At 34.1% G+C, this 288,358-nt stretch overlaps 2 long non-coding RNA genes across 3 annotated transcripts; one reads left to right on the forward strand and one right to left on the reverse strand.

Annotated features, from left to right (window-relative positions):
* Positions 67,043 to 158,401, forward strand: LOC110262109. Its single transcript, XR_002346684.1, has 3 exons — positions 67,043 to 67,163; positions 156,805 to 156,948; positions 158,070 to 158,401. It is a non-coding gene; the product is annotated as an uncharacterized LOC110262109 (long non-coding RNA).
* Positions 139,723 to 209,296, reverse strand: LOC106504673. 2 transcript variants are annotated; one of them, XR_001298333.2, is made up of 4 exons: positions 208,912 to 209,296; positions 168,431 to 168,536; positions 140,367 to 140,529; positions 139,723 to 139,980 (listed from the first exon to the last, which is right to left on the reverse strand). It is a non-coding gene; the product is annotated as an uncharacterized LOC106504673 (long non-coding RNA). The 2 variants fall into 2 exon arrangements; XR_002346683.1 differs by lacking the exon at positions 140,367 to 140,529.

Consider the following 288,358-nt stretch of genomic DNA (forward strand, 5'->3'; position numbering starts at 1 on the left):
CCTTGCCAGACAGAACCTTAGGAAAGTACAGGATGTTAAGAATTTTCATGTCTCACATAAAAGAATATCATAATGCAATGGATGAATCTGTCAACTCTGGCTCATTAATTCTGATCACAACTATATTTTAAAATCCTTAAAGCCCAAAGTGACTACAAAAAATGTAACTAGTATTGTAGACAAGTCTCCTATGTTTCACAAAGTATTAAGTGTTCTGCCCAAATATTTCAATTGTATATTTTTTATATGTACCCATCATTTAAAAAATATTTCATATTTGGTTTTTTATTTTAGTTTTTCAGAGACTATGCAAAATCTTTTCTTAAATATATGTGTATTAGCATTTTCTTTGGACAGTATTCCTAACTAATTAGATTCACTAATGGATCTGTAACAGTCAGTTAACAAACACTACAGGAAAATTTTTCTCTTATATTTAGATACTATTAGCATTTCTGCTGTTTGTATTCAGTGAGTTCTCTTATTCCTGGTTTCGTTTGTAGATAATAGTAATGTAGTTGTGCTTAAGAATAGTCCCTAGAGTCCAGTTGTCTGGTTTTGAACCCTGTTTATCACTTATGTCCTTTGCAACTTGAGAAAGTTATTCATATATTCAGATCCACAGTTTTCTCAACTGTGAACTGAAGGTAAGAATGATGTGTATCTTTGTGTGCTAACTATGAGGATTAAGTAAGGTGGTATGAAAGCACTCAGGTCATTGCCAGGCATATGGTAGAAGTTCATTATTTGCAGGATCTGGAAATTAAATTTTGGGCAGTGCTGAAATATATGTTGGAACTTTAAAATGGAAAAAAAAATAGATTCATCATATTTCTGTACAGTCATTTTTTTCCTAGCTTTACATCTTCCACTCCACTATCTGACTTCAACACAAATTCTTTCCAGCCATCTCATCCTTTATTCTACTGAAATTGCTCCTCAAACTCAAACTCTTGATTATTTCTGTACAGTTGGTTTCCTCTTTTTTTTCATTTTACTTTTTTTTGTGTGTATTCTGGCTGCCAACTTTATTGCCCTTCTATTACATATGTGTATAAAAACCATTAGCAGAACTGGGCTTTTTAATTCTGCTATGGGAAAAGAACTACAAATACCAAAAAAAAAAAAAAGGATACAAGATTAACATACAGAAATGTGTTGACTTTTTTTACTCTAACAATGAAATATCAGGATAAAGTAAATAAATAAATAACTCTGTTTTAAAATCACATCAATAAATAAAATACCGAGGCATAAACTTGACCAAGGAGGTGAGCAACTTATTCACTGAGAATTCTAAAACACTCGTAAAGGAAACTGAAGATAATAAAATGTATCCCATGATCTTAGATTGGAAGAATTAATGTTGTTAATATGGCCTTCATACCCAAAGCAATCTACAGACTTACTGTGATCCCTATCAAATTATCTGTGACATTTTTCACAGAACTAAAACAAATAATCCTAAAACTTATATGGAACCACAAAAGACCGAGAATTGTCAAAGCAACCCTGAGGAAAAAGAACAAAGCTGGAGGCGTCCCACTCCTAGACTTAATATAATGTTACGTAGCTACAGTAAACAAAACAGCATAATACAGATACAAAAACAGACACATGGATCAATGGAAGAGAATGGAGAGCCCAGAAATAACCCCACAAACCTACAGTCATATTAACATTTTTTTTAATATTAGAAAGCCAAAACGAATTTATTTTTCCTTATTTGTTTTATTTAAATAAGATACATTTTAACTTATTATTTTTCTTTCTTCCAGTTTTATTTTGGAGCAATTATTGGTTGCATAGAATATCCCTGCATGAGTGCATTTTGGGTGCAGTATAGTCATTTGTACCACTTGAAAGATGATAAAGTTCCATAGCAACCAGGTAATTTTCATTTTATGTCATTTTCAAAAATATTTCTAGAATATCAGATTTACTATTTAAAACAAAGACAGTTTGGGCAAAAATGAACATAGGAATAGATAGATATATCTTCTTTTCGTGAATGTATTTAACAGTGTCCTCATAAGAGATCTAGGATTGACTCAGTATGTAATTTTGATTAGGTAAAATTAAATCATTTTAAATAATTTCTTTATTAAAGGCAAAGTCTGAATTTATTAATTCTGTGAATTTGACCCTATATGTTATCTCTATCTAATAATTATTTGCACTGATTATTTCATAACAATTTGTATTAGCTTCATTTTTAAAAAATAGTGTTCATAGGGAAAATAATTTTCCAAATTCGTTACAATCCTCAAATATAAAGTATTAAAGGAAAATGGGCTATGGAATCAATACAACTGAACAGTAAGCATGTTAGATAACTATTTTGATAATCTGTACTTTAGAAACATAAATAACTTGTAAGTTGAGAGGTATATCTGGGGGCACTGTGCTCTGATTTTTTTTGGCATTGCTAAGATGAAGGGTGCTGATTTTAGAATCCAAATACCTTTGTTTCATCTTTCCCATTCCTGGAAACATTTCCTCTCTGTGTCTAAAATCCTTTATTTCTATGAGTGTTTCTCACTTCTCCTTAATTATTAATTACTAATTGCTACTTACTAACTACTGACTACAAACTTTATTTGTTCATGTTTGAGATTTCCAGAATTACTAGATGTTTAAGTTTTATTGAAGTATAAATGATCTACAATGTAGTGATAATTTCTGCTGTATAACAAAGTGGTTCAGAATTTTTAGATTTTTGCATTAAATGTGGGAAAATATGAAGACATGTCTTAGTGACAAAAACTTTTTGAATAATTCATTTTCAAGCAAGGGCTTCAGTATTCTTTTTTATAATAATTCTATTTGACCTTCATTGTTCAAGAGAAAATAGATAAATAATAGTTATCCATCAGTCAGATACTAATGGAATAAAACTGAGGGGATGGATATCAGCATGTTGGTATTGTGCTCAATTTGAATTTGTATTTGCATTTAATCGGAATTTTACTATACTACACATTTTGGATGTCTCATAACTCTCCTTTGTGTACTGATGAAAAACAAAAGACAGAACAGAAAAAAAGAAATGTGTTGTGCTCTCATCATACATAAAACTGGTCCTTAAGTTTTTTTAAGTTCTACAAATTTACAACCAGTTAAAAAATTTATATTAGCCCATCATATTGACTCTAAATGTAAATAAAACGTTTCTCTCCATTAGTCTGCTATATCTTCTTAAGAATGCTGCTCATTCTCTTAAATTATCTTATTTTTATTCACATTCTTAAATAACACCATTTTCTTCCAGAAAAGGAAAGAAAGCTTTATGATATCAGAGGTCTTGTCTTATTCATTTCTGTATTCTTAATACCTGGAACAGTATCATATATGTAGAAGTTGTTTTCTATATAAATAGATAATACACAGAAAATCCATTACAAATCCTGGCTAGCAAAGATTATTTTTTTTACACAGGGTAAAAAGGGTGGTAATTAGGCACACAAATTTACAGTGAGAACTAAAATGTGAATAAAAACATTTCTTGGTGGTGAATATGAAAAAAACCTTTTTGTTGTAATTCACATTTGATTGAGTCTGGGAAGATGTATTGAATTTGTCTAGGTGGAGCTAAGGGTGAAAAGGAATATCAAAGAAAAATAATTTGAGACAAGGGCTTGGAGTGTTTTAAATTACAATCAAGGAAAGAAGGATAGAGTTTTTGTTTGTTTGTTTGTTTTTGCCTGCAGAAGTTCCCAGGCCAGGAATCGAACCCCAGCTGTGTCAGTGATCTTCCAAACCACAGCAATGGCAATGCTGAATCCTTAACCACTAAACCACCAGGGAACTCCACAGTATTTATCCTTTAAATGCCGAGGAAGCACTGGTAATTTTTTTTTTTTTTTTTTTTTTTTTTTGTCTTTTTGCCTTTTCTAGGGCTGCTTCCCGTGGCACATGGAGGTTCCCAGGCTAGGGGTTGAATCGGAGCTGTAGCCACCCGCCTACGCCAGAGCCACAGCAACATGGGATCTGAGCCGCATCTGTGACCTACACCACAGCCCACGGCAACACCGGATCCTCAACCCACTGAGCAAGGCCAGGGATCGAACCCACAACCTCATGGTTCCTAGTCGGATTCGTCAACCACTGCGCCCCGGCAGGAACTCCAGCACTAGTAATTTTTGATCAAATGATAATGAAGTCATTGAAGACTTGCTAGAGAGCAATTGTTAAAATCAAAATGAAAAGTAATGTAGTGTGAACTAGGAGAGAGGGAACATGAATGATATGAGGGCATGTGGAAAATATTATCCTGGGAAGATAAAATATAATTGGCAACCCATTGCAGAGTCTAGCAAGGAAGACACTGAAGTTTTGAGTTTAGATGACTGAGCAGATGCAGAAATAGTAAAATATGAAACTAAGGAAATTTGTTATGAAAAAAATCTCCATTTTTTTATATAGTCATAGGATATCTGAAGTGATATAGGAGCAGGGACTGAAAATTTAGGAGTGGAAAACAGAGAAATCAAGGCTAGGAGCAAAGATAGGGCAGTCATGCAGCTACCTAATTCAGATTTGTTGAAGTGATTTAGATTAAATAAATAAGAAGAGAAGATGAAAAGGATCCAGAAAATACCAATGGGGAATTTCTATTTATTACTGTTCTTTGTAGTGTATATAGAGTAAGTTAAGGTAAATCTATCTGGAGTAAATACGTTTTTAATTGAAATATACTTACATAAAATATTACATTATGTTCAGGTTTGTTACATAATAATTTGATATTTGTATATATTATGAAATAATCACCACACTAATTCTAGTAAAATGTGTCCCCATACAAAGTTATTATAATATTATAACATTGTTGACCATATTCCTCATGCTGTATACTATATTCGTGTGATTATTATTGTTTATGGAACTGGAGGTTTGTACCTATTTTTCCTCTTCACCTATTTGCCCACCCCCTCTAGTAGCCATCTGCTTGTTCTCTGTATTTATGAGTCTGTTTTTCTTTTATTTTCTTTGTTTTGTTTTTCAGATTCCACATGTGAGTGAACTAAGACAGTATTTGCCTTTCTCTGATCTATTTAGGTTAGCATACCATCTAGACTGACTCATGTTGTCACAAATGGCAAGATTTAAATTTTTATGGCTGAGTAATATTGCATTGTGTGTGTTGCACACATATTTCTTTCATCTTCTTTCTTTCTATATTTGTCTATCATGGACACTTAGATTGTTTCCACATCTTGACTATTGTAAATAATCCTGCAATTAACATTAGCATGTGTATTTATTTTCAAATTAGTATTTTTATTTCCTTCAAAGAAATAACCAGTAGTAAAAGTGCCAGATCATATAGCAATTCTATTTTTAATTTTTTGAGGGAACTCCATATTGTTTTCTGTAGTGGCTGTATGAATTTACAATCTTACCACTTGTTTTTTTTTTTTTTTTTTTTTGATAGGCAGGAAATAGATTTATTAGGATAGGATGCTTCTGAGAGATGTAAGCAGGCAGGCAAGGCAGCTCTGCCCTGAGGATCTAGTGGCTAACACTTGTTCTTTGTTGTCTTTCTGATGATGGCCATTCTGACAGATGTGAGATGGTATCTCACTGTGGTTTTGATTTGCATTCCCCTGATGACTAGTGATGAGAAATTTTTCACAAGTCTGTTGGCTTATGTATATCTTCTTTGGGAAAGTGTCATTCAGGTCATTTGTCCATTTTTTATCAGATTGTTCATGCTTTTGATATTGAATTACATGTGTTCTTTGTATATTTTGGGTATCAACTCCTTTTTAGGTATATCAATTACAAACATCTCCCTTTTATTAGACTGTCTTTCCATTTTGTTGATAGTTTCCTTTGCGTGAAAAAGCTTCTTAGTTTGATATAGTTCTATTTGTTTATTTTTGTTTTTATTTTCCTTGCCTGAGGAGACAAATCCAAATAATATTGCTAAAACCAATGTCAAACAACATACTGCTAATGTATACTTCCAGAATTTTTGTGGGTTTGGTTTGTTTTTTTTTTATTGTGTAGTCGATTACAGTGTTTCTTCATTTTCTGTTGTACAACAAATTCTGTTGTACCCAGTCATACCCTGTTCCCTGCGCATACAGTAGGAAGCCATCTCCTATCCATTCCAGATATTACAGTTTGTATCCACCAACCCCAAACTCCCCATCCATCCTATTCCCTTTCCCATGTCCCCGGCAACCACAAGTCTGATCTCCATATCAGTGATCTATTTCTGTTTTGTAGGTAGGATCATCTGTACCATATTTTAGATTCGACATATAGGTGATATCATATGGTATTTTTCTTTTTCTTTCTGACTTACTTCACTTAGTATGAGAATCTCTACTTCCATATATGTTGCTGCAAATGAAATTTTGTTTTCTTTTTTATGGTTGAGTAGTATTCAGCTGTATATTTAAGTATTTAATCCATTTTGAGTTTATTTTTGTATATAGTGTGAGAAAGTGGTCAGGATTGATTATTTGTCATGCAGCTGTCTAGGTTTCCTGACACAATTTTTTGAAGTGGCTCTCTCTTCTCCCTTATATGTTCTTTCCTCTATTGTCATGATAAGTTTACCATATAAGTATGGGTTTATTTCTGGGCTCTCTATTCTATAACATGGATATAAGTGTCTATTTTTGTGCCAGTACAGTAGTGTTTTGATTATTATTGTTTGTAGTATAGTTTGAACATGAAAATTCCTGTTTTGTTCTAGTTTATAAATATTGCTTTGGCTATTCAGGGTTTTGCATTTCTATACAGATTTTAGAATTATTTGTTCTAGCTCTGTGAAAATGTTTTTGGTATTTTGATAGGGATTACATCTGTAGATTGCCTTGGGTAGTGTTATTTTAATAGGATTAATTCTTCTAATCCATGAGCACAGTGTATCTTTCCATCCATTTGGGTTTTCCAAATCAAGTATTTTTCTGCTTGGTTAGATTTGCTCCTACAAATGTTATTCTTTGTGATGCAATTGTTAGTGAGATTGTTTCCTTAAGTTCTCTCTGATAATTTGCTATTATCATAAAACAATAACTGATTGTTATTATTATTATGCAATGGACTTCTCTATATTTTGTATCCTACAAATTTTCTGAATTAATTGATGAGTTCTAGTAGTTTTCTGTGGTATCTTTAGGATTTTTTATATAAAGTATCATGTCATCTTCAAAGAACGATGTGGGCATCCTTGTTTTCTTGTTAACCTTAAAGGAAATGCTTTCAGATTTTCACTGTTGAGTATGATATTGGCTATGGGCTTGGCATATATGGGATTTATTATGTTGAGATTTGTCCCCTCTATATTTGTTGAGTTTTTATCATAAATGTATTTTGAATTTTGTCAAATTTTTTTCTGCATCTTTTGAGATGATAACATTTCTATTTTTCAATTTCTAATGTGCTGTATCACATTGATTGATTTGCAGATGTTGAATCATCCTTGCATCCCTGGGATAAACCCCACATGATCACAGTATATGACCCTTTTAATATATTGTGGATTTTGATTTGCTGTGTTGAGGATTTTTGCATCTAGTTCATTAATGATATTTGCCCTTAATTTTATATTTTTTGGTGTCTTTGGTTTTGGTATCAGAGTGATGCTGGCATCATAGAGTATGTTTAGAAGTGGTTCATTCCTCAAATTTTTGCAGTAGTTTGAGAAATATAGGTGTTAACTCTACTTAATATTTGGTAGAATTCCTCTACAAAATCATCTGCTCCTGGACCTTGTTTGCTGGGATGTTTTTTGTTTATTTGTTTTGTTTTGTTATTTTTTAATTACTCATTAATTTTATTACTGGTAATTGATCTGTTCATATTTTCTCTTTCTTCCTGATTCAATCTTGGAATATTATTATACATTTCTAGGAATTTATTTATGCCTCTTATTTTTATGATTTTTTAAAAATTTTATTTTAATTTTTTTTTACAGAATAAAATACATCCATTTAAACACAATTACATTCACACAGATTATTATATCATGGATCTTAAGAAACAGATTAAGTGACTCCCTCTGGAGAGGTGGAATGGAAAATATGCTGAGACAAATAGGAAATTTATTCTATACTCATTCCCATTTTGTATGGATTTCATCCTTACTATTTAGTATTATCTATTACATTTCAATTTTTCTTTAACAATTAGCATTATATTAAAATTGTTACATTATGCAACTAAAATTTATAAAGAAGAAAGCCTTATATACCATTAAATATTTTATATAGCATAATAAAGAGAATAACTTAATGGGTAAGAATAACAAAAATAATATACCCTCCGAAAATAAGTAAAATATAAAATGCACAAATTGATTAAAAAACAGAGTAACTATATAAATATGTCCTCACAATCTGTTACATCTTATTGATTCTTCAATATAGGCATTACACCATTCTAGGTGAGGTGATAAACAAGACATTATAGACCTTCCGTTGTACCATGCAGAGAAATGGTTATTCATAATACAATTGTAGAACTGTATTATTTAATTGTACAGTTGCATTAACTAATGTTAATTATCATAAATTCTTTGACGGAGAGGAAATCAGAATCAGGTGTAAGAAGACTTCAGCATTCCAAGAATGATGTCAAATGACCCCCTTCATGGTGGATTGTGCACTTATTTACTATGAAATATATTTCTTCTCCAGAGATTCCTTGTTTGTGTATCAATTGTAGATTTTTGGTTTGCAGTTATTCTGAAGTTTTGATATAAGAGTCTATAGGTATGTGAGATTGTTTTAAGTTGTTGTTCCCTTAATTGCAAGTTCATTTCCAGTGTCCTGCATTTGTGCCCACCTCTTCTCATGATTTCTGATTTTGGTGGTATAATTGTGCATGGATGATTTTGTATCTTTACTGTATATATACCTTTACTGGTGAGCCTTGTCATTTGCAGAATTTTTGTTTCCTGTTGCTGTCTTGTCTTTTCCACCTAGAGAAGTTCCTTTAGAATTTGTTGTGAGGCTGGTTTAGTGTTGCTGAATTCTCTCAACTTTTGCTTATCTGTGAAGGTTTTGATTTCTCCTTCAAATTTGAATGAGAGCCTTGCTGGGTAAAGTAATCTTGGTTGGAGGTTTTTTTCCTTTCATCGTGTTAAGTATATCATGCCACTCCCTTCTGGCTTGCAGAGTTTCTGCTGAAAAATCTGCCAATAACCTTATTGGGGTTCCCTTGTATGTTAGTTGTTTCTTTCCCCTAGCTGCTTTCAAGGTTTTCTCTTTGTCTTTAATTTTGGTCAGTTTGATTAATATGTGCCTCGGTGTATTCCTCCTTGGGTTTATTTTATATGGTCCTTGTTGTGCTTCCTGGATTTGAGTGAGTGGTTCCTTTCCCATGTTAGGGAGGTTTTCGGCTATTATCTCTTGGAATATTTTTTCTGTCCCCTTCTCTCTCTCTTCTCCTTCTGGCACCCCTATAATACGGATGTTGGTGCATTTGACGTTGTCCCAGAGTTCTCTGAGACTCTCTTTCATTTGTTTTCAATCTTTTTTCTCTTTTCTGTTCTGCATCCGTAATTTCCACTAATCTGTCCTCCACCTCGCTTATTCGTTCTTCTGCCGCCTGTATTCTGCTGTTAGCTGCTTCTAGTGAGTTTTATTTCAGTTATTGTATTTTGCATCTCTTCTTGTTTAAGTTTGATATCTTGTATCTCTTTGCTCAGTGTTTCCTGTAAGTTATCCATCTTTGCCTCCAGTTTATTTCCAATGTCTTGCATCATCTTCAGCATCAACAGTCTAAAGTCTTTTTCCTGGAGGCCAAGCATCTCCTCATCACTTAGCTGATTTTCTGGGGTTTTTCCTTTCTCCCTCATCTGAGTTATAGTTCTCTGTCTTTCATTTTTATGGGTTTTTGGTGTGGTGACCTTTTTTACAGATAGTAGAGTTGTAGCCTCTCTTACTTCTGGAATCTGCCCCCCTTGTGGCTGAAGTCAGTAGGGGGGCTTTCTGTAGGCTTCCTGATGGGAGGGGCTGATGCCTGCCCACTGGTAGGTGGAGCTGATTCTAATCCCGCTGGTGGGTGGGGCTTAGTCTCTGGATGCGATTAGAGGCAGCTGTGTGCCTGAGGGGTCTTTAGGTAGCCTGTTTACTGAGGGGAGGTGCTTTGATCCCACCTGGATTGTTGTTTGCCCTGGGGCTTCTCAGCACTGACTGATGGGTGGGGCCAGATTTTCCCAAAATGGCCACCTCCAGAGAAAGGCATGGCTGCTGAATATTCCCAAGAGCTTTGTTTCCAATGTCCTTCCCTTACAACAAGCCACATTCACCCCTGTTTTCCCAGGATGTCCTCCAAGGACTGCAGTCAGGTTTGACCCAGATTCCTATGGAGACCTCATTCTGCCCTGGGACCCAGTGCCTGTGAACATCTGTGTGTGCCTTTTAAGAATGAGGTCTCTGTTTCCCCCAGTCCTTGGAGCTCCTGCACACAAGCCCCCCTGGCCTTAAATGCCAGATGCTCCAGGGGCTCTTTCTCCCAGTGCCAGATCCCCGCATGTGAGGATTTGATGTGGGGCTCAGAACTCTCACTCCTGTAGGTGAGTCTCTGTGAACCAGTTAGTTTTCAGTCTGTGGAGCTTCCTACCGGGGAGGTATGGGGTTGTTTATATCGTGAAATTGCCCCTCCTACCTCTTGATGTGGCCTCCTGTTTGTCTTCTGGAGTAGGATATCTATTTTAAGGTTCCTGGTCCATTTGGGTGGAGATTGCTCAGTCTTCAGTTGTGAATTTTGTTGTTTTTAGGAGAGAAGTTGAGCTCCAGTCCTTCTATTCTGCTATCTTAATCCTCCCTATTCATGTCTTTTAGATCATTCATTTTATTGGCATATAATTATCTTGAGTAATCTCTTATGATCTTTTATATTTCTATGAGATCAGCTGCTCTTCTATAAAACTCTTTACTGCCCCTTCAAATGTGAATAATAGCCTTACTGATAAGAGTGTTCTTGTTTGTAGGTTTTTCCCTTTCATCACTTTGAATACATTTTGCTGCTCTTTTCAGGCTGCAAAGTTTCTGCTGAAAAGTAAGCTCATAATCTCATAGTTCCCTTGTATGTCACTTGTATTTTTCTTTACTTTTTTTTCATTTTAATTATAACATGGCTCAGTGTCAACCTCTGTGGGATCATCTTGTTTGGGAGTCTCTGCACTCTTGGATCTGAATGTCTGTCTTCCTTCCCAGGAATAACTATAGTACAGCTCATGGCAATGCCAGTACCTTAACACACTGAGCAAGGCCAGGGATTGAACCAGCATCCTCATGGATACTATTCAGATTCACAATCTGCTGAGTCACAACCAGCCCTGTTGTATTTTTTAGTGTCCATGTATAAATACCATACACTATTTGTCTCTCTCTGTCTGACTTAATTTACTTAGCATAATATCCTCCAAGTCCATTCATGTCATTGCATATGGCAATTTTTCATTCTGTTTTATGGCATATATGTGTGTATATATAGCTTATCTTTATCCATTCTTCTGTTGATAAACACTTAAATTACTTTTTTCTCCACATTCTCACCAGCATTTATTATTTGTGATCTATGTGATGAATGCCATTGTGATAGGTGTGAGTTGGTATCTTGTGGTTTTGATATGCATTTACCTGATGATATGCAATGTTGAGTATCCTTTCATTTGCCTGCAGGCTGTCTGCAAAAGACAACCTACTGAATGGGAGAAATATTTTCAAATAATATTACTAATAAGAGGTTAATATCAAAATACATGAACAGGTCATAAAATTCAATATCATAAAAACAAACAGTCTGATTAAAAAGTGGCAGAAGACCTGAATAGATGTTATTATTATTTTGTGATATAATTTTCACATGATTAACATTAAAACATGCCCCTTAAAAATGGCTTTTTTCAAATGATTTTGCTAATTATATATCTTTAGTTAAAAAAATACTTTAGAAATCTCATCAAAGCCTTAAGCCTATAGGAAGAGTGTTACATAAATTATGTAGAATATATTTGGAATTATTTATGAATACTCTCAAAGCAGGCATTGACTGCAAAATTAAGAAACAAAAAACTAATATATCATGTAATAGCACTTTGATTTTCTCTTCACTCAGCTGAAGAATTTTCAGGGAAATTAAACATTTAAAATATTTACTTTGTTCATATTTTATTTCTTTTTCTTTTTATACCACAGAGGAATTTTCTTAACTAAATTATGTAATTCAGAGTATTGTAGAAATTATATCAAAGCTTATTTATGTACTTTTGCCAAATTTATCACTGTCACCTAGTTGTCTTTCACTAACATGTCTTTATAATTATTGTCTAACCACAATTCAAATGGGGAAATTTTAAAACTTGCTCTGTTGGATTTCAGTCTTAATTAGTCATTTGTGAATTTAATTGTCACAGGGCCTTTTCTTTTGACTTTCAGCTGATTGAACTCACTTACCCTTGACACAAAAGATGGCAGTCTTGATCCTTGCTTGTTTATGAAATCTCAAGAACTTCTCTAGCCTAAAAGCACTTCTTTCATTGATGAGCTATTTTCACAAAGGTCATTCTGATTAAATACAACCTGTTTGTAGCAAATAATTCACTCACTATCTTTCCTTCTGGCAGAAGAGTTTTGCTGATAATACAGAAAATTGAGTTGCAAAAATGTGGATGAAAGGTTACAAATTTTCAGAGGAGGCAGAGGTGTATTAAGAAATTGGAGGAATTATACCTCACAGAAAAACACTTAAATTAAGTTGTCATCATCTCATCTCTAACTGGGTGGACCTAGTCATGAACAGGATTTGTTCATCAAATTCTTCTCTACTCTGTCAGGAATAAGAAATTTGGTTTTGTGAACCTTACTCTAGCTGAAGGAACTTAAGTGGAAGTGTTGCCAAGTTCAGTTTTCTTATAGATACCACACTCTTTTCCAACTCCCAGAGCTATCTATAAGTTATGATTATTGATCACTTAATTAAGGACTTTTTGGTATTCCAGGATTCCATTACTCTCTGCTACTTTAAGGGGCTGAAATATCACTATTTGTTGTTGTTGTAATATCTTTTCAGGCACTCCTAATTTCTTTGATTTTCCTTGCCCTTTCACCAATCCTTCCTTCTTGTATTTCTGTCCTTTGCCCCTCCCATCATTGAGATTCTCATCATTGATTGCTCATTTGCATATTACCACTAAACTTTACCAATTTTCTTGCCCAGCTTGAACCTTCTTCCTTCACTGAAGAAGAAGATTTTTGTTGTTGTTTTTATTGGGAAGGGAAATCTGAGTAAATTTGCTGGTCAGAGTAAAGAAACACCCCTGAAAAAATTGTTCTAAAGTCTCCATACAGCAGAGCTAAATTTTGCAGAATAAGCACTTAAGCCAAATGGGTCCAGTTTTTCAGAGGACCAAAGGGCAAGGTGGCTTGAAGCCAAAAGAAATAGAGTCATTAGTGGTTAGTAATTTATATTAAAGTCATATGATATATTAAGTATATACAATAAGTCAATTTCAGGTTCTGCATAATGTAAGTAATGCTTACATTATGAGTTTATATTTTTATTTCAAACATACGAAACATTAATTTGTTTGTTTTCCTATTAATTGTGAATTCTTTTAAAATGAAATACTAGCATTTATAGCAATATTTTCATAGTACATGCAATATGTACCAAAGCATCTACATTGTCATTTGAGCACACATTACAGTTTTTTGATTAGGTATATGTAAATTTGTCTTATTACTTAATAGTAATACTTGAAAACCAGCTTGTATAGGTGCAATATTTACCTTCTGTTTGATAGTCTGATTTTAGATATCTTTCATGAATGCAAATATTTGGATTAATTCAGAATGAAGTGCAAAAGTTTGCTTCTTTTCTGAGTACTTGAACTTTAAATAAGGTTATTCCCAAATGTCAAGGCTAATTGTCTATACTAATGACATCTTACAAATTGTGTTATATATGATTGGTCAAGCATTTTTAATGAATGAATAACTTCTCACTTTTCATTAAGTTGAATTTTTCAGGAAGTAGTTGTTCTGTGTTTATATTTAAAGATGATCTTACATTTTGTTCAATAGGAACGATAAAGAACATTGTTGATACTCAGTAATTATAATGATTAAGTTTACGCCATTAGACACATCTTGATTACGTTTGTAGAGCCTCCTTCATATTATACCCTGAATATGAGACGCCCAAGGTCTTAGGATTCTTTTAAAGCTAATTACATGAATTGGTTCTATAAGGATAATTTTCAAATAAGGAAATGTATTTTTGTTTAAGTTTTCAAGTAGCTGTGATGCTACCTCCACCCCTTCTACTCTTTCTGTCATCCCAGTGGATGATTTCCTCAAAATCATGAAAAGCTGTTTCCTATTAAAGAGACTAATGGAAAGTTCCACATTGACTCTACACACAACTTATGTTTGCCTGTGCTGCAGAAAGTAAGTGTACAACTGCTTTTTAAAAAAATGAACTTGAAACCTGAAGAGGTTTATAAACATATAGTTGGTGAATTGGCCTCAGGATAAAGGACTCTGAAAACGTTTTTAGGGAACTCTTTCCCAGAATAGTTACTTAGACTTTCGCTTTCATCTGAGGTGCAGCTGGTCATAACAAAGGCAAGTGCTGCCAAGCCTCAGGGGTTCCCTTTCTCTGTCGTCACAATCGGCACCCTGCTGCTTGAAATATCAATGCACTGAACCATGTCAGGGAAATGAACATAATGATAGTGACTCAGTGGTATAAATGAGGTTAATAACTTGTGAGAAAGCAAAGCTTTGTTCCTAGATCCTTCGCATTTTCTTCTCTGCACAGTGTCTTTCTTTAGAAATATTGCCTGTCCATGGAGAGCTAATGGCTCTCATCATAAAGCTAATACACTGTGCTTCAGTAGTCTTGGAAATCATTTCTGAAGTCACACTAATCTGCCTTTCCTCTGCTATGTTTTGTTTTTGCTCCTGAAAGCTTTTCTTATTCCCCAAGACTTCAAGCTGAGCGTAAAGCTTTTCAGCTGCTTCTTAGGCCATTTCTAATCAGGGGTAACACTTGGATTTTCAGACTTTTTTGTAATTTCAGTTTTTTAAAATACACAAAGAAGCATGTTGTGAAGGAAATAAAGAGAATTTTGGAAATGTCACAGCCTGGCTTTAATATCACATGCACTCTTCCTTCTCTTTTTCTCTCTCCCATTTCCCTACTGTCCACAACTCATAAGGAAGCTTGCTGTCTGTGGCTCTTGCTTTCTTCCTGCATTCTATCTTACAAGCTATTCTGAAGATACAGAATCTCTTAATAGACTAAGAAAACTATATAAATATATATATATATTGTTGCCATGGTTAAAGACAACTGAATTCTTTTTTTTTTTTTTTCAGCACTAGTACATCCCTTGATTTTTTTTTTTTTCGCTTGTTAGGGCTGCACTCACCACGTATGAAAGTCCCCAGGCTAGGGGTCTAATCGGACCTACAGCTGCAAGCCACAGCCACAGCCACAGCCACAGCAACCTGGAATCCAAGCTGTGTCTGCAACCTACACCACAGCACACGGCAACACCAGATCCTTAACCACTGAGCAAGGCCAGGGATCGAACCCACAACCTCATGTTTCCTAGTGGGATTTGTTTCTGCCATGAAGGGAACTCACAGTATGTCCCCTGTAAACGTATTTGATGATGATGGTGATTATGTTTTTTTCTTTTTTTTTTCTTTTTTTTTGTTTTGTTTTTCTTGCCAATATTGTGCATTTTTTTCTCTTATTTATTTATTTATTTATTTTAATTTTTTTTTTTTAATTTTCCCACTGTACAGCAAGGGGGTCAGGTTATCCTTACATGTATACATTACAATTACAGTTTTCCCCCACCCTTTCTTCTGTTGCAACATGAGTATCTAGACATAGTTCTCAATGCTATTCAGCAGGATCTCCTTGTAAATCTATTCTAAGTTGTGTCTGATAAGCCCAAGCTCCCGATCCCTCCCACTCCCTCCCCCTCCCATCAGGCAGCCACAAGTCACTTCTCCAAGTCCATGATTTTCTTTTCTGAGGAGATGTTCATTTGTGCTGGATATTAGATTCCAGTTATAAGTGATATCATATGGTATTTGTCTTTGTCTTTCTGGCTCATTTCACTCAGGATGAGATTCTCTAGTTCCATCCATGTTGCTGCAAATGGCATTATGTCATTCTTTTGTATGGCTGAGTAGTATTCCATTGTGTATATATACCACTTCTTCCGAATCCAATCATCTGTCGATGGACATTTAGGTTGTTTCCATGTCCTGGCTATTGTGAATAGTGCTGCAATGAACATGCGGGTGCACGTGTCTCTTTTAAGGAGAGTTTTGTCCGGATAGATGCCCAAGAGTGGGATTGCGGGGTCATATGGAAGGTCTATGTATAGATTTCTAAGGTATCTCCAAACTGTTCTCCATAGTGGCTGTACCAGTTGACATTCCCACCAACAGTGCAGGAGGGTTCCCTTTTCTCCACAGCCCCTCCAGCACTTGTTATTTGTGGACTTATTAATGATGGCCATTCTGACTGGTGTGAGGTGGTATCTCATGGTACTTTTGATTTGCATTTCTCTTATAATCAGCGATGTTGAGCATTTTTTCATGTGTTTGCTGGCCATCTGTATATCTTCTTTGGAGAAATGTCTATTCAGGTCTTTTGCCCATTTTTCCATTGATTGATTGGCTTTTTTGCTGTTGGGTTGTATAAGTTGTTTATATATTCTAGAGATTAAGCCCTTGTCAGTTGCATCATTTGAAACTATTTTCTCCCATTCTGTAAGTTGTCTTTTTGTTTTCTTTTGGGTTTCCTTTGCTGTGCAAAAGCTTTTCAGTTTGATGAGGTCCCATGGGTTTATTTTTGCTCTAATTTCTATTGCTTTGGGAGACTGACCTGAGAAAATATTCATAATGTTTCATATTCATAATGAAAATATTCAGAGTGTTTTGCCTATGTTTTCTTCTAGGAGTTTGATGGTGTCCTGTTGTATATTTAAGTCTTTCAGCCATTTTGAGTTTATTTTTGTGCATGGTGTGAGTGTGTGTTCAAGTTTCATTGCTTTGCATTATGTTTTTTTCTTATGCCCATTCTGTGGCTTTCCTTTCCTACTCCTACTTGCTGAAGATCTGCAAGCATTTAGGGAATGAAACTAAGCACTTCTGAAGGGAAATCAAATCACAAAAGGATGAGAAAAAGTTTACTCCAACATTTATCACATTGACTGAAACAAGATGAGCCAGAAGTTTGTACCTCCCCTTTTGGTAGGCTTTTCCTTTTCTGTGCTTTCGTTTCTTAAAATACTCACTGTGATACTGTAACAGTAGTTAAAAAGTTATGCAGTACTTCCTATGTGTCAGACACTTATTTTACATATATTAACTCCTGAAAAGGTGATGGTGTTATTAGCTTCTATTTATAAAAGAGAACCATCAGATAATCTGCTTCACAGTGGCTCAAAAATTGGCACAGACATCAAGTAATTTGCTCAAGGTTGCACAGCTAACAAGTGGCAGACCTGGGCCAGAGAATCTTGCTCTAGAGATCACATTCCTAGGCACCACACCTACACACTGAAACATTTATGTAGAATTTAGGAACGGAAGTAAGAGCATTGGTTATGGTCAGCTAAGTCTGCTTGGAAACATGGTTCTCCTACTTAATGGAATTCACAATAGTGGGCATAACAATTCTCTTCTTAAGCCTCAGCTTCTTTATTGGGGAAATGAAACTACAAACCTGTTCTAACTATGAAGTGACAGGGATTCAATATATATATATATATAATTTTCTGATGAGAGAAACAGTAACATAGAGATTAAATGGCATGCATGGATATAGAGTGTACAAAGGGTGAAGGCAGGACTTGAATAATATTTCTCCTATGTCTATATATATCTTTGATGCTCTTGGCCAATAAAAGTATCCTTTCCAGGTATCCTCATTCCTTGTCCCTCCATCTAGTGTATGCTCTGTTCTTGGGATCATTGATTTGTGTTCTATCATTCTCATCTCTATTGAAACTTGCTACTGTATTCCATAATGACCACACCATTTTATACTCCCACCAACAGTATACAAGGGTTCCAACATATCCTTGCCAATGCATGTTATCTTCTTTTTGGATAATAGCCATCCTAATAGGTATGAAGTGATATCTCGTCATGGTTTTGAATTGCATTTCCCAGACAATTAGTGATGTTGAGCACATTTTCATATATCTGTTGACCATTTATATATCTTCATTGGGGATATGTCTGTCAAGTCCTTACCACTTTTAATCAAGTTGTTTGTTGTTGTTTTTGCCATTGATTTGTAAGAAATCATTTTATATATTAAATACTGACCCTTTATCAGACATATGGTTCGCAAAAAATTTCCCCATTCCATGGGTTGCATTTTCATTGTGTTGATTGTTTTCTCTGCTATGCAGATGTGTTTTAGTTTGATGTAATCCCACCTCTCTATTTTTGCTTTTGTTGTTTGTGACATTGCTGTCACTATCCAAGAAGGCATTGTTAAGGCAAATGTCATGCAGTTTTTTCTTTGTGTTCTCTTCTAAGAGTTTAATAGTTTTAGGTCTTACATTTAAGTTTTAGTCCATTTTGAGAGTTTTTTTTCCTAGTATGGTATAAGAGTCCAGTTTCGTTCTTTCACAAGTGTATATCCAGTGTTCCCAATACCACTTATTGGAAAGACACTTATCCTTTACCCATTGTGTACTCTTGACTCTTGGTCGAAAATCAGTGGGCAATATATGTGTGGACTGATTTTTGGGCTCTCTAACCTACTCATTGATTTATGTTTCTGTTTTTATGCCATGCCATACTGTTTTGATGATGATAGCTTTATAATATAGTTTTAAACCAGGACATGTGATGCCTCCCACTTTGTTCTTCTTTCTCAAGATTGCTTTGGCCATTTGAGATCTATAATAGTTTCATATAAAATTTAGGATTTTTATTTCTTTTATATAAAAGAAGCTATTGGAATTTTAATAGGGATTTTATTGAATTTGTAGATTGCTTTGAGTAGCATAGGCATTTTAACAATATCAGTTCTTCCAATCCATTAATATTGGTCTTGCTAATTTTGGGGGTCTTTAATTTCTTTAATTGATGTTTTGAAGGTTCTAGTTTACAAGTTTTTCTCTTTCTCTGTTAAGGATTTTTAAATTCTTTTTGATGGTACTATAAATGGGCCTGCTTTATTAATTCCTTTTTCATATAGTTTATTGTTAATATATGAAAACTCAGCTTAATTACAATGTTGATTTGGTATCCTGAAACTTTACAGTGAATTTGTTTATTAAAACAGTTTATTCCTGCATGTGTGTAAAGCCTTTAGAGTTTTTTTTTTTTACATGTACAATAATGTCATTTGCCAACAGAGATAATTTTGTTTTTTCCTTTATGATGTGTATGCCTTTTATTTCTGTTGCTTGCCTAATTGCTCTGGCTAGGACTTCCAGTGCTGTGCTGAATAGAATTGGTGAGAGTGGGCTCCATTTGTTAGTTTGGTCAAGATTACCAATTAGTATAATATTAGCTGTTGACTTGTCATACATGGACTTTATTCTATTGAGGTAAATTCCTTTTGTACCTAGTTTTTTGACAGTTTTTATCATGAAAGTGTATTGAATTGTGTCAAATGGCTTTTACTTCTCATAAAATTAAAAATAGAACTACCATATTATCCAGAAATGCTACTTCTGGGTATATAGCCAAAATAATTGAAATTAGGATCTCAGATATCTGTATTTCCATGTTCATTGCAGCATTATTTGTTAAGCCAATATGTGGAAATGACAAACATGTCCATCAATGGAAATGGATAAAGAAAATGTGGCACTTTCATACAAAGGAGTTATTATTATTTGGTCTTTAAAAAGAAGGAAATCCTCCATATAGGACAACATGGATATACCTGGAGGACATCATGCCAAGTAAGAAAATTCAGTCCCCAAAGGACAAACCTCACATGATTCTATTTATATGAGATATCTAAAATTGTTGAATTCATAGGTATATGGGGTAGAATGATCGTTACAAGGGGCTGGAGGAAGTGGGAAATGGGGAGTTGCTGTTCAGTGGGTACAAACTTTCAGGTATGCAAGTAGAATAAGTTCCAGACATTTGCTATACAAGTGTGCCTATAGTTGACAGTACTCTATCATGTCCTTAAAACTTTGTTGAGAATACATCTCATATTAAGTTTTTTTTTTACCACAATAAAAAAGGAGAATAAAGAAACTTGCTACTATATATCTAGTCCCCTAAGGATCAGCTTGCTTTTTTTTTTCCATACCCAAGTTAATCTAAGCATTATAGATTTGCTAAAAGTGAGGAATATGAAGGACTACAGGACTTCCTAGATAATTATGAATTGTAATAGCATTTAATGACAGTGCCATTGATATCTGGTCCCATAATGTAGAGTAATAAGAACTTTGGCCTAGCAAGGATGACACATTGGGCCAGAAAATAACTTCCTACACATCTCACTGCATAGTGCGTTAATTTCCTCTTCCCTTGCCTACATTAACTGCCCAGCACTGACCTCCAACAATGCTATGAACATGACTATTAAGGAAATAAATTGATCAGCATATGTTTTTTCTCAAAGAACTTTGAGATTTGACTCAGTTTATAAACCTGATGAACAAACATTCAGAAAACAACCCCTAACTTAAGCTCTCCAAATAAAGTGCCACTTTTACGATCTCTTCAAAATTTATCATTCAGGATCATAAACATGTTTCTCATTCCTCTTTATTGTTTCCCAAGCGTGCCCCATATAGCACTTTAAAAATTAAAACAGCAAAAAAAAAAAATATTCTGGATCTACTTACTAGTTACCAGACCAATAACACATTTTTTTTCTGCTTCTTTCTTTTTTTATTATTTATTTTTTTATTATAGTTGATTTACAACGTTTTGTAAACTTTGGCTATACAGCAAAGTGACCCAGTTACATGTTCTTTTTCTCACATTAGTCTCCATTATATTCCACCACAAGTGATTAGATGTAGTTAGTTCCCTGTGCTATACAGCAGGATCTCTTTGCTTATCCAATCCAAATGCAATAATTTGCATCTACCAACTCCACATTCCCCATTCATCCCACGCTACCCCACTTCCCCTTGGCAACCACAAGTCTGTTCTCCATGTCCATGAGTTTGCTTGTTTTCTGTAGATAGGTTCATTTGTGCCATATATTAGATTCCAGATATAAGTGATATCATATGGTATTTGTCTTTCTCTTTCTGATTTCATTTAGTATGAGAATCTCTAGTTCCATCCATGTTGCTGCAAATGGAATTATTTTGTCCTTATTCATTGTGTCTATGTATCACATCTTCTTAATCCATAATCTGTCATTGAACATTTAGGTTGTTTCCATGTTCTGGCCATGTTCTGCATAGTTCTGCAATGAACATGAGGGTGCATGTGTTTTTTTGAAGGGAGGTTTTGTCTGGATATAGGCTCAGGAGTGGGATTTCTGGATGGTATGGTAGTTTTAGTTTTCTGAGATACCTTCATACTGTTTTCTATAGTGGTTGTACCAACACTATAGGAGGGTTCCCATTTCTCCACACCCTCTCCAGCATTTGTTATTTGTAGACTTATTAATGATAGCCATTCTGATTGGTGTGAGGTAGTTTTGATTTGCATTTCTCTGATAATTAGTGATGTTGAGCATTTTTTCATGTGCTTGTTGGCCATCTGTATAACTCCTTTGGAGAAATTTCTATTCAGCTCCTCTATTTTTCAATTTTTTTTTTTTTTTTTTTTTGCTGTTGAGTTGTATGAGTTATATACTCTTGAGATTAAGCCCTTGTTGGTTGCATCATTTGCAACTATTTTCTCCCATTCTGTAGGCTGTCTTTTTTTTTTATGGTTTCCCTTGCTATGCAAAAGCTTGTCAGTTTGATTAGGTCCCATTGGTTTATTTTTGGTTTTATTCCTTTTGCCTTGGGAGGCTGACCTAAGAAAACATTTCTACATTTGATATCAGAGAATGTTTTACCTATGTTCTTTTCTAGGAGTTTGATGGTGTCTTGTCTTTAAGCCATATTTTGCATGGTGTAAGGGTTTGTTCTAGCTTCATTTATTTACATGTAGCTGTCCAGTTTTCTCAGCACTGCTTGCTGAAGAGACTGTCTTTTTTCCCATTTTATAGTCTTGCCTCCCTTGTCAAAGATTAATTGACCATAGGTGTCTAGGTTTATTTCTGGGTTCCCTATTTTGTTCCATAGGTCTGTATGTCTGTTTTGATAGTGGTATCACACTATCTTGATTACTATAGCTTTGTAGTATTGCCTAAAGTCTGGAGGAGTTATGTGGCCTGCTTGTTTTGTTTTGTTTTGTCTCCCTCATGATTGCTTTGGCAATTCTGGGTCTTTCATGGTTCCATATAAATTTTTGGAATATCTGAATTTTTGTATGCTAACAATGAAATATTATAAATGGAATATAAAAATACAATGTCTTTTAATATTGCATCCAAAAATTAAGTACCTAGGAATAAACCTGACCAAGGAGTTTAAACTTATATGCTGAGAACTCTAAAACATTTATCAAGGAAATTAAAGAGGATTCAAAGAAATGGAAAAATATCCCATGCCCCTGGATTGGAAGAATTAATATTTTTAAAATGGCCTTACTACCCAAAGCAATCTACAGATTTAATGCAATCTCTATCAAATTATTCATGACATTCTTCTGCTTCTTTCTAATCTATAGAGAATCCCTGTGTAAATCCAGTACATCCCTGGCTATACTTTGAGATCCACTTTCAAGCAGAAAGTATCCTAAATAGATTTATTTCATCCTTGTCTTTGTTCCACTTGCACTGTTTAAATCCTTGAATAACACAATATTTTTATAACATTGTGACTTTATTCTCTATTAATCTAGTTAAGACTATATGACAATAAAATATTTAATAAGAATTTATTGGGTTCCACATAAAATATTCACTTGTAGGTCAATATACAGTCTGAAATATCCCAGATCCCAAAGGTAGTTCCAATACACTTAGGGGAGGTGCAAGAGGTGGCCATATGGTAATATACTAAACTATGTGTTACTGATTAGTACAAGCTACCAAACCCAACATGCTATCAATAATTTCTATGGAAATTTCTCTCATTTCAGAAATGGTGAAGAGAAGGAAAATGTGAGAATTTCTAAAATATTGGGAGATTTTTTTAAAATGCTCTTTATAAGATGCCATGCCAGGCATGGATTATCTAGAGAGAAGCCAAGATCCCTGGTATGATGGAGTTCACTGTGAAGCAAGGATGACAGACTGAAAAACAGAAAGCACTTTCTCAAGGTAATTGCAATAGTAAATACTTACACAGCAGGCTGAGAACAGAAAGGAAGGAAATTTGTCCTTCCTGGAGTTGGTAGGTTGGAAAGAACATCCTCACAAAGATAACTGCATCATAGACACAGACAGCAGCTTGAGCAAAGGCACACTGGTGACACATCATGAAGTTCCCTTTGAGCTCTGAGCAAATTCCCATTACTGGAAAAAAAAAGGGCAAGACTAGCGTGACAAGAGCTATAGCTGGGAATGTATAATGGAAGAAATTTCTCCACAAAATAAATATGATTTTGGTTTTGTATTCATCAAATCAGACCTTGCATATTAGGGCAGGTCAATTAGGAGGTGCCCTAAATCACAGACCCTCACAAAAAGAAATATAGCTATTAATTTTGTGATCACATTTGTAAGCTTTGGAAATAACCCATATATTTACCCAATATGATGTATCTGAAAACCTTGTGTCTTTTCCTCCTTATTACATTAAAATCTACATTTTCCTAACTACTTCCTCTAATTAATGGGAGAAAGAAGGATGGCAGAAGAAGGAAATGGAGGCATCCTTAATAAGCTAGATATGTTCCTTTGTGCTTTAATCAATGTGATATATCCTTGAGTGTTAAGACTGACTTTCAGTGAATAATGAACTTTTAGATGAAATTTGTTACATTAGGGCTGCAAACTAGGGGAATGTTGTGCCTTCAGTTAATGCTCAAATATTTTAAACTGATAATAACTGTGGACAGAATATTAGAAAATTTATTTTTCATATTTCAAGTTACTAATGAAATCTATAACTGCAGTTTTACCATCAACCAAAATATTTCCTTTTGCATTTTTCCATACTTCTTATTTCTCAGGTTTGGTTACATTTGTAAATGAATGTCTTTATATCAATGACTTCTTACTAAGTACAAGTTTCATAATATGCATTACAAAGTTTACAGTGTTATTGGCTGCAAGTTTAAAGAAACAATTGCAAAAATTCATATCAATTTTATTTGGTCAGCAGATGGCAGTGTTTCTGAGTTGGTGAATACAACTTCCTGTTTCCTATCAAATTTGAAGTTTAGGCTTTGAAATATAGATTTCATATATTCAACATTCTAATGCTGTAGAGCTATATTGAGAACTGTGTTAATATTTTGGGGAAGATTAAAAGTAATGAATCTGGGAAATATGTTCCTCATAATTCTGCTCCACACTCATTCCTTCCATTCTTCTTCCTTTTCCTTCTCCCTCCTCCTTCCTCTCCTCCTATTTCCCTTCATCCCTTCTTTACATTCTCATTCCCTGACTCCTCCTATATTTTCCCCACCATTCTTTCATTCTTTCTCTTTTCCTGTTTTTTAAACCATTATTATTTAAAAAAAAATATTTGGCAAGTTAAAAATGTATATAAGAAGAAACCATTTAATTTAAAAATCAATCTTGCAAAAGACAAGAGTTTTAGTAGAATTCACCTGCAGGAGTGTGTATGGAAACATATTTTAACTCTTGAGAAAAATGCTTTTAAGAGTCAGACAAATTGATAGATTGTTTGCTGACATTTAAATAGACCAAATTATCTCATTTTTTTAGCGTGTGAAAAATATATTTTTGAAATGCACATGACAATTTTAACAGATTTGATGAGTAAATTGTCATTTAAGCTTTGAAGGTACTTGGAATTATCTGTATTTGGGGAGTCGGGGAGTAAATTTATAGAGTGTGAGAAGTTTTTTTAGGGCCGCTTCCGTGGCATATGGAGATTCCCAGGCTAGGGGTCTAATCGGAGCCGTAGCCACCTGCCTATGCCAGAGCCACAGCTTCGCGGAATCCGAGCCGCGTCTGTGACCTACAGCACAGCTCACGGTAACCCCGGATTGTTAACCCACTGAGCAAGGCCAGGGATCGAACCCTCAACCTCATGGTTCCTAGTCGGATTCGTTAACCACTGCACCACGACAGGAACTCCAAGAATTTGTTTTTTATGATGTCAAATTGTTTTTTTTTTTTTTATGTCAAAAAGAAAAATCTAAAGTAATTTTTTTTTTTAACTTAGGACTCTGTAGGACTTTCTCTTAAAGTAAAAATGCCCTGTACTTTTAGCTGTTGAGTTTTGCCATAGGTATTTTTCAGAACTAATGTTAAAATGATAGATAATATTTGAAGCAAGAAAAAATGACAAACTGTAATGAATGAAGGCTCTATTTTCATTCTGAAAGCTTACTGCTTTATAAAAGGAAAGGGGCAAATCTTAATTAAGGCCAATTAATAGCTATTGATCAATGAAAGTTCATTGGGGTTTTTAAAGTATGTTTAACTTTTAGCACTTGTGTACCTCTTATTAAGAACCTACACTCAGTGAACATGTTTTCTTATACAGATGAAGCAGGTTATAAATCCTCAGTCTGTTGTTCTTCAAAAGTTGTTGCTAGGAGTGGGGATTTCCTATCACCTGCAAACAAGCATCCATCCATGAAAGCTTCAGTTATGTTTGAGGGAAAGTAACTTCCTGTCTCAACCAAGTCTTGGCCTACTGTGTACTCAGCATTCCTCTGAGTAATACCTTTTTCTGAAGTGCCCCAGGAGGCCCCTGAAGAAATAGATAAACGTGTTCCCAGGTTGTAGGGACTTCTGATCCTAAGAGTTTAGAGAGAAACTGAGCAAGCCGCAAATACCTGGGAAGGAAAAAATAGAGGGGAGCTCCATAAAGTTTACAATCTAAAACAAAGCTCATTATCATGTTTTTTTTCCTCAAATTTAAACTCTAATATACAATAGGTTGCTATTTTAAATGTATGTAATAACCATACCTTACACTTATTGAATATTACTATATCTCAGGATCTCTAAGCACTAAATGTACTCTTATGATGATGATGATGATGATACAGCTGAGGTTACTGAAGCTTAGAAAAATCACTCAGCCAGGTATTTTTTTTATTCTCAAGAGAATAAGGACATATTGAAAGTCTTTAAAAACAGCCAACCAACTAACCAACACATGGACATGTAAGTAGTAGCGTGATTAAAGACATTGTAGAGTGGTACCTCTGAGATAATTGTAGAAAAATCTTGGTGGAGAGAGATCACAGAGGTGGGCCAAACAGGAAGGGAAGCTAAGATCTGGACATGGCAGGAACAGTAGAAACTGAGAAGAAAGGGCCATCACTAGGGACATCCAAAGGTGAGATTTACGTAATTCATTTATTTTTGTTTTGACAGCAAAAGAAAATGGAGTCCACTTACCTCTATAATAAACTCTGAGCTTCTGTTCTCTGATCTGATTTCTACTCAGAGGGTTAGGGAACTCAATAAATATAAACATATTGATATGCAGGTAGTTTTTATACTTTGAAATTTTAATGTGATTTCCCCCCTAAGATAGAGCTGTAATTACAAATACAGCTGGATTTAATTTGAAATGGATAACATTAGGTGCCCCTCTTGTGCCTTCCTAGAGGCACAAATCAGAATTCAGAAAGGTTAGCAAAGGGAGGAATGAAGGAAGCCCTAGTTTCTTCTTTGAGGAAAAAAAATGAGAAGGGTAATATTGGTGGTTTGACAATAAAAAGTAGTCCACACTTGTGTAATCAAAAATTGATGCTTTTTAAAATAGGAATGCTCTGAATAAAATAAGGGAAAAAGTGAAAAAGAACACCATAGACACAATCCATTTATCAATCTCAAAGTAAATAAAAAATGATTTGATATATATTTAATAATAAAAACAACTGGAATTCAAGACATTCTCAGTAAGACCTATTACCTCTGAGAGCTCTTCTCTTCAACTTAGTGTATGCTCTTGGATAGCTCTAGTCATCCATGTCACAGATTTCAGTCAAATGGAAATTTTGGACAAGAAACCTGGGTGGTGGAGGATTTTTTTTCCAGGCCAAATAAGAAATCTTTTCTAAGGAAAGTAGGCTTTATTAGATGGAATATTAGTCTTGTTGGAATATATGTGTTCCATAGTTCCCTAGACTTTTGCACATTAAAGAAAAAAAACAGAAATATAGGCAGGTGAAATAAAGATAATATACTAAATTCTTAATGCGTACCAGATACTTACCAGGTACTTTTATTTTGTCCTCTCTGTGGCCTTATTATGATCCTCATTTTACAAGTGAGAAAATTGAGGATGAAAGAAGTTAAATAACATACACAAGAACCAATTCTAGACACTGCCTTCAGACCCCACATTTGTAATTACTTTACTGTCACTTGGACATTTCACACTTAATAAATGCAAAATTAAAATATTAATATTTCATGTTTAATGTTTAGAATATATTTTCTGAGGGCAATATTTTCTTTATTAAAAACCAGTTAAGACATTATGAAAATATCTAAAGATATGTTTGTACACTTCAGAGTGATTGCAAAGGGAAAAATAGAAACATTAGCATTATAGAAGATAGCTTATTGCTCTACCTGCATCTGCATTTAATTAAAATACTAAAATTTTTAATAGTGTTTCTTGTTTATGAAAAAAATAAAATGCAAATAAACTCCCAGATGGTCATTGGTATTTTCAAGTCTCTAGATATTCATTATACTTTAAATGGTAGTAAGATAATTAGTTTTGAAACTATAAATGACAGACTGAAAATTAGTGTAATGTATATATTATAGGCCAAGTGAGAATAACTGCCCAACTGCTTTATGACTGATCTGTCTCTATTTTGGTGGATACATAAAGCCTGCATATATGCAGATTAAATATTGATTTAAAATTTAAATAAATTTTCAGGGACTTTCCTGTTGTTAAACATATATATATATGTATGTATGTATTTTTTTATTTTATTTTAAAAGTAGTATCAATTTTAATGTAATTTTATTTTGGAATAATTTTAACATGATGTAAAAATTGCAGAAAATTTGTACTTACAAAAATGTTGCAGTAGAATTTTCACATAGATTTTACTTAGACTCCCTTGTTGATGATATTTTACTAAGTTTGCTCAGTCACCACCTTTTACTCATTGCATATAAATGTCAATGATTATGAAGGGTCTGGGATTTTATCCTGTTTGCAAGCAAACTAAGTTACCTTGACATAGTATCTTAGATGCTTGCAGAAATCAAGAGACTTTGGGGTCAGAGACTTAATTATTATTCACTGAGACTTCTTTACTCAAGACATAGCAGGGAGCATTAGCTCCATGTTTCCACTGGTTCCTCTTCCCCAATACTATGGGGATGATGGTAGAGGTGATAAGACATGCTCAGGTGGATGAGGAACACAAAGAGGTCTTTATTACGAGTAATTGCAAACTTAGAAAAGCCTCCATCTTGTATAGGGGCTGCTCTGTACCTGCCAAACATTTATCTTAGAAGGAAACATTAAGTTTATGATCCTGGTTATAAAATAAACCTTCTCTTCACCCAGCAGAAGGAGACATTACCTCTATTTTCCACAGTTATTTGCTATACAAGCTTCCTTGCAAAGATAGCATGGGATAAAACCTTTCTCTAAATATGCAGAAAGGCAAAGAGCCACAGAGAAACATCGCCCTACAATGAATACCTATTATCATATCATTCTTCCCTTTTCCACTATTGAAAATAGTTTCAGATATGGAGTCCTATCATTCTTTATAATACAGTGCATATTTTACAAAAACAAGACATTCTCTTACAAAACATAGCATAAACATACGAATCTGAAAATTAGCATTAATACATTACCGTGTGATCTACACAGTCCATTCAAGTTTTGTTAATAGTGCAGCAATGTCTCTCTCTCTTCTTTTTCCTTTTTTGTCAAAGATCTACTCTAGGTTTCACGTCTCTTCATTTTTCTTCAGTCTTGAACATTTATCCAATATTACATTGTCTTTCATAACCTAGACTTTTAAAAGGAATGCAAGAAATTCTTACATTTCCATCTGGAGGATTTTCCTCAACCTATTTCTGTTGAATGTTTCCTTATATATAGGATCAGTTTGTGACTTTTTGAGAATACCAAAGGATGGAATGGCTTCAGTGAATACTGTGGCTTCAGTGACTCATATCGTGAGAATAGGGCCTCTTCCCATCCCTTTATCTTTGATCAGCTGGCTAAGTTACAAAATTGTCTGCAGGTTTTCTCTACTGAAAATCCATGGTTTTTCCTAATGTAACTTTTAAATATTTGGGGAGGAATTGCTGTGAATCTACCTTAGTATTTGATCATCAAATTTCTGCTCACCAGTTTTACACTGATGTTCCCTGCCTGAATCAACATCTGCTCTAATAGTTTATTTTCTATTATTCTCATTCTTCCTATACGTATTGCTCTTTTGACATAGTAATTAGATTTCCTGCTTTAGTCCCCTACAATTATCCATTTGTTTATTTATATCTATATGGACTCAGGAATTATAATTTTATCTAATGTAATATAAGACATTACTATTGATATTCTTGATGCACAAATTTTTCTATATTTAGTAAGTAGGAGCCTCTTTAAACTTACTTTTATCTGCTTTTGACATGTCTCTATACTTCTTTGAGAACTTAAATTTCTATCACAAAAATATGTTCCTGTTTCACCTGGTATTTTCTGCTTGAAATCAACCATTAAGTAATTTCTTGAAGTATAATTCATTCCTTTTAATAGAGGATAGTATTTATGCACCAAGATCTATGTACTTGTATCCTCATTGCTAAAGAGGTATCATAGAAACAAGACCCTCTAGATGATAAAGCTAAAAATATATGTTCAATATTATGTATACCTACTTACATTTATTTCTATATGTATACTGTGGAGATCTATTCACAACAACACCACATCTAAAATAACTCCTTTTCCACACTTGTAAATCCCTTACCTGATAAGAGAATCCTGGTTCCTAACACCTGAATATATTTACTTAATTGCTCAATCCCTCTAGACATACAGCCAGGCTTCTGACTGCCAGTTACTTCCTCAATTGCTAGCAGCACTGCAGTCTCCCTGACTCACAGCCTGCTCAGCCCCTGTGCCCACATCAGCCCCTTGACCTTCCACATTTTTGGCCTCACTAACTCTTTGGCTTTGTTATAGTTTTCTCTTCTATACCGACTGCTTGGTCCCTAAAAGGTAAGAGAATTAGAGGAAAAAGAGGAAAATACTTCTAATTTTTATTTTTAAGACAATGCTTATTTTTTTATTTGACCAGATAAACTTTTTGCAGTTTGACATTTGGCTCTTGCAAGATAGCCTAGAATCAATAAAATGTGGGTGATAAGTCATGTCACCCTACCTTGACTAGAATTGTCTCAATGTGATTGTATGTAGATTTTGATAGTAAGACATCATTTTTTGAATGGTGGCTGATGCTCAGCTATTTTAGTCTTACAGTTTTGTTACATTAGAATAACATCCCACTAAATCAATGAGATGCTGTTCAATATAGTCCCAGTGGTGTGGAGTTTCTGAGAAAAAGCAGAAACCAGTGACTTATCAGAAATAGTGTCTTTGAACCATGACAGGCCATCATATACCTTCAGCAGAACTGGGGCAGTTGAGTCCCAAGAGTTGCAGATAAAATTCTGAGTAACTTAGATGCTATATAAAGAAAATGTTAGAAGTGTCTTGCTATCTCTTCAGGATTCCAGTATGATTTTCTAAAGATATGTACACTAAAAAGGAAAACTGTATCACTTTTGCAATGTATATGAAACGTGTATCAAACTTAATTCAACATGAAATGAAGTTTTAAAAAAATAAGAGGGTATTCCTAGAACATTCTGTTATTTAAAAGCATTAAAAGAGTACTAGTGAAATGCTTTGTGATTTAAATAATCTTTCAAGGAATGAGCCCTGTTCATGCTATATTTTGAGTAAAAGTATGTAGAAGTAAATTTTAAAGGCAATGAAAAATTCAGAGGAAATTCATAAATTGTTGGAATTCTTACCCTAAGAAAAGCTTCTGGGATGGGTGTTGATAGTGAGTACAGCTGTAATGGGGAGATTGTTTCTGAACCAATGAATATTTAAGGACATATACTGGTCTTATGATAAAATTACGCTGACATATATCAAGTGCTCAAAAAATGTTATCTATTACCATGTCATGATGTTGACCTGGCAAATGTCTTTTTGAGAGAAGAGGTGTCTATTTTCTCTACTACATGCTATATCTGGATTCTGCACTAATCTGACTAGGTGACAAACATAAAATTTTCTTTAATCAGTTAAAGCCATGTTAGATCCCAATATTCTGGCTTATATGTCAAGGTTAAAGTTCAAATAAGAAATTCATGCAGGAAGAGGATTCAAGGTGGAAGTATAGGGAGATCCTCTCTCCCAGGGACACAACAATCTAAAACTACAAATGAAGTAAATCCCTCTGAAAGGGACCTGGAGGATGGATGAACACAGGCTCCACATAAAAGGGTAAAGAGCAGCCCTGAAATGGGTGGGAGGAATAGAAATGTGGCCACACCCAAAGGAAAACCCACACCCCAGCTGTGGCAATCCACACTTGGGAAAGTATACTTCCTTTCCTTGAGAAGGGAGGGATTTGAGTTCTATATTGGGTACCTCGACCCTTAAATTCTGCACAGGAGAGAAGAAGCTGCAAAACACCTGTCTTTGAAAACCAGTTTGGAATATGTCCAGGAAACCTATAGAACTACAGGGCATGGAAAAGCCACTTTTAAAGTGATCACATACATACATGCTCAACCAGCTCAAAAACACCGGATTGAAAAACACATGGATAATAGGTGAAGGGGAATCACCAACCAGCTCTAAACATCTGCCAGAGAATCAGAAACCAGTTGAGATCCTCTCTAGGGATTGAGACACTGGAGAGAACTACTTTTGCAATCTCAGGCTATCTTGATAATAGCAGCACTGGTGGGAACTATTTGGGAAATCTCCAACTCTGAGCCTCAGCCAGGCATCACAATAGGCTGAGTGATAACCCCTTCTCACAAGCACCTGGCAGCTGCAGTGGCCATGTTCTGCCGCTGTTCCAATGTCCAGCCCCACCTGCAAAAGCCCAGGAGCCACTGCAGATGGACCATACAGTCATTCCAGAGGCCAGGTCCAGCACTCTCCAGCATGCCACACCTGCTACGCCCAGCCCTAAATCCATTCCAGGGGCCAACCCTACCCGCTGTTGTGCTATAGCAATAGTTGTAGCCCTGCCACTGTGGAAAGTGCATGCATCCCACATAGCAGACACTCCCCAAGCACCTGGCTCTGGTGGTCAGGTGGAATTCACTTCTGAGTCCCAGGAAAGCTTACATACAAGACTACTTCTTCAAGAATGGGAGAAGTATCTGATTTATGTAACACATAGAAACAAGCACAGAGTATTAGGCAAAAATGAGGTAACAGAGGAATATATTCCAACTGAAGAAATAAGACAAAACTTCATAAAATAACTAAATAGAGAAAGACAATCTACCTGATAAAGTTTTCAAAATAATGATCATGAAGATGCTCACTGAACTCAGGAGAAGAATGAAAAAATACAGTGAGAATTTCAACAAAGATATAAAATATATGAAAATACCAAACAAATGATATCTGGACTGTAAAATACATTAGAAGGGTTCAACAGAAGATTGAATGAAATAGTAGAACAAATCAGCAAGTCAGAAGACAAAGCAATAGAACTCATTCAGACAGAGCAATGAAAAGCAATTTTTAAGAGTAATAACTTAAGGGACCTATGGGACAACATCAGGTGGAATAACATTCCCATTAGATGGGTCTCAGAAGAAAAGATTGAGAGAGAAAAGGCTAGAAAAATTATTTGAAGAAACATTGGCTGAAAACTTCCTTAATCTGAGGAAGAAACCAGACATCCAGGTACAGGAAGCCTAGCAAGTTCCAAATAAGATGAACCCAAAGAGAGACACACCAAGACACATTATACAGGTATACCTTGGAGATAATGTAGGTTCTCTTCCAGGCCACCAAAATAAAACAAGTATTGCAATAAGATGAGTCTTATGAAATTTTTGGTTTCCGAGTGCATATAAAAGTTATGTTTATGCTGTGCTGTAATCTATTAAGTATAAAACAATAGATTATTATTTGTGTCTAAAACAAGCAATGTACATAACTTAAAAATATTTTATTGCTAAAAATGTGAATCATCATCTAAGCTTTCAACAAATTATATTTTTTTGAGGGAGGGTCTTGCCACAGTGTTGATGGTTGCTAATTGATTAAGATGGTGATTTCTGAATGTTTGGGTGGCTTTCTTAAAATAAGACAATAATGCAGTTTTCCACATTGATTGACTCTTCATTTCAATTAGAAATCTTAGGAGTTTCTGTCATGGCTTAGTGGTAACAAACTTGACGAAGATCCATGATAACATGTGTTTGATATCATGGTGCCTTGCTCAGTAGGTTAAGGATCTGCCATTGCTATGAGCTGTTATGTAGGTTGCAGATGCAGATCCCATGTTTCTGTGGCTGTGGTGTAGGCCCTCAGTTGCAGCTCCAATTTGACCCCTAGTCAGGAGAACTTCCATATGACGTGGGTGTGGCCCTAAAAAGACAAAAAAGAAAAAGGAAATCTTAGAGACTATTGTTTAGTTATTAATTGGGTTAATTCCATTATTTTTGTGTCTCTTAGGTGGCTTGGGGAGAGGGATACATATGGGGAATAGCCAGTCCATTGGAGCAGTCAAAACCCATACAACATTTATTGGAGTACCCATCATGGTGCATTGGAAATGAATCCGACTAGGAATCATGAGGTTGAGGGTTCGATCCCTGGCCTTGCTCAGTGGGTTAAGGATCTGGCATTGCCATGAGCTGTGGTGTAGGTCATGGACGTGGCTTGGATTTGGTGTGGCTGTGGCTGTGTTATAGGCTGGCAGCTGTATCTCTGATTAGACCCCTAGCCTGGGAACCTACATATGCCATGGGTGCAACCCTAAAAACAAAACAAAACAAAACAAAACAAATACATACAACATTTATTGATTAAGTTTACCATCATATAAGGGTACAGTTCATGGTGCCCCCAAGCAATTATAATAGTAACATCAAAGAGAGTTGATCACAGATTAGCAAAATAAAGATAATAATGAAAAAATTCGAAATATTGCAACAATTACCAATAGGTGAAACAGAGACATGAAAAGAGAAAATGCTGTTAAAAAATGGCCCAGGAAAGGCTAATATAAGGCAGGCTTGCCACAAACCTTCAATTTTTGTAAAACACAATATCTGCAAAGCACAATACAGTGAAGCAACATAAACCAAACTATGACTGCAATTGAAGTGGTAAATTAAAGGATAGAGAATCTTAAAAGCAGTAAGACAAAAATAGTTTGTAATATACAGGGAAAACCCAAAAAGGCTACCAACTGGCTTTTCAGCAGAAACTTTATAGGCCAGAAGGGAATGGCATGACATATTCAAAGTGCTGAAAGAAAAATAATTCCCATCAAGAATTCTCTAACTGACAAGTTTATTAAAATTTGAAGGAGAGATTAAAGGTTTCCCATGTGAGACAAAGCTGAAGGAGTTCATCACCATTCAACCTACCCTACAAGAAATAATGGAGGCTTCTTCAAGCAGAAAATAAATGGCACTATTGAATAAAAAGAAAACATATGAAAGTAAAAATCTCACTGGAAAAGGTAACTATATAATAAAGGTAGTAAATCAATCATTTATAAAGCAAGGATGAAATTAAAGACAAAAGTAGTAAAGTGACAAAATTTATAATACTTAGATAAGGGAATAAAATAAAATATGTAAAATCTGTTATTAAAAGTATAACATGGTAGAGAAGATAAAAAGATAAAGCTTTGGAATGTGTTCAAATTTGAGTTGCCACCAACTTAAAGCTTGCTGCTACTAGTTGCATGGACATCTTAGTAACCACAAAGGAAAAATGTATAATAAATACAGAAAGGAAAATAAGAAAAGAATCTAAACATAACACCAAAGAAAACCAATAAAACACAAGACAAAAGAGAACAAAAGAAGAAAGGAACACAGGGGAACTACAAAAACAGCCAGAAAATAATGAATAAAATTGAATAAATACAAAATAATAAATGATTAAGTATAAATGTGCTAAAGTCACCAACTGAAAGATATGGAGCAGATGAATGGATTAAAAAAATGAGATACATCTATATGCTGCCTACAAGACACTTCAAAAGAAAGGATACACAGAAACTGAAAATGAAGGGATATTAAAAAAAAATTCCATTCAAATAGAAATGGAAGAGAAAGCTGAAGTAGCTATGCTCACATTAGACAAAAGAGACATTAAAATAAACACTAGGAGTTCCTTTTGTGGTGCAGCAGAAACAAATCTGACTAGTATCCATGAAGATGTGGGTTCAATCCTTGGCCTTGCTCAGTGGGTTGGGATCTAGTGTTGGCATGAGCTGTAGTGTACATCACTGATGAGGCTTGAATCCTGTGTTTCTGTGGCTGTGGGTGGCATAGGCTGGTAGCTATAGCTCCAAGTCAACCCCTAGGCTGGGAACTTACATATTCTGTATGCCCAAAAAAGCAAAAAAAAAAATTTAAAAATTAAAAACAACAAAGACTATAATAAAAGGATTATATAATATTAAAGGTGTCAATCCAGCAATAATTTATCTTTATAAACACGTAAGTACCCAACATAAGAGCACTGACATATATAAATGTTATTAGGCATACGAGGAGAAACTGAAAGATACAATAATAGGAGGGGAAATTAACACCCTACTTACATCAATAGGTAGAGTATCCAGATAGAATATTAATAAAGAGACATTGGCCTTAAATGACACATTAGCCAAATTCACTTTATAGATATATATATAGAACCTTTCATCCAAAAGTAACAGAATACACATTCTTATGAATTGTACTTGGGACCTTCTTCAGAATAGATCACGTTAGGTCATAAAGCAGTCTCAAGAAAACTGAGATCCTATCAAGCATCTTCACCACCATAGTATGAAACTAGAAGTCAATAACAAGAAAAAAGTGAAAAAGAAATTGCTTTAGAGAGTAAACAGCATGATACTGAATAACCATCAAAGAAATCAAAGGATAAATAAAAAATACCTAGAGATATATGAGAACAGAATTGCTGAAACCAATGTGATACAGGTAAAGTTATTCTCAGAGGAAATTTATAGCAATGTGGGCCTAACTCAGTAAACAAGAAAAATCCCAAATAAACAATATAAATTTATATCTAACTGAACTACAAAAAAAAAAAACAAGTGAGGCCCAAAATTAGTAGAAGGAAGGCAACAATAGAGATTAAAACAGAAATAAATGAAATAGTGAAAAAAAAAAGATCAGTGAAACTAGGAGCTGGTATTCTGAAGATAAACAAAATTGACAACCCAATATCTATAATAACAAAGTAAAGAGAGAGAGGTCCCAAATTAAAAAAATAAAATTTATTAATGAAATATGAGAAGTTACAACTAGTAACAAAGAAATACAAAAGTCTACTATGAACAACAAATTGGGCAACCTAGAAGAGTAATAATAAAAAAAGAACCTCTCAACAAACAAAAGCCCAGGACTAGCCTGCATCAATAGGGAATACTACAAAACATTCAAAGAGTTAAAATCTGTACTTTGCAAACTCTTCCAAAAAATTAAAGAGAAGGGAAAACTTCCAACAAATATTTCAAAGCCATCAGTGCTCTTATAGCAAAACTAGACAAGTATATAATAAAAAAAGAAAATTGCAGGCCAATGTCTTCAATGAACATAGATGGCAAAATCCTCACAAAATATTAGCATATTCAATCCAATAATACATTAAAAGAATCATAATCCATGATAAAATGAGGGTTATTCCAGGGATGCAAAGATGTTTCAACACATGATACATCACTGTGACAAATTAAAAAATAAATATCTTAGGATCATTTAAATGGATACAGAAAAATTATTTAATGGAATTCAAAATTGATTTATGATAAAAGTCTCTCAACAAAAAGGGTATAGAGGAAATGTGCCTCAACATGATAAAAACATAAATAACAAACCCACAATTAACATCATGTGAATGACAAAAAGTTGAATGCTTTTTTGTTACTCTAAGTCAGGAAAAAGACAAGGATACCCATTATCAACATTTTTATTTGATATAATATTGGAAGTCTTCACCAGAGCAGTTAGGCAAGAAAAGAAATAAAAGTCATCCAAATTGGAAAGAAATAAAATTGTTGCTGTTAAAGACTCCACCAAAAAAAAAAGTGTTAGAACTTGTAGGTGAATTTAGAAAGTTGCAGGATATGAAATTGATATACAGAAATCGAGGATTAAGATGGAGGACTATAAGGACTGGAGCTCAACTTCTTTCCTAAAAACAACAAAATTCACAACTGAAGACTGAGCCATCTCCACCCAAATGGACCAGGAACCTTAAAATAGATATCCTACTCCAGAAGACAAACAGGAGGCCACATCAAGAGGTAGGAGGGGCAATTTCACGATATAAACAACCCCATACCTCCCCGGTAGGAAGCTCCACAGACTGAAAACTAACTGGTTCACAGAGACTCACCTACAGGAGTGAGAGTTCTGAGCCCCACATCAAATCCTCACATGCAAAATACAATAACTGAAATAAAACTCACTGGGATCTGGCACTGGGAGAAAGAGCCCCTGGAGCATCTGGCATTGAAGGCCAGGGGGGCTTGTGTGCAGGAGCTCCAAGGACTGGGGGAAACAGAGACCTCATTCTTAAAAGGCACACACAGATGTTCACAGGCACTGGGTCCCAGGGCAGAATGAGGTCTCCATAGGAATCTGGGTCAAACCTGACTGCAGTCCTTGGAGGACATCCTGGGAAAACAGGGGTGAATGTGGCTTGTTGTAAGGGAAGGACATTGGAAACAAAGCTCTTGGGAATATTCAGCAGCCATGCCTTTCTCTGGAGGTGGCCATTTTGGGAAAATCTGGCCCCACCCATCAGTCAGTGCTGAGAAGCCCCAGGGCAAACAACAATCCAGGTGGGATCAAAGCACCTCCCCTCAGTAAACAGGCTACCTAAAGACCCCTCAGGCACACAGCTGCCTCTAATCCCATCCAGAGACTAAGCCCCACCCACCAGCGGGATTAGAATCAGCTCCACCTACCAGTGGGCAGGCATCAGCCCCTCCCATCAGGAAGCCTACAGAAAGCCCCCCTACTGACTTCAGCCACAAGGGGGGCAGATTCCAGAAGTAAGAGAGGCTACAACTCTACTATCTGTAAAAAAGGTCACCACACCAAAAACCCATAAAAATGAAAGACAGAGAACTATAACTCAGATGAGGGAGAAAGGAAAAACCCCAGAAAATCAGCTAAGCGATGAGGAGATGCTTGGCCTCCAGGAAAAAGACTTTAGACTGTTGATGCTGAAGATGATGCAAGACATTGGAAATAAACTGGAGGCAAAGATGGATAACTTACAGGAAACACTGAGCAAAGAGATACAAGATATCAAACTTAAACAAGAAGAGATGCAAAATACAATAACTGAAATAAAACTCACTAGAAGCAGCTAACAGCAGAATACAGGCGGCAGAAGAACGAATAAGCGAGGTGGAGGACAGATTAGTGGAAATTACGGATGCAGAACAGAAAAGAGAAAAAAGATTGAAAACAAATGAAAGAGAGTCTCAGAGAACTCTGGGACAACGTCAAATGCACCAACATCCATATTATAGGGGTGCCAGAAGGAGAAGAGAGAGAGAAGGGGACAGAAAAAATATTCCAAGAGATAATAGCCGAAAACCTCCCTAACATGGGAAAGGAACCACTCACTCAAATCCAGGAAGCACAACAAGGACCATATAAAATAAACCCAAGGAGGAATACACCGAGGCACATATTAATCAAACTGACCAAAATTAAAGACAAAGAGAAAACCTTGAAAGCAGCTAGGGGAAAGAAACAACTAACATACAAGGGAACCCCAATAAGGTTATTGGCAGATTTTTCAGCAGAAACTCTGCAAGCCAGAAGGGAGTAGCATGATATACTTAACATGATGAAAGGAAAAAAACCTCCAACCAAGATTACTTTACCCAGCAAGGCTCTCATTCAGATTTGAGGGAGAAATCAAAACCTTCACAGATAAGCAAAAGTTGAGAGAATTCAGCAACACTAAACCAGCCTCACAACAAATTCTAAAGGAACTTCTCTAGGTGGAAAAGACAAGACAGCAACAGGAAACAAAAATTCCACAAATGACAAGGCTCACCAGTAAAGGTATATATACAGTAAAGATACAAAATCATCCATGCACAATTATACCACCAAAATCAGAAATCATGAGAAGAGGTGGGCACAAATGCAGGACACTGGAAATGAACTTGCAATTAAGGGAACAACAACTTAAAACAATCTCACATACCTATAGACTCTTATATCAAAACTTCAGAATAACTGCAAACCAAAAATCTACAATTGATACACAAACAAGGAATCTCTGGAGAAGAAATATATTTCATAGTAAATAAGTGCACAATCCACCATGAAGGGGGTCATTTGACATCATTCTTGGAATGCTGAAGTCTTCTTACACCTGATTCTGATTTCCTCTCCGTCAAAGAATTTATGATAATTAACATTAGTTAATGCAACTGTACAATTAAATAATACAGTTCTACAATTGTATTATGAATAACCATTTCTCTGCATGGTACAACGGAAGGTCTATAATGTCTTGTTTATCACCTCACCTAGAATGGTGTAATGCCTATATTGAAGAATCAATAAGATGTAACAGATTGTGAGGACATATTTATATAGTTACTCTGTTTTTTAATCAATTTGTGCATTTTATATTTTACTTATTTTCAGAGGGTATATTATTTTTGTTATTCTTACCCGTTAAGTTATTCTCTTTATTATGCTATATAAAATATTTAATGGTATATAAGGCTTTCTTCTTTATAAATTTTAGTTGCATAATGTAACAATTTTAATATAATGCTAATTGTTAAAGAAAAATTGAAATGTAATAGATAATACTAAATAGTAAGGATGAAATCCATACAAAATGGGAATAAGTATAGAATAAATTTCCTATTTGTCTCAGCATATTTTCCATTCCACTTCTCCAGAGGGAGTCACTTAATCTGTTTCTTAAGATCCATGATATAATAATCTGTGTGAATGTAATTGTGTTTAAATGGATGTATTTTATTCTGTACAAAAAATTAAAATAAAATTTCAAAAAAAAGAAGTCGATATACAGAAATAGATGGCATTTCTATATACTGAAAACAAACTCACAAAAAGGGAAATTAAGAAAGCCCTCCTTTTACAATTGCATCTAAAATAATAAATATTTAGGAATACATTTTACCAAGTAAGTTAAAGTTGTACATTAATGAAAGAAATTGAAGATACCAAAAAATAGAAAGATACCCCATGCTAATGGATTGGAAGAAATATTAAAATGTACATACTACCCAAATCAATCTACAGATTTACTATAACCTCTATCAAATTCCAATAGCTTTTTTCATAGAAATAGATTAAATAATTCTAAAATTTGTATGGAATCACAAATGACCACATGTAGCCAAAACAATCTTCAGAAAGAAAGACAGAACTGGAAATACCATGTGCCCTGATTTCAAACCTACAGTAAGTATTGCAATAGCCCCAAAATAGTAAAAGATCAGAATTTAAGATCCCAGAAGTAAACTCACATGTATATGGACAATTAATCAATAAAGAAGGAGCAGATATCATACAGTGGAGAAAGGACAGGCTCTTTAATGATGAGACTGGGAAAACCGGAGAACCAAATGCAAAACCACATGCAAAACTGGTCTAAGACTGGACTGTTGTCTTACACCCAGTGCAAAAAAAAAAAAAAAAAAAAAATAACTTGAAATGGATTAAAGACTTGATTGTAAGACCTGAAACTGTGAAATTTTAAAAAGAAAACATTGGTGGTAAACTTAGTGATGTATTTGTGGATCTGACTCCAAAGTCATGGGAGACAAAAGCAAAAACAAACAAATGGGACTACATCAATCTAAGAGCTCTGCACAGCAAAGGAAACCATCATCAAAACAAAAAGGAAAACTACTGAATGGGATAAGATATTTGCAAATCATACATTGGGCAGGGGGTTAATATCCAAAACTTTATAAAGAATTCATAATTTAAAAACAAAAACAAAAACCAACCCAATTAAAAATAGGCAAAGGACCCGAATATGTATTTTTTCCAAAGAAGACATACAGATGGCCAACAAGCACATAAAAAGATGTTCAACATCACTATTTATAGGGAAATGGAAGTCTAAACCACAGTGAACCACAATGAGATCTTCTCTCATACCTGATGAAATAGCTCTTATCAAAAAGACAGCAAATAACAAGTATTGGGGAAGATATGGAGAAAATGAAACTCTTGAACACTGTAGGCAAGAGTGTAATTTGGTATAGCTTCTATGGACAATAGTATAGAGTTCCTCAAAAAAGAATAGAACCACCATGTGACCCACCCATTCCACTTCTGGATATTCATCTGAAGAAAAAGAAAACACTAATTCAAAAATATACTCTCCAACCTTATATTAATTGCAGCATTATTTACAATAGCAATAGAGGGATACAACCTGAGTGTCCATCCATGTATGAATGTATAAAGAATATTTTATATATACATATATATGTGTATGTATACACAGACAATACATATATACACTCAATAGGATACTACTAGCCACAAAATAAAATGAAATTCTTCCATTTGTGACAACATGGATGGACCTGGAAGATATTACGCTAAGTGGAATAAGTCAGACAGAAAGGTGAATATTGTGATTTCAGTCATATGTAGAATCTAAAACAAACAAACCCTAAACCAACACACAAACAAAATAAAACCAAAAAAAAATCATAAAGGGACCAGACTAATGGTTACCAGGGAATAAGCAATTTAGTGGGTTTTAATGGTGATGGATGGTAACTAGACTTGTGGTGGTGATGACTCTGTAGTATACACAGATGTTAAACAATAATGCTGTATGTATATATATATATATATATATACAATAATAATGTATAATGTATATATACATTGTATACACAGATGTTAAACAATAATGCTGTATGTATATATATATATATATACACAATAATAAACAATAATGCTGTATGTATATATATATATATATATACACACATATATATATATGGCAGTTCCTTTTTTACATAAATAACTTTTTCTATTCTTTTAGTGAGCTGTCATTTAAATAAAAATTAAAATGAAAATATAAATAAGTCAACATTTTAGAACTTAATGCTGGGACTTCTGCTAGCTCACTTCATAACCCTCTTCTATCTTTGCTGGTTGTCATTTTCTCTCATCTCTCTTTCACTGAGTGTTTTCATCATGTGACTCATTCCACCTTCACCTGTCTTGTTTTCCCAACATAACATGCTTTGTCATTGTTTCTTTTTATTTATTTTTCTCATATATACCCAAAGAACTTTGTAGTTTTTCAAATAATTTACTTGAGAAAATGTTTCACTGCTTTATGCATATCTGATTTAGTTCTCTTAGATTCACACTCTTGTTCTTTTTATGTGCTTTTTGATCAAACAGAGGGACTCAGTCCTCTCAAGAAGCAATCCCTGGTTGATGTATTGCAAAAAAGTAAAACCAAGAAGTTAATGGTGACAATGTTAATTGGCTGCTATAATTTATTACACAGAATGAATGAAGGCTTGATAAATAAAGAAACTTGTCTTAAAAATATTGAGTCATTATATACAGAATAATAATTAGCTTGTATCTTTGCCTCTTGGTTATGTATTAATATATAGATAGATACTAGAGACCATGAAGTAGAATATGTGAGAATGGCTTTAGATACAGCAAATGTTCCCAGGGAAATTATGAAATATGTCCTGGATTTCTTAAATACAGGGCAAATACTCTTCTGAATGGAAACTTGCGAACTGGCTAAGGAATAGATGAGCATACTTAAGGAGTGAGGTCTGTCTCTAGATTCTGTAGTAGTATAAAATTGTTGCTGGTAAAGGTGGTCTAGGTTGTCAAAAATGCCCTTCAGTCATATAGCCACCATCAGTATGGAATGGTGGAGGATTGTGAGTTGAATTAACATTGTGGCAGTATTTTCTGGACAGAAACCAACTGCACTGAACCTGATTTCTTGGTATATATGCCACTGGTTTTCTTCATTATTATCTCTATCACCTTTTATTGCTCTCCCTATGAAAAACAGAGATTTTGCTTTGTGAATGCTTTAGAAACTTAGTCTACTACCAACACAGAATGAGGGATTAAAAAAAAGAAAAAAAAAACTGTAGTGGTTAACTAGTAACAAGACTTCATTTCATATTAACTAATCCTGTGACTATTATTAGAATTCAGGCTTAAGTGACAGATTAGAATGGAGTTAAGAAATTGTTATTTGCAAAAATAAAACATAGGAAATTCTTTGAGATGAAAAAATACCGGAATAATAAGCTCCTTTTCTTTTTGCCTTTATCTAGTTTGTTCAAGAATGTCTATAAAGTTATCCAGATTAAAATAAACCAATATTTCAAGACCACTTTAGATGTAATTTGCAACAAAAATAGTTTCAAATGTAACTAAAGTTAATTATATAGTGATTCTTATTCCTATGATGAATTAGTATTCTCATACATTAATTTTTCTCCAAATTCTGAAAGGTACTCAGTTGGTTTCATTCATTGCACAGTAAATGTTTAAAATGACATCTCCGAAACCATGAAGGGTGGGTTCTTATTCTCTCTCTCTCGTACTTACTAGACACTGAAGGCAAGTAAGTTGAACTTTTTGTCCAAATAACTTTATGTTTTTGATTCCCAATTTTGCTCCTTGTTAATTTTTAAAAAAAACAACATACATTTATTTTCCTACAGTTCGAGGTCTGAAACCCAAAATGGGTTTTACTATGCTAAGATCCAGGTGCAGGCAGGGCCCTGTTCCTTCCAGAGCCTGTAGGGGAGACTCCATTGCCTTTGCCAGTTTCTAGAAGCCACCTGCCTTCCTTGAAACGTGGCCCTTCCTCCATCTCCAGGGCTGGTAATGGAGCATCTGTCAATCTCTCTCTGATGCTAACCCTCCTGTCTCCCTCCTGTGAGGAGACTCCTGATTACATTGGGTCCACCCAGAAATCCAAGATAACCTCCCTGTCTCAAAATCCTTATTTAATGAGGAGTTCCTACTATGCTAGAGTGGGTTAAGAATGTGACTGCAGCGGCTCCAGCGGCTGTGGATGCGTGGGTTCAATACCCAGCCTGGTGCAGTAGGTTAAAGGATCCGATATTGCAGATTCAATCCTTGGCCCAGGGAACCTCCACATGCCATGGGTGTGGAGGTTAAAAAAAAAATCCTACTTAATGACATCTGTGAAGTTCATTTTGCCCTATAAAGTAGTATCACCAGGTCCTGGGGATTAGGCCATGCATCTCTTTGTGAGTCACTGTCCTTCCATCACTGTCCCTCAAGCAGGGGATTGAGAACTTAATCCCCCCGCATCTGATAGGTCACAAGAAAAGGCCTCCGGACAATGTCCTTGGAGGCAGCCACCCAATGAAATGCCAGGTCTGTGCAGGGTCACCCCATAAAGTGTCCTGCTTAGCCAGTAGCTCTTGCGTTTTGCTACCTACCAAGAAATGTTGGGCTCTTCTTAAATTTTCCAAGATGAAATGAGTTACGGTCTGCATTATATGGAGCACATTTAAAGCAATCAATACTTAGGCATTCTTGTAAATGTTGTAAATATGTAAATATCCTTCATAAGTATTCCCTAAGATATGCATGATATCTTGGTTTTAAGAAATGTCTCCAAACCTATTTCTACCAGAATTAAATTCTAAATGTAGGATATTGTATTAATCTAAATCCATTCTGCATTGCCAAATATGTAGGCAATTGATCTTCATTTCCTGACCTATGGTGCTCTGGAGTACCCATGTTCATCAATAAAAAGCTATTATATGGGACAAGAATGGTGGGTAGAAAGTCTCAAAATTGTTCTTTTATTACGTTTGCATCCTCAAGATGAAAATGAAAAATGAAAAACATATTTTATTACCTGACAAGTACCATGAACTATCTACCTTTACTGTATATAAAAATCACATTGTATTAACACAGGTTAGCCAAAGGGAGTAACATTGTGGTATGGCATGAATTCGTATGTAGTACCTCTTTGTGCAATGTATCCAAAATATCAATTTAAAACTGTTAGAGGGACTATGGAAAATAAATATTTTATTTGTTTATAAATGGTTTATAAACATCCATTGATGTAGAAAACAGTAATTGAGAATCAATTATACGTCAATAAAGTAATTAGATCCTGGATGCCCACAAAGAAAATATACATGTTCCTTGATTTCCAAGTGGTGAGGAAAAAGATTACTCCCAAAATAACTGTACAGCTCTAACCAGATAACATTCATATCCTATTTAATGCAATCATACTCATGGCTTAAAAAAACTCCTCTGTTTATGTGTCTGTCTATAGCGGGATGGTGTTGTGGTGGTAGCAGGGTTTAGGAGGAGGAAATGTAGAAAACTTCACAAAGTAGGTGTCACAGTGAAAGATATATTCACAAATACACATACATAGATGTGCCTTTTTTTTCTTTTTGCTTTTTTAGGGGTGTACTTGTGGATATGGAGGTTCCCAGGCTAGGGGTTAAATCAGAGCTACAGCTGCTGGCTTATGCCACAGCCACAGCAATGCAGGATCCAAGCCATATCTGCGATCTACACCACAGCTCACGGCAATGCTGGATCCTTAACCCACTGAGCGAGGCCAGGGATCAAACCTGCAGCCTTATGGTTCCTAGTCAGATTTGTTTCTGCAGCACCACAATGGGAACTCCTAGATGTGCTGTTTTTTGAGATGAAGGGGCCATGCCTGTGCCTGTAGAAGTTCCTGTGGCAGGGATGGAATCTGCATCACAGTTGCAGCCTGTGCCACAGCTGCAGCAAAAACAGATCTTCCTCATAGGTATATTTTGGAAAGCACTTTCATTATTCTGCAGAGGTTTAATAGGGAGAAATGACCAGCAATGACAGTGGAAAATTCTTTAATTTCAACATCAGCTGTTCAGGCTTTATTTTTCAGTTGTGTAAAGTGATAGATTGATTTCTGAAAATTCATTCATTCACTCATTCACATATAGTTATTAATTCAAAAAGTATTTCCTGTATACTTAATAAGTTCCAGGTACTCTTTTTTTTTTCTATTTTTTAAAGTTTTATCGAAGTATGGTTCATTTACAATGTTGTAATAATTTCTGCTGTACAACAAAGTAATTCAGTTATACATATACACACATTCATTCTTTTTCAGATTCTTTTCCTGCATAGATTATCACAGAATACTGGGTAGAGTTCCCTGTGCCATACAGCAAGTCCCCGTTGGTCAACCATTCCATATACTACACTAACAGTATAATAAGCACACCTTATATTCTTCCTGTTGTGATGAAATAAAACACAGCATAATTTGTTACATATTTTTATCAAAGAAGTCTTATCTCAATTATAAGAAAATAATAATAGTCATCTCTAATCATGAGAAAATAATTCAAAGTAAACGTGACACATTCCACTAAACAGCAGTTATAGGTTTGAGGAAAAATCAATACCATGAAATATGGCATTAAATTTTTAAAAGATTAGGGCTGCCCTAACAAATAACCATAAAGTTGGTGGTTTAAAACATGATAATTTTTTTTTGTCACAGTTCTATAAGCCAGGATTCAAAAACCAAGGTGTCATCAGAGCCATTCTCCCTTTGAAGGCCCTTGGAAGAATCTCTCTTTGCCGCCTGTAGCATCTGGTGGCCCCAGCTCTGCCTTTGCTTGCAGCTGCATTATTAGGATCTTTACCTCTTTCTTTGTGGAGTCTTTCACTTCATTTGTCTGCTCCTCTTCTGTGTTTTATAAGGACATTTGTCACAGGATATATGACACACTGGGGTAATTCAAAATAATCTCTTCTCCAAATCCTTAATTTAATTACATCTGGAAAGACCTGTTCCCCCAAATGAAGCACAGTTACATTTGCAGGTTCTGGGATATCAATGTATCTTTTTGGAGTTAACAGAAACTAAGGACACTATATATCGAAGAAATATAATTACGTGCAGTGCATTATGCTTTGTTAAACTATGGATGAAAACACCTAAAGAGACATTAAAGGAACAGTTGGGAATATTTTATATGGGTGGTGTTTTTCACTATTATTTATTGTATCATTTTGACACTTAACTATGATGATGACAATTTTGTTACAAAGATGAATGTGTTGGCTCCTAGTGGTTACATGCAGATATGTATGAAACTGAAATGTTTTGCAACTTACATTCAATAGCAAAGGGATACTGGAGGAGTATTTGTGTGTATCTAAAACAGAGGTGTAAGTAATGAGAGAATATGGTAAAATATTAATTATTTAGTAAATCATTTTAAGGAATACACTTATTTTCATTGTATTCCTCTAATAATATTTTGTAGGTTGAAATTATTTTTAAAGAAAACATTTTAAAAAACAAATGATAATGCATATGTGATTTCCTATTGGTATAGATGTCAGGGAAGAGAATTGTGACTCGAGATCTAGAAGTCAAATACTTGTTCCTCTACTAGCAAAACATGCAGTTAACAATCCTAGAAATTAAGTCCATTTGTAAAAGCTGACATTAACCCACTAAAATAGATATTGTTGAAATTATGTAAAATACAACATAATCCTTTATTAGGCAGATAACATTTTTATGGTGACTGAATATGTGGGTAAGTTTATGTAACTAATTAAACAACAGATTTTAAATGCAAAATATTTAGGTTTAGGTATTCACTGATAATCATGCACAATACAGTTGAATTTGACAATAAATGTTCATCTCTTTTTGCGTTTGCCAATAATATATCAGACATTCTCACCCTTAATAATATTTGATAATCTATAAATATACAAAATGACTCATATTCCAAAATAGAAAAAAAAAATGGGTCCAGAGAATCCCTAGACAGATCAGTGATGTTCATTTTCTGGATGGTTTTTGCTTTTTGGATTTTTTTTTTCTTTTTAGGGCCGCACCTGTAGCATAGGGAGTTTCCCAGGCTAGGGGTCTAATCGGAGCTTCAGTTGCCATACTACACCACAGCCACAGCAATGTCAGATCCAAGCAGCGTCTGCAATCTATATCACAGCTCATGGCATCGCAGGATCCTTAACCCACTGACCAAGGCCAGGGATAGAATCCTCAACCTCATGGTTCCTAGGCAGATTCATTTCTGCTGCGCCACAAAGGGAAGTCCCTTCCTGGATATTTATAACTGTGTCTTCTCTCAGACATGAGGCTGCTTATCCAGTGAACAGTTAGAGGATTGTTATTTGTATCACTTAATGGTGTCATTTTTTCATGCTCAAGGATTTGCTGAATGTTACTTTAATACATGACTGCATGTACACTGACATGGGACTGTAAGACAGCCATTACCAAAGGAAATATTGTGTATAGGGTTTGCTGCTGTGTGTGTGTGTGTGTGTGTGTGTGTGTGTGTGTTAAAGTATAGTTATGCTTTGGAATTTCTGGAACTTTTTTTATTTGTGAAGGTCACTAGTGAATATATGTAGGTCAAAATTTGACTTGTTTTCAATAAAGGTCTTGATTAATCAATCAATAACCAAATGCATTTCAGAATGCAATTCCGAAAGTCCTTGGAAACACTCTCTTTGGTGGTATGAGTCAGAAACATAGTACCCTAACCACAGAATATTTTTTTAAAGAATGCCAAGGTTGGCTTTTTAAAGGAATATCAAGCATAATTATTTATTTTTCAAAAAATGCCTGACTAATAATAATGAAAGTAGTATTTTGTCTGTTGAAAGAGCTTTTTATAATCCTTGGTGTTCTATATTTTTTATTCAGCCTAGTAAAAATAGCTAAACTGGAATTATTTGATGTTATCCTATTTAACATATATACTGAGCATATATACCCAAATTAATGTTATCTAAGATACTAGGAAATTTATCCATGTCACACATTCATTTATTTCTCTTGTTCACATCACTATGATGGAACACAGTGATCCAGAGCACAGACCCCCCCTTCAGGGAAGGACTTTTTGCCTCTGCTTCCAGGAGGGTCATCTGTAGACTTCCTTCAGCTATTTCCCAAGCAGAAATTGCCTTGGCTGCTATTTCACCATAGAGCAAGACATCTGTGAGGGACTGTGGTAGCCCCTGAGCTCTCAGTAGAGCTAGCCAAGGATTTATAGGGACTTCTTTTGCAGCTCTCCTTTCCCTCTGCTCAGTCCTGCTCCCCAGCATCTCTAAACACAGTTATTCCTTCCATGGTTACTCCTTACAGAGATCTTATACACTGAAATGTGTTTCTGAGTCTAACATGTCAACAGTCAGACATGTTAAAAACATGTTTAAAATTTTCGAAATGATTGAGTGTCTATACTCATGAAAAATTATTCCAGTGTTTATCATAGACTTGCACTTTAATATTAATTTTAAAATTGTCTTAAACTCTAAGACATATAATTTTAAACTACTTCATATGCGGTAATATTAAATCCTTTTAGATATGAAGCTCTTATTGCTAAGTCAGGCTTTGCAATACTAGGTCTGTTACAACTTCATAGTGTTATCTCAACATATCTAAGGACTCAGGGGCTTCTACACACCACCAAAATTTCATAACAAGACCTGGACTTACCTTCCTAACTTAAGCAACCCTAAAACCAAAGGAAACAAAATAAATATAATTAGAATTATTGATTCTCAAGACATTGGACATGAGGCATGGAAGGGAAATGATTGCTGAGAGATGGGAAACAACAAAGATACTCACCATTGCTCAAACTTACTGCCTTGAGGGAATTTCTGGGCTATAGTTCAAGAAGGAAGAAGCTGGATGAACCAAAGAAACTCTAAGAAAAAAAAGGAAAGAAAATACATATGGACAACTTCATAGATGTAAATTCATTATTTTACAAAATACAGCATCATTCTTTGTGAACATTTTTAGTCATCTAGGAATAGAGAGGAAATGCTTCAGTCTGGTTAGTGCATCTAGGAAAAATTGAACTTACATTATGGTTACTGATGCAATTGTGAAATATTCCCTTTAAAGTCAGCAATAATACAAAATTGTCAATACTTAGCAATACTTTTTGACATTATACTGGAGATTCTGTTCAGTGAAATAAGAAAAATAAATAAATAAAAATTCATCCAGATTATAAAGGAAGAAGTAAAACTATCCTTATTTGCAGATCACATGACCAACTATAGAGAATGTATAAGGTCTACAGAAAGCTACTAGAATTAATAAATTTTACAAAAAAAATTAATAAGCTTCTTAAAGACAAAAGTAATATTTTAAAATGTGTTTCTATACACTAGCAGTGAACAATCAGAAAATGAAAGTTTAAAAATTCCCTTTACAATATTGTTAAGAAATATGGAACACTTAGGAATAAATTTGATAAAAACATTTGAAAGCTCTTTACCCTCACAAATTATTATTTACTAAAAATTAACAAGGTAATTCTACAATTTATATGGCCATACAAATGAGCTGGAATACCCAAAACGACTTTGACAAAAGAGCAAGTTTAGAGTTGTATACTTTCTGACTTCTAGACTTACTACAAACCTACTCTAATCAAGACAATGTGGAAGTGGTATAAAAGTAGGCAACTAGATCAATATGGAGTAATAAGCCAAAATATATCCACAGACATCTGAATAGCTTATTTTTATCCAAAGTACAAAGGCAGTTCCAAAAAACAGTGCTGAAATAATTGGATACCCATATGAAGAAACAAAACAAAACCAAGAAATTCCAAATTATACTTCACATTTAATACTGAAATTAACTAAAATTCTGTTGTCACCTAAATGTAAGAGCTAAACTATAAAAATTATACTATAAAATAGTGGAGAAAACTTTTGTTACCTTTGTGTAGGCAAATGTTTTTAGATATAATACTATAAGTACAATTCACAAATGAACAAATCAGCAAGTTGAACTTTGTCAAAATAGAAAATGCTACTGTTCCAAAGACTATGGTAAGAGAGTGCAAACACATGTCAGAGACTTGAAGAAAATATATGCAAATCCAATATTTGATAAAGGACTTGTATTCAGAACATACAAAGAACTGTGGAAACTCAAAAATAAGGAAATAAACCCATAGAAATAGTTAACAGATTGGAAAATATTCCCTTATTGTGATGTGAGTTACTTGACTCCATGTAACTCTGCATAGATTACCATGACATTCTGAAATGGTGAGGCATTCTGAAAGTCCTTGGATGCTAGTTTTTGCAGAAGCACTCTGTACAGGTTTGCCAAATCCATATCCAAAGTAAATTTTATAGTAAAGACAAAATGCTGACTATTTCATGATAGAAGCTATCTGACATAATCAACTTACCATCAGATTTATGACTGATCACGTTAGAGAATATGGCCATGTTGGAGAGTCAGGGGTGGCCTCAGCTGCTGACAGATTGGGCACTTGTCAATACCCGTGCCCAGGTCAGCTTTGGTGAGTGGAAGTTCTTTGCTGAGCCATGTATAACTTCCATTTGTACCACCACGGGCATTTTCTTCAAGAACCCTTGGGCAATGACAGACATGTCTGGGAAGGAGGATGACTGGTATCCACTGGTTTCCAGAGAATGGAGCATCCTATCCACTTGATTATTCAAATTCTCTTTTGCTGAGGACACCCTTTGATGAACATTTGCCTAGGACACAAATATCTTTATGTTTTCTCCCCTTTCAGAGAGGTCACTTGATTTTCATATATTGATTTTATATCCTTTGATTTTACTAAATGTATTAGTTTAACAGATTTTTTACAGAATCTTTAAAATTTTCTGTGTATAAAATCCATGTCATCTGCAGATAGTGACAGTTTTACTTTTCCCTTTCTGATTTGGATGACTTTTATTTATTTTTCTTGCCTAAATTCTCTAAGATTTCTCATACTATGCTGAATAGAAATAGCAAGAGTGGGTAGTTTTATTCCTGATCTTCATGAAAGAGCTTTCAATTTTTAATCATTGATTATGATATCTGCTGTGGGTATGTTATATATGGCCTTTTATCATGTTGAGGAATATTCCCTCTATGCCCACTCCGTTGAGAGTTTGCATCATAAATGAATGTTGAATTTCTACATCTATTGAGATGATCATATGATTTTTATCTTTTGTTTGTTAGCACGGTGTATCACATTGTTTGCTTTGCAAATGTTGAACCATCCTTGCATCCCTGAAATAAATTCCACTCAATTATGGTATATGATCCTTTAATGTATTGTCAAATTTGATTTGCTAATATTTTGTTGCGAATTTTTGCATCTATGCTTATCAGGTATATTGGCCTGAAGCTTTCTTTTTATGCAGTGTCTCTGGTTTTGGTATTAGGGTATTAGCGAAGCCAGGGATCAAATCTGCATCCACATGGATACTAGTTGGGTTCTTAAAGCACTGAGATGTGATGAGAACTCTAAAAATTTATTTTTTAATTTAAAGACCATGGCCATAGCCAACTTAATACCAAGAATATTCAAAGAAAATTTTAGACATTTAAAAGAAAAAAAATATACCATTTTGAAATATTTCTCCAATACTAAGATAGAATTATATGTCTCCTAATGACAATCTAGCAAACACCCAGTAACCTTCAAACCATAAAATGAGTTCAGTGCTTTAAGATGCTATGCTTTAAATTTAAGCAAAGAGTTGTTTAGGATTCAATATTTAAAAAAAAAAAAAATATATATATATCTTATGTATGTGGAGCCTCAACAAATATTTTAAATTCTCTTACTTGTTGAACTCCTACAAATTAGTTCCACATTTTCCACTGATTTCAGAAGAGATCATTAACCCAAAGGGGAACACTTAGATGAAGAAATAATAATAGATCCATTAGGACAATCTGAAGGAAAAGCTAGTAACTCACCTTAAATTATATATGTGGATATTTTTGTTTCCCATCTAAGCCAACATGCACTAAATATTAGACATGGTTTCTAGTATGTATTTCCCCACTATCACAGCATTAATTTGAGACACAATTTACAATGAATCAATAATTACATAAAGGAGTCAAAGTATAAGAACTGATAGGTGAATCAAACAATGAGATTTCTAACAGATTAGACATATCGTTTATCCACAACAGTTCTTCCAGGGATAAACAAGCCATCAATCTAATGGAATTGAGTGGAAGGGACTATTTCCCACTTAAGGTCCACTGTATAGTAAGCAGAGAGCCAATTCCACTCCCCTAAAAGCCTCCAAGGACCTTCTCTGGGTCAACAAAGTACTTCTTTAGCAAATCCTTTTATACAGTTCATAACCAAAAAGTTTCTTTCTAATTATTATGCTTCCCTTCTCAGTAAACAAGTAGTTGCTAAAAAAATTTAAGCATGTTCTGCTGTAAACTTTTCTAAGTGTATTAGGCATTCAACAGCTTCTTTAGAATAATCATGATAAGAGTTCCTGCTATGGTGCAGTAGATAAAATGTCTCTGTGGAGGTACCGGTTTGATCCATGGCCTGGTGCAGCGGGTTAAGGATCCAGCATTGCTGCAGCTCTGGCATAGATTGCTGCTCTGGCTTGGATTTGATCCCTGGCCCATGAACTTCCATATGCTGTGGGGATGGCCACAAAAGAAAAAAAATGTTATCCTTTGTCTCATCTAAGGTAGTTCTATGTTAATAAATATGACTTGTGCTTCCATATGTATTCAGTTCAATTCAACGATTTTGTAGCTTTAGCCTAACAACTTAATTCTAGCTGCACTTAGATATTATGCTTAGGACCTTAGATAACACACAGTGATGTGGTAACTGCCAAAATCATACAGGCATTTAAAAAAGCTGAGTAAGAAATCTTATAATTCAAACATTTAGCACCATTTACGTACATATTCTAAACTAATAATCCACTGAATAAAAAGCACAATCTTGCATTTCTAATGAAACTGACATAAATTGATATATTAATTGATGTGGCATTATTTAGCTTTATTGCCTTTTTTTAAACTTGCATTTCAATCAGTTGACTAAAAGGTCATGTTTAATGTCACATTAGCACTTTCCCAGAAAGATTTATTTTTGTTTAGATTTATTATGATAAGATAAAACTTTCTAGGTATTCATTCCAAATTCCCAAATTCCAAACTTTCCAAAAATTCCATTCAGTATTTTAGCATAGCTTTATAAAGGTGTTCATCTTTAGCCAATGATACCCAAGAGCAATACAACTTTGTAACATAGTGTAAAATGATATTTATTCAATGAGTCTTTCTCTTTTGGCTCTTTAGATTTAATACACAAATAGAAAAACAGACAATAATATATATGTGTATATGTACATATATATCATAATTATGCAGTAATTCTAATTGCAAAACGTTATTCAGATGGTTTTTTTCCTAAACAAGATTAAAAGTAAGAAAACCATATGAATCAATGAGTCTTTTTTAAAATGTTTTGACCATCAATGTAACTTTCATTCCTTGACCCACTTTCTTCGTTCACTGGCCAATAGCTTCTGCAAGCATAACAGAAACTATTATTACCCAAAAGCTCTATTGAGTCTTATTGAGCATGTCTGTATATAGTAACCACTTCTCTTGTGTGCTGTGCCATCCAAGACTTCAGTGAATCAGGCAAACATATATCATGACAGTGTTCCCTGCTATTTTTGATAGTCTGGTTGTCATTTCTTTTTTGTTGTTGCGAAAGCTTCAATTTGGCACTGGTGAGTGGCTTATCATTTATGAAGCAATCCATGTAATTCAAGGCCAGAAAAAGTAACAAATTGGGGTTTGAGAATCTGTACTTCCCATCTCCTTGGCCATGATCATTAGTTTAGGGTTCAAGAGACCTAAGGAACATTTGCTGAAGGTTTCAAATGGGAAAAAGCTTCCTGCTCTTTTAAAATGGGAGAAAAATCTCTTACCAATTGACATAAAAAATAGACACATGTGGATCCCAAAGCTACTGTTGTATATTTGATTTCTCAGGAAATTTTAGATTTAAGTTAAAGTAAATATAATCAAAGACATGGAGAAGAGAAGGAATAAAACTTCTCTTTTCACTGAGTTCCCATATGCCACTAGATGAATTTTCAGTTGTAAATGCCAAAAACATGTCTTTTATTTTTTAGGCCAAGAATTCCTCACCTATAACTCATCAGTGCATAACCAATAGAGCCCCCATTACCAAAATCAAAATAAAAGTACAATTATGGAATTCTGTGGTTTTTCCTTACATTTTTTACAAATGTTTTGATTTTGCATTCATGATGCATAATTTGGTGATGGACTATATATATGTGTATACATACACAGACATATCTTTTTCTCAATTGATATTTTATAAATTATTTCACTCCTAAAATAACCACATAATATTAGTATTTAACATTTTCACATAAATCTATAAAACATGAAGAATGAATGTTTCTTGTCTTTTATATGTTTCATAATAAATTCATGTAAGAACCATATATATAGAAAAATATTGAATGCCTTAGCTGATAACTGTCACTACATTTTTTTCATGTGTAAAGATAAGAGTATATTAATTAGATTATATTATACATGCTGCCTTATAATAAAAAGGATGGAAGATGTTAAAATAAATTACGCTTTAATTTGTCATTTAATATAGGAGAAGAAAACTGTGGTGAGATGAAAGGAAGTGCTTCACTTTATATGCATATTTCATCACCCAGGAGATATTAATTTCAAAGTTTAAAAAAATCAATTTTAAAACATTAAGAATTTAGAGACATTAAATTGCATTTTTAAAGCCTTTTAGACAGTTGCAGTTTTTTTATATGCTGTGGATACAGATTATTAGCATTCATAAATCAAATTGCCATCTATCTCTTTTTTTCCTGATGTTAGACAAAATATTATTATTACCTAGTACTAGTAATCTTTTCTAAAAACAAGGTCTCATGCCAGATCTTTTACCACAAGCTCTCTGTCCATATGTTTATATTTTTGTCCATCTTTTATCAATTAAATTATTTTTTTTCCGAAGGAAGATTCATAATTGAAAATGTGTGTTACCTTTCCATTAAATGACATAATGGCTGGATATGAAAATCAAAGTTAACACTTCATTATTTTCCATGACTCACTGTTACCATGTTGAATTCTGAAGTTATCTGAATTTTTTTCCTCTTGTAATTTATTTTTCTACTTATATCCCTGGAAAACTGTGATACTCAGTGACTAAGCAAGAGAGGTTTTTGTCTCATCATTATGTTTCAGACATTCTTATAATATGTCCATTCAACTTGAAGATTTTGTAAATTTGTCTTTATTTGAACCACTATCCTCCAACTTCTCTATTCATATGCTTATCTGGCTCAGTTTTTAACTTCTTCTTCTCTCCACACCTTTTTAACATGGCTCTGGAAACTATCACTTAGACCTAATATCCACAAATTTCTCTGAAAATTTCTTTTTCTGTTTCCCCACCCTCTCACTCATTTTTTTTTTTTTAACTAAACTTAAACCTGTTTTTCCACTTGGGAAAATATCTATTTCAAAGCTTTTTTACATGGTGAATATTTCCTCCTAAGCCTAGACTTTTCTTGCCTCGGAAGAGAACCAAGTGTTCTACTTGCTTGTAATTGTAATTTCCATTTTTTTTCTTTAAAACACCCACATTTGTGAAGTTTGTGTCATCATATAATACCACTGGCTATACATCTTTATTATTGCCAGCTATCATGTCTTCAGTTACCCCTTTCTTTTTATTAACTGAGGACTTAAGCTATACTTGGTGGCTCTATTTTATTAATTTCATCCTTGTTGACATTGGAAATCAAACAAAAACCTGGCTTCTTAAATTTCTTGACTTTCTAAATTCTCAGTATTTTTTTATCAACCAATCTAAGCACTTACTTTATAGGAAGTCTTTTGACCTCCAAGTTCAAAATCCCCAATTAAGTAATCTGATCCTATTAGAAATTTCCAGTTACTCACCTTATCACTTTTTACCTGTTCATTATTTCATCCATGTCCTGTTATCTTTCTTTATCTATTTTAGATTCTATCCTAGAAATCGATTCAGCTCTTGTTGGCATCCTTAATGCCATCATCTTTCCTTCTATCTGTCAAAATTCCAACCCTGGTTATCCTCCAAAACAAGCACATTAAATGTTAAGCCTGCAAATATAAAACTGTTTGTCAAAGGAGGAAAAATCACACAACTTTTTTTGTGGTTTGATTTTAAAATTTTGGATCAAGCATCAAATGGATATACTTTTAGCAGAGTGGTTGCATTCCCAGGCAAATATGCCTCTTCACTCTCCCAAGTAATTATTTCATAACTCCTTGTCCTCAAATATCTGCTATTTCCTTGATAACCAGCATATATTGCTTATTTTGCTAAAAAAAAAAGACATTGAATGAGAAATACCTGGTTATTCTGTCAACAAATCTAACAAGATGTTTTTTCTATCTATATGCACTTTTTCTTTCTCTGTGAAAAGTACTTTGGGAATTGGGGCTGGCTACACCATACCTGGCTATCAAGGAAAAAAATTATAAGGCATACCAACAGGGGGAGAAAAAACCCACAATTTGAAGAAATGGGGTAAGCATCAGAACCATATCTGGCAGAGATGTTGGAATTAGTAGATTGGAAAATTAAAACAACTATGATTAACATACTAAGGACTCTAATGGAAAAAGACAACATATAAGAACAGATGGATAATTTAAGCAGAAGGATGGAAATCCTAGGAGAGGGTCATAAAGAAACACTGGAGATAAAAAAATACAGTGCAATAGAAATGAAAAATATCTTTGATGGGGTTATTAGTAGACTGGACATAGATGAGGAAAGAATCTCTGAGCTTGAGGATATGCCAATAGAATCTGTGAAAACTGAAATGCAAGGAGAACAAAGACTATAAAAGACAAAACATAACATCCAAGTACTGCAGCACAACTACAAAAGGTATATTGTGTGTAATGGAATATCAAAAGTAGAAGAAAGAGAGACAGGAACAGAAGAAATATTTAAAACAGTAATGAGGAGTTCCCTCCATTGCTCAGTGGTTAACAAACCTGACTAGGATCCATGAAGATGTGGGTTCGATCTCTGGCCTTGCTCAGTGGGTTAAGGATCCGGCATTCCCATAAGCTGTGGTGTAGGTTGCAGATGCAGCTTGGATCTGGCATTGCTGTGGCTGTGGCATAGGCTGGCAGCTACAACTCTGATTAGACCCCTAGCCTGGGAACCTCCGTATGCCATGGGATAGGCCCCAAAAAGACAAACAAAAACAAAACAAAACAAAAAAAAACCCAAAAAGCAATGACTGAGAATATCCCCAAGTCAAAAAAAAAAAAAAAGGAAAAAAATATTTCATGTTCATGAATATGGATATAAAGTCTCAACATTTTTTAGACAGCAGTTCTTCCCAATTTGATCCTTAGATTCATTGAAAACTGAACCGAAATCATGAGAGAGTTAGTTTGTGGATGTTGATGAACTTACTCTAGAGTTTTAAGGACAAGTAAAAGATCCAGAATGACCAAAACTATGTTGAAGGAGAAGAAAATTAGAAGACTGATACTACCCTACTCCAAGATTTACAATAAAGCATTAGTAAATTAAGATAATGCTGCAGTGTTAATGAAAGTTAGACAAATTAATCAATGCAACAGAATAGAGAGCCCAGGAATAGACCTACTTAAGTAGAGTAAAATGATCTTTTACAAAGGGGAAAAGACAATACCTTGGAGCAAAGATAGTCTTTTCAATCAATAGTACAGAAACAATTGGAAATCCACATACCAAAAAGAGAAAAAAAAGAATCTAGACACAAATCTTATACCTTTTACAAAAGTTAACCGAAAGTAGATCACAGACCTAAAAGCAAAATGCAAAACCATGAAACTCCTAGAAGATGTCACTGGGGAGAACGTAGGTGATCTTTGATATGAGGATAACATTTTAGATACAATGCCAAAGTCTCAATTCCTAAAGAAATAATTGATAAGTTAGACTTCATTAAAATTAAAAGCACCTGCTCTACAAAGACAGTGTCAAAAGACTGAGAAGGCAAACCACAGACTGGAGGAAAATATTGCTAAACTACGTAATAGGATAAAAGATTGTTATTCAGAACATATAAAAACTCTTAAAACTCAGCTATTAGAAAACAAACAATACAATTAAAAAATGAACAAAGACCTTAACAGATCTTACCAAAAAATATATACAGATAGCAAATGAGCATATGAAAAGATGCTCTAAATCATGTAATCTGGGAAATCTAAATTAAAACAACTATGAAATACTTCTACATGCCTATTAGAATAGCAAAATCCAGAACTCTGACAACACCAAATGCTGCTGAGATGTGGAGCAAAAGAAATTCTCATTCATGGCTGATGGGAATTCAAAATGCTACAGCCACTTTGGAAGTTAATTTGCTGATCCCTTATAAAACTAAACATATCATCACAAAATGATCCAGCAATTGACTCCTTGGTGTTTGCCAAAGGGCAGTGAAAACTCATGTCCACACAGAAGCTAGCACATGGATGTTTACAGAAGCATTATTCATAATTGCCAAAACTTGAAAGCAACCCTGATGTCTTTCAGTAGGTGATTAGATAAATAAACTGTCATATACCCAAACAATGGGTTATTATTCAGTGCTAAAAAGAAATGAACAATCAAAGCATAAAAGACACATAGGAATCTTAAATGCATACTTCTAAGCAAAAGAAACCAATCTGAAAAGGCTTAATATTGTATGATTCCAACTATATGACATTCTGGAAAAGACAAGACTATGAGCAACAATAAAGAGAAATCAATGAATGCCTGGGGTATAGGGGATGGAAGGAATGAATAGATAGAACACAGAGGATTTTTAGTAGCGAAAATACTCTGCATGATATTGTAATGATTGATGCCTGTTGTTATACTTTTGTCCAAATCCACAGAATGTACAACACCCAAGAGTGAACCATAATGTAATTTACCTTGGGTGATTATGATGGGGCAGTGTAAGCTTATTAGTTTTTACAAATTCACCACTCTGGTGTAAGATGTAGATAAGAGGAGAGGTTAGGCATGTGTGGGAGTGGGATATATGGGAAATCTCTGTACCTCCCTCTCAGTTTTACTATTAAACTTAGCCTACTCTTAAAAAATCTTAATAAACAGATAGCGTGGCTTATTAACTTCTGAGCTTGCTTGCAAACCCAGTCTGTGTCTCTCAAAGGCTATGTTCTTTTCATCACCACATGAGATTTTCAGTTTAAAAAGTAGTTTTGGCGTTCCCATCATGGCTCAGCAGAAACAAATCTGACTAGGAACCATGAGGTTGCAGGTTTGATCCCTGGCCTTGCTCAGTGTGTTAAGGATCCGGCGTTGCCGTGAGCTGTGGTGTAGGTCACAGGTACAGCTTGGATCCCATGTTGCTGTGGCTGTTTCATAGGCCATCAGCTGTAGCTCCGATTAGACCCCTAGCCTGGGAACCTCCATATGCCATGAATGCGGCCCTAAAAAAAAAAAAAAAGTGTAGTTTTTTTCATTTTTCTAAGAAAGTGAAGTGAAAAACTTACTTTCCTCTGATTCAAGTTTTACTAGTTCTTCTATTTTTATCATTTCTTAGGTTTATCCCCCAAACTATTTTATTTACTTCCACCTTTTAATGTATTATTAATCCTCCTAATTATTTCCCCTAACATTTGTATTTCCTCTCTAACTCAACTAGTATTTCCTTTCTTATGCTTTATGCATCTCTATTATCTTAACCCTTAAGATGTAAATTACGGTTTGCTGCAGAGACTTCATTCATATTTTAATATTCCAGATCTAAGTAGACACATTAGAGTTATGTATTTTATTCTTGGAGTGCATATTTATAAATTAAAGTGCCATCTCTTTGCAGATAATATGCCAACAGTTCAGCTCATATATGGGAAAATAATCAGCTAGTGTTGGGATAATTTTTGATATAATTACAATTATTTTAAACATCATATCTTGATTTTATATTTTATGAGCTCATAAAATATAAAAATATTAGAAAATAGAATTTATTACAGAAAAGATGTACTGCTATAGGTATTAGAGCCTACCTCAAATGGATGCTGTATTTCTCTATAACATTGTGTAAATTAAAAAGAATTGTAAAATATAATCAATAAGCATTTATTGAAGAGTAAGTTACTAAAAAAGTAAGGATGTGTTAGACATGGTATCAGGCAGAAGGTGTTTATTTTTGAAACTTATTTTATGCTTAGTTTTTTAATATCTTGTAACAATAGCTATGTCTTATACAGATCTATGACATTTCAAATTAAAGAGAGAAATTAAATTTTTTCATTCTTTCAGATATATCCAGTACTTAAACGAAATCCCTAGATGACGGCCTAAATTTTTGTTTTTTCAACCAGATGGTTTGTGTCATGTAGACATAAGCATAGAGTTTAAATGCCTTATAAAGCCCATCAAATTCATTTAAACATTACACAATGGTTATTAGATTTTGGCAACATTTTCTGTCTGAATATTTTGACGCTGACACTTTTTAAATGATGTCTATATTCTATATTATGCTAAAATTGGGGAACCAAGGAATTGAATTTTCATGCTATACTGCAAACTTTGTGTAAACATACACATAAAAAGATTGTTATAACATGAGCTCAGTAAGGCATCAAGAAGTTTGATTATATTTTAATATGGACAATTTTAAAAGAACTAAAAGCTAAGATGTTTCTGGAAACATAGCTCACTACCTGACATATATATGCTATGTAAAAATATAAATTGATAATTCATGAAAATAGAATATCTAAATTTATCTTCTTTTTTTTTTTTTTTCTTTTGTCTCTTTGGGCAACACATGTGGAGGTTCCCAGGCTAGCGGTCTGATCAGAGCTGTAGCTGCTGGTCTACACCACAGCCACAGCAATGCGGGATCAAGCCGTGTCTGTGACCTACATCACAGCTCATGGCAATGCCGGATCCTTAACCCACTGAGCGAGGCCTCATCGATACTAGTTGGGTTCGTTAAATACTGAGCCATAATGGGACCTCCTAAATCTATCTTCATTTTTAAACTGTAAATATTCTTAAGAAAAAAATGTCACAGACTACTGAGGAAAATAGTTTTCATAAGTTAATTAGTTAACCTTAAAAATCTCTGAAAGTGTTTCTGGGGGGCATACAGTAAAAGAAGAAATATTTACTAAACAAAATCTACTAACACTTGGTTAGACTAGTAAGAGGCATTTGAACCACAATCCAGTCCTTTCCTACAACAGCATAACAGAAACTCTACTTCAGATGTGTGCAGTCAGGAAGGAACCTTTAACTGTTTTCCACCTATCAATCAGCTGTTTTAAATTTTTCTTTTTGAGCCTTTCTAAGCCAAATCATCCAAAGTCCCAAGAGGTACTCAATTTAATCAAACTGTAATATTTTGTTTATTGGCTCTATTCAACTAGCTCTGGTTTATAATTTGGGCCATTTAACTTGAAAATCTCATATGCAAGTGAAACATAATTTACCTCCTTAAGGTGTCATACTTAAGTTTTCTAAATATCTAAATTATAATTTATCATCGTAGGAGGATCTCCTTAACTTGTAGATGTGATAAAACATGTGTATTATCATTATCTCTCGATTTTTCACTTTGATTTTCTCAAATCGTTGTCTTTATGGTTCTCTATTCAGTTCTTTCATTTTTAAAATATTTGTCTAAAGACAAATTATTTGAGAATTTAAAGCAGTTGACACTCGTCTTAAAGGCTCATGTTACACTTTTCATGTTGACTTTTCTCTATATGACTTTCCTTCAAATTATTAATGTATTTTTAAAATATGAGAAAATATTACAGGAGTGCTTCACGAATAGACACATTAATTTTTTAGACTATACCTTTCATTGTAGTTGAAGAAAATTTGTAATAATATCATTTGATTCTTGGATAATAACAAATCCGGCTTTATATCATCTCTACAAAGTCTTCAAAAATCTTCTTTATTAAATTTATGGTACCCAACAGATGATGCTCATCATTTTCCTCCATAGCCAGTGTTAGATATAGAAGTAATGATTATTTGCTTCTCGCAGTGCCGTCATTTCCTCCTTTTCTGTGCAGTGCAGCTTAGCACATTTAAGAAGCTCTGCTTAGGCCCACAGGATGTATTTCACATCAAGTTTCTTAGTCTGTTCCTAATTTACTTCCTTATTCTTCTTTTAAAAATTATTCTACTGGTTTCATATCCTCTCAAATTTTGTTATATTTCCGTTACTCCTCATTTTGTCCATTCCTAAATAATCTCCAGTTTTCTTGACTATGATCATTATGTCTTATATTCCTGTTAGTAATAATAGTAACAGTTACTAACCTAATATTATATCAAATATTATAAGAAAATATTTATATACATTATCAGTCTTTTTATAACATGATTATTAAATGCATTGGTTAATGTATCCTGTGTTTCTCAGACTCTGAGGGCCTTCTACCATTAAAATGCCCGTGCAATTCTATCTCACTCAAAAAGAAGCATTCATGTAATCAAGGCTATGACATAATCAGTTAAGACATTCTTGGCATTAAAAATAAGATCCAGAAAAGAGAACAGCTGGCCTTATCACTCTTTATTCCCTAAGAGATAAGATCATTCTTTTAGAATTCATTTTCCACATACCTACATTAAATTTCTACCAAATATTCTGAAACAGTCTTTTATTGATGGAACAAAATGAAACAAAAATATGAAAAATGTGCCCGTTTTTTGTTTGATTAAAACAATGATAATAGTTGTTATATTTGAGTTGCTTTAGTCCCTCAAATGAATCCAGTGAAGAAAGTTTTGGTGTAATATAAATATTTGCTTTATAATATATGTATTTGCTTTTTTAGGGCCACACCTGAGGCATACGGAAGTTCTCAGGTTAGGGGTCAAATCAGAGTTACATCTGCTGGCCTACACCAACCACAGCAACATGGGATCCAAGCCGCGTCTGTGACCTGCATCACAGCTCCACAGTAACACTGGATCCTTAACCCACTGCGTGAGGCCAGGGATTGAACCAGCATCCTCATGGATACTAGTCAGATTTATTTCTACTGCACCATAATGGGAACTCCTAAAAATAGATTTTTGATTGACTTTTCAGAATTAAAAAAAAAGCATGTAATGAAGCCATTGATTTTAAAAAGCTCCATTTCTAGAGCTTTCCAAATCAGATACCAGTACAGAAATTAACATTTTACCTGTTTCTATCTCCTGTTCACAAATAAAGTTTTTATACCTTTCCAAATAGTGATACACACACTCTACTATGCTGCTGAAATTTCTTCTGTCCCAAGAGTGAATGAACAGAAATGATTTTGCATGTGGTATGATTAAAACCTTCCCCAAAACTATTTTGTTTCTAACATCTTCTAGAAGAATCAGAAAAATCTACTTTAAAAATATTTTTTATGGAACCCCGGTTAAGTCATTTAGCTGTTCTTCTATTTGTTCTTACCAGACTTGGGTAATAATCATATTCCCTGGTTGTTTTGGCTGTGGAAAATTTCTTTGACTTCTCTGAAACTTAGTTTCCTTGTCTTTAAAATGAGAATAGTGGTAATAGTATTTATTGAGCAGCTGTGAGGATAAAATTAGGTAAACGCAAACTATTTGACAGGTCTCATGTTTTAGTATAAGGTAATTACACAATCTAGGTCATGATAATTGTTAATTGTTGTTATTTCTCAAAACCATAAATCAATTTATTTCCAATAACATATTCTTTTCTAGTTATAAGTAAAAATATTAGAGAAGAAGCTCAAGATCTATTTAAATCTTCAGGTCACCCTAGCAAACTAGTCACAAAGAAAGTACTAATTATTCAAATGTTACTAGAAGTAGCTGTAATTCCCAAAGAGGGCACCCTACTTAGTAAATAAAGGAAATCCAATCTCCTTTGTTCTGAAGAGAGTAAAAGCAGCATGTTGCAAGGAAGCCCTAATAGTTTTCTTTTTTTTAGTTCCCCATTGAGCTGATAATAAATGTTTGAATTGCCCACCTAGAAAGATTTTCTTTGAGGAGAAAGTGCTGGGGTCATTTGAAAAGTCACTTGGTAGTATGCTAGAAAGAGATGGCTTTTCTCTTACGTTGGCCATCAATAGATGAAATAGCTCTTTCTCCTCCTTGCCTCATCCGCCACCCCCATCACTCATGCCCTTTATAATATTCGACAAAAGCATTGCTCAACTGCATCTTGTCTGACAGTGAAGGTACATAAAATGCCCATTTTGTTTAAATGAATGGCAGTAACCTTTTTGCTACACTAACTACTACTGCACCACAGGAAACAGCAGGGGCTCTGCTTGTATCACTTCTCTTTCTGCTCATGGTAGTTTGCAGATGATATAAATCACAATCCCCTTTAATCTGATAATCATTTAACATGAGATCCCTGTGCTGTATTCAAGAAGGTTCTTTACTTGTTTGACACACCTAATATTTTTAAAGTTGTATACTCACTAACATTGATAAAAAAACACATTTTCTTCAAAAAGCCAAAATGACCAATAGCATAGTCTAAAATCCTGCAATGCTGTCTTGTCTTTAGAAATAGCCTCAATGACTATTTAATCTTTTTACCTTATAAAAATCACTTATAAAATATTTATTATTTTTTAAGTAATAATTTTATGTTAAGTGCTGGGAATTAAGTAGTGAGCAAAAAACAACTACCTGCATTATCACTTTTGTTCTTTATTTCCCCAGGATATAAAATAACAAATATTTATATTTGTATTTTACTACATAATATGTAGTAAAATATAGTTTATATGTATTTACTATTTTTGAACTAGTAGAAAAATTAATGCATATCACTATTTCTTTGCTAAATGATGTACATACTCAATATATATAAAGTGGCTGGGGTCAATATTTATTTATTTTTTTTTGTCTTTTTTGTCTTTTTGTTGTTGTTGTTGTTATTGTTGTTGTTGTTGCTATTTCTTGGGCTGCTGCCGCGGCATATGGAGGTTCCTAGGCTAGGGGTCCAACCGGAGCTGTAGCCACCGGCCTACGCCAGAGCCACAGCAACGCAGGATCCGAGCCGCGTCTGCAACCTACACCACAGCTCACAGCAACGCCGGATCTTTAACCCACTGAGCAAGGGCAGGGACCGAACCCGCAACCTCATGGTTCCTAGTCGGATTCGTTAACCACTGCGCCACGACGGGAACTCCCTGGGGTCAATATTTAAATATCAAAACTAATGGTACAGAAATATATGAGAGGATTTAGACAAATTAACCAATTCACAATATCAAGATCATACAGAAATTCATGAAATCATACAATCACCAGTTTAAAGTTTACTTTATTTGGGGTTTATCCAGAAGCACCCTGGGGCAAGTATTACACTACAAAGAGTTTATTTAGGAAGGTCCCAGGAAATACATGTAGGGAGATGTGGAAATGAGACTAGAAACTAGAAGGAGAAGGCAGATCATAAAATGTTAACAGTTAAGTAAGTGGCTACCTAGATTAAAAAACAAACAAAAAACTCAACCTGATGGGGAACTCAACTCTATCTCTCCATTCAATACAGAACACCTGACTCAGAATTATCTCACCTGAGGGGCAAAGTAGCCAAGAGTATAAAGCCTTCCACTTGTTATTGGTTGAGAGCTGCTCTTTAGCGACGCTAACTTCCTGTGTTCCTAGCTCATTATAATGGCAGCTAACACCCCACGGACATCCACAGGAGCACTTCAGCCGATGAAATGTAGGTACTGGCAGTTGGAGGTCTGCTCAACATGTATTGAGGAGGTAAGGTAGGGGAGACACAGGTGAGGTACCTAAAATATCTGGTACCAAGTCATAATCCAGTAATCAATTAAAAAGATGAAACAGTGGGGAACAGCAATAACAAAATGAAATGTAATTCATTCAACATGAATGACATATAACTGGATTACTATCCCACAAGTACTGAGAAGTTATCATTATTCATAGCCTTCCTTAATCCCCCAGAGTAATTAAGTGCTCATTCTGTGAACTCCCGCAGCAATTTATACTTTCACAATCCTAGTTTATTACCTTTATTTTTATTATCCTTACATATATAATTGTCTACATATACTTTTGCAAAAAAAAATAAGCTCTATGAACACAAGGACAATATGCATTTTTCTTAATGTCATATCCTAGTAATGAACAGAATGCTTTCCTTATAGGAGGTTCTTTTTAAATACCTGATGAGTAATGAATGGGTCAGTAATACTAAATTTACTTTACAATGGCATCCTAAAAGAAAAAAGGAAGGATGTGTTTTAGTAATGAAATATAAATTTATAAACTGTCTTTAAATGGTTTAAATAATATTTATATCTTGTAACAATGCAAAAATGTTTGTTGTACATTTTTTCCATGTGTAGCCCATACTCAATTGACGGAAATAATTGTAGGGCTTTACAGTTTGTTAAATTATTTTCAGTTTAACTGATTCGCTGGAAATAGCTTATCAGGGTGATTTGGGGATTTAATTGGTGGCTATGATCTGATAGCATGTTCTTTTGATCTAAATTTCTTTTCAAACTCAGGTAAGAATGTTTCTGTACTGGTAATGGCAAAGGTACTAAATACCAAATGTATTATGATATTCAGGTGCTGCTACTTTGAAGAAAGAATACTCTCAGGAAAAGTAAAGGGAATCAGAAGAACACTTAATTAACACTTAGCCAAACCTTTCTAAAAGAATGTTTAATAGCTCATATAATATGTAACATTTATTCTATTCTATAATTTTGGAAAGTGCTTTGATTTGATAAAACAGCTATATGAATACTTTCAGATTTAAGAAAAAAAGAAATGCCCTCTGTAGCTAATCCTATATATGGTGGTGTTTTTTTACATGCTAGCTTTTTGGGATTGCGAGAAACGGTGAATTAGTGTTTTTTTTGTTTGTTTGTTTTGTTTTTTTTGTTTTTTTGTTTTTTTTAGTTTTAAAAGGGAATGCAAATATGGAAGAAGAAAAAAAACTCAGTGATAGATAGATATAGAGCCTTTCTATTGAAAAGCTTTATAATTTGTCCCCTTTGAAAAAGTGAAGCTTCTTAGAGGTTTTTTTTTAACTAAATTTGACAAACAGATGACTATTGAAAGAAAGTAACAGGAAGTTGGTTACTGTGTACTTTTAAAAGTTGACATTTTGGACAACATTTTTGTTTTTCCCATAGTTCTAGAGATTTTATCTGTTTCTTAAATGGGGAATTACGATGTAAGGTAATGTTTAGTGTTGCAAGACAATAGTTGATGGAAGGGCAGATGAAAAATGTGTTTATCACTCTTCCCCATGGCCTTGTAATATGCATATTTGTGTCTTAATATGAGCCAAAATCTATACTAAAGTTTGCTAAAATTTAAACTTACAAGATCTATTACATGAATTTGAAAACTTTAACTTGTTTGTTCAACAATTTCATTTTGATGTCTGAAAGGCAGCTGGACATATCCAATAATGAAGTCATAATTCCTAGTCTCATGTTCAGGGTCCTCCTGAAAGGCACCACCTAAACAGTTGTGCCAGAACTAAGCCTAGGAGATAACCATGGTGTTTCTCTCCCCATCCCATGTTCAGTCCAATATTCATTCTTATTGCTTATCCTTGTTATATTTCTCCTGAATCTGACCACTTTCTCCATCCTAATGGCCATCTACCAACATAAGTCAAATAACTTAGAGAACTGTGCATCAGCAAGAGCAGCATGTGAAGGAAAACCAAATATGTTATGGATTTTCTTTATCTTTCCATATCATTCCACATCACTTTTAATATCACCAAATCAAGTCTGAAAAATCTAACACAGTTTTAAAACATTATATTTAGAGTGTATTTACATTCTTTTCATTTATATATAATATATGATTTTACATGCTTATTTTTACAAATAAGTACAGTGTTATTCAAACTCTTTATTTTTTAATGAAAATATACTACTCCATTAATAATTAAGACTTGAGGAACTGCACAATTTATGGGATTCCCATAGCACCTCAAATAAAACCTGTCAGCCTTATGAGATCATTGAGTGAAATATACCTTTAGCTGGACAGCAAATGAATGATACATTAAAGTCTCTTTGGCTCTCTCATTGGGAATTTGATTGCTCACATCTGTAGCTGCCATATATCATTGATTAGGAGGGATCAAACTCACTGCTAAATCTGGTATATTGAAGTGGAAAGATTAATCAAACTCTACAAAACCACAACAATTGTCAGAAGACCAATGACTTTTCCTGGACTATTAGGAATAGCCTTATTTGAATAAATTAAATTGATTGATTGAGTTTAGGGAGAAGATGATACTAAATACATTCAGAATGGTTTTACTAAAATCTCAATAAAAGAATTAACAGCTTTGTCAAAGCTGAAATACTTTAGCATCAAATGTCTAAGGCAGCTGACTCATGGCCATCCTTACCCAGCATAGATCAGTTATTTCAGTAGCCACTCAGTCAGCACTGACAATTATGGCAAAGTCAGTGATTATGGATTAGTTTCGTACATTATTGTGGCAAAAGGGAAATTACAACTTAAACTGTGCTTAAAAATAATAATTAAATGTTTCTTATGTGAAATTTAAAAATTTTTCCTTTCACTTTTTTTTTGGTAAAAATGTTAACAGATAATTTAATAGACAAGTTTAGGACTTGTATCAGCATCAGTATTATTCAGATGCACACATTTATCTATAGCTTTTGCATGAATGAGCACATGCTTTATATTTCTGTAAATGTAGTCATAGTTTATGTTTTTAACAAAAAATACTTTATAAGTATGCCTTCTCACATATATTACCTAAACACATATATTTAGAAGAAAATTGCCTGTATATACATACAGTGAATAATATTTCTGTTTTCAGTGTTTGAATATAACTTACTCATTGGTATTTTTGATAGCTCTCAATGAAAAGTCTTATTTTCCTGTAGCACAACAAACAGCGCTTTAGATTTTTTGAATTAAAAATTCATTCCTTTACTTTGAAAACTAAGATTCTTTTCTGTATAATTGTTCTTTTTTTGAAGTTATTAGAAATTCTTTTCTCAGATACCACTTTAAACACCCTTTTTTTAAAAAATAAAATAAAATACAGAGCATAATTCCAACTGCAAGTACCACATTCTTATTACATACTTATATTTTCTCCCATATATTACTTTAAGATCCTTGTAACAAAACCCTAATGAAAAATGGAAGAGAAGTGTCAAACGGAATATCTTGATCTCATCTGGCTTTGGTGAACTTAAAAAAATTACAGGTCAAAGTATGTTTTGCTGCCACTTTGGTTTTATGCTTGAGTCATTTTGATTCCACGTGCATATAACCCTTTGCCTAACAAATGTCCCATCAGACCCACAAGCAGCTCTTTATGATAACAATACATACACTTAGTTCTGAAAAAAGAATTTAAGCGGATAATGAGGGTACAGATGTAACACTACTATAATCTAGGCACTTAAAAATTATTAAATCATTTGAAAGAGGACCTAAATACAAGAAATAAAACACAACTAGTCAATGTTGAGATCATAGGTTTTTCATGTAGTAGTAGAAATTTGTCATCAGAAATAGAAGTTTATACCAGGATCCTACCTGCAGAAGGTTTTTAAATTCTTAATCCATTCATTCCCTACCTAGTAATTGGGCATTTACTATTTATTAGACCCTGCTCTAAGCTTAGGAGGTGTAACGGTAACTTTACAAGATTATTCTTTTCTTGGTATAGTGTATTTGATGTGGAAAAATAAATAGATGAGTATAGTACAGTTTTAGAAAGGCCATAGCCTTCATTCATAATAATAATAATAGTCTTTGAACCACCACATAGATATATGACAAGTTAAAGCAATCAGATTTCTTCCCTGAGATATTTCTAATGGGAGGTGTTTAGGGGAAAATTCTTTTTTGCTTCTGTGGTCATGCAGTTTAAATATGTGTCCCAGATAGGTCAGTGGCCATGTTCTTCTCATGAAAGAATAAAAAAGTCATCCAGAGAGATCCACAAGATTGCTAGAGCATCTCTTTTAACTCTTTTTGATTTAAAGCCTTTAAACAAATCATCCCTCACCATCAAGCCTATTTACATTTTTCCAGGGTCAGTATGACTAATGACTACAACTATGATTATTAGTCAATATGACCAACACTCCTATGTCATTTATAGCAACATCAGAATTAGACAATGAGGTGACTTTTCTCCAGAAGTGCTTATGTAAATGTTTAGACGGCAGACATTTGGATTAATCTCATACTGGAATTTTGGCATGTGAGGAGGGGAGTGAAAGAAAATATAAAATCAAGTTAAGATATTACGAAAGAATGAGATAACTATGGCATTTCACGCAGGTGCTGATTGTTTTCTAAAAGAAAGTAGACTTCACCAATTACTTTTAACACCATGTGTAAAATAAAACAACCACAACCAGAGCCAAAAAATAAATAATTTGGGTGGAATGTTTCATTCATGTTAGGCACTATTCTAAATTCATTTCATATATTGCCTCATTTAATGCTAAAAGCAATCCTTGATAATAGGCTCTAGTTTTATTTACATTTTATAAGTGATAAAAAACAGTCGGCCTTGTATGGTTATTTAACTTCATGAAAGTGACAGAGCTAGAAATGCTTTTTGCAAAACATTGATTTTTTTTTTTTTTTTTGCATCAAGAATTCCTGTGAATATAGTTTAAAATGTTGATTTATGAGAACCTGTCCCTGATCTGCTTTCTAAGACTCTCTGGGGTTGTGAAACTTGTCAACCTCAATAAAAAAAAGGTAAATTGAGACAAGATCAACTTACCAGAATTGAGGTTATTCAGGAAGAGCAGAAGAATGGCAATTTGGGAAACACAGACTGTAGCAAGCTACTGGCAGACTCACTGAGAGTTTGGGGTGGCCTGTGTTTATGGGCAAGAAGAGCAAAGGTGGGGAAAGTCCAGCGAGCATTCATATAGAAAGTTGATTAGCTCAAGGATGGGGAGGGATTCTTGGCAGATGTTCATTGACCAGGAGATAAATCTTTTTTTTTTCTTCCAGTTTTATTGCGATATAATTGATATGCAGCAGGTATAAGTTTAAGCTGTACCACATAGTAATTTGACTTAACATCATTAAATGATTTTGATAAGTTTCATGAACATCCATCATCTCATATAGATAAAAATATTACAAAGATTTTTTGTGATAAGAACTCTTAGGATTTATTCTCTTAATGTTTATGTATCACACAACATTGCTAATTATTATCAGGTTAAACATTATATCCTTTGTACTTATTTATCTCATGAGTAGAAGTTTGTTCCTTTTGAACTCCTTCATCCATTTACCCCTTCTCCAGATCCCTCTTTTGATAACCACAAATCTGCTCCATTTTTCTATGCATTTGTTTATTTTTGAAGTATAATGGACATTCAACGCTATGTTAGTTCTTGTTACACAACAGTGATTCAGGATTTCTACATATTTCAGTACATTCAGTTATGTGGTTACCACAATACCTCTAGTTATAATATGTTGCCATACAGTGATATTACATAGTTATAGAGTATATTTGCCACACTGCATATCTCATAACTGTGACTCATTTGTTTTGCAACTGGAAGTTTGTACCTCTTAATCTCCTTCACCTGTTTCTTTCCTCCATCCCCCATTTCCTCTGATAACCTCTTGTTTATTCTCTGTATCTATAACTTTCTGTTTTGATGATTGTTCATTTGTTATGTTTTTTTTAAATTACACATACATATAAGTCAAATCACAGCATTTGTCTTCCTCTTACTTACTTTACTTAGCATAATATCCTTTTAATTAATTCCATGTTGTTGCAAATAGCAAGATTTCATTCTTTTTTATGGATGAGTAATATTCTGTTACTTGTGTGTGTGTGTGTGTATATACCTCGCATATACAAATGTATATAATACCATATAGTATTATCCATTCATCTGTTTATGGGCACTTAGGTTGCTTCCACATGGCTATTGTAAATAGTACTGCAATGAATGTAAAATTACATATATATATATATATATATATATATATATTACATATTGGCTTTTTAGGGCCACAACCAAGGCATATGGATATATTCCCAGGCTAGGACCCACTGGTGAATGGAGCTGATATTTGTTATATGCCTGCTCACTAATGTATAAGGGTGGTCCTATGGTTAGTCCTGGCCCAGTGAGAAGCAGACTGGGTTTCAGGGTCTCTAGCTACAGGGTTTGTGGCTCTCATACTTGGTGTTGATCTGCCTTTTGGTGGGGCTGGATCCTGACAGCTGGGTGTGAGGCCGCAGTTGTCCCATGCTAGTGGCAGTATTCTAATGGTTTATAGGCTCTGGTGGACAGGGTCAAGTGTGAGTATGGCTGTGAGCTCATGGTCTTTATGCAATAGGCCTGCTGGTGGGTGGTGTTGGGCTCACCCAGCTAGCCACTTGCCTGTGGTATCCCAATATTGGTGCCAAAAGCCTGGAGGATGGGACTGGATTTCAGCACTATAAACTAGAGAGAGGATTCTAAAACATTATTTATCAGCACCAGTGTCCTCGTAAGAGTACAACAAGCTTTCCCAAATGGCTGCCTCCTGTGTTCATGTCCCCAGGGGGAGATCTAGTTGCCTCCTTGACTCTCCAGAAGCCTCTCCAAGTTCAGCAGTTGCATCTGCCTCAGGCTCCTTTCAAATGACTGCTTCTGCCCTGTGACTCAGTGTATGTGAGATTTTGTGTGTACCTAAAGCCCTCTAGGTCTTCTGAAAGTAACCCCCACCAGCTTTCAATGACCAGTGGTCTGGGTGGGGGGGCCAGTCTTCTTGGTGCAGGACCCCAAGCTAGGAGTCTGACATGGGTCTCATACTCCCCACTCCTTGCTAAGAACTTCTTTCAGAGGAGTTTCCTCTCCTCTGTGGCTGCCCACCCAGGGGTTTGGACCCACCCAGGGTTTGGGTCTTGACTACACCATGGACCTGCACCTTCAGTCTATTTCATTGCATTTCCCTATTAACATCTTTAGTTGTAGAAGATATCTTCTCCTGGTCTTCTAGTCTTTCTTGGCATTACTACCCTGTACACAATTGTAACTTTAGGACATTCCTACTGTCAGGCAGTGAGTTAAGAATCTGACTGCAGGGACTCCAGTTGCCAAGGAGGTGTGGGTTTGATCTTCAGTCAGGAACATCCATATACTGAGAGCAGCCTTATATTTATATACATATGGTAATGTTGGTGTGTCTACGGGAGGAGAGGAGCTCAGGGTCTGTCTGCACTGCCATCTTGGCTACTCTCTGAGGGGGCAAGTCCTCATGTGCTGAGAAATCAATCCCTCATTTCTTAAGTTCTATTCTTGAGGGATCATGCATGAAATTCTCAATTTCATATCCTTTGGTTGCGTTTTAGCTTGATTTCTTTTCCAAGACTCAGGGATATGAATTTCCAGAAATTCTCTGAATGATACTAATGCATCCTAAAATTTGAGAACCAGTGAACTTAGTATGTACAAAAGATGGGATTTCAACCCAGATACTCAAGAAATCTGAAATTAGTCATCCTTACCACTATCATAGTACAAAATAATATTGTTTGAGTGTCATGGGGTTTGAGTGATTGGATCTTAAGGGACTTAATTCAGGTATTTTATGATTATTTATTTGTTTTTTAATATGTTAATGATAATTTAACTAACCAAAAACATACATTATAGTATGTGTAAACTTGTAAAATTTGTTTTATTTTCAAAGTTGCTATTAGATTCCTGGTCTGATTGATATATAGTCTTTCTTAATATTGAATATTAAACTTTCTTAAACATAATTACTATTAAAATTAAGTAAAAATCTGAAAATATGTGGTAAGTTGACTATAATACTTATTCTGTGCATAGAGATGACTTATTGAAGTATTTCAGTTGTGTATATTCAATAATGTCCTCAGATATCTCATTTGTTCCCACAATAGATGGATTTTGAGTGTTCACATATTTTAAATGTTAATGCTTAATATTTGGATATTGAATCAATATTTTTGCAAATGTACATGGCTCAATTTAGACTATAGAAATTGTATTTGGATATACTTAATTTTGTCTCCAAATTCACTTCACGAAGTTTTCACATAACATTAGGTTATGAATTTAAGCATAATTTCTCTTTTCAAACCATATTGATAAAAATGTATTTTAAATGAAGAGGGATTTTTTTGTCTTTCTTATTCACATTTTGATGAGCATTAGCAACTACTTTGAGCTATGTGACACCATAACTTCCTAAAGCTGTTGCAGTGACCAGGACAAGCGTAATGCCCCATCTAATTTATTTCTTTTACACTCTTGTAGGAAGAGTAACAAGAAAACCAATTTTCTTGTAATTGTGTCTAAAATAACAGTTAAAAAAGATCAGAGCAAGGACCTCTCCTGTAAATTATGTTAGTGAATCTAGGGCAAACAGTTGCTTAGAGATCTCTAATTTCCTTTTGATATACTAGTTTGCTTTTTTGTTAATTCTCAATTCTTGTCTATATTTAGTAGATGGCCTAGTAAATAAGTTAAATATAAGAATAATAACAAAATATTAGTGAGCTTTAAAAGGAAGTCCTTGCTTTTAAGGATGAGAGCTTGCTCTTATAGAGCTTAATTTTTTATAAATGTATGATTCACTCCATTTATCCCTAGCCTCCAACCAGCACAGGCGTCTGTTTCACCCTTTCTCTTATGCTGAAACAAGAGAATTGAAACATCATATACCAAGCATTCCTCATAGGCTTAAAGTCTTTTATTCTTTATTCTCCAGTGAGTGCTGATGACAAACTATTAGAAACTCTAGGGAAATTATCCCAGGTGGTGGTTCTGGCAAGAGAAAGGAACATTGCTCCTCAATAGTGGATTGATTCTGAATGAATGCTTTGTATTAGATGATCCCAGTCTCAGCAGGATTTTCAAAAGAGATTATTGACTTGCTGCCCTGATGTCTTAGGCCAACAACCTGTAAATCATATGACAAAGACCACAGAAAGTTTATTTCTTTGGATATAAAGAAAAATAATTCAGATTCCCTTTAAAAAGATTGAAACTTCAATTATTGATTTTTGAGAGAGACAAAATTAATAGAGGTTTCTTGCCTTCTATCAAAGCAAATCTCAGCTTCAACTGGCTGAAAATTTTCCTGCCTTTAAAGTCCTGAAATGTAGCACAGATCCTGTTAGTTTTCACTCCACAAAAGGTAAACCTGGATTTGTTTTTATTATATTTTCATCATTATTACATATTTTTTAGATACAATTTTTACTTGTGGATATGTTCAGAGGCATTTTGCTAGTACTTTCCTGAAATCCAAATCTGTTTTACTAAAACTTATTTTTACTGGGCTCCATACTCTAGTTGTTTTCTAAAGTGGTATTTTGCCTTCTATAACTGAAATATATTTGTACATATTATGCTGTGTTGTTAGGTAATTTGAGAGTTGATTGGCTAATTTTGAATTGTTTGTGGTAGGTAAATACAATTGCAAATGACAAGCCCTCATCACTTCACACTGCCTGCCTCTCCAAACTTGAGAATATACCCCTCAAAATCCTCTTGTTCTATGTACCTTAATCCTCATTTTCTACCATTAGTGCCCAAATATCAATAAACTGGAAGTTACTAACAAACAAGTCTCCTGCTGTCACCGATTGTGAAGAGATGTGATATGAACACAGCAAAGTGTTACTGTCAATCCTTGTGCCATTTGCACATATGAAGAGGAAAAGGCCAGGAACAGAATTTGTAGTTAGGTTTCATGTACTCACAGAGCGTGGCTCTGTGCTTCCACCTGTGCAGAACTGCAATACAGAAAAGATATTCTGTGGCCTCAACCATAAAATGTTTCTATTTTCTCTTCTTCTTTTTCTCCCACTTTTAAAATCTTCTAATCCTTCGCTTTACCTATCAAAATATGGTGTATATATATATTATATAATATAATATATATATATTAAACTGGTATTATTTTGTATCATCTGACATAAATAAAAGTTGGAAAATGGATTGAATTTTATAAAACTTAATTTTATACTAGCCACATTAAACATGTGTGATTTGAGTAGTCTTTTATTTGCTTATTTTGACAAAACACAGCAAAAAAAACAAGCAACCCTTCCTCTAAACTTTCTTATTTTATGTAAACTATTATCAGGCTTATTTGCATCTATCCTAAAGAAAGAAGTTGTAATGGAACATTCCTAATAAACAAAAGCAGTTAAGTTTGGGATATACTGGACTCATAATGCCTAATACATTCAATTTCATATACATAGTACTTGTATACAAGTAATTTCTGTGCTATCGTTTTAATATGAGAATGCTTTCTTTTTGTTAATACACAGGCAGTTTATCACAAGATGACCAAGAAGAGAATAGAAAACATTAATGGTTAACATCTCTCAAAAATATGCATGCCTTATAAAATTTATTTAGGTGAATATTGTCTGAAAAGGAAGAAATAAACTTATCTTGACACAATAACAATGTCTAGATGTTGCTTTCAACAAGGTCTGACTAATGTGCAAAGCAATGTGGATTTATTTGGGAATTAGTGAATATTATTTCAGAAGGGAACAAAAAATGAAGATGAAAACTACTTTACTGAAATGTAGATGATTTAAATTGTTCTGTTAATTTCTGCTGTACCGCAAAGTGACTCAGTGATATATGAATATATGGCTTATCTATTATGGTTATAATTCCCTGTGCTATATGTTCTTTATCCATTCTATATATAATAATTTGCATCTGCTAATCCCAGACTCCCACTCTATCCACCTCCAACCCTCTTCCCCATTGGCAACCACAAGTCTGTTCTTTGTCTGTGAGTCTATTTTTGTTTTGTAAGTCAGTTCATTTGTGCCATATTTTTTTTTTTTTTTTTTTTTTTTGGCTGCCCAGCAGCATATGGAGTTCCCAGGCCAGGGGTTAGATCCAAGCTGCAATTGCAGCCTAAGCTGCAGATGAGGCATCACTGGATCCTTAACCCACTGTGCCCAGCCTGGAGGCCAAACCTGCATGCCAGCACTCCTAAGACACCACTGATCCCATTGTGCCACAGGAGGAACACCTCCTTTGTGCCATATTTTAGACTCCACACATAAGTGATATCATGTGGTATTTGTCTTTCTCTTTCTGATTTATTTTACTTCGTAAAATAATCTCTAGGTCCCTCCATGTTGTTGAAAATGGCTTTAATTATTTTTATTGCTGAGTAGTATTCCATTTTATATATATATGTACCACATTTTCTTTATCTTTTCATTTGTTGATGAATATTTAGGTTGTTTCCCTGTCTTAGCTATTATGAATACCACTGCTATGAATATAGGGGTGCATAGATCTTTTTGATTTATGAGTTTTGGATGTATGCCCAGGAGTGGTATTGTTGGATATTGTAGCTCTATTTTCAGTTTTTTGAGGAATCTCCATACGGCTTTCCATAGTGGCTGCTAATTTACATTTTCATCAACAGTGTAGGAGAGTGCCCTTGAAAACTACTTTTTAAATGAAATGTATTTCATTTACCATCTCAGCCTTAGGGGAGTTGATGCTTTTTATGTGTTCATTTGTTATTGCATGGAAATGAAACAGTATAAAGTAGTTATAAAGATGAATCTGTGTCTTAAACATTCTTACACTTGTTTCTCTTTGCATGACAATGAAATACTTTTAACATTTTTCAATAGTATTATCTAAACTGCTGAATTAGGGGAAATTCCAATCATTGCTTTCCTACTTTGCATGCCTCATTAATGTGTTCACATGGTTTTGTTCTTCATACGAAACTCTTCAAAATGAAGGCTGAGCGAAAAGTAAGTTCAGGAAGTTCACCATATCCATACAGGTAAATTTCTGGAAAGATTTCTAGAGACTTCTAACAAAACATCATCTGTATCACTGGTAATAATTGAGTTTCTCTTATGAATTGATTTGTTCACAAGAAATGAATATAGACTGTACTGAGAATACAGTTTTCTGACATTTCTAAAGTGTCCAAGTTTTCATATATAATCTGAATTTGAGAGGGAGGGAGGAAGAGAGGCAAAAACATATTCTAAGACAATGATTTGCATTTGTTAACATAAAAGCTAAGAAATCTTTGCTTTCTCAAAATTTACTTGCAGTTTTGGGAATTAACTATTTAGATAAACTTCAGACAAAACTTGCAGGATTAACAAAAGTGATCAACAAGATCACCTTTTTCTTTTATTGAAGAAAATAATATCCCAAAGCAACCACATAATTTGTGAATACGTTCAATGGAAAATTCATCTCTATGCTATAGATGTCTTCCAGTGTCCAGCACATTTGATTGTTGAAGTGTTGATGTAATTCAGGTTTCATTTTTCTCTATTTCTGCTTTATCATTCTTCAAGGACTTTGTGTTTATCTTTTCATTCATTATCTAGAAGTATGTTTTGATTTTTGTAGTTAGAGCATTATGGCTGCCATTTAAAAGGGTTTTTTTGTATTTTCTTCAGATGATCTCTTTTCTGATATTTTTGGGAACATTGGATGACACATATACTTTAATGGTATTCACATAATATTGTAAACATCAGATGTCTGAATAAAAAATTGTTATTGATTATTTTTACTATGAAAACATTTAAAAGGGAAAATGGTGCAGAAAATCTACTGAAAATGAAACATATATACACACTAAAGACAAATAATTCAAATATGAGATTTGGACATAAGTACAGAGAAATGAATAAAGAGAAAAATCAGAATTTTTTGAATAAAACGTTCTAGGTAGAGTAAAAAACAGATTTACAAATTTTTAAAAAAATCACAGTAGCTTACATAATTATTTCTCAATTCTCACTTTTCAGTTTTGAGTCCTATTGACTCTGTATTTTGAGGTTTACTTTTTAATGTTTGAAAGTGTGGATTTTTCCTAAGTATCCTTTATAATTGAATATAAACCTTATTGACTTGATCAGATAATGTGTACTGAATATTATAAGTTTCTTAAACATTAATGTACTTTTTTTTGGTCCTACAACATAGTTCATTTCCCTCAACGTTCAATAAATGATTATTAAATCAAGCTTAAACTCTTATTGTTTATCTACTTGATCTATCAACTACCAAAAGAGTAGTTTTAAAACCTCACTCAATTGTAGACAGTCTAATAAAATGTTAACCAATTAATGTTACTTTATATATTTTGGGACTCTGTATTAAATAAATGTGATTACCCTATTTTCCAGGGAATTAAATATTTTGCCTTTAAGCAATGATGCTTATACTTCATACAATTAGGATATGAGAGATATTTTCCCTTGGAATACTAGGGATAATAGTCCATTCATATTTGTGCTATATTGTTACCATTCTCTTGTAAGCAGTCTGTTTGATTTTCCCTTGGTTTGTCTCTCTTATGTTCTTTTTGTGCTTGGTCATGTATATTTCCTCTAGATAAGTTTACGTGATTCTTAATCATCTTAGAGATGTGTTAGAATTCTTGGATCTTAAGGATAGAGTAGGGTCCTGAGAGAGGGTCAGTCCTAATTCCTTTGATTACTGACACTCTCCTCTTCTCACTCATCTTCTTGATCCCTGATTTGATTTTCACACTCCACTGGTCTCACCTTTGATCTTGTTTTTTGTTTGTTTGTTTGTTTGTTTTGTTTTTTGCCTTCATTTTGCCTCTCTAGGCTGAATTCTGGTAGCAACAGCCACTGAATATCTGAAACCAGATAACTTTATTATTTAAGTTAGAGCGAGCTACCCTGCACAAGCAAAGTCTTATTGAGGAAAGCCAAATTTGGGGTTTTGGAAAGGGTTTGGGGGAAGTTATATTGGTTAAAGAATGGTAGTAGGCTACCATCATCTTAAAAGTGTGCTCACTGGATTGAGTCCCTTGTAGATTTGCTGACCCTTAAAGTATGTGGCTGTCATTGATTGGTTAACTTCCAGGAGCATGATCACTGAAACAAATTGGCATTGATTCATTTTGAGAGGTTTAAAATCAGTTCTGGAATTTACTTGATACTATGACTATAAACAATCAGTCTTTTCCTGGGAGAATTGGGACATGAAAGCAATCACAGATAACTACTTCTGACATATCTCCTATGGTTCACTAATCCTCTATTCAACTCTGTCTAACTGACTGATTGATATACATTGACTCTATAAGTATTACAGCTATAGTTTCCATATACATAAGTTATATTTGCCGCTTTTTCACATTTACTTTCCACCTGCTCATCTTTAACTTTTAAATTTATTCAAGCATTTTTATTCCAAGAAAAGTAATTCCATTATCTGAATCTTTCACAAGTCTGTTTTATATCTAATTGTTGACAAGCTTCTTTTTTTCCTTGGAATTTTATCTGAGATAGTACTTTGAAGCATGCTTTAAAGTAATGTTTGGCTGGGGTAGGGGTGGGGTTTATAAAACTTCTGAAAGTAACCTGAAGATGACCCTGACTCAAATCAATTTAAATTCAGTTTTTTATCTGAGATTTATTTATTGTCTTTTTTTCTTTTTAGGACCACACCCGTGGCATATAGAGGTTCCCAGGCGAGGGGTCTAATCGAAGCTACAGCTGCCAGCCTATGCCAAAGTCACAGCAATGCCAGATCCAAGCAACTTCTGTGACCTACACCACAGCTCACGGAATGCTGGATCCTTAACCCAGGCCAGGGATCAAACCCACAATATCTTGGCTCCTAGTCGGATTTGTTTCCGCTGCGTCATGATGGGAACTCCCTGAGATTTATTTTTTTTAATTACATAAGAAACATTAATGAAGAATGCAATTGTGACAATGAAAATATGAGGTTATAAATTCTCAGGAGAGTTTTTTCTTTGCCTTAACACAGTTACAGATAATACATAAATTTACTTGTTATCCTTTTGGGAAGAGTGGGGCTTACTTTTTATACACCCATGGGTAGCTGTATAAACTTCTTAATTCTCTTCATTCCATAGGGGTCCTGAAATACTCACCAGCTTTAGTCAAACTTAGCCTTGTATAGTGCTTCCCTTGACTAATGCAGCTGCCCAGAGTTCAGCAGAAACTTGGTGTTTAAGTTAGATTTAATACTTTCTATCAGCCAGGAATCATAGTTTCATTTATTTTATTTTTATTTTTAATTATTTTTATTTTTTACATTGTTATTGGTTTACAGTGTTCTAACAATTTCTATTGTACAGCAAAGTGACCAGTCACACAATATATATACATTCTTTTTCTCACATTATCCTCCATCATGTTCCATCATAAGTGATTAGATATAGTTTCCTGTTCTAAACAGCAGGATCTCATTGCTTATCCACTCCAAATACAAGAGTTTGCATATATAACCCCATATTCCCAGTCTATTCCACTCCCTTCCTCTCCCTCTTGGCAACCACAAGTCTATTCTCCAAGTCTATGAGTTTCTTTTCTGTAAAAAGTTTCATTTATGCCATATTTTAGATTACATATATAAGTGACATCATATGGTATTTGTCTTTACCTTTCTAACTTCACTTAGTATGAGAGTCTCTAGTTCCATCCATGTTGCTGCAAATGGAATTATTTTGTTCATTTTTTTATGGCTGAGTAGAATTCCATCGTGTATACATACCACATCTTCTTAATCCATTCATCTGCTAATGGACATTTAGGTTGTTTCCATGTCTTGGCCATTGTGAATAGTGCTGTGATGAACATGCATGTAGCTTTTTCAAGGAAAGTTTTGTCCAGATATATGCTCAAAAGTGGAATTTGTGGATCATATGGTAGTTTTATATTTAGTTTTCTGAGATACCTCCATACTGTTTTCCATTGTGGTTGTACCAGTTTACATTCCCACCAACAGTGTAGAAGGGTACCCCTTTCTACTCACCCTCTCCAGCATTTGTTATTTGTGGACTTTTTAATGATGGCCATTCTGACTGGTATGAGGTGGTACCTCATAGTAATTTTGATGTGCATTTCTGTAATAATTAGTGATGTTGAGCAATTTTTTCATGTGACTGTTGGCCATCTGTATATCATCTTTGCACAAATGTCTATTCAGGTCTTTTGCCCATTTTTCAATTGGGCTGTTGGCTTTTTTGCTGTTGAACTATATTTTTTTCTATTCCATAGGTTGTATTTTTTTATATATATAATGGTTTCCTTTGCTGTGCAAAAGCTGTCACTTTGATTAGTTCTCATGGGTTTATTTTTGCTTTTATTTCTGTTGCCATGGGAGACCAACCAAAGAAAACATTTCTACACTGATGTCAGAAAATGTTTTGCCTATGTTCTCTTCTAGGAGTTTGCTGTCTTCTCTTATATTTAAGTCTTTAAACCACTTTGAGTTTATTTTTATGGTGTGAGAGTGTGTTCTAGTTTCATTGATTTATATGCAGCTATCCAGGTTTCCCAGCACCAGTTGCTGAAGAGACTGTTTTTTTCCCATTTTATATTCTTGTCACCTTTGCGGAAGATTAATTGCCCATAAGTGTCTGGGTTTATTTCTGGGTTCTCTATTCTGTTCCATTGGTCTGTGTGTCTGTTTTGGTGCCAGTACACAACTGTCTTGATTGCTATGGCACTGTAATATTGCCTGAAGTCTGGGAGAATTATGACTCCAGCTTGGTTCTTGTTCCTCAGGATTGCTTTGTCAATTCTGGATCCTTTACAGTCCAATATAAATTTTTGTATTGGTCTAATTCTGTGAAAAATATCATGGGTTATTTGATAGGGATTGCATTGAATCTGTAGATTGCTTTGGATAGTATGGCCATTTTTATGGTATAAAGTCTTCCAATCCAGGAGCATGGAATATCTTTCAATTTCTTTGAATCCTCTTTAATTTCCTTCATTAATGTTTCATAGTTCTCAGCATATAAATTTTTTACTTCCTCAGTCAGGTTTATTCCTAGGTATTTAATTTTGGAGATGTGATTTTAAAAGGTATTGTATTTTTGTATTCCTTTTCTAGTATTTCATTTTTTATATACAGAAATACCAGAGATTTCTGAATGTTAATCTTGTATCCTACAATTTTGCTAAATTTGTTGATCAGTTCAAGTAGTTTTTGGATGGAATCCTTAGGGTTTTCTATATATATTATACTGTCACCTGCTTAGAGTGACATTTTTACCTCTTCTCTTCCAATTTGGTATTTCTTTTATTTGTCCGATTGCTGTAGCTATGACTTGCAATACTATGTTGCATAAAAGTGAGAGTGGGCATTCTTGTCTTGTTCCAGATTTTAGCAGAAAGTTTTTCAGCTTTTCTCCATTGAGTATTATATTTGCCATGGATTTGTCATAAATGGTTTTTATTATGTTATGTTCCCTGTATACCCACTTTGGTAAGAGTTTTTATCATGAATGGATGTTGGATTTTGCCAAATGCTTTTTCCTTATCTATTGACAGATCATGTGGGTTTTGACTTTTCTTTTGTTAATGTGGTGTATGATGTTGATTTATTTGAACCATCCTTATGAACCTGTGATGAATCCCACTTGGTTGTGGTATATAATCCTTTGTATATGTTTTTGGATATAGATGGCTAAAATTTTGATGAGAATTTTTATATCTATATTCATCAAGATATTGGCCTATAATTTTCTTCTTTGGTAATATCTTTATCTGGTTTTGGTATTAGGGTGATGGTGGCTTCATAGAATGTCTTTAGGAGTGTTATTCCTTCTTACTGATTTTTTTCTATTGGTTTTGGAATTTCTATTTTATTGATTTCCTGTTTGATCTTTATGATTTCCTTCCTTCTGCTGACTTTAGGTTTGTTTGTTCTTTTTCTAATTCATTTAGGTGGTGGGTTAAGTTGTTGATTTGAGATTTTTCTTTTTTGAGGAAGACCTATATTGCTATGAATTTCCCTCTGAGACCTGCTTTTGTGGCATCCCATAGATTTTGAGTGGATGTGTTTTCATTATCATTTGTCTCAAGGTATTTTTTAATTTCCTTCTTGATTTTCTCATTGACCCAGTGGTTCTGTTATTAGCACGTTGATTAGTCTTCATGTAGGCAGTTTGTTCTCATTTCTTTTCCTGTGGTTGATTTCTAGTTTCATGCCATTGTGGTGAGAGAAGATACTTGAAATAATTTCTGTGTTCTTAAATTTGTTGAGGTTAGTTTTTTGCCCTAGTATGTGGGCAGTCCTTGAGAATGTTCCATGTGCACTTGAAAAGAATTTATATTCTGATTTTTTTTAATGTAATGTCCTGTCCCACTTTCCTGTCTTTTCACTGGCATGAAATATCTTTTCCCATCCCATCACATTCAATCTATATGTGTCCTTTGCCCTAAAGTGAGTCTCTTGTAGACAGCATATTGTAGGCTCTTGTTTTTTCATCCAGTCTTCATGCTGTCTTTTGATAAATTTGCATTTAGGATAATTATTGAAAAATATGTATTTGTAGCCATTTTAAACCTTGTTTTCCAGTTGATTCTGTGTTTCTCCTTTGTTTCTTTCCTTTTTTGTTTGATTTCTTTTTTTTTTTTTTTATTTTCCCACTGTACAGCAAGGAGGTCAGGTTATCCTTACATGTATACATTGCAATTACAGTTTTTCCCCCACCCTTTCTTCTGTTGCAACGAGTATCTAGACATAGTTCTCAATGCTATTCAGCAGGATCTCCTTGTAAATCTATTCTAGGTTGTGTCTGATAAGCCCAAGCTCCCGATCCCTCCCATTCCCTCCCCCTCCCATCAGGCAACCACAAGTCTCTTCTCCAAGTCCATGATTTTCTTTTCTGAGGAGATGTTCATTTGTGCTGGATATTAGATTCCAGTTATAAGTGATATCATATGGTATTTGCCTTTGTCTTTCTGGCTCATTTCACTCAGGATGAGATTCTCTAGTTCCATCCATGTTGCTACAAATGGCATTATGTCATTCTTTTTTATGGCTGAGTAGTGTTCCCTTGTGTATATATACCACCTCTTCCGAATCCAATCATCTGTCGATGGACATTTGGGTTGTTTCCATGTCCTGGCTATTGTGAATAGTGCTGCAATGAACATACGGGTGCATGTGTCTCTTTTAAGGAGAGTTTTGTCCGGATAGATGCACAAGAGTGGGATTGTGGGGTCATATGGAAGGTCTATGTATAGATTTCTAAGGTATCTCCAAACTGTTCTCCATAGTGGCTGTACCAGTTTACATTCCCACCAACAGTGCAGGAGGGTTCCCTTTTCTCCACAGCCCCTCCAGCACTTGTTATTTGTGGATTTATTAATGATGGCCATTCTGACTGGTGTGAGGTGGTATCTCATGGTAGTTTTGATTTGCATTTCTCTTATAATCAGTGATGTTGAGCATTTTTTCATGTGTTTGTTGGCCATCTGTATATCTTCTTTGGAGAAATGTGTATTCAGGTCTTTTGCCCATTTTTCCATTGATTGATTGGTTTTTTTGCTGTTGAGTTGTATAAGTTGCTTATATATTCTAGAGATTAAGCCCTTGTCAGTTGCATCATTTGAAACTATTTTCTCCCATTCTGTAAGTTGTCTTTTTGTTTTCTTGTTGATTTCTCTTTATTTTATGTTTGTGTATTTTTTATTTTCTGTGAATGTAATGTTTGGTTTTGATTTGTGGGTGCCCCATTTGTCATGTGTTTAACCCCTTCCAATATCTTCTTGCTTTAGCTTGATAGTCATATAGTCTCAAACACATTATTTAAAAAAAAAAAAAGAGTCCAGATTTTCATACTTTCATTTCCCAAATTCAATGATTTTGAAATCCTTTTCTAACATCTTCATGTTTGTCCTTTTGTGGTTCCTTGTGTTTATTGTCACATTTACAATTTTTTTCCTTTTAGATCTGTATACTGACTTATTTAAATAATTGCTTTCCAGTTGTGATTTCCTCCATCCAATTTCTTCTTACTACTTTTTTATTTAGAGAACTAGGTGTCTGTCAGACTGCAGAGGTCTTCATTGTTGGCTGCTTCAGGTGAATTCTCCTGTTCTTTTATTTTTTTATTTATTTATTTTTTTTGTCTTTTTGCCTTTTCTTGAGCTGCTCCTGAGGCATATGGAGGTTCCCAGGCTAGGGGTCTAATAGGAGCTGCAGCCACCTGGCCAATGCCAAAGACACAGCAACACGGGATCTGAGCCATGCTCACAGCAATGCCAGATCCTTAACCCACTGAGCAAGGCCAGGGATTGAACCTGCAACCTCATGGTTCCCAGTCAGATTCATTAACCACTGTGCCACAACGGGAACTCCTCTCCTATTCTTTTAACTGGAAGTTGTTCCTGCGCTTCTTAATCTTGCTTATATTTTTCTTTTCCACTGAGTTTAGGGAAACCAAATTGTAATCTTGGAGGCATATTTCTATGCAAGAGCCCCTCTTTTGTATTTTGTGAGAGGTTATTTTTTATTTTTTGGCATGTGTATTTGGATATTTGCTGTCTCTTTCTTTGGTTTAAGCAAGCTGTTATTCCCAGTGTGCTAAGTGTGTTTCCAGAGATAAGGAGGCAATGGGTAGGGATAGTAGTCAGTGCTTGATTGCTGGGCTCTTGGTGGTAGCAAGAATGTTCAGGAAAGTGGTGCAGGCTACTCCTAGTTGCAGCACCCTAGGAAGTGGTAATGAGCCTTAGGCAGATTTAGGAAGTGCCCAGAGCATTTGGCAGTGGCAGCAGCAGGGTTATTGTGTTCCCAGGGAGTGGGAGCAACAATTGATGTTGGTTGATTGCAGTGCCCTCTTTTTAGGTGAATGTGGCCACAGGTGGATCCTGCTCACACAGCCCTAGTGGTAGCAGGCCATCCTCCCTCTGGTTTCTGAGATGACTGCTGTGGTTTGTCCCCACCATCTGTAGATCATGCAAGAGGCACCGCATTGTGCTTAGCCCCCAGCAGCCTTTAGCCCACACAAGAGGTGCCCAGCCACCCATAGCCCATTCAAGAGGCACCTGGTCTTGCTTAGCCCTATCATGTGGCCTCTCATCACCCGAAGCCTGCACTGAGGCACCCCGCCCTCTGACAGTCCATGAGTGTACAGGGAAAGAGATTACTATGGCAGTCCCCTCCTCCTCCTCTTGTCCTCCCCAACAATGGTGCCTTGCTTCTCCTGCAGGCCCAGACCTCCTCCCCAGGTTCCCTTGGCTATGGCATTCTGCTCCCCAGCCCATAGCACACTGCTCCCTAGCCACTCAGGCTGTCTCCACACAGCTAACCCTAGTCCTTTCCCTGGAACTGACCTCAGGAGCCTTAGTCTCTGTGCCCAGCCCCCACCTGAGCATCTCAGGCTGTGGTGTCCAGGGTGGTGGTGCAGATGATCTGTGCAGCTCTCACTTGGCTTTGCCCTCCTCAGTCCAGCTGCTGTGGTTTTCTTGGTGGCTTTGAGGTCCCTCCCTTCAGCTGATCTCCCTGCTGATTACTTTGTTTCCCAGGGTGTGGGTTCCTTTTCACTTTCACAGCTCCCTATCAGGAGTGCTAGTCCTGTCCTAATTCCTTTTCTCTCTCTCTCTCTCTTTTTTCTTTCTTTTTTTTTTTTTGTTCTATCCAGTTATGTGGAGGGTTTTCTTGCCCTTTTTGGAGGTTTAAGTTCTTTTGCCAGTGTTCAGTAGATGTTCTGTGCAAACCACTCTACGTGTAGTTGTGGGGTTTTTTTTACGTGTTTGTGGAAGGAGAGTGTGACAACATACTCCTCCACCATCTTGATCATTTCCCCCCCCCATTTATTTTAGATTCTTATCAGATTATCTTCATTTACTACATGCTACCAATGAGGATAATTGTACCTATACCTTTTGCTATATTGACAGGTCTATATATAAACATATAATATGGAGATAAACATAAAAATATACATTTATGTACATAGATTTTAATTTTATTCAGTACTCTAAGCAATTCTTTGAAGAGGATGCATTTAGGGTCTCTTATATAAGGGAAATAAACTTTTAGGAAGTTGATAAACCTGGAAGACCCCATATTACATAACTTTCAGAGCTGAACATTACTCAGTGTATTATCCACCAAAGCTCTAGTAATTAAGCATGGTATATTTTAATTATTGAATAATAATTTGCTGTTTTAATAATTAGATCAATAAAGCATTCTCACATAGCTGATATAAAAAACAAGAACCATGTGTCCTATTGACAGAATTCCATATGTTTTAGAATATGATTTCAAATGAATCTTTCTATCACAGCATTTCTAACTGTAAATGAGGAAGCAAATATGTGTACATTTTTTATAGGAAAATTGGGGATTTATTTGTTAATTGGCTTTGAGATCCTAGGATTAAAGGTTTAAGTACTGTCTTTATTAAGGATAAAAACTAATTAAAATTTTAATCTCAAATGATCAAGGTATTAAATGATAACATCTTAAATTGATATGATGGTTGAGATAAACCGTTCCCTTTGGTTTATCACCTCTCTTCATTCACCTTTCCCCCTCTATGATTTTCATTCTAGTTTTTGTCATTGGTCAGCTGCAGAATCTTTTTCTTATTCTTCCAGTGAAACATCACAGTTTCCAATATTTGGATCAAGAATGACTGTGACTGCAGTCTAATTTCAACAGGAACAATTTTCCTATCTCATAAGGATTCTCCACATAAGACTCAAATCTTAGTCTAACAAGTAGTCAAATTTTGAAGGAGAAAGCATTTTAACACCCTCATTAAAATGATTTCTAAAAACATCTAGGAAATTACTAATGATATAGAGAAATTGAAACAATTTGCAACATGTTTCTAGATATTTTGTAATCTCTTATTACACTGCTGATTATTACATGTGAGTTTGAATGATAACACATATTGGGCTATCCTTGGTTTACATGAAGAAATTAAAATTTTCTACATACTAGACTTTTCCTTTTTCTCAGAGAAATCCAACAGACCATGGAAAACCATTTTTTTTCTACACGGGGAATATTTTACTTAGGGTATAAGCCAATTGCACAAGTCTAAATTAAATAATTTCTTTTTTAATGTATTTTTACTATATAAAATAATTAGTAAAAAATGTACTATAGATATTACCAAAACAGGTTACGAACTATATATACATATATTCACATTTATCCCAGTTTCACTGTAGTGAAAAAGAGCTATTAAGCAATCAATTTTGTCTCCATGCTTCTGATAAAAATGTAGTTCTGAAATCAAACATAAAGACAAATAGGAGTTCCTGCTGTGGCTCAATGGAGTATCAACCTGATGGGTATCCATGATGATGCTGGTTCGATCCCTGGCCTTGCTGGGTTAAGGATCTGGTGTTGCAAGCTGTGGTATCATGAATGCATTTCAGATCTGGTGTTGCTGTGGCTTTGGTGTAGGCCAGAAGCTGTGACTCCTGTTCAGTCCCAGCCTGGGAACTTCCATATGTCACAGGTGTGGCCCCAAAACAAAATCATGAAGACAAATATTTATGAAAGACTAACTATGACCAGGTATCTATATTTAATAATATTGTAGGTATAAAAAAAATGACCCCTGCTTCTAGAGTTTTATTTAATTTGGGAAAGTGTGAAATGAACACACTTATACAAGAGTTTTTTTTGTCTTTTGTTTTTAAAGGCTGTGATAACATAACTGGAGCTTTGGAGTTTAGGGAACAGAAACATTTCACCCTGTTCTGCAAGTACTATCTATAGAAAAGGTGGAATTGAGCTTTAGATTTTAAGAACAAGTAGGATTTTTATGCTAGACCATACCATTGTAGTCCTGAATGAAAGCCACCTCTTAGAAACTAGTTTCTCTGGTGGATTCCAAGAACTTCTGTCAGTGTGTCCATACATGACACAATACAGGTGGGCCACTTCAGTTCTAGTAGGTGTTCCTTTTCCTATGTTGTGTCTTTAATAAATGTATGCTTTCTGAATGTTTGGTTTTTACCAATCTTTCTGTCTTTTATTTGCAGAATTTCTCTGAATTAACCTGTGTGGTATTTATGGAAGCCAGTGCCTTCAGATTCTCATTTATACTCAATACAAATGTATGGGTCTAACCAGTCATTGGATCTATCTACTTGATTATTTCACACACATCAAATTCAGCATATTAAATAAGCAAACCTGAAATATATATTAGACAAAGTAAAATCCTTCAGTCTTCTTCCTTATTTGGTCATTGACATTACTATAGTCTGACTTTTCCATGTGAGAAAATGAGTCTGTTCTCTTGCTCATCACTCTGCCTCCATTCTCCATGTCCAGTTGATAACCAGATGTTATTGAGTAAATACCCTTTATATTTCTAAACACATACCCTTTTGACTCTTGCATCTGCTTTCATGTCTCATAACCTTGACTTTTTTACCCGTACTGCTGCAGCTCATTGCCTTTCTTTTGTTGGAATCTCTTTCCCAGACTGACATAACTCCCCTTAGTGCTTTTGCTAATGCACTGTTTGATACAGAGACTGCTTTATATTATCCCCCTGTTTAAAATTCTTCAATAACATTCCATCACCCATGGACTTTTCATAATTTATCTCAAACTGCCTATAGTTCACCCTGTTACTGCCACTTTATGGTGGCACTAGTTTCTTGATGGTATCTATTTGCACTCTATTCCTATCTGTGCCTTTCCTTGTCATTTTTACCTCTGCCTTACATACATTCCCCATGACCCCAAGCCCTGAAAAATCATAGTTTATTATATATTTTTTATGTATCAGGTTAAGCAGACATCCCACTATGAGTTCCTTTTTTGTTAGACTTTGGTTTCCAATTGTACCTTAGATATCTTGATATCATAGAATTTATCTGCATGTCCTTCAGTACTTGGGCACTGAGAGTATGCCCTTTTACTTTCTGTGTCAAACAAGTACCAAAGGTGTCTAGAACAATGTAAGTATTATCTACTTATTGAATTAATCCATTAATCAATTGATGACATAGCAAGTCGACTGCATTAAATCGTGCATAGATTAGAGGTCAATAGCAGTAAGAGAAAAAATTGGTTAGGACTAAGACAAACCCCACATTCTTAAAAGCTGAACAAGTTTGCTAAAGGTACTATGGAAATGCTTTAGACATTTTGCAAAGTTGTCAACAGGAATGGTATAAAATAATTTTGTGGAAGTTACATTTTGTTTAATAATTCATGTTGATCATGACCAATGTGTAACTGGCTATTGAATAAAGTAGCTAGGGCTGGTCATAGTAAGCTATTATCACATATCCACACAAGTAGATGGAATTTAGGGAAGCTCTCTAGGCAGTAGACCAGGAAAACTAATGGTGTGTATGTAGTTGCTGGTTGTGGGGCCAAAGGAGGCAGTGAATACCTTAGGAAATCAGATTTTTGAATGGGACTGAAAGAATGAAGGTGACCTGAAGTTAGAGAGTTCACACACATGCACAGAGAGGTCTCATTCCTCAGTGTTCCCATTAGGAAGTGATCTTATTGGGCACCAGATATTTATTAGCAAAAAAACTAGGTTTATTATTTAGCCATACACTTTCTGTCAAGTTAGAAAAGATAATAATATATTAAGATATGTTGGTACTGTATTGATTCCAAATGATTATTGAAGACTAGAAAAATACCACTTTTTTATAATAAATAATGGTAAAGGATGTCTAATTAATATGAAAAAATCAAGATGGTCTCTAAGAAAGGAACATTTATGCTGAAATCTGAGGATAAATTACCCAGATGAAAGCTGTTTGGGAGAGGGGGGTGGCAGGGCAAAGAACACATGGTGTCCTTGACTGTGTTTTTTAAAAAACAAAATGTAACTTGGAATGTTTATGGAATTACCAGAAATTTAGCGCAAATGGAGGGTTGAAGGATGTGGAGTGGGTGTATTAGATGTGGCTGGAAGGGTTGGTAGGGGTCAGTGACATATGGCCCCGGATCATAAGCCATACTACAAACTATGCAGCTTTCTTCCTCACATGCTTTGTTTCCAAAACTTCAAATCAATGAAAGATCCTCTGTTTACAGATTCTTTGGCACATAACATGTAAGGTATGTGTATGAACTTCTGGGATTTCTGGCCAACATGGTAGAAAATGGGGAAAGGGCCAGGGATAAGGAAGTAAATAAATGTGGTCCATGTTTCTATAGTGGATGAGGTCCCTTTAGCCCACAGGAAGACAGGGAGAAGAAGGGAAAATAATTTTGTGTCTATTAGGTTTAAGCCTTATCCCCAATCAGATATATAGAAATATGCTTATGTAAACACTTGCACATTTGTTTTTAATTTCCACTTATTTGAAATGAATTTAATGGAACTCTTGTCTTCTCTTTAAGCCTAAGCATTAAACTTAAAGATTCCTTAAGCCCATATTTTTGGAAATCTGGGACAAATCCTACTCAATTGGAATAGTGCCTAGAACTTGCCCACACCCCAAAACAACAAAATTAATTTAAAATTCAGACAGGATTTCTAGTCTAATTCATTTCATTCACAGAAGAATAAACTGAAACATCAAAGTAATCCTATTTCCAAATGTCTTAGGAAGCAAATATCAGATGAAACACAGATTTCCAATTTTCACAATAAATAAAATTTTATGAGGGTGCACAAAACAAAAATAAAATTAAAAAACAAAGATACACTATGAAAAAAACTCAGTCACAAAAAAATTACTTTTTCCCATTGTACCATATATTGTGGTATAAAGATTCATTTTCTTTTGTGCCTGGTTGAAGACTTTATCTTGAGTTTGGAGAAATTTTTTTAGATTTTATCATATGTATGTTGATTAAATTCTTAATCATAATACTTTTTTCTTACTATCAATAAATTTGACTTTTTCATTTTTCTGAATTATAGGGACCTTGATTAATAGCTGCATTCATTATGTAGCTAGAATTTACCTAGTAAGTTAAATAGGATGATAATTTGACAACTAAGAGAAACTTTGTTAATAAACAATGAATTTTTTATAACTAATTGCATGAAATGATTGCGAAAAACTATCAAAACTTTCCTACACCTTTTTGAATTTATCTGCATGCTGTTATGACAGTTTATAGACAAATGCTAAATATCTCAAACTAATGGTGCCATTTATTACAGAAATGTAGTTAACGAATAAATGTTAACTATATCCCTAACCCAAAAGATTGCACCAAAAACTTAAGTAGTTTTTGTCCAAGTAATGACATGAGCCTATCCAAATTAAGGTGCCTTCTTGCATTTTTATTTTGCTGTTGAGTAAAATTTCAACATTGCCTAATATGTGAAACCCCATGCACTCATTGTCTTTAGCTACGTTTAGTAGTATTCTTTTTCTCTCACTTATCACAATGTGTTTATTAAAGTGGATTTTGAATGTATATGCAAAAGCATTTTACACATGATGTTCCAAAACAGAGGAGTCATTATTTAAAACACTATGACAATGAACATAATAATTCTAGAAGTTCTTGGTTTGTTTTAAATATTTTATATTTATATATAACATTATATATTATATATTACATGCATATAAAATATTGTTTCCTTAAATAAGCTGCCATGAAGTACTATGAAAAAATTAAATATCATAGTGTAACAAAAGACTGTATATAATCTAGCCTCAATGTATTTACTTTTGACTCTTTATGTTTGAATGTTTAGCCCATATGGATATCTTACTTTAGAAATTGCTATAATACAAGTTTGCCTGATATACAATAAATACATCATGTTATAAGAATTAAATACTATTGAAAAAACACTTATGTTTTTGGGGTACATAGTAACATGGATGGATAGATAGATAATTAGATAGATGGGTAGGTAGGTACATAGAATCCTAGTACAACTCACAAGGAGATTCCTTCATTCAACTATCCAAAACTTTAAAAAAATGGTCTTCTGAGTTGTATATTTGAATATTTATTATGATACTTCTCTGTTATCTGCTGATCTTACAAAGCAACATTGTCCCATATTCCTTGCCCACCTGAATTGGAAGGGAGCATTTTATTAACTCATTTTTTTAATTAGAGAAAATTTTCTGCTCTAATTTCTCAAAGTCCAGGTTTTAAGTAAAAACTTAAGGTTATATCAAAATCTATTGCTATACTTTCTTCTAAGGTATCAAAAATTAGCATCAGGTTGTGATTTTAGGAAGTTTGCCTCTCTTCAATAAAGTTCTTTCAGTGTTCTTTACAGAAAGCCTTGCTTCTTTCCTTCTTTCTGTTGAAATCTATATTGTGATATTAATGGAGCCATTTATGTCAGGGAATAAACTGGAATAGCCAATATGTATAATATGGAATAGATTTCCTAAAAGGCAGAAGTGACTTCTGGTTTCATACTATCCAACATTCTTCAAGATTACAGACTTGGATTTTTTGTTTATGATTGTAGACAGAGATGAACCAAAACATAACATCTTTAGCAGATTAAGTCAGACCCCTCAGAGTACTATCTGGTATTCTGCTACTTTTTTGGTTTGTTTGTTTTGTCTGGTTTTGCTTCTATTTGCACTAGGTATAGAGTGGAATATTCAGTCCTCTTATGCCTTCTCTCCAACAGATTTATTGTCCCCATAAATAAAACTCGGTGTGTATTTCTTCTCTAAGATTTAGGGTCCTGACATTCGAGAATCTTGAACTCCTAGGAGAGCTAATGATATCTTCTCCAGAAGATATAATCAGAAAAATATTGCTTTCTATACCTAGACTGTAATTTAAAAAATGACAATAATTTCTGGGCTATTACAGCAGATGCCAAATTTATTTCCTTGACTGTTCTAACACCTTTTCTCTCTGTTTCAATCTTTAATGTACACATGAAAAGTTATTGATTCTATCACAGCTTCATCCTGCTCAAAAGTGTTCCTGATCCTCGTTGCTTTCCAGGGATATTTAGAAGTCTTTAGTTTATCAGTCAAGACACCTTCAGAAGTGCAATCTTAGTGAATATTAGATAGCATGAATTTTATGAATCTTCAGAGAAGCATGCTTGTGTCCAGTGATATGAACCAATTGAATGCTACCTGATGGAACATTGAAAAAGAACATTTAATGAGCTCTGATAGGGTCAAGATTTCTAGAGAGGAAATAATTGAAACATAAGTAGACCAAAGTGGTAAGATAAGTCAGGAGAAAGATTGACTAAAAAGTTAAAATGAAGTCGAGGGGCTGAAGCTTAGAATGACTTGAAGTTTCAGTAGGAGAGTGATGCATACAGATAAGAAGATTCTGTGATCAGATAAGACAAGTCAGAAGCTGATGATTTCATGTTGGTTCCTAATGGAGACTGAACATATGGTACATCTTTATGAGTTGCCAAGTAGAAATAGAGATGAATTTGAGTTTGGATTTTCAAGTAACTGTAAGGATGTTGTAATCATCTTAAAAGAAAATATAAGCATTACTAATTTGAAGAGCTAAGGTTCAGATTTAAGGTGTTAAATATGAATAATGGGAATGAAACCCTAGGTGCTAAGTTTATGGAAGCAATGAGGAAAAAGTGAGAAATAAGAGCTCTGTGCAATGTAATTTTGATTTTTCTTCTGAATGTCCACTTTGGTTGATCTGAGGTCACCTCTCAGTCAACACTTAGGTTCTACTTAATAAAATGTGAAAACATTAGAAACCATGCAATTTAATTATTCACCCTTTTACAAAAAGCAAATTGCAGATTGATTTTTACTCTCTCCATGGATCCTTTTGAAAAGAAATTGCTATAGTCATGACTGTTCTCTGGGAAATTACTGAATATACACTAATTCTCAGGTTCCTATCTGAAAAGGGACAAGTGTGAGCATAATCCCTGAAATTGAAGAGATAGCAGAGGATTTGGGGTGTTCATATGTGTATGTCTTAGAAGAATAAACAACCAGGTTGTATTTAAGTAGAGGATTAGAGTGAGAAAATAGCAATTTAGTAAATGATTCTATGCATTTACACACAACTTATAAATTATTTTTGAAGATAATTATTTTTATAAATTCCCAAATGAGAACAATGGCATTTGTGCTAAAAGTTAGAGATAGTTGTAGGTGAATATTCCTCTATTTTGCCACACACACACACACACACACAAATTATTTGTCATAAAGAAGTAACATAAGAAAAAGTCAAGTGTGAATTTTTGCAGCATATCTATAGGCAATATTTTGGGGCCAACAATTCAAGTGAAAGAAGCTTTGACATAAGACTGATCATTACTTCTTTCCAATGTTCAAAGCCCCTTGCATAATGGAGAGTTTCTTTTTCTAGAGTCCTTAAACGTCTCATGATGGTAATCAGCATACCTAAAAAATCAGTTGGGAAAAATATATCTATATTTTTATTGTCCTTGTACTAAAATGTAGCATTTCCGTCAACTGTGTACCTGTGCAATAACATACCATACCTGGAATGTAACATAGCATTACTGGAATTTTTCCAACAATAACATTTATGGATCTTTTTCTGAGCATATTGATGAAACTTTGAAATAAATTTAGGCTCATCATTATTTTAATTTAAAACTCTAGATTATTTTGGTGACTAAGTTAATAACATAACAAGTTATTAATTAGTTATTGATGAGTTAATGCATCAGATGCTATAGTTCTTGCTTTGGAATTTATAAAAATAATTCCCTTCAAAAGTAAAAATAATTCTCTTCAAAATAATTTATAAGTTGTGTGTAAATAGATCAGATTGAGTTCTCCTGATGGCAGATAACAAAAGAAAAAAGGAGAAAAACAAAAAATGTTGAGGGAAATGCCTGTAAAGGATGAGAATCAGAAGGAGAAGATCAGGCAGCGTTGATGGTGATGCTGATCCAAAACCTGAGAAAGGAGACAGGAAAAGAAGGAGGGATGATCGGGAGAGCCTCAGGCTGCAGGGCACCTCTAAGAAAGTCTTAGCCATGCAAAGATCCATGAGAAGCCGCAGTGCAAGGATCATTGTTGGAGGAATCCCCTGCTGGGTGGGGTTGTCCAGAAGTGTTAATTCCCCTAAGTCAAGCCATTGTGTGTATTGAATGGAGAGATCTGAGTGGGGTACCATCCTGGCATCCACAATAAATATACCACTGATTTTCCCCATATTTCTGTATTTAAATATATTTTTCCCTTATAGTCCCTTTGTATCATTTTCAGTATGTTTAGAAACAGTATGCTGAGATTTCCATAGGCTTTCCCTGACAGCCACCAAAGGGAAGGGTCTATGGTTGGAATATGTTATAAAACCTTGACCTAGAAAAGACATAATGGGTAGGATATAAAGCGTCCCTAAACCTTTACCCATGCATCAATCTGCTAAACGACTAATTAGGTTGAATTGAATAATCTTCCTGAATTGTCTGACATAAACTTTTCATGAAACTCTCTGTGTTCGTAACTGTGGTCTGGATGACTTACAAAATGCTATCTGTGAGATTTCAAGAAAATGTGTATTAGGGATCCAGAGAAAATCATTTCAAATATGGACTTTTCAAAAATGATTTTCAATTTTTCTACTCTTCTCTCAGTCAGCAAGCAGAGGAAAAAAGGAAACAATGTTTCAAAACCTTAGAAGGAAGTGTATCTAGTAATAGAACCATTTCCAGCTAAATGCTCATTAGCTGAGAGAGAGAAAGAGGGAGAGTGATCAAGTAATTTACTGACTCATCAGCAGTATTTTAATATTTTTATCTTACCTTGAAAACTAAAGCAAGATGTGCCACTATTAAATATTTGATCAACAATGTCCCTTATTCCCAGTTCTTGGCGTATATTACATGCCCTAGGAATGTTCTTAAATGAACAAACTGCAATTACAGATTCATTTTAAAATCAGATTTACTTTAAATTTGAAAAGTTTATATATTTAATTGAGCTCATATATTTAGCTTTTTAAACAATCTCTATACCATCCTCCTCATAGTGGCTGTACCATCATACAAAGTTAAGTAAGTCAGACAGAGAAAGGCAAATATCATATGGCATCACTTATATGTGGTATCTAATAAAAATGATAAAAGTAACATTTATAAAACAGAAACAAACTCACAGATTCCAAAATCAGACTTATGGTTACCATAGGGGAAACTATGGGGAGGGGGGAGAATTAGGAGGATGGGGAAAGCATATATATGTGTATACTACTGTAAAAAATAGGTAATTAACAAGAATATACTGTATGGCCCAGGAAATCTGCTCGATAGTTTATAATAACCTATTTGGGAAGAAAGAATGGATATATATGCATATGTATAACTGATTCACTTTGCTGTACACCTGAAATTAACACATTATAAGTCAATTACACTCCAATAAAATATAAAAAATACAAAAACTAAAACTTTAAAAGGAAGAAATCTTTTTGATTTACAACTAAATCATATTGATTTTATGAGGAAAATATATGTGAAATGTATATGAAATAAATGTGATATATACAAATATATATGTCTCAGTTGAGCATTTAATTCAATGAATGCTTCACTGAGAAGATTAAGATTTTAGTATCTAAACAGAAGAAAACTAGAAAATCTGTTAAATCTGAGACCAAAAAAACCCTTCCTTTCTGTGGCTTTTGGAAAATAAAAACTCTTGCCAGAGCCAGCCTTAGATTTTTTCCTGTCTAAAAAGCTTTTATTCTTTCCCTCCTGTATTTGTCCATTTTATTTCCAACACCCTTATGTTTATATTCCAAATAATTAATTTGCACCAGGATATGCTTATCTAGAGAACCCCATAATTGTTGCTTATCTCTATAAATTGTCTGCTAATACAGGTTATGGCTTATCACATTCAGTAGGTCACTCTGTGCAATCCCAATTTCCAAATCCTTCTTGTGATGATTAGTTTTATGTGTTCACTTGACTGGGCCACAGAGGACTCAGGTATTTGTTTAAACATTATTCTGTATGTGTCTGGGAGGTTGTTTCTGGGTGAGATTCATATTTGATTTGGTAGACTGAAGCAAATTGCTCTCCCCAATGTGGGAGGACCTCAACCAGTTTGTTGAAGGCCTAAATGGAGTGAAAAGTGGAGGAAAGGAGGACTTCGTCTCCAGCTGTCTTTGAGCTGGGACACCTGTCTTCTTGTTCATTACAGACTTGAACTTGGAACTCATACCATCAGCTCTCATACTTTGCAGCCTTTCGGAATCAGATGTGAACTGTATCATCAGCTCTTGGGGTTGCTGCTGCTGACTGCAGATTGGGGCTCCTCAGCCTCCAAAGCATGTGAGCCAATTTCTTATAATAAATTTCTCCATCTCTACATTTATAAATGGTAGTAGGTAGATATTATGTAGATATATAACCTTTCTTTCTCTTCATATCTATACCATATATATATATATATAGAGAGAGAGAGAGAGAGAGAGAGATGTGAGATATATACACATATATATGCACTATATAGATAAGTCTATATCCATCTATCTCTCTTTATCTCCCTATGTATATCTATTCTGGAAAGACAGATTGAGAAAGAGCATGAGAGCTCTCAAGGGAAGAGCATGAGAGTCCCTTGGTTCTATTTCACTGTAATATATATTCTGTTAGTCACTGAGTAACGATATTTGGTGGAAAGTTCTCTTTTTAGACTTAGTAAAGAGTTCATTAAAGGATAGGTTTGATAAAAATCCAGGAGGGCATAGTGGTATCAAAAGTGAGGAAAGAAGTCAGATTTCTCATCAACTGTGATTCACACATTTTAGCCTGAGGAGTTAAAGGGACTAAAAGGACTTAAAACTTGATCTTTGTTTAAAACAGATCAGTGTTTTCTGATTTACTGACCCAATTTTCCATAGATTCCAGCAACATCTATTTTGTCACTGTGGAAGAAACAAGGCTCCAGCACTGAGAAGTTTTGCACTAAGGAAGTGATGAATAGAATAATCAAAGGTAGCTCTGTCACTAGCAAAAAAGATTTCTTTACAAACTGTGATTTTGGGATTTGGGTTTTTATAGGGGAAAATTTGTGGATGAGTAGAAGTTCTCATTTTCAATATCTATTTCTCAGCTTCCACCCCCACCCCGGGAGAATGTACAAAACATTTCATGAAAGTAGAAGAGTAGTCATTTGGCATCCATGAGGTTAAAGACTGAACTAAAGAAAATATAGTGATAAAAACATAGCCTGAAAGTTCTGATTATATGAGTATCTTTGAAGGCTTTCCTTATAACATTTAAGGGCATATGAGAAGGAAGGATATTGAATAAGGAATGTTTTGTAGGTGATACTTGGAAATGCCTCGGCAGCTGATAGTTATTAGAATAAGACCTAGATGCTCAACTTGAGTCACGTGGCTCTGGAGGCCAGCAGGCTTGTTGATCTGTGTTATAACCTTGCAATGGAGTAGATGAGCATTCTGTCTTACTTTGGAAATTCTCAATGAAAGTACTTCTGGAGAGATTCCCGTGAAAGAAGGATATTGCATATGGATATAACCTATCATTTTGTCATCTACTTATTAATTTCTCCATCGCTTTTCTAGTATCTGGAGATATAGAGAAACAAATACCCTACCATTGTAGAGCTTACATACTTCAGGAACATAGACTAAAAGTAAATCAAGAAGGAAAACAGAGGTATAGATGAATTCAATGAAGAAATACATGGATAATAAAATAGATAATAAATTAGGTTGGACATTTCTAGTTTGGGTTGTTAAGAATGGCTTAAATGATACAATTTTGGAAGAAATGTGAAAGATAAAATTTGATCAACTATTTTAAAAAAAGGAACAAATTATTCCAGGTAAATAGTATGGGTAATTTGTCAAGAAAGGGGAAAATACTGGTCTGTTTTGAAAAATAGAAGGGAAGTATTTCTAGAGCATACTGAGTCAAGGAAGAATAATAAGAACAATAATATGTGTTGGAGAGTTTTGCAGACTTCAGAACATTCAGAACATTATACAAGATTGTAAATATTTTGAATATCTCTCTAAAAATGGGAAAACCCTGAGGGATTTTAGGTAGTAACGTAAGTAGGGCAAGTTAATTTTAAAAGATTACTTTGATTCCATGGAATGAAGGAGATTAGCACAATTATGGTATTTAATACTTAAAGCTCAATATACATTTACTGAATGAATAAATTTATGAATAAATGAACTTACATTTAAAGGATTGAAATTTAACAATAAAGGATTGAGATGGAACATTGAGCTTTCTCATAAACAATATCCTAGCTACATTTTGATCATATTATTTTGTCAGTAATCCTTAAGCACCTTCTACATACCCTACATTGAGAATTCCACAGTAACTTAGAAACAAGGGAAGAAGTGCAACAGTAGCTGGCCAGGAAATACTTTCAATAAGTTTTACTATTCTGCTGCATTGCTATTGAAAACCATTCCAAAAGTGGGCAAATAAAAAAACCTCAACTTTTGAAACAGTAAGAGGAACAGTCTCCATGTTGCTGCCCAACCTGATGTCCATTTTCATCTCACAAAAGACCTGTGAATACAGAGAAATCAAGGATAAGCAGGAACAGGAGTTCCTGTCATGGCTCAGAGGAAACAAATCTGACTAGTATCCATAAGGATGCAGGTTTGATCCCTGGCCTCGCTTAGTGGGTTAAGCATCTGGTGTTGCTGTGAGCTGTGGTGTAGGTCAGAGACGTGGCTTGGATTTGGCATTTCTGTGGCTGTGTCATGTGCCAGTGGGTGGTTACAGCTCTGATTCAGTCCCTAAGCTCCGAGCCTCCATATGCCATAGGTGTGGCCCTAAAAAGAAAAAAAGAAACGGTTGGAACAAACATAAGAATAGAAGAATAGAATCAATTCTCTATGCGGAAACTAAGGGTTTTCATCATTGTCTCTGTAAGAAAGAATTTTTCAAAAAATGTATCCAAATTCTACTCCTTAACATCTTATGTCAGTGTCAACTGTGTAGTAAAATGAGTAATACATTTTTTGGTCATGTGGTAATTTGAATTTGCAAATCTCAACACTTTAGTCTTATAAATTCCAAGTTAAAAGGTCTAAGCTCTTCATGTTCTCATTGCTTCATTTGTCCATTAAACAAATACTTGTATAGAGTGTAATACATGCCAAACAGTGTTAGCACACTGGATAGACTAGTAAATAATTATAGATGCTACCTCTGCCATTGTTGCAGAAACTTGGCCTCTGTCCACTAGTGCCAAATAGAAATGTAGAGATAGAGTTTTGAATGAAGGAGAAAAAGATAGCTTTTATTGCTTTGCCAGGCAAAGGACGCCACAGCAGGTTCATGTCTTAAAGACTGTGCCTTACATTGGGAAGAATGGCTGGGAGTTTTATAATAAAAAGGAGAAAAAAAGGTTTTCAGATAGGAATCAGGATTGAGGCAAACATGCATTACTCTTTTGCAGGGAGAATCTTAGTCATCGAAGCTAGTGTCAGATCTTGGCATGATCACGGTGGTGATCTTCTGGGTTATTGCCTAGAGTAACAGTACTTGCAGAAAGTGCATATTGATCAGAGATTAGAACAAACTAGGAAAGTTTCTGAAAAACATCATGTGCTAATACTCTTTAACCCACAGGCAATTACGCTCAGGCTGCCTAATCTATCTTCTGGATGATTGAGTTTAGGGTGCAGTGAAGCCAGGAAGAAGGACAAGGAAGGACTCTAAGCTATTCAATTTTAAAGTATTCATTTCTAAAAGAAGCATAAGGAATATAACTTTTCTCTTAGGTATATAAAATGCCTGCATCATTATGTATATCCCTTGAGGGGGAACCAGGATCCTGCCCCAAGGCTCTTCCTCCTTGGTCTCTGCATCCCCTCTCTTCCCTGATCAGCAACTGTCTGAACTTGCCCCTTGGAACTTAGGGAAGGCCATGGAGGCTGAGTGAGTCCCATTTCCTAAAAATAAGAAATGGGGTACACAGAAAGGCTCTTGTGCCCAGGAGCCCCATGGGGCCCTGCTCGGTTTTACCGTCAATAGACTTCAGTCTAAGGGTTTATATACTGTGCAATTTCAATATAGTGTGATCATTACATGATGAAATAAATACAGAGTTATGACTTCATAGGGAAGTGTTTTATGCAAAAAATGTAGGATCAATTTATTATACCTTATGGTACTGGCATCTAAACTAAATCCAAAAGTTGAGGATTTAGCCATATAAAGAGGTGAGCAGTTTCGACATAAATAACTTGTAGAACACTACACTCTCTAAACAAATTATTTGAGAAAGTTAGAAAAGCAGTGTCTCACAAGAATGGATAATGTGTCTGGATGGAAAATAGTATGTAATATGTATTATGCCATGACGGTAGAGGGGGTTGTGTAGGTAGGGCTAAAGGATAATTAAAGAGAAAAGAAGCTTGGATAATAGGAAAAGTCCTGATTTTCAGGGCTTTTAAATCACATTAACATGTCTGTCCTTTGTCTATGTATTGTAAAGCCCCAGAAATCTTTTAATCAGAAGGACCACATTCTTAAATATAATATTTAAAAATATTACTCTGGCTACAGTCTGGATAATTTATTAAAGAATGATAAAATGAAGGAGAAGCATGTGGAGGTTTGGATTCAGTGATCTTTTTTTTTTAATTTTCCAGGTGAAAGTATTTTACTAAGAGGACAGGTTCAAATAAATGGTGTAGTACTGGAGAAAAAACATCACTTGAACAAAGCATTATTTCTAATGGGCCTCCTTTTTATGTATATGCAATACAAAAGGTCTGCATCAACTTTAAATCACTAAATGCTATTCAAGGGTGGATAACAGAAATACTTAAATGAAATGAAGGGCAATTTGAGTATAGAAAGTACCTTTTCATGCTAAATTTGTACATTTACCATGTATAATTGTCGTACACAGATAATCTCTTTCTAAAACCTTAAATTCCTTTTGCATTTTTTTTCAGCAAGTGAAATTATTCTATACAATTTAGAAAGGATTCACATTACAATAGCATTGACCAAGAAGCAATATAAAATTTCAAAATAATGCATGGGAGAAAAAATAAGAGGAAAATTACAGGCACTGTAATTACTGTAAGGAGCCAAGAAAGACTCAACGCATATGTGTAATGATTTGTGTAAATGTCAAGAGACATATGAAGAAAGCTCAAGACCTCAAAACTGGGTAAAAAAGCACCATTCTCCTGTCTTTCCATCCAATGGCAGGCTCTGAGATTCCCCTGCACTCATGTCCCTGTGACATGGACTGATGGGAACCACTGACTTTCCCTCTAGAACATTCCCTTTATCCCTCTCCTGCATCTGATATTTTAGGAAACATTGTATCATGCTTTTTTCTTTGGAGTGCATACCATTTCAATTTCAAAGTACCATAAATATCAATACATTTAGAAAGTAACTTTTTATTATATGTGGTGCGCCTTTATGGTAGCTGTACACCTGACCCAGTAATTCCATTTCCAGGAGCTGTTCCTAAAGGGAAGAAAAAAATGTTTTTATCAGTGTATGAAATGATGCTTATTGCAAATGTATTAGTAATTGACAAGGGGAAATGAAATAGATATTCCACAATTGTAGCATACAGCTGTATAATTGACCATAAGGTAGTTTTGAAAAGTGAAGATTTAAAATAATTTTGGAGTTGCACTGTGACAGGGTGGGTTAAGGATACATACAGCATTGCCACAGCTGTGGCAAAGGCATCCCTGGCTATATGGCACAGGTGCAGCCAAAGAAAATAATATTAATAATTTTAATGAAGTCAAATGAGTAAAAAAGAAAAGCAAAAGCTGTATATGCATTTGCTCTTGAATTACAAATGTATGCACTGTTTTAAAATTCCAATATTTAAACACATTTGTATATAAAAATATCACACACACACATTCATTAAATTTGGATTCTAAACTACTAAATATCTTGATTTCTGAGCTCTACAGATTAACCAAAACTGTTCTCAGACTGTTTTGGAGTGTTCCCACATACAGTTTAAGATATAATACCTAGAGAGTTACCGTTGTGTTTGATCCTGATCCCTACCCTTGCTCAGTGGGTTGGGAATCTGGCATTGCCGAGAGCTGTGGTGTAGGTTGCAGATGCAGCTGGTATCCTGTGTTGTAGTGCCTGTGGTGTAGGTCAGCAGCTGTGGCTCCAATTTAACCCCTAGTCTGGGAACTTCCATATGCCATGAGTGTGGCCTTAAAAAGCAAAAAATAAAAAAGAAAGAAAAAAAAAAAAAGATGTAATACCGGGAAAGTTATTGTAGGCATGCCAGGATTTACTTGTGTATTGATTTATTTTGAATGATGATTAGAACATCTTTATTCCACTTTCTAAGACTACATAGGTCAATATTTATTAGAACTTTCCATCACCCAATTTTATATTTTTTCTTTTATGCTCTATGCATGCCCCTTCTCTCCCTTATGAATACCTTCCCCTTCTTTAGTTGCCTCAAATAAGCAATTTTTTTAATATATACTATTACTCATACTGTAGCAGTACATTTATTCTTTTTTTTTTGAGTTTATTCTTTAAGTAAATTTCATAATAGTTGAGACTAAGATCCAGAAAACCCATCTATCTAAGCATCTACCCAAGTTCAGCCACTCACATCTCATAAGCCAATAATTTTAGAGGCAGGTGTCATTAGAAAGGAAAGGTGCCAGCAATCTGGGGAGATGGTGGACTCGTGTCCAGAGACCAACTCCAAAGATTCTGCTCAACCATGACAGTTTTTAAAGGGAAAATGGGTTGGGGAGGGAAAGAATTCAGAGAATCTTTGAGTCAGGAGGTTGGGTTTCCATCCTTCTCCCTTGACTGTAGACTGGCTGATTCTTCAGGTGTTATCTTACCTGGATAATCTGGCTGCAGGATTGCTTAGAGAGGCTGTTGAGTGTAGGGAGCTAATCATTTTTAACTGCTTAATTCTTCATTCTTACTTTGTATCTAGGAAAAGAATCAACAGATCAGACAAGGCATGGTGTGCATTCAGGAGAGCATAAGTAGGAAGTTAGTTTCAATTGCTTCATGATATCATTTCTATAGTTAGGTTCTTTTAAGGTGAGAGGGTAATGGAAAAGGGCAAAAAACTGCTTTCAATTCCCTACTGTAAAATGTCATTGCATTTCTATGGGTCTAGAGACAGAGGTCTACCTTCTACAACTTCTTGCTGACATAGGGCACTATATTCTCTGGGTAAAAAATGTCAACATGAATCTGTAACATCTCTTTGATGACAATTTTTTTTTCATTTTTTAAAGTTTTATTGAAGTATAGTAGATCAACAATGTCATGATCATTTCTCCTTTACAAACCAAAATGATTCTGTATTACACGTATACACATCTAATATCTTTCAGATTCTTTTCCCACATAGATTATCATAGAATATATGGTAGAGTTCTCTGTGCTACACAGCAGGTTCCCACTGGCCAGCCATTCCACAGTGTATACATACCAGTCCCAAATCCCCTGTCCATCTCTCTCTACCTGTCCCTGCTTTGTTAGTGTTTCCACATATAGCTTGGTAATCATAAGTTTTCAAAGTGTGTGTCTGTTTCTATTCTACAAATAAGTTAAATTTATCCTTTTTTTGATTCCACATGTAAGTGATATCATATTATGTTTGTCTTTCACTGTCTAACTTCACTTAGTATTATAATCTCTAGGTCCATCCATGTTGCTGTAAATGGCATTATTTCATTCATTTTTATGGCTGACTAATATTCCATTGTATGTATATACCACGCCTTCCATATCCAATCATCAGTTTATGGACATTTAGGTTGCTTCTATGTCTTGGCTATTGTAAACAGTGCTCCAATGAATGTTGCAGTGCCTGTATATTTTTGAATTATGGTTTCCTCTGGCTAGATGTCCAGGAGTGGGATTGCTGGATCATAGGTAGTTCTATTTCCAGTTTTTGAGGAAACTCCATTCTGTTTTCCATGGTGGTTGCACCAGTTTACATTCCCAAAAACAGTCTAAGAGGGTTCCCTTTCTCTGCACCCTCTCCAGCATTTATTATTTGCAGTGTTTTTGGCGTTAGCCATTCTGGCTGGTGTAAGGTGGTAACTCACTAGTTATGATTTGCATTTCTCTAATAACTAGTGATGTTTGGCATCTTGTCATGTGTTTTTTTTTTGTCCATATGTATGTCTTTTTTGGAGAAATGTCTACTTAGATCTTCTGCCCGTTTTTCAAATGAGTTGTTTGCTTTTTTGATTTTGAGCTACAGGAGGTATTTGCATATTTTGGAGATTAACCCCTTGTCAGTTGCTTTATTTGCAAAGATTTTTCTTTCCCATTCTCTGGGTTGTCTTCTTGTTTTGTATATGTTTTTTTTCTTTGCTGTGCAAAACCTTTTAAGTTTAATTATATCCCATTCATTTATTTTTGTTTTTATTTTAATTACTCTAGGAGGTGGATCTCACAAAATATTGCTGCAGTTTATGTCAACGAGTGTATGGCTTATGTTTTCTGTAAGAGTTTTATAGTATCCAGTCTTGTATTTGAGTTTATTTTTGTGTATGGTGTTGGATAGTGTCCTACTGTCTTTTTTTTTGCATGTAGCTTGCATGTCCAGTTTTCCCCATATCACTTGTTGAAGAGACTGTCTTTTCTCCATTTATATTCTTGCCTCCTTTCTGATAGATTAGTTGACCATAGGTGTGTGGGTTTATTTTTGGCCTTTTCTATCCAGTTCCATTGATCTATACTTGCTGAAAAATTTTACTTGCATATATATATATACATATATATATATATATATATACACACACACAATGCAAGCTATAATTATTTTGATACCCACAAAAATATAGCTTATTATGAGCAAAAATGTTAATCTCATTCTCTTGAGGCCAGTTCTTTTGAATCATGCTAGCCATATATGCAGTATTGCTCAAGATGGAGCAGCTTATGTCCTGGCTACAGTGTTATCATTATGCTCTTTTTCTCTAATGGCAGATATAGTATCTGTAAAACAACTCTGGAATGTCATCAGATGCACTGAATCTCTGACTCTATTGTCCTAATCATTAACTGCTCCATTGTACACTTGGGGTGGTAGGAAGCCCTGAAGGGTTCTGCTCAGTTCCAATACAAAACTACAGTATAAAAATCATTATATTAAATTATTGTTAGCGATATATACATTGATAAAATTTGGATCTAAACTATTCTCCTGATACTATAGGAAATTTGTCTAATCCCAGAGTCATGTTGCTCTTCTTGACTTCTGAGTTCTATTGAGCTAATACATGGAGAAACATTACTTGCAGAAATACTTTGTTTGAGGTAGACTATCAACATCTAATCAAATTTTTGCTGACACCAAATTCTCATCAGATGAAACAATTCAGGCACAATATTGAGGCATACTGACACTTAAAATTTACCTTCCTATTTATGGCTAAGATAAGTGATTTATTAGATTAAGATTAGATTAGATTAAGATTAGATGATTTGGAATCATGCTCCTGAAACCTAAATCTTTTATTGCTTCTGGAGTCTTTCATGTAAAAAGACATTTCACTATCTTCTCTAACATTTTTGAATTTCTAAATCACTCTGAACTTTGTATGAAGCACTTAAAAATACAAAAATGTAAGTTACAGATCCTACAATCCAGAAACCAATGTCTAGCTGGGACAACTTCATCTTCATTTTTGTTGTGTATTCCCAAGTATCATCCATGTTCTAATTTTAATATGAGCTAATTTTGTAAAGTTTTCAGATTATAGGATAATTTACATAAATAGGTATGCATGAGAACATATGAGAGAAAACCTCCATGCATTTTTAAAAGGAAATTGTGCATTGAAGTCAATTTCCTATATGCAAAAATATATGTAGAGTAGCCACACTCAATTACCTGCATGTCCCTCATACATCCTCAGAAGTGAAAGCATTAATACTGTTTTAATATCTTTTTTACATTATTTCTCAACTATAAGAAATTTAGAGATACTTCATGCCTGTCCAATTTTTGAAAACTTAATTATACTCAGTCTATTTATTTCTTCAAATACTTCTCTTACTTCCCCTGGTATTCTTATATGTAAAGATTTCAATTTTGGATATTGTCCTAAATTTCTTGGATATGCTGTTCCATATTTAGATTCTGGTTTTTTTTCCTCTTTGCATTTTAATTTGGGGCACTAATATTGACCTATTATAATACGCACTCATTTTTTTTTTCTCATTTGACTCAGGTCTACTGATGAACCTGTCAAAGACATTCTTCATGTCTACTACTTTGCTTTTTGCTTCCAGATATTTTTTTTTATTAATGTCATAGCTTTCATCTCTATGCTGACATTACTCATCTAATTTTGCATGTTGTCTACTTTCTCCATGAAAGATTGTGGTGAGATTCCTAAGATCACCTCAGATTTTATGATTGGCTTAAAGGACTCACAGAACCTAGAAAAATTCATATATGCATAATCATTATTTATTACAGTGAAAGAATACATATTAACATCACAAAGGGAAAGGGAATTTGGGGAAAAATCCAGGAAAAAGAAACCAGGCACTAGGTTCCAGTGGAGTTGCTTAATTGTCCTGCAATGATATGTAAAATACACAAAGTGTTGCTAAATACAGAGCTCACTCAAGCCTTAGTGTTGGGGTTATTTATTGCAGATCAGCACGTAGACAATCAGCACCTGTGTGAATGACTGCAGACTCTAGTCTTTGAGAACAAAAATAGTCAGTTACCATATTTACTATTAAACTATTAACAATTTGATCAAACTGATACCACTTGGCCCAAACTGATACCACTTGGCCCAAAGCCTTAGGCATCCAAAACCTCTCTTAGCAGGCAGAGTAGTCCAAGGAAGCTGAGGTCAAAGCTGATATGTCTCCCAGTCAAGGGCCAATTCCAAACAGGCTTTTCTTGGACATGTGCAGTGTGAGCAACCAGGTCTGATGAAACTAATATTTTTCCATACAGAATCTTGTATTATTTAGAGTTATTTTCTATTTTCCCCTGGGGAGTGATGTAATCTGATTTTTTTTTTTTTTAGTTTTTTTCATTTCTGGAAGATTTATTAACGTATAGTTGATTTACAATATTGTAATCATTTCTGCAGTACAACAAATTAAGTCATATACATACTGTTTTTTCAGATTCATTTCTCATAGAGATTATCACAGAATTTGGGGAGAGGTCCCCGTGCTATATAGCAAGTCTAAGTTGGCCAATTATTCTATATACCACAGTGTGCATATGCCAATCCCAAACCCCCAGCCCATCCCCTACCCCAACCTGTCCCCTTTGGTAACCATACATTTGTTTCCAAAGTCTATGAGTCTGTTTCTATTCTGTAAATAAGTTCATTTGTATTAATTTAGAAATTACTTGCCTAATAATTTCATCAGGGTCATATCTAAGTCTGGTGCTATAGATGACTTTATCTTTTTGATGTTTTTTTCTTGCTTTTTGTTGTGCCTTATAATTTCTGTCTCTGGATATGACTGTCTCTCCAGTTTCTGTGGGTATCAGTTTGCTGCAAATCTTCAGTTCTCTGATAGGTTCAAAATGTCATTGATACTCAGTTGCTACATATTTTTCTTGTTTTAAGGACAGGAACAACAACTTTCAAAATCTTTGCATGTCATAAATAAAACCAGAAACTTCTTCATTTATTTCTTATAGATTAAATTACATTGTCAGTCCCAGAAACACAGAGGGTAGTTTACTTAGAATTTTAAGTAGAACATGGTGATGAAAGGAGAAATAGAAATAGAGATGAAACATTGGAAATGGAATAATTCTTCATGGTAAATTTAAAGATTGGCTGATTTCGTTGAAATAGACTAATCAGCAAATCCAAATTAGAAAATAGCAGCCTTCATAATTTCAATGTTTAGAACAGATTGTTAACTCTTCAGCTATTAAGTCCTTCAGGAACCAACTGAATGCAGTGATATTTGTGTAAAGTGTAAATGTGTGAAAATGTATTTTTAAAAGTTAACTTTTAACCCATTATTTTTTTTTCCACCTCTACACACTCTAAATTTTAACATTATTGTGTTAAATCTACTTAAAAGTATTACTTAGGAGGAAAGGAAAATTCAGTTTTTCATCTGGACCCACCGGTATTGAGTAGAATAGGTGATAACACTGTGGTATAGGCTAGACGGGGGTTCTGTCATTTTTTAAACCCTTCATTGGATTAGACAGCCATTTTTACAATTTTTCTATTTATTTCGTGGTTCCAGAAACATCCATGTTTGTACTGAGAAGTTCACAGAGGTTTCTTGAATCTGTGACTTCCTAGACAAGATTAAGAACTGCTACTAAGCTCTATCCTTAAGTAACCTTGTTTTAGGCCTCCTGGGAATAGTTGAGGACTAGCTTTTTCATACAAGAATAAGTGTTTATTCACATGAAATAAAATGCTGGAAGTAAAATTAGTTGAGAGATAAGAAATGTATCTTTTATTCATCCAGATTATTCATGTTATTAATTGAATTGTTTATCATATTGGCAGGTGATGTTTGATTATGAGTATAATTATGAATATACTCAGTGTCCCACATATTTAAAATAGTGATTTTTATTACATTATTACTAATTTTATCTATATAAAAATTATTAGGAACTTAAATGCAGCTAATAAGCATCTAATATGCATACATAAGCAAGACAGACCAGGAAAGCGGACCTTTATTACTTTGTGGATAGCTTGATAAAGGGCTGCTAAAAACAGTTGCCATATATTTGATCTTTCTTCAGGTGACAGCATATTCCAGAACAGTGTAGAGTATACTTCTTCAGTGATGCAGCTGAAGAGAATCAGGGAAACTTGTCGATGTGTGTGAGTGTGTGTACGAGTGTGTATACACATGCGTGTAGACACACAAAAGGTTTATGAGGAATTATGTTCTTAATAAGTTTTCAAATAAAATATATTTTCATTTTAAGGAATACTGACAGTGGGTGATCCCCTATCAAGTGATGTGCTGAAACTGGTTTTCACTGGCTCACAATATCTGACTATCCATTTTTGAGAATTTCAAGCAGCTCTTAAACTCTTGACAGATTGAAATTGGCCATGGTAGGAGGCTTTACACCATAGAAATCAGCAAATACAGTAAATCAGAAATCTCCCTCTCCCCCTCTCAAGAGCGATGGCTTAGCCGTTCACCACTACCCATTTTCTTCCTTTCGATCTTTGGTTGACCACCCAAGTTTAACTGAGAAAGCCTCTGTACTTACTACAGCTAAGTGCTTAGTGAAGAACTGCTCTGTGAACTGCTCCATGATCATGAGACAGGTTCCATGTAGACCCAAATATGTCCAGGTTTCTGGGCAGCATTGGGATAAAAGTTGAGCAAGTGAATTATGCAAAGACAGACTTTTCACATCCTTTTTTTTAAAGAATAATTTATATTCTCCTACCAATGTACAGAATTGGCATTTTCAAAATGTCAGATAACTGGGGATTTTTGTATCCATAAACCATAATATCCATAAGTAATCATTAAAATGTATAACAGGTTATATGAAAAGTATTAGCTTAAAAAATAAAATAGATGTGTAGTTAAGCAGATGGAACTAATTTATAAAACATCATTAGAAATGAGACAGGAGCAAAACAAAACAATCAATAGTGTTCCCTTCTCTTGTGTATAGAAACATTAGGAATAAGTTGTTTTATACACATGAATTTCAGGTCAGAACTAAATATAGAGCTTAGACTCCTAGACAACAGTTAGAATTTTAAAATTCTAATATTTTCATGTCAGAATCTATAAGCTTCAGCTTATAAAATTTTTCTCTACAAATGTAATTTTGGACATGTGAGGTGCTCAAAAACATTTTTATCATTTTCTATGTTGTTTAAATGCACAAGGAAATTATTTAAATTTATCCACAAGGCATTCGTTTAGGAATTGCCAAATTGTTTCAATTCATGGAATCAAATATTTTAAACTCTGTTAATCACACCTATTTGGAAACTGCAGTGGCGAAGGCTTTTTTTCTTTTCTTTTTTGTTTCTTTTATTAAGTTGGTTTACAGAATAATCCATTTTAGATAATCAGAAGTGAGTGCTATGTGTCAAAACTTGATTGGGTTCTGCATTTGAGAGAAAGGAAGAAATCAGTGATAAGCTTTTGAAGTTATTACCTTAAAAAATCAATTATCTACTATGAGGAAACAAAAGTGAACAGTTTTCTGGAAAGATGAGAGAGAAAAGCAGTGAGAGAGGATTAATGGAGCAGTTAGTGCAGTATTGATTAGACCTCAAACTAGCAAATTTAAGTCTGAATCTCACTGAAAAGGAGCAAAAGTCAATTTGCCCAAATAATAGTTTAATAACTATTGATGAGAAAAACTTTGAGACATTTCATCATATTATGTGGTATAGAACCACATAAGTTGAATAAATCAGACACACAAGGACATACACATATACACCAACAAAGAATATAAATTAGAGACATTCCAATGGCTTCATAAATATTATTTTTAGATTTTTATCTTTTTATAATATTGCAAATTACCGGGTTAAATACTAACAAGTCTCCACAAACTCATTCTTTTGTGTGTTTTAGGAGGTTAAACAGGGCAACAAGAACAAATAGATTGTTGTGCAAACTTTAAAGTAGTGGAATTTTTAGACCCATGCTAGAAAGGTTACTTCCAAGGGAGTAGAGAAAATGATAAACTTAAAAAAACAGAGAAAATTTTATATAACTGAACATTTTACTCTACTATAAAAATTTTTGGCAGTCCTCCTATGTTTGGGGGAATTATTTATACTTTGGGTTTAAATTGATTCTAATTAGTCAAAACATCAAGAATGATACTATTAACTAAATAAAGCCTTAATATTTTGATACTTCTGTAAATTCTTAAAATATGAAAACTAAAAGCAAATGATTTGCAGGAAATTGATGTGCATCTGTCTATGAGTGTGTGTTTGAGGAGGTTCTCTCTGTAATGTATGTGGTAGATGAGAATCATTGATTGAAAATAAAATTATGTGAAAAAATAAATTACATATACATTCACGATTCTCAGGAAACTGTCATGCTCGTTTTATGGAAGGGGCAAGGGCTTGTTTTGCTCATACTTTTAGGAACAACTTGAATTTTTTAAATCATGTTCTCTGCTTTAATTTTTAAAAGTTAATAAGGATAATGTGAGTTAGGACTTTAGTCCATTTTGGTTTTCATATATCTATACATGATGGTTTTCAAAGTTAAAAAAAATTATTTTATTCAATGGAATAAAACAATCGACATATTCGTTTTCTTTTTAACCTTAATATTCTTTACCTCCAGCTACACTTACAAAATAATCTTCCCATGACTTGAAGGTAGAAATCAACAAAAAGTAATTTTCAAATTTGACTGAAGGCAAAGAGTTGCATTTTATATTACACTAATGCAGTGGCTGGATAGATACAGTATTTATTTAAAAATAATATACTGATAGTTATATGTCAGTTTGATAAACACATTGTACAGGATATCCTATGCCTTCTAGCATTCTACTTTGACTTGTTTTAGTTTGGGATCTCTTTACAAATCAGATTTTACTCTAACATTTTGGTTTACACATTATCAAATTAAAAAAAAACCTGAGGCCTCTAGATAGATATAATGCAAGGAGTTTGTATTCTATTCACATTCATGTTTGTAGGACCTAGGGGCAAATTCCTCTTTAGCAACTGAACTATGACTTCTTCATTGATAAAGTGGTAAAGCTTTATATAAGCTAGGACTATGATAAATACTTGCACCACAGACATTAGTTGTTAAGCCATTGTTTTTCAAGGGAATCATCTGGCTACATGCTCTTCAAGTGTCCTAAGAGAAGAAAATAGTTATATAATAACAAATCAGGAAGTGAATAAAGAGTTATAAGGAGTAATATTTCATGTGCTTATAAATCCATATCATCTGCACAATTTGAGTTTGAGCTAGAAATTTTCCATTTGGTCTCAGCATGAAATTGATATGATCAAAAATGCTATTTAAAATTTTTTAAATCATTATTGAGTAGGATAAAAATTAAAGAGAGTTCATTGGCACTATTTATAGTAAGCAGTTTATAGTGTTCAAATGAATAAATGAATTGGCTTGCCCCACACTAAATTCATTTGTTTAATAAAAATTGATTTGTACTGTTCTTTGGTCATGTTTGAGCACTAATTACAGTAGAATTAATTTCCTGTGCTTGATTTATTTAACTTAAAATTTTACCTAGTGTCAAGATGCACTGAATCGATAAAAGTGAAATGCAGGATGTAGGAAAAATAATAAAATAATGTTCAGTAAAAGATTTTGGACATTCTAGTTTTCTGAAAGAAATGCAATCAAATCAAGAACAGAATAAATACCTAGTGGAACTACAGAATAACTCAACCATTGCATCACACTATCAGTATAAGATAATTCAAGCTATTTTAAAATGTCTCTGATTACTTTTAAAGCTATTTTTAAATGTCTTTTCAATGTGATTGATAAGAAGTCTCAAGATTTATTTTCAGTAATTCTCAAGTTTCAGTGACAAGCTGAATTCTCTTTCAGTTTATCTTGTTTTCCTATTTTATATTTGTTTACTTTTTCAAAAACTATGTTTTTAGCAGAACCTGTATTGATATAGTGTTTTAAGATATTACAAGATATATCTATTTTTTAGAGACAAAAACTTACCAAAGTTTATCACCTCAGTATGAATTTTTAGACACCAGAAATAAAACAGTATCCCTCTTGTAGGGTCCATTTATGAGGGAATATGTGTGTGTGTGTGTGTGTGTGTGTGTATATATATATATATATATTTTTTTATAAAATTTTAAATCATATCTCCCAGTCTTAAAACATATTGATATATTAAATAGATGAATGAATAGAAAAGTAGTATGTTTGGATGCAGAATGTGTGATATAAAATTAAATATAATGAGTTCAAGGTGATGGTAAAGCAATCAAATAGAAATAGCACAAAACAGCTGAAATGAAACTTTTTTTTTTTTCCAAATGATGTTATCTTGTATGGGGTATTTCCTTTTTGCAGATTCAGTGCTGCATTTTATATAAGCAACTATCTGTATTTTTAGCAGTAGAATGGACTGGAAATTTATATGTTTAGAACTGGAAATATTCTTTTCAATTGAATATATTTGTGTAATTATGTCTTTATCAAATAGGTACAAAACTACTCTTGTTAATGGAGATTTGGGCCCGTTATTCCCATGTACTCAGTTTCATCACTCATTTATGCAGTTGCATCTGGCTATCTGTAAAACAAGGTTAAATGTATTCTATGAAGACAGATGGCTGGCCAAGATAATCTAATGAGTCTCCTGTATCTGCAGTGATTTCTTCTTGTCGGCAACAAAATGAATACACAAAAAAGATTTCTTTCCTATTAGGTCTCCACTAGTTTTCACTAAATGCAATATTTAAGAAAAGAATAAAAGTTAAACCTCATTCAGTTAAGTGGAAAATTGTATTCTCTTCTCAATTGCAACAATCTAGAGTAAATATTATATTTGACAAACATTCACGTGTTGAATTATCACATGGGCCTTCACAGAAACTCTGTCAGTGGCTATCTATTAACACAGACATTTTGCATTTTGAAAGCATGAAATAAAATATACACATACTATACAATTCAGTGTTTCATAAAGTGTCAACACAAAGGTTCATATTCCTATTTAAGTCATCTAAGAACACCACAAACTGCTAACTTTCAAGATTTTAATTACAGACGCAAAGCAGATATATCTTTTGTTATTTTAAAGCAACCACTAATATTTTTAAAATTAGGAAATAACCCATAGAGACCATACATTAATTTGAATTACAGACAAATATATGTTTATAAAGATAAGAATGGTTGCCAAATAATGCATTTCTATGGCAAGTTACAATTCAAACCCCATCAAAGAAATGAGCCCTGAGATAACAATCCCCCTCACAAAAAAACTAATGATTTCAGCAACCAAATACTGATCAGTCATTTTTAAAATACTGAGCAATTTTGATAAATATTAGTAAACCAAAATTGAATTTCCTCTTTCCATATGTTAATATTTTTATTCAAAAGCATACAACTCAATATTTTAAAATTATTTTTAAGCATCTTTGATTCAAAAGAAGTATTAACTTCATATTATAAAATTTTTAATACTAATGCCCATGATTCACTTTCTTAGGAAGCTCAACATGTCCTCTTAGAATATTCTAGGAATTATCTATTTGAACAAATACAAAGTTATATTATGTGAGTATATACATTTTGTAAACAGTTGCTTAATACAACATGCATGTGATTTTCGTGATTTTCTACTTATTGAGAAAGTAAATGTGTTATTAAAGATTTAACAGCTAAGAAATGAAGAAGGCTTTCTCTGATAATTTTTAAATTTGTAAAAATAAAACAAATTTCTGATATTTTTGAAAAGAAGAAAGCATTTGTCAGCAGGGCTTTGACGCAAATGAGTTGATAGTTGGAATATTTAAGTACTTAGGACAAAAAGTCTACTTGGGGAATAGTATTCATAAGAACTATGTGATAATATTTGGCCATGCAAAATATTCAAAGAAGAATGCTTATATTCATATGAAAGGAGATGCTAAGGAAGACAAACAGAAGCATAGTCATAAGGGAATTGGAATTTGCAAACAGCAAAATGTGAGCCAAGGAAAAAAACAAGCTGTGGAGTAGAATGGGATATAGCATGTATCAATCATTTCAGGAGTTAATAGAGCAAAAGCTATATTTTAAGGAAAGCAAATCAGTAGTATGAACATGTCTCTTGTTAAAGTGTTTGTGTGTCTTCTGGTTTTGCCTCAGCAGTCATTTGGCACAATATCCTCTCACTGTTTTGCTGTAAGATTTAACAGAAACTTTCCATCCCATTGCTTATACACATATTAATCATATGTTACCCATGTATCCGAGAGGAGAACTGCAGCTGTCAAAGTCTAGGTGTTCTTTAGGTAGCCTATAATGTGACCAGAAAGTATCACCATTAGGAAATAGAAACATATTACTTGGTTGTAGATTTTAAATGCTCAGTTTTCAGATATGAATGGTGATGTAGTTGTATTCTCTTAGTGGAAGGAATCAGTGGTTTATATAATAGTGATCATGTAGACTATTGGAGTTGATTTGAAATTGCTGAGTAAGGCCACTGGATCCAGTTTATAGTTGGGTAAATATGTATTGTTTGTTTCTGCTTTATTGCTCATTTTAAGTCCTTTGGAAGGAGGGATTTTTGTGAGTTGGGAAAATGTGCTTCTAAGACAGAACTTCACCCTGCTTGTTTGGAAGCCCAGAATGCATCAATAACAATAGAAATTAAAAAAAAAATACCATATTACCTATGTTTTCCTAAATGTGTATGCTACTATATATCTGTCAAGGAGTGGAGTTTGGTACCTGGAGAATAAATTGTGCTCCTGGTGATAAAGTAGAAGTAAATTGTGATCAGTTTCTGTAGGAAGAAATACAGGAAAAGTAGATGGATAGATTTAAGCCAAGTAGAAACAAGATTCTTTGATGCTGTAATGAAGTATATTGGTTTTACACACAGATGTTGGGTTTGACTAAAAATGGACAATAGCCAAACATGGTTTGGGTTCATGAAATATTTTTCCCCAGGGTAGAATGTGAGGAATGGATTTTATTTAATAATGTAAGATGAGAATAGGCAAGACCTATCAAATATAAACTCCCACTGAAATAATGTTTCTAGAAATTCATAGGTTAAGTAATTACATTTCACTTTAAATTTGAGATAACTTGAAATATCACAACATATATAAAGAAGGAGTGAAGCAAATCATTTCTGGCTAATCTTACATCTTAGGAGGATTGAAACATAAAATTATCAAGGAATATGGTAAAAATAGGTACATTTGACCATATGCTGACCCATGTTCTTGTTGTAGATGAAGTTATCTATATTGTCTTAGATTTTCAATCCTAATTTTATAGGTAATAAAAAAAAACAAATCCCAATACCTTTGAAACATGGTGGGCTACTGTGAGTTTAAAGGAATATGAAAAATACAATTAGTTGCTATAAGCTCCTAAAATATACAATTTTTCCCTTACTGCCTTGATAGGTCAAATATCAATACTATGTCCATTATTTTCTTATAAAGTCTCACATACTCCACTTACCTATTTATTTATTTCTGTGCATGTAAATACACATTTATTAATGATATATACCTATTCATTAAAAACAATTTATTTTTCAGTTTTTCAAGAGCTTCTTTTTAATGTATAATTGGCATTCAATATTCCATTAATTTCAGTTATACAACAAAATGGTTTGGTATTTGTATATACTATGAAATGATCACAACAGTAAATCTAATATTTATCATGATGCATAGTTACAGAATTATTTTTCTTATGATAACTTTTACGATCTACTTTCTTTCTTTCTTTCTTTTTTTTTGTCTTTTTGGGGGGCCAGATGTGAAGGTTCCCAGGCTAGGGGTCCAATCGGAACTGTAGCCGCCAGCCTATACCACAGCCACAGCAATGCAGGATCTGAGCCTCGTCTCCAACCTACACCACAGCTCACGGCAACACTGGATCCTTAACCCACTGAGCGAGGCCAGGGATCGAAACCACAACTTCATGGTTCCTAGTCAGATTCGCTAACCACTGAGCCACTATGGGAACTCCCGAGGATATACTTTCTTAGCAACATTTACATATGAAATATAGTAGTGTTAACTATAGTTGCCATGCTATGCATTACATCTCCATGACTTATTTATAACTGGAAGTTTGTATCCATTGACTCTATTCATCCATTTCACCCACAACACTCTCCCTTCCTTGACAACCACCAGTCTCTTCTCTGTAACCAAGAGTTTGGTTTATTTTTTTTAGATTCTACATATAAATGGAATCATACAGTATTTATCTTTCTCTTACTTATTGCACTTAGCATAATTGCCCTCAAGGTTTATACATGTTGTTGCAAAGAGCAAGATTTCATTATTTTTTATGGCTGAGTAATATTCCTGTGTATTCACTATATTTTTATTTTTTTCATATCTTCGCTATTGTAAACAATGTTACAGTGAACATGAGAGTGTATAAATATATTCTTTCAAGTTAGCAGTGTCATTTTCTTCAGCTATATACCCAGAAGTAGAAATGTTGAATCATATGGTAGCTATATTTTTAATATTTTGTGGAATCTACACATTTTTCCACAGAAGCTGTACCAATTTTCATTCCCTCAAAATATCAATAAGGGTTCCCTTTACTTCACATATTGGCCAACACTTTGTCTTTTGTGTAATAGCCATTCTGACAGGTATGAAATGATATCTCCTGTAGTTTTGGTTTACATTTCCCTGATGATTAATGTTGTTGAGCATTTTTTCATGTGCCTGTTGGCTGTGTGTCTTCTTTGGAAAAATGTCTATTCAGAGCCTCTGCCCATTTTTAATCAATTTTTTTTGCTACTGAGCTATATGAGTTTATTATACATTTTGCATATTAATTCATTCATAGATATATGATTTGCAAATATTTTCTCCCATTCAATAAGTTGGCTTTTCACTTTGTTGATGAGTTAGTTTGCTGTAGTCCACTGTTTATTTTTGCTTTTGTTACCTTTAAGTGTCAAATCTAAAATATCAGTACATATGTCATTGAGCTTAGCACCCATGTTTTCTTCTAGGGATTTTATTTTTTCAGATCTTAAATTCAATTATTTAATCCATTTTGAGTTAATTTTTGTGTATTGTGTAAGTGGCCCAGTTATTCTTTTGCAAGCCTGCTCAATCATCCCCACATCATTTATTGAAGAGACTGTCATTTCCTCATTCTTGACTCCTTTGTTGTGAATTAATTGACCATATATGTGTGAGTTTATCTTGGGGCTCTATTCTGTTCCATAGATATATGTGTTTGTTTTTATGCTAGTACTATACTGTTTTGATGAGTACAGCTTGTAAAATAGTTTGAAATTAGAAACCATGATGCCTCTAGCTTTGTTCTTCTTTCTCAAGATTGTTGTGTCTATTCAGGGTTCCATACAAGTTCTATAATTCATTGATTCTGATAGAAACTATTCATTTTTATTTTATGAAGCTGTAAAGGGGGTTGTTTGATTGTCCTTTATGATATGCCATTATTAGTGTACAGAAACACAATAGAATTCTGTAGTTTGATTTTGTAATTTGCAGCGTCACTGAATTCATGTACTAGTTCTAAGTTTTTTAGTGGAGTGGTTTAGGGTTTTCTATGTTTAATACCATGCTATCTGAATGACAGTTTTACTTCTTTTCCAATTTAGATGTTTTTTATTTCCTTTTTTTGCCTAATTGGTCTGACTTAGATTTTCCGTGCTATGTTGAAAAAAATTGGTGAGAGTGGACAATCTTATCTTCCTAATCTTAGAGGAAAAGCTGTAAGCTTTTCACCTTTGAGTAAGATGTTAGCTCTGGGTTTGTCACATATGACCTTTATTATGTTAAGGTACAGTCCTTCTATGACAAAATTTTATCATAAATTGCAGTTGAGTTTTTCCAAATTTTTTTTTCTGTATCGAGCTGATTATGTAATTTTTATTCTTCACTTTGTTAATGTGGTGTATCACAAGGATTTGGAGTTGCCGAACCCTCCTTGCATCAGAATAATCATACTTAATTATGGTGCATGATTCTTTTAATGTATTGTTGAATTTTGTTTATTAATATTTGGTTGGAGAGTTTTGCATCTATGTTCATTATGGGTATTGGTCTATAACTTGATTTTCTTGTAGCATCATTGTCTGGGTTTTGGTATCAGGGTGATCCTGCTCTCATGAAATGTGTTTGGAAATGTTCCCTCCTTGATAGTTTTTGGAAAATTTTGAGAAGATTTGGCATGTATTCTTTTGGTTGTATGGTCAGATTTACCAATGAAGCTATCTGGTCTTGGATGTTTGTTTGTTGGGAGGTTTTTGATTATTACTTCAATCTCCTTACTATTATTCAATTAGTTAAGATATTCTATTTTAATTGATTCTATCTTGCAAATTATATATTTTTAGGATTTCATACTTTTCTTCCAGATTGTCAAATTTATCAGCATATATTTTTAGGATTTCATACTTTTCTTCCAGATTGTCAAATTTATCAGCATATAACTTTTCATAATATTCTCTAATGTCCTTTGTAAATCTGTGGTATCAATTTTAATTTATTTTTATCTGACTTTAATTATCTGAGTCATTTCTCTTTTTTGCCTTGGTTGGTCTAGTTAAAGTTTATTAATTTTATCTTTTCAAAGAGCCATCTCTTAGTTTCATGGATCTTTCAATTGTCTTTTTCATCTCTGTATTTCATTTATTTCCACTCTGATCATTATTTCCTATCTTCCACACACTTTGGGCTTTATTGTTCTTTTTCTAGTTTCTTGAGATACAAAGTTAGGTTGCTTATTTGAAATGTTTGTTTTTTGATGAAGGCATTTTTCACTAAACTTTCTCTCTTAGTACTGATTTGCTACATCCCCTAAGTTTAGGTATGTTGTATTTCCATTTTCATTTTGTCTCAAGGTATTTTTTGATTTTTCTTTTTTTCACTGACCCTTCGGTTGTTAAATAGCATGTTGTTTAATTTCAATATATTTGTGAATTCCCAGTCTTCTTCTTGTAATTTGTTTCTAGTTGCATACCATCAGGATTAGAAAAGATGCTTCATATCTTTTTCAATCTTCCTAAGTTTATTAAGACTTGTTTTGTGGCCTAACATAGTGGTCTGTCTTGCTGAATGTTCCACATACACTTGAGAACATGTATTCTTTTGCTTTTAAAAAAATATTTATTGAAATATAGATGACTTACAAAGTTGTGTTAATTTCAGGTTTACAGAAAAGTAAATCAGTTATACATATACATATATTCATTCCTTTTCAGATTCTCTCCTCACAGGTTATTACCCAGTACTGAGTAAATTTCCCTGTGCTATGCACTAGGTTGTTGTTACCCACTGATTTTGTGTATAGTAGTATGCATATATCTACCCCAAATTCTTAGAAAGGTACAACCTTCTAAGACTGAACCAGGAAGTAACAGAAAATGTGAATAGGCCAGTCAAAAAGTACTTAAATTTAAAATGTGCTTTAAAAATTTCCAAAAAACAAAAGTCCAGGGCCAGATGGCTTCACAGTTGAATTCTATCAAATATTAAAGAAGAATTAATGCCTACCTTTATGAAACTCTTCCAAAAAATTGCAGAGGGAGGAAGACCTCCAAACACATAAGGTCACCATTACCCTGACATAAAACCAGACAAAATAGCATAGAAGAAAACTACAGGCCAATATCATTGATGAATGCTGATGGAAAAATCCTCAACAAAATATTAGCAAATGGAATCCTTCAATACATTAAAAGGATCATACATCATGATCAAGTGGGATTTATTCCAGGGATGCAAGAATTTTTCAATATATGTACATCAATCAATGTTATACACTACATCAACAAACTGGATAAAAATCATGTGGTCATCTCAATAGGTGGTGAAAAAGCTTTTGACAAAATTTAGGACCCAGGAGTTCTCACTTTGGTGCAACAGAATCAATGGCATCTCTGCAGTGCCAGGGTGCGGGTTAGATCCCCAGCCTGCACAGTGGGTTAAAGGACCTGGTGTTGCTGCAGCTGTGGTGTAAGTTGCAATTGCAGCTCATATCTGAGCCCTGGCCTGGGAACTCCATATGCCACACGGCAGCCAAAAAAAGGGGGGAAAAATAAATACCAATTTATGATGAAAACTCTCCAGAAAGTGGCCATAGAGGAAACCTACCTCAACATAATAAAGGCTATATTATAACAAACCCACAGATAACATAATTCTCAATGTTGAAAATCTGATAGCATTTCCTCTAAGATCAGGAAGAAGACAAGGATGTCCATTCTCACTGCTTGTATTCAGTATGTTTTTGGAAGTCCTAGCTATGGCAATCAGAGAAGAAAAATAAATAAAGGAATCCAAATTGGAAAAGAAGTAAAATTGTCTCTGCAGATGATATGAAACTGTACGTAGTCTTTTGCTTTTGAATGGAATGTTTGAACAGGCAGGTACACTTATATGCAGATATTTTCCAACAAATACTACATTCCTACATGGTCTACAGTTGTTCGAATCCACAGATGTTGAACTGCAAAGATGAAAGACTGGGTATAAATCTTATAACAGACATTCAACTGTGTGTGGGATCACCAATATCGTTGGTATTCCTAAATTGGGTGCATTTGCATTTATAAATATATCTTGTTGGAGTTCCCATCGTGGCGCAGTGGTTAATGAATCTGACTAGGAACCATGAGGTTGTGGGTTCGATCCCTGCCCTTGTTCATTGGGTTAACTGTCCAGCGTTGCTGTGAGCTGTGGTGTAGGTTGCAGACTCAGCTCGGATCCCGTGTTGCTGTGGCTCTGGCATAGGCTGGGGGCCACAGCTCCAATTCGACCCCTAGCCTGGGAACCTCCATAAGCCGTGGGAGTAGCCCAAAGAAATAGCAAAAAGACAAAATAAATAAATAAATAAATAAATATATCTTCTTGCTGGATTGAACTCTTAAACATTATATAATGCCCTTCTTTTTCCTTTATTACAGTCTTTGTTTTAAAGTCTTTGCTAACCCCTGCTTTCTTCTGGTTTCCAATTACATAGAACATCTCTTTCCATTCCTCACTTTGAGTCTATTTGTGTCCTTATATCTGAAGTAAGTCTCTTATAGGTATCACATTGATGTGTCTTGCTTTTTAATCCATTCAACCATTCTTTGTCTTTTGATCAGATAATTTAATCCATTTATTAAAGTAATTACTGATAGGTACTTACTGACATTTAAACATAGTTTTCTGGCTTTTTTGTAGTTCCTCTTAGTTTCTTTCTTCTTCACTTTTTTTCTTTAGTTGGTATGCTTGTATTCCTTTCTCATTATCTTTTGTGTATCTACTACATGTTTTTGCCTTTGGTTACCACTAGGCTTATTATAAAAACCTATATTTTTAATAGTCTGTTTTAAATTGATTAACAACTAAAGTTTGAATGTATTCTAATGTTCTATATTTTTACTCTCCTCCACATTTTATGTTTTGATATCACATTTTACATCATTTATCTTGTGCATCCATTAAGTAATTATTGTAGTTAGTTACTTTTACTACTTTTGTCTTTTAACATTCATACTCACTTTGTAAGTTAAACCACTACTTTTACTGTATATTAACCTTTACTAGTAAGATTTATATTTTCATATTTTCTTCTTCTCAGTTAGTGCCCTTTTTTCAGCCTAAAGTGGTCCCTTTAATATTTCTTAAGAGGCTGTTTGAGTGGTGATGAACATCGTTAGTTTTTGCTTGTCTGTAAAAACTTTTATCTTGTATTCAATTCTGAAAGATAAATTTGCCAGATAGAATATTTTTGGTTAGAAGTTTTTTTGTTTGTTTTATTTTAGTATCTTGTTTACTTGTTTTCTTTTGTGTTAGTCTCTTCTGGCCTGCAAAGATTCTGCTGAAAAAAAAATCTGCTTTTAGTCTTTTTGGGGTCCCCTTGTATATAACAAGTTGTTTGTCTTTTGCTGCTTTTAAGATTCTCTCCCTGTCTTTAAATTTTGAGAGTTTAATTATAGTATGTCTTCTTTGGGCTTCTTTGGGTTCATCTTGTTTGGAATGCTCTGGGACTCCTGGATCTGGATGTCTTTTTTTTCCCATGTTTGATAAGTTTTTAGCAATTAATTCTTCAATTAAGATTTATATCCCTTTCTCTCTCTTATTCCCTTTGGGTGCCTGTGTTGCAGATGTTAGTCAGTCTGATGTTGTCCCAGAGTTCCTTACACTATCTTGACTTTTTTCATTCTTTTTTTCTTTGGCTGCTCTGATTAGGTGAGTTCCAGGGCTTTGTTTTGGAGTTCATTTATCTTTTTTTATACTTCACCTAGTCTACTGTTGAACCCTTGTATTGCTTTTTTTTTTTGCCTTCTCTAGGGCCACACCTGTGGCATATGGAGGTTCCAAGGCTGGGGGTCTAATGGGAGCTGTACCTGCTGGCCTCTGCCACAGCCACAGCAACACAGGATCTGAGCTGCGTCTGCTCTCTACACAATGTGCTCATGGCAACGCCGGATCCTTAACCCACTGAGCAAGGCCAGGGATAGAACCCGTGACCTCAGATTCATTAACCACTGAGCCACATCAGGAACTCCCCTGTATTGCATTTTTTAGTTTAGTTATTATATTCTTCAGCTTGGGAGTTTTACTTAGTACTTTTTTTTTTAATATTCTCAATCTCTCTGTTAAAGTTGTATTTATTCATCTATTCTCTCAAATTCAGGGATTATATTTATGACCATTACTTTGAGCTCTTTATCTGTCAAAATATTTTGGGGAATTCCCATACTGGCTCAGCAGAAAAGAATCTGACTAGCATCTGAGAGGACACAGGTTAGATCCCTGGCCTCACTCAGGGTTAAGAACCTGGCATTGCTGTGAGCTGTGGTGTAGGTCACAGTTGTGGCTCAGATCTGGCATTGCTGTGGTTGTGGTGTAGGCTGGCAGCTGCAGCTCCAATTCAACCCCTAGCCTGAAAACTTCCATATGCTGCCAGTGTGGCCCTAAAAAGACCAAAAAAAAGTTTTTTGCTGGTGACATTTTATCTTGGAGATTTATTTGGAACATGGTCCTCTATCTTTATTTTGCCTGAATCTCTGTTGGTTTCTATGCATTAGATAAAACAGTAAACTCTCCCAGGTATGAAGTAGGAGATAAAATTTACTGTTCAACCCTGTCCTAGCTCTTAGTGCTCTCATACTTCTGTGATTGTCAAAGCAGCCCTTTTATTTTTAATGGCTTCCAATAATCGAGGATGTGCCTGGGCCTGTTAGTGACCCAAAGGGAAGGATTCCATTCAGTACTTAGATTTAGGCTATTAGAGGCCAGATCCTCAGGCAGCTGCTTCTATAGTATAAGTATATATAGTCCTGTGACACTGCAGTCATGACCCTGGCTTCAAATTAGGGCCAGGAGATCTAGGTGCCTCGCCTGTGTGCAATAGCAAACACTGGTGTTCCTTTCTTGGAGATACCAGTGGGTGCTAGTGGGGAAAAGGGTGAATGCAAAAATCTTACTTTCCTTCAGGGCACATCTGTAAGCTATTAGATGGCTGCCAATCCTGAAATCTACACCTCAGACTGAAGTTCCACAACAAGCAAAAGATGTGGGGCATCTTTCAATTTTCTTTCTGTTCAGTGCCTTTGGGTATAGCTTGATTGTTACAATTCTCTGCAACCCAGGAAATCAAGTTCCTCTAGCCACAGCCAGACAATCAAGGGGCATTCCCCAAGAAGCAGCCATAGAGACTAAGACACCAAAAGGAAAAAGCAGGCACCAGATAGGTATAAAATCTCCCCTCTGAGAGACACTGGTGCTATCGAGTGTGGCATAGGGAGAATGCAAGGATGGCACCTGATGGGGAAAAGAAAGAGATGGCTCTCACCCACTTTAGCAACATACAAGGCGAGTGCAAACATGGTATCTGCCAGCACTTCTATTCCTGGGGAGTATCCTAGCAGTCCCCTGTCCCTCTAAATGATGCTTTAAGATTAGCAAATTAATCTCTTTAACATAAATTCTGAGTACTCTTTAAAATGGCTACTTCTGCTTTGGGCTTAGTGTACTTGCACCTGAGCCTTTTCAGAGGCATGTCTTAACTTGCTAAAATCCTTTGGGTCATGGTAATGTGAGTTCATTTGGTTTTCAAAGCCAGATGTTTGGGGGGCTCATCTCTCAGGTGGAGTTCTTAGAAGCTGACATTCTTGATGTGAGCTACAAACCCTTTGCTCCTCAGGGAGAAGCTCTGGGTTTGTGGATTCCCTCCCAGTGTGGATCACTGCACTATGGTTAGATTTACAGTGAAACCACATCTCTGCCTGTCAAACTTCCCTTTCTTTGGCGCTGTTCTAATTTGCCAAATTGAGGGAACTGCTCAGCTAGTTTTGAAGGCTTTTATAGAGGTGTTTCTATGGGTAAAAGTGAGTTCAAAATCTTCCTATATCACTACTTAGGGCTGCCTTTCTCCATTTATTTTTATTCCAGTTAGGACTGCAACTCCATAGCAGAGTTTAAATGCCAAAGAACTATCAGAATTTTCTTTAGATCCCAAGTCTTAGAGAAGTTGTGAAATTTACCCACAGAAATATGAAGCTCACATGTAAGAGAATCACACTATCATATAGGAAGTGGTATTTCTCCTATAGATGGAGCTATAGACTGTGCTATCATTTTAAACAAAAACACAAAAGGTTTCCCTCACTGTCTTACAGTCTATGGGGCAACCTTCTGGTCCACCGTCTTGCCGACTGACAGGTATGAACATTAAATATGAATCTGGCTTTTATGTGCTTAAGTCAGGAATATTTTTAAAAATTTGTTTTTGTCTTTTGTCTTTTTAGGGCCATACCTGTGGCATTTGGAGGTTCCCAGGCTAGAGATCTAATCAGAGCTACAGCTGCTGGCCTACACCACAGCCACAGCAACTCGGGATCCAAGCTGCATCTGCAACCTACACCACAGCTCATGGCAATGCCAGATGCTCAACCCACTGAGCGAGGCCAGGGATCGAACCCGCAACCTCATGGTTCCTAGTCAGACTTGCTTCTGCTGTGCCACAATGAGAGCTCCTTTTTCTAATGTTTTTTAAAGTGCAGTATTGTTGACTTACAATGTGGGATTAAGTTTGTGGTGTAAAACAAAGTGGTTCATTTATACATAGATACATATTCGTTTCCATTATAGTTTATTATAGGAGACTGAACATAGTTACCTGTGCGATAGAGTAGGACCTTGTTGTTTATTGACTTCATGTATAGTAGTTTTTGTCTGCTAATCCCAAACTCCTAATTTTAAAAATGGTTTTGATTGCAATGCAGTATTTGCATTTATTGGCCAGGCTTTTAAGTAAGTGTTCTGTTTTTTAATTTGCCATTGTGTTCTTCTTTATAATTTGCCATTCATGAACTACAGGGATCCATTCTTTATTCAGAGTACTGCCTTTTTCTACTTGCGACTTGTCTGAATAAGCAAACATTTGGCAATGAATTTTAAGGGCTGTAACGCTTCTCCCTTGATGAATAATAGCACACAAGTTAACAATAGAAATTAAACTGGTTTATAGTCATATGTGTACACAAAATTTAACAGATTCAAAATCTCATTTCATATTCCTGAACCCAGAGGAAATGAGAATGAAAGGGTGAGTTTAGAAATTTTTGTGTTTCAAGAAATGGATGAGCAAGTTTTTGAGAAATTAACTGTCCTGCATGAGGCAAAATGGGAAGTATTTCCACTTTTTTGTGTATTTTCATGTTTATAGACATAGCTAGGATTGGGAAGCTAATTATTTAATGGTTGAGTAAGGGGAGAACCACATCCTGAGAAACTCCATCTGAAGAATCAGAGCCATGGTATTCATAGCACAGGACTAGGAAGATAAGAATTGCGAGTCTGGCCAAGCAATCAATACCAATTAGATCTGAATGGGAAAAACTCAACAGATTTCCAGAGTATAATGATGAAGTGCTGGCAAAGACTATATATAGAGATCTACACAGGTCTGCAGACATCCTAAATGTCTCAGATCTTCCAGCAAGTGGCAATATATAATAAAGTTAGAATCAGAATTTAAATTTGCTAGAGGTTTTTTGAGTATAGTTTCTGGAATTAGGGCCATTTTTGCCACTTCCTATCAGTGAAATTCCGGATGAGTTGTTACTTTTTCTCCTTTTTTTAATTCTGAAAATATAATTAATAAAATACTTCACAATAGCATTAAAATTATTAGTGAAAATAGTGCCTAGAAACTATAAGGTATTTATTAGAAACTTAGAAGAAAGACGAGCAAGAGAGGCAAGAGAAGAAGGCCAAGCTGGGAGTCAGTGATGATGGAATCGAATACTGAACAGACTATCACTACAAATATTTCAACGCAGAACCAACAAAAGCATCCAAGTAATCACGGTAGTAGATGTAATCTTGTTTACAGGGGCAGGACAGAAACTCATTAGAGTTGGATCAAGATATCAGAGCTGGAAATACCACCAATTTTGAATTGGTTCTGAGTCATCTAAACGTTAAGGTATATATCAATGCCTCTGAATTTTTCTAAATTGGAAAAAAGGGAAAAAAAAAGTTGTAGCAAATACCAGTTGTGGGTATTAAGGACCCCAACAGTAGAGATCCTGGCAAGTTATACAATCAGGGATAAGAACTAGACTGTGAAAAGACAAGTGCATTTTAGTTTCCCCAGGTAGTGCCCTTGTGAAAATTCTGTTGGGTATGCCAATAACTGGGGTGGCAGCAGAGCTTTTAATAGAGTTAATGGTCAAGGCAGATTTTATAAACAAAAGCTGATTCCAATCACAAGTTCATGGCCCATTGCCATAGAATATTGTGAGCGCAATCTGTGTTGTCCAGGGAACTCCCCTCTACTTTATAGCATGGGCTTTTATGAGTGTTTATTACAGTCTGTAAAGTTTACCTTTAGAGACAGATTTGCAAATTTGTTTTTGATATATTCCATTCCTCTAAAATAATATTTTATATTTTAAATTGTCATACATTTTCTGTTTTTAATGCTTTGTTTAGATATAACAAAATATGTCTCCTCTCAAATCTTCTGTTAGTTATACACACAAGGCTATTTGCAAACACTTAAAGTGATTCAGTAATTGACAATTCATTAACAGGACAAAGTCATAACCATTATGCTGGTTGTTGTTTCTATGTAAGAGGGATGCAATTTTGGCCACAAATGAAAAAGGAATAATATGTGTTCTTGATTCAATTTATCTGGCTCTTCAAGTTTCTCTGCATTAGTGATCATATTTTAGATCACTAATGCAGAAATTTTTCCTTTGGTGAATTTACCATATATATATATATATTTTTTTAATTCATGTAATTACTAATTATATATAATAAAATGGATAGTGAATTCATATTGATTTGGGTAATAATCCTGGCTTGGCTACCTCTTAGCCAGTGATTGATTTTTCTTATATTTAAAATTAACATAATAATGATCAAATTTTAAGACTATTATAAGTAAATATAATAAAGAATATACAATTTCTACTTTAGTGCCTATTCAATAAAGTGCAGTCAATAGTGTATATTTAGCTTCATTAGAATTGGGGTAGTAAACTGGACTTCTGACTAAGCATCAGACAACTGTTCTAGGATTAAATAAAATAAGACTTTTCATTCTACACTTGATTGTTGGTACTTGATTGATTGGTACACCAGAGGTGAACTTCATACTTGATATTTAGACAAAATCTATCACTCAATGTCAGATTTATTTTGCCCTTTGTAATTCTAAATAGGCAAATGTGTATTTTGGTCACATTTATGGGTATACTGTGTATGGTCAGTTATAAAATCATCACATAAGGTAAATCCTATTAATAAGTGTAATCTCAATACTATGAAGAAATTTTATTTGGATTACAGTAAATATTTTAATATTAAATTTAAAACATATTCTACATACATATAAGTTGCATTAAAAAAATCCCTTTATATATATTACATATTCAGCTTTTATCAGTTTGAATATACATGCAGAGGTGCATATATATGTATATACTTCATATAATTCATATCAATTGTTAAAATTCATTTTATTCATATTACAATATAGAAATATCAAATATTTTAAAATGGAGAAATAGATTGCTAAAATGATTAAAAGAGTGTAATTAAACACATATACCTATAAGAAAAATGTCATTGAGTTCATAAATCTTTTTGGTTTTTAACAATTAATACCAGGCATGATAACAGTCATTATTTTTTAGTACAATTCTAATTTTTCATATTTGTTTGGGATATTAGCATTCATAACATTAAAAAAAAAACTCTTGGAAACAGTTCTTTAAATTACATATTTCCATGTAAGCTATAAGTATTTCAAGAAATATCTTATTTAGAAATTCTTCACATCATATGTTAAACTTTTCAACATGATCATGAGTTAAAAAATTGCCCATATCATCTACAATATTAATCACACAGATAGAAAAATAACAATATGAAGCATAAAGTGTTAAAAGAGAATGTCCTCTAAAACACATTTAATTCTAATTAAACTTAAAAACCAACTTTAAAAAAGCTTAAAATATTTCTTCATATTTTTAAGATCTTGGAAGTTCAGAACTTAAATAAAAACTATCAAGTAATTTATTAGAAAATACCAACAACTTTTAAAAGTTAAAGAAGAAAATTTTGGGTATTTGCAGATATTACAGCCTCTAGGAAAGTTCCTTTTAAAAAAACATGTTACTAGAACATTTCCTTTAATTACATGTTGCTATATCCCAAAGGGTTACTGAAATCATTACATATCTTTTTTTTTGCTTTATACATCAGACATCTAGATATAGAGAAATCACCAGAATTCTATTTTAAGTCTGACAGAGTTGAATCATTTCTCTAATTTTACTTGCTTGCTGTAAGATGTCTGGGAATAATACAGGAAAATCATGATGAATCTGTTTGAATAAGTATTTATAGGAAGAGAACTTAGTGAAGATCATGTTCATGCAAGTGTCAGTAGCAATGGAACAAACATGATGGTAGTTAAAAACTGATTAAGGAATCATAGGGATGCATTTTTCCCTAATACATTTCAAGTGTATTACATATGTTAACTGTTCAGAATATAATTATAGCAGAGTGTAATAGCAGAATTATTGCTTCATTTAGAAATAATGGGCCACTTTCAACATTTTTCTTCAATTAATTTTGAAGTTCCTAACCAAGTGCATTTACATGATATTTTGAAAAAATGAAGAGCAACTAATAAATATATAATAGGATGCTTGAATCAAAGATTGTCTTTATATCATAAGGTGAAACAAGCAGTATGAAATACCATTTTACCAATAATTAATTCCCTAGATTACTGTTAATGACTACCAACTTTTTCAGTAGTTAAGGAAGAAGGACTTGTAAAATTAATCTCAATATTTTATTTGCCAGAAACTCTACAGGAGATAAAGTTCTGGTCATTAGAAGTAAAAATAACTACTACTTGCTATATTCCATAAAATCCCCTTTCATTTGCCTATTGGAAGTTGATGCAAATAAAACTTCAGACATTATTATTTTGAATGTTAATTACACTGCCCAACTAACCACATTTCTAGGTGAACAATAGCAACTATTTATAACAGAAATATGCAATAAAATGACCACTGATACAATCAGGCAAATTCCTTTGCTGAAAAACTATTGTTTGTGTACAAGTTCAAATTTTATTTTTTTAATTGTTTTCAATTTTTTATTACTGAAATGAATTTATCACATCTGTAGTTGTATAATGATCATCACAATCCAATTTCACAGGATTTCCATCCCACAACCCAAGCACATCCCCCTACCCCCCAAACTGTCTCCTCTGGAGACCATAAGTTTTTCAATATCTGTGAGTCTGCATCTGTTCTTCAAAGAAGTTCAGTCTGTCCTTTATTCAGATTCCACATGTCAGTGAAAGCATTTGATGTTGGTGTCTCATTGTATGGCTGACTTCACTTAGCATGATAATTTCTAGGTCCATCCATGTTGCTAAAACTGCTGGTATTTTGTTCCTTTTAATGCTGAGTAATATTTCATTGTGTATATGTACCACATCTTCTTGATCCACTCCTCTGTCAATTGACACATTTAGGTTGTTTCCATGTCTTGGCTATTGAAAAGAGTGCTCCAATGAACATCGGAGTACATGTGTCTTTGCGAGTCATGGTTTTCTCTGGATAGATGCCCAGGAGTGGGATTGCTGGATCAAATGGTAGTTCTATGTTTAGTTTTCTGAGGAATCTCCATACTGTTTTCCACAGTGGTTGCACCAATTGACAATCCCACCAGCAGTGTACTAGGGTTCCTTTTTCTCTACACCTCTCCAGCACTTATTGTTTGTAGACTTTTGGATGATGGCCATTCTGGCTGGTGTAAGGTGATACCTCAGAGTGGTTTTGATTTGCATCTCTCTAATAATGAGTGATGTTGAACATCTTTACATGTGTTTCTCGGCCATCTGTATGTCTTCTTTGGAGAACTGTCTGTTTAGATCTTCTGCCCATTTTTTGATAGGCTTGTTTGTTTTTTTTGGTATGGAGCTGCAGAAGGTATTTATAAATTTTGGAGATTAATCCCTTGTCCATTGATTCACTTGCAAAGATTTTCTCCCATTTTGTGGGTTGTCTTTGTTTTGTTGAAGGGTTTCCTTTGCTGTGCAGAAACTTTTAAGTTTGATTAGGTCCCACTTGTTTATTTTTGTTTTTATTGTCAATACTCTAAGAGGTGGGTCTGAGAAGATGTTTGTCGTTTATGTGAGAGAGGGTTTGGCCTATGTTTTCCTCTAAGAGTTTTAGAGTGTCTGGTCTTATATGTAGGTCTTTAATCCATTTTGTTTACTTTTCTGTATGGTGTTAGGGAGTGTTCTAATTTCATTCTTTTCCATGTGGCTGTCCAGTTTTCCCAGCACCACTTATTGAACAAGCTTTCCTTTATCCATGGTATATTTTTGCCCCATTTGTCATAGATGAGTTAGCTGTAGGTGCGTAGGTTTAATTCTGGGTTTTCTATTCTGTTCCACTGATCTATATGTCTGTCTTTGTGCCAGTACCATATGGTTTTGATGATTGTTGCTTTGTAGTATTTTCTGAAGTCAGGGAGCCTGATTCCTCCAGCTCAAATTTTCTTTTTCAGGCTGTCTTTGCCTATTTTGGTTCTTGTGTGCTTCCAAACAAACTTTAAAATATTTTGAGTTCTGTGAAAAATGTCCTTGGTAATTTGATAGGGATTGCATTGACTCTGTAGATTATCTTAGGTAGTTTGATAATATTAATTCATCCAATCCACAAGCATGGTATATCCTTCCATCTCTGTGTCATCTTGATTTCTTTCATCAGTGTCTTATAGTTTTCAGAGTACAGGTCTTTTGTCTCTTTCGGTATGTTTACTCCTAGGTATTTTATTCTTTTGGATGCAATGGTAAATGGTTTTGCTTCCCTAATTTCTCTTTCTTATCTTTCATTGTTAGTGTATAGAAATGCCATCGATTTCTGTGTATTAATTGCATTTAAAAAATTATATCTACCAAAGCTTTAGTAATTAAATTTTAATAATTATCTCAAATTAAATTTTAGATTTATTCTTGTATCCCACTGATTTAATCTATTTTGATATGTAATTAACTTTAACCCTTAAACACATAGAATCTGGCCAAACTATCTATTTGGCATTCTTCTACAAGTGTGACATCTTAAAATCTCCACTCTTGTTTTCCTAAAGTACTCCATCTCTCCTCTGCTGATACTCAAAATCTATGTAATTTTGACTATGAGGCTGATTTATTCATAAGGAAAGTAGAAATGACCAAATATGACAATATGTAGAAAAGCAAAATCTTTCTGTGTTTAAAAGAAAAATACTACAATATACCCAGAACTCAGAAAGGAAATATTTATCCTTTCAGATCTTAAATCAAAGGTAAAGTAAAGCATGCACAAAGCTACATTGCCATCAAAGTTGCCAAAGGCTTAAGAACATGTAGAATTAATTATTTTAATACTTAGCTAAAATGAGGTTCGTTAACAGGTGACCTTGAAAAGCATCTTGGATTATTTTGATCACAGCAACAGTTCATGAATAAAACTGAGAACAATTAAAGTTGGATTTGTTTGTTTTATATCTTTTTTACTAATATTCAGAAATAATTATAAAATGCATTAATAATTAACATTGCTGATTTGCTCTAAATGTCTATATTTAGTTTTGGATTGAAAGTTGCCTTGAATTGGATAAACCAAAATTATGTAATAGAGGAATTATTCATCCAACTACAAACTGAATGGTGCTTATTGGATGTTCTAGCATGGAAAAGGCCATGTGGCTTATTATTTAATTCACAATGATGAACTAAATTATAATATCTCAATATTTACTAAGAATGATGAGTGTTCTTTGTGGAAAAGAAAAAAATCAATATTAAAATTATTTATATGTTAAAAAACTAACAAAAATTACCAATTTTTTAAAAATATATTTTACTCATGCTTATTTCTGTTCAATATGAGTCTAATCATTTTACCACCTGTCATCATCTGTTTAGACAACTTGTGCTGCTTTGCCATGTGTTGTTTTCATTGTCTTTAGTGATTTAGTGATTATACATACACACAATATAACTCTCACCTTCAAAAGATTTTTTTAAAGAAGAAAATCATCCTTATTTTAAGACATTTTTCATTATTACTATAATAGCAGTAGATGCGTTATTCCAAATTAAGTAGGAAACATCAGAAATAAGTAAGAAGGAACTAAAAAAGAGATGAGCAAGCTAAAACTGTGTGGTAGGAGTAGGGTAGAGTTTTCATGTACTTTTTCTGTTTTTAATAATTCAAATTTGAATAAATAGAGCAGCATATGTAAAGCACACTAAGGTCTTGGAATCTGTCTGTTCTTCCTAATGACAGGGATTTGAAACTTGGGTGGGGGAAGAAGACAAATCTTGAAAAATGTATAAGATGAATGAAAGCATCTACATATTTGACATATATGGACTTTGCTGATGCTATTTTTTGTGTCCTACAATAGTTACCTGGGTGATTCAGGTGGTAGAAATAAAGTTCTCTAATCTTAACTGTCAGGAGAAATGTTAATTCCTATGCATACATGAAAGTGGAAGGGGTAATTCTACCTGTATCCTAGTAATGGAGTAAGTGGTTCATGGTTATATCTTTATTATCTAAGTTATTTTGTATCTGTGGGAATAGAACTATATTACTTGGGGATGATAATACTAAAAAATTCCACAATGGGGCTGCACAAATTCTAAGATATATATACCTATACTTGAGGCTGTAGGGATGTTTTTACTTTCCAAGGAGAATAAATAGTATTTAAAGTTTGATACTGACATTTTAAATTACAAATTTCCTTCTATTTTCCATTACAGAATATTTCATCTTGTTTTCAACTATATCATTGAGTTTTAAACTCCTTTGTAAAAAATGTTCAGTCCACAGTCTACATACTAACTTCTCTCTAATTTACTCATCTAAGAAATTGGTACCTGTACCTAGCTAGTTGCTCAAATAAAAGAAAATGTGGAGTCATTTTTTTGATTTTCAGTTTAATTTCTCCTTATCTGACCTTTTCTGTAAACCAGTTATGCTGTCCAAGTGAAACATCTATAATGGCAGATATGTTCTATTTCTTTACCATCCAATATGGTAGCTAATGGCCCATGTTCCTATCAGCTTTTAAAATGCAGTGAGTGTAAATGGAGAACTGAATTTGAAATTTTATTTAATTAAAATTACTCTAAATTTATATATCCATGTATGGCTAGCAGTGACCATATTGGACATATATACCCAACTACCTAATGTAAATCTCTTGGCTATGCTGTCAGAATCTCAAATTTAATATCCACTGCATTCAGGGCTCTGAATTTTCAAGCCCAAACAGCGACTTGGTTTCTCTCACTTTGCTATCTAAAATTTGCCATTGTGACTCTTTATCTCTTTACTTACATTCTAAAATTTGATAGCACTGTTTCTCCATTATTATTTAGAGGTTTATGTATTCTTGCTGTTTCCTTGATTGTAATGTAAGAAACATGAAGACAAGATTTTACCCATCTTTATCACCACTCTATCCAGTCTTAGAATAGTGTTATCATAGAGTAATCCTTCAATATCTCATGAATAAATGAATAAATAACATGCATTTTTAAAGGAAGAATCACAATACTAGAGTCATAGACCAATAGTGCTGAGATTAAAGAGCAAGATATTTGTAACTAGACATTAATTGTATTGGACCTGCATTTTATGAATAATCTATCCTCAGGAAAGTAACTGAGTTAGCTGAAGAGCCCTTTTATGGATACTAGATTATAAGAATACTTACTTTATGAAGTTATTTCAAGCCCGAATGACATAAAAATTGTGTATGACATAGTGTCAATGTGTTGGCCATAATAAGAATAGTAATAATAATCATTATTCCAGTTTTAACATTGATATGATAGATATCCTTAGCCAAGTTTCTTTTATTTTCTGGGACTTCTTTAGGTATCTGCTCCATGGAGCAGTTGAATGTCTAGATCTCTGTGTTTAAAACAAGCAAACCTCTATAATTCTGAATATGAATTCACTTTCTAGTACATATTCTAAATGAACCAAAATTGTGCTGAATATGAGAATATAAGAAAACACATGCTTTTCTTCTCACTATTCAATATCTTTAATCAGTATTTTAGGAAATTGACATCTCTCTACCTCCTATGTTTAAAATGCCTTAAGGAATCCCAATAATGACCATTTAAAATAACCAATTACTATATATGTTCACTTTCCTGAGTTCCAACTTCAGACTATTGACATTATCTAGTTTTCCTCACATTTTGCCTTTTGAAAATTTTGTCTTCTTGACAGATTTAACTTACCAAAGAAAAAGATAGGAAGACATGATGGTATCTGAGTTCAATGGGGAAAGACTTTTAATGTTATTTAATAATTTTATTTGGCATCTTTATAAGTAGCACAACAGTGCCAATGGATCATGAAATCCTGAGGCACAATATATGTTACATTCAGAAAGCAATGAAAGGAAAGTACATTTAGAGGGAAAAGGTAATGGCTTTGCTTTGGACTGAGCAGTCGAAACAGTAACTGCTGCGCTCGTCTGTTAATCATCAAGTTACAGTAGCAGGACCTGGCAGTTGGGTAGAATGGACTATTTGCATTAAAAACCTGTCAATTTAAAATGCAATAAAAACAAAAAATCAATAATAATACATTTAAATTCAAACAGTCATCACAGCCCTGCAATAGCAATCAGTCATATTTACCAAGGCCTTGTATGTAATAATCCTCCTGATCCTTATATAATTACTAGCTTTGCCTCTTGAATTATCAACAGCTCTCATGGCTTATTGCTTCATACTTGCTTAATAAGCATCTGCAATCAATAATCTTGCCACAGAGTAAGAGGCAACCAGCCAGCCAGGCCCAGGGTGTAAATACTGCAGAGGTGATCGTTACATCGGTGTGAATACAGAGGTGGCTGTGCTAATGGGAGAGGCATGCAGTAAAGAGGTAATTTAGAAAGTCTGCTTACAGGGATGTGCCGGTCTGACCAGGTTGGTGGTGTCTCAACTATGGGGAACAGTCACCCTTGAAAACACATCTTCAAATGCTTCTCAAGATGTGCTTTCATGGTGATCATCATCTCCAGCAGCTGTTTCTATATCTTGCTATGAACATAACACCTTCAGTTTGCCTGAAATGCTTTTTATCCAACTGAAAAAGCAAACAGTTATTTTCTTCATTCACATGGTATATGATGGAGAACAGGAATTTATATGCAAATTTGAGTATTAGTGACACTTTGATGACAAGAGTTTAAGGACCAATTGTAGCTGTCAAAAATGTTTGAAAACCTCTATTAATGCCACTCACATGAAAAATAAAATTGAAGATCCCAATAGAGAAAGTGTGTTATATAGATAACAACATTATATTGCTTATTTTATTCAGGCTGTTGAATTCTAACAATTCCTATGTTTTTGCAAAAGGAACAATTGGAAACACCGTCATCAGCACAATATCATTTAATGTTAAACCTTGTAAATATTAACTGTGCTCATTGTTGCTATTATTTAAAATTCACCCTTTACCCATAACTTAGGAGACTTTACAAAATACATAAAAACAGTGCTTTTGCTCTCATAGTGTTTGTACTAAATGGATAAAACAGGAAATTAATCACTTAAAAATCAGGTTTAGAAATCCTTATTTATATTATTTAGAAGTGTAATTATAGATTCACTAATTTGCATTTTAAATGAATTTTAGCATAGTTCCATATTGTAAAATGTGTTACCTGGTATATTACTATAAAGTGCCCCCAAGTATTGGGCGGTGTTTCTTTCAGGGCTCATTTCCTATCAAAGAGGAGTAGTGTCTTGAGATCTCAAGTACCTCTTGGAGCCTCTACCAAGGAAGGGCTGAGTAGGATAAACTTTTCAGGTGGCAGGTAATTGAAGGGGAGGTGTCACCATTAGAACATTTCCTGAGAGCTTTGACTGGTCAGACCCATTGTGTTTCTAACACATCAGGTATATTTCTTACCCTTATATCTATACTCACTGCTTGCTCCCTTTACTGGAATTTGCTGCTATTTCCATCCTGACTTTACCAGACTATATACCTCAACTAACAGAGCCTGTTTGCACTCTGAGCTTGTTTCTCAGAGCTTGACTTATCCTAACATGCATTGTTTTGAAAATGTTCTCATTTGACACATTTTAATTTACTTATGCATATGTAAATATATCATTATATATATATTTCACATATCACTCATGAATAGATAATATATCATATGTATATATCACCTATTATTATATATATATTTTTTCTGTATTCCTCCCAAATCTATAAGCTCCTTGAGCAAGGCACAATGCCTTATAAATAGAAAGCACACAATAAGCAGCTTTTAATGCAAATAGAATAAGAAATCTAACTAGTGGGTTAATGCATGCCAAATCCCTGTCATTGAACTATATGTATGATCATTTAAAGGAGGAGACATATTTTAGGGGCTGTGAGGGGAAAACTTCAAAGCAAGGCATATTATTCCCTTTATCTCCTTACATAACATGTTATTTAGACTCTAAGTATTGAAGGATCTATGCTTTAATAAAAATTAATATACAGGAGTTCCTGTTATGGCACAGTGGAAATCTGACTAGGAACCATGAGGTTGCAGGTTCGATCCCTGGCCTCGCTCAATGGGTTAAGGATCCGGCCTTGCTGTGAGCTGTGGTGTAGGTCACAGACGCGGATCTGATCTGGCGTTGCTGTGGCTGTGGCATAGGCCAGCAGCTACAGCTCTGATTAGACCCCTAGCCTGGTAACCTCCATATGCCATTGGTGTGGCCCTAAAAAGACAAAAGACCAAAAAAAAAAAAAAAGATTAATATACATACATGGGCTTTTTCCTCTACCTTCACTTAGCATAACATTTTCGAAGTTTATCCATGTTGTAGTATATATTGGTATCTTATTCCTTTTTAGGAATAATGAATAATATCTCACTGTACAGATAGCCATTTCTCATTTGATGGGTATTTGGGTTAGCTCCACTTTTGGTTATTATGAATAATGCTGCTATGAACATTTGTGCTATGAACAAGATTTTTTGCATGGACATATGTTTTAAATCTCTTGGATACATAATTAAGAGTAAAATTGTTGGATCACATGGAACTCTGTTTAAATTTTTGAGGAAAGGCCAAAGAGTTTTCCCAGGTGCTCTAAATTTTACATTTCAATAAGCAGTGTAGGAGAGTTGCCTTCACTCCCCATCCTAGCCCTAGCCAACATTCGTTGTTGCCCATATTTTTATTACAGGCATCCTAGTGGGTGTAAAGTGGTATCTTTTTATGATTTTGACTTACATTTCTCTAATAACTAATGAAGTCCAGCATCTCTTCATCAGCTTTTTGGTCATTTGTATCTTACTTGGAGAAATGAAAAACATTATGCATTTTTAATTAGGTTGCTTTTAATTGTTAAAAGAATTCTTTAAATGTTCTGGATACTAGGCCCTTATAAAAATATATACTTTGCATGATTGTGAATTTTAATCATCAAAGAGTGCTAGATTTTGTCAAATTATTTTTCTTTAATAATTTGAACGGTCATGTTATTTTTGGATTTTAATATATTAATGTGTGTAGTACATTGATTACTTTTTGTATGTGGAGACATTCTTCTATTCCTGGGATAAGTCCCACTAAGACATGCTGCATACCCTTTTATATCTTGCTGGATTTGGTTTGAGTATTTTTGTGTTTATATTCAGAAGAGGTATTTGTCCACAATTTTCTTTTCTTGTGATATTTTTAACCTATTTTAGTACCAGCATAATATTTACCTTGGAGAATGAGGTATCTTTATTTTTGAAAGGTTTTGTGAAGGATTGGTATTAATTCTTAAATATTTGGTATAATTTACTAGAGAAGCAATCTGTTCATGAGATTTACTTCGTAGGAAGTATGTTGATTATTAATTCAATTTCCTTACTTCCCATAGTTCTATTCAAAGTTTCTATTTCTTTTGAATCTGTTTTAGTAGTTTCTGTTTTTATAAGACTACCCATTTCATCTGCGTAATATAATGTTACCATACAATTATTTTCTAATAATTTTATAATAATTCTTTGTATTTCTGTAATGTCCTCTATTTTATTCTTGAGTTTAGGAAATTGTGTCTTTTCTTTCTTTTTTTTTTCTTTTTTTGCTTTGTTTGTCAATTGATTTTTTTTCCTGAGAACTTTGGGAATTTTTCCTATTCTGTATTGTTATTTATATAATGATTTTTTTTCCATTATAGTGCCTTCTTAGCACAGTGGTCAGCACATCAGCCTCATAATCAATTGTTATTTATATTTTCTAATTCATTTATTTCTGTACCAATAATTATAATTTCATTTCTTACACTTTCTTGAGTTTAGTTTGTTCTTTTTATTTTTCTAGTTTCTTTATATGGAAGAAAGGTATTCATTTGATTTATTTCTTGATATATTGGTTGTTAAGCAGTATGTTGTTTAAATTCCACATTACTTTGAATTTTCCAAATTGTCTTCCTATTTCATTCTATTGTTGTCAGAGAATATATTTTGTATGATTTACATCCTTTTACACTTATTGAGATTTGTTTTATGGACTAATATAATGCCTATCCTGAAGAATGTTCCAAGTGTGTTTGAAAGGAATATATATTTTGCTGTTGTTGGATAGTGTGCCAGTCTATCTTTTAATTACAGCACTTAATCCATTCATAGGACAAAGGTAAGAATTTTTGTCTGCCATTTTGTTATTTGCTTTTATATGCCATTCTCTAGTCCTCCATTGTTCTTTTTTGATAGATATTTTCTAGCATACCAATTTAACATCACTGTCATTTTTTTACTATTTACTTTGTATTTTTTCCTTAGTGTTGCCTGAATTATTTTAATCTAATTCCTATTGACAAAATTTCAAGTATATACAAAAACTGTTTCAATATAGTTCACATACATTCTATATTTATACATTGTTTCCATTACATATTTCAGATTACTGCCTTATGCAGTTGTCTTTTAAGTCAGATAAGAGAAAAGGCAGGTAGAAACCAAGAAAAAAAATCAGTTACACTGTTATTTATATTTACCCACTTTCCTACCTTTACCAATGTTTTCATTTCATCAAATGGTTTGAGGTACTTTCTGGTGTCCTCTGGTTTCAGCCTATAGAGGACCCTATCTTTTATCTATACAAGAGATTTGATAGGGACAGTTTTTCTCATATTTTTTCTTTGTAGGTCTTAATCTCCCTCTATTTTTTTTAATGGCCATACCTGTGGCATATGAAAGTTCCTGGGCTAGGCATCAAATCAGCTGCAGCTGAGGCCTAAGCCACAGCAACACTGGATCCAAGCTGCATCTGTAACCTAAGCCACACTTTGTGGCAATGCCAAATCCTTAACCTACTGAACAAGGCCAGGGATTAAACCTACATCCTCAGAGAGAAAACAACAGGTCCTTAATTGGCTGAGCCACAATGGGAATTCTAATTTTCCCGAGTTTTTTTTTTTTTTAATTTTATTATAGTTGATTTACAATGGTCTGTCAATTTCTGCTGTATAGCAAAGTGCCCCCATACATTATTTTTCTCATATTATGTTCTAACATGTTCTGTCACAAGTGATTAGATATAGTTCCCAGTGCTTACAGCAGGATCTCAATGCTTATCCACTCCAAATGCAATAGTTTGGATCTACTATCCCCAAACCCCAAGTCCATCCCATTCCTTCCATTTCCCCCTTGGCAACCACAAGCTTGTTCTCTATGTCTGTGAGTCTGTTTCTCTTTTGTAGGTAGGTTCATTTATGCCATATTTTAGATTCCAGATATGTGATATCATATGGTATTTGTCTTTCTCTTTCTGACTTCATTTGGTATGAGAGTCTAGGTTCCAACCATGTTGCCAAAAATGACATTATTTTATTATTTCTTATGACTATTATTCCAGGGTGTACATGTACCACACCTTAATCCATTCATCTGTTGATCGACTTTTAGGTTGTTTCCATGTCTTAGCTATTGTGAATAGCACTGCAATGAACATGGAGGTTCATGCATCTTTTTGAATGAAGGTTTGGTCTGGATCTATGCCCAAGAGTGGGATTGCTAGAGCATTATGGTTAGTTTTTTTTGAGGTACCTCCATACTGGTTTCCACAGTGGCAACAATTTACATTCCCACCAACAGTGTAGGAGGGTTCCCATTGCTCCACACCCTCTCCAGCATTTGTTATTGTAGACTTATTTATAATGATAGCCATTCTGATCAGTGTGAGGTAGTACCTCATTGCAGTTTTGATTTGCATTTCTCTAATAATTAGTGATGTTGAGCAATTTTTCATGTGCCTGTTGGCCATCCATATGTCTTCTTTGGAGAGATGTCTGTTTAGGTCTTCTGCCCATTTTTCAATTGGGTTGTTTGTTTTTTTTGCAGTTGAGTTGTATGAAATGTGTGTATATTTTGGAGATTAAGCCATTGTTGGTTGCATCATTTGCAAATATTTTCTCATATTCCATAGATTGACTTTTTTATGGTTTCCTTTGATGTGCAAAAGCTTGTAAGTTTGATTAGGTTCATTGGGTGGTTTTTGTTTTTATTTTATTTCTATTGTCTTGACAGACCTAAGAAAACATTTGTATAGTTGATGTCAGAGAATGTTTTACCTCTGTTCTCTTCTAGGAGTTTTATGCATATTTCTTAAGTCTTTAAGACATTTTGATTTATTTTTGTGCATGGTGTAAGGGTGTGTTCCAGTTTCATTAATTTACATGCGGCTGCCCAGGTTTCCCAGCATCACTTGCTGAAAAGACCTTCTTTTTCCCATTTTATATTCTTGCCTCCTTTGTTGAAAATTAATTGATCATAGGTGTCTGGATTTATTTCTTGGTTCTCTATTCTGTTCCATTTTCCCATACGTCTGTTTTTGTACCAGCACCACACTGCCTTGATTACCATAGCTTTATATTATTGTCTGAAGTCTGGGAGAGTTATGCCTCCTGCTTGTTTCTGTCCCCCCACCCCCTTCAGGATTCTTTTCACAATTCTGGTCTTTTATGGTTCCGCATATAAACTTTTCAATTATTTATTCTAGTTCTGCAACAAAATGTCATGGGTAATTTGATAGGGACTGCGTGAAATCTGTAGGTTGTTTTGGGTAATATGGCCATTTTAATGATATTCTTCCAATCCAGGAGAATGGGATATCTTTTTACTTCTTTGAATCCCCTTTAACTTCCTTGATTAATGTTTTATACTTTTCAGCATTGAAGTCTTTCATCTGCTTGGTTAGGTTTATTTCTAGGTATTTGATTTTTCAGGGTATGATTAAAAGGTATTATATTCTTATATTCCTTTTCTAATTCTTCATTGTTAGTATACAGAAATGCAACCAATTTCTGAATGTTAATCTCATATCCTGGTACTTTGCTGAATCCGTTGATCAGTTTTGGTAGTTTTGTGTGGAGTCCTTAAGGGTTTTCTATGTATAGTATCATGTCATCTACACAGAGTGATGATTTTACCTTTTCTCTTCCCATTTGGATATTTTTTATTTCTTTTGTTTGTCCAATTGCTGTAACTAGGACTTCCAATGCTATGCTGAATAAAAGTGGCAAGAGTGGGCAGCTTTGTTTTACTGAAAATTTTAGCAGGAAGGCTTTCAGCTTTGCTCTGTTGAGTAATATATTGGCTGCAGGTTTGTCATAAGTGGCTTTTATTATGTTATTTATTATGTTATTTTGTTAATGAGGTATATGGCATTAATTGATTTGCATAAGTTGAACCATCCTTGTGAACTTGGGGTGAATCCCACTTGGTCGTGTTGTATGATCTTCTCACGTGTTGTTGGATTCAGTTGGCTAAAATTTTGTTGGGAATTTTTGCATCTATATTAATCAAAGATATTGGCCTATAATTTTCTTTTTGGTAGTATCTATGTCTGTCTCTGGTATTAGGGTAATGGTGGATTCAAATAATGTCCTTGGGGAGTGTTCCTTCTTCATCCTTTTGGAAAAGTCTAAGAAAGATGAGTTTAAGTTCTTTGTGTGTTGGTAGAATTCACCTGTGAGTACATCTGGTCCTGGACTTTCGTTTGTAGGGAGTGTTTTTATTACATACTCGATTTCATTTCTAGTGATTGATCTGTTCAATTGATCTATTTCTTCTTGATTCAGTTTTGGCGGGCTTTATGCCTCTAGAAAATTGTCCATTTCTTCTAGGTTGTCATATTTGTTGGCATGTAATTTCTTATAGTATTGTCTTATGGTTTTGAGTATTTTTTTGTGGTATCTGTTGAGATTTCTCCTTTTCACATTTTGTTTATTTGGGTTCTTTATTCTTGGTGAGCCTGGCCAGAAGTTTGTCAATTTTGTTTACCCATTCAAAGAGCCAGCTTTTGGTTTTATTGATTTTTTTTCCTATTGTTTTATGAATCTCTATTTTATTGATTTCCTCTCTGATCTTTATGATTTCCTTCCTCCTGCTGACTTTAGGGTTTTTTTTGTTCTTTTTTTCTAATTCTTTTTAGGTGGTAGTTTGTGTTGTTGATTTGAGATTTTTTTTTCTAGGAAGGCCTGTTTCACTATGAACTTCCCTCTAAGAACTTTTTTTGCAGCATCCCATAGATATTGCATTGTTGTATTTTCATTATCATTCATTCAAGGTATTTTTAATTTCCCTTTTGATTTCTTTGTTGACCCATTGGTTTTTTAGTAGATGTTGTTTAGTCTCCATGTAGTCAGTTTTTTCTCATTTCTTTTCCTGTGGTTGATTTCTAGTTTCATGCCACTGTGGTCAGAGAAGATGCTTGAAATGATTTCTATACTCAAACTTGTTTAGAGTAGTTTTGTGCCCCAATATGTGGTCAATCCTTAAGAATATTCCATGTGCACTTGAAAAGAGTGTATATTCCTTTTTTTGGTGGGGGTGTAAATATCCTAATAGTATCAATTAAGTCTAACTCTTCTGTTGTGTAATTTAGCATCTCTGTTGCCTTATTTTCTATCTAGAGGATCTGTCCATTGATGTGAGTGGGGTATTAAAAGTCTTCTGTTATTATTGTATTCCCATTAATTTCTCCTTTTATGTCTATTTGTATTTGTTATATGTATCTGGGTACTCCTATATTAGGGACATATAATATTGATGATTATGATATTCTCTTCTTGAATGGCTTCTTTTATCATTAAATAGTGTCCTTCTTTGTCTTTTTTATGGCCTTTGTTTTAAAGTCTATTTTGTGTGATAGGCGTATTGCAACTCTTGCTTTCCTGTCTGTTCCATTTGCATGAAATATCTTTTTCCATCCCTTCACTTTCAATTTATATGTGTCCTTTACCCTAAGGTGAGTCTCTTGTAGGCAGCATATTGTAGGCTCTTTTTTTAAATCAAGTCTGCCACTCTATATTTTGATTGGAGCATTAAGTCTATTGACATTTAAGGTAATTATTGATAAATATGTATTTATTGCCATTTTAAACTGTTTTTTCCTGTTGATTCTGTTTCTCCTAGGTTCCTTTTTGTTTGTATGTTTAGATGATTTCCTTTTATTTTATGCTGCATCCTCTTCTTTTTAATTTTTGTGAATACATTGTTTGGTTTTTATTTGTGGTTACCCTGTTTTTTAAGTATGTTAACTGTTCCTATATCTGCTTGCTTTTCGCCTGTTAATCATATAAGACCAAACACATTAAAAAAAAAAGTCTAGATTTTCACTTTCCTTCGCTACATTTTATGATTTTGATGTCCTTTTTTATATCTTCATGTTTATCCTTTTGCTGTTCATTGTGTTTATGCTTTTTTTTACAAAGTTCTGTATTTTTTTTCTTTTTCCTTTTAGATATGTATACTGGCTTATTTAAGTGGTTGTCTTCCAATTGTTATCTCCTCCATCCTCCATCTTCTTACTTCTTTCCTATTTGAAGGAGACCTTTCAGTATTTCATTTAGAATGGGTTTAGTACTGCTGAATTCTTTTAGTGTTTGTTGGAGAAATCTTTTATTTCTCCTGCTATTTTAAATTATAATCTTGCTGGGTAGCATATTCTAAGCTGCAAATTTTTCTTTTAAAACTTTGATTATATTTTGCCACTCTTTTCTGGCCCATAGTGTTTCTGTAGAGAAATCAGCTGACAGCCTTATTGGAGGTCTCTTATAATTATCTCTTTTGTTGTTCTCTGCTGCCTTTGGAATCATCTATTTTTAACTTTTGCCTTTTTATTATAACATGTCATGTTGTGGGTCTGTTTGGTTCGGCTTCTTTGGGGCAACTTTTTGGGGCCCTCTGTGCTTTCAGTATCTTGATATATATTTCCTTTAGATTTGAAAAGTTTTCAGCCATAGTTTCTTCAAATATATTTTTAATCCCTTTTTCTTCTTCTTCTGGAATCCTTATTATGTGTATATTGATCTACTTTATATTATCCCCTAGATCTCTTATATTGCTTTCATTTGATTTTCTGTCTGTTGTCCTGATCGAGTGATTTCCATTATCTTCCAAGTCACTGATTCGTTCCTCTGCATTATTAATTCTGCTCTTTAGTGCCTTTAGCTCAGTTTGCATCTCTGCAAATGAATTTTCTACTTTTCTTGGGTCCTTCTTATACTTTCTAGTTCCTTTCTAAAATAATACACATTACTATTCATATCTGTTCTTAGTTCCTTCATCGTTGAGCTTAATTCCTTCAATATTTTCAATATATCGTTTTGAACTCAGTGTCTGTTAGACTGCAGAGGTCTATGTCATTATTTGCTCCTTCAGAGGAAATTGCCTGTTCTTTTAACTGGGAATGTTTCCTGAGCTTCTTCGTTTTTCTTATATTTTTCTTATTCTGTGAGGTTAAGGGGAACAACTACTATAGTCTTGGAGAGCTATTTATAAGTGAGAGAGCCCCAGGGAATTTGTGAGGGCTTACTTTTTTTTTTTTTTTTTTTTTTTGGCGTGATTGTTTCTTTTGGTTTGGATGCTTGTTGTCTCTTTCCTCAGTGTGTGAAAGCCATTTTCCCTTTGTTAGGTGGTATGCTTTTGCATGGCCTTAGGAGTTGTGCTGGTATATGGCCTCCTCCACGTGTTTCCAGGGATATGGAGGCAATGGGCAGATTTTATAGCCATTCCGTGGTTGCTGGATTCTTGACAGTGATGAATATTCCATGGCAAGGTGGCACAGACCGCTCCTGGTTGTAGGACCCTGGGAAGTAGCAGTGACCCACAGCAGGTGTAGGTGGTATCCAGAGCCTTTGGCAGTGGCAGCAGCAAGGAGTGTGCATTCCTAGGGGAGTGACAGCAGCAGTGGGTGGTGCTTGGTTTCATTGTCCTCCTCGGCACCAAACCTTGAGGTGACTGGGGCCACAGGTGGTGACTGGTCTTGGACCCCTAATGATAGAGGGCCATAACCACCTCAGGAGTCTGAGATGGCTGCAGTGGTTTTCCTCTGCCACCCAAACCCCGCACAAGAGGGACTCCACCACCCGAGAGCCTGCATGTGTGCAGAGAAAGATATTCCTATGGCAGCTCCACTCCTCTTCCTCCTCTCACCCTCCCCAGCAATGGTGTCCTGCTTCTTCTGAAGGGCCAAGGCCTCCTCCTGTGCTCCCTTAGCTGTGGAGCTCTGCTTCCCAGCCTGTGGCACACCCCTCCCTTCCCCCTCAGGCTGTCTCCACACAGCCAACTCTAGTCCTTTCCCAGGAAGTGACCTCCAGAGCCTGAGTCTCAGCATACAGTCCCCGCCCAAGCATCTCAGTCTGTGCTGTCCACAGCCTGTGGTACTGATGGTTTGTGTGACTCTCTCTCTTTGCTCTTCTCAGTAATACTGCTGCACTTTTCTCCAAGGCTCTGAGTTTTCCTCTCCATCTTGGCTGATCACCCCATCAGTTAGTTGGCCTCCCAGGGTGCAGATTCCTTTCCTCTTTCACAGCTCCATCTCCCAAGGAGTGTTGCTCCTGTACTGATTACTTTTTTTCTCTTCTTTTTTTTCCCTTTTATTCTACCTAGTTAGGTAGACGGTTTCTTTCCCTTTGTGAAGGTTTAAGTTCTTCTGCCAGTGTTCAGTAGTTCTGTGTGAATCATTCCACATGTACATAGGTTTTTTTTTTTTTTTTTTGATGTGTTTGTGAGAGAAGGTGAGCACAATGTCTTACTCTTCCACCATCTGGATCTTGCCCCCTCCCTACTTTTTAAAGATGGATTTTGGATGTACAATGTTTGGTTGACAGTCTTATTTAACTTATTTTAACATTCTTAATGTCATTTCACTGCTTTTGGTTTCCATAATTTCTGATGAGAAAGCAGTTAGTAATCCACCTACTGAGGATCCTATGAATGTGATGACTTGCTTTGCTCTTCAAGATTCTCTCCATGTCATAAATGTTGACAGAATGATGTATCCAGGTATTGATTTCTTTGAATCAATTTGTAGGTCATTGAGCTTCATAAATGTATAGATTAATATTTTCCACCATATATTGGAAATTTTCAAACATTTTGCTAAATTTTTTTGGTCCTTTACTCTCTTTTCCTTTGGGGACTCCTGCTGTGTATGTATTAGTAGTCAAAAATTTTCACAAATCTCTAGGATTATATTAATTTTTAAATTTTTTTTAGACTGGATAATTTCACTTGACCTAAGTTTGCTGACTCTATCTATTCAAAACTGCTGCCATGCCTTCTAGTGAATTTTTATTTATTTTTTGTTTTATTTACACAATAATTTTTTTCTACTGTAAAGCATGGTGACCCAGTTACACACACATGTATACACTCTTTTTTCTCACATTATCATGCTCCATCATAAGTGACTAGACATAGTTCCCAGTGCTATACAGCAGAGTGAATTTTTAAATTTTAGCTTTCAATTTTAAATGTCTTTTGGGTTCTTTTTTATAGTGTCTATTTTTTATGACATTCTCTATTTTCTGAAACATCTCATATCTTCCTTTAGGTCCTGAGACTGTTTCCTTCTATTAATTGGATACAATTAAAAAGACTGATTTAAAGCTTTGTCTAGTAAATCCAACATCTGAGCTTCCTTAGGGACAGTTTTTCTTGAATTTTTTTTCCCCTGTGTATGGGACATAATTTCCTGTTTCTTTAAATGACTTATAATTTTCTATTTAAAATGATATTCAATGGTTTCCCTTGAAAAAGAAAACCTCAGATTGCTGTTAAATTTGGTTAAATTCTAGCAATATGAAAAAGTTAATTCTGACAAATTTTCTTTCCAATGTTGCTTTTACAGATGACAAGAATTTTTGTGGTTCTAACTTTGCTATATTCACTGACATCATTCCTAAAATAATATTATAATTGCATTTAAATTACTTTAGTCAGGTTTTATAAGTGAAATTCTCACTATTCCTTATTGCCTTATGACTGGCACTTATTAAATATCACCTGATCTGCCTATGAAGACTTTGAATGTATAGCCCTTAGTGTCAATTCATGGATGCTAAGTCAAAAAGGTGAAATTATTATTTAGATAATTTATAATTCAAAGTTTTTCACCTAATAACACACCTCCTAAAATAACACTACATGATTTTTACATCTTTGCTAATGTTAAACTATAAAAATGTTCACATGCTTGCTTAAATTCATATTTATTTCAAGAAAGTTTGGATTTAATGTGTTAATTTGTAATATCTTCCTACTTGTGTTAATTGCTTGATCATACAGTTTGCCCATTTCCTATGTAGTCTTTTTAAGTTTTTAGTTTTATTCTATTGAATTATAAACTATGTTAGTTAAAAGATTTATTGAATGACTACACAGAAATGTTTGAGAAACTTTAAACGTATTGAAAACTTGAATTTGTACAATGTTTGGCTTATTATGGAAGACATTTGGCTATGAAAGCAAGTCTAAAGCCCCAGCAGTACATCTAGTAGATTGTTTTATTCATGAACTAGGCCTTCCACTAGTTAACACTATATCCATATTTTTTTCTTTATCCTATTCTGCTCTTTACTAACTCTAATACTCATTTCTACTTCAAGGCTTTTGCTTCCTCATGAATTCTATAGCTTTGTTTCTGTTAGGAATGTTTTCATTTTGCGTCATTCTCAGCAGCTGTTCATGTATTCCATTTAGTTGATATTCAAACTCACCAAGAGATATTTTAACTGGATATGATTATAAAACCCATTATTAATCCTGTCACACAAGGTTTTCATACTTGTCCACCTCATAAGTTAGTGGCCATTTGTTAATGTGTCCATACCAGATAGTTTTTGTTAGGTCACTGTGGTAAAGTTAGGTTACAAACCAAAACAAACCACAAATGGAGGTAATAAGCAAACTTATAAACTAAGTTTTTTTTCCATAAAATTGCATCTTTTATAGCACATCTAGTTCAATAATTTTTTACTTACTAATGTATATATGCACACACTCAAATCAGTACTCCTATATATTGTATTTATATTTTTGGTGCATAACAAATTGCCACAGTGGTATAAACAACAACCATTACTTCCTTACAGTGTCTGTGGGTAAAGAGTCTGAGAATGAATTAGCTGTGTCCTCTGCTAAGGGTCTCACCATTCTGAAATTAATATGTTGGCTGAGGTTATAATTTCGTCTCAGATTTGATGAAGCTCACCTCATCTCTTCCCAGCTCAGTAATGTTAGCAGAATTTTGTTTGTTTGTTTGTTTGTTGTAGTTTTGGTCTTGACATCCCCATTTTCTTGTGAGATGCTGTCAAAAGATCCTTTCTCTGCCACATGCCTCCTCCCCTTGGTCTTCTCATAACATCTTAACTTACATTTTCAAGCCCAACAAGCTGATTCTTTCTAACTCTGCTATAAAAGAATCTATTATATTGTAACATAATTGTGGATGTGTCTAACCTATTACTTTCATCAAATAATGTAACAATCAGGGAATAAATATATCTATAAATTCACAAGGTCAGCCAAACTGAAGGATATATGCTTATAAAAAGCTCATACACCAAGAGAAAGGAATTTTGAGGGAGTATCAGACTTCTAACTACAAAATTTATATTTTCTTCTCAAAAGATGTAACTTTATATACAAGTTTATGTTATTCCTTACCATCATTACAGTTGTCATGTCTCTGACCAAATGGAAAATCCCATGCTACTCTTCTTGCTTGAGCAATAAAACTGTCCTTTATTCCTCGATTTGTCCAAATCTGCCTCATTTGAATGCCAAACACAACTATATTATACGTCATCTAAACTAACAGAAACTCCAAAAAAGGCTTCCAATCTAATCTTAACTGAAGCACTTGAGGTACTATCCCAAATATTTACATTCAGACCAAGACCGGCAGTTTCTCCAGGGTGGGGAATGTAGGAGGAAGATTGTGAAAAAAGAGTGAGAAATTTAATGATGTTACTCTCTATCCTCTCTCTACTAATATAAATATTTCAAAATGCTATGTATGAGGTAAAACAAATATGCACAAGTATGTAAACCACAAGTGTAGGATAAAATCAATCTTCAAAAAGTGAACACATAGATACATAAACTACATCCAGAATGTGTACACCAGACCCATCCTAGTACTATGTTACTCAGAGGTAGACACAATTCTGAATTCAAAAATTAGGGTAGTTTATCTTTATACTTTTTGAAAATGAAATGATCAAGTATATGCTCCTTTGTGCCTGGTTTATTATGTTCAAAATTATGTTTATGATATTCTACCATGATGTTATGTACAGTTTTCTATTTATCACTGTTATAAGACAAAGTTTCTTTAAATGAGTACATTACAATTTATCTACTCTACTGTTAAACATTTTTTCTCTGGTTTCTTTTGAAGATTTCCTTTTTGTATATGACTTTTGGCAGTTTTACTAGTAAATGACATTCTTTTCTCCTTTCTGCCTTTTCTTTATTTTCTTCCTTCTCTTCCTTTTCTTTTTTCTATTTAAATTTTTTTATTGTTATTTCCCCAGTATAATTTTTTTTCTACTGTACAGCATGGTGACCCCATTACACATACAGATGATGTGGTATATATATACACAATGGAATACTACTCAGCCATAAAAACAACAAAAATAATGGCATTTGCAGCAACATGGATGGAACTAGAGACTCTCATCCTGAGTAAAGTAAGTCAGAAAGAGAAAGACAAATATCATATTATACCACTTATATCTGGAACCTAATATATGGCGCAAATGCACCCTTCCCTTTCTTGCTTTAATTCCTCTCTTTTTTTTCTCTTTGATTCTTTCATCTCCTATAGCAATTTCATAATCTGAATCTTTCTGGGTTGATTGCCTTTATTAGTTTTCAAAAACTGCTAGCTCTGTTTCTTCATAAATTGTTTCTCTTCCACCCTCTCTCCTCACCATATAGGACTTCAGTTGTACATATGACAAACATTTTCATTGGGTTTTACTTTTCTTTTATACTTTTTCCTATGTTTGTAATTGTTTTTCCCCCTCTGGAGTTTAGTCAGAATATCTGCTACTGAACTTTACCTCTCTTCTGCTGGAAAAGTTTTCTAGCATGGATGTGTTCCTCTTCAACCACAGAAGTGTACTTCCCTTTTTTGGGTTATTAAAATTTTGTTAGTTGTTTGGCAGCTGGGGTTGTGGGGTGAACTCTGTTGTTTTGATTATGCCTCAGACTTAGGCATTCATCTTTTCCTTGTTCTTTGAACTTAAATCAGGCCTTTGCAGACAAAATCATTCCCTCATACAGCTCTTAGCAAATAGATTCATTTATTCAGTCTAGCAGTCAATTGCCAGTCCTAATCTCACTTGAAATATAAGCTTCACTGGACACAGTTTAATGCTCTCATCAAAATATAATCTGCACATGTTTTCTGAGACTCTACATTTACATAATTTCTTGTTTTTCTTTTCTGATTCCACTCCATTTCTCACTCCTTTTGAGAACCAGAATCACTCTAACTTACATATTTTTAAACACTGGAGTTCCCCAGAACTTATGTTCTTGTCCACTTAATCTTTCTATACTAATTCCCTAAATTATGTCATCAAATAGCATGCCCTTGCATGCATCTATGTACTGATGACTTCAATTTACATCTCTAATCCAGGCATCTGCCTCAGAATTTCTAGAGTTACATACCCAACTGACCACTTAAAATTTTTATCTGAGTGTCCAGTAGGATTCTAAATCTTATCATTAATCTCCACCTAATTCTATTCTTCTTGCATTCTTTCCCATGGCAATTTACTCATTCAATAAAAACAATAATTAAAACCAACCTAATTAAAAATGCATAATGTTTTTCATTTCTCCAAGTAAGATACAAATGATACATGTGTATAGGGACACACACACATACACAAAACAGTGGCTGATACATAATGAGAATCCTGAAAATATTTTTATATGAACTAATGCATTTTACTCAGTGGCGCACTATAGCATTTTAACTACTTCGTAATTAAGGGTCTCTCTTATAACCCTAATGAATGTCTTTTCCACTTAACTGTTCACAGTTGGGCACATTTTCTTCCTCTTTGTATTGCCATGGAAAGGAGATGACCAAGTATGTTCTCATAATACAAGGAAACAGGATTCACATCTGGAGTGATCATATTAATTTGGAGTGAATTATTAGAAAGTTCACTGTGGCCATAAATGTAAGTAAGTAAGTCAAGTCCCAGATCCTCATTCATTAATACATCAATAGAAAAACTCTTCATTTTATGGGTATCTGACACCTTTGTCTCTCTCTTAATTGGGGAAGGGGAAGATGGATAGATGGTTAATACTGAAACCTAAAAAATTAAAACTCATTGAGAAACAGATATTGACTGGAAATCCTTCTGCAAAAGAGCATGTACCCACATCACCAAGTGAATGGCTTTAATTTGTAGTACTTTTAGAAATTTGAAATTATGTTCTAGTTTTAGCTCAATGGTTAGATATTTATGACACTAAATTTTCACTAGTGTACATCAAATGTGTGGGCCTAGAAAGTTCTAGGAAGAAAATGATAGAAGAATAAATTATGGAATTATGTGTTTATTGTTCACTCACTAAACCCTCCTTGTGACCATTATAAAATGAGAGAGCTATGGGGCAGCTTTCCACATAAAGGCCAATAACTTTATTAATTGAAATGAATGATGTTTCATAAAGAGAATGTTGTGTTAGCTAAGGGCAAAAGTTGAAAAAAAATATACAAATTATTTTAATCCCCAACTTTATGTCAACCCTGTCAATACTCTTCTTAAACATAATTTTTCTCAGGAAATCAATGACACTGTCTTTAAAAAAAGGTATTTCTTCCTCAAAGGGGATTTTATTTATTATCCCTCTTAAATTTTATCACTAGTAAATATACCTTCTCTGGAGCATCACAGATGGATAGTTGCTGTGTACCTCAAAGGAAAGATTATTTTACATATAATCTTGTATCCTGAACCTTCCTAGCTAGTCGAACATTCCCTAGCTGGACTGTAATATCAAGAAATCCAAGGGATCCAGAACAATTAGTTTCTCTTCATTGTCTAAGGTCATAAAGGATGCTGTCCTTTTCTGATACTTTCCAAGATGTAAGTCATTAGCAAACCTACTCAGTTTGCTACCCAGTGTTTAGAAAAGGAACTACATTGCAGTAGGGTCAATATTGGCAACTGAGACATTCTGGCTTACTGGAATGTCAGTATTCAAGTTTACAAAATTTTAAAACTGTTCCTAAAACAAACAAACAAACAAAACAACAACAACAAAACCCTCTTATTCATTTGTGTTCTAGGAGCTTGTATGAGGCAGAAATCATGGAGACTAAGTAATAAGGGAAGACAAGGAAAGTATGGAAAAAATCCAAGTTAACCAAACCAAAAAACCTTGATTAATTACAGCAGAATTCCTGATCTCCTTATTATACAATGTAGTTGCTAAAACTAATAAATGTTCTCTTTTTTTAGCTACAATAAAACAAAGAAGCTGTTTTGTTTTCTAACAATTTCAATAGTTAGCGAAGTTCTATTAACCCAAGGAATACCTCAGCTCCTTAAACAGAAACATTTCAAGTCACACATCCTACTGTAAAAATATCCCAGAAGGATTTTTTTTTTAAACATAAGCCTTCTTTTTTTTTCTTTTTTTTTTGTATTGTTAGGGCCACACCCATGGTATATAGAAGTTCCTAGGTGAGGGGTCGAATCAGAGCTGCAGAGCTGCAGCCACTGGACTACACCACAGCTCACGGCAGCACTGGCTCCTTAACCCACTGAATGAGGCCAGGGATCAAACCCACATCCTCATGGATATTAGTTGGATTTATTACCTCTGAGCCATGATGGGAACTCCTATATAAGCCTTCTAAATGTAGATTACATTACTTCAGATTTCCTTTCAAATTTAAAAATTTTTGTTCTAATTGTAACTGTCATTATCATCAATGTGCAATTATTAAGAAACCACTGTGTCAAGAATTATAGTCTGTCATTTGACTTCCCTTCATTACAGAAAAAATGTTACATTTTAAAACAAGTCATGTATCTTTCAACTTTCTTTCACTTTCCTGCCAATTCCACATCATGTTGTCTCTATTTAGAACTTGCAATTCCTTCCCTGTTACCTCTTCAAAGTATGCAGTTTCTCATGTACTCCAGCGCCATGGAAATGTTTCATATTTTATTCTAGCTTCTGCTATTTGCTTGACACAGGATTTCTAAATCAAAAGTATACTGATTATTAGTGTTTTTCAGAATTTTTGGCATTTTTGGTTGTGACAACTCTTCTTTATTAGGAATGCCCTTTTTATTGTAAAAGAATTACTGTTCTTGACCCTGTGCCCACAAGTGCACCATCGAAAAAGTTCTTCTATTCTTTACCAAATGCCCAATAGGAGAATTATGCTATCCATGCTTAACAACTGCCTCTAAACATAACTAAATCATAAGCCAAGTTGTAATCTTTCACCGAAGCGATGCACACTCCAAAATTCATATTGTCTCCAGGGTCTGTTAACTAGAAATATATTTCTACTAACATATAAAAATGCATTTTTGCAATAAACAGATATATAGTCTGATAGTATTCTGACTCAGCTGACTTCCCAAATTGAAATACATGCTTTGCATCTGCAACCTCCTAAACACGAAGATTTATTTCCCTTGAGAATGCTGGCTTAATGAAATAAACATCACCAAAATTAAGAGAAGGTATTTTAACAAGTATGTTTGATAAATTTAACTTTTTGATAGATTAATTTTCAAAATTTTAATTTAAATAAATCATAAAAGTTGAAGATGGAAAGGTTATGCTGAAATGCAGTTTAGTTTGGCTGGTTTTATTTATTTAGCAAAAAAATCTGACAATTTGGATTTTTTTGACTTTTTTCTTTTATAATTTTTAAACTTGAAACATTACTATTTTTAAGGTATATAGTCTTTTCGCATTATGCTGTTAAAATTTTTGCAGATAAGTTTTGGGCACTAACAAATGAAGGAGAGCTGCAATTACTTATAAATAAGTTGCTTCAAAATTCCAAACGACATTTTACTACTACTTATTTTTAAAAGTAAAGTATGGAATACATAGTCAAAGAGAAACATACAGAGGTGCTGTAGCAGGTGTGAAGTCAGGACCAAGTCACCTCCATGGTAACCCAGAGCCCAATGCAAGCTGCTTACTGCAAAGAAGCAGAGGGCCACACTTGCAGCATGTGAAGTTCCCAGGCTAGGTAAAAGTCATATCAGAACTGTAGCTGCTGCAGAGATGGGATTAAGATGGCAGAATAGAAGGACTTGAGCTCAACTTCTCTCCTAAAAACAACAAAATTCACAACTGAAGACTAAGTACTCTTCACCCAAATGGACTGGAAAACTTAAAAAAGATATCCTACTCCAGAAGACAAAGAGGAGGCCACATCAAGACGTAGGAGGGGCAATTTCATGATATAAACAACCCCATACCTCCCCGGTAGGAAGCTTCACAGACTGGAGACTAACTGGTACATAGAGACTCACCTACAGGAGTGAGAGTTCGGAGCCCCACATCAAACTCTCACATGTGGGAATCTGGCACTGGGAGAAAGAGCCCCTGGAGCATCTTGCATTGAAGGCCAGTGGGGCTTGTGTGCAGGAGCTCCGTGGAATGGAGACCCCATTCTTAAAAGGCGCACACAGATGTTCACAGGCACTGGATCCCAGGGTAAAGCAAAGTCTCCATAGAAATCTGGGTCAAACCTGACTGCAGTCCTTGGAGGACATCCTGGGAAAACAGGGGTGAACATGGCTTGCTGTGAGGGAAGGACATTGGAAACAAAGCTCTTGGGAATATTCATCAGCATGCCTTTCTCTGGAGGTGTCCATTTTGCAAAGACCTGGCCCCACCCTTCAGTAAGTGCTGAGAAGCCCCAAGGCAAACAACAATCCAGGTGGGATCAAAGCACCACCCCTCAGTAAAGAGGCTACCTAAAGACCCCTCAGGCACACAGTTGCCTCTAATCCCACCCAGAGACTAAGCCTCACCCACCAGAGGGATGAGAATCAGCTCCACCTACCAGTGGGCAGGCATTAGCCCCTCCCATCAGGAAGCCTACAGCAAGCCTGCACACCAACTTCAGCCACAAAGGGGGCAGACACCAGAAGTAAGAGAGGCTACAACTCTACTATCTGTAAAAAAGGTCACCACACCAAAAACCTAAAAAAAAATTGAAAAGACAGAGATCTGTAACTCAGATGAGGGAGAAAAGAAAAACCCCAGAAAATCAGCTAAGTGATGAGGAGATTCTTAGCCTCCAGGAAAAAGACTAGATTGTTGATGCTGAAGATGATGTAAGACATTGAAAATAAACTGGAGGCAAAGATGGATAACTTACAGGAAACACTGAGCAAAGAGATACAAGATATCAAACTTAAAGAAGAAGAGATGCAAAATACAGTAACTGAAATAAAAAACTCACTAGAAGCAGCTAACGGCAGAATACAGGAGGCAGAAGAATGAATAAGCGTGGTGGAGGACAGATTAGAAAAAATTATGAATGCAGAACAGAAAAGAGAAAAAAGTTTGAAGACAAATGAAGAGAGTCTCAGAGGACTCTGGGACAACGCTAAATGCACCAACATCCATATTATAGGAGTGCCAGAAGGAGAAGAGAGAAGTGGACAGAAAAAATATTCCAAGAAATAATAGCCGAAAACTTCCCTAACATGAGGAAGGAATCACTCACTCAAATCCAGGAAGCACAATGAGTGCCATATAAAACAAACCCAAGGAGGAACACCCTGAGACACGTATTAATCAAACTAACCAAAATTAAAAACAAAGAGAAAATCTTGAAAGCAGTTAGGGAAAAGAAACAAATAACATACAAGGGAACCCTGATAGGGTTATTGGCAGATTTTTCAGCAGAAACTCTGCAGGCCAGAAGGGAGTGGCACGAAATACTTAACGTGATGAAAAGAAAAAACCTCCAACCATGATTGCTCTACCCAGCAAGGCTCTCATTCAGATTTGAAGGAGAAATAAAAATCTTCAGATAAGCAAAAGTTGAGAGAATTCAGCAACACTAAACCAGCCTTACCACAAATACTAAAGGAACTTCTCTTCACAGAAAAGACAACAACAGGAAACAAAAATTATACAAACGACAAGGCCCACCAGTAATGGCATATATACAGCAAAGATATGAAATCATCCATGCACAATTATACCACCAAAATCAGAAATCATGAGAAGAGGTGGGTACAAATGCAGGACACTGGAGATGCACTTGCAATTAAGAGAACAACAACTTAAAACAACCTCATATACATATAGACTCTTATATTGAAACTTCAGAATAATTGCAAACCAAAAATCTACATTTGATACACAACAAAGCAAAATCAACTCAAATACAACACTAATGATAGCATCAAACCAGAAGAGGAGAGAATGAGAGAAGAAGGAAAGAAAAAGAGCAACAAAAACAAATCCAAAGCAATTAATAAAATGTCAATAAGAACATACATATCAATAATTACCTTAAATGTTAATGGACTAAACGCCCCAACCAAGAGACATAGACTGGCTGAATGCATACAAAAACAAGACCCATACATATGCTGTCTTCAAAAGACCCACTTCATTTCTAGGGACACATGCAAATTGACAGTGAGAGGATGGAAGAAAATACTTCATGTAAATGGGGATCAAAAAAATCTGGAGTAGCAATTGTCATAACAGACAAAATAGACTTTAAAATGAAGAATATTTTAAGGGACAAAGAAAGTCACTACACAATGATCAAAGGATCAATCCAAGAAGAATATTTAACAATTTTAAATATCTATGCACCCAACATAGGTTCACCACAATATATAAGGCAACTGCAAACAACCTTAATAGGACAAATAGAAAATAACACAATCATAGTGGGATATGTTAATACCCCACTTACAGCAATGGACAGATCAACCACATATAAAATCAATAAGGAAACACAGGCTCTGAATGATGCATTAAACCATATGGACTTAATAGTTATTTATACAACATTCCATCCAAAAACAACAGAATAAACAATCCTCTCAGGTGCACATGGAACATTCTCTAAGATTGATCACATCCTGGGCTACAAACCCAAACTCAGTAACTTTAAGAAAATTGAAATCCTATCAAGCATATTTTCCAACCACAACGTTACATGACTGGAAATCAACAACAAGAAAAAAACTGCAAAAAAACACAAACATGTGGAAACTCAACAACATGCTACTAAACAACCAATGGATCACTGAAGAAATCAAAGAGGAAATTAAAAAATAACTAGCAGCAAATGACAATGAAGATACAACACTCCAAAACCTATGGGATGCAGCAAATGCCGTTCTAAGAGGAAACTTTATAGCAACACAAGCCCACCTCAGGAAACAAGAAAAAGCTCAAATAAACAAGCTATCTTTACATCTAAAGCAGCTCAAGAGAAAAGAACAGACAAGACCTAAAGTTAGTAGAAGGAAAGAAATCATAAAGATCAGAGCAGAAATCAATGAAATAGAAACAAAGAGAACCATAGAAAAGATCAATGAAACTAAAAGCTGGTTCTTTGAAAATATCAACACAATTGATAACCCATAGACAGACATATGACAAAAAAAGAGATGACTCAAATCAATAAAATTAGAAATGAAGAAGGAGAAGTAACAATGGACATCACAGAAATACAAAGGATCATAAGAGACTACTATATGCAACTATATGCCAATAAATAGAAAACCTAGAAGAAATGGACAAATTTTTAGAAAACTACAATCTTCCAGACTAAACCAAGATGAAATAGAAAAGATTAATGGACTCATCACAAGAACTGAAATTGAAACTGTGATTAAAAAAATTCCAACAAACAAAAGTCCAGGACCAGATGGCTCCACAGGTGAATTCTACCAAACATTTAGAGTTGAGCTAACACCTCTCCTTCTGAAACTATTTCAAAAAATTGCAGAAGAAGGGACACTCCCAAACTCATTCTATGAGGCAACCATCACCCTGATACCAAAACCAGACAAAGATACCACAAAAAAAGAAAACTAAAGGCCAATTTCACTGATAAACATCAATGCAAAAATTGTCAACAAAATACTAGCAAACTGCATCCAACAATACATTAAAAAGATTTTACATCATGATCAAGTGGGATTTATCCCATGGATGCAAGGGTTCCAAATCAATCAGTGTGATACACCACATTAACAAATTGAAGAATAAAAATCATATGATCCTCTCAATAGACATGGAAAAAGCCTTTGACAAAATCCAACACCCATTTCTGATAAAAATCCTTCAGAAAATGGGCATAGCAGGAACTTACCTCAACATAATAAAGGCCATATATGACAAACCCACAGCAAACATCATTCTCAATGGTGAAAAGCTGAAAGAATTCCCACTGAGATCAGGAGCAAGACAAGGATGTCCACTCTCGCCACTACTCTTTAACATAGTTTTGGAAGTCCTAGCCACAGCAATCAGAGAAGTAAAAGAGATAAAAGGAATCCAAATTGGAAAGGAAGAAGTAAAACTATCCCTATTTGCAGATGACATGATACTATACTTAGAGAATCCTAAAGACTCTACCAGAAAACTGTTAGAGCTCATTCACAAATTTGGCAAAGCGGCAGGATACAAAATTAATACACAGAAGTCGATGGCATTTCTATAAACTAACAATGAAAAATCATAAAGAGAAATTAAGGAAGCAACCCCATTTACCATTACATCCAAAAGAATAAAATACCTAGAAGTAAACCTACCAAAAGAGACAAAAGACCTGTACTCTGAAAAGTATAAGACACTGATGAAAGAAATCAAGATGACACAAAGAGATGGAAAGCTATACCATGCTTGTGGATTGGAAGAATTAATATTATCAAAATGACTATACTACCTAAGGCAATCTACAGAGGCAATGCAATCCCTATCAAATTACCAACGACATTTTTCACAGAACTCAAACAAAATATTTTAAAGATTGTTTGGAAGCACATAAGACACAGAATAGCCAGACATGCTGGGAGAAAAAAAAAAAAAAAAAAAAAGGAGCTGGAGGAATCAGGCACCCTGACTTCAGAAAATACTACAAAGCAACAATCATCTAAACCATATGGTACTGGCACAAAGACAGAAATATAGATCAGTGGAACAGAATAGAAAGCCCAGAATTAAACCCACACACCTACAGCCAACTCATCTATTACAAAGGGGGCAAGAATATACAATGGAGAAAAGAAAGCTTGTTCAATAAGTGGTGCTGGGAAAACTGGACAGCCACATGGAAAAGAATGAAATTAGAACACTCCCTAACACCATACACAAAAATTAACTCGAAATGATTAAAGACCTACATATAAGACCAGACACTCTAAAACTCTTAGAAGAAAACATAGGCCAAACACTCTCTCCCATAAACGACAAACGTCTTCTCAGACCCACCTCTTAGAGTATTGACAATAAAAACAAAACTAAACAGATGGGACCTACTCAAACTTAAAAGTTTCTGCACAGCAAAGGAAACCCTTCAACAAAACAAAAAGACAACCCACAAAATGGGAGAAAATCTTTGCAAGTGAATCAATGGACAAGGGATTAATCTCCAAAATTTATAAACACCTTCTGCAGCTCCATACCAAAAAACAAACAACCCCATCAAAAATGGGCAGAAGATCTAAACAGACAGTTCTCCAAAGAAGACATACAGATGGCCGAGAAACACATGTAAAGATGTTCAACATCACTCATTATTAGAGAGATGCAAATCAAAACAACTCTGAGGTATCACCTTACACCAGCCAGAATGGCCATCATACAAAAGTCTACAAACAATAAGTGCTGGAGAGGTGTAGAGAAAAAGGAACCCTAGTACACTGCTGGTGGGATTGTCAATTGGTGCAACCACTGTGGAAAACAGTATGGAGATTCCTCAGAAAACTAAAAAGATAATTCCCATTTGATCCAGCAATGCCACTCCTGGGCATCTATCCAGAGACTCGCAAAGACACATGTACTTTGAAGTTCATTGCAGCACTCCTTTCAATAGCCAAGACATGGAAACAACCTAAATGTCCATTGACAGAGGCATGGATCAAGAAGACATGGTACATTACACAATGGAATACTACTCAGCCATTAAAAGAAATGAAATACCGGAATTTTTAGCAACGTGGATGGACTTAGAAATTATCATGCTAAGTGAAGTCAGTCATACAATGAGACACCAACATCAAATGCTTTCACTGACATGTGGAATCTGAGAAAAGGACAGACTGAACTTCTTTGCAGAACAGATGTGGACTCACAGACATTGAAAAACTTATGGTCTCCAGAGGAGACAGTTTGGGGGGTAGGGGGATGTGCTTGGGTTGTGGGATGGAAATCCTGTGAAATTGGATTGTGATGATCATTATACAACTACAGATGTGATAAATTCATTTGAGTAATAACAAAATAAAAATTAAAAAATAAATTTAAAAAAGAGTGAGAAACATACAGATTAATTGTACCATAAGCATCCAAATGTATTTTTGAGTCAAGAGAATGTCTACAGACTTTTAAGTTCAGGAAAATGCTAGGTTTGTGTTTTGTTAGTTATTTGGGGTTACATTTTTATTTCTACAGAAAAATAACCTTAATATTCTAGAAGTATTTAAATAAATATTTGTGGGGTTAAAATGTTTAGAAGACTTCCAACTTATCAATCAAAATCATAAAGGGCAACTTTATATCTTCAATTAATTGAACACTATTATATCCTAGCCATTATCTACTTTACTATACCTTTACCTTTTCTATCATATGATTAAATATTCCTCCAGCTCCATTTTCCTTTCTCAGGATTGCTTTGGCTATTTGGAGTCTTTTGTGTTTCCATATAAGTTTTAAAATATTTCATTCTAGTGCTGTGAAAAATGCCATTGCAAATTTGATAGGGATTGTGTTGAAACTATAGATTGCCTGGGGTAATATAGTAATTTTGACAATGTTGTTTCCTCAAATCCAAGAGAACGGTGCATCTTTCCATCTGTTAGTATCATCTTTGGTTTCTTTCTTAAAGTTTTCAGAGTACAGCTCTTTTGTCTCTTCAGGTAAAAGATTGCATCTATGGTTAACTATGCTATGACAAAGGAGACAATAATATACTATGGAGAAAACAAATTCTTCAATAAGTGGTATTGGAAAAACTGGACAGCTACATGTAAAAGAATGAAATTAGAATACTGTTACACCATACACAAAAATAAACTCAAAATGAATTAAAGACCTAAATATAAGACTTTTTATTATAAAACTTTAGAGGAAGACATAGGTAGAACAATCTCTGATATCAACACCAGCAATATATTTTCAGATCTACTTCCTAGAATAGCAATAATAAAAATAAACAAATGGGACCTAATTAAATGTAAAAGTTTTTGCATAGCAGAAAGTAATCACTAACAAAATGAAAAGATAACCTACAAAATGAGAGAAAATATTTGCAAAACTAAGACCAAGAAGGGATTAATATCCAAAATATACAAACACATCCTGTAGCTCAATATAAAAAAACAAACAAACCAATCAAAAAGTGGGCAGAAAATCTAAGTAGACATTTCCCCAAAGAAGACACCCTGATGCCCCAAAACACATGAAAAGATACTCATCAGCACTAATTATCAGAGATATACAAATCAAAACTACCATGAGGTACCACTCTAAACCAGCCAGAATGTCCAGCATCAAAATGTCTACAAACAATAAATGCTAGAGAGGATGCGGAAGAAAAGGAATCTTCTTACACTATTGGTGGGAATGTAAATTGGTGCAGCCACTAAGGAAAACAGTGTGGAGATCCCCCAAAAAACTGGAAATAGAACTACCCTATGAACCAGCAGTTCTACTCCTGGGCATCTATTCAGAGAAAACCAAATTTCAAAAAGATAGTGCACCTCAATATTCACTGAAGCACTTCTTACAATAGCCAAGACATGGAAATAACCTAAATATCCATCAACAGAAGAATGGAAATGTGGTACACATATACAATGGAATTTTATTCAGCCATAAAAAAGAATGAAACAAAATAATGTCATTTGCAGCAATGTAGGTGGATCTATAGACTGTCATACTAAGTGAGGTTAGTCACACAGAAAGATAAAAATCATAAGCTATCCCTTATATGTAAAGTCTAAAAACAGGATAGGAACAATAGGAACTCCTCTACCTAATATTCTGTGATAATCTATATGGGAAAAGAATCTGAAAAAGAATAGATGTATGTACAGTATATATACCTGAGCCAATTTGTATAGCAGAAATTATCACATCATTGTAAATCAGCTATACTTCAATAAAATTTTAAAATGGAAAAAATTCAAATAAATAATTCTAATTTAATTCTTATTACAACATTTGAAGTTATCTCATGTCTCCATTGAACAAAAAAATTAAGGCTTATAAAAATTGACTTTCTAAATAACACAGACTGTAAGCTACAGAGCCAATTATTTGTCTATAGAGCTATACGTTTCTAAGTAATTTCTTTTAAGCATCTACCATTCAATTTAAATAGACAACTAAACAAAATAAACACATAATTTATCAAATTTGAGAAGATCTATGGTTATAGAAAACATACATACTACTTACCTGGCATAATTATTTCATGTTGATAATTACGAAAATTTTCTTTTATGCTTGTTTTCTTCTTTGTGATCTCAGTGTTGCAATGACACAGGAAATTCTGATGTCTAAACTGAAGAAAAGAGAGGGTCTGTTCTTATGTAAGAAATTTCTGATGATTTTTTAAATAATGTATACATGCTTTCTTGTGGACACCTCAGAATGGACAAATTTTAAAATTTAAGGTCAAAATCAGCTCATGTCATTTAGTTTTAATCCCTGTGTATATGTTGCTATACATGCTTTCAGAAAGGAGCTGGGTTACAGAATGAATCCAGCACATTTGACAGGGTATGCAAAACTTCCTTAAATTTTTTTTTTGATAAAACATTTTCACATCAAAGAATTTAGGTCTTTGATATATTCACATCACAGTGAACGACACTAAAATATCTTGTGGTTAAATGTCTTGTGAGTAAAAAGTTTTGAGGCTGACCTTTGTAAAACCTATGCAGACTTGGATCATTTCAAAGACTATGTTGGAACTCATGCTAGAATCATTCAATTAAAGTTTTTATACTGTACAGTTTAAACTTCTTTTAGTGACATAACCAAACATGATAAAGATTATGTCTCAATCGAAAACTACAGAGATTCTAAAGAGTGATTCTGTCACTGTCTAAAGCCATTTTTAAGCACTTTGAAGCAGATATTATAAACTTCAAGTTTCAAAAGTCAAAAATACCATGCAAAAATAACTCTATAAACATTTATTCTAGCCTATATATCAACTATGAGTAGCTTCTTAAGGAAGAATAAAAATTCTTTGTTTCCTCTCTTCTTTACAAATATTTCATGTAACAACTTTTGTAACAATTTTTTGTAATGACCTTGTAGTAGATTTAAGAATGTATTTAGTATTTTAGTTTGTTTTCACTTAATTGAACAGACATGAATTTATATATTCTTTATTCCTAATTATGAAAATAATCACTAATTATACTTTCCTAATACTACTTAATGTACTAAAGTTATTATTAAACTAATTATTTCATATAATTTTTGTGATGCTCATTAACTTATATTTTCTTTTTGGACTAAATTTATATTACCTTTATTTGATATTAAAGGAGCTTTATAAGTATTAATGGACGTAATTGAACTACTCTAAGCATTTTGCCTATGTCTTAGCCTCCCAATTAATTAGATATATAACATAAATCTAGGCTCTGTCATCCAAACTAAATTTTCATTCAATAAAAGGCATTTTGGCCTAGGCAAATGGTGAATATAAAGGCTATATGAGGAAAATAAACATATATATTTTATTGAAAATGGAATCATTAAAGCTTTCTTGGTGGAATTATGATATATGTATATATATAAATTTCTATATACATAATTGCATACATAGCATATGTATTATTATATATGTAACATAATAATACTAGTATAAAATTATACAACAAAGTATCTGATTTTGAAGTTTCTTAGAGCAATGATGTATTTGCTTATGTATCCAAATATATTTTTTCAGATTATCTGAGATATTAGAAACCAATCTGTCAACCATGTATAACAATGAAAAATAAATTTACCTGTATTTATTAAATTTGAAATAAAAATATGACATCATTTGGAAACAATTTTATTAAAAATAGATTTTTTAAACAGTGCCACTTTCCCTAGTTAGTAGTGCTTAAATATTAGAGACTAAAATTCTCATTAAGAAATAGAATGTTTTCTGTCTGCAATTAGATTAACTTTAATATCATGTTAGTTTTGCTAACTCTCAGAATAAGTTGAACTAGAGAATTCAAACTGAAAAAATAGAGCAAATGGTGTAACAGTAATTATGAAATAGTTCAAAAGCAATTTTTATTACCTATATGAAATAATACACAAAGACCTAATACAGTTTCATATTTTTTCCTGAAACTTGGAATGTTATTTATCAAAAAAAAACATAAAGGGCAGGGAAAGGACAGCAGCAGGTGGCTCACATTCTCCTGCCAGCAAACTCAAGCCCAGGCACCCCGCATCCCAAATTTAAAAACAAAAAGTTTTAAAAAAGTATAAAGCAGAATTCTCTTTTAATTCCTCAAAAACAGATACTTTGGGAAATAGGTTAAATTTGTAAGGAGATTAGATAATTTGAAAGTTACATCATTTCAATGATAAATCCTGATTTTTATGATCTTACTTAGGTCATAAAAGAAGATATCTGTGTTTATTTATCCCTAAATATTTTAGTGAGTTTTTTGTTTGTTTGTTTTTACACACGGTATTCTTACTCTCAAATTGTTTAAAAGGGGAGAGTTTGATAAGGCAAGCAGTGGAATAAAATGCAATTTTTGAATCTGAAAAAATGGTATAAATCAGTTTCTTTTAGTATTGCAGTCTTTTTGCAATTAATGTTTGAAATAATAATCAAAAATGCTTAAGATAAATGAAGAAAAACAAATAGCATAGTATCCTAGGAATATTGCCTTTTTTGGTAGTTATTGTGCCTGCAGTATCAGGTACTTTAGTTATTATTGTATTTTATTGTTTTTTCAAGAGTAACAAGGCTCTCTATACAATTTATTGCAGATACAGTAATCAAAGTTTTATTCACAAGGATTAGTTGAAGGCTTTTGAAGAGACATTAACCAAGTTATTAATATTTTATACACCAATTATAATAGATGATAGAGTACAGATAGGAAGATACCTTTTGTTTATAATATGATGTGCTAATACAGTATATTAGAGGTTGGTATCTAAAACACATAGAATTAAATTATCTGGGTCTTAACCCTTGTTTTAGCTCTTAGAAGCTTTGTGGCCATAAGAAATTCACTTAACCCCTTCTCTTTCAGTTCCCAAATCTATAAAGTGAGTGCAATACAGAACCAAATGAAAAAATTACCTCTTCAGTTGTTATGAGAACTAAGCAAATAAATATATGTAAAATATTTACAAGGTAGGTATATGGTACAGGCCATACATTGTAGTGGTTATTATTAAACTTACATAACCTGAATATTTTCTTTGATGGATATTTTATTAGCTCACCTGCAGCTTCTGCCATATCAAGTATTTTTCTTTGCTATTCTGTAGCATTCATTGCCTAAGAAAATATTTGTACTATGGTCAGAGATCATTTTATGTAGTTAGCTTATGCATTATTCAATAAATGAATGAATATCTGAGTGAATAAATAATATTGCATTTTTCCTATCTGGAAGGGAATATCCACACTTAGGAATACCTAAAACAGAAGATAGTATGAGTAAGTTCTACATATGTTTCAGCAAAGAAAATATAAGGGTGTTGAATGACAGGTCTTGGGCAGACCTAACAAAGAGGATATTTAAGGTGTTGTTTGAAGATTAGGGTTTCATAAATTGAGATAGGATAGAAAAGCATTCTAAAAAGAGCTATTCAGCTGGGAACATGCTGACCAGATTCAAAACCATAATAGCATTAAAATAGATTTTTTTTTAAGTTACAGTTTATACCATTTTTTTTTAAACAGTCTCCTCATAAGATTCTGCTACTCATTAAACATGTTTTGATTTTCATTGAGAGTACTGAACTCTACGAAAAATAAGATCTCAAAATCGATTTAGTCAGTATGAGGACTCATTTAATGTGGGCCAGGGTGAGGAAGTCGTGGGGGTGGGGGCTGCAGGCCAGAAGAGCAGGGAAAGGCAATGGTAGCTTTGAGATATGACCATCTAGCAGGAAGGACCCCAGCAGTAAATAATAATAAAAAAATAAGAGTTTGGAGCTATAGGAATCATAAACTGCCACAGAATAAATTTAACAAAGAATATGACTGAGACAAAACCTCTGTAAAAAGTGCTAAAAAATTAAGTTATTTAAAAAAAGATTTGAATAATGGAGAGATACATCATATTAGCTAGGAAGACTGCATAATGCAAAGATGGCTGACTCCTACATTTAGTATATTTTAATCAAAACCCCACAGAAATTCATCTCTAAGATTCTCCCAAATTCATTCCAAAGTTCATCTAGAAAAGAACAACTATTTGATTTAAAAAAGTGAAGTTGTCTTTTGGGTATTTCTATCAGATATAAATATATAAATTCAACCAAAATAAAAATATTGACATGAATAAGCAGTTAACACACCAAAATAAACACTATTATTTCTATGAATTTAGGAATGCATAGACAAACTGTAATATCAAGGCAAACTCACAAAGGGAATAAGAGTAGCAACTTGAAAAAATTATTAGGCAAACAGTATCATTTCATACACACACACATATATTTATATTCATTCTTCAAAGAATATAACATAAACGACATTTAAAAAATAAAAATATCACTCGGAGTTCCTGTCGTGGCTCAGTGGTTAACGAATCCGACTAGGAACCATGAGGTTGCAGGTTTGATCCCTGGCCTTGCTCAGTGGGTTAAGGATCTGGCATTGCCATGAACTGTGGTGTAGGTCACAGACGCGGCTCGGATCCTGCATTGCTGTGGCTGTGGTGTAGGTTGGCGGCTACAGCTCCGATTAGACCCCTAGATTGGGAACCTCCATGTGCCGCAGGAAGAAGCCCTAGAAAAGGCAAAAAGACCAATAAATAAATAAATGAACAACTGATATGTCATTTCTCTTGCCTGGGCTAAATTACATTTGAAAACTTAGAATAACCAATGTTGGTGACAATTTTTTAAAACTTGCTATCAAAAAGGTTGCCACTGTAAGGTGAACAAATGTTTGTACACTTTACTCCTCTCACTTTTGGGAACCTATTAAAAGTACAGAACTTATTAAAGAGTTGCTACTAAAATGTATTATAAACATTATTGTGGTAATAATCATTCTGATATATAACAATCTCATATTATAAAAAGGATTTATAGCTATAAAAATAAGATTTGGTCCTTTTATGAAACCATAATCAGTCAAAAATGAGAGATAAACAGTGAGAGTATAGTAATGTTTATGAAAGATACTTTGTGTGTATATATGTATGTGGGGAAGGCACTTAAATAACCGCATAAAAATGTGATAAAGTTATTTGTCTGAACCTTAGTGTCTTTGCCTATTCAAAAACCTAACAAGATTTTTGTGAGTAAAAAAGGAAGTTAGATATTTTAGTAAAATAATACATGTAAAAGCATGCAGCAGAATCTACAACTACTTTTTAAAAATTACTTCCCTTTACCTACCATTTCATATTCATAGTAATAAACTTTACTTGAATCAGCCAGAAAAATATGGCTCTTTAATTTTTAGATAACTGATCACACCTTCCTCATCTCTGATATAAAAAACTTGCTAATAGATAGTCTTTTCAGGATTGAACTGGACCTATTGTGCCTTTTTTGTTTGTTTGTTTGTTTTTGTTTTTGCCTTTTTAGGGCCACACCTGCAGCATATGGAGGTTCCCAGGCGAGGTGTCAAATCAGAGCTGTAACTGCCAGCCTACACCACAGCCACAGCAATGCCAGATCTGAGCCACATTTGCAACCTACACTATAGCTCCTGGTAATACCAGGTCCTTAACCCACTGAGCAAGGCCAGGGATTGAACCTGTGTTTTCATGGATATGAATTGGGTTAGTTACTGCTGAGCCACAATGGGATCTCCTCCTGTTGTGTTGTAGTATGTGCTTTTAGTAGGTAGATGAAACAGTACCTCAGTGTAATAAACTAGCATTGGAAAAGGAAGATAATTAGCTAATCTTAGACACATTTGGTACTTAATTTTTATTTTTGAATAATAAGAGGTGATCAAATGTGCCTCAGTATAAGGAAACAATTCACAAAATTGTCATGTCTTTTTTTCTGGATTTCTTTTTTATTAAGCAACCTTCTTACGAAGAGACTTGATTTTCTAAGCACCTCAATACTGAGAAAGGATTATGTTATGTGACATAAGCTACTATTTAAAATATTGAAAATATGTGGGTCGATCCATAAATCTGTTCCTTTTCCTTTTAATTTATCAATGAGAATCTTATAATTTCGAGTAACATGAATCAATTCCTAAAACCTAACATAACTGAATGTTCAAGCCTAAAAATTAGAAGTTCATAGCCTGGTCTCAGTGTCAGTGCCGTACTAGTGACCTGAGGGTGTTGCAGTGGAAAATATTTCAACTAACCATCAGACACCAATCTTTAGCATGGGCAAATGATATTTTATGGCTGTTTGGAGAAAAGCTAGGTAATGAGCTTGAGGTTTCCTACTCCACTTTCAAATATCTCCAAGCCCTTCATTTGAGGAAACCCTGAATTCATTATTTCAAAGACCAGTATTCCATCTCTCTCAGCTTCTAAGTTCACGTAGGACATATTTTTGAAAAGTACAAGTTATTCCAAATTCCTAGGGACTGATGGGAAAAGTTAGCTTCTCCATAAACTCTCTCAGAATTTGTCTTTAGAGCCAAAAATCTCATAAGAAAGCAAAGCTGTTATATTTGGTCAGGAGACTTGTTTCATTACAGAGAGTTATTAAGAATCAAAATTCTATTTAATGCATGTACCAATTGCTGCTCTATTTAAGATCTGCCCAAACAATATAGATCAGAAATCAATATAGACAGGCCTATTATCAATCCCAGGTCTCCATACCCACAATGAATTATAGTAAATCAGATACAAAGATGTGCTTTGTTTGTATCATGTCCTTCCCCATGAAAATGTTACTACAAGATGGCAGGATAACTATTTTTACTATGCTGACCTACTCTTCCTCTCTCCCTTGATCAATATTACTTGTGGTTAATTTATATAAATGTCTATTCATATTAGATTCCATAGCATGTATAAAGTTATATGTATATTAAATATATAGTCATAAACAGATTAAGTGCTCAAGAAGCTAAAGCAATTCTTATAATAGATTTCAGGTGAAAAAAATAGCTTCACAAATTCTATTTTTGGAAAATAAAAGAGTAAACTAGCTTAAATTCATGAAGACAACCTGAACTGAATGTGTGACCAAAATCTTGAAAGAGCAGTTCACCAAGTTTATAAAAATACCTGTGCTTCTTTTCAATTATGTAAACACACTGCTTCTTTTAAATGGTACAAAGTTATTTTCACATAATTTTCAATCTATTGTTTATATTTTTAAAATATCAATGAAAAGAATTATGGTGTCTAAGATTCAAAAGTATTTTAGTGAAATAATACAATGAAACCTAACTATAATTCATTCCACATCATACCACTGAGGATTTCTCTTAATAAAACACCTCAAAGAATCTTCAGTTTGCTTCTCAGAATCTTATTTATGCACAATTTCAATTTGTCTTATACATGACTGGAGTATTTCATGGTCACCAAGTTATTACACTCATAAACTGAAGGACCATGAAGGTGCATCTCAGGATATTTAAGTCAATTTCAGTAAATGAATGAATTAATAAAGGAACTGACATATCAATCATAAAGAGAAAGAGAAAGGATATGCAATAACCTAATTAATAATCCAATTGAAATATTCATCATTAGAAATAAAATAAAATAATTATTGGCTCTGGGTTGAATCCAGACACTTTTTAAAATCTGACAATTTTATGAGCACATTAGAACAGTCATTATTTACTGTAAACAAATTTATACATGTCTGTAGTAAGCTTTTTAATTTCAGTGAAGATGTATCTGTGCATGTCTGTTGGACAACCTTCAGATCTGCATTAGCTAATTATTTTATAGTCTAGGTAGTGCTTTTCTGAACAAATCTTCAGGGTGTGCAGTATTACATATCACCTATAAATCACAGATCAAAGTTTTTAGAAATCATGGCAATAGAATTGTGTGGAGGCATAGAGATCAAAATCACGTTGTCCATCCTAAGAGAGCATGGACATTTAGCTTTCTATTAGCTAATTAAATGTATTTTCATAATGAACAAGGAAAGAATAAAGCCAAAATAAAGATTACATTAGCAAAACTGAAAGAATATTATCATACTAGGTTTAAACATGAAATGTCAAACTAAAAGACTTTAATAAAATTTTTCCTCTTTTCACTAATATTTCTTTAATAATTCAAGAGACACAAGAACACTTACAAATTTTATAAAACAATATTGTACCATATGTGTGTATGTGCATATATATACATATTTTTTAAGAAAACAGTTATTTCATTTTTCCCTTTTTATTTGAGTTTTCTTCTATTTCTTTTCTCATTCATTCCAACCATACCAGACACTGGTCAGGGGAAGAGGGATGGACTGGGGGTTTAGGACTGGCATATGCACATTGTGATGTATGGGATGACTGGCCAATAGGGACCTGCTGTAGACACAGGGAACTCTACCCAATATTCTTGATAATCTATACAGAAAAAGTATTTGAAAGAGAATGGGTGTGTGTACCCATATAACTGAATCAATTTGTTGTACACCAGAAATTATTTATAATATTACAAATCAACTATACTTTAATAAAACTTTAAAAAAGAAAAAAATTAAAGTTTAGCATTTAATGTTAAAGTATAAGATACCATATAAGGCTCCATATAGACAGCATCTATATTACTAGTTTTGGTTAAACATTTCTCATCTGCTCCTTCTACATTTTCTTACAAAATATCTACTCTGTTTATTCATGTCTATGATTTTAGACCATCAGGAACATATTTTTTGCATAAAATAAAAGATATGTTATATTTTATTTTCTTCTAGATTCATAGCTGTTTGTAAAATCACCGTTTAATAAATAACCTATTTTCTACATTGAGTTTTTACTTTTTCCACTTAAAATATTAATATTTCATTTATACTATGGTCTAGTTCTAACTTGTTTCTGCCATTAATCTATTTATCACTTTCTACAGCAATATTATGTCAATTTATAGTGGTAGCCTTTTAATATGTTTGTATTATGTCTTGCAACTTGTCTTTTGCTATTATATTTCATAGTTGCTTTGACAATTCTTAAGCTAAATAGGTGTAAAAGATGATAGGTGTAACCTAAAAATGAAGGACAACTTTTATTTTCTCAAAAAGATTTGAGGTTATTTGATTTAAATTAAAAATTTCCATAGGGCTTCTAATTTCAAGTTAATATTGCATCAATTTTTATAATTGGTTTTTATGATATTATCTCTTCCTATTACAATGGCAGTATATCTTCCTATTATCATCTCATATTATTGAATAAGATTTGGTAGTTTTCTTTATTCAGTTTTATATTTGATATTAGTTAATTTTGTTATTTCTTGGGTCTTAAATAAACTTGAAATTACTTATTCTTTAAAAATGCCCTGAAACTCAGAGGTAACATTCTAGTTTGGGTCCTCTTTGCAATGCTAGAAATTAATCCCCAAATTTCTTCTAGTAATTGGGCTAGTTGCAGTTTCTACAAATGCTTTGGTCAATTTTAGGTACTAAAAATTTTACTATGAAATCATGTTTCCTTTAGGTTTTCATAATTTACCACAGTAAATTATATGCTATGTACTTATATCTTAATCATTTTTATTTTAACTACATTTCTAGTTATGTTTGTTTTTTTCTTACTCTTTAAATTCTGTCTAAGTCTTCCTTACCCAAATATGTATCCAGGATTAAGGCCTACTTCAGGGAGTTTTGTACCATAATTCCTGAATGCTCAACTCCCATAGTCCATGCACCACCCAAGGGTTTTGCATCCCTAGATCCAACCAGCTTTGGATGATAAACATTATAGTATACAATCCCAGGTGGACTAAAACCAAGGTTGCCAAATTTATGGATAGTAAGAGCTAATTGTATTTATTTACCAACTTTCTAAGATTATATATTCAAATTTGCTTTCTATTTCATTAATTTAAATTTTTATTCATGTTTACTATTTCCTTTGATTTATTTTTCTAATTTCTTGAGGCCAATAAAGAAGGAATATAAAAGTAAACATTTCCCTTGAGTTCAGTTTTTACTAGGCTTTGCTTTTGTTGAATCATTCTCTTCTTTTTACTTCCTATCTTAGTTTCATATTTGCTTCAGTTTGCTATACAAGGGCTACCTGGGAATATTTATTAATTTCACAATTTATATTTATATTTTGGTCACATTTATATTTGGATCAGAGAACATGGCTTGTAAATTACATACTATTTGACTTATTTAGTGATTTTTCTTTTTGCCTGCCAGTAGATACTTAACTTCATAAATTTTTTACCATGTATATCCAAGTAAATGTGGCATAAAATTATGAGTATTAAAGAATTAAATCATACCCATTTTTTCTGTTCATTTGGGTTATTCTGTTCATTATTCTACTTCTGAATAAGAGATATTTAATCCTCCCTTTATATGTTTTGCAACTTACAGTTGTATTTCTACTATTTTTTATCTTGTATATGTTGATTATGATTTTTTTGGCAAGATAAGACTTTTCTTATTTTATAATGCAACTTTATAGATTCACAATTGTATCATTAAATTACAACCTGTATGCTATAAACATTACAATTTCTGCTTCCTTTTCTTGGTCAAGCTTCACTTTTCTCCTTTATTTTTAAGTTTTCTTCTTACAAACTAAGCCTAATTTTTTTGTTTTTATTTTGCTTTTAATAAGCTATTTTTATTCTTCCTTCGTTTGTCAGACTTTAGTATTGCTTTAAAACTCAGGTGACAGTCTCATTTTTCCTTTCCTAAAAGTTCGGGAATTCTGTAAGACTATGTTGAAGAATTTTCTACCTTAAACTCAATAAACCTTTCCATGGAGAGAATCAGCTCTCTTGTAGTTAATACAAAATGTTTCCAACTATTTATGACATAGTTAACATGGTTTATTTCCTTTGGAATTTCTTTGTTTATAGGTGGAGCCTATTGGATCTATGTTCCAAGTTTCTTTTTTTTTTTTTGATTCAGCATTTTTATCCTTTTCTATTGTTGTTTGTGTTATGAGAAAATTATTGTGTTTTGTTATTTATTCCACTTAAAGAAGATGCAAAGTAAACTGAAAAATCTCCTTGGATAGTCATAGTTTTTAGGTCCAGAAAATGTATATATTGCAAATAATGTCACTACATGATTTCAAGCACTTAAAAGACAAGAAAACCTCATTTTTTTTGTTTGTTTTGAAAAAAGGATTAGGGCAAAATTCCATCATGCTACTCCTAACAGCATACAATTTAAAGCTTAAGCATTGTTTATTTCCGGAATTTTCCACTTAATATTTTTGAATTGTGGTTGACTGTAGCAACTGAAACAACAGATAAGAGAGGACTACTGTACTTATTATTAAAGCCTGCAGCAACCAGGTAAGCAGTCTTACTGCCATTAGGGTGCTATGCTGTGAAGAAACTCAAACTAACACATGTGGGAAAACCACAGGGCAAGACCACGGAGAATCAGAGATACCTTCAGGTCTCCTGACCTTAGCACTTCAGTTGTCATCTCACTGTATCCACCTAAGAGACCCCAAGCTAGAACTGCCCAACAAAGCCCATCCTGAATTCCTACCTCAGAAAAATATGGTCCCAGGATTAGAGAAGCAATTGCAGGTGCCAAATGCAGAGATGACTCCTAAGCAAGATACTTGAGGAGTTCCTTATATGGCTCAGAGGGTTAAGAACACAACATAGTGTCTGTGAGGATGTGTGTTTGATCCCTGGCATCACTCAGTGGGTTAAGGATTTGGCATTGCCTCAAGCTGCAGCATAGGTTGCAGATACAGCTTAGGTCCAGCATTGCTGTGGCTGTTGTGTAGCCTGGCAACTGGAGCTCCAATTCATCCCCTAGCCTGGGAACTTTCATATTATGTAGGTATGGCCAAAAGCAAGAAATTTTTACAAGAGACTTGAAAAATAGAAACTAAAGAAATAAGAAAAGACAAAATAGTGGAGTAGAAGACCTAGAGCTCACCTCCTCCCATGAGAACAGCAAAATCACAACTGACTGTTGAAAAACCATCAGTAAAAAAGTCTGGAACCTACAAAAAATGTTCTATGTTGAAAGATAAAGAAAAAAATAACAAAAATTGGTAGGAGGGATGCACTTACTATATAATCAAATCCCATATGCCCAGGTGGGTGACCCACAAACTGGAGAGTAATTATATTGCAGAAGTTATCTCATGCAGACTTCTGAGCACCAAGTCAGGCTCTCAGCCTGTGGGGGTCTGGCTTCAGGAGGAGCCCACAGAATATTTGGATTTGAAGGCTAGTGGAATTTGTTTTTCAGAGCTTCATGGGACTGGGGTAAACAAGACTCCACTTTTGGAGGGTACATACAAGGTCTCATGCACTGGGGCCTAGGGCAAAGCTGTGACACCAAAGGAAACTGGGCCTGACTTCCCTGCCGATCTTGGGAATTCTCCTTGGGCAGCAGGGGGCAGCAGTGGCTCTATTTTTGGGATATAAAAGCTGGCAATGTTCATATCCCAGAGTCCTCATCTGAAGGCTGAAATCTTGATTGGGACAATTAGTACTAAGATCTGGCCCCACCCAAAGCCTATAGGCTCCAGTGCTGGGGTGCCTCAGGTAAAGCAGCCAATAGGTCTGGAACACAATCCACCCATCAACAGACAGGCTACCTAAAGACTTCTTGAGTCCACAGGCACGTTTAGACATGCCCCTTTACATGTCCCAGCCCACCAGAAGACAAAGACACAAATCCACCAAACAGTAGGTAGATACAAGCCCTTCCCTCCAGGAAGGCTACACGAGCCTCTAGACCAGCCTCATACACCAGGGGGCAGACAGTAGAAGCAAGAAATATCTAGTCCCACAGCCTGTGGAACTGAATCAACAAGTACAGGTCAAAACCTAGACTGGGACCAGTTTGTCCTTTGTTATTGGATGATGAGGGGGGAATATACTGTTGGGACACATATGACATGCCCTACAGAGACCAGTTCTCCAAGGGGGAGAAACATAACTATTCTTCCACATACATACAAATACAAATAGAAGTTTAGACAAAATGAGATGGCAGAAGAATATGTTCCAGATGAAGGGAAAAGATAATACCCCAGAAGAACAACTAAATGACGTGTCAGTCTACCTAGGAAAGAATTCGGAGTAACGATTATAAAGATGAACAAAGAATTTTGGGGAAAAATGGATGCATAGAAGAAGAAGTTACAAGAAGTTTTTAACAAAGAGTAAGGAAAAATAAAAAGCAACCAAAAAGATTTGAAGAATAAAATAAATGAAAAATAAACTAGAAGGCGTCAATAGCAAAATAAGTGAACCAGAAGAATGGATAAGTGAGCTGGAAGACAGTGGTGGAAATCGCAACTATGGGACAAAATAAAGAATAGAGAATTAGAGAGTTCCCATTGTGGCTCAGTGGTAACAAACTCAACTAGGATCCATGAGGACATGGGTTCTATCTCTGGCCTTGCTCAGTTGTTAAGCATCCAACATTGCTGTGAGCTGTGGTGTAGGTCTCAGAAGTGGCTTGGATCTCACATTGCGGTGGTTTGTGGCATAGGCTGGCAGCTGTAGCTCCAATTTGACCCCTAGCCTGGGAATTTCCATAGGCTGTGGGTATAGCCATAAAAAGCAAAAAAGCAAAAAATTAAAAGAAATGAGAACAGTTTAAGATACCTCTGGGATGTCAAACTCCCCAACATTCGCATTATAAGAGTGTCAGAAAGAGATGAGAAAGGGCCAGAGAAAATATTTGAAGATGTGATAATTGAAAACTTCACTAACCAACTAATGGGGAAGGAAGTGAACCCAATTCCAGGAAGTGCAAAGAATACCATACAAGAGCAAACCAAGGAGGAACAGCCTGAAACACATAACAATAAAAGACAAAAATTAAAGATAAAAGCATTGGAATATTACTCTGCCATAAAAATAATGAAATAATACCATTTGCAGCAATATGGATAGGACCTAGAAATTATCATATTAAGTGAAGTAAGCCAGATAAAGACAAATATCATATGATATCACTTATATATGGAATCTAAAAAAATTATAGAAATGAATTTATTTACAAAATAAAAATAGATTCTCAGACAGAGAAAACAAATTTATGGTTACCAAAAAGGAAGAGGGGATAAATTAGAAGTTTGGGATTAAAATATACACATTACTAATTATGAAATAGATAGCCAACAAGGAACTGCTGTATAGCATAGGGAACTACACTCAATATCTTATAATAAGCTATAATATGAGAAAATGTAAGAGAATATATATGTTATATTTAATATACATGTGTATGTGTGTGCATATATAAATGTAAGAGAATTTATATATATAATGTATAACTGAGTCACTCTGCTGTATACCTGAAACTAACACAACATTGTAAATCACATATATTTCAAAAAATTTTTTCAAAAAGGATCAGGTACAGACATGGTTTTGTTTTATTTCTTTCAAGTGGCCTGTCAAGAAACATAAGAGAAAAATAAAACTAAATAAAAAATATAAAAACGGAATTGGAAAAAATATTAGAAACCATATAAATTCTTATCTGTTTAACGTTTGTAAGTAGTTTTTTCTTTTTTAATTACATATTTGATATTATTTCTAGTGATTGGTCTGTTCAAATTATGTATTTCTTCTTGATTCAGTTTTGTATGTTTCTAGAAATCTGTCTCTTTATGCTAGATTGTCAAATTTGTTAGCTGTATTTGTTCATAGTATTATCTTGTGATTTTTTTTTTGTATTTCTTCAGTGTTCCCTAAGGTTTCATAAGAAAATTCACTGTTTTTTCTTCACTTTGGTTTACTAGTCTCCTAAATATAAACTATTAATTTACTATCAGGTTTATATTATTGGAATCAAGGTTATGTTATATAATTAAAGAATAGGCCAACATCAAAACATATTATTATTTGAAGAATTTGAAGGGAATCCAAAGTTTCATGATATAAGCAAAACACAAATGTACATTTAAACTTGATTTTTAAAATATAAATATTCATCAAGCTAGTTAAAATTTTTTATTTATGTATATATTATATAGAGAGAGAGGTTTCAAAATTTTGTCTTGAAAAATGTTCTGTGTGGTTTAATTAATATTCATCTAAAGTCAAGCAAAAATTTCAATTACAGATTTAAGTAATAATTATAATTAATAATAATTTAACAAAAATAGTTTAGTCAAATTGCTAACTCTTCAACAGAAAATTTAAAATGTACATATAGAAAAGTTGAGATTTAATGAAAAATGTTAACTGTGGAATTTTATTCAGGAGTAATCATTTTGTCAGATTTTCACTGACGTCTTTTCTGCTCATTCAGAAATATTTGACAGTTCCTGACAAAAGCAATGTGGAGTCATTTAAATCACCCAGCTGACACAAATTTTTTCAAGTATAAGTCATTTTTTACCCATGAGATCATCTTTCAGTTTATAATTATATTTTTATTCTCAAATCTCCAGTGAATTTTATGGATTATTCATCAGCGCAGAATACATCTGAAATTTTTTTCCAGTAATGATTTTATTATTTAATTTTTTAAATAATAAATATATCTAATCTATGTACTTTTTCTGTGTACTCCAATTGTTTTGCATTAGTTCTTCATAGTCATAAATAGTATTTATGAATATAAAGTATATGTATATATCCATGTATGTATGTGTGGGTATATATAGTAGAGATGAATTAAAAATACATTTCTATATATTGAGAGAAGCTGCATTTAATTATATTTATGTGAAATGTAACTATTATCTCTAGATTTCCTTCATATTTTAATACGTATTTTTAGAAAAATGTATATGTTTTACAAATTTTTGATATGCTGATAATTGTTAAGGAAGTACTATTGGAACTTTTGTGTAAACTTTATTTAGACGAATTTTTGTTTTCCAAAGAAATGATTAAAATTTTAAATAAAGAAAACGAACTTCTTACTGGCAAGAGCTAAAACTGAATATAGATGACTTTGGAAAAAAAAAACTGTATTGTAGAGAAAACAATCCCAACTAATGAAGTAATCATCTATAACATAATATTTCAAATATATAAAAGATACTACTTCTATTAACTTTGAATGTGTTTATTATTGTACATATTAAATATTTGAAAGTAAAACACATGCTTTTAAATACTCTAAAATTGAAATATGTATTTGTTATAAACATTTTATTTCCAGGTTATCTAGTGATAGTTTTACATCTGTATTTTTCAGGAGCCTCATTTGGCTTTGATACTATACCAGTAGTAGTGAAAATGTTCCAGAAGGATTGTGAATACACTCTATTAAGCTTGTTTATGAGATGCAGAAATGCTGATGTTAACCTTAAAATATTTTGGTTTGAACAAATGGTACAAGTGGAAAAGCCTTAACTTTGTTTTCTAAAGTCAGGGCTTAGTTCTGTGCTGACTATTGAATAAGTCTAAATAAATACTTGTTTAATAAAACAAGACTTTAAAGCATTAGTAGATTTGGAGGGTGATAGATCTAATTTCAAACCTCAGTTTTGTAATTTTCCATGCATGTACTTTTAAGTTAGTCAGTCTCAACAACTGTGCTGTTCATTTTATGCAACGAGCATTAGAAATACAATGCTGTTTACAAGATTTTTTTTTAAGTAAATGACTAATGGGTATAGAAATAGATGCACAATATATCATACTTTATATTATTACTGTGCTTATATATATGAAATTGAGGTCAAATTTCAAATTAATGGTAGTGACTAAACTCAGAAAAGACAGGCAAATATTCTTTGACTTTAATTTGGAAAATGTAGAGTATAACATAATTCTGAAATAAAAAATTAGGAGATAGTTTTTCCTCTTTTGATTTTTCACCTTCAAGTGTTTGACTTTTCTCACTATGAATACCACTTGAGATAGAAACAAGTCCTTTTCCTCTCAAAACGTCCTTTTCTGTCATGACAAGGCATTACAGAGAGCTCAGATAAAATCATGGTTCTCTTAAGTAGCATTGCTAATTTTTTTAAACATTTAGGGTTATGCTTTACAAATCACTACAAGTCCTTTAAATGAGTTTTGTGATGTATCTGTTGATAAACTCAGCAAGATCATTCTAAAAAAAATGTAGCTAAGGAAGTAAACTTGTAAGTTTTCATATTATAACAGTAAAGCATGCATGTTAAAGCAAGTAAAATTTTCTAAAGACATATAAAGGCAAAAATATCATTTTTTCTCATGACTACTTGCCCCCCATAATATGAGGGTGTAAGTTTTGGTCAGCTTTCTGTGTATCCTATAGTATACTACTGCATCTTTCTGTAGATAGATACACAATTATATAGAAATTGATACAATACATAAATACACCAGCTTATTTATTTTGATTAAATTGCAAGCATATTTTAAGCCACATGTTTGCAAATTTCTTTCATGGCATTATATGTTACCATTTACATATGTAATGCACAGGTTTTTTTTTTTCAGGTTTTGGATATCCATTAAGTATTTGACTTATAAATTTATAATTTATAATACCTCATAATTTTATATAAACTTAATTCCTGGATATTTTATAAGTATTCTTATAATATCAACCATTCCATCTCCATGTGCTTATTGTAATAATCAATAAAATCTACTGGCCTTTTATATATTTATCTTATGTTGAGTCACAAACATCAAATTATTTTATTTACTTTCCACTTTTAATCTAGAATTTCTTCATTTTTTCAAAAGTTAATCAGTGAAACAACATACCTTTTCTTCATTTCCTGGAGACTTAAAAAAAAAAAATAACATTAATAGACATTTCTATGTGTTCCTGGATTTCAGTGACATTTTAATTTTCTCTATTGCTTTTTCATAAATGCTTTCTTCATATTTATTTATAAAATTTCTATTTATATATGTTTTATATGTTTAAAATTAGGAATGGATAATTTTTACCAATAATTTTCACAATTTTCAATATGATTTTAAAATTTGCATTAATTTTTTATATAACAAAAATATTTTGGTTTTGGAATGCAAAAAATTTTGTAGCATAAAATTTAATGAATTTAGTCTAGCTATAGCTTTATAAATATTATAGAGGGGGGATCAAGATGGCAGAAGAGTAAGACATCACACTCACCTCCCAAAAACACATCAAAAAAACACATCTACATGTAGAACATTTCTCGTAGGAACATGTACTGAATCCTAGAAGAACTTAAACCTCCAAAAAGGGGAAGAAACCCTCTGCATAACTAGGGAGAACAAAGGAAAAAATAGAGAAAATGAATTGGGGGGACTAGCATTTATGAGAGGGAGCTGTGAAAGAGAGAAGAAACCCAGCTTCTTTCCTCAAAAGCCACCTAATCCACAGGGAAATTAGCCAAGATAGAGGGACCTCAAAGTCATACAGAAAAGCATAAGAGCTAGACTGAGGGCAAAGCAGAGTTAGAGCCACACAGATCATCTGCACCACCACCCTGGACACCACAGCCTGAAACACTCTGACAGGGGGCTGAGGGCTGAGACTTAGGCTCTGGAGGTCAGTTCGGAGGAGAGGACTAGGGTTGGCCATGTGGAGATAGCCTGAGGGGCTAGGGAGAGGTGTGCCATGGGCTAGGATATAGAATGCCACAGCCCAGGGAACCCCAGAGGAGGTCTGAGCCTGCAGGAGAAGCAAAGTGCCATTATTGGGGAGGGCGAGAGGTGGAGGGGTGGACCACCATGGAAATCTCCCTGTGCATATGTGGGCTCACAGAGAGTGGGGCATCTCTGGCACAGGCTACAGGTGGTGAGAAGCCACTTGCTCGAGCTACAGGAGACTGGACCCTACTTTTGTGGGCTATGGGTGACAAGACACCTCTTGTGTGGGCTTGTCCTTGATATTTGTATCAAATACTATGCTTAAAAATTAATATTTATTTCTGGAAAACAAAGTTGATTCTTTAAAAGCTTTATGGATTCTTACACTATTCACACTTTCTAGGCTTCTCCATAATCTAAAGATAAATTACTCTTAAATATAACATTGAGGAAATCAACCCTGTTGAATGCAAGAATCTCTGTATTTATCAAATTACAAACCCTCTCTAAGAGAATTTGAAAGTCCCAGAAAAAAAATAGAGTAAGAATCCATGAGCCAATAGTTTGACTAAAAAGTGAAAAAGAAACCAATAGGCTAAAGGAAACACATGAAAAACAAAATATATAAACAATAACAAAACTAAGATACAAGATTAAAAATAGAAGCATACATCTATATCTTTTATAACATTAAATATCTGACCAGAGTGTGTGAAGTCTTTAGAATATTTCAAAGAGAACATCATCGTCAAAAGTGGATAAAATCATCATAGATGATAGATGACATAAAGGAAAATATTAAACCCTACAGGGTACAGGAATCATTATAGAAAGTTGAACTAATGGGCCAAAAACTGAATGTAGATGAGAAATTTCAGAAACAGATCAATATTAATATAAAAGTACATTATATGGTCATATAGCATGGGGATTTGAAATGTGACTCTGAAGTCAACTTCCTAATTAAGAATTGGTTCTGCCACTTATCAACTCTGAAAATCTATAAATTGTTTAATACTGCTTTCTTCATAGTAATGGTAACCATACTATATACCTATTGATACTACTGTACATGTCTACATCACAACACAGATTAGCACTAAATAAGATCTTTATAAAAGTTAGCCATTGTTCCCAGGAACATAATACGAATTTAGCACTTTCAGTCTGTATATTTTTTCTTTTTTGGCCATACCCACAGAATATGGAAGTTCCCAGGCCAGCAATTGAACCCAAGCTCCTGCAGTGAGAATGCTGTATCTTAACCCACTAAGCCACAAGAAAATTTTCAGTCTTTATAAAAATCTTCATGTGCATCCAAGAAGACCAAATGAAACCCAAAGTGAGTACAAGGATGGAAATATCAGAGCAGAAATAAGTGAAATAGAGACTTAAAAAAAACAGGAAAAATTAATTAAACTAGAGCTAGTTCTTTGAAAAGATAAAATTGACAAACCTTTGGTAGACTTCCCAAGAAAAAAAAGAGAAAAAACACCAATAAAATTAAAATGAAAGAGGAGATGATACAACTGATACCACAAAAATACAAAGGATCATAAAAGATTATTAGGAATAGTTATATGCCAACAAACTGGACAGCTTAAAATAAAATGGATAAATTCCTAGAAACATACAACCTACAACCACTACATCGTGAATATAAAATTTGAATAGATAAAGCACTAGTAAGGCTATCATGTCATTAATCAAAACCTCTTGTATAGAGGGAGCATAATTCAACATAATAAAGGCTATATATGACAAACCCATGAATATTATCCTCAATGGTAAAAAGCGGAAAGATTTTCCTATCAGATCAGAAGCAAGAAAAGGATGCTTGCTCCTGTCACTTTGATTCAAATACCAACTTGGTAACTAGACTAACTGTGGTCATTACTTCACAACGTACATTTCACAAATATCAAATCATTATGTTGTACACCTGCAACTAATATAATGTCATATGTCAATTATATCTAAATAAAAAATATTTATGGGTATTAATGCAATAAAATAGAAAATAATATCTTCTCTCATTTTATCCCTTTGTTTCATTTGTTTTTCTGACTGGTCTGGATCTCATAGAACTCCTGTTTTATACGACTAAACTGAAATGGTATGTCATTCATAAGACCAACAGCAGTGAAATTTGATTGTTTTTGTTTTGTTTTGTAAGGAAGGATTTTTAATAGATAAATCTGTGAAATGTCCTTAGTTGGTAAGAAGAGTAGATACAGATTTAGACAAGTAGATATAACTAATAGCTTTAACCATTAAAGCTAAAACTCTGTATTTAATTACTTTTAAATACATGGATTTTTCTATTTATTCAGTAATTTCAAATATTATGAATTTTGAAGTCTGATAAAATAGTCATAAATAAATGAGATATCTCATATAAATAAAGCATTAAATATATAACATACATTTTACATACATTATCTTATTACCAACTCCTAAAATCCACTGATAAGACATTGTACTTCTTTATTCATAGATTAAAATCTATACCATCTTGATACACATGGTGATATATAGCTGGTATGATTCTACAATAACTAATAAAAATAATATTTTAAATAATATATTCTAGGAATTGCACTACTTGCACTTTCTCAACTAATATTATTAAAAAATAAAAGAACAATACAGCATTATAAACCCATGTTTTTCTGATTCCAGAGTTCATGGCCTCAGCAACTATGCTGCTACTTAGCAGAGATAGAATTAAAGACCTCCTCCTCTGACTGTAGAGTCCAGACTATTTTCAGAATATGGAATGCTAATGAATATCCTCTCCCTGACCTCACACTTAGGTGTCCTACATGAAATCTAGAAGTGACACTAGGTGAGATTTTATGGAAATTTCATATTCTATATTCATTTCCATACAACTATTTTTAAAATACCTATATCAAGAAGATTCTCACATTAATAATGATTGAGCAGTAGAGGTTAATTCAAACCTAAATAAATTAGATTATCAACTGTATGCTTCTCTTATTTAAATTTGGTTTGGGGGAAAATCAGTATGTTTTCCATAAATATTTAAATTTGAGTTTTTCAGGTTGGTTAACAGTAATGTGATAAAAGTGAACTTTGCTAGTAAAAGATTCTATTATTTTGTTTTACTTTAAATGTAAATTTCACAAGCATCTCTGCTTAACATAATGAAATTCCTCACAACTACAATCATCTGGAAATTTAAGATCTTCTCAGGAGTGTAAAAATTTTAGAGCTCATGAAAAAGGTTGAAACTTGGCTTAATTTTATTATTTCTTTTAAAAGTCAATTTATTTTAATTGTTATTCAGGTTAACAGTATTGTAGGTTTTCTTGACTCACAATGAGATATTTACCTTTTGTTCACATTTCTCCACATCTTTATTCAACTAAAACCAGTTTATAACATAACAACACTGTCATAAGAAAACCTGAAAATGTTGCTCAAGTAGACTTTTTTGGATGTTACTTGTGAAACCATTTATTTGTGTATACAGATTAGCTCTTTTTTTAGTAACTTCCTTTTATCTACACCAACTGGTTCTCAGTTTAGAATTAATAGTTTTTGTGGTGAAGAATCATCTAGCCAGAATAACAATTCACCATTTAAAATCCAAAAGAACAAAGCTGCATGTTTTCCTTGGAAAATAAAAATAATTTTCATGACTAAAGTCATAATTCAACTCATAATGGCAATTTCTCCAATGATAAGGTCCAATCAAAGATATGAGGAAGGAGAAAAAACACTCAAAGTACTACTTGAACACTGAGCACATAAATTTGAAGAAAAGGGAACTAGAAAATTCCATAATAACACTGTAGGTTGACCACCTTCGGGTTAAGAATGCCCAAGAAAAAAGCAGCTGGAAATATGCAGAGAAAAATAATATAAGAAAAAACACAGGAAATCTATTTTCAATAGGAAAATTGATCTGTCTCTCTGTAAATACCTATTGAAATCCCAGTAAGTCAAAGGTACTAAACTAGGCATAAATGTGCCTCTGCATATTCCTTGAAATTTAGCTCATGTAGAGTTAAACAGTCAAGAATTATGGAAAAAATGCTTAGCTTCTCTGATAAACTATTTCTTTTTTTCTGTAAATGGTCCTAGTGTGAAATAACGAATCATTCTAGTGAAAAGGCACTGAGATTGGAGTATGAGGGCTTGAACTATTTCCATGAAAATCTGAAATACAATTATATATACACCAAAAAGAGAAATATTAGCTTCTCTGTGTGTGTTTCTCTATTTTTCTAAACCTCCCTAGTCCCAGGATTTAGTAGGGCTAAAACAACAACAAAATGACCTGGATATTTTACAAAATGTTATTGGTATATATGAAAATTTGTTATAATGAAAGACCATCATTCTTTCGGGTTTCTACTCTTTGATTAGCCACCAACTAATGTGTTGGGCTTTGAATATTCTATGCCATTTTGTATATTTCCAATTTCTGAAGTTAAGAATTTGGAGTAAATTTTGATGCTAAACCAAGAATGAAAAATTAATTTTTTTTCAAAATGTCATCTCTTCCTTCGCCCCTCTATATTCAACTGAGGTTATTTTAATTAATTTGGATGAGTGTGTTTAAAACATAAGATTTGAAAAATTCCCCCAGTTGACTGAGATATATCTGCTGGGACACAGACTTGTCAAACTTTGGAATATCCATTTCATTTTCCTATAGTATAATGCTAGGACATTCAAAGAGATTACAGGAAGTCTAACTTAACTTCATCACATAACAAAGCTCAAGAATATTTATAAGAATATACAAATATATACACAGAGCAAGGTAAAATTTACAATGTATGTTATTCATTAAAAATTATTAGGCATGCAAAGAACCAGTAAAATACAAACTACAATGAGGATAAAAACAACTGAAACCAGCTGAGAAATAGAATGGATGATAGAATTAATAGAAGAGACAAAAAATACCAAATGATATAACTTTTCACATATTTAAGAAACTAGAAAATAGATAAGTATACTAACATTAAAGGCATATAAAAGAAAAAAATCAATTTCTAGAGCTATAAATTAATTTCTATAATGAAAAATATACTGAATGGGATAAATAGAATATTAGATACTTAAAAACAAAAGATTAATAACTAGAAGACATAGTATGATAGATTAAATGATGGCCCAAAACATGATAAGATTTTTCTAAATGTGATTAGGCTAAGGATCATTAGAAATGTTATCATGGATTATCCAGGTGCACTCAGTGTAACAACAAGGGAGATTATAAAAAGATAGGAGAGTAAGAGAACAAACAACAGAGAAAGAGAAATAGAGAGAAATTGGAATATTCTATACTACTGGTTTTGAATATATGGGATGGGGCCAAAAAGCCAAAGAAGGCAGGAAGTCTCTAGAAATTAGAAAAGACAAGGATGCAAAGCCTGAGACTCCTGCTGGAATGCAGACCTTTAATTATAGGACTACTTTAATAATTTAATAATTATTTGGCCAAAAATTAATACTTCAATATAAATTTAGCAAGTATGATTTAAATGACAAAAACTATAAAACTATAATCATGGAAATAAAAAAATAACTAAATATATATAGAGAAAATTCCATGTTCATGAATAGGAAGTTTCAATATTTTCAAGGTGTTAGTTCTTCCTAATTTTATCTATAGAGTCAGTGAAATCTCAACCAAAATTGAAGCAAGTTATTTCATATCAATAAACTGATTCTAAAGTGTATACAGAAAAAAAAAAAAAAAAAGACCCAGAATAGCAAAATCTGAAGAACAAAACTGGAGGACTGATACTAACCAAATTCAAGACTTACTATAAAGCTACAGCATAAAGACAGTGTGGTACTGGCAAAAGAATAGATAAATCAATGGAACTAAATAGAGTGACAATAAATACACCCCAACCAATGTCATCAGTTGATGCTGGACAAAGGAGAAAAGGCAATGGAATAAAAAGATAGTATTTTCAACAAATGGTTCTGAAAATACTGGACATACACATGCAAAAAAAAATGAATCTAGACACAAATCTTACATCTTTCACAAAAATTAAGTCAAATGGCTTACAGACCTAATGTAAAATACAAAACTACAAAATTTCTAAAAGACAAATTAGGAGAAAACCTAGATGATCATGCATATGGTGGAGATAATTTTTAAATATGATGCCAAAAGCAATATCCATGAAGGAAAAAAACTGATAAACTGGGATTTATTAAAAGTCCTACTCCACAAAATATCATATCAAGAGAACTAGAAGACAAGCCAGAGACTGGGAGAAATTATTTGCAAAATACTCATCTCATAAAGGGTTCTTATCCAAAATGCACAAAGAACTCTTAAAATTTACTTACATATTATATAACATACAGCATGCAATTAACAGTATATAGTATATAATGTTCTATACAATATAATCTGTAATATATCTATATAAACCATTCTTCCCCATATTTAAATATCAAAGATGAGATAAGAGATCATCTGTGTCAACATAACAGCTTTTTATTCCAGAAAATTCTTAACAAAGAAGATGATAGTGTAAACCAATAAGTCACTTTTTGCTACAGGAAATTTCTACAAGTGAATTAATCCAAACTCTTCACTCATCTAAATAACTCTGGCTAGATTTTTACTACTGTCATGTTGAAAAAATTAATTATCAAGATTCACTTCAAGACCTTAACCTTAAAGAGTCCACCAAAGCTGTTTTTTGTGTGTCATAAACATCGACCAATTCTAATTATTACAATACTTTAAATGACCCACTCTAATCAACTTGATCCAGATCAAAAATCCTCTAGCCATCTCCTCCCACTGAAATAGTAGATGGTTTCCTTCTCTATCGCACAAGCTCCCACACTTGGCTTTACTTGATCATCAGGTTATTCTGGTGATTTTTTTTTATGGGAGTTGGCCATTAGCAATATATTTGCATAAATATAAAATGTTAATTTTACCCTAATACCCTATAGTTTAGTATGTAATTGTCTATGTAGTTATTGGATCACTTTTGTATTCTTTATACTAATTTGGGATTGATGTCTACTAATTTTAACATTTTAATAATAGTGTTTATATTATTTTGTCAAAACTAAGCATGGTATATTTACTAATTTTAGTTTACAGCATAATTGAAGACTATGTCTTCCAGGTTTGAGAAATAGTTGACATATGCCAATGTATATGTTTATGGTGTATAGTATAATGATTTCATTTGTACACATGAAGTGATTGTCACAATGTTTAGTAAACAGCCATCCCATGCAAAATTAAATAGAAAAAATATTTGACTGTGAAAATGATTTACTCTTTTAACAATTTTTATATATAACAGAAAACAATGTAGATTGTATTTATCACATTGTACATTATTTCTCTAACACTTTTTTCTCTTATAACTGGAAGTTGGTACATTTTGATAGCTTCCATTTAATTCCCCTCCCCCCTGCCTTTGGTAACCATAAATCTGTTCTCTTTTTCTATGAATTTACTTGTTTGATTTTAAAAAATAATTATACTACAACACTCTGATGATTCCTACTACACAACATAGTGATTAAATATTTCTATACAACAGATTACCACAGTATGTCTAGTAGAGCACCGTACAAAGATACTAGATAGCTACTGATTATATTTCCCACACTGTACATTTTGTATTCACCACTTCTTTTACAACTGGAAGTTTGAACTTCTTAATCTCCCTTTCTTATTTCTTTCCTCACTCCACCACTCTCCCCTTTGATACCACCTATTTGTTCTCTATAATTGTTTCTGATTTGGTTAATTTATTTTTTTTATATTTAGATTTCACATGTAAATGAAAAAATCACTTGTCTGTTTCTTTCTCACTTATTTTATTCAGCAGTATTCCCTCTAGATGCATCAATGTTTTTGCAAATGGCAAAATTTCATCCTTTCTTATGTCTGAGTAGTACTCCATCATGTATGAGAAACAGAGCGTGTGTGTGTGTATTTATGTCGTATCTTTGTCCATTAGGTTACTTCTATATCTTGGCTACTGTATATGCTGCAGTGAAAATAGGAGTGCATGCATCTTTTCTAACAAAATTTTGTTTTCTTTGGATAGATAACCAGGAGTGGAATTGATGGATAATATGGTAGGTCTATTCCTAAGTTTTTGAAGAAACTTTATACTGTTTTCTAGTGGCTGCACCAATTTACATGCCCACTAAAGAAACACGTTTTCTCCTCATCCTCACTAGCACTTATTATTTGCTCTTTTTGATAACAGACATTCTCTCTAGTGTGAGGTGATACTGATTCACATTTCCTTGATGATTAGTGATGGTGAACATCTTTTCATTTGCCTGCTAGGCACCTGAATGTCTTCTTTGGAAAATATCCATTCACATCCTCTGCCCTTTTATAAAACCAGGTTGTTTATTTTTATTGTTAAGTTGTATAGTTATTTGTAAATTTTGGATATTAATCTTGTATCAGTCATATCATTTGCAGGAGTCCAACCTTCCCAACACCATATATTGAAAAGGCTGTCTTTTGACCCACTTTATATTTGATCCTCCATTTTCATTGACTGATTGTCCATATAAATGTGGGTTAATTCCTAGATTCTTTTTTCTATTCCATTGATCTGTGTCTGTATTTGTGCCAGTACCATAGTGGTTTGATTATTGTAGCTGTCTAGAATAGTTTTAAATTATAGAGCATAACTTCTCCAGTTTTGTCTTTCTTTCTAAAGATTGCTTTGGCTCATCAGAGTCTTTTGTGTATTTATACAAAACTTAGAATTATTTGTTGTAGTTCTGTGAAAAATACCACTGGTATTTTGAGAGGGATTTCACTGCATCTGTAGATTGCCTTGGGGAGTATTGTCGTCTTAACAATATCAATTCTTCCTATCCATGAATACAGTATATCCTTTCAGTTCATCTTCATTCTTTCCAACTTGGATTTGTTTATTTAGTTTTCTGATCTGACTGCTATGGCTAGGACTTTCAATACAATGTTGAATCAAAGTGTGGAAATGGACATCCATGTCTTTCTTGTTGATGATCTTATATGAAATGCTTTCAGGGTTTTTTTGTTTTGTTTTTTTATTTTTTTTGTCTTGTTTTTGTTGTTGCTGCTGTTGTTGTTTGTTTGTTTTGGCCATGGCATGCAGTGACTTGATGTGGGATACCATTTCCTAGACTAGGGATTGAATCTGAGCTTCAGCAGTTAAAGTACTAATTTTAAACACTAAACCACCAGGGATCTCCCAGAAAATGCTTTCAGCTTTTCATCATGAATATGATATTAGCTGTGAGCTTAATGTATATAGTATTTATTAAGGTAAATAAATACGCCTACTTTGTTGAGATATTTATCATAAGCAATTTTGAATTGTGTCAGAAGCTTCTAAGTATCTATTGAAATGGTCTTATGTTTTTTATTCTTCAATTCGTTAATGTGATATATTGTATTGATTTACTTTTAGGTATTGAACAATCATTATGTCCCTATGATAAATCCCATTTAATCACATAACACTAAAGATAGTCAACAAATCACCAAAAGGGAACTGAAAGAAACTACAAAATAATCCCCAATTAAAAAATGGTAATAACTATATGCCAATCAATATTACTTTAAATGTAAAATAAATAATTGCTCCAATCAAAATACATAGAATATCTCAATGTATACAAAAACAAGAAATACTGCCCACAAGAGACTCACTTCAGATCTAAAGACACACATAGACTGAAAATGAACGGATTGAAAAAGGCATTCAATGAAAATTGAAATGAAAAGAAAGGGTAGTCATATTTCTTCTATCAGAAAAATTGGACTTTAAAACAAAGACTGTAAAATGAGGAGTTCCCGTCATGGCACAGTGGTTAACGAACCCAACTAGGTACCATAGGGTTGTGGGTTTGATCCTTGGATTTGCCTAGCAGGTTAAGGATCCAGCGTTACTGTGAGCTGTGGTGTAGGTTGCAGACACGGCTTGGATTCCGTGTTCCTGTGGCTCTGGAGTAGGCCAGCAGCTACAGCTCCAATTTGACCCCTAGCCTGGGAACCTCCAAATGCCGTGGGAGCAGACCTAGAAAAGGCAAAAAGACAAAAAAATAAAATTAAAAAATAAAATTAAAATTAAAAAATAAATTAAAAAGACTTTAAAATGAGACATATTACATACAGATCAAGGGATTTCTTTACTAAGATGTAACAATTTAAATTTATCCCACATAGAAACACCTAAATACATAAAGCAAGAATTAACAGATACAAAGGGAAAAATTGGCAGTAACATAATAACAGTAGGAGAATTTAACACCCCACTTACATCAATGTACAGATCAAGATAGAACCAGGGAGTTCCTGTTCTGGCTCAGTGGTTTTTGAACCCAACTAGTATCCATGAGCACTCAGGTTCAATCCCTGACCTCACTCAGTGAGTTAAGGATCTGGTATTGCTGTGAGCTGTGATATAGGTAGCAGAATGCAGCTTTGATTAAACCCCTAGCCTGGGAACTTCTATATGCCACAGCTACAGCCCTAAAGAGGGGAAAAAAAAAAAAGGCATAGCCAATAAGGAAACACCTCCCTCAAGAAACACATTAGACCAAATGAATATTATATATATATATAAAAGAATATCCATCCAAAATCAGCAGAAGACCCCCCCTTTTTTTTCTTTTTTTAGGGCTGCACCCAAGACATATGGAAGTTCCCATGGCTAGGGTTGAATCAGAGCTGTAGCTGCCAACCTACACCACAGCCACAGCAAAGAAGATGCATTCTTTTCAAATGCACATGCAACAGTCTCCATGAGAGATCACATACTAGACCACAAAAACAGTTAAAAAAAATCTCAGTAAATTTAAGAAAATTGAAATCATGTAAAACATCTTTTCTGACCACATTCCTGTGAGACTAGAAATCAATTACAAGGGGAAAAAATGCAAAAAAAATCCTACAAGCTTCTGCAGGCTCAGCAATATGATATTAAACAGCTAATAGGTCCTGAAGAAATCAAAGAAGAAATTAAAAAAATATTTAGAGGCAAATGAAAAGAAAAACACAAAGACCTCTCATCTGTGGGGTGCAGAAAAAGTAGTTCTAAGAGGGAAATTTATAGTGATACAAGCTTACCTTAAAAGAAAAAAAAAAAAAAGCCCAAATATCCTAACTGTATACTTAATGCAATTAGAAAAAGAGCAAAAACAAAACCCTAAAGTTACTGAAGGTATAAATCCATAAAAAGCAGAGCAGAAATAAATAAAACAGACATAAAAAAGCAATAGAAAACATAAATAAAACTGAGGACGAAATGGACAAATTCCTAGAAATATACAATTTTCTAAGACTAGGAAATACTAATAAATATGAATATACCAATTACCAGTAATGAATTTGAATAAGTAGTAAAAAAAAATCTCCCAGCACAAAATTCCAGGAACATATGGCTTCAAAGGTGAATTCTACCAAACATTTAGAGAAGAGTGTAACACCTATCCTTGATAAACAATTACCAAATATTGCAGAAGAAAGGAGTGTTTTTGAATACATACTACAAGGCCAGCATCACTGATACCCAAAGCAGAAAAATATATCACAGAAATAAAATTACAGGCAACATTGATGATGACAATCAATGCCCATGGGTTCCCATGCAAGTGCTGGCTCACTAGTGGGTGGAGTTTGGTTCTTGAGCCTTTAGCTGCAGGATCCTATGTGTTCTGGAGTTAAATTTCAGCCTGCTATTGGGTGGGGCTAGTTCTTGACAAGGCCTGGTATGGGTTTGATGTCAGCCCACTTATGGGTGGGGTCTGATATCAGCCCACTGGTAGGTGGGACTGAGGCCCAAGGAATCCTTGGGCTGGTGCTGGATCACTGATGGGTGGACCTGGACACCAGGGTCTCTCTGCAAAGCACTGGGGCAAAGAATATTCTCTTATACAAGAAGCACACATTGGAACAACTATCAGATATGACCAAATTTCAAGGTGAAAAGTATATTTATGAACTTAGCTTCTATGTATGTTTATCACCTATATGAATTTCTGATTGGTTTTCTTTGACAAGGTTGAAAACTTTTTAAAAATTGTATTTACAGTGTTTCATTCATCATGTTGTCTCCTCTGTGGGTTGATGTAACTGTACTGGCCTTTTAGATACCTTTTTAAAAAGTTATAAATGAATACTTATTGAGGAAAATATCAATTACACAAAGGAAGAAATTATAAAAAAAATGTATATTCCACCACATGGATAGAATCACCGTTAATATGTTAGAAAAAAATATGTACATATATTTTCTCACAGAAATAGTATAATGTAGCCCTTCGTAGAAACTGTTTCTTGTACATAACATAAAAAAATCCGTAAGAGTTATCACTTTGTATAATATGCAAAATATATGTAATATTTAACATAATATATAATATACTGAGAATATATATATATATATATGTATGTATATAGTGAGAGAGAAATTAAGTCAATATTATTTACTATTTTCATGTCAAGACTCGGAATTTTACAAGGGCTTAATGTTGCTACTTGTGTCACAAATCCAAACTCCTCTACTTAGCTCTTAAATTCTTCTGTAATGTGAACTTTTATGTATTTACATTGTGCCCACTTTATAAGCTAGAAACATACATCCAAAATTCTTGGTAGTTCCAGGTTAGCTGTGGTCACAGGAGATATTATGTGGATAATTTGGCAGAGATGAAGTAAAACTGAAAACTTGGATGCATACTGTTAATTATTTACTGCTCTTATGGCTGGTGTAGGCAGAGGTTGGGACCACACCTCTTTCCATTTCCCAGAATCTTCCTTCAGCTTCTTCAACAACTAATCCTTATGAATGTTTAACTCCATAACAAAGGGTGCCATCTTCTCTCATAAAACCATTCATCTTACAAGTTGGAGGCTTGGGGATATTGAAAGTCATTCAGTTTGCAGTCCTCTTGGGCTCTGAGTCAGCCTTGCAGGGTCCAGACTATCCTCATTTTCCATAGTTCTTCTCTATCTTCCTTTTTCAAATACCTGCTCTGAGGACTGCTAGTTCTAGCACCAGACAGAAACAACAGCCTCACAGAGGCGCCGCCCAGCATTCAAGTTAGGTGAAACCCTAGTGGTTCCATTTCTCTGATTGACAGCTCATGATATACTGAGTTATTATTGTATATCATCCTTTTATTTTTTTTTTTATTTTTTTTTGTCTTTTTGCTATTTCTTTGGGCCGCTCCCGCTGCATATGGAGGTTCCCAGGCTAGGGGTCGAATCAGAGCTGTGGCCACCGGCCTACGCCAGAGCCACAGCAATGCTGGATCCGAGCCGCGTCTGCAACCTACACCACAGCTCACGGCAACACTGGATCGTTAACCCACTGAGCAAGGGCAGAGATCGAACCCGCAACCTCATGGTTCCTCGTTGGATTCGTTAACCACTGCGCCACGACGGGAACTCCCATATCATCCTTTTAGATAAAAGGTCTGCTCCAGCAATATCAAGCTAGAAATGATACTCTACATTCATCACATTTAAGTTTGCCCTCAAAGCACTCACTGTTGTTGTTGATAAGCTAGACTCTTTACAGGATATCAACTCATTCCTCTTCATGTAGAAGAATCCACTTGTCTTTCAAGGAACAATTTAACCCACTTCCATTAAATGATATTTTAACAGCAATTATATTTCTATACAATAAACCTGATATTCAGTTTAAACTAGGAGATGATTTAAACTGCTTTGTTTCATTCCTCTTGTTTTCCAAATGTGGTTAAAAGATGGGAAAATGTATCATTATTTCTGCAACATGCTAGGCACATTGTTTTTAAATCAGACTCTTTTGAGGACTGATGGATAAAACATACATTTCTTAGAACTCCAGAAGAAAAACAATCCCATTTCCTATCACAAAATGACTATAAAAACAACATGGGGTTATTTATACAGGAAAGGTCATATATCAGAATCTGGGTGGGAAAAGATGGGGGATGATCTTGAAATTATGGAGAAAACATAACATTTGAAGAAAAACACATTAGATTTCCTACAATTCTTTTGAAAAAAAATCTGAGTATGAAATTTTACCATATAAATATATAGAGCTATTGGTAGATTTAAAAGTTAATTTAAAACTCAAGGAATTTGAGTTTTGCCTCCATTCTGTTTGCCATTATATGTACTACTTTCTATAAACAAATAATTGTGGAAAAGCAGACATCCACATCTAACATAAAATAGAAAGCTGTTTTATATTATCTTTAAAATTATATATTCACAAACTTAATTCTAAAGGTTAATGAAGAAAAATTTAGTACTCCCTGAGAGTAGATGTTGTGTGAACTCAACCAGGTCTCTGTCTTCTTTCTTTACAAAATGATTTAAACAAACTTCTACATTCTGGTAGAATCATATACTGAGAGACTGAGCATAAGAAACATATCCTCAGACAAGCTTATGTTATCTAATTCATTACACAGTTCTGTGAAAATATATGACATATTTATTAATTTATTATAAATTTACAAAAATTAACACAAAATAATGGCTATGCATTGAGAGTGAAGGACAAAGAGACAAAGAGAAGACAGTAAGAATTCAGTATGGAAAAATAAGAACTTAAAAATATAAATTTAGAGATTACATATGAGCTGAAATATAGAATAAATAATGTCACTGGCGCTTATCTCTTTTATGCCTGTGATATCTTTACTCATACATTTATTTTCCATTTTAAGTATTGAATTCAGATTTATGTTATTGGAATGATTATTAAATGGAGTTAAGATTCTCTTTCAAATCATGCAGCTGGTAGAAATTCACCAATAGCTTATACGTTAATTAATGTCTTCATTTTAATATATATTTCAAAATCACTAATTTCCCTAGGCCAGAGATAGAAATTACTTTGTCTATAAATTCAAATCAATGGCAACATGAAGCTAAACACAGATTAATAAATGACTGACAAGTTAGTTTCTTTTTTTAAGTCAACTTAAGGTAAGTATTTAAAAGATTAAATGCCTTAAAGGAGACAAATTTGAAGAATGAAAAAGCAATGAAAAAGAGCTTTTCAGCATATGGTGTTAAAAGACAAAAATAAACTAAAGTGATCAGATGTCATATCTTCCCTCGACACATCAACCACCTCCTCAACTGATCCTCTAAAATCTACACTTGCCTAGATTTTACATATGCCTTAAAAAAAATCAATTCAAGCACTAATTTTTAATGCAAATTTAATGATGCCACTCTCCTGCTTAAACTCATTCAATGGTTTGCCTTTGCTCTTGGGATAAACTCCAAAATCTTTAATGTGGTTTGTAAGTCCCTGAGGATTGAGGCCCTGTCATTCCTCATCACTCTTCCTTCATTACAATCTGTTCTTGTGATTACTAAACTTTTTCCTGTCTTAAGGTCTTCACAAAGGACTTCTGCTGTGGAATGTTTACACTATCTTCTCTCCCAGCTACGCAAAAAAAAAAAAAATGTATTCCTTAGCTCCAGCTTAAACTTCACCTCAGAGGTGAAGTTACAGAGTCTCAGTGAAGGTGAAGTTACAATTTCTCAGATGTCTCTGTAACGCTGGCTATGTGCCCTCAAGTCATATTGTTTTTCTTTCCTCTGAAGAAAAAACTAGTGGGAAAGGAACCATTGCTTCAGAGGAAATATTGTATTTTTACCATTACATTTCCAATATATAATGTAGAGTATATAACATAGAATGTGACCAATAAATGTGAACTGAGTTCACAAATGACACTAGTTAAACACCATTTGCTATTCATTATAAAATTTATGTTCTACATTGTTATGATAAATATTTCTTTATAAATGGCTAAAAAATACTCTTTATTTGAAGCCATTATTAATCACTGGTAGATGGCTATATAAAGCTATTGTTTTAGATATGGTCCCTGGTCGGAAACAAAAGATCGTTAACAAACTTATACATTGAACAAGGACACAATCTTGTTCCTCTTTTGTAGCTAATATTTTTCCTTAGCAGGCAGAATTTTGAACAATTCACTGTCTACAAATTTCTATCAGCTATTGGAAGCTGATTGTTTATCTTCCAAAATTTCTAGTTTTTTCCTCTGGTAATTTCTCAGGTCCCATCTTGGGTGATATCCCATCTCAGGTGATGATCTCTCTCTCTCTCTCTCTTGCTTACCTATCTATCTAATCTACCATCTATCTACCTATCAATCATTGATCTGAATCCTCGGAACACCAACAGTAGCTAGCAACCTTCACCAGCTAAGCTTTTCTTTTTTATTTTGTCTTGGCCTTGACAGCCAACTTATGAGATCTAGATCCTTTGGTCTGGTGTCTGCACTTATTCTTGTCATTATCAAAATCAGTATTCACTTGGACACAGCATAGCGGAGAGTAGGGTTCAGACAATTTTTAGAAAATTCCCAAGTGGTCAACCAAAGAGATGTCATTCACAAAGAGAACAGATTGGGTTGGGAATAGACACAGGGGAGCATAAGGTACAAGGTAAAATTACCAATGTTACATGGGAGTCCAAACTTGAATATTCATCCTTGGACTAGAGAGAAGAATGACAAAAAGAGATGAAAAGTGAGTAAACATGTTCAGTGATTGAAAAAAAAAAAAAGATGTGTGAAGGTGCTAAGAAGAATCTGCTGTTTATTTACAAGGGCAAGATACAGAATCAATACACAAAAATCTGTTGCATTTCTATACATTAATAATGAGCTATCAGAAAGAGAAGTTCACAAAACAATCTCATTTATGATTGCTTCAAAAACATTAAACTGCATTAAATATTAAAATGCATTAAATGCATTTAAAACAGTAAAATACATAAAATAAATTTAACCAAGGAGGTGAAAGACCCATATATGGATAACTCTAGGACATTAATGAAAGAAATTGAAGAATACACAAATAAGAGGAAATTTATTTCATGCTCATAGATTGAAGAGTTAATATTGTTAAAATACCCTAGTACACCAAGAAATATAAATATTCAATGCAATCCCCATTGAAATTCCAGTGGATATTTTCACAGAAATAAAACAAACAGTTCTAAATTCTGTGTGCAATGATAAGTGGCCTTGAGAAGTCAAAGCAACATTAAGGAAAAAAAAAAAAAAAACACTGGACACATCATATTCCCTGCTTTCCTCTGTATTATAAAGCTATAGTAATTTTATAGTGATTTTAAAAGTATGGCATTGGGGAATTCCTATTGTGGCTCAGCAGTAACAAACCCACATGTATCTATGAGGATGCGGGTCTGATCCTTGGCCTCACTCGGTGGGTTAAGGATCCAGTGTTACCATGAGCTATGGCCTAGGTCACAGATGCAGGTTGGATCCAGTGTTGCTGTGACTGTGGTGTAGGCCAGCAGCTGTAGTTCCAATTCAACCTTAGCCCAGAAATTTCCATATGCTGTAGAGGCATACCGATCCAACAACAAAAACAATAACAAAAAGTGTGGCATTGGCATAAAAAGAGATACATAGATCAATGGAAAATTATATAGAGAGAGCCCAGGAATAAACCCACAGGTATATGGCCAACTAATTTTGACAAAGGAGCCAAGAATATGCAACGGGGAAAAAAATTCTCTTCTATAAATGATGTTTAGAAAACTGGACAGCCACATGCAAGGTAATGAAACTGGACCATTATCTTATACCATACACAAAATTTCACATACAGTGAGGTAAATAATTGAATGTAAGACATGAAAGCATGAAACCATAAAACTCCAAGAAGGGAACATATGCAAAACATTCTTTGACATAATTATATCAACATTTCCTTGGTCCGTTCCCCCAGGGCAAAAGAAATAAAAAATAAACAAATGGGACCTAATTAAACTTAAAATCTTTTGCACATAAAAGGAAACAGTCAACAAAAATGAAATCCAGTCTATGGAATAGGAATAGGATTATAAATGATGCAGTCAACAAGGAGTTAATTACTAAAATATACAAACAGCTCATACAACTCAGTATCAACAATAAATACAATAAAAAATGGGCAGCAGATTTGAATAGACATTTTGCCAAGGAAAACACACAGATTGATAACAGGTACATGAAAAGATGCTCAGCATTGCTAATTATTAGAGAAATACAAAATCAAACCACAATGAGGTGTCACCTCACACCTGTCAGAATGGCCATCACTGAAAAGTATACAAATGATCAATGTTGCAGAGGATATGGAAAAAGGAAAGCCTAATATTCTGTTGATGGGAATATAAACTGGTGCAGCCATTATGGAAAACAAGAGAAAAACTACAACAAAACACCATGATCCAGAAATTCCACTCCTATATATTTGGAAAAATAAAAACCCTAGGGGAGTTCCTGTTGTGTCTCAGAGGAAATGAATCTGAGTAGCAACCATCAGGATGCAGGTTTGATTCCTGCTTGCTCAGTGGGTTAAGGATCAGGTGTTACAGTGAGCTACTGTATAGGTTGTAAACATGGCTCAGATCCTACATGGCTGTGGTTGTGGTGTAGGCCAGCGGCTACAGATCCAATTCGACCCCTAGCCCGGGAACCTCCATATGCTGCAGGTGTGGCCCTAAAAAAAGACAAAAAAATAAAAACTCTAATTTGTAAAGAAATATGCACCCCAATGTTCATAGCAGCACTATTTTTAACAGCCCAAAGAAGCATTCCTAGTGCCCATCAACAGACAAGAGTATTAAGAAGATGTAGTATACACACACACACGCACAGGAATATTACTCAGTCATAAAAAAAGAATGAAATATTCACATTTACAGCAATGTTGATGGACTTAGAGAATATTATGCTTGGTGAAATAAATCAAAACAAGTACTATATGATATCACTTATATGATGAATCTTCAAAATAAAAAAAAACAAATGAATGTATATATAAAACAGAAACAAACTCACAGAGATGGAAAACAAACTTGCACTTACCAAAGGGAAAGAGAAGGGAGGAGGGACTAATCAGGAGTATGGGATTAACAGTTACAAACTACTGTATATCAAGCAGATAAGCAGTAAAGATACACTGTACAGTACAGGGAACTATACCCATCATCCTACAATAAACTATAATGGAATATAATCTGCAAAAATACTGAGTCACTATGCTGTACACTTGAAACAACACAATATTGTAAAGCAGCTGTTCTTCAATTTACAAAAAAGAGAAGATTAATTAATAGAAACTCTAGCTATACTCCTATCACTATTGGGTTGACATCTAAAGATTTTCTTATGCAGTTTAACCTGTAAATACTCCCTGAATATACTTAAAGTTATCTCAATGTCAATGATAATAGGCAATTTTGTTTCTTTGCAACCAGGAGAATGGTTAAACTTGGCTTAAATTCTAAAAAAGAAAAAAAAAGTGCCAAGTAATAGATTTACAATAAAGAAGTTTTAATATACAATGAAGTTTTTCTTGAGAAAATTAATAAATAAGCATAGCTTTCTGTAAAATAAATCTCTTATCTTATTGTCTAATATAACATCTAGATAAGTCACATCTTTTTAAATTATTTAAATAAATACAATAAATGTTTAATGAGTCATGTTATATAAATCTCCATTTCTAATAAGCAGAATTTCAATCATATAATGTAAACTTGGTTTCTGTCCATGATATTTAAATAAATCTTTGCTTTCAGAACTTGATGATTTTGTCCCTGAAATACAAAGCAGTGTCAGATATTGTCACCTCACTTACCACGACAGCATAAAACTTTTCTCTTCCACATTCAACTAATCAATAATTATCTCAGGAAAATGATAACACTGTTTTGCCTATGCCTCTGTTTCTTTTTTTTAGGGCCACATGTGCGGCATATGGAAGTTCTCAGGCTAGGGGTTGAATCAGTTGTTATAGCTGCCAGCCTAAGCCAAAACAATGGCTTGTGATGTATACCACAGTTCATGGCAATGCTGGATCCTTAAGGCACTGACCAAGGCCAGGGAACAATCCCACATTCTCATGGATACTAGTCGGGTTCATTACCACTGAGCAACAGGAAGAACTTCTACTTTTTCTTATCTATTCAACATTTGATCTAAAATATTGCTCTTAATACTATTATTTCCTTTTCCTAAGATAATGTTACTTAATTCATTAAAATCTAAAAACTAACAGTAGAGCAACTTAGATTCAAATTTTAGTTTTAACTTAAAAGCATGGAGGAAGCATTTATGAAGCTATGGTAAGAAGGAATCATTCCTTATCTTCTGTGCAGAACTGTGTTCATTTAATTTTAGGTAAATTATTTTCTCTATTTTGGGCTGAGTCTATTACCTGAAGGTGATAGAATCCATTATACATATTTTGGAGAATGTCCTCATAAGACTTTCCTTCCACTGCAGGCAAAAACTGTGCCATAAGGCCTATGTCTGTACTTGATCACAGGGTTTTTGTTTGTTTGTATGTTTGTTTGCCTCAGGTAAATATAAGATGGGTTATACCTGGGAAACCCAGAAGAATTGCAAAGCAAAGATTCTCTTTTGTATGTACATATAAATATATACCCACCTACACACCAGATTTAGTTTTTCCCCATGTGATTTCTTCTCTTATCTATTTTTGACACTTTCCAGGAATATAGGAATGAAATAGGAAATTGTGATTTGTTGTGTTTTGTTGAAAGCTTGTCATATTATTTTCAATCACATAGACTTTCTTTCAACTTCAACACAGAAAATAAATTCATGTTATACTTACAGTCTTGGTAAAAACTGGTCTAACAGTTTAAATATTTCTCTGGTTGTTGAGTGGTTATTGAAAAGCTAAAATTGGTCTAGTATATTGTCTCCTATTTTATTGATTATCTTTTTCATTTTTAGAGCACTTAATACATCAGATTGCTTTGACTTTTCCATAACTGCTGATTAATTTATACTTGACTTTCTTAGGGGCTCTTATTTTTCTAAAATTTAGTTAATTATGTTAATTCATTTGTAGATGGAAACAAAAGTTTTGTTTTTTTTTTTTTTTACTAGTTTTTTTTTATCTTATTGTAGATTCACTGTGATTATGGCTATTCAAAAACAGTCATAATAGTTACTAGTCATTATTCGATCTTAAGCAAATATACATAATCTCTCAGAAATCTTTCACTGCTCTAGTGAGATAGGTCAAACAATTACAATCAATTTATTTACTTTTTAAACAATAAAATCGGTTGAAGAATTTGACTCCTGGTTAAAACGCTGTATATTTCTCAGACCTGATATAATAGGCATTTATCTGACATACCTCACAGAAACCAGACTCAGGCACAGCCAGGGCATCACAGGCTCTGAGGGCAGCTGTAGTCAAGGTCTTAGGCTCTACTGGCTGGTCTTGATCTTTGCATATTTCCACTCTCAGCCTGGGCACTTTCATTCCTAGATCTCTTTATCTGAGGTCTTTAGCTAAGTTCTTCTTCAGCTGCCTCTGCCAAGGATCCCTTTGGGCGGGGGGTGGGGGGGCAGCCCTGAGGACCATTTTCCCCCCTCTGACTCAGTGCCCAGTTCTTTTCTCCTTCTAACTTCCTTTGCAAGCACCTTGCCCCAGAGTTTTCAGCAGCCCAGAGTCCATAAAACTACCCCTGTTGTCAGGGGAGCCCTCAACTATGAGATGTCCTGCATCTGCGCTGATCCCCCAGGCCCTCCACTTTCCTTAGAGGAAAATGTATCTGGGGAAGTCAGCCAACTCTGTTTTAGATGCTTGTTTATATCACCTCAGTAGGTGGTTCACACTCTTTTTGTTGTTGTTCTTGCTTTTTTCTTTTTTTTTTTTTTCTTTTTTCGGTTTGCTGCCCTAATTGCTACTCCTACCCATAGCAGCTCAGCTCTCTTTCCCAACTCAGATCAGCTGCTGACTCTGGCATATAGTATAAAGAAAGCTTTGAGCTCCAAATTCCTGTTGTAGGCCTAAAACGAGAGTGATTCGAACAACTCAGATATTTCTTAGAGGAAATGATTTTAACTTTTTTAACCTTAATTTTGCTAACAGTAGACCCTGGGGTTTCACCTCTAATGCATGATAACTGTACATCAAAGCACAGCAGAGTCTGCCTTAGTCCCTTCAGGCTTCTATAAAAAGAACACCACAGACTGGATGGCTCAAAAACAACAGACACTTACTTCTTACAGTTCTGGAGGATGGGAAGTCCAAAATCAGGGTGCCAGCACTATAGAGTTCGGTGAGAATCCTCTTCTGGGTTTCCGGTTTGCAGACCGCTGACTTCTAGCATCCTTACAAGGTGAGAGACAGGAAGCAAAGGCTCATCTGACTCTAATAAGGTCATCAAGCCCACCCACAAGGGCTCCACCCTCTTGATGTAAGCTAACCCAAATTACCTGCTAAAGACCCCACCTCCTAATACTAGCACATTTGGGGGCATTGTTTGGACTTATGACATTTGAGGGAACACAAATAGTCAGTTCATAGCAAAGCCTAATTAAATTCCTCTAAGGAAGTTCACTCAGCATAATGCTTAACCTCTTCTGCTAACCCTTCCCCTGCACATTTATCTTAGTTCCCTATTTTTTTAGGAAGAAAGCAAGCCAAATACCTTGAAGACTAGTTGATTTGTCTTTCTTAATACTGCACTATAAAAATATGTACTTTAGCTGAAAGTACATTTTATTCCTCTTTCTTAATGTCTCAATCTCATTTCCTCTAGCACAATTTGCCAGTGAGGGCTCATTCAAAATTAGAAATTGTAACAACTGATCTAAGGATTAGTATTCTTTACAGTTGGCTCTGCTGATTCTGTGATATTTTATTATTTAAATTTAAACATCTTTATTGATCTCTGACTCTTCCCCAAAAACCGTAAGCATATTTGGGACCAAATTAAAGGTTTTTTTTTTTTTTTTTTTTTAGTAGAAACACAAAGACATTCAAGTTGTAAAGGCTCAGAGTACCCCGAATGCAACTGTTTACCTAAGGTTAGAAATCTCACAGAATCAGTCATTCATGTATTCACGCTTTGCTTGTATTCATAGCATTAAAGAGCTTACCTAATGCCTGTTGCAGCTGAAACTTTCCTGCTTAGGGCAAATCCAATCCTTAATTCAGATGTGTTTTCTTTGTAAACATTTTGTAAATTAAAACTTTCCTGAAGTTTTGAGGTTGGGAACGTATCATAGCTCATGAACTCAACTTTCTCTCTTCCTACTTTAATTTCTCTTTGTCACTATTTTGTTCACTTGTATGAGGAATTAAAAATATTCCACTTTTGTTCTGTCTAAAGCTGGCTCCACATGCCAGCCTACACCCCATACATAAAATTTTGGAACTAGACCATTAGAATGGTGCAAAATCTTCCTTTCTTTGAATTATTAGATATTTTAATTTATAAATTTCATCTGCTATCAGTGTGGCCCTAAAATTTGAGGGCAAAAGAAAACATCTCATGTGTGGCTAGTTAAATTAGGTTCCAATCAAGAGGTTAAAAGGAGAAGGAAAAACAAAGCAAAGAAAATGCCTGATTACCAATTCCACACTTAAGTAAATCAAAGAATTTAAATATATTAACTATAACCAGGGGTTTGTGGGGAACACAAGAGAGATGAACAGAGATATAGACAACATCACATGTCCAGATTGCAGTTGAAATTAATTTCATTTTATAATTCAATTTATGCTTTGTTTAAGGAATACTAGTTTGCTCTAAGGATTGGTCAAACAGTGCAAACTTTTGTTTTTTGAGTAGAGCATCTGAATACAACTTAACATGACTTTCAACTTAAAAAAAAAATGTAGCTCAAAGTCTATGAATGAAAAATTCTTATGCTAAAACCCTTGTGGTACATTTGTTTAGTGTTTTTTACCTAGTTTGGTGAATTTTCTACTTATTCTAAGACACGGTTCATTAGTGTCCACAGGTCTCAAAGTACTGTTTTAAAACTTCTTTTGGGAATTATTCTAATTTTACAGAGCCATTTCCTATGGTTCTTTAGCTGGAAAATCCAGGGGCAGATGTTTTACTGGATCCATCTTTCAAACATGCATAACAGAGTACAACATTTTCTATGACTCATTTTCTATAGCTCTAAGATTCTGATTTTTTTCCTTATTCAAATCAGAGTATGTATTATTTTGTTTATAATCTATACTCCTTATTTTATTTCAATACTGTCTCAGCTCACTTCTTGCATTCCTGATCTTTGTGGTTATTTGTATGTAAACACATGTATCTCTTGGGGCGTCAATTCTGTTATTAGTAGAGGAAAAAGCAATTCTTATCTCTACTGATCGCTACTATGAGGAAACACACAGTGCTTGGAGATTTTGATTGGTAGCTGTGTCCATTAATTTAAACCTGTTAGGAAATATTTTTTTCAAATAAAACACTTCATTAATACATGACCAAACTTTTTCCGGATATACTGAAAAATGCTATGGGGTGTATTCCATCTCTCTGTATATATATTATAAATATTACATATAATATTTATGACACTATAAACATTATACAATATAAAATATTTATGACATAATATTAAAATATTATGTCATAAATATTATAGTATATATTATAAAATTTTCTATACATATGTATTTTTTCAGATTAGCAAAGCAAAATTTACCTATTTTTCAAAAGCAAAAAAAAAGTAGTAAATTCTAGAAAAATAGAATTTTAATTTCCTTATTTGGACCTGTTATAGATTGCTATATTTACTTGGGGAAAGGTGGGTGGGAAATTAATTAATATAGCACTTCCTGTGCTTTTATATACTCTATGTATTTAGTATTTCAGGTTAGATTGCAGTGTTTGTTATTCCTTTATCCATTTTATAATGCCCAGGTCATCATCTCCCAGTAACATTCTGGAAACAAATGTGGCTTGTGTGAACCATATTACAATATGATATGTAATTAACATTTACTGAATATTACTATAATCTGAGCATTGTTCAAAGTATCTTACTTGTATTAACTCATTATTTTATTTTATTGATAATGAAACAGAGGTCTGGAATGAAACAGTTTATAAACCAAGGCTGGCTTAAATACTATGATATATTTGATTGTTTCTTTTGGATTCTGATTCTCAGGGTGTACAAAAATATACACACACATACAGAAATTCTTTTAAATGATTACTTTGTCTGGATTTCTGTCATTTTTTAATATGCTATTTTAAATCATTTTAAAATGCTAAAGTGTAATTTTGCTTCTCTCTTCTCCAAGTCATCAGAGCTGAAAGTCCCCTTTCTAAACCCTGGTATAGACTGACTATGTGATCCTATTTTCTTGTCATTCTTCTCTGTCACACACAGGAATATTTTGAAATCTCTATGAATATAAACATTGAAATCCAACAGAGTAAAGCAGATATTTGAATGCTTTTTATTGCTTTGTAAGGCTCATATGGGCTGATTATATTTTTAGATGGCTTTCCTTATTTGAGCTCTTCTAGAGAATTAAATGATGATAGACTGGTCTGATAAAGGCAGAATGCTTCTTGAATTGCATATTAAGTCTGGCCAAAGCCAGCGTTTTGTTTGTTGCTAATTCCTTCTGCTTTAATTATTTAATGTTCTCTTTTCATAATTAAAAAAAATAAATCTCTGCTCGTGTCAGTTTCCATTCTAAATCATCAATAAAATCCCTACTGACTATAGATTAAATTTTGAATTAAAAGCTGAATATTCCAGGCTTCCATGTTCTGATCCTTGCCCGCTTGTCTGAGCTTCCGTCTCACCTTCCACTTTGCTGAGTTCCATCCCTCATCTAAGCTGAAGGGCTCTGTCCAGCTCTTGTTCCCACTGCTTTTCATGTGGGCTTTCATATATGAGCCCCTCCACTTAAAATAGTGTATTCTCTCCCCGACATGGTGTCCATGAAACCTTCTAAAACTTCCACAGCAAAGCAATTTCCTATCAGTTTAATGTTTCTATAGAGTCTGTCCTGATTGAGGCACATTTGTCCCCCCTTTCCATTCTCCCTAAATTAGGAAATAAACTCCTTGAGGACAGGGGTCACATGATAGCATTGTTTGTATTTCCAAAATGCTTAATAGTGGACAGTAGCAAATGGACAGTCTACCTAAATCCATTATTAATTGGGCTCCTTATTCAGAGAGATGAATATTGGAATCACAGGTAGAGATTTTCAAAAATATACATTCCATGTCCTTAGGCTAAAATGTTAATTCAATTTGAGACTGACCCCTAAGCTCCTCTATTAAAAACAAACAAACCCAATACCCAATAGAATCATACTAGGAGGTGGGGCCAGAGGGAAGTGCTTGGTCATGAGAGGTGGTGCTCTCATGTATGGGATTCATGCTCTGAAAACGTGACTCCAGATCTCCCTATAGCCTCTTCTGCCCTGAGGTCATAGTAAGAAGTCTGTCTGCAGAAGAAGGCTCTCATATGATATAGAGTCTTCTTTGCCATAACCCTGGACTCCCAGAGCTCTGAGAAACAAATATCAGCTGTTTGTACACCACCCAATTCATGATATATTTTGTTGTAGTAGCTAGAATGAACTGAAATCTATGTCTTCAACAAACTATACATTGTTATTCATTTTAATCATTGCCAATCTGAAAAATCAAAATATTTTATTGCTATTTAAATGCATTACTTTGATTACATAGATATTTGAGGAGTTTTTTTATATTTTTACATATTTCTTCATTTCTGAATTTATGCCCTTTACCTAATTTTCCTTCAGGCAACTAAGCTTAACCAATTTATAAATCACCTTTATTTAAGTAACTATTGATGCTTTACCTTATAGGTAAAAAATTCTTCCAAATTGTTTATTTCCTTCTATTTTGTTTATGCTCTATTTTGATACACTATTTTTCAATGTTATACTTAAAGTTTTATAGCTTTGGGGTTGTGTTTGAAATTTCAGACCACCATTATAGTCTCTAGTCTATATAAATGTTACTTAAAACTCCATAGCGCATTAAAAAATTCTTTTCATTTTAATTCTTTAATCTGTGAATTGGAGTTTGACACTTGCCATCAACGTCTACAGGGATTAAATCATGAGCCACTGCAGCTGCCAACCCATAGAACCCCCTGCACAGAGCTCAGGGTGGAGACCAGGAGTGAGGCAGTCTGTGCTCTGGGAAAACTACAAGAACAGGTCTTCAGATAGTTAGATGTTTTTAGCAGAAGATTTTGTGGGCCCAATTCTTGCATCTCTTATCTAGAAAAACATTAAAATCCATGAGTGATGACTGAGGTCTGTGCCTAGTAGTGACCTTCACGGGACCAGCAGCAAACTTCTGTAAAGTCTGTGCCTGGCTGCAGCCCCTCCCGCTCACCTTTATCACACATCTCAATAGTCCCCTTTCCTCTTTGGGAGAATAGAGTTATCCAAACATTGCCTCCTGGGCTGTAGTTAGTGGAAAAAACAAATGATGTCAGATTACCTGTGAGAATAATCACTCCCAAGGGTGGACCAGCGAACCCTGATGGAACTCAGGGAAGAAACCCAGAAGACTGGCCCCCAGCTGAGGCACAGATCAAAGGAGTGAGTCCAGTGAGCCCAGACCTTCCATCTTCCCATAGAAGCTGGTTTTCTGTAAATCTGCTGTAAACCTGGTTATCTGTAAACCTTTTGTTTCTACTACCTGCCCTTTGTTGCAAACTCTCACATATCCTAGCTCCCCCCTCACTTCCTCAGAGTGGTTTTTCAGGGCTACCTGAGGTGCAGTCTCCACATAAAAACTTAACTCTCAACTTTCAGATTGTGCATTTTTTTTTAAGTCAACAAATTTCTCTCCAGGTTTTTTTGTTTTTTTGTTTTTTTTTTTAAAGGGCCACACCAGCAGCATATGGAGTTTACCAGGCTTAGGTTTAGGATTGAATCAGAGATGCAGCTGCATGCCTATACCACAGCTGCAGGCAGGTGGGATCCAAGCTGTGTCTGAGACCTATACCACAACTCAGGGCAACACTGGAACCTCAACCCACAGAGCAGGGCCAGGGATTGAGCCTGCATCCTCATGGATACTAGTGTGGTTCATAACCATCTGATCCATAACAGTAACTCTTCTCTCCAGTTTTTTTGACTTGTGATTTTTTCTTGTTCCTGCACCTCATTCCTGACTTTCAAATTTCTATTTTTACACAAATCTCAAACTATTTATAGTCTATACCAATAAATAAATATTTTCCTGTTACTTAAAAAAAAACTATTTTTAAACCCATTCTTCTCTCTTCTATTAGTTTCTTGCCTAATGTTTTTAAGGGAACAAATGTACTAATTTCCAATTGTTGAAACAGTTTATGAGAAAGTAAAATACTCACTGTGTGTATCAGGTCCTGTACTAGGTGATGAATACATAGTAAGTGCAGAAAGCACAGAACCTACAAACTTCTTTGATACATTGTTCTTCATTAAATAAATTTCACAAATGTATATATTGCTAGGTTCGTTCTGGAAAAAACAAGACTTTGGTATTTTGGTGAGAAATCTTATATTTTGTCCTTAAATTTCATTAGAGCAAAGCATTCTCAAAGTAGTTAAACTCTAGCCAGTCACTTAGCTAATTGTTTATCAAATCCATCAATCTCTTGAACATCCATATTCTTCACCTGAATTAAAAGTAGAGGTTCTTTGAATCATTTTATGGATTTTCTGGCAATGAGCTGACAGAGGATATCCTAACTAATTGACTCTGCATAATATTACTTTATGCCTGCTGTTGTCTGCTTTTCATTCCAAATGGCTAATTTTCTCACCAGACAAGTTCCAATCCATGGAAATGTTCAATTATATAGCACTCAACCTTAGAAATATGGGCATCTATAAATATCTTATATGAAAACCAAAAGTTACTGAAAGATTCTTTCTTCTTACTTTACCTTTTCACATTAAGGACACCAGGTCAGGAGTGACACTTTCTGTACACTGCTCCATGTACTTTTGACATATTTGAATGCTTAGACTGATAATTGAAAGTTATTTTCTATCCTTTTCTTATCCCACAGAAAGTTGTAGCATAAAAACTTCAAATATATTTGGCAGAAACAGTTGGAAATATGTTTGGTACAAGGAGCTGGACAAACACATTTCTGGAGGAACAGCTGTGGGATCCTAAGTTTACTTTTATCTTTATGTGCTCTTTAAGGCCTCTTCTCATTACTTATGACCTGTGTGTTGTGTGTATCCTTTCTTCTGTCTTAAAATAATGTCCTCTTTAAACTCTGAAGGTGTTTGTGGGGAATTGTAGAAGTTTACACAATGAAGGTCTTTACCAGATCTTTTTTTTCCATTTCCTCATATAGACGTGTGAATCACATAGGAGATACCCCACTATTAGCAAAGCCACATTTTAGCTGAAATTCTTTTCTCTAATTGGAAAGCATTGTGCAATACAAATGACAGAAATATTTGGAGATGGAAATGGCAGACTGTGACAAGAGATAGCAAGTCCACAAGTAGATTCTAGTCTCTAGATTGGTTATGTCTCTCTCGATTCAAAGGAAAATTCAGAAATAAGTTTTCCTTTGAATGAAAAAATGAATATTCTGCAGAGTTTAACATATTTTATGAAATAGAAAATAATATGGCACTATTAATTACATATTCGTAGAAAGTCTTAACATTTTTTTTGTATATAATGATTTTTATTTTTTCCATTATGACTGGTTGAAAGTCTTATAATTTTTAAAGAGCTTTTAATATATAGCCTCCTCTCTGAGTAGATGCAGGAAAAAGTGAGATTGTGGGATAATTTGACATTGTCTTGATATTTACACTGGCATTACATATTTTCTTACCTTTTATTCCCCTGCCATGATACCAAAGAAAGTTTTATAAAACAAATTAATTGCATGTAAATGGAAATAAGTTTTACTCTGGTTTATTCTTAAGTCTCTACTTGCAATTAGACCAATTTAGAAAGAAAAGCAAAGTTACAAGGGGCAGTTTTATTGAAGAATATTGTTTGCAATGAATTTTTGCAGTGGTATTTCCATTTTTCATTCATTAAATAACAAAAAAAAAGTGTTTTGCACTTAATGATACCCCAGGGATCAGGGTTAAAACATTCAACCTAGGCAGTCAGTCATTCAATACCATTTAGTCCATGTAAATAAATAGAGTTCCCTAGATAAAAAGGAGAGCCAAGTGAGATGTGGGCCAAAGAGAATGATTCTCTAGGGAAAAACTGAGAAATTAATTTCCCTCAAATAAAAAAGGCAGAGGCAAAGCAAATGAGATCAATTAATACGGAAGCAAAATAAACTACTTCAAAAGAAAAAAACTAAATCTAAAGATTGAGGAGACAGCCCTTTACATGAAATATTAGAAATAATTTATCTCTAAAGAGTTAGAGATAAAACTGTAGAATGATAGATTTTTACCTTTATTTTTTAATAGATTTGCTTGCATTTTAAAATCTATTTTAGTTTATTTAATTTTCATATTTTTAATATTTAGGCACTGACATCAAAATAAATACACTACATTATAAGATGTAAAATGGATAATATGGAACTATACTCAACAGAATTTTTAGTACACAGGTATTTGGTTAAGATGAATGTTTAGATAGATTCTTCCTTAGGGGAAATTAAAGTTGAATCATTATCTTAAAGATTTATAGCTCATATCTTTTCCCTTGGCATTTTCTGTAATTTTCATTTTGAAACAGAGCAGGACACTATGGGGGCTCCTGGGCACAAAAGTCTTTGGGTCCCCCATTTCTTGTTGTTACAGAATAAGCTTCTGCCTCCATGACCTTCCCTGAGTTCCAAAGTGCAGGTTCAAATAGTTGTTAATCAGCAAAGTGAGGAATAGTCAAGAAACAACTATGCAGCGTTGGGGCAGTGTTCTGGTTTCTCTCCAAGGGATGCATTTAACAGTATCTTTGAATTTTTCTGCAGAACTTAAAACCCCCAACAAGTGAAAGATATTATTAAAACTTGATGAAGCATTCTTCATTCCAGAAAGGAGGAGGACCACCAGAACCAGTCCTGGGCCACTAAACACCAGCTTTGAAGAATGCAAGCTTGCACCTACCCTGATCCTTATCTGCAGCCCTATTTTCCACTCCCAAATTATAAGACTATCTCCTATCCTCTCCCAAAGGAGCACACAGTCTTTATTAGCCTGCTATAGCCTCCTCTGCCTGGCAAAGCAATAAAAACTCTTTTTCTCCTTCACCCAAAACTCTGTCTGCTCATTTTTATTTGGCAATGGTGGACAGAGGGCTAGTTTTGACAATAATTTCGCCAATTGAGGATACATAAAGGTAATATCTTCTAATATTGCATACATATATTTCTTGAGTTTTCTTGACTTCCTTGCCTGATTTAAAAAAAAAAAAAAGACTAGACTAGACTAGATTATTACTTAATTACATAAAGACATCACATGCATATCTGGATCAAAAGAATCAAATCAATGTCATTTTTCCACAAGGCTGCTAAAACTATTGTTAGGGTAATTGTTGAAAATATTATGATTTATTTTATATGACAGAAGTAAGTTTCTGCATCATTATAACATTTTCATTTTGGCAGCTATCAAAAATTTAGATGAAATGGATATATATTTTCCATGTAAGTATACATATTATGTTAACCTGACAAGTTTTAAAGAAGATCTTTATGTAAGACCTGACATTAAATGGTATAGATTTAGAGCACCAAAGATAAAAGTATTCATATTTCAAGGAGTATATTTGAACTAGAGTTCAAGTTGGAATTTGTAGCTTCTAGACTTATTCTTTTCTCTTTTTTTCACAACTAATTATTGCGTACTGGGAAATCATGCCAGCCAGCACTAAAATTTCAGATAAAATATCTGAAAATAAAATAATCTACCTTTCTCAAGTATGTTCGAATATATATAAAATATGAATGAATATGAAGCCAATTAACAAAGTTTTACCTTTGCATGTTTGGCATTATGGCAAATGGAGCCAGTCAAGTTTGTTTTTGTAAATAAAATTTTATTGAAACATAGCATGCTTATTCATTGACATAATCTCAATTGCTTTTTTTTTTCCCACTATTCACTGCAGAGTTTAATAGTTATTCTGTGTAGTTACAGACTATATGGCCTGCAAAGACAAATTTACTATCTGTCTCTTAAGAGAAAGTTTGCAGACTGAATAGGTCTTGAATTGTTTTGTCTTATTTTAAACCTAAGTGATTGACTCTAATGTTTAGTATTAGTATAATAAATAAATATAATAATATAATAAAATAGGGACAAAATATGGATTACAAATCATATACATTGAGATTTTTTCAGATGAAGAAAATGGAAATATTTTTATGATTTCATGCATAAGTGGTATTGCATTAATAATCTATATTTCATTGATTTGACTGGGTTGACTATTTGAAAAGATTTACTAGACTCCACAGCATATGTCGACAGAAGACTATAACAAAGTTAAGAGATGCATTAAGAGGAATAATCCACAAGGAGCCGTGGACCCACCAGACTTCTGATTTCCCTAGGATCTATTCTTGATTACCTAGGATGTGCTTGTTGGGAGGAATTTGATATTTTAGAAAAGAAACCTAATGCTTTCTCTCAGATGAACAAGCATAAAGTTATAGTTTCTTCCAAATACTTAAAGAAAATATACCAGAGATTTTCATTATAAAATCATTTAAAGATTCAGAGATCAGAAGCCACAGCTGCAATTTCACTCTGTGAAACAAGAGATTTTCAATTCTAATAATAATAATAATTATTATTATTATTCAGGGCAATATAAAACTCTTGGCTGCTTTGATCTCAGAGAAAAACCCTATAGCAGTTTAAGCATTGATAGTAATACATAAAGTTTTAACCTAAAGGAATGAATTCATTTAAATCAACTAAAAATTTCATAATCTCTATGAAAAACCTTAAAAGCACTTCTAGTTTTAGAAGTTAGTTTTATCACATAAAAAAGAGTACTCCTTTTTACATGTGTGTGTGTGTGTCAGTGTACATGTGTGTGCATGTGTGTGTGTTTAGAGAAGCATTATTATTTTTTTTAACGTTCATCTCTGAGGGATTTCTATTAATTGCTCCCCATTGGTGCTTTAATGTGGCTAATCCTTGATAATGATTAAAATTTGAGTCTTTTCATGGAAACAAATAATATCCACAATGGGTCTCTCAAAAACACATTACAGAAGCAAGATAGTACAGTTTGGGGGGCACTGTATTAGGTGTAAAAATTATTGGCTTCCTGCTCTGACCAGTATTTCCCCCATGAATGTTTTGAAAGTCTAGCATAGATCAATTTGGCTGTATCTGGGGAATCAAAAAACAAGCCCAGGAATAATTATTTTTCTCCATTTTACTATTAGCATCCTTTTTGTTGGTATTATCTCACTGTTAGAATCATGCCCCAATACACGGAGCAACATGTTTGCTTTCCTTGAAACGTGAAGTGGAAATATTTCAGCTCTTCATTTTTTTTTTAATGTTTTACATCAGTTCTTTAAATCTAAGTTAAATCCAAAAAGTACCTATGATGAAATTACAGGAATGAAAGATCCCTACATTAGTGAGAACTCTGTTTTTTTGTTTTTGTCTTTTTGGCATTTCTTAGGCCGCTGCCAGGGCATATAGAGAGTCTCAGGCTAGGGGCCTAATTGGAGTTGTAGCTGCTGGCCTATGCCAGAGCCACAGCAGTGTGGGATCCGAGCCACGTCTGCAACCTACACCACAGCTCATGGTAACACCGGATACTCAACCCACTGAACAAGGCCAGGGATCAAACCCACAACCTCATGGTTCCTAGTCGGATTCGTTAACCACTGCCCCATGACGGGAACTCTGAGAACTCTGTTTAATAAGCATATCCCTATTACTTGCTTTCCAGTAAGATGGGAAAAAGACATTACATCACAAAAATACTTAATTTTTCTGTGTTTATAGACATTATCTTAACAGCTAATTCTCTTGAACAAATCAACTCTTTCTTAATACCAGCTATTTTTCCATTTAATGGATGATTCAAAATGATTACCTTGTTCCCTCATCTTCAATTCAGGTAAAGTTTAAAATGTATTGGAATATGACAAATCTTTAATAGCCTTCCTTTTGACATAAAAAGATTCTTTGGTCTATAATATAAAGTGAATATAATTTTTAAAAGTCCCTCTGCTCTCTTTTGAAATGATTTCCAAGTTCTATAGGGAAACAAATTAATTTCCTATGCCATTCATAATTTAAAATTTTATTTCATGTGATTATATTTTATATTGCCTCAGCAAAAGTTTTGACTTAGCAAATAGACATTACATGTTAAGGAGAGAATACAAGAATGATCATGAATATTTATGCCTTGAGGAAAATTTCCTATTTTCATAGGGGAGAGTTTTTCTAAATGATCTTGTGAGATTCTTTTAGATATGGCTCATGGTTACAGGATCAAATTTATTATGTGAAAATATTTATAAAGGTTATTGCAATCCAAATTTTAAGATATATTATTATGCATGATTATCATTTTATTTTTCTTTGTCAGGAATCACCTGTGTAAATTGTTTAAGTAGTTTGTTTTTACTGAACTCTCTTATTGTCATTTATATTATTATTTTTTCTCTGTAAGAATTATTATTTTAACTGCATTATCTGAAGTGTGACACTTAAAAATCAGGTTTAAGAGGCTATAGGTTCCTGCTTACTTTAAGAAGGCCATGAATTTAAGTTATTTTGTTCTTAAGACTCTGTACAGAGATTCCTTTCATGCTCTTTGAAAAATTTTGCTCTTAGCAATATGTCCTAGAAGCTCTAGTTAAAAATGTATGCATTTCTGCCAACTGAATGTTTACTGAGTAGTTCATGCTTTTTAAAAAGTAAAATGTAATGAAGCAATTATTAGACCAAAATACTCCTTTGTACCTCTCTACTCAACTGTTTTTGAGAATTCTGAAACTTGTGAGAAACATCTTTTAGGGAGAAGAAAAATAGGGAACTTGATATCATAGGAGAAAAAGACCATACTAAATCAAATAAACAAGAAATGAATATTACTTCCTCATACACATTCTTGAACTTTATCAAACATCATTAATGTGATAATTTCACATTAGTATTTCCCTGATATCTTTGGCTTTTTTTTTTTTTCACATTTTGGAATGATTTCAACATTAACTCAAAATATGGTTTAGGCACAAATTATTTGATGTTATGACTGCCTTGGTAAGTTTAATCTTATGATTTTTAGCTGATGACTATGTGACCAACATGACTGTGTATCTGTGACTATGTTACTTGGCAGAAATGAAACATTTTCTATGTTATATACATATTATTATGTAAATATGATATATTAAATAAATATTAATTATAAATATCAGATATATAAATCATTAATTATACATAATTTTGTATATCTAATATATGTAATATATTTAGGGTTAATTTAGATCCTTAAAACCACTTGTTCACTGATTGGATGGATCATATTTAGGTTTTCATCATTGCTATTTCCTCCCAATTAGCACACCTTCAATTGAAAATAACAACCACATCAATAACAATTCTCACTCACACTGACTCAACACAAAAGTCACATCTTATTATATATATCCTGCATCACAGGACCTCCAAAGCCAGGTAAGATTTGAGAGCAGTTTGACTTAGCAGTTCAATGATAATGACATCAACCACAAAGTTCTTGTATCTCTCCTGTCTGGTATTCTAAATGAGTTATTTTTACCCTCAGCCTGGATTTTCTCAAGTGTCTTAAAAGGGCTGAGGCAGAACTTGTCCACACACAATGATTTCAGAGGCAGGAAGGGAGCAGAGAATAATGAACGTGTATTATCCCACTTACCAAGAGTAATTCAAAGATTTAGATATTTAATAAGTCAGAATCAAGGCAGCTCCTTCTTAACTAGGTATAAGCAAGGGTCTTAGAATCATATATAACTGGATTTTATCCATTAAACATGTCTTCTTGAGCCTGGGAGATACTCTTATGCTTTAGAGGTACACAGGACAGAGGTAGACATCACAATGAAAGTGGGGCTCTAAACGAAGGAAAAAGAGGGAAATGAATGTTGGGTAGAATACAGTAATATTCTCTTTAAAAGGCTATGATAACATTCCCCATTAGCGGCATTATCAAGATTTACCCATATAGATAATTTCTGTGTGAGTTTTCCACCAAATTAAAGGTACTAGATATTTAGGAAACTTACCAGTTAAAGAAATTCAAAGAAAGGATTGGGCAGCAATCCCATTTTACTTCTTCTAATCTGATGTAATCCATGATAACTTTAATTCCTTTTCTATAATTTAGTACTATCAGTTTCCACGAGGGCTTAACATATCTGTACCTATCTTGTCTATTTGCAGTCAAACGTGTCTACTTTGAAATTTTTCAGCTCATTGTAATTATAGATCCTCTTACCCTGTGTGAAATTGTCTTAAAAAAGGGAGATTGTACTGAGAAGTAATACTCTTACATTTTCCACAAACATGTTTTGTAGAATTTGCTTTTAGTAACTAGAAAGGCTAAATGTTGGTTATGGTACAATATGTCGTGATTTTTCCACCAATATTCTCTTTAAGTCATTTTAATGAGCTGGAGTTGCTGAAAACCCAATTAAAATACAAGAAATATAGACATGACTTGGTAACTTTCATTCTGTTGGCAATGACAAAAGTAAGATTTATTGTGGATGTTCTAATTGGAAAATCTTTCAGCATATTCCTGTTGATCTGGACAATTATTGTCAGTTTGTCTCTGTGTTTCCTGACTTGGGTGTTTTGCTCTCTTCAGTGGTTGACTGTCAAAATACCAGTTTCACTCTTGTGAATATGCTCTGGATAAACCTGTCCCTTTCAGAAGTTCAGAAAATTCCAAGGATCAAAAAAGGCCCACTTCTCACTTTTGGACATTGAAGAAGACCAAAAGAGGCTAAAGAATTAGAATGAAACAAAAATTTTATGGTATTTATTCATTCAGGAAAAATATCCACGTTTGAACACTGAATATCAGTCTGCTAGAAGCCAGCCTGGTCAAAATTATCCTGGACTGTAATCACCTTCCTTCGTCTCTTGCTCCCATCCTTTCTTCCTTCATTCCTTTTCCTCCTGTTAACAATTTGCTTTTTCTCCACCATTCCTCATTATCTCCAAGGACTGTTAATATGGCAAAGAAGGCCTTTCAAAACATCTTTGGAAACAGTGAAAGATACAGTTAAAATAGCTACATGATTTTTTTAAAATATTGGATGAAGTAGGAATGTTAAGAAAGTGAGGAGGTAAGTAGGCTACTGAAATCTCTTGTGAATAGGCTAGTGGAACTTTGGCAAAATAATTTCTCATGTCAGTTCTAATTGGCTTATATTATTTTCATGTGATACTCCTCTATTGCTGTTAATTGTTTGTAAGACTATTTCTTACCTGGCCTTCTGCAAGTAGTCTTTTGAAAAGAATTTAAAGTATGGTATTGTCCAGAAGATATTTTTCAACCTTTCTACATTGTGGTCTTATTAAAGAAAAAAAATACATTAAATTTAAATATAACAAAAGAAATTAAATATTAAAGAATAATATTTCATCAGGTAGGGCTTAATATTAGGACTAAGAGAGCTATTAAATTATCTAAAAAATTTTTCATTCACTTGGAAGATCTGTGACACATTTTAATAATGCATAGCCTGTACAGTAACAGCTAAAGTGCAAAACAAATATATGAAACAAAAAGGTGGCCCACAAATCGATTGTATTTGAAAAAAATCAAGCATTCATTTAATAAGTGAATAATAGAGCAAGGCATTATGCTTCAGTTTGGGTCTTATAAATAAAACTCATTTACCTTAATAATTGTTTTATCTCCAAATCAATTTTCTTTCTTTCATCAATTACTTATTGAGTAGTTTTTTATTCTTTTTTATGTTTCAGGCAGAGTTCTAGATGTTGAGGAAATAATGGTTAGCAGAATAGAAAACGGCTTTCCTATAGGAGGATGGACACCAGAAAAAGATATATAAGCAAAAAATTAATTTAAAGGGTGTTAAATGCTTTGGTAGTAAAGCAAATTGTTGGGTTAATATTTATCTAATTTGGGATGGGGAAGAGAGACTCATGGTAAAATCCATGAATAAATATTGGTAATGCTAGAAGGAGATAGACTTGGGAAGTAGGAGCATGTTAAGTAGGAGAAATGAAAGCTGCTTTGCATTTGAGGGGCTGATCTAAGTGGAAGCTCAAATAAGAATTATTTTAGGATGTGTAGAGACAGACAATGTCTAGAGGTACTAGATGGCATAGGGAAGAAAAATACAGGAAAGAGAAGGGAAAGAGTGGGGTGTGTGTGTGTGCACATGTGTATGTGTGTGTGCATGTGCATGAGTGTGTGTATGTGTATATGATTTTTAGTATGTTTTTATTGATATTAGGACAACAAATTAAGAATTTAACATTATTCTTTTTCTATTTTCTGTTTCATTCATTTTTCTGTTACAGTCATGTACTTTTTCCATTTCCCCAAGTTTTCTTTAATATTGTTTGATGTATAAAGCACTTAGTTCATTATCTCTCTTTAAAAATTAATGCAAGGAAATAACTAATGTAAAAGTCAAAGGATTGTCTCAACAAATTTACATTGCTTTTCTATTTGGGGATGTGATTATAAAATGTAGAGAATTAATACTTTTTATATGTTATGATAATATTCTGATAAATGAATTCTGCAGCCATTGCAATAGCTATGAGTTTTCCTAAAATACCCTATGATTATAATTTTCCCTCTAGGGTTGGATCATCTAATATAAAAGTAAACTTTTTTATCAAATAAAAAACAATTATATATAAGTAAACACATAAATTAAAAAATCCAGTTTCTCTCTGAATAATTAAATATAGGATGAGTTTAATAAATAATTCAAGCAAGCACCTGCAGCATTATTCACAATAGCCAAAAAGTAGAAACACACCAAACATTCATTCAGTTGATGAAACGATAAACAAAATGTGGTATATCTGTACAATGGAATATTTTTCAACCAATAAATAGGAATTAAATGTTTTCACATGTTTGAAAACATGCTTAGTGGAAGTTCCCTGTGGCACACGGGTTAAGGATCTGGCATTGCTTCAGCTGTGGCACAGGTGTGATCTCTGGCCTGGGAACTTACTTCTACATACCCTAGGTACAGCCAAAACAAACAAAAAACAAACAGATATGGATGTCCTTCTATGGAAGAAAGTAAGAAAGCAAGAAAGCAAGAAGGAAGGAAAGAAGGAAGGAAGGAAAGAAGAAAGGAAGGAAGCATCCTTAGTGAAAGAGGCCAGGAGTACAGGTCACATGTTGTGTGATTCCATTTATATGGAGTGTCCAGAATAGGCAATTATAGAGCAACAAAAAGTAGATTAGTGGTTGCCAGGCGATCATGGAAGGGGGGAAAGGAAAGTGACTATCAATAGGTACTGATTTTGAGGAAAGATGATGAGAATGTCCTGAAATTAGTCAGTCGTGATGTTTGCACAACCTTGTAAACAGTAAAAATTACTGAATTTTACACTTTGAAATGGTGTTTTATGGTGTATGAATTATATCTCAATTTTTAAAATCTACATACATTTGCTTATGTAGATCTTGTTAAAGATCTCTTGAAGTGTATGATGTATAGCTTTTCATGCATACATTCTCTGAAGTAAAATAGTTTAATGTTAGTAAATGAAATAAAAATTATAAACATAGAATAGCATTCTATCAATCTGTCCACCTACCTACTTGTCATCTATCTTTCATCTATCATGGTAAAATATGGGAAACCACAATCATGCTTTCAGCAACTCTGAGAATCCATGCTCTAGTTCTTTTACATTTATACTCCACTTGATAACCGTACTTATAAATGTGCTTTGGCTGTCTGTTTTGTTCATCTTTAGCTATGCCTTGTTCCCACATTTTATTTTTTTATTTTATTGTTTCTTGTCTTTTCAGGGCCACTCCTGGGGCATATGGAGGTTCCCAGGCTAAGGATCTAATCGGAGCTGTAGCTGCCAGCCTATGCCAGAGCCACAGCCACAGGGGATCCAAGCCGCATCTGTCACCTACACTACAGCTCACAGCAATGCTGGATCCTTAACCACTGAGCAAGGCCGGGGATTGAGCCCTCAACCTCATGGTTCCTAGTCAAATTCGTTTCCTCTGTGCCAAGATAGGAACTCCTGTTCCCACATTTTAGAGTTGTGCCATCTGCAAAGATGTGATGTCCTATTATCCTGTCAGTTGAAAAGGATTTGTGCAGATGAAAGTTCATGAGCTTTGTCTTTAGGGATCCATTCCCATAAATTATATAAAATATAGACGTCAGGTAAAATGACATTTAGAAGTACACATATATCTTTCAGCCTAATAAGTCAAGTTTTACTTAGGTAATGTATTCCAATCACATGGAAGTCATAAAAGTAAGTGTGATCTCAGAAATAAATGCTGTTACAATAAAATATTCTGCAATAAAACAATACATATCAAAAATATAAAAACATAAAAAACATTATTCGCTTGCTGCCTAAATTACCCAACACTTTAGGTCAGCAAAATTTTTGAAGATTCATTCCTTTGTTAAATCTGCTTTTTAACAAATACTATTTAGAAGATAATTGACCAAAAAGATTAACTATTCCCTGCATGGTCATAGATTGAGCCAAATAGGGGAAGGGATATACTGAAAAATGAATAAATGATCTGCAACACAGTTTAAGAGGAACTTATAAATGCATTTTTGCCGTAGCACCTGTATCCATACTTCCTTTCTCAGGTAAGTAATCTTGTGGAATATTCTCTTTTATAAAATTCTTTCCCTTCTGAAATCTGTAAATATAAAAGAGGAAAATAGAGTTTAAATACAAGGCCTGCTGTTCTCTGAATCATGAGGATCTTCCTGACAAAGAGATGGAAGGCCAATCATGAGATTTAATTTTTCTGTCTATAGCAGGTGAACAGCTGACGAGACAGACTATGTTTGGCTAGAAAGAGGGTCCTTACTAGTTGAATAGTCATAATAGGATTGTTCTTGCTAAGGATTGCTTGCAGAACATAAACCTAGAAGCTAAGGATTTATAGACATGGCTCTCTGGGAAATGTCATGTAAGTTGAACTAGAAATAAACATGTTTCACAAGCTAAATGTTCCCTGATACCGGGGGTATTAACCTATTCCTCTCATAGAGACCTCTTTTATTCTGGCGCAGAGTTCATTTCTAAAGCAGGAAAGAAGGACATGGAAAGCTGCCCTCAATGTCCAGACCTCTCCCTACTTTCTCTGTTCCACCTAATTGCCTGAATCCTTGAAGTTCTTAATACATTTTGATGCCACGTCAGATCTCTGAGTTGTATAAGTCTGAACTGACAGCCTAATCCTTAGTGTAAATTCAATATGAATATGTATAATTAGTATCGAATGCAAACACTCCTGACTACTTAGTGTGTTCCATAAGGACAGGCTCAAGGTCAGACTTGTTCAAATATTGTCATCCTTTATTAAAAAAAGTAATAAAAACCTAATGATCATTTAAAGTAATGAATGCAACAGAAATACATAAAATATATTGAAAGTGCAACAAAGTATTACTGCCAACTCTGTAAATATGTGTTAAATAGTAATTGAGTTAATTTGCCAGAACAAGTGGTTACAATATTTTGCAGTTTTCTTCAATTCTTTTGTTTTGGTTATCATTCTAAGCTTATAAAAAAAGTAGAACATAGTAGCTCTTCAATGTGCAGTTTCCCTGAAGTCAAGCCCAGTGTATGATAGATTTTTTTTAGAATTGAGGTATAGTTGATTTACAATATTGTATTAGTTTTGGATGTACAACATAGTGGTTCAATAATTTTAAAGATTATATTCCAATTAAAGTTATTATAAAATACAGACTATATTCCCTATGCTGTACAATATATCCTTCCTGCTTATTTATTTTAAACATGTTAGTTTGTGCCTCTTAATCCTCTACCGGTATCTTGCCCATTCCCTCTTCCTCTTTCCACTGTTAACCACTAGTTTGCCCTCTGTGTCTGTTTGTTATATTCATACTTTCTAAAAATTTCTTTGATTCTGCATATTAATCATAATATACCATTTTTGTCTTTCTCTGACATACCTTAAACTGTTCAGAAAACTTACATTATCACACAGTTGGGTGAAATCACCTACACAAAGTCTATTTTATAATAAAGTGTTGAATATATCATATGATTCATTGAATGTTACACTGAAAGTGAAAACCAAAATGGTTGTATGGGTCCAGAATTGTTGTAAGTGTACCAGTTGTTTATCTTTGTGGTTCTGTGACTGACTGGGAGCTGTGGCTGACACTTCCCAGCATCATGAAAGTACTGAACCATAAACAGCTAGCCCAAGTAAAGATCAAAATTCAATATTCAAAGAATGGTTTATACTGAATGTGTTTTATTTCATACCATAGTAATGTTGAAAAATCAAACCACATAAATCAGGGACTGTCTAAATGTCATTTGCAAATAATGTGTTCCATTCTGTGAGTTATCTTTTCTCTTTCTTAAAGTTTCCTTTAAAGCACACAAGTTTTAAATTTGATGAAAAATAATTTTTCTTTTGTCAATTGTACTTTTGGTGTTGAAAGAAACTGCCCAAATCTAAGTGATAACAACTTCCTCTTAGGATGTCTTGTAAGAATTTTGGAGGCTTTGCTCTTATATTCACGTATTTATCCACTTTGAATTAATTTTTGTATGCCAAGATAGGGATCCAAAGCTGTTATTTTGCATGTGAATATCGTTATCAATGACCATTTGTTGAAAACATTATTTTTTCCCCATTATATTTGGTAAAGGTGCCAAGAATCAATTGACCATAAATATAAAGGTTTTTGTTTCTGGATTTTAAATTTTATTCCATTGATTTATATTCCTGTCTGTGTGCCAGTACTACACATTCTTGATTACTGTAACTGTACAGAAATTTTGAAATAAAAAAATGTGAGCCCTTAAACTTCATTCTTGTTCTAGATTGTTTTGGCTATTCTGGGACACTTACATTTTCATATCAATTTTAGTGTCAGCTTGTTAGTTTCTAGAAATGGGTTGCTGGAACTTTGATAGAGGTAATGTTGACTCTGTAGGTTAATATGAGAAAGATTAGCATCTTAATTTTAAGTCTTCTAATACATGAATACAAAGTGTTATTGCATTTATTTAGATGTTTAATTTTTTTCAATGATGTTTTATAGTGTTCAGTGTATGTTTTTCACTTTTAAAAATTTTTTCTATTGGTGTTATTGTAATAGAAATGTTTTCCGCATTTAATTTTTATATTTTTACTGGCATTGTAAAGACATACAATTGATTTAGCATATTAATCTTGTATCTTGCAAAACTACTAAATTGGTATGTTAGTTCTAATAGGGTTTTTGTAGATTCCTGAAAATACTCTATACATAAAATAATGTCATCTTCAAATAGAAATATTTTACTTTTTCCTTTCCAATCCAGACTTTTGCCTACTTCCTCTACCTAGAATTTCCAGTACAATGCTGAATAGACGTTGTAAGAGCAACCATCTTTATTTATTTTCTGATCATAGGGAATAGGCAATCAGTCTTTCACGACTTAGAATTATATCTGTGGGCTTTTCCCAGATGCTTTTCATAAGGTTAAATAAGTTCCCTTCTATTGCTAGTTTTTCATGTGTTTTTATTATAAAAGGGTATTATATTTTGTCAAATGATCTTTTCACATCTATTGAGACTGTGGTATGGTTTTTCTCAGGTGTTAAACCAAACTTGCATTACTCAGCTATCTCTCACTTGGTCATGATGCATACATTTATATACATTGTTGGTATTCACTGAGGACATTTTATATCAGTAGTCTTAAGAGATGTATTCATATATATTTTCTCTTCTTTCAATGCCTTTTAATTATCAGACTAATGCTGGCTTCATAGAATCTTTTGGGAAGTTTTTCCTTCTTTTCTATATTTTGGGAGAATTTGTTAAGAACTGGAAACATTTGGAAGAATTTATCATAGAAGTCATCTGGTCATGGTCTTTCCTTTGTGGAAAAGTTTTTGATGGCTAATGCAATATCTTTACTTGTAAGTCTATTCATATTTTTCCTTTTTATTTTGCAGTGAGTTCTGATAATTTTTTTTTTTCTAGGAATTTACTCACTCAATTCAACTTGTCTAGTTTGTGAACAGAGTTGTTTGTGGTATCCCCTTATGTGATAGGTAGGCTGAAAATGATTCCCAAAGATATCTGTTTCTTAATTCCTATAACCTGTGAATGTGTAAATATTATGATTTTATTGGTCTCTGATTTACCCATTGGTGAGGGAGAGATTCTAGCCTGAGACTATGAAGCTGGCTGAACAAAACAACACCTGACACTGGTCAAATGAGACCAACAGCAGTTTATTAGTCATCTATACTCCCAGCCTGTAGGAGGAAGACACTGCTTCCCAGAGGAACATAGAGGAACTAGACTTAAGAACCCAGTGAACCAGCAGGAACTGTGGGAGGCAGATTTTGTAGTAATAAGAGCATAGGGGAACTCCTGATTCCTTTGGGACAAGGTAATTGACTTATTCAAATAATTCCACAGGCTGGAAGACAACTGAGTATATATGTAATTTGTTTACTACTGTATTCTAGCTTTTTTAATTTCCTTTTGATCTTTTAAGATATTATACCATTATTGAAAATGAGATATTGTATCTCTAAATATTATTGAATTATCTATTTCTTTCACTAATTGTGACCCATTTTTCTTCATGTATTTTGGGGATCTGTTATTAGGTATATATATTTCATATATTACATAGTTATTATAATTTTCTGATGAATCAAAAACATTTATATTTATTATAAAATATCCTACTGTCACTGTAAACAATATTTTAGTGAATTTTATTATAATTGTGTAACCATCTCTATAAATTTTTTTTTTTTTTGTCTTTTTGCCATTTCTTGGGCTGCTTCCGCGGCATATGGAGGTTCCCAGGCTAGGGGTTCAATCGGAGCTTGTAGCCACCGGCCTACGCCAGAGCCACAGCCATGCAGGATCCAAGCCACGTCTGCAACCTACACCACAGCTCACGGCAACGCCAGATCGTTAACCCACTGAGCAAGGGCAGGGACCAAACCCGCAACCTCATGGTTCCTAGTCGGATTTGTTAACCACTGTGCCACGACGGGAACTCCTCTATAAACAGTTTTTAAACCTGTATTTTCATTTCTTTTTTCTGTTTCTCTCTTTTTTTTTTTTTTTTTTTTTTTTTTTTTTTTTTTTTTTTTTTTTTTTTTTTTTTGCTTTTTAGGGCCTCACCCATGGCATATGAAGGCTCCCAGGCTAGGGGTCAAATCAGAGCTGTATCCACTGATCTACACTACAGCCACAGCAACACCAGATCCATAACCCTCTGAGCAAGGCCAGGGATAGGGATAGAACTCACAACCTCATGTCGGATTCATTTCCACTGCACCACAATGGGAATTCCAGTATTTTCACATATTTTCAAAGCCACTCCAATTATCTTTTGGCTAATGCTTTCAGTGTATGGCAGTTATAGTAATGACTTCCCTCCCATCAAGGTCTTAATCCCTGGAAGTTGTAATTATTACCTCAGAAGGAAAATGAATCCTTGCAGATGAGGTTAAGGATCTTGATATGGAGAGGCTACCCCAGATCATCCAGATGGGTTGTAGACACATTCACATGTATCCTTATAAGAGAAAGGCAGAGAAAATTTCCTTATAGAAGATAAGGTAATGTGAATATGGAACAGAAACACTTTTGAGTATACTTGTCTTGAAGATTATAGTAATGCAGCCATAAGCCAAGAAATATCTACATCCACCAGAAAATGGAAGGGAGTCAATGAATGATTTTACCATTAGAGCCTCTGGAGGGAGTGAAGCCCTGAAAGACAACTTGATTTCATCTACTAATAATGATTTTATACTTCTGGGCTCCAGAATTGTGAGAACAAGTATGTCTGCTATTTTAAGTCATGGAGTTTATGATGGTTTGTTACAGCAGATATATCAAACTGATTCATGTGTTATATATTTTTCATTGTTTTTGTTTCAACTTGTTTTTATCTTTGAACCTAAAATGTTTCTGTTGGAACATAATTTGGATTATGATTTTATCCATCTCTTTAATCACTACCTTTGATTGGAATTTTTAATATATTTACATTTAGTGTAATTACTAGTAAAGGTGGACTTATATCTCCCATATTGCTTTTTTTATGTCATTTTTGCTACTATATTCTTCAATTAATGACTTTTTTTATGTTAAGCAGATATTTTGCAGTTTACCCTTTTAATTTCACTTTCTTACTATATATTTTAGGGGTTATTTAACTTGGTTACTGCTATGGAAAAATGTTTGTGTCACTCTCCTCCAATTCATATGTTGAAACCTAATGTGACAGCATTTGGAGATGGAGCCTTTGTGAGTGCATACATCATGAAGATGGAGCATCATCAATGGAATATAAAGAGCTCTTATAAAAGAGGCCTCACATATTCCTTGTCCCTTAAACCCAAGTAAGAATACAACAAGACAGCCATCTATGAACCTAGAAGCAGGCTCTCACAAAACATCAATCTATGGGAATCTTGATCTTGGACTTCCTAGCCTTAGAACTATGAGAAATAAATTTCTGTTGTTTGTGAATCACCCAGTCTGTATGGTATTTTTGTTATAGAAGTTAAAGCAGATAAACATTAATCTAAATATTAAAATTAGCATATAAACTTGAATCAATCTAGATCTTTGTAATACTAACCTAATTTAAATGGTATACCAAACCTTTGTTGCAATCAATATACCTTTGTTCTCCCCTGCTCTATCCTGCTATTACTGTCATACAAATTACCTCTCCATACATTAGCAACATGATTTCATAATTACTGCTTTAAGTTGTTGAATTTTAAATCAGAGAGAAGACCAGATTAACAAACAAAACCATGTTGATACTCTCCATTATATTTACCTATGGAATCACTTTACTGGCACTCTGATCTTTATTTCTTCACTTGGATTCTAGTTACTGTGGATGCTGCAATCTTGTCAGCAGATTGCTATTGTTTTTGGCAACACCTTGGAACAGAGCTTTCTGTTTCGAACTTATCGAAGTTCAAATCAAAAAAATCATAAGACCATGGGAATGGAGATTTTCCAGCTTGTTTCTAGTCTGGACAAAATATTCACTGTTATTTAGAGATTCGGCTTTTAATGGAGCTCTGAAAGGGATGAATACTCTCTTTGGCTGTGAGTCTGCCTATTTTTATGGCTACCCGACAAAGCTAAAGAGAGAGGGCATGGGGTGTTTCCACACAAGTTGGAACTCCATAGACACCGCTGTTACTGAGATTCAGTAGACTCTCTTGTATGAACACCTATCAGCAGTTTATTCCATAGATTTATTTCCAGAGTTCTGAAATGATTGGTTGCATCTGTTTTGCCAGTATTTTTGTTGTTTCTGTGGGAGAGTAGTTCACCAAGAGCTGCATTTGTCCATTATGGAAGTAAATTTTGATGTATAACTGTTTACACTTTTTATTCAAGACACTGTTAATGTTGTCTCTTTTTGTGATTTTAGGAAACATGAATCTTTTAAGTCACTTAGGTTGCAAAATGATACTATTTTAATTATTGCATTTCTTCATCTGTTTAACTGGGGCAGAGAGATAGAGAAACAAAATATATAGCTGACCTTAAACAATGTGGGGGTTGGGGTCCCCACCCGCCACATAGTTGAAAATCCTTATATAACTTATAGTCAGGCTTCAATATCTGTGAATCTGCAACCCATGTGTTACAGGCATCAAGTCCCCCTCAAGGAGAATAAACCCAAAAGCCTCTGGCCATGCCTCATTGTGTGAACTGAGGTTTGGCACTTGCTATCAGCCTCTACATGGGTTAAATTATGAGCCACTGCAGCTGCCAACCTACAACAGCCCCTGAGCAGACCTTAGGGTGAAGGTCAGGATTGAGGCACTCTGAGCTCTGGGAAAACTGGAAGAACAGGTCTTCAGATAGCCAGATAATTTTAGGAGAAGATTTTAAGTGCCCAATTCTTGCATATTTTCATATCTTAAAAAAAAAAATGACTAAAATCCTTCATTGTGATGTCTGCTCCTTGTAACTAGTACTAACCTTCAGGAGACCAGCAACAAACTTGTGTAAAGTGTGTGTGTGTGCTGCATGCACTTCTCCCTCACCTTTATCATGTCCTGATGTTCCCCTTTTCCTCATTGAGTGGTATTTCAGTTTAGAGTTAAGGATAAAGAATGTCACAGTCATCGATGAATGCAGTCACCTGCAAGGGTGAGAGCTGATGAGTCCTGCAGGCTGTGAAAACACAGGATACTGGCCCCTATAGCTGATGTGCATATCAAAGGAATGATTTCCATGAGCCCAGGCCTCTTCTGTTTCTACTCCCTGCTCTTTTTTTTGCAAAAACTCCTATATATCCTAGCTCCTCCCTCACCTCTGCAGCACAGGTTTCTCAGGGCTGCCTGAGGTACTGTCTCCCAGGCTTAATTCCTAATTTTGCCCCAAAGAAAACTTAACTCTAAATTTTCAGGTTGTGCTTTTTTTATGTTGACAATTGTAATGCCCCTTCCCCAAATTGACCAGACTGGGCTGCTCACTCCCTGCTAGAGAAGGCATGTTGCCCATTCCTCACCAGGCCACCACATAACCTGTTCCCCATGCAAATAAGGTTTCCTGCCCAAGACCAATCAGAAGACCAAACTGGGCCTCCACTCAGGTCACACTGTGGGGTAAAAAGACTAATGCAGAGTGAATCGGGCTCTTTTTAACCTGCATGTATGTGAGTCCTCTCTCTCCCTCTCTGAAAATATACTTTCACTTTAATAAATTTGTAAAACGTTCACTGTTCCAGTGCTTTGCTACAGTGAGACAGGGACCAAGGAAACTATCTGTATCATATGGATTCAACTAAGCATGGACTGTGTAGTACTGTAATATTTACTATTGAAAAAAAATCCACATATAAGTGGACCTACGCAGTTCAAACTCTGGTTGTTCAAGGATCAACTGTATATACATGTCTATTATTTTCAAGTTTCTAAAATAATGAACTATTTTCCTAGTGTTAGGTTTGTCCCAGGAAAAACAAGACTGAGCTCTAAGCTCTCACCCAGCTCCTGGAGAGACATTAGACATGACTAAATCTTCCCCGAAATCATGTGACCCAATCTTAAAGACTATCCCACTACCCAGGAGAATGTCTAAACTTCTGTTCCTATCCTACTAACAATTCCCCCAAACTGGTCTCTTCCTTTTCACTCTATTTACATAAGAAATGGCCAATCAGCTTCTGCACAGAGACCCCCTTTCTTGTCACTCACATATACCTTCCCTCCTAGAATGGCTGACTGCTGACCTCCCTTTGTGAGTCAGTCCAGCAGTATACCCCGCTAATAAAGTCTCTTATGACTGAACTCGGGTCTTGTCCTTTCGGTCAAACTTACACATAGCACTCAACAAATGTGACCAATGAGGGGTTTTGTTTGTTTTGTTTTTGTTTGCTTTTTGTGTTTTTGTTTTTTAGTACATTGTAGATTTTTTAATCAAATTGTTTCATCATTAACAGTGGAGGGAAGGGAATCAAGTTGGTTCCTGAGACATTTTTACATGATCATGATGTCTTTGTTAGCTACTTTTTGGGGGTGGTATTTTCCTTGCTATATGCCATTTCTTTTTTTAATGAATATTATATTTAGAGCCTAAAATTTGCATATTAGGATTACTTATTTCTACCAAAGAGGACATTATTTCCAAGCATTTTAAAGATAGAAAATACAAATATTTGAAATGAATTTATGTGTGTGTGTGTATCTTGGCAAAGAAATTTTATAAAAGTTAAACAGCAAAAAAGACTTTTCTAACTATTGCAGTAAGGGAAAGAGACTAAAGGGAACACCCTTGAAACAAAAGGCAGAAGTGTTTTTAATTGTTGGAGTGAACTGGTGAAATAGAAGTGGAGGGCATTGCCAAGGTCAGCCAATGTCACTGGGACATTCCTTTTTGCTCTTTGGTGCTTACCCAGTCATGCCCTTGCATCTCCAGAGACTGAGAGATTGGGGTTCTTTCCTGATCACATTTTAAATAGATGGCTCCCTGGTCCTTGAGAAAGACATCTCTGGGTTGTAAAACTAGCAAGAGGCTAGAAGATTTACATCTAAAAGGGGCAGAGAAAGAATTTACAACTGAACCTTTTCTAAAGTGAATGCTCTAAGAAAAGGTAGGTCTGGGCATATAGTCAGGAAGAAACCTGTTTTCAGTACAGTCAATGTGAGGGGGACCCTAACACTGCCTTGCTCAATACACATACACACGCAAGTACACATATGCATGATATATGTGTGTGATATCATATAAAAGACAAAATACATCATGAATACATCCTGATATTTTCAGGGCAAATTTAGGACTATACCAATTTTACTTAATCTTGCTGATCTTATATATGTTATTTACTTTTCCCTCAAATAAAAATCCTGGTTTACAGTAATACAACCATACCACCATAACTACACATTTACTTTTCTCAAACGCACATATAGGTGTCTCAGAATAATAATTACAGAACTATAATTAATGAAATTAATTCTGAAAACATATTAAGCTATATTTGCAGTTATTTTTTTGTCCTAAATTCTTACCACACTAAGATATACATTTGAAATTATGATATTTCAAAGTCACTTGAAAGATCTTTTTCTATGTGGTGTCATCATGCAATAACTTTCTTAATGCAAAATCGTTCCTTAGTTTCAAAATCAAAACTATAAAAATAGTATATTTAGAAAAGTCTAGTTTCTATCTCTGCTCTTTACATTATTCTTTCCCTTTCTATATATATCCACCCTCTGTGTTATAGTTTACTGTTCCACTGTTTCATTACTTTTTAAAATTATAGTTGATTTACAATACAGCAAAGTGACCCCATCATACATATATCAGCATGGCTAAATCTCCGGTAAATTGGACTAAATCAGCATGGCTCAATCTCTGGTAGGTTGGGTGAAAAGCATGGTATCAATCTGATAGAGTTTTCCCTTTGTATTTTAGAGTCATAAGGGAAATAGTGTATGAATATCCTAAACAAGTAACATTCATTATCTCAGATTATAGCTCCAAGAACTTCAAAAGAGTATGTAAGTAACAGAGGAAGTCCTTGTCACCACTGAGAAGAGATGATGGAATAATTCTCCAGTTACCACATTTACAATCCCACATGTTAATTAAGTGGAAAAAAAAAAACCCTGAAGAAAACAGATGAGAGTTCTCTGCTGTTCCACCTCACTTATTAAACATTGTCTTTTCAAATGAATAAACCAGTTGCCTTTAGGAAAGTTTGCATTTCTGAATTTCAAAATGCCCTCTTTTTCACTTTTACTATCTGATATAAAATATTAAGAATAAAAATATATGAACCTCACTTGTTATTCATTGGTGTGCAGCAATTCTGGAGGAAAAGCAATTACACTACTCCTTGGCAGGTTCTGAGTAAGATGTTTATCCAAATTTTCTCACCATTAGAAAAATCACAAATTGTTATGAGACCCTTTCATTATTCTGATGTTTTATCTTTTAACCTCTGATCTTAGGTCCTAGAATTGGGAGCCAGAAGGCAGGATTTTTAAATATAAGAAAAGTGATTGCACATCAAATGAAGGTTTTATTACTATAATTTGGTAAGATTTTGGGTTATGTGTGTATCAACAAACTTGTTACACTGAAAGACCATGTGCTGGGTGGCCCAGCATGACTCCTAAAATACTATATCACTAGCACTCCTAAAATACTATTATCACTAGCAATTCCAATTGTAGCAGTCTTGGTCCAATCAAGAAAGGGATATCACACAGGGGGTTAAACAGTAAAAGTTTAAAATGCAAATTAACTACAATAAGAACATAAGTATAAAATATGAGGAAACTCTGCACGGTTCCATAAGACTAAGGGGAGTGTTCCAGAAAGGATAAGCTTCAGGGTTCTGACCTTGTTAAAGAAGATGTGGTCCATCTGGAGCTGCGTAAGGAGAAATAAAAGCTGATGACTAATGCAGTAACTATGTCAATTGCTAAGTCACTTAAATAGCAAATGATAAGATGGTCAAACCATAAGGGGATGGTAAATCTTTAAAGTTAGATCTTTGTGGCCCTTTTGTTATGTAATATGCAAATTGCCTAATGCATTATTCAAAGTTTTTCATATTCTAAATTATTTTCCATGATAGCCCAACCATTTTCCCCAATACTAAATATTACATGGGATAATTAAATAATGAATAATTAATGATTAATCATGATAAAGGAAATTATATTCAGATAAAACATTAACAGATGTATACATAAGGACTCAGATATAGGACACTGACTTAGTTTATCTGAAGTAAAAGTATATATTAGTTAAGAGGCTCAGGAGTCATACTTTCTAAGTGAAATCCCTAAATTTCTTCTAATAGCTTTCTGTTTGGGGCAACTTAACTGGGATCTTTTTCCTCAGTTTATTAACTTAAAAATGAGGATAAAAATAATATCCACCTTACAGGCTGGGATGTAACCAATTTAATTGACTATAATTACATACAATGAAGCCAGAAAATGATCACAACTATCATTGTTATAGATTGACCAGGGGGAACTTTATGAACTTAACAGTGTATTGATGAAAAGTGTGAGTAGAATAGTCTGTGACAGAAAGCAATATGTAACTTTAATATTTGTCTTAATACCAGATATTAAAATTTAGCTATCCTAACAAGATAAAGTATTTTAACCAAGTTGAGCCACATTATTTTTTTTCTGGATGACAGAAGAAAGCAAATCCCCAGATAGAATTATGAGTGGGGAGCTGGTCCTGAGGACAAGAGGCCAAACCATACGGTAAAGCCCTGAGCCCCTGACATAGGGTGGCCATTGCAGATTCATCAAAATCAGATGACACTTTAATAGTCAATTTGGTTTTAGGTTAAACAAAAGACACAGAGTCAAAATACCTCGAAACAAATTCAAATAATTTTCTATATAATAATATATACCACAATGAGATATCACTTCACATCTCTTAGGATGTTTATTACAAAAATAATATATGAAGTGAAATGAAATAAAAGTTTGGCAAGACTGTGGAGACTTCAGAACGCTCATGTATTGGGTAGGGGAATAAAATGGTATAGCTGACACCATGCTATTTCCTCAAAAAATAAAACATAGAATCATCATAAGGTCCAGAAATTCTACTTCTAGGAAGATATACAAAAGAATTGAGGGAGTTCCCATCATGGCTCAGTGGTTTACGAATCTGACTAGGAACCATGAGGTTGTGGGTTCGATCCCTGGCCTTGCTCAGTGGGTTAAGGATCCGGGGTTGCCAGTGAGCTATAGTGCAGGTTGCAGACGTGGCTTGAATCCCGCGTTGCTGTGGCTCTGGTGCGTAGGCTGGTGGCTACAGCTCCGATTAGACCCCTAGCCTGGGAACCTCCATATGCCACGAGAGCGGCCCAAGAAATGGCAAAAAGACAAAAAAAAAAAAAAAAAAAAAAAAAAAAAAAGGTGAAGCTGAGGCAGGTGGAAGGGAGTGTTTCACATTAAAAAAAAAAGAATTGAAAGTAGGAGCTGGAAAAGTATGTGCACAATAACATTCATTGTAACATTATTTATAATAGCCAAAAGGTGGAAATATACCCACTGTCCATAGGAAGACTGATGTATAGACAAAACACATTGTCTTTGTTCTAATTCAGTTGATCGCTATTTATTTTGATCCTGCCTTTGTCATTTCTGCCTATTGCAAAAGGAACAGGTTTTAATCCAAATGTCAAAGTTTGACATCTGTATTGAGTAAGAAATAATCTGGGAAACAAAGAAATAGAAAAGAGGAAAAGAAGCATCAGTGACATTTTAATAATTTCTATCTGGAAAATTCCCAACTACACATAAGGAACAAGATTGTGAATGACCAAATAGTTGTATATTAGTTTTTTAAATGAACAAGGTTTATTAGAATTCAATTATTTCTCTTTATGGCTAATATTGTATTCCCTAGCTGGAAAGTTCCTAAGAGATTTGGAATTTACTAAAAATCAGTCATGAGGAAATTGTCAGATGATCCATAATTGAAATATAGAACACTTTCAGGGTAAGTATACTTTGTCCTCTTAGATAGACCTGGGACTTCATGGAACTTTAGGCTGGTGACAGAAGAGGTGGGAATGTTACCTGTGCAATATGATATTATGCATAAGAGGAAAGGAGTTGCTAATGACTTTATGATGAGTATTAAACCTATCAAATGGACTCTCTCTTCCCCAAATAAAATAATCCTCATTTTGGGCAGAAATGGACAGAAAAGTGGTGAAGGTTGAAGAAGTAGACACACTAGACACCAAAACCCCAAACTTCAACATGATGGTAACTTGGAAAAGGTCAGTCACTCTGCTCCTGATAGAAAAATCAAGTCATAAAATTATCATGAGACATAGCACCAACTTCTCCTGCCCTCAGCACCTATCACATTTTTATTTTCTTTTATTGAAGTGAGATTGATATAATATTATATAAGTTTCAAGTGTACAACATAGTGATTTGATATTTATACAAAATATACTCCATATAAAGTTACTATAGGAGTTCTCACTGTGGCTGCGAGGGATGGGTGGAGTCTGGGGAGAACTGGGATGCAGGTTCGCCCCCCAGCCCAGCATAGTGGGTTAAGGTTCTGACATTGACACAGCTTTAGAGTAGTTCACAGTGGCTCAGATCTGATCCCTGGCCAGGAAACTCCACATGTTGCAGGGTGGCCAAAAGAGAAAACAAACAACAAACAAACAAAAAGTTATTTTAAAATATTGGCTATATTTCCTGTGCTGCAAGTTGCACCTTTTAAACTTATTCATTTCACACCTAGTAGGTTGACCTCTTAATTCCCTTAACTTCTCTTCTCCCACTACTGCTCTGGTAATCATTCATGGGTTCTCTGCATATGAGTGTCTATTTCTCTTTTGTTATATTTGTTTGTTTTATTTTTTTAGAGTCCACATATAAGTGAAAAAAAAAATAGTATTTGTCTTTCTCTGTGATTTATTTCACCTAGCATACTACCCTCCAGCCCACCTATGTTGTCACAATGACACAATTTTCATTATTCTTTTTCATTGCATGTATATATATATACAATATCCACAAAGGCAATCTTTAAAAAAAAAAAAAAAAGAGGGAAAAGCCATGGCTGAAAATGCTGTTTGAGGCAGTAATGTAGTACCTGCCTGCTTCTTGAAGTGGCAATAGAGAGGGAGATAGTCATTCTACAAACTTAGGCTACTGGCCCTAGAAATAAGAAATACAGATCTTTGGAATAAGACCACCAATAATAACTATAATATCTGTCCTGGAGGCTCAAGTAAAGCTGATGAAGGTAAATCCACAGAATGGATAACCTTGCAAAAGAAAAAATTGAACACACCCACACCATTTACAAAGAAAACTATTTTAAAAGCTAGTTAATTAGCATATCCTGAATCATACTTAAATCACTATCATTTCCCTCTGAGAAGTACCGGCTCTTGCAAACATTCTTGCTAAACCAAACCAAATCTGAAAAGGCAACTGCCTCCTAGCTTTAGAGAATGGCACAGGAAACATCTTTGACACACTGTTACCTGGATCAGAAACGACACTAAGTATGCACATTTCCACTGGGTGTTCCCTTTTGCAAACATTTAACCACTGAAATCAAATGCCACTGCTATAGGTTAACTGCTATAACTAATTTAGATCAACACTAATAGAAATACAACACACACTTCAAATATGGCCACATATGTAAGCATCAGGTTTCCAGCAACATATTTAAAAAATTAAAATTGATTATATATTGTTTTAAATCTGTCTGAAATGTTATTTCTTCACTAAGAAACATTAATGAAACATTGCATATATCTTCTTTTTTTGATAGTGCTACGTCTTTGAAATTGAGTAAGTATTTTATGCTTTAGCACATCTCAAATTGGACTAGCTACCATTCAGTACTTATAAGTCACAGACAGTGGCCATGGGAAGCGATGATTTAGATTTGATTTTTAATGCTGATATATGTGTGCCATGGTTCAGGCATGGGAATAAAAACAAGAAATATTTATGAAAAAATGGTTTTTCATCACTCTTGAGATAAATTCTGTGCCGTTAACACGCCCGTTCAGACATTCATGATCTAACTCCCTTACATCTTCCTACTCACTCTCCATCTTTTCTGTATCGTTCAGCTGCACTGCTCTACTTATAGGTTTTGAAATGTACCATGTTTCTACCACCTCAGGGCCAGTCATGTTGCTTACTTTCCCTGAAATACACTTTTCTCGTCTTCTTTTTCTGCTTCACATTCATCTCTAAATTTCCAATTTAATGTACACATCCACAGGTGAGTTCGTCTCTGAACCCAAGGTAATATTAAGGCTCTTATTATTTTGTATTTTAAAATAATTCAAATTTTCTTTATAAAATCCAGAAGCACTAGTGATATTTTTTTTTAAATGATTTTGCCACACTACTTCTTAAATGTTTATGGTAACCTCCCATCATTTGTAGAATAAAATCCAGGTATCTTACCTTGTCTCCAAGATTTTATCATGTGATTTGTCTGCCTTTCCTACCTCAGATTCTCTGCCCTACCTTCCTTCATTTCAGCTATCTCGATTTCTTTCTATCATAGAAATATGAGAAGCCTAGTCTGGGAGCTTTGTGTTGCTGTTCTCTATGCCCTAAATGTGCTTGTTCTAGACCTGGTCACACTTGTCACACTTCAGAAGCTCAGATGCCACACATGGGTATATCTAACAGAGGTGCAGAAAGCATCTCTCTCATTCTTGGTTTCATTGGACAGCACGGCTCTAGACCAGGCTCCTCAAACTTGTCCGGTAAAGCAGATGGTAACATTTTGCAGTATATGAGCATATGGTCCCTGTCATAACTTTTCAGCTCTTCAGTTGTAGCATTAAAGCAGCTGTAGACAGTGGAAACAAAGTGGGCAAAACTGTGTTTCAGCAAAACACTATTTAAGGAAAAAGGAGACAGGTTGGATCTGGCCTACAGGCTCTACAGTTTGTGCCTCTCTGTTTTACACATTTCTGTGGCTAGCTCTTTAATTTGAGAACATTTCTAGTCAAACTTTACCTTGCTATGGAAGCCTTTAAAGGGCATGCCATCAAAATTATCCTTCTAACCTTTGTCTTCCCCCAGTTACTCTTTTCACCTCATTCTATTTCATGTTCTTCACAATATCTGCCATTACCTTGGTTTACTTTAATTATTTTAAAAAATACATATTATTTGTCTCCTTTGCTAGATAATAGCTCCATCAGCGAGGGAGTATAGTCTGTCTTTTTTATCATTCTGTCTCAAGAACTTAGACTACAACATGGCATGTTGCAGATAATCAATTTTTGAAGAATAAACACAATAAAATTATATTTTTATATTCTAGTCAAAATTTATATCTAGATTGTTTCTTAATGGCTTTTTTCCTCCATAAGACTCTAACAAATACAGATTAAAATTTTGCATTTACCACCAAGGCCCAGATTTTAACAAAGAGCTTGGTACAAATACCATATTTCCTCAAGTATAAAACAGTTAAATATGATTTATCACCAGTTAGTTATACCTAATAAAACATTAATATGTTAAATGTATACATAATTGTAAGATGCATTATCTTTCAGTAACATTAAATGTGAAAAATATGAGTCCTTAAACTCAAATAAAAATGTAAAGCATGCATTTGCTATGTATTTAGTAGGTTAAGTTATTCAAGATATTTGGCCATTTTCTGTCTTCTAGTGTCCTTAATGGAGCTTGTTGCTATGTCTTTTTAATAGCATTACATGGCATATGTAAATTGTGTGTAATTTCAAATAGTTAACCTGAGTGAGTATGCAGGGGAACTTCTGGTTTCATTTAAAATTCCCTGCTGTTTATATCCATAAGCATAATAGAGAGCACACAATGAAATAGCTCCAGTCTTTATAGAAATCCCATCCTTTTAACATATTCTTCCTCTTCTAGTTTTATTTTACTTGTAATTACAATGGCTTTTAGGAAACAAAATTTTCTTTTATTTGGAATATCAGAGACTAGATGAAATGAGTAGAAGAAGAAAGAGACATCAATCTCTTCTATTTCTCCCTGATCAAGGAAACATCCTGCCATCAGTTGAGAGATGAGATCTCAGATTATTCTTCCGTTTTCAAGCAGATGTTGAAGTTCCTTTTCCTGATATAACACAAGCTTATACTAAATAATCCTCCCTGCTCTGACAGTTAATTATGTTTCATGGGTTTTCTCCTTCTGACCTGTAAATAGGGTGTCACTCAAAATCCTCTTCTCAGCTTCTACTCTGATCACGCGAGTAGTTTTTTAAATTCCTTAATATGCAAATCAATCAGCATCATACACCACATTAACAAAAAAAAAAGTCAAAAATCATATGATCATCTCAATAGATGCAGAAAAAGCATTTGACAAAGGCCAACATCCATTCATGATCAAGACCTCGCCAAAGTGGGTATAGAGGGAACATTCCTGAATATAATCAAAGCCATTTATGATAAACCCACAGCAAATATAATCCTCAATGGGGAAAAACTGAAGGCCTTCTCACTCAAATCTGGAACAAGACAGGGATGCCCACTCTCACCACTGCCCTTCAACATCATTTTGGAAGTCCTAGCCACAGCAATTAGACAAACAAAAGAAATAAAAGGCATCCATATAGGAAGAGAAGAGAGAAAACTGTCACTGTATGCAGATGACATGATACTATACATAGAAAACCCTAAGGACCAACCCCAAAACTACTTGAACTGATTCATAAATTCAGCAAAGTAGCAGGATATAAGATGAACATTCAGAAGTCAGTTGCATTTCTGTATACCAGCAATGAAACATTAGAAAAGGAATACAAAAATACGATACCTTTTAAAATTGTACCTCACAAAATCAAATACCTCGGAATACACCTGACCAAGGAGGTAAAGGACCTATATGCCGAGAACTATAAAACTTTAATCAAAGAAATCAAAGAAGACGTAAAGAAATGGAAAGATATTCCATGTTCCTGGATTGGGAAAATCAATATTGTAAAAATGGCCATCCTACCCAAAGCAATCTACAGATTCAAGGCAATCCCTATCAAATTACCCATGACATTTTTCACAGAACTAGAACAAACAATCCAAACATTTATATGGAACCACAAAAGACCCAGAATCGCCAAAGCCATCCTGAGAAACAAAAACCAAGCAGGAGGCATAACTCGCCCAGACTTCAAGAAATACTACAAATCCACAGTCATCAAAACAGTGTGGTATTGGTACCAAAACAGACACACAGACCATGGAACAGAATAGAGAATCCGGAAATAAACCCTGACACCTATGGTCAATTAATCTTTGACAAGGGAGGCAAGGACGTAAAATGGGAAAAAGAAAGTCTATTCAGCAAGCATTGCTGGGAAACCTGGACAGCTGCATGCAAAGCAATGAAATTAGAACACACACTCACACCATGCACAAAAATAAACTCAACATGGCTGAAAGACTTAAATATATGACAGGACACCATCAAACTCCTAGAAGAAAACATAGGCAAAACACTCTCTGACATCAATATCATGAATATTTTCTAAGGTCAGTCTCCCAAAGCAATAGAAATTAGAGCAAAAATAAACCCATGGGACCTCATCAAACTGAAAAGCTTTTGCACAGCAAAGGAAACCCAAAAGAAAACAAAAAGACAACTTACAGAATGGGAGAAAATAGTTTCAAATGATGCAACTGACAAGGGCTTAATCTCTAGAATATATAAGCAACTTATACAACCCAACAGCAAAAAAGCCAATCAATCAATGGAAAAATGGGCAAAAGACCTGAATAGACATTTCTCCAAAGAAGATATACAGATGGCCAGCAAACACATGAAAAAATGCTCAACATCGCTGGTTATAAGAGAAATGCAAATCAAAACTACCATGAGATACCACCTCACACCAGTCAGTATGGCCATCATTAATAAATCCACAAATAACAAGTGCTGGAGGGGCTGTGGAGAAAAGGGAACCCTCCTGCACTGTTGGTGGGAATGTCAACTGGTACAGCCACTATGGAGAACAGTTTGGAGATACCTTAGAAATCTATACATAGAACTTCCATATGACCCCGCAATCCCACTCTTGGGCATCTATCCGGACAAAACTCTCCTTAAAAGAGACACATGCACCCGCATGTTCATTGCAGCACTATGCACAATAGCCAGGACATGGAAACAACCCAAATGTCCATCAACAGATGATTGGATTCGGAAGAGGTGGTATATATACACAATGGAATACTACTCAGCCATACAAAAGAATGACATAATGCCATTTGCAGCAACATGGATGGAACTAGAGAATCTCATCCTGAGTGAAATGAGCCAGAAAGACAAAGACTAATACCATATGATATCACTTATAACTGGAATCTACTATCCAGCACAAATGAACATCTCCTCAGAAAAGAAAATCATGGACTTGGAGAAGAGATTTGTGGCTGCCTGATGGGAGGGGGAGGGAGTGGGAGGGATCGGGAGCTTGGGCTTATCAGACACAACTTAGAATAGATTTACAAGGAAATCCTGCTGAATAGCATTGAGAACTTTGTCTAGATACTCATGTTGCAACAGAAGAAAGGGTGGGGGAAAAACTGTAATTGTAATGTATACATGTAAGGATAACCTGACCCCCTTGCTGTACAGTGGGAAAATTAAAAAAAAATAAAAATTAAAAAAAATTAAAAAAAAAACATTCATACTACTCTTTTCTGCCCTGATGTCTGGCTTATTCTAACTTAGTTTGGGCTCAATCTGATGATCACATTCTCTAGAAGTCTTCTCTGTTCTTCTTCTGCTTACTCTCCTCTTTCCCTCTTGTCTCTAGTTGAATAACTTATGTTGGGGACTAAGAATTTCCCTCTGCTCTTCTAGGTTCTTCTGGCTGGTCTAAGAATTAAACTGGCATAAGATATATTAAGAGGAAAAAAATCAAATGTAATTTTCTATGTAAAGCAATCCCACATACATGGGGGGGGGGGTTAAAGATACAAGGTAAAATGAGGTGTATGTGACTTTTTTTTTTCTTTTTAGTGTTGCACCTAAGGCATATGGAAGTTCCCAGAGTAGGGGTCTAGTCAGAGCAGCAGCTGCAGTCACAGCCACAGCAAACCAGATCCATGCCATGTCTGCAACCTATATCATGGCAACACCAGATCCTTAACCCACTGAGCAAGGTCAGAGCTTGAACACACATCCTCATGGATACTAGTCAGGTTCATTTCCACTGAGCCAGTGGGAGCTACTTATATGATATCTTGAGTTTAGGAATGAGAGAGGGACCCAGAACTTCCAAGGACAGGAGTGTCACTCACAGGATGATACACAAAGCATTTCTTTGGTAGTTAAATGTTTGCCCTGCTGTATGGATGGGACCACTTAGATACAATTTAGTTTTGATAGTACCTCTTTTTTGGGGGAAATAGTTCCAATTCAAATTCTTCTTAAATTTAAGAAGAATTGGGGGGAAGTGGTTTCTCTTGATCCTGCAAGGCCTCCATTGCTTTTCACTCAAAATAACCTATGTGCCAAGATTGTGCATTTGTGGGGAGTTCTGTTCTGGAATCCCTACATTTACAGTTAGACTTCTACAGGGAGAAACATATGTAAAAACCATGTCCTTTGGATGACGATTAGCTAAAATAATTGCATACTGTAAGAGTTGTCAGTTAAGTTTCATTTGGAACCAAATGAGATCTATAGTCTAGAGACATCTCTTAGCCCAAAGACTGCTCCAAAGATGCTGCTGGGTGGTCAGTATATATGTGATTTTAGTGTGGGGGGGATACTTGCAACAAGTTCACATTTTGGCAGAAGGTTTCTTCTACTCATGAGAAGCAGATATCTTCATTGATGATTTTGGTATATTTATAGATTTGAGAAGATGCAAGAAATTGGCCTCATAAAATCTCCTGAAAATATCATCTGAAGTCCTGCTCTGCTAGCTTTTCCCAGAGCACAGAATGCCTTGTTCCTGATCCCTGTCTTGAACTCCTTTCAGTGTGTGTTGAAGGTCAGTGACTGCAGTGCCTAGTGACTTAATTCTTATAGAACCAGATAGTGAGTGAGAATTTTTAGTTGGCAAAACCAAAATCACATAGAAGTTAAGAACACACCTTTTTAAAAATTCATATTTTAGGAGTTCCCATTGTGGCTCAGTGGAAGCGAAGCTGACTAGTATCTATAAGGATGTGGGTTAGATCCCTGGTCTCACTCAATGGGTTAAGGATCCGGTGTTGCAATGAACTGTTGTATAGGTTGCAGAGGTGGCTCAGATCTGGTGTTGCTGTGGCTGTGGTATAGGCCGGCCGGCAGCTGTAGCTCAGATTTGACCCCTAGCCTGGGAACTTGAATATACCACAGGTGCAGCCCTAAAAAATAAAAAAAAAGAAAGAAAAAAATAATATTTTAAAATTAGTATATAAATTACATAAATTTTACCCTGTTTTTTAAAAAAAGTGTATATACCATTCTGCGGCAAGTTGGGAGAAATGTATATAATCCTCAAGTAACACATATAATCAAGATTTACGTTCAAAGGGACAGAGAAGGAATTTACAACTAAAAGTTTTCTGAAGTAAATGCCCTAAGGAAAGGGAAATCAGTCAGGGGCCTGCAATCAGAGAGACGCCTGTCTGAACATTAAGGATGCTGAGCAGAGGGTGAGAGCCTTGGTCACTCTTCTGCAGGCCCTTTACTCCAGGCCCTTGGAAATGACTCAGCTCTTTTCTGCCTTGGTAGGTTTGCAGCTACAAAAATGTCATATGATGAAATCACATAGTCTAGACTCTTTTGAGTCTGGCTTATTAAACTCTGTACACTGCATTTTAAATTTATCCATGCTGTTGAGCCTATCAGCAGTTCATTCATTTTTATTCTCTGATAGAATTCCACTGCCTGGGTTTATTGCAATGTGTTTTGTTCTTCCCCATTTGAGGGGTATTTGGGTTGCTTCCCACAGTGAACAATGAAGCTGCTTTAAGTAGTCATGCACATGTTTGTATAAGAATATAGATTTTCATTTTAATTGGGTAAGTACCTAGTAATAGGATTGCCAGATCATATGTTTAGTTTATTTTTAACTTTATAAGAGACAAACGGTTTTCCAAAATGCTTTTGTATTTCACTAAATCTCTCAGAATTTGGGTTACTACACATACTTGCTAGAGCAATGCATTGTCAGCTTTTCAGGTTTTGTCTTTTTTATTCAGGGCCTCACTTGTGGCATATGGAGGTTCCCAGGCTAGGGGTCTAATCAGAGCTACAGCTGCCAGCCTACACCACAGCCACAGCAATGCCAGATCTGAGCTGCGACTGAGAACTACACTGCAGTTCTCCACAACACCAGATCCTTAACCCACTGAGCGAGGCCAGGGATCAAACCCACAACCTCATGGTTCCTAGTCAGATTCATTTCCGCTGCACCACGATGGGAAATCCAATTGTCAGCTTTTCAGTTTATTTAATTATTTAATTTACTTAAGTCTCTTTTAATAACTGCGTAGTGATAAGTTGTTGGGGTATAAATTTCCAATTCTCTAATGACTAACGATGTTCATTAGTTTGTCTAATAACCCCCTGTGTATCTTCTTTTGTGAATTAGAAATATTTTGTCAATTTATTTGTTTGTTTTCTTCCTAGTTGATTTTTGAGAGTTCTTTATATAATACAGAAGAATTTCTTTAGTGGATATGTGAACAATTTATAAGTACTTCATAAGGTATGTGGAAAAAAGCTTGAAAGTAACTGCAAAATTCCATTGTGTTTACAATACCAGGGTTTCATATTCTTGCAGTATCCCATACTCATCCTCCATTTAGCTGAACTCTTCTAACTAGTGCTTGATATCACCTGCCATAATTAAATAAATGCTTACTTACTTGGAGGTGTCTGTCTTTGTTTAGATTGGTTGCCTTGCAATTATCTGATGGGTTAAAACGAATCTGTGTATTTTCAAATTGCTCGAGGATTTTGTTGTTGTTACTGGTATAAATGTGAGAGTGATACTCTGTTCAAGCCTGGACACTATTAGCAGAATCTGGAGTCTCAAGATAATAGGTTTTTAAGTCAAACACTTCAAGATGAGATCATTATGTTACAATTTTTTTTTTTTGGACAAGCTATTTAATTTTCTGTGCCTCAATGTCTTCAATGAGCAGAATAAATATAACAAGAACTATGCTCAAGTATTATATTTTATGGCTTTTGATATGAAGATGGAACCAGGCACAAGGGATCAAACTTTTAGTTTGGATTTGCCACTCTTTTTTTCCCTATTAAGTTCTCTAAGAGCTTCTTCCCTTATCTGCCAAATGAGAACATTCAACTAAATTATATCCATACTGCTTCTCTACCATGATTTGAGACTATTATAAATCATAGTTTCATCTTAGAACACTCATTTTTTTATTCATTAATTCTTACTTATCTCTCTGCTGCAGATGCTGTGTTTGTATGTACAAGGGTATGATTGTATGAACTATTTCTGATGTTTGAATATTAATATTTGCAGCATTTAATAGCATAGTTATAGAGTTTGTGAACTAGGTTTCTTCTTTTCAAGGTATAGCATGATTTTTTATTCTGAAGAATACTATGCTCTTTACCTGGAGTTAAAATGAGAGTGCAAATTCTGAACAATTTTTCAAAGATAACAAATATAAATTTAGTAATACAATTTTTAGCCATGTCCACAGCATGCAGAAGTTCCTGTGCTAGGGACCAAGCCTGTGCCACACGAGAAATCCTGAGCTGCTGAAGTGACAATACTGGATCTTTACCCCACTGCACCACAAGGGAACTCCAAAACAATTATATATTTGTTTGAACTTATATTTACTGGGGCACTAGTAAACTTATTAAATGCCAAATATTTTTTCTTAAAATAAGTTGTTAATTCATCTCGGCAATAGTCAAGTAATTTACATAATTTGCCATTTGTTCTAACACAGAATGCATGCATGTGCTGTATGTCCAGTGAGATGTTTTCCCACTCACCAAGAAGACAAAGCTTCTGCAACTCTTGTTATTTCACAAAGGACTAATGGAGATTAACTTTCAAGGAAGCGTTTACACTAAGCAGGGTAATTTTTAAGATATGATCTTTCTCACTAAATAATAATGTAAAAAGGAAATTAAGAATGCATTATTGAGATTCCGACACACAAAAAGCAACTCAAAATGAAAACAATACAAAATTTTAACTCATAACATTTCTTCTATCTCTAAAACATCATTGCATACTTCAAAGTTCAATCTGTCATTGTCATAATCAGATATCTTATTATGAAGCCTTATCCCATTTTTTAATTGACAAGAAATTATTTAGAGAAGCACTAAAAATACTTAAAAGTAGAATAGTTGGTGTGAGAGCATTCCATAAGTAGTGCATTTCTTTTTGGGATATATTTTACAATAATTTAGAAACTGAAGATGTTTATAAAATTAAAATACCACTGATTCCAGCAGGTTTGGGAACTGAATGCTTAATATATTTGTTAAAAGCAGTACATCATTTGACATTGCAGAGAACCCCATGGATAGTCCCCAATTCCTCTCTCCAATGAAGCAGGAGGCAATCTTGACATGAAAAAGAATAAAGATAGTTACTGCTGATCAGCCCAGTCTTATAATACCGAAAAATTCACTTTCTCCAAGATTAAACATCCAGTGGTATGGCCCAGTGATTATATTTCAGCAAGAATATATTTCCTTTTGGGAGAACATGTAAGGTTGCTGACTAGAGATACTTAAATGACCTGCAATTTCAAGATTCAGCAGTGACCAGAGTATGCTACATCAAACAAATGAAAAAGTAAAAAATTTAAAGTTTTAAAACCAACATTATTCACTAATCAGTAATTGGAATTTCTTAGGAAGTAATACATTACTTAGGCTATGTTTAACATATGAAAATTTGAGTCAATTTTCCAGTCATTCCTTAATAACAAAATTTTAATAGTTTATTTCTTATTGGTTTCATGAGATCATTTGAGTTATTGATTCTTCCCTTCAATGATAAACTGCCATGTGCTTGAGATGTTTAAAGAATATGGGAAAATATAAGTGCCAAAAATGTTAATTCAAAATATAAATTTTCTTTTGATATTCACATTAGCCATCTAATTACAATTTTGAATGCAGGGCTGAAGAAGGAGAGGAAAACATGCTTGCTACTTACTGCCTTAAGCAAAGTCCTGTCTTGCATGTTATATGTCTTCACATAAACTGACCGTGGCATTTTTTAATCTTCAAGTAAATAATTCCAGATTATACAACAGAAAATTTGGAGCATGGGTTCTAGATAATTATGGTAGATTATTAATCCGATCTCACTTCTAAAACTGACACAATTTAGGATAGATTTATAAGGAGATCTTGCTGAGTAGCATTGAGAACTATGTCTAGATACTCATATTGCAACAGAACAAAGGGTGGGGGAAAAAAATGTATACATGAAAGGATAACTTGATCCCCTTGCTGTACAGTGGGAAAAAAAATAAATTAAAAAAATAAATAAATAGATATAATAAAAAAATTAAAAAAAAATTCATGCGTAAGAGTGCTCTATTTATGTGAACTCTAAGAGAAAAAAGAGTGGAATACATTTTCCATTCAAAAAACATACTAATGAAGGCCATTTCCTCCAGGCTCTTTTTATCTAATGGGAGAGAGAAGAAAGACATGGCCACCAACCCAGTTAGTTTAGCCACTGGAAAATTACATTCGCACCTCCTCTTCATAATCCCCACAGGATTTGTGATAAACTTGGTTTAGATGCCCAAAAGCTTAACCAAAAGTGAGTTAGCATTGTGACGTCTTCATTTCTCAAATTAATGGACCACCAATTTAACTATCAGGAGAAGGCCTGAGGGAAATAGAGCCCAGAAGAAACAAATTGTCCTTCGTGATAAGGAATGGAAATTTGGAAACAAGAAGACAATTTTGGTTTCAGGAGAACAGCAGAGTAATGGTGCTTGAGAATTCAGTAGTAAGGTGACTTTCCTACATGGGAGGAAAGCACCAGGGAGGAAATAGACTCCATGATGAGGACGTATTGTCCCGGGCCATGTCTAATACCTAACTTTTATAGGAATTGTTGAGGCTGCTTTTCCCAGAGGTCTTCAATAACCTGTATACCACTTGCCTAATCCCCACTAACCTAAATCCTTTTAGACACAAAATCATCATACTCAGTCATACTCTCAGGAAACTTGAACATGTATATGTAGACAACTAAAAATGGGTGCTTGCCCTCTGTCTCTACAGGGAGTGGGCCTCTAGCCTCCATAGTTACTGACCTTCAACATACCCAGAAAGGAGCTCAGGGTAGAAATGAGCAGTGAGGCCCTCTGTGCTCTGGGAAAAACTGGCAGGACAGGGCTTCAGATAGTTAGATACTTTCAGGAGACGATTTATGAGCTCAAGTTCTGGCATCACCTCATATCTAGAAAAGCAATAAAATCATTAACAGTGACATCTGCTTCTTGTGAATAGCAGCAAGCCTCTGCCAAAATGTGCGCTTGACTGCATGTACCTCCTCTTCACTAAAATCATTTATAACACTGGCTTTCCCCCTACCTCTTTGGAGCCAGTACTTCAGAGCCATCTGAGACACTGTCTCCCAGGCTATAGTCCACACTGCACCACAAACAAAACTTAACTCATGATGTTCATGCGATGCATTTTTTTTTAGTCGACAATGTGATGATAACAATTTCCTAGTCTAAGTATCTCTTTTATGCTCCGCAGTGGTAGACTTTGAAGTTTTAATTTTGAGCAGTCTCAGAATCATTTTCCTTTGGAAAGTCTCAATATGCCTTCAGAATTTCTGCTTTCTACTTTGTATAGTAAGGAAACCTAGCTCCCAATTATGATAAGACTATGTCATACCTGTAAATAATTTGCAAATAATTTGCATCTGTTTCAGATTACCAATGTTTCATAGTCTACTAAGACATATCTGAAACAGATGAAAAGTGATCAGTTTTAAGTGTATAAAAATTAGTGATATTTTTTAAATGAATAGATTAAATGTAAACTTCTGGCAGAAGTTTCAGGCAGAACTCAGGGTTCTTTCTATTCCATTTGTCTCAACAACAGCCTCACACATTTCAGTGACAATTGAGCTCTTTAGATTACAGGAGTTGTCTCAAATGGTGACTTCATACCTAGAAACAAGCATCTTGCATCTTCAGCTATTTAACTTAAGCCAAACACTTAGGTGAAACATTTGTTATTTCAAAGGGCAATGTAAGGTATTGGTCGGCTTTTCATTATTTCAGATTCTCAGGCTAAATGAACTTACATGCAATTAGCCTTCTTTGTAAGATCATCCAACCATCTGTGTATGCTAAAGGACAGATCCATCAACCAGTATGCATGACACATTGAGGGCGCTCCAAGGGTAGGATAAACAAAAATTTATAGTTCAATCTGGGATGAAGAATACTAAAATTATTTAAATTTATCACTTGTGAAATAGAAATTGATACAAATTTTATTGGATCTGTATTTTCAAAATACAATTATATTTTAACATAAAATATGTTGCTATGTAATTAAAGCAAGAAAACATTTTGTATTTATTATTGGAATACTAAAAATAATAAAATGATTCTAGTTATACTTTAATTTCTAGGTGATATATGTCTTTAAAAATATTTCAATAATACTTTTCTAAAAATTAATTTTTCTATAGTTTATCATCATTTTATTTTTTACTTACCTGTGATATTTGAATTATATTTTCTGACTTATATACATATATAAAAAATGGCCATTTCCACAATTTCTTTTCACTAACTATAATATTCTTATTTAAAAAAAAATATTAAGTACTTTTTTACTACTTCTAATTTATCTTGTAAGCTTAGATCAAAGTCTGCTGAATGGAGACCATTCTTAACTATCTACATCTATATACATATGTATATATCTATATAGATGTAGATAGAGTACAGATAAACCATACATATATATGTGTATATATATATAGTTTTTTTTAATGTGTAAATGATTCAGCCCAAATATCTGTCCTCTTTCCTAAAGTTCTTATGGATTCTTTGGTATGTTTGTGTTGTTTCTCTACCCCTCTTACAGTGATTATAAGTCTATTTCATTTCATCTACCTACATGTGATATACCAAATCCTGTAATCCATCTCTCTCTCTCTGTTCCTTCCAAATTTGTTGGTCTAAGTCCTTTTATTTTTTAAATAATCCCTTTACTATAATTTTAATGAGGTTTTTTGAGGAACAAAACTCAGTGCCAGCAACACACAGAGATGTTTAAATTAGTATCAATATGCTTATAAATTTCAGTTTTTTAAATAAACAAAAGTTATGCATTCTAGTTGTTATAGTTGGCTATGTGATATTATGTCAAGGCATCAAAAAATATAAATACATTCAGTTTCATTCTCCCCTAAAAACACCCCTAGATTATGCTCTTATCCAACTAGCATGGGTGTAAGAAAAAAAGTAGTATTTAGAAATGATAAATGTGAGACTTTTCTATAATGCAATTCTTAAGCATATTATATTTAAAAGACACTTGCTAAACCTGTTCAGTTGGAAATTTTCTGTATCTCCAACCACATATGCTAAGATATTGGTATGTTCCGCTAGCCATATGGAACACTTAAATTGTACCTAATATGTCTGAGGAAATAAATGTTAATGAAATTTAATTTCCTAATTTAGATTTAAATGTACATAGACACATACCTCATGGCTAACTAACATTTGGGCAGTGCAGTTCTATTTAAAGAATCAAGTCATATTTACTTCTTATAATATATTTTAAAATATTTATGTATATTTATAGAACCTTAGCCTAAATATTTATTTTTTCTTAATTGCAGTTGACATAATTTTTTTTTTTTTTTTTTTTTTTTTTTTTTTTTTTTGTCTTTTGTCTTTTTGTCTGTTGTTGTTGTTGTTGCTATTTCTTGGGCCGCTCCCACGGCATATGGAGGTTCCCAGGCTAGGGGTTGAATCGGAGCTGTAGCCACCGGCCTACGCCAGAGCCACAGCAACGCGGGATCCGAGCCGCGTCTGCAACCTACACCACAGCTCACGGCAACGCCGGATCGTTAACCCACTGAGCAAGGGCAGGGACCGAACCCGCAACCTCTTGGTTCCTATTCGGATTCGTTAACCACTGCGCCACGACGGGAACTCCGTAATTTTTAATTTGATAAAAATTGAAATCACATTGACAATTACATAAGAAAATTAAATAGTGCTAACCCAAAAAGTCTATTTTTTCCTGAATTTTTTTTTTGATATTCTAAGTTGTTTTAAGCTAATTTAAGCATTTTCTTAAGGAAATGAAAGATAAGTATAGTGGCAATATAACTGGCACAATGTTTTCAACATTGAAAACAAAGCAAAACAAAGTAGAGATTTTTATCTCTTATAAATAAGCTTCACAAGAATAAATGTCTATCCGTAAAGGCTTGCTTTCAAGATTTGCTGTGCATCTTGTGATGTAAGTCCATAAAAATGTAAAAATCGTCCTTTTCTTTCCTTGAAACCATTGCAAATCATGAACTACTGGCAAATGTTATTGCTCTCATTACAGTGAAAATAACAGTACATCTTGAATTATTTTAATGTAATGACTGTCTTTGTTTTTACACATTTCATTTTCTCAGGATTGTCCTTTTAGCATTCAGCTTTAATAATCCAGCCTTTTTTTTTTTTTTAACTAGATTTCAGGATTTTAAAGGTTCTGTTTCCATCTCAGTGTAAAATCAACCAACCAACCAATCAACAAACCAATAAAAAAATGACAAAAATTTTGTTTTAAAGTAAGGTTTTTAATGCCTCAGGTGTATTTTCCTGTCCCATGGCAATTTGTTTAATTAGTCACCAATTAAATAGCCAGTTTCAGACATATTTTGAATAGCTATGAAATGATCTACATCCTTTCAAATATATCCTCTAAGACAGTAAAATGAATCACCTTTTTTATTTTGACTTGATGGCCAACTCAGTGGTCACACAATTAAATTTATGTGTAGAAGCAGAATCTGGTCTTATTATCTAGCTCTTTTTCATTTCAATCATGGCTAAAAATATAAGCATTTGCATTATGCAAAGGCAATTACAAGCAAACTTCAAGCTTCAGTACTATGCCTCAGTCTTCCAAATTTAGTTTAGGTAAAGTTATGTATGTATAATTATTATAATTGGTCTAATTTTTTTTTAGGGCCTCACCCATGGCATATGGAGATTTCCAGGCTAGGGGTCAAATGTGAGCTACAGCTGCTGGCCTACACCACAGCCACAGCAATGCCAGATCCGAGACACATCTGCAACCTACACCAGAGCTCATGGCACTCCAGAAACTCAACTCACTAATCAAGGCCAGGGTTCGAATCTGCATCCTCATGGGTGTCAGATTCATTTCTCCTGAGACATGATGGGAATTCCTGGTCTAATATTCCTAATATTGAAATTTAATTCCAGTGAAATTTTCCTTTCAATTGCTTAACAAATTAAGAAGAGATACAAACATGTAGATAATTATGCAAAGAATACTTGAATCTAAAAAGCTTACATCATTTTTAGTCTAAAATTCAGCAGTAGGTGTTAGCCATTATAAAGTCAACATCACTACATAGAAATATGGAGACAAATTTCAAAATGCCTTGAAGATAATCACACGTTTATGACTGTAGAATTGTTCAGTGGTATAATACATTACTGTCTCATTTATAAATGTGTGTTCAGTTTCTGCTCTAATCTAGAGTGCCATACATGTGGGGGGTTATTTTTTAAACTAACTGAGATTTTTTACATTAATATGTTTACCTTCTCTTTCATAGTTGCTTTCTGGTCAATAAAAAGGACTACTGAATTGATTATCCATAACATTGAGGCATTTGCTATTCAATTCTTGATTCTAAGGATTTCCCAAGTAGCTTTTAGAACTGCTTACCAAATTGTATTATGCAAAAAAAATGCTAACAATTTAAATCCCCATCCAGGAGTTCCCTTCGTGGCGCAGTGGTTGACGAATCCGACTAGGAACCACGAGGTTGCGGGTTCGGTCCCTGCCCTTGCTCAGTGGGTTAACGATCCGGCGTTGCCGTGAGCTGTGGTGTAGGTTGCAGACGCGGCTCGGATCCTGCGTTGCTGTGGCTCTGGCGTAGGCCGGCGGCTGCAGCTCCGATGGACCCCTAGCCTGGGAACCTCCATATGCCACAGCAGCGGCCCAAGAAATGGCAAAAAAAATAATAATAATAAAAATAAATAAATAAATAAATAAATCCCCATCCAATTGTTTCCTTTCTATTGCACATTAAGAGAGCAACACAGATCTAGCTGATCACAAAAGAGTTTGGTAGCTCAGTAAAGTGTGTTCAATTGCCAAGACTTTTTTTTTATAGCAATTGAACCCTGAATCCAAGGCTGTTAAACTAAAAACATACTAACAGACTGATGTAACAGTCAAACAAGACTTTTCCAGTCAAAGTCAAGATAGGAGTATATAGATGCTATGAATATTTGTGTGCCCTCCCCATATTTATGTGTTGAATTCTAACCCTTAAGGTGATGGATGGTATTATAAATGGAGATGGTATTATTATTAGGAGGTGGGGACTTTGGAAGGTGGTTAGGTCATGACTAAGTGGCCCCCAGGAATGAGATTAGTGCCCTAATAAAAGAGGTTTTACAGATAGCTCTCACTTCTATCACTTAAAGACATAAAGTTGGTAGACTGAAACCCAGAAGAGAGCCTTCAGCAGGACCCCGTCACACTGGCATCCTTACCTTAGACTTCCAGATTCTAGATCTTTGAGAAAAAAGTTCTTAGTGTTTATAAGCCACCTAGTCTATGGTATTTGGTTATAGCAGCCTGAACAGACCAAGACAGAACATAAATTAATAATGTTTTTTTTTTTATTTAAAAAAAAATCATTTGGGAAAATAAACAAAAAGAGAGATGTACCAAAAAAAAAAAAAAAAAAAAAAAAAAAAGCTTGCAGAATTGAACCCTTGTGCAAATGGTAATTGAAGAAAATAAGTTTGTAAAACATTTTACTCTGCTGTTGGCAGAATAATTGTGTTCTGTATATATTTCTTTTTAGATGAGATAAATATTATAACTGATGATTTGAGAAAAAAAAGGGGGATTTATAAATAATACAAGTGAATCCAGAGTAGTTCAAGTCATCATTTAGTGATTTTTTCATCTACTATGCATAATTGCTAGCTTCTTGTTTCCACTTGTATATTTTCCTAAAAGTAATTTGGTATTTACTGAAAATTTAAAGTGTCTGGGAAAAACTTGCTTTTATGAAGAAATGTTCATTTTGTATCTTGGCTTTTTCTTCCATCTAGTTAGAGAGTAGGACAGCTAAAAATGTTTCTGCCTGTGTCAGATACATCAGTGACACTAGGATTCTTAATTACCAGCTGCCAACATCTAGCTAAATCCCTTTATTCAATGTAAAGATTGGCATGTTAATGTCAAAGTTATCCAGTGTTGTATTTCTCCTAGGGGTTTTCCTATTAGGTTGAAATCCCTTCTAGCTTTTAGGTTTGAAAAAAAATCTATTCATTCAGATCCAACTAAACTTATTTTCTACTCTTCTTTGAGATATATGTTATATTTAATAAGCAAAACATAAATTGTTTGGTTGATCTATGTCCTAACACATCACTTTACTGAGACAAATCTTTCCCAATATCAGAGCTCCTTCCCTGCTTAGATTATTTTAGTGCTGATTGAGCTTGCTTTCTTCTATAGTTCTATGGTAGGAAGAAATAGTTTATGTATATAAGTGCGTATATCTCCTGCAATATCTGGATTAATACTAAAATAACAATTAGCCATTACTCCAAAAATAAGGGTATACACATCTACACATGCACACTTCATAAATTATATCAAAGAGAAATGATGAGTAAGTTAGATGGTTTCTATGCATAATAATAACAAAGTTAGCCATTGTTGTATAGCAGCAATGTAAACAAGCAATTTTACGTAAATGTTCAGTTCATTTGTTTTTTAAAAGATATACTGAAGGGAAGTATTTTTGTTTTATTTTTATCTTTTGCTTTTTAGTGCTGCACCTGCAGCGTATGGAATTTCCCAGGCTAGTGGTTGAATTGGAGTCACAGCCCAGGCCTACACCATAGCCACAGCCATGCCAGATCCAACATGTGTCTGCAGCCCACACTTCAGCTCATGGCATTGCTGGGTCCTTAACCCACTGAGAGAGGCCAGGGATCAAGCCCTCATCCTCATGGATACTAGTTGGGTTCTTAACCTGCTGAGCCACAATGAGAACTCCCTGAAGGGGAATAGTTTTATAATTAAATGAATATAAGCACTCAGTATTTTTGCTAAATCTGCGGTAGTCTGCGGAAGTCTTCAGCAAGTTTTAATTTAGTGTTTTCAGCAGAAAGAATATTGCAAAAATTATTTTTAGTTAAGAATGACATACATATATATAAAACTATATATAGTTGTAAAACTATATATAAATTTTAATTAAGCTATTAAATATAATTTTTAGATACCTATTTCTACATGAGGAAAAATCTGCTTCTGAGTTTTTTCTTATGATGATCTATACCACTGTTTAGTTTGATCATATCGCAAAGTTAACTTTGGGTTGAATGTCTTTTTTTTTCCCCCTAGAAGTATTTAACTGACAGGGCTCAAAATGCAAAAGGATTGCCACATTAAAAATTTTTAGGCATAGTGCAAGAAATATGGGACTTGATCGAATGTGAAGAGGAATGAGAAGAATGCATTTGCTTTAAAAAATAAGTAGAAAATTCCAAACGTAATTCTATGTGTTATTCCCATTTGAAACTATCATAGTCTGAAAGCATAGTATGAAACAAAAAATAAATGTTTATTATATTACATTGTCATTGTGTGTGTGTGTACATACGTGCATTCATGCATGCGTTAGTGTTGTGGGAGAGAGTTTGAGAGACTATAATGTAATATCCAATCCATGCCACAACTTGAGGTTTAAGGGCTGCTTAGGAGAGTCTAGAAAAGTCTGAGTTGAAGAATAAAAGAACAGCGAAAGCACTAGGACAGCACGAAGCCATTCTCTCAGACAAAGACAATGAGTGTCAAATTGTGATGGCCAAAATAATTATGGGTTCTCTGATCTCAGGAAACCAAAGTCTGTAGCAATGGAGACTCTAGATAGTAAGACTAAAGTAAATGTAAATATGTGATCTTACTAGCAAACCGCTTTCAGTTCGAAGGAAGAAGTCTGATAATAAGTCCTTCTAACAGGAACCTGATGATAGGCGCAAGGCAAAAAGATGAAATCCCTTAGCTGGCACATTAAGCTGGAGATGAGGAAACCCAAAAGTAAGATGCAGTCAGGTCTTCAACCAATAGCTCCCACTAGTTGTTCAGTGTTTGGGCTTGTGTGTGGGTGTGCATGTGTTTGTAAAGATGAGATTATTTACATATGTGGATACAAATCATTTTCAAAACTCTTCCATCAACAGAAGTTTCTATGAAGTTTATAGGAAAGGCATAAACATGTAAAAGAGAAAACCCTTGAGCAGCTGTAAGCAGGAGTGGAGCTAGTGGGCTAACCTGATTTATCTGAAATAAAAATATAGCACCATCAAGAATTTCTGCCCTCAGAAGAAATTGAGGGCAAAAAAGCAATGTCTTTGGCTTTTTCTTATTAAGGACTTAAGGATATCAACCATAATTAAATAAACAAAACACTCCGGTAGCTTTCCTGAGGCTCATCAATAAATGAAGAGTTTAAAATACCAACATTCCTGATTAAAAATATTGTCACATTAGTTGCATTTTTTAAAGTGAAGAAGAATAATTTGCTATTTTTTTCCCTTAACGACAAAGTGAAAAAAATATGTTGAATAGAGTGAAGTCACTATTGGAATATTTTCATAATTAAATGATTTAAACCCACAATTGATATCTATGTCCAAACCTTGCTTAGAACAAGAGTGAAATAAGCAGAGCTGATCTATTAGTATAATGTTTATCTTGTAGAAAACATATGTATTATCTAATTATGTCTCAAAAAATTTTGTGAGGCAGTTGTCATTTTTATCTTAATTATACAAAGGAAAAAAAAAAACTGGCCCAATTACATAGAACTGCTAAGCAAGAAACCCAGAAAAAGGAGATATGTATTCTAGATTTTGTCACACCCACAGTGTGTGGAAGTTCCTGGGTCAGGGATGGAACCCATACCACAGCGGTGACCGGAGCTGCTGCAATGACAATGCTGGATCATTTAACCCTCTGTGTCATAAGAGAACTCTGGGTGTGGGCAAATGTGTTTTATATAAGCAATAAACATACCTGTTTAGCAAATATTTATCATATATTTTATGTTCTTGGATGCTTACAAATGAAAAAAGATACAGCCTACAGTATAACAGTCTTCTTCAATTTCAGTGAAAACAGACTTCAAAATATAAGACTGTCAGTGGAGAGAGCAACATGTACCTAATTTTATCTGATGCATAATGGAAGGTATTTTGGAGTATGAAAATCCTAAGGTTCATTTTATAATAACAAATAAAAATAAACAATTGAAAATGTTTAATAGCATAAAATATGAAACAAGCAGTCTTGTTTCATATTTTAGCTCCTGATTCATCAGCTGAGTAAATTAATTAGAATAAATGTGCCTCAGTTCCTTATGTATAAAATCAGGACAAAATTAGTACATATCTCATAGATCTTTTGCTAGATTTAAGCGCAGTTATATATACATATTAGTTAGAACAGGCCTGGTTTAGAGAAAAATTATGCAAGAGACGACATGCAACTAACACAACAGTGCACATACCTAAAAACATTTGAGTAAAGTCAAGGAGGCAAAAGCAATGTGATATGTTTATGGAGCCTCATGAAATTTGATGAATAGTGCATGCATGGAGCAGTAAGAGGCTTTAAGGGGAGGGCACATAGGGCCACATCTTAGAATGATTTCAGTGTTAACTTTAAGGTCTGCAACTCTGTAATAGGAACCATGGCAACATCTCAGGATGTCAACCAAGAGTTGTGTTTTTATGTACTTCCCCCAGGGGAGGTAACTGATTTTAATATAGCCTAATCAGAAGCAGGGGTACTTAGGTGGCTGCTAAAGTGGATACAATAGAATTAGATATGACTACAAAGGGATGAACATATTTTAGAAATATAAACAGAACGTTTGAGTGACTAGATGGGTGTAAAGAACAGAACTGAAAATTTCTTTAAGCTTCCGCTAACATTGACTGAAGTCAATCATGTTAAAAAAAGAAAAAGTACAAAGTTTGCAAAAAAATTAAATTCTGCTTTTAACACACAGTGGGCACGTGGGCTTGTGATACCTGCCTAACATGAATGAGGACGTCCAGTAGAAAATAATATATGCCAGCCTGGAGAAATATTTGTTTTTAACCACTCATAGGGCTCCTGATTTTTGTTCTGTGGCTTCTTGAATTTATAAACATCAGATGCCTGCCACAAGAGAAACTTCTCAGGCTATAGAAATTATATTGTATTTATTTTCAGTTATTGTTAATATGATTGTGGCCAAAGTCCATATTATAGAATCTCTTTTTATTTTTAATGAAAATAAATTGAAAATATGCAAACACTGCTTCAGAATAAATATTTTTGTAAGGTGGTTCAGTGAACTCTTAGGAAACATGCATTTACTCAATTTGGGCACAGATGAAACACAGAAATAAAGAAATTATCTTAACTTGCTCCTAGAAGAATTCTTTCTTCAGCTGAAAGCTCCTCTAACTCCCCATTGCAATTTTGTAAAATAAACATCTAATTCTTCTGTTCCTAAGCATTTTTTAATCTTTTTTTTTTCCACTACTAATTAAAATGGAAAATTTAGGTCTCATGTTTTGGTTACCAATTAACTGATACAATTAATATTATGTGACCATTTTATGATTCAACTGAATTCAAGAAATGAATATAAAATGAGTAGGGCCAGCTTTGCTTCAACAGCTCTTTGTATTTTTATTTCCTTTATGTTATTTTTTTTCTCCTTTGCAATCAAATCTCATAGAAATTGGCAAGACCTTAAAGTTCCATACTGTGTTCTTTAACCTATTATTTATTAAAATGCTTTGGGTACAGATTAATTTACTTTGCAAATATTTATTGTTGTTTCACCTGACAAGAAAAGGGAGCTTAGGCACTTTGATAAATGAATTGGTAGGTTGTCTGGCTTCTCCTTACCTTCTGGAATTACTTTTATCCCTTATAGAAATGATATCTTGCAATTTTCTGCTAGTGTGTCCCCAGGGAAACCACAGCTGAGATTTCTATGAATTCTATTTCTGCAGCAATAGCTCTATTTTCTTTTGCTCTGTTAGTGGAGGTACATTGTTGTAAAAAAAAAAAAAAAAAAAAAAAAAAAAAAAAAAAAAAAAGTAACCCTCTGAAGCACTGGATTTTTGTATGTCAAGCCTTTTAGTTATGCATTATAGAGGGAACTGAAGGAGGTTTGGTTTTTAATAGTTGTGAAAATGGGTCTTTAATCAGTGGGACATTGAAAGAGGATAATCTGTGGCATGTATTATGGTTCTAGACACTTCTTATCAGGAACTTGGTTTATCATAGCACTTAGCTGTGTATGACTCTGATAATTACCTGGACCTATTCCTCTGTAAATATATTGGTTTTAGATACAAAGTTCTTTATGAGCATAAAAATAAAAAGAATTAGTTCAGCTTCAAATTGTATTTGAAAAAAATACAAATGCAGTGGATTCTATGTGTCACTGTTGGGTCAGGTGAAAAAATATTAGGCGGAGTCTTCTACAGGATAACACAGAGGCAAATTAAAGGTGAAACTTTTAACTGACTGAGTGTTCATGAATTTTCTAACAAATCCACCAAATTCACTGGTTGCCTTCACTACCAAGGAGGCTTCATCCAACATCTGCCTGCTCCTCTCCATTAGAAATTCTGTGATTTTATTTTGTTCATTTAGCAGATTTTTATTGTAGGCCCGCAGTCATTAGGTACTATTCTAAGCTGTGAAGATCAGCAGTGAATGTGAACATAAGTCCTTGCTCTCCTGGGAATTACATTTTAATGGGACAAATGACAGTGATGAACAATAAATTAAATGCATGCATGTTATGAAGGAAAACAATAAATCAGCCTAAGGGGGCAGAGAGTGACAGCAATGTACTATTTTACACGTGCTAGTCAGGGAGTGTCTCTCTGAGTTGGAAGCATAATTAAGTAAGGGGAGGAATCCAGTAGATCACTAGGAGAAGGACATTCCAGGCAGAGGCAACAACAATGGCAAAGGGGTCCGTGACAGAATTCCAGGAACAGGTGGTATGTTCTACAAAGAGCAGTAAGAGCCCTGGAGGTGGTTACCTAGGCTAGGAGGAGTCCAGGCCAGAAAAGAAGAGGGAGAAAAAAAGCCTGCAATTCTTTTTTTTTTTTTTTAAATGGAAAGACAGCCCACATTTGTGGATCTTAAGAGTACTGTGTTTGTTTGTTTGTTTTAATTCTTGTTTTCCCAATACAATTTTTTTTCTACTGTAAAGCATGGTGAACTATACATAGTTACATATACATGTATATATTCTACTTTCTCACATTATCATGCTTCATCATTATATGATGAGAACTATAAACATTAATCAAGGAAATTAAAGAAGATGTAAAGAAATTGAAAGATATTCTATGCTCCTGGGTTGGAAAAATTAATATTATAAAAATGGCCATACTACCAAAAGCAATCTACAGACTCAAGCCTGCAATTCTTGAAGGCCAAGACCAAGACTGGCTCCACTGAAGGAATCTACTGACTTTCAGCAAAGCAACATGACAAGACTTTAGTTTTTAAAAGATCACTTGGGCTACCATTACAAGTATGAAGAACAAAACTTCAGCTTTAGTTTGGGTTTGTTCCCAGGTTATTGCCAGATAGGACAAAATATTAGCAAATCACCAGGTCTACCATGCTGAGGTTGACAGATTTTTTTTTTCATTTATTTTGTTGTTACAATTTTAATTTTCAGAATTAGGTTTTTAGTTTTAACACCTTAAACTGGATTGATTGTTTGAGAGACATTGATTAGATCTTCACAGACTAAAATTTCTGCATATTTTCACAGCACATCATGTCTCAGGTGGGAACAAACCTTTCTGGGTCTGCATCATGGGGAACCCTTGGTAAATCTACTACATGGTGCCAGAGCCTCTTGACAGTCACATGTCTTAAATTCCCCTCTAGCTCCCCTCTATATTAAAACTGTTATATTTATCTCTTTTTATTTATTTATATTTTATTTTATTTATTTATATTTATCTCTATTTTATTTATCTCTTTTTTTTTTTGTAAAAAAATCATTACAACAAAATCAATGAAAACCAGAAGGAAAAGCAGAAAATATTTGAAAAATCCCTTAAAAAGCTTCCATAATTTTAAGTTATCTTTATGTTTTATATTTCTATAAAATAGCAAGGAAAAAACATCAGAATCCAAAGTGAGTTTAAAGGTTATCGCATAATGTCACTTGGGCTCAGAATTTCTGTCCTGGGATAGACCATAGAGAAGGATCAAAATTAAACCCCTTCCCTCCAACTCAAAAAACACCATTTCCTCTCAGCTGAAGTGAACAGTAAATACTTCCACAATGGCTTGGTTCTGAGCTGTTAGTAAAACTTCAAGGTATCATCTAATTATCAAGCAAAACAGGCCAGCTCCCAGCATCAGAGACTTTGAACTTTCAAGGAAGACAAACTTTAGTACAATGTGAAAATTGTCTTGGGAGAAACTGCTAGTTTTACTCAACATCTCTCTCCCTATTTTTCTGTAGAAAACAGAAATTGTAGCTTGGCGCATGGCAGCTGACCAAAGACTACATTCTTCAGCTTTTATGGCCACTAAGTATGGTCACATTAAGTGCTGACCCATGGAATATTAGAGGTATTGATGAGTAGGAATTTCAGGTGTTATTCCTAAGAGAACAGCTCTGCATTCATTCCTATTCTGGCCCCATCTTTCTATGAGTATAAATATGGCAACAGATAACCTTGGATGACATAAATGAGAGCTATCACATAGATGGCCAAGCCTCAAAATACCAGGGTCAGTGTCTATGAGACCATGCTGTTAATCCATTATTATTGGCTGGATTACTCTACCATCATTACTTTTGAGAAAAATCAACTTGCTTCTTATTTTGTCTTCTTACTTTGGGTCTCCATTATGGCACCATGTGTAAAATACCTTAAAAATAAAATTTACCTATATTCACTTCCACGAGTCTTGAGGGCTCAATCTCTAAAATATACAAACAACTTAAACAAATCATCAGCAAAAAAACCAACAACCCAATGGAAAAATGGGCAAAAGACCTGAACAGACATTTCTCCAAGGAAGATACACAGATGGCCAACAAGCACATGAAAAAATGCTCAACATCAGTGATTATTAGAGAAGTGCAAATCAAAACTACCATCATACCAGTCAGAATGGCCATCATTAATAAGTCCACAAATAACAACTGCTGAGAGGGTGTGGAGAAAAGGGAACCCTCCTGCACTGTTGGTGGGAATGTAAGCTGGTAAAACCACTGTGGAGAACAGTATGGAGGTACCTTAGAAAACTATACATAGAACTTCCATATAACACAGCAACCCCACTCTTGGGCACATATCCGGACACAATTTTCCTTGAAAAAGACACATGCACCCGCATGTTCACTGCAGCACTATTCACAATAGCCAAGACATAGAAACAACCCAAATGTCCATGACAGATGATTGGATTAGGAAGAAGTGGTATATATACACAATGACTACTCAGCCATACAAAATAATGAAATAATGCCATTTGTAGCAACATGGATGGAACTAGAGACTCTCACTCTGAGTGAATTAAGTCAGAAAGAGAAAGAAAAATGCCATATGATATCACTTATATCTGGAATCTAACATACAGCACAAATGAACCTTTCCACAGAAAAATTCATGGACTTGGAGAATAGACTTGTGGTTGCCTGGGAGGAGGGCAAGGGAGTGGGATGGATTGGGAACTTGGGGTTAATGGATGCAAGCTATTGCCTTTGTATTGGATTATCAGTGAGATCCTGCTGTGTAGCACTGGGAACTATGTCTAGATGCTTATGACAGAGCATGATAATGGGAGAAAAAAGAATGTACACATGTATGTGTAACTGGGTACTGGGGAAATAACAATAAAAAATAAGAATTAAAAACTAAAATAAAATATATCTAAAAAAATTAAAATTTAGTGGAGTTTCTAATAAATGCACACATCCTCTCAATAAAATCAACTCCTACCATTAGACTAAGAGACTTTATGTCTGGGAAGCTCAGAACTGTACCGCAACTTTAAAATCCAGATTAAGGAAAACTTACTACCTTCTTAGTATTCTAAGATCACCTTTCCAAGGTGAAAAGCCTTTCCGCCATTTTAAGGTGTAGCTATATTCCGTACTTAAAAAAAAAAATTAGATGAATATATTGCTCTCATGGTCTATCAATACCACATGTAAATTGAGCCTAACAAATCATATATTTTCCCTCACTGATCTGTATTTAAAACTTGACGTTGTGCAGGAAACCTGACTTTAGTTTGATACAAAGTTGTTTTTAAAAAGTTCGTCTGAACTGATCAAGTCTCTGATCAAGGAAGAGTTTCCTATTGCTGTTGTTTTCTTCCTCTTTAATCTTTTAAGCATGGTGCTAAGTTTTAGCAGGGATGAAAGAACATTAAAAAATATGTCCAAAAGCAAATATACATGTAGGATGAGAGCCAAGAGATTTAAAGAATGGCTGTCATTTATTGTGTAAATACCTATATTCCACCAGATTAGATACATCCTAGGGAGACAGATTGTTGTTGTAGTATTAAGCTATTAATTGTCAAAGGAGGCCTCTGGAGCCAAACTGTTTAAGTCTTAGCTCTGGCTCCTCATGTAGTAACAGTGTGGCCCTGGGCCAGTTCCTGACCCTCTTGATATTTTAGTCACCTCTTCTGTGAAGCAGGAGAAACAGGGTATATACTTCTATTTTACTAACTGAGTTACTGTGGGGATTAAATAAGTAAATGTAAAGTGTCTTTTATATAATAAGCTTTAGATAATTATTAACTATTTTTATTAACTAGATCATATTTAATGTTCAGAACAACTGAACATTACCTCCCTATTTTATATACGTCTACTGAGGCTCTGAAAGTGTAACTTACTTACAATCACAAAATGTATATGTGTTTCAGTTGAATTCAAATGCTGTTTTAACTCAAAAGCTGCTTTTTTTTTTTTTTTGGTACTGTATTAAAGTATGCTCTCCTGTACTCTAAAAACTTTTACTGAAAGTATCTTTTGACTTGTTAATAGCTTTTGTTCTTACGGCAAACAGTTTAAATACAGTAGTCAAAAATGGAATAAACTGTGATGCTAGGCAGCTGATTTTTTCAAATTTCCGAAAAAATCTATTTTCATCAAATATTTGATGACATATTTTATTTTACTTTAGTGAAGCAAAATATCATACAAAAGGTTTTGAGTTGGCTTGTTTGTAATTATTCCGGGGTTTCCTTCTAATATTTGTTGTTATGTTAATACAGAGAAATTTTGCTCTTAGAATTTATAATATAAAGTGTAATGTATTCCTGCTAAAATAAATTGGCCTACAATTTCCGATTTCCCAACATTTGGTTTAGTAATTCGTATTACATCAACAAAACTTTGATGTTTTGAGAAACATTTACAGCTTAATTATGTTACAGCAAAGTGTATGTCTTTATTTTCTATTACTATTGTATAAATATGCACAAAACAAAAATAAATCACTATACAGTATGTATTAATGAATAAAGTACCTAATAATATATCCCCCTTTTTGGATCAGTGTGGCAAATATTGTTAAGTTTTGGTGATTATTAAATTAAGAATATCATGAATTATTTAGCATGAAGAATAAGTATCATATTACTGGTACAATTTTATTAAGCTGAAGACATTTCATGATGTTCTCTATAATCATATTTGAGTCCAACTATGTCCGAACTCATGTATCAGTTAAAGATGCCACTTCATAAATGAAGGTAAGCAGTTTACTGGCAAAACCTAGAGTACAATCCCCTGATCACTTTTTGAAGAGTCAACAGAAGTATTCAACCCTTTCTTGGATTTCACCATTCATAAAATGAGGAGGTAATAAAATCTTATTGCTTAAGTCTTTCTTTCATACTTAGGGAGAAAAACATGGTCTTGCTGAAGTAAAAGTATATTACAAATGAATGGAAAGTGTCTTTCTTTCTGAAATTAATCTTACATTTCAGTTTAAAAAGTCAATGCAGTTTTTATATTTAAATATAACTGGTCAGCTTGAAGTATGTGTTTTTCTCTTTTCCAATTCATTATGTTATTAGACAGTGAGATCAGAAAATAAATAACAATTTTTAAATCTTAATTTTTGAGGGAATCAGTGTTTAAGAGATGATAAATTAAGACACTGAAAATTAAGTGTGTTGATCTTATCACTGACCTATATGCTTGAAAGTATAATACGGATTATTGAATACATTCTTGGCATATTTCTTGAATATAAAGTTTTACAGAGGATCAGTATCATCACCATAAGATTACGTGTTTTTCAAAAATATTAATACCCAAATATCTTCATAACAAAGTCCTCAGAAATAAAATGTTAAAGATATATTAGGGGAAATTTGTAGAGTGATGTGTTACTATAAAAGAGATCTTCAGGACAAAATGGATAGGGAGATCATATATTATGTTATCAAGTAAAAATTAGTCTGGGTTTCAGGGTCATTTATAAAACAACCCCAACTTTACCCTGCTGTATTGTGTCTCTTCTCAGTAAACCTCCTTCAGTTGCCCATTATCTCAGCCTCATTGCTCTCTGTCAGAGCTTTCCTGTACTAGAAGGCTAAATAATGGCCCCTAGACCCTGGGGATTATATTCCTAATCCTTGGAATATCTAAATGTTACTATGTATGGATGAAAGATCTTTGCAGCTGTGCTTAAATGAAGGCACTAATGATCTTGAGATGAAGCGGTTATCCTGGATTATCTGGGTGGACCCTAGATGTAATCACAAGTATCCATTTAGAAAGAGGGCAGAGGGACATTTCATAGGAAGAGAAGTCAATACACCCATGGAGGCAGAGATTGCAGTGAATGATTTGGCCAAACACCAAGAATGCCAGGGGCAACAGAAGATACAAGAGGCAAAATGTATATTGTCCTTTAGAGCATCCAGGAGGAGGAGAGCCTTGCTGATACCTTTTGGGTTAGGGATCCTAATTTTGGACTACCAGGCACAAGAACTATGAGAAATAAAGTTCTGTTATTTAAGCTGTCCAGTTCCTATAATTTGTTATAACAGCCACAGGAAACAAATACACAAGCTCACTGCAGTTCCTGTTTTCCTCACTTAGGAGTTCACTTGATTTCTCCTTCACCTAGTCAAGTCATGTCCGTTCTGCAAGTATCATTCATCCTGGTTCCAACATCGGCCCGAAACTTCCTCCTGCCATACCAGTCCCCACTGATCTCACCCCCTCATTTTTTAAACACTCTTGCCACAAAAATTAGCCCCTGTTCACAGTCTTGAAATTGATTATTTGATAAATTTATTATTTTTTTCTTAAATGTTATTGCAACTGCCTTCTGCTTATATCTGTTATTTCTATAGCACTCGTGGTTCCTACAATGTTGATCACTCTAAAATATGTAATATATTACATGTCAACCAAAGGATTTCTAGCTTTGTACTGTTCTTTTTCCAGTCTCTTCTCCCCATGTATAATCTTTCTATTCATCATTGTGAATCTCTTTGTCTTATCCTCTAGCCTTTTATTTAAATGGAAATCTTGGTTTTAATTTTTGATAAAAATCATTTTGTGGGTTTTAAATGCCATGTTTGAATAAAATCCTCAACATTGGCAAACTCTTCAGTCATGAAGAGGTTATGCATATTCAAGAGAATACAAATTTGGATGGGTACATGCTCCGTTTTGATTATAGAGCTGGCATTTAGGAGATTGTCTGAAGCTGTGGCCACATAACAATATTGTTTATAAGTGAACTTCAGGCTTTATTCCCAATTGGCTCTTTTGTATACATGGCTAGAGACAAAAGGACCAGTCTGAGCATGGCCCCATGCACATGTTTTCACTGGATAAACCATGAAGGAATCAGTCATACTGATTACTTTGAAGCCTCAGTTTCTAAGATAAATAGAAGAAAATTAAATGTGGGTCTTTGTATAGTATAATGAATCCAGACAAATGAAGCTGAGGCTGTTCTAAGGGGGGAACACTACTACTTAAATCAGATCCTTGAGAAATAAGAACAGAGCACTTTGAATAAACTCAATAGTACCAAAAGGCCAATTGGTCAGAAAGAAGAAAAAATTGATTTAACAGATTGACATCATTTTGACAAAAGACAGATATTTGGTCTCAAATATTATACAGCTAGCCTATTTGACAGATTATTTCTGTCCAATATATAATCAGAGACTGAGCACACAAACATATGTGCATTACATACATAGGCCTCACTCACACATGACACACATATGACAAAACATGCATCTTGTAAAGAAATGGTCAAATAGGAAACTTTGTATTTGCTCCATAGGTAGGGGAAAAGAGTTTATCTCTCTTTCTTAAAAATCCCCCATGGTTCAATCTTAACTGAAAAGCATTAGGTAGCACAGGAAAGTGGAGAGAAGAGAAGGCTGAAAAACTTGTAGAGTTAGGGACAGCAACAAGACAGAGGCTCCTGTTGCAGTGGGTATCTTGTGGAACATCCAAAACAACTCTTGAGAGAAAGAGTCTCATGTCTTTAGACTTTACATTTAGCTTAGTGTGCATTTAGCCTTTGCATTTAGCTAAAATTGTGTGCATGGCAGCACCATGGTGAATGGAAAAAGTCAAAGATTCAGGAAAAAATACTTTCAAATGCCACGAGCATGAATAATACACATGCTGCAAAATTAATGTTTTTTGCCGCAAAAGTTATTTTGATACATCCCTACCAAAACCTTTCTACACCATTTTTGTCAGTTTTTTAGAATTTCTCATCTGTTCTTTTCCATTTCTGAATCATTTGCAATTTTCTGCTACAATAGCTTTATCCACAATGTTAAAAAGTAAAATACATTGACTGAAAATTTCATATATAAGTGTACACTAGAACTATTGATTTAAAATTCATTACGCAGCAACCAGAAAAGACAATTTAGCACAGTATGGTGTTCTGATTTCAGAAGTAATTTTCCTCCGATTAGCCGCTCTACCTTTTCCTATTTTGTTTTCATCGTTGCTGCGAATGCATATAAACTTGTTTATTTGGTTCAGAAGTTTGGTGGTTCTGGTTGTCAGCAGCTGACCCATCTCTTCCACTTTTTTAAATGAGCACCTCAGCCACAGGCCTGCTCATATCATCAACTAAGCTTCAATGAACACACTGGTGATTCTCACAAACCCTGGGTTTTTTTCTTTCAGGAATAGGCTGCTTTTTGTAAGTAATATATATGTTATCTCTCTTATTTCAGACCCCTCTCTTCTACATAGCAATGTCTAGAATTCATTTTATCAGAGGAGTCAACAAGGAAGTGGAAAATGTAGTTTCAAGAGTAGGAAAAACACAATTTTCACTTTTAATTTAAATGCATCAAGTTGGCCTGGCTGGTCATGGAAATATAAAATATCTCTTCACTTGTGTTAGATATCCAGAGGGAGATACTTCCAATAAAATATGGCATTCATGGATTTACTAAATAGGAAGAGAACTTGGCGTCTTACATGAGGTATGGAAAGTTATGATAATGACACCCATTCTTTAAGATGAAGTCACCATTTCATTTTTACAGATTTCAGATGGTTAACTAAAGCCACAAAAGATAGTTTTCCAACAGACATTGTTTTTGTTTGTTTATTTTGGTGAAGCCAGGGTACATTTAGGTACTTTCTAGGCAACTGATCATTTTCCTAGCTTTATGAACTTAATGCATGGATAGAGAATGAGAGTCTGAAGCCTGTGAGATTAAGGTACTTAAGTATTTCACCCTATTGTTTATTGGGACATTAAAGATATTAGTAAGTTTGCTTCATCTTTGGTGGGATGCTCTGCTCTGTTATTCCAAAGTACAGGCATACCTCAGAAGTATTTTAGATTTGGTTCCAGACCACCACAAGAGAGTGAATATTACCATAAAGCAAATCACATTAGTTTTTTGTCTCCCAGTGCATATAAAAGTTATGTTTACACAATATGTAGTTTGTTATATGTGCAATAGCACTATGTCTAGCAATGTACATCCGTTAATTTAAAAGTACTTTATTGCTGAACGTTCTTACCCTGAGCCCTTAGCAAGTCTAGATATCAAAGATCACTGAACGCAGATCACCAAAACACATATAATAATGAAAAAGTTTGAACTATTATGAGAATTATGTGTCCAAAGTGTGACATGGAGACACAAAAGGGGCAAATGCTGTTGGTAAAATGGCACTGATAGACTTGCTCAACATAAAGTGACCCCAAAACTTCAATTTGTAAAATGCATGATATCTGGGAAGCACAGTAAAACAAGGTATGCTTGTGTAGTGTTTATAAATTTTAGACTAGATGTTCTTTGTTTACTCACCAAAAATAAAATATTAAACAGGTTACTATTTTATTTCAGCTTCTCCAATGCCCACACCCACAGTGAGTGGAGAGAGAGAAGTGGGAGGGCAGGCAGGTCATTTTCCAGTGAAGGTCAGCCACTCATCACCTCCTAGAGGAAAGCCTGAGAGGAGACTTTCACTGCCTGGGGTTTCAACCTAAATTTCCTTATCATATAGCCCTTTCTGAGTTTCAATTCCTGGTTGCTTATCCATATGGACAGTCTTCTCAGCCATGGTCCAGGTCACATATATAAACCTCAGGCCACATTCTAGATTCCGGTAAGGTTTATTTTTTCTCTTTTTTTGTCTGTGCAGTTATTTTTCTGTGGCCAAATATTTTATTTTACCAATTCTGGGCTATTACCTCATTTCGTCTTGAATGATGCAGAGTCTTGCCTTCATGACTTCTCCATCATCTAGCTGTCACTAAATATATTCTTCACATTAACAGGGGAGTTGGTCTGTGATTGTCATCATTTTTGTCTTATCACTGTCAATAACATTTGTTGAGAGGGAAACAAGTTCTGTTGTTTAGAACAGAAACTAAACAGAATGAATGTTTCTTTTAATGTGACCTGGGGGGGATCAGTCAAGTTTCACTGAGACTTTTATTGTTTCGTTCCTCCTGGTGGGAATAAAGTACCTGAGATGTGTGAAAGAAAAGGTAACACAGGTAAAGTTGTACAATCCGTGTATTGTGGGGGAAGTTGACTTTTAAAAAGAGCTCTTGTGAATATTGAGTTTTAAAAAAAACCTTACTAAGTATGTTTGTCACATAAAAATCATTTAAAATATATAAGTACCTCAAAGGTTGGAAGGAACTGAAATCTGAGACAAGTAAATTTGTGACAATGTTACCTGTGGACAAAGTTTCTCAATAGAATAAATAAGCATGGAGTAAATAAAGTCTTCCCTAAGATATGCATTATAAAACTAATACTGGATATTCTAACTTTTTACAAGTATGTCATTGTAATCATTTCTTTCTACTCATTCATAGAGTTAAATAGATATTTGCATCCTTTTTTAAGTTAGTAACTTAGTTTTACTCATTTACTATTCATATTTATACAAACATGTTAAAATAATTTTTTCATAATCCTATCATGAAAACATTGGCCATAGATATGGCTCAGATCCAATTTGGACTAAATATATCTTAATTTTGATAGGGGATTTCCTATCATTGGATCATATTGTTGAAGGTTCTACAAATTATTAAATTTAATGTTTCTACTACTGAATGGCTGCAAAATGCATTGTTTGTAAGTTGACTATGCATCATCAGGCCATGTGATTGTGTACACAAATATACATGTCCCCCCACCACAACACATTTTCCATGCCTAGTACCAATATGGAACACTTTACTAAATAAATGTAAAAGCATTTAAATTTAAAAATCCCTGTGAGGCACCTATTAATACAAAGTATTTATAGTGCTCTTAAAAACTTTCTCTTAGTATCAGAACAATAAAAATCTCTTGGTAAAAACTCAGGGGAAAAAAAACAATTCTGAAACTGAGATTTCCCAGGTTTCTTTTATACAGAAGCAAAATGTTTCCCTAATAAAAACTCTAAAATAGAGTTATTAATCTACTCCAAATATTTAAAAGTTTCTTTTTTATGAAGGCCTGAAAGGGAGGTTTTAAGAAAGTCTCAAGAATGATGCTGAAATCTTAATTCAGAAGACTCATAGAGGAGGAGTGGGAAAACATGGAGTTCACCTCCTCTTACAAACACATCAAAAATACGTCTACATGTGGAACAATTTTCAGGGAAAACTAAACAGAACATGGCAGAAGCACTTCTATAGAACCAAAGCTGCAAGAAGGATTTTCAGGTACCTGGGCAGCATGGAAAAAAGGGTTAGGGTTGGGAATTCCACCCCTGAGAGGGATATCAAAGAAAAAGAGGGTGTGCGTGAGCAGACTCTCACTGTGGAGAGTGAGTGAGTTGGGCTGTTCACTGGGGTCCCAGTCCTGTGTCCTGTGTAAGGAGACAAGCCTCTGTCACTGCTAAGATAACACTGGGATGGACAGAGGGGCTGAAGAAGCAAAAATTTTACTGGAGGAGTATATCTGTGCTGGCTTGCAAAGAGCCAAGGAGGGGAGCATTTTGTACTAGCAGCTGACACTTCCCCTTTCTCCATAGTGTGTGAATACTCAGGACCAACTCATTCCACACCACAGCCTGGTGTGAGATCTGGGTTAGCTGGGCCCTGGGAAATGACAGTTGAGCTAAACAGAGACAGATCTGGGGGCATGGGCTGTGATCAAGGTGGGGTGGTTGTGGCCACTGTCAGGACTCCTGTGGACTGGGAGAAGACTTCCATAGAAGCAGCCCAGATCACAGCTGGCAGAACAGCTGCCTCAATTTGTGCAGCCACAACACCCCAACTACTAGCCCCAGCCTAGTGAATGCTTCAGCCCCACCCACTACATGCCAGATCCTTGCACTGGGTCTGGTAAGAATAAAACAAGGGAATGTATGTGACCTCAAGCTGCATCTAAGTGGAGCTATGGACACCTACACTGGTGGTGCATCAGTCCTCTAGGAGTGCAAGGGCCTACCTTGCTTCAACAATCCCCTCTTTTGGGTCAGGGCATGCATACAAAGGGAACAGATCCTGGTCTGGCCTAGTGCTCAGAGATTCTCCAACAACTGGGCAGCAGACCTCACTCTGACATGGCAGTGATGGCCAAAGAGAAAGAGGAAGTCCTGCTTTACATCCTGCACAGGCTTTAGTTCCTCCACATCAACCACACCTCCTATCAAGGTGATAGCTGCCAGCACAACCTGAGGAAATACATGGCTGGCATTCACATCAAATCAGTCCCCAAGCCAAGGACATAGGACACAAATGGATTATACAGGGACACTGCCACTTAACACTCTTTCAAGGCCCCAATAGAAAATATTTCTCCTAAATTAATAAAGACAGAAAAAGTAAAATGAAAAGACAGAGGAACCACTCCCAATTAAAAGAGCAAGAGAAATGCCCTGAAAGAACAAATAATAAAACAGAATTTATTAATCTACCAAACCCTAAGTTCAAAAAGGTGATAATAAAAATGCTAACTGAATTAAGAAAATTATTGATATAAATGCAGATTACTGTAATAAGTACCTAGAAACTATTAAAAGATGAATCAAAAACAGATGATTCAATTTCTGGGATAAAAGTATATCTAGAAGCAATGAATAAGTGGCAAAGTGATACAGAAGAAGGAAAAAGTGATTTGAAAGATATAGTAATGGAAATCACACAATCAGAATAGCAGACAGAAAGACAATGGAAGAAATGGAAACAACATATGAGCTATATGAGATAATAGAAAATGTGCCAACATATGCACAATAGGGGTTCAAGAAAGGGATCAAAAAGGTATTTAAAGAAGTTATGGCTGGAAACGTCCCAAAATAACAAGAAAATATATCCAAGTACAAGAAGCACAGAGGGTACCAAACAAGATGAACATAAACAGATCTACACCAAGAACATATCATAATTAAAATGGCAAATGTTTAAAATAAAGAGAATTCTAAAGGCAGCAAGAGTAAAACAGCCAGAGACAATGGAATCACTAAAAGGCTACCAGCTGATTTCTCTGAAGAAACTTTGCAGGCCAGAGGGAAGAGGTATGATTTATTCAAAGTCTTGAAAATGAAGCAAAACAAACAAAAAAACCAAAAACAAAAACAAAAAAAACGCTGCAACTTAGGATATTCTACCCAGCAAAGGTCTCATTTAGAATAGAAGGATAAAGAATTTTTCAGACAAGGAAATCAAAAATGATTCAGAACTATTAAACTTTTCCTAAAAGAAATGTTGATGTGTCTTTTCTACATGGAAAATAAGAAAGAATCTATAGGAAAAGAAAAATCCAAATAGGAAAGGCAAATACATATTGAGTTGAAAATCACTTAGGCCAGTATGCAAATTAAAAAAATAAACAAAAATAATAAAAACAACTATAACTAAAACAGAAAAATGATAAACATGAAGATGTGAGGACATCAAAAACAAAACAAGTGAGTGAGGAGAATAAAAAATGTAAATCTTTTAGACTGTGTTTGAACTTGAATGGCTATCAGTTTAAAGCAAGCAGATATAATTATGGTCATATACATGAAGTCTATGGTGACCACAAACTAAAAACATACAATAGATTCACACATAGAAAGGAACTCAAGCAAACTATAAAATACAACCATCAAATCACAAAAGAGAAAACCAAAGAAAAAGAAATGAACAAAAAAGAATATAACAACTGGAAAACAAGGAATAAAACGACAATAAATATATACCACTTTTACTGTCAATGGACTAAATGTTCTGATCAAAAGACAGAGAATGGTTGATTAAATAAAGAAATAAGAACAAAAGTATACTGCTACAAGTGATTCACTTCAGGGCAAAAGACACTCAGACTGAACGTGAGGGGTCAAAATTATTTCACACAAATGGAAATGACAGGAAGGCAGGGGTAGCAATACTACTATCAGACAAAATAGACTTTAAAAAAAGGCCATAAAAAGACAAATAAAGACATTATATATGATAAAGGGATCAAAACAAGAAGAGACATTTTATTCATTAATATATATGTACTCAATATAGGAAAGCTAAGTTTGTAAGGCAAATACTAACTGATATAAAGGGAGAAATCAATAATACAATACTAACAATGTTGACATCAGTGTATAGATCAACCAGAGAGAAAATCAATAAAGCTGCAGAGGTCCTAAATAACACAATGGACTGGTTGAACTTAATTTATATCTACAGGAAACTACATCCAAAAAAACAGAGAACAGCTGTTTTTTGTTTTTTGTTTTTTTCATTTTTAAAAAAGTTTTGTTGAAGTACAGTTGATTTGCAATGTTTTGATAATTTATGCTATACAACAAAGTGATTCAGTTATGCATGTACATACATCCATTCTTAATCAGGTTATTTTCCCATACAGATTATTACAGAATACTGGGTAGCATTCCCTGTGCTATATAGCAGGTCCCCACTAGCCAGTCATTCCATATACCAGAGTGTGCATACACCAGTCCCAAACCCCAAACCTATCCTTACCCCAATCTTTTTAGTAACCATAATTTTCTTTTCAAAGTCTGTGAGTCTGCTTTTGTTTTGCAAATAAGTTCATTCATATCCTTTTTGTTTTAGGATTCCACATATAAGTGATATCAAATGATGTTTATCTTTCATTGTCTAACTTTACTTAGTATATTAAGCTTTAGGTTCATCCATGTTGCTGCAATTGGCATAATTTCATTGTTTTTTATAGCTGAGTAGTATTCTACTGTATATCTACCATATCTTTTTTTTTTTTTTTTTTTTTGTACTTGGATAGGTTTTCAAATTTTTTTCAAGTGTTCATGGAACATTCTCTAGGATAGACCACATACTAGGTCACAGGAAATTCAAGTGGTTAGAAATTACTTGAAGCATCTTTTCTGACCACAACAATATGAAATTGGAAATTGACTATTCAAAAAATGGGAAAATAATAACACATAATATGCCATTAAAAAAGTAATAGGTCAATGATAAAATTGAAGAGAAAATCATAAAATCCCCAACTTTACAAAATCTATGGGATGCAGTAAAACATATTCCAAAAGGAGAGTTCAGAGCAATACAGATTTTCTTCAAGAAACAAAAATACCTCAAATAACCTAACCTACCACTTAAAAAAACTATAAAAAAAAAAAAACCAACAAAAAAGCCCAAAGTCAGCTGAAGGATGGAAATAATAAAAATCATAGAGGAAATAAATAATAATCTAAAGTAATAGAAAATATTAACAAAACTAAGAGTTGTTTTCTACAAAACTGACAAATGTCTAGCCAGAGTCATAAAGAAGAAAATAGAACAAAGCCAAATAAACAACTGGGAAATTCTACCAAACATACAGTGAAGAACTTATACCAGTCCTTCTTAAACTCTTTCAAAAGACTGAAAAAGAGGGAACACTCCCAAAGTCATTCCATGAAGTCATAATCACCCTATACCAAAGCAGAGAAAGATAATACCAAAAAAGAAAATAATAGGCCAATATATTTGATAAATATAGATCCAAAAATTCTCAGCAAAATATTGGCACTCTGAATCCAACAATTCCTTAAAAAGATAATACACCATGACCAAGTTGGATTCATCCCAGGGTCACAAGGGCTGGTTCAACATACGCAAATCAATCAATGTGACTCACCATATCATCGACAACAAAAAAGTACAAAAACTACTTAATCATCTTAACAGATGCAGAAAAAGCACTTGAAAAAATTCAATACCCAATAATGATAAAAATTCTTATCAAAGTGGGTGTAAAGAGAACATATAAACATGATAAAGCTATTTATTACAAAATCACAGCCAACATAATTCTGAACAGTGAAAAGCTATAAGCCTTTCCACTAAAGTCTAGAACAGGAGTAGGATGCTCACTCTTACCACTTCCATTTGATATTAATCTTGTAAGTCCTTGTTATAGCAGTAAAACATGAAAAAGAAATAAAAGCTATCCAAATTGGAAGAGAAGTTAAATTATAATTATATGAAGATGAAATGACACTATATATAGAAAACCCTAAAGACTTCACACAAAAATTACCATAGCTGACAAATTCAGCAAGTTAGAAGGATACAAGATTAATGGACAGAACTCTGTTGCACTCTTTACACTAACAATGAAATATCAGAAAGGGAAAGTAGAGAAAGAAATTTCCTTTAAAATTGCATCAAAAATAGTTAAGAATAAACCTGATCAAGGAGGTGAAAAACACATTCTAAGAAATATAAAACATCAATAAAGAAATTGAAGATGATTCAAAGAAATGGAAAGATACCCTACACTCTTGGATTGCAATAATCAATCCAATATTGTTTAAAATGCCCATACTACTCAAAGCAATAAACCCAAGCATCTATAGTCAATTAATCTTTGACAAAGGAGTCAATAATACACAAGGGAGAAAAGACACTGTCTTCAGCAAGTGGTGTTAGGAAAGCTGGAAAGCCATATGTTAATCAATGAAATTACAACACATACTCGCACAATACACAAAAATAAACTCAAAATGGCTTAAAGATTTAAATATACATGACGACACTGTAACACTCCTAGAAGAGAACATAGGCAAAACGTTCTCCTACATAAATTGCACCAATGTTTTCTTAAGTGAGTATCCTACAAATGGGACCTAATCAAATTTATAAGCTTTTTTCACAGCAGGGCAAACCATAAACAAAGTGAAAAGACAACCTTGGACTGGGAGAAAGTGTTTCAAATGATGCAACTGACAAGTGCTTAATTTTAAAAATTCACAAACAGCTCATAAAACTCAATAACAATAAAAAACACCAAACACAATTTAAAATATGGGTAGAAGACCTAAACAGACACTTCTCTGAAGAAGTAATACAGAGGGCCAACAGGCACATGAAAAGATGCTCAATATTGCTAATTACTAGAGAAATGCAAATTAAAACTGCAATGAGACCTCATCTAATGCAGAACAGAATAGTCATCATTAATAAGTCTACAAATAATAAATTCTGGAGAGGGTATAGAGAAAAAGGAATTCTCCTACACCATTGGTGGGAATGTAAATTTGTGCAGCCACTATGGAAAACAGTATGGAACCATATTAAAAAATTAGAAATATACTTTTCATATGATTCAGTAATCCCACTCCAGGGCATATATTCAGGGAAAACTCTGGATACAAGCACCCCAGTGGTCATAGCAGCACTATTTACAAAAGCCAAGATGTGGAAGCAACCTAAATGTCCACTGATAGGTGAATGGATAAAGAAGATGTTGTATATACGTATACAATGAAATACTACTCAGCCATATAAATGAATGAAATAGTGTTATTTAAAGCAATGTGGATGGACCTAGAGACTATCATACTAATTGAAATACATCAGAAGAGAAAAACAATTACTATATGATACACTTATGTGTGGAATCTAAAATATGACACAAATGAACTTATTTACAAAAGAGAAACAGTCTTGCAGACTTAAAAAAACCACCTTATGATCACCAAAGGAGAAAGGAGGTAGGGACGGGTAAACCAGGAATTTAGGATTAGCAGATATACATGTGAATCACTTTGCTGGACACCAGAAACTAACACTGTAAATCCACCATACTTTAATTTTTAAAAAATTGTGTCATATTTATTTAGTTTTATCGATGGCTCATTAAGTGTTTTTTATACTAGGTATTTTTATAAAAGGAAAGCAGAACTTAAAAAGTCTATTTTCCATGTTTATTTCATGCAGCAAAAAATTTTTACTATGTTCATCAGCTAGCTGAGGGAGTGATCATACAAATTTTATCATTTTGAGTTGACCTTTAACCAGGCTTTAATAAGATTCAGTTTCCCTCTGGTTAGTATAACTCCAACCTCATGCAATAAATCCCAATATCTAATTTCTTTGATATTTCTTAGTGTTTGAGCTGGGAGTGGGATTGGCCTAGGTTTTATATTTGCAGTTTTTTAAAATTTTTTTAATTGAAGGTTAAAATTTTATTTAAAAAAATTTTAAACTCAGTGAATCTTATTATAGTTGTATAATGATCATCACAACCCAATTTTATAGCATTTTCATCCCCAAATCCCAGCCCATCCCCTGCAACCCCCCACCTTTCTCCTTTGGAAACCATAAGTTTCTCAAGCCTGTGAATCAGTTTCTGTTCTGCAAATAAGTTCACTATATCCTTTTTTAGACTCCACATATAAGTGATGGTATATGACACTGGCGTCTCACAGTTAGATTAATTCACTTAGCATGATAATTTCTAGATCTATCCATGTTGGTACAAATGCCATTATTTTTTTATGGCTGAGTAATATTCCATTGCATATATGTACCACATCTTTATCTGCTCCTCTGTGGATGAATACATAGGTTGCTTCCATGTCTTGGCTATTGTATATATTACTTCAATGAACATTGGAGTACATGTATATTTTTGAGTCATGGTTTTCTCTGGATAGATGTCCAGGCATGGGATTGCTGGATCAAATTGTAGTTCTATTTTTAGTTTTTTGAGGAACCTCCAAACTGTTTTCCACAGTGGTTGCCCCAGTTTACACTGCCACCAACAGAATAATAGGGTTCCCTTTTCTCCACACCCTCTCCAGCATCTACTGTTTGTATACTTTTTGATGATGGTCATTCTGGCTGTTATGAGGTTGTACCTCATAGTACATTTGATTTCCATTTCTCTAAAAATTAGTGATGTTAAATATATTTTCATGTGTTATTTGGACATCTGTATATCTTCTATGGAGAATTGTCTGTTTAGATCTTCTGCCCATTTTTTGATGGGGTTGTTTGTTTTTTTGGTATTGAGCTATAGCAAGTGTTTCTAAATTTTTGAAATTAATTCCTTGTCAGTTGATTCATTTGCAAATATTTTCTCCCATTCTGTGAGTTGTCTTTTTGTTTTGTTTAGTGTTTCCTTTGCTGTGCAGGAACTTGAGATTAATTAAGTCCCATTTATTTATTTTTGTTTTTATCATCATTACTCTAGGAGGTGGATCCGAGAAGATATTGCTGTCGTTTATGTCAGAGAGTGTTTGGCCTATGTTTTCCTCTAAGAGTTTTATAGTATCCAGTCTTATAATTAGGTCTTTAATCCACTTTGAGTTTATTTTTGTGTATGGTATTAGGGAGTGTTCTAATTTCATTCTTTAACATGTAGCTGACCAGTTTTCCCAGCACCACTTTTTGAAGGGACTGTCTTCTCTCCATTGTATATTCTTGCCTCCTTTGTCATAGATTAGTTGGCCGTAGGTTCATGGGTTTAATATTGGGCTTCCAGAGTTCCTGTCGTGGCACAGTGGTTAACAAATCCGACTAGGAACCATGAGGTTTTAGGTTCGGTCCCTGCCCTTGCTCAGTGGGTTAAGGATCCAGCGTTGCGGTGAGCTGTGGTGTAGGTCGCAGACGTGGCTCGGATCCCGCGTTGCTGTGGCTCTGATGTAGACTGGCGGCTATAGCTCCGACTCGACCCCTAGCCTGGGAACCTCCACATACCGCAGGAGTGGCCCAAGAAATAGCAAAAAAAGACCAAAAAAAAAAAAAATATATATATATATATATTGGGCCTCCTATTCTCTTTCTTTGATCTATATTTCTGTTTTTGTGTCAGTACCATACAGTTTTGATGACTGTAATTTTGTAGTATAGTATGAAGTCAGGGAGCCTGATTCTTCCAGCTCCATTTTTCTTTCTCAGGATGGCTTTGGCTATGTGGGTTTTTTGTGCCTCCAAACAAAATTTAAAGTACTTTGTTCTATTTCTGTGAAAAATGTCCTTGGTAATTTGATGAGGACTGCATTGAATCTATAGATTACATTGGGTAATATAGTCATCTTGACAATATTGATTCTTTCAACCCAAGAGCATGGTATATCTTTCCATCTGTTTTGTCATCTTTGATTTCTTTCATCAGCATCTCATAGTTTTCAGAGTAGAGGTTTTTGGTCTCTTTAGGTGGGTTTTATTCCTAGGGTTTTTGTTGTTGTTGTTTTGATTTGATGGTAAGTGGGATTGTTTTGTTTCCCCAATTTCTTTTTCTGATCTGTTGTTGTTAGTATATAGAAATTCAGTTGATTTCTGTGTATTAATTTTGTATCCTCTGACTTTACCAAATTCATTGATGAACTCTTAACAGTTTTCTAGTAGTCTTTATGATTCTCTAGGTATAGTATCATGTCATCTGCAAATAGTGGTAGTTTTACTTCTTCCTTTCTAATTTGGATTCCTTTTATTTCTTTTTCATCTCTGATTGCCATGGCTAGGACTTCCAAAACTGTGTAATAGTAGTGGTGAGAATGGACATCCTTGTCTTGTTCCTGATCTCAGTGGAAATTCTTTCAGCTTTTCACTATTGAAAAATGATGTTTGCTGTGGGTTTGTCATATATGGCCTTTATTATGTTGAAGAAGGTTCCTTATATGCCCACTTTCTGGAGGGTTTTTTTTTAATCAAAATTGGGTGTTGGATTTTGTCAAAGGCTTTTTCTTCATCTATTGAGAGGATAATATGTTTTTTATTGTTCAGTTTGTTAATGTGGTGTATCACATTGATTGATTAGTGGATATTGAAATATCCTTACATCCTGGGATAAATCCCACTTGATCCTGGTGTACAATCACTTTAGTGTATTGTTGGATTTGATTTGCTAGTATTGTGTTAAGAATTTCTGCATCTATGTTCATCAGTGGTATTGGCCTATAATTTTCTCTTTTTCTTTTTGTGGTTTCTTTGTCTGGTTTTGGAATCAGGGTGATGGTGGCCTCATAGAATGAGCTTGGGAGTGTTCCTTCCTTAGCAACTTTTTGAAATAGTTTCAGAATAGGTGTTAGCTCTTCTCTAAATGTTTGATAGAATTAGCCTGTGATACCATCTGGTCCTGGACTTTGGTTTGCTACATGTTTTTAAATCACAGTTTCAATTTTAGTACTTGTGATTAGTGAATTCATCTTTTTCTATTTTGTCTTGTTTAGTCTTGGAAAATTGTACTTTTCTAAAAATTTGTACATTTCTTCTAGGTTGTCCATTTTATTGGCATATAGTTGTTTGTAGTAGTCTCTTATGATCCTTTGTATTTCTGTGATGTCTGTTGTAGCTTCTTTTTCATTTCTAATTTTATTGATTTAACTCCTCTCTTTTTTCTTGATGAGTATGGCTAAGGGTATATCAATTTTGTTGATCTTTTCAAAGAACCACTTTTAGTCTCATTAATCTTTTCTACAGTTTTCTTCATTTCTCTTTCACTTATTTCTGCTCTGATATTTATTATTTCTTTCCTTCTGCTAACTTTGGGTTTTGCCTGTTCTCTCTCTAATTGCTTTAGGTGTGAAGTCAGGTTGTTTATTTGAGCTTTTCCTTGTTTCTGGAAGTAAGCTTTTATTGCTATAATTTTCCATCCTAGAACTGCTTTTGCTGCATCACATAGGTTTTGTTGTCATTTGCTTATAGGTATTTTTTAATTTCCTCTTTGATTTCTTCAGTGATCATTGGTTTAGTAGCATGTGGTTTAATCTCCATGTGTTTGTGTTTTTTGTGGTTTTTGTCTTGTTGATTTCTAGTCATATAGTGTTGTGGTCAGAAAAGATGCTTGATATGATTTCAATTTTCTTATATGCGATCAATCCTAGAGAATGTTCCATGTGCACTTGAGAAGAATGTGCTGCTGCTTTCGGATGGAATATTTTCTAAGTATCTATTAAGTCCATCTGGTCTCGTGTGTCATTCAGAGCCTGTGTTTCCTTATTAATTTTCTGTCTGGATGATCTCTCCATTGCTGTAAGTGGGGTGTTAATGTCCTCCATTATTATTGTATTATTGTCAATTTCTCATTTTAAGGTTGTTGGAAGTTGCCTTATATATTGAAGTATGCTGGCTTCAAATATATTTAAATGTGTTATTTCTTCTTGGATTGATCCTTTGATCATTATGTAATGTCCTTCTTTGTCTCATAATATACTTTTTTTAAGGTCTATTTTGTCTGATATGAGTGTTGATACTCCACTTTTCTTTTTATTCCTGTTTGCATGGAATATTTTCACCCATCCTCTCACTTTCAATTTGTATATGATCCTAGAACTGAAGTGGATCTCTTGAAGACAGCATAAATGTGTCTTGTTTTTGTATCTACTCAGCCAGTCTATGTCTTTTGGCTGGGGCATTTAGTCCGTTTATATTTAAGGTAAT

Source organism: Sus scrofa, chromosome 8, assembly GCF_000003025.6.
Source record: "Sus scrofa isolate TJ Tabasco breed Duroc chromosome 8, Sscrofa11.1, whole genome shotgun sequence".
NCBI lineage: Eukaryota > Metazoa > Chordata > Mammalia > Artiodactyla > Suidae > Sus > Sus scrofa.